General features: G+C 44.3%; 2 protein-coding genes and 2 long non-coding RNA genes across 9 annotated transcripts; 2 read left to right on the forward strand and 2 right to left on the reverse strand.

The window, feature by feature from the left end:
- Positions 1-5,482: 5,482 nt before the first annotated feature.
- Positions 5,483-23,553, reverse strand: LOC307212025. The gene is made up of 4 exons (XR_013836738.1): positions 21,088-23,553; positions 20,317-20,584; positions 19,520-19,579; positions 5,483-6,944 (listed from the first exon to the last, which is right to left on the reverse strand). It is a non-coding gene; the product is annotated as an uncharacterized lncRNA (long non-coding RNA).
- Positions 23,554-24,472: 919 nt separating this feature from the next.
- Positions 24,473-78,132, forward strand: FANCL (FA complementation group L). 4 transcript variants are annotated; one of them, XM_079968935.1, is made up of 14 exons: positions 24,609-24,786; positions 33,121-33,179; positions 39,577-39,637; positions 41,431-41,487; positions 45,550-45,647; positions 47,953-48,049; positions 55,414-55,482; positions 72,047-72,197; positions 72,973-73,056; positions 74,664-74,709; positions 74,789-74,870; positions 76,296-76,412; positions 77,537-77,608; positions 77,990-78,132. In XM_079968935.1, the coding sequence occupies exons 1-14, from the start codon at positions 24,691-24,693 to the stop codon at positions 78,023-78,025; spliced, it is 1,125 nt and encodes a 374-aa protein (XP_079825061.1). In that variant the 5' UTR covers positions 24,609-24,690; the 3' UTR covers positions 78,026-78,132. The 4 variants fall into 4 exon arrangements, with proteins under 4 accessions (XP_079825064.1, XP_079825063.1, XP_079825061.1 ...); XM_079968936.1 differs by lacking the exon at positions 33,121-33,179 and having other exon boundaries at positions 24,626-24,786; XM_079968938.1 differs by lacking the exons at positions 77,537-77,608; positions 77,990-78,132 and having other exon boundaries at positions 24,473-24,786; positions 76,275-76,357.
- On the reverse strand, positions 51,069-146,782 carry VRK2 (VRK serine/threonine kinase 2). Of its 3 annotated transcripts, none has more exons than XM_079968726.1 (14): positions 146,690-146,782; positions 142,819-142,959; positions 134,530-134,585; positions 132,680-132,749; positions 132,250-132,337; positions 131,470-131,578; positions 130,485-130,577; positions 120,691-120,823; positions 104,554-104,674; positions 91,461-91,519; positions 89,364-89,545; positions 80,513-80,680; positions 79,107-79,172; positions 51,069-51,553 (listed from the first exon to the last, which is right to left on the reverse strand). In XM_079968726.1, the coding sequence occupies exons 2-14, from the start codon at positions 142,952-142,954 to the stop codon at positions 51,074-51,076; spliced, it is 1,761 nt and encodes a 586-aa protein (XP_079824852.1). In that variant the 5' UTR covers positions 142,955-142,959; positions 146,690-146,782; the 3' UTR covers positions 51,069-51,073. The 3 variants fall into 3 exon arrangements, with proteins under 3 accessions (XP_079824852.1, XP_079824854.1, XP_079824853.1); XM_079968727.1 differs by lacking the exon at positions 51,069-51,553 and adding an exon at positions 77,916-78,335 and having other exon boundaries at positions 146,690-146,779; XM_079968728.1 differs by lacking the exons at positions 134,530-134,585; positions 146,690-146,782 and having other exon boundaries at positions 142,819-142,950.
- LOC307212123 lies at positions 85,999-88,571 on the forward strand. Its single transcript, XR_013836848.1, has 2 exons — positions 85,999-87,483; positions 87,859-88,571. It is a non-coding gene; the product is annotated as an uncharacterized lncRNA (long non-coding RNA).
- Positions 146,783-288,358: the final 141,576 nt, after the last annotated feature.

Raw genomic sequence — 288,358 nt, forward strand, 5'->3', positions numbered from 1 at the left:
TTCACTTCCACCTGGAGCTGGATTGGGTGGCTCCTGTGGACCAATCAGACTGCTGCATTCTGGGTCCTATTGTTCTAGGACCAATCAGACTCCTCCATTCTGAATCCTATTGTTCTAGGACCCATCAGACTGCTGCATTTTGGATCCTATTCAACTCAGTACATAATGTAATGGGAATTGGGGTTGCTTGTACGTAAGCCGCAACTGCTCCAGGCTGGGTTGTCTGGCTAAAACTTTTCCCTGGCTGGACAGCCCTCACACCGTGGCTGTCCTAATCACTGGCAGAATCCGTCAGTGGGCGTTTCCTGAACTTCTTCCAACATAAAAGTTCTTTGACACCAAGTCTCCGCCTAGCCTCCCTGCACGGAAGCTTTCTGCGCAGAGTGGGCGTGCCCAGCGGAGGTCCTGTGCTCTCCCCGCTGGTGGAAGAGTCTCGGAGCCCTCCCTCCGAAGCCCTCTCAGCCTCCCCTTTCTTCCTGGCGTCACGCTGATTTCCTTCCCCAGAGGAAGCTCTCCCTCTCTCCTTGCTGGTTCCCTCTCCGGCGTCATTGGGGGGCCTTACCTCCACTCTTGGCTCCGATGGCAGTTCCCTGACACATAACATTAGCAGATAGCTAATAAATGCAATAAACCAATAGATGTGGAATATGGTTTTGTTCCAATGACCAGTGGTGATCTCCGATTTACATTTGTCCTCCGCAATGAATTCATTTAAAGTCTGTGATTAAAACCCATATGTTCCTTCAAAATGCAAATATGTCACCCCCCCTCCCAAAAAAAATATTGCAAAGAAAACATCGTGAGGCTGGTGCCTAGAAATGATCTCTGGTTGGATTCTTAAGTTTGTGAGCTAATTGTATCGGGTACGATTTATGCAAAATCCTGGGATCGGAAGGCCAAAGCTCTCGCTTCTATAAATGCAACAACAGGGCTTGCCTGAAGAAAGGCAGCTTTAGAAAAGGAGAAGAAGAGTGTTTATGAGTGAGAGGGGCCTTTGCTATCAGGTCTAGATGCTTAAGAGACATCAGATGTTTCTGGTGAGGAAAACTTCCCTGGAAGGTTAAATGGGCTCTATGCCATCTCTTTTATTTCAAAGATGAGATGGCTTTTGAAAGAAAAAAGAAAACCCTACTTGGCTCCTTAATGCGAGGTCTCGCCACGTGAAGCAATCTCTCCAACACCTTGCTGTTGCCACGTGGACGCTCTTCCTTCCCCTCCCCTGGTCTTCCGTGCATGTCTGAAAGTCTGATAAATTAGTTGACTTCCAGGGTAAAATGTTGATGCCCTCCAAGAGCCCGGCATTTATGCAGAAGAGGGCTAATCCATTGGTCTTTGTCCCACAGGCACCCCCCCCCCAAGTTAATTTCTCTGCTAAAAAGCAAAGATGTGTGTCTGTTTTCCCTCGATCAATTTGTTGATGAAATGCCTTTGAAATGCCTGCAGATCAAGGACCCCCTTTTCTGGCTCCGAGACTTTTTGAACCACCTCAATTCGCTGTTCTAGCCACCCTGGGATCTGAGTGGAAGGAGTTCTCAATGGTGTCTTAGAAACCCTTCCCGCTGCTCCTTGTGTTCTTCCAGCCAGACTTTCTGAAGGTTTGAGATGAGAAGAAGAAAAGATCAAGAACCAAAAGTGTCTTTTTCTCTGCGGTTTTCAAAAATCTTCCTGGGCACCCCTTGCTTAAAACTAAAAATAAGGGTTTGCAACAGCAGTTTACAGGAAGAAAGAAAGGGAAAAACAGCTTCTCCCTGTAATGGAACCCACAGGGGAGAAATAAGCAAAGTTTTAGTCCTTCAGTTACTCCAATATTTTTTTATGATGTTTGAATGTTGTGTGTTTCACCCATGCCATTCTTTAAAGGGTTATCTCTAAAGGACTGTCTCTCCCACATCCACTGCTATCCTGCCTGGGACTAGATATAGGCTAAGGGGTATATCTTTGCTTTTGCCACCACCTAACAAAGTTTGGGCTTCCATAACTTGCTACAGGGCACTCTCAGTGGTGGCACCTCAACAGCAGAACACATTTTCATTCAGAGGTTAGAATGGCACCAACATTGGTTAGTTTTGGGTGCCATCCAAAAATATTCCCCCTCCTCCAGCCTTTTTGATTAAATAGCTCAGGCACTAGAATATGATAGCTGAAAGGAGGAGGATGCCGGGTCTTATACAGGGATTATTAATTGATTTTATGTCAATGAACTCTTTGAATGTTTTTACCCACCCTCCGCTCCTTTTATGATGAAGGGCGGGATATGTATTGTAGAAATAAATAAAATTAAATAGTTAAAGCCTTTTCAGCAGCGATAGACTGGCATCCCCCGAGAGGCTTGCCTGACACCCAAGCTAGGGCCCTTTCGGTGCTGGGTGAATATCTTCTTTTTGTGCTCAGAAGAATGGTTGAGACTCCTCCTTTTTATATATATAACAAACCGCCTTCCAGCAACATGGAAACCAGAACTTTCGACACACATACTTCTCTCCGTCCTTTACCCAGATGGCAACAATCAAGGACTGTGCCAAGCAAGAATGATGAGGTGTAAACTGAGGAGAAAGTGCAACCTAAGAAAAGTTTCAGGGGCCAGACACAGAGGTCTGGAGAGCCACAGGTGAGCCCTAAATCTGAGGTCCACCCTCCTCAATCTATCAGGTACTTCAGATTTTGTCCTAAAATCTTTCTGGATTATATGATGGTTTTCATGGTTTAAGCTGCTGTGTTTTAAAAAGGTAAAGGTAAAGGTAAAGGTACCCCTGCCCGTACGGGCCAGTCTTGACAGACTCTGGGGTTGTGCGCCCATCTCACTCAAGAGGCCGGGGGCCAGCGCTGTCCGGAGACACTTCCGGGTCACGTGGCCAGCGTGACAAAGCTGCATCTGGCGAGCCAGAGCCGCACACGCAATGCCGTTTACCTTCCCGCTGCTAAACGGTCCCTATTTATCTACTTGACCCGGAGGTGCTTTCGAACTGCTAGGTTGGCAGGCGCTGGGACCGAACGATGGGAGCGCACCCCGCCGCGGGGATTCGAACCACTGACCATGCGATCGGCAAGTCCTAGGCGCTGAGGTTTTACCCACAGTGCCACCCGCGTCCCTGTTTTTAATTATTACTTACTTAATACTGCTGGTATTTTTGCTTCTGTGATTTACAGTGGTACCTCGGCTTACATACACTTCAGGTTACATACGCTTCAGCTTACAGACTCCGCCAACCCAGAAATAGTGCTTCAGGTTAAGAGCTTTGCTTCAGGATGAGAACAGAAATCGTGCTCCGGCGGTGCGGCAGCAGCAAGAGGCCCCATTAGCTAAAGTGGTGCTTCAGGTTAAGAACAGTTTCAGGTTAAGAACGGACCTCTGGAATAAATTAAGTACTCAACCCGAGGTACCACTGTATTAAACTTTTGCTTTTATCTTCTTTAATGTGAATTTTTTTTGTTTTTGTTTCTGTAAACTGTCCAGAAAGCCAGTGTAGTTTAGTAAAAAGGTAAAGGTAAATGACCCCTGGATGGTTAAGTTCAGTCAAAGGCAACTATGGGGTTGCAACGCTTATCTTGCTTTCAGGGTGAGGGAGCCGGCATTTATCCACAGACAGTTTTCCGGGTCATGTGGCCAGAATGACTAAACTGCTTCTCGTGCAACAGAACACCGTGACAGAAACCAGAGCGCACAGAAATGCTGTTTATCTTTTGCCGCAGTGGTACCTATTTATCTACTTGCACTAGTGTGCTTTCGAACTGCTAGGTTGGCAGGAGCTGGGACAGAGCAACTGGAGCTCACCCTGTCGCAGGGATTCGAACCGCTGACCTTCTTGGGCAAGCCCAAGAGGCTCAGCAGTTTAGACCATAGCGCCACCCGTGTCCCACTTGCAGTTTAGTGTAGCGTAGAGGTTAGAGTAATGGGCTAGGACCTAGGAAGATGGGGTTCAAATCTCCACTTAGCTATTAAACTCACAAGATTATGTTTGGCCAGTCACTGTCCCTCAGCCTACAGGGTCATTGTGAGGGGGGAAAAATGGGAGGTGAAGAACCATGTGTGCCACTTTCAGCTCCACAGAGGAAAGAAGTCCAGCATACTCTTCGAAGTTTAGGGAGGGTAAAAAAAGATTAAACATTTTTTCTTTCAACTGATCTAAAACAAAATATATTGGGGAGCTTTTCCATCTTGAAATCCTACTTCCCGACCATGGTACAAAGTCCTTACACTCCTTGGGAAACTTCCAGACCACCCCAAGCCAAACTGATTTTGCCATCTTACTCACAGAAGCTGGACTTTGTCAACATGTTGTGACCTGACCTTTTCTCTTCAGCAGCTGGAATGTCAGGGGTTTTGCTTTGTTTGTTTGCTCGGGGACTTTGCAGCAGATCAGCCGAGGAAAAGACTTAAACCACTCGTGTCAAGTTTTTAAGCCTATAATATCTCTGGGTAAGGAGCACAAATGTGCTGTTGCATTCATGTTCTGCTTCAGGGCTTCCCGCAGGCCACTGTGAGAAGAGGATGCTCCCCAGGAAGTTTGCAAGCTGGGCTTAAACTTTGGAACCAAGAGGAGGGGTCCCCCCCCCCAAAGTCTAACTACAGGGTGGGGAGGGTGATGCATTTCTTCCCTGCACCCTTCCCACCCTCATATTGGGATGTGTCCAAGGGAACGGGGGTAATTTGTAGGCCCCCAGCTGGCTCCAGCCCACCGGCCGGCAGCCGGGCGAACTCCAGTCCCTGGAACAGCATCAAAACAGCGTCACACAGCGTCTGAAGCTTTCGGAAGCTTGAGCATGCCTCAGTCAGCAGACTGATTAACACACAACAGAAGTGGCGGACAGAGGCATATGTAAAACGTATTTACAAGCAGTTTATTCAGGACAGACCAAGACAAAGAAAACATGTCTGCTCTCCTTCATGTCTAAGAGCACTAAGCAAAAGCAATACACAAACGGAAGTTCCCGGCAAGCTGTGCTGGAAGGTAAACAGACATGTGACTTACAACAATCCACATATCTGTTCCTCTTAGGGTGGAACAGAACATCAATATCCTAACACCTCCATCTTCCAACCCTCCACATTTACACTGGGTAAAAGTCTGTTAGACCAGCAAAGAGGGCCCCCCCCCCAAAAAAAAACCACCTAATTAAGGTGTTGGACCAAATTTTTGGCAGCACAGTCACAGCATATGGGGAGGGCAGCGCTGACCCTCCCTCCCTCTGCCATGTAGCTTTCCTTTCTCCCCACCAAGTTTCCATATGGCAAATAGGCTTTCCAAGTGTCTTATTGGGTGCAATCTGAGGTGGTTCCTTGCTGCGGTGCTGCAGGGAGGAGTGGTGAGAGAGGACGATGCAGACTAGATAAGGAGGCATCTCAGTCCACATCCAGCCCACAGGTTGGCAGTTCTCAACCCCTGGCTGTCCCTCTGCTATTTCATGCAGGCCACTGGTTTGATAGCATTACATGCCGTCTCTGAAGACTGCAACCCCACTTCGGCAGCATGGCTAGCATAATAATAATAATAATAATAATAATAATAATAATAAATTTTATTTATACCCCGCCCTCCCCAGCCAAGACTGGGCTCAGGGCGGCTAACAACCAATAATAAAAACAAGTTGATTGAAATACAACTTAAAAAACAAGATTAAAACACAACATTAAAACATTAAAATACAGCCTCATCACAGGAGGAGAAAGGAAAAAAGAAAGAGGGGGAGTGAATCAAATTGATTCCAAGCCAAAGGCCAGGCGGAACAACTCTGTCTTACTGGCCCTGCGGAAAGAAATCAGATCCTGAAGGGCCCTGGTCTCATGAGGCAGAGCGTTCCACCAGGCCGGAGCCAGAGTTGAAAAGGCCCTGGCTCTGGTTGAGGCTAATCTGACTTCCTTAGTGCCCGGGAACACTAGGGTGTTGCTATTTATGGACCTTGAGGTTCTCTGTGGGGCATACCGGGAGAGGCGGTCCCGTAGGTACGAGGGTCCTAGGCCATGAAGGGCTTTAAAGGTCAAAACCAGCACCTTAAATCTGACCCTGTACTCCACCGGGAGCCAGTGCAGCTTGAAAAGCACTGGGTGAATATGCTCCCATGGCGGAGACCCCGTGAGGAGCCTCGCTGCAGCATTCTGCACCCGCTGGAGTTTCTGGGACAGCTTCAAGGGCAGCCCTGCATAGAGCGAATTACAGTAGTCAAACCTAGAGGTGACCGTTGCATGGATCACTATGGCCAGGTCGGGGCGGGAAAGGTAAGGGACCAACTGTAAGACCATAGTAAGACCATCGGAGATGTAAAATACACAAAGCATGCTGGTCCACAACTTCTTGTTTCTGTGATGCAGAAACTCTGAAAGAAAAGTTGGTTTCCGTTGGAAAGCAGGAAAAGTCCATTGCAGCTTCATTTCCCGCTTATTATTGGATGCTGATGGCACATCCAAATCTGGGATGAACCATCTAATTTCCAGCGATACGAAGAAGCCCCATCACCAAGCTCATTTAATCTTTAGAAAAAGCAGGGTTTTATCAGCTTCACTAACAACTTCTTTTTTGGGGCACAATATACTCACGTGGCTCGATTGTGCCAAACACCCGTCTCCTCTAGTTATGTACTAGACATCGCTTAACGGGAACAGCCAGTATCCAGCAGTGATGTTGGATAATCAATCGTGTCTTCAAGGATAAAAATAAGCCGGGCAAAATCTATGGTTTCTTCTTGCTTCCAGTGTGTTTGGGAAACACTGTTAATGAAAAATGAGGCTGGTGTCCCCATTGCACATTTTTGGATTACTGTTTGGTGCCATCAGTCTGAAGCCTAATGAAACAAAGACCACCTACAGGGGAAGGATATTGTGTCCATCTGACAAACAGCATCCGACTCACTAGCTGGTTGCAAAAGACGCGAGCTGGCATCGGCTGAGAAATTTCCTGCTTCTGATCAGGCGTAGCAAGCAAAGTCCCCAACTTTCCCCCATCTCCTTCCTGCGGGGAATCCAAAAGGGAAACTCACTGTTAGCACAAGAGTGGGGAAACCTATGGCCTCCCACATGTCGTTGGACTCCAACTCCCATAAGCCCCAACCAGCTTGTCCGGTAGTCAGTGAAGATGGGAGATGTAATCTAGAAACCTTTGGAGGGCCACAGATTCCCCATCTCTCTGCTCTACAGTCTCTGTGTGAAATAAAACCCAGAGAACGGGGCAGCTCTTTCTATGCTTGAGTAATGCTCAGTGTGGAAGATCCAGTAGAACTGGGACTGTCTCCTCTTTGAAACCCCGGAGAACCACTGCCAGTGTAGAAAAAACTTAGCTAGATAGACCAAGGATCTGAAGCTATTATTATTATTATTATTATTATTATTATTATTATTATTAATACCCCACCCTTCTGGCTGGGTTTCCCCAGCCACTCTGGGCGGCATCCAACAGAATATTAAACAGAATAAAACATCATCAAACCTTAATAATAATAATAATAATAATAATAATAATAATTTATACCCCGCCCATCTGGCTGGGTTTCCCCAGCCACTCTGGGCGGTTTCCAACAAAACACTAAAATACAATAACCTATTAAACATTAAAAGCTTCCCTAAACAGGGCTGCCTTCAGATGTCTTCTAAAAGTTTGGTAGTTATTTTTCTCTTTGACATCTAGTGGAAGGGAGTTCCACAGGGCGGGTGCCACTACCGAGAAGGCCCTCTGCCTGGTTCCCTGTAACTTGGCTTCTCGCAGCGAGGGAACCGCCAGAAGGCCCTCTGCGCTAGACCTCAGTGTCCGGGCAGAACGATGGGGGTGGAGACGCTCCTTCAGGTATATTGGGCCGAGGCCGTTTAGGGCTTTAAAGGTCAGCACCAACACTTTGAATTGTGCTCGGAAACGTACTGGGAGCCAGTGTAGGTCTTTCAAGACTGGTGTTATATGGTCTCGGCGGCCACTCCCAGTCACCAGTCTAGTTGTCGCATTCTGGATTAGTTGTAGTTTCCGGGTCACCTTCAAAGGTAGCCCCACATAGAGCGCATTGCAGTAGTCCAAGCGAGAGATAACCAGAGCATGCACCACTCTGGCGAGACAGTCTGCAGGCAGATAGGGTCTCAGCCTGCGTACCAGATGGAGCTGGTAAACCGCTGCCCTGGACACAGAATTGACCTGTGCCTCCATGGACAGCTGTGAGTGCAGAATGACTCCCAGGCTGCGCCCCTGGTCCTTCAAGGGCCTTAAAAACTTCCCTAAACAGGGCTGCCTTCAGATGTCTTCTAAAAGTCAGATAGTTGTTTATTTCCTTGATGTCTGATGGGAGGGCAACTTCCTATGTTCCTATATATGTTTTCATTGCCAGGTTAAGTTCTGAAGACCTCAGTACCTTCTCAGTAGTGGCTCTGTCCCTATGTTCCTCTTTTGGTTTGTTACTGTCGTTCCTGCTGGACTCAATGGGCCCTTAATGTGACTGAGCAGGGCTTTTCTTAAAACGATTGCTTAAGAAACAGGTTGTTGTTGCTGTTTTTAAAATAAAGGTATGGCTATTTCACAATGAAAGCTTCAGAAAGAGGTGGAAGTGAACCGCAGGTGGCTTATCAACAAATCAGTTATTGCGTATGTTACTACTGTGGAAATTCTAATTTTGGTGTTTTACAGAAATTTTACAGCATTGTATTTTGGAAACACAATGCTTGTTGTTATTGTTAAAATATTAATATTTATTTTTTTTTTAAAAAAAGAATCATAGCAACAAAATAAAAATCCTAAAATATAGAACAGATGTCCAATACTGCATCAAATTAGTATTCTAAGAAAGCTCAGTGAAACAGAAATGTTTTCAGCGGTGATAACTGCAATTTTGCTGGTGCATCAGGGACAAGTCAAGTAACCTTCCATTTTCAGCAGGGAGTTCATTTGCTTCTGCACCTTAGTAGCACTGCTAGAATTTTCAGAATATTACTGCTTGTCAGGGTACTTCCAGGTTACCTGTTTATTGAACATTAACCCTGATATATTTTTCGGGGAGATTTAATGAGCATTTGGTCTAATCTGCAGAGACGTCAGACGGAATTGCAGGAAAGCAAGTATTATCCTGTACTTCGCAGTGCCTTTTCCCATCCCTCTCCATATCACAAAAACTCTGATCTTTGGGACAAGGTGCTTTGTTGTACAAAACCTCCCAGGCTGCTGTAATTGTGTAACCTGAATTTCTTGGTATATGACTGCATCCCATCCAAAAACAGTCTGGTTGTGTTTAGAATAGATTTGTGAAAGATTTAGAAAACTTAGCGATTAGAATATTTGTGTGAGATTGTATGGGAAAAATACGGAATAACAGATACAATCTTGCTTAAAATGTATATAGGAAGTGCAGTGTAAGCAATGGAAGTCAATCAATGAAATTTTATTATTGAGATATTTGTAGAAGAAATTCAGAAGAAATTCTTCCAAGTTTTTCTTTTTCTTCTTCTTCTTCTTCTTCTTCTTCTTCTTCTTCTTCTTCTTCTTCTCCTCCTCTTTATTTTTTATTTTTCTTTCTTCTTTTCTTCCTTTTTTCTCTTTTGTTCTTTATATATATATATATATGTGCACTTATCTGAAATATATATGTATGTATTTGCAATATTTTGCTTATATTTTGTAATAATTATGTTAAATAAATTAAGAAACAAACAAAAAAACCAGTCTGGAAGCGCCTTGATTTAACAGGGAGAAGAAGACAATGCGAAATTACGGTTCATATTATTTGGGTCTCTTGCCATCGCTAGACACGATGGCAAACTCTTTCTGCTAGCGCTGTGAAAATGACCACTGCTAATTTAAGTTTTTGCCTGACACACCATGTAATAGATGTTTAGAAATCTGCTCCTCATCCACACATTACTAGGTTGTGCATCACCATTATGGTTTTCATAATCAGTTTTTTTTTAAGGTTCCTGACAGCCTCATCCCCAGCACATCCTACTGCATTGGTCCACCTGTATGAACAATACTTAGGATTTATGCTTAGCAGGTGCAGAATTGTTTTGGGCTTTCTCGGTGTTGATGCCTGCTGCAGAGGGGACGCTGGGGTTGCTACTGCTTATTGTAGACCCTGTATCATTCGCCAATACACAAGAAACTTTCCGGCTGACTTTGACTGCCATACTGTTTGTTTTTGTTTTTTTAAATGTAATTAAATTTTTAAAGTGAGATCTTTATGGTGTGGCTCTCCACAACAGAACTGGCACCTCTCCATGTGCATAGACACACTCCCACCAAAGTGCCAATTCCATCTATGAGAAGCGCATGGTTGGTAAATGAAACATGCTTTAAATTTGTAATTGTACATAAAATGAAAGGGTTTAAGGTCAGTGAGAAGGAGAAGGATTGGTTTGAGAAAATATTGAATTATTTGGGCAGCCTTCAATTTGAATTAGCCTGATCCTCTATTCCCTTTTCCCTTTCCTCTTCTATGAAGAAACCCTTTCTGGGACCCCTGGTCATCCCTGGTCTCCTTGCTGGCCCTAGTAGGACCAACTTGGCCAGTTAGCCCTGGTGATCATTTGATGTCTACTGACTTGGTGTGGTTTTTTTCCTTTCCAAAAATGACCCCTAAATTTTTGAATTTTATTGATATTGATGCTGCATTTTATGTTGTATTCTATGCTGTTTTAAAGTCACATTTCAGTCAATGTTTTATATTTGCTGTTAGGTGCCCTGAGCTTGATTTTTAAACAGGGAAGGGTGGGGTTTAAGTAAAAAAAAAAAAATTATTTATTTATTTACACTCCTGTTTCTGTTGGTATCCTCCAACATCCTCAGCTATTCCTTTTAGATGATGCTTTTTTCTTTTCTTTTCTTTTTGGTAGTACTATGTTTATTGAATATTGCCTTTTGTTGGTCACCTTGAATGCTTGTTCAAGCAGACAGGGCATAAATAACTGGAAGCGGGCATTATTAAAGCAGGAATAGGAAACAAGCATCTTTGAGCATTTGATTTCAGCTCCCCAGTATATTTCCACTACATGTAGTGGAAATATACTGGGGAGCTGAAATGGGCCCAGAACTTAGTAACTAAGTCCATCAACCTTTTGCATCAACCCTATCAACTCTATCCCCACGGCATGCAAAGTGTGCAGGAACTTGACTGTTTCTGAGTGAAACTTTGAATGAGGAGCCTTGTTCATTATGACAGACTTTTGTAAGTCAATGGGAAAAAAGTTTGCTGGATTCTTGTTAATGTTCTATTGTCCTTTTTCGGATAACTCTTGCGCCAGAAAAAATGCCTCTGCTGCTTACATCGTGCATGATCTATATGACTCCTCAGCAATGTTACTAATCACTTTATGCATATTTATGGGTGGGGTGCAATTTGTATATGTGTGTGTGCCTGTAGTTTTACTGCCTTACAATATAGGAGCACTTATCTAACCCCCCAGATGCTTATGTTGATTATGCTTAGAAGACGAGGGATAAATAAGGAGGTAGAGTTGCCAATTACTGCAAGATGAAATCTATTATCGCTGTAACAACATCCCCACTTTCCCCAATCATACCTTTATATTTTACCCATCTCTCATTTCCTTGTGGGGAAACTAAAGAAGCTCAGCATATGTGTACTGAAAAGCTAATGTCAATAGACCATTTAGAGCATGGTGTTGCCAAGCATGTAGGATGAGTTAGGGAGAGGTAGCAGAGGAAGCAGGTATTAGGTGGAGAAATGTCCCAGCAAACCAGCCCCTACAATGAGAGCAAAGAAAGAAAATGATACCCGTTCCCATTTATCAGAACTATCTTCCGTTTTAGATGCAGTGCTCCCTGGGAAATGAGTGTTGTCCTTCCAAGTACACGAGATTAATTGGCAGTAATTGAACACAGTTTGGAGGCTAATTATGTAAAAATTGATATTAAAGAATACTACCAAATTGATGGAGTTTAGCAGTTCATATTTAGTTTTACAAATTACATGAGTTGAGAGGCAGCAGTAAGAAACAATAAAAATCCACTGAGAGCTGCTAAAGCAAATTAAGGTTTACTAGTCCTTTGAAAGACAAATGATCCAAGTGCTTGTAATGTAGGGAGGGCAGTAAAAATTGTTCCTGACATTTACTATAGATTTAAAATATCAAATGGTCGCAGATGCCATATGTTGAACACATTTCATTTTTTTCCCCCTCCCCTTTGAGGGTAAATGCTGCTTTATTCCAAAGGACAGCAAGGAAGGAAGAAATCTGAGACAAGAACTTCTGGATCCAGGTTTCTGGTGCTGCGGCAGAAATATCTTAAGATCAATGGTTTTCAAAACATGCATTAATGAAAGCTGGGGTTCCTCCAAAATTCATCAGGGGTTCTCCAACAAGAAAGTCAATAAGAATAGAGTAGCATCTCTGAGGGAGGGACCTTGGCTCAATGGCAGAACAGAAGCTGTCGATTTAGCTCTCCCAGCTTCAATCTCTAACATCTCCCACTTTTAAGAATGGGAGGTGACAAGAAAGAACACCAGATAAACACAGGCAGGGTCATTGTTAGCTGGCATAGATATTAAGTTCTGTCCATTTGACTTTTTTTTAAAAAAATTGCTCCTTGCTTGGTTTTTAAAAAATAATAATAATTGTTGGCCTGTTTTAGTGTGCTGTATGTTAAACTTGTGCTTCTTTTTCTACACACTTGCAAACCACCTGGGAATCAACGTTGATGGAGTGGAACATAATTACTGGTCCCAGGTCCCAAATGCCGGCATTTTCCACCATTCCCCTATTTCCTTGAAAAAGACCAACTCCAACTCTCATCAGCCCTGACCAGCATAAACTAGAGAGCCATAAGTTTCCCATCCATGAATTAAACTAAGGTATCATGCTATTATCTACCATATAGGAGAGAGAAATTGAGAGAGGTGCTATCACCTGCCATATGGAAAATGGCTATTACTTATTTTTATAATAGCCTGACTCAGTGGCTAAAGAATAGAAGTTGTCAGCTGGGCTCAATCAGTGCATTCTATGCACCTATGCTCAGGCAATTATATCTCCCCTACCTGTCCACATGTAAGGAATTGTGAGCTGCGGGAAGGTATGACATGGGTACAGCACAGCCACAGACTGAGATGAAGATTAAACCCATGAGCACAGCTCACATTGACCCCAAGGGCCATACTTAACAGAAACTCAATGGGGAAGTGGTTGTCCCATTACGGGTCGGTTGAGCACATAAGGAGAGCTGGGTGGAAATAGCTTCTGGAAGAGATCTCAAGTTACTGGTCAGTGCAGTTATTATGCAGGCAGAGGCATCAGTCAGTCCTGGGTCAGGAACCAAGTGGGAAACACTGGTGGACAGAGACAGGCACTTCAGCACCCTGGACAGAGACAGGGAGTAGGTTACTTGTTCATAAGAATGTAAGAAGACTACTCTTGTGCTTGACTCCTACTTGCATGCTTTCCCAGGCATCCAGTTGGTCACTATGAGAACAAGGTGCTGGACTAGATGGGCCATTGGCCTGATCCAGCAGGCTTTTTGTGTTTTTATAAACATGTATCACAATACTCCAGCACTTCAGGAGGTCAGACTCGATAATCCAACTCTACAATTCTAAGTCCCTAATCAAAATGCAACACCGTTCCATCACATCAAAGCATTTTATTGTGTGACAAAAACACATAATACAGCCATCAAAATAATTCATCTACATGTACACTGCATAACACTTTACATTCGTGCTAAACAAAATTAATCTAGTTCAGTTGGTAGAACATGAGATTCTTATGGGACATGGGTTTGAGCCCCACATTGGTCAAAATATTCCTGCATTGTATGGGGTTGGGCTTGATGACCGCCGTGGTCCACTCCAACTCTACAAGTTCTATGATTCCATGATACACAACCTCCATATACACCTCCCAAAACAATCTCCTTGCACCCACCACATCACTCCATTCACTCCATCCTTGCTTCAGTTAAACACTCCAATAATGAATAACAATAACAAGGATCCCAAAAGAAAAGATAGACAAGGACTGGAAGGTGTTTAAAGGATATTTGCAAAATCATATTGAAAAATCAGAACTCCTGTTAGAATAAATAAGTCCCGTTATAAATACTGAAATACTAAATAAGATGGATAACAATGTGTAACAGAAAAAGAAGCAGAAAGTTGGTTTAAAAGTGTGTGAAAGAAAGTAATAGAAGTGGAAAGAAATTGCAATTGAGTAGATTGGAAGTCTAACACAAGGATGGGGTGAGGGGTGAAAGATGGTGGTGGGAAAAGGAAATATGTGTGGATTGAGGGTGGGTATGTATGAATATTTTTAAGGACTGTATGAAATGTATGTTTGTATATTCGCAATATGTCTGTATTAATGTTGAATTATTTTAATAAATTAAAATTTATTAAAAAAAACAAAAACTAACTAATAATTTGGTGCAGTAAACTTGTGCCACTGTCCCTCCTAATTTGCTTGGCCCCTTTTCTGATCTATCAGAGTCATGACTGAGGTAGACAGCACAACAGAGTTGTGTTATGAGTTTTTTTTGTACTTGTATTGATTTGTTTTCTGTGGATCCCCTGTAATTTTAGAGAATATTTTGGGTCCGGTATTTACTGGGTGCAATGAGGGGTATTGAGTCTAACCAGCACACCATAGAAACTGTTTGTATATGTCTCTACAGAGGAAGATCAGTGACAGCAGACAAGCAAATCTGGAAGAAATGATCCCGGTTAAACAGTATGCGGGCAAAGGAGATGTCATTGAAGGCAAGTTGCATTCCTTCCTTGCCGTAGGTCTAGGAGTGCTTCCTACATCCAACACTGTCCTCATATGGTGAGATTCCCTACCCACACGACCACCAGAAGCCAATGACATGTAAGGTGGGCACTGAAACTCACCATCTCACAGAGGGTGGTAGCCAAATAAATTAATTGCACCAGCAGAATAACTTCGCCTTTGAAAACGGAAGTTTCCCTCCTCTCCTCCTCCTGGGCAAATCCGCCACAGGTGGTTGTGAGAACACCCCAAACAAATGTAGGGAGTGTGGATGGGAAGATGGAGGCAGAAAGTCCCATTGCATAAGCAGAAGTTGTTCCGCTCTTCAAGGAGTTACTTAGTGATACTTTGGATGCAATACAATGTTTTGTCATGTTTTAAGTGCTCCTAGGGGGAAGGAGTTGGGACGCGGGTGGCGCTGTGGGTTAAACCACAGAGCCTAGGACTTGCCGATCAGAAGGTCGGCGGTTCGAATCCCCGTGACGGGGTGAGCTCCCATTGCTCGGTCCCTGCTCCTGCCAACCTAGCCGTTCGAAAGCATATCAAAGTGCAAGTAGATAAATAGGTACCGCTCCGGCGGGAAGGTAAATGGCATTTCCGTGTGCTGCTCTGGTTCGCCAGAAGCGGCTTAGTCATGCTGGCCACATGACCCGGAAGCTGTACGCCGGCTCCCTCGGCCAATAAAGCGAGATGAGCGCCCAACCCCAGAGTCGGCCACAACTGGACCTAATGGTCAGGGGTCCCTTTACCTTTACCCAGGGGGAAGAAGAGGAACAATATTTCTATAGTTTAATAAAGGTCTGTATAGCTGAGTGGCTAAGCAAATGTCATACCTACACAAGACTGCAGAATCAGGCCATTGCTAACTCCAGCTCATGCAGAACTTGTCTGAAACTGTGGCAAGCTGCTGCCAGTCAGTGTGGACAACATGGAGCTGGATAGACAAATGGTGTGACTTTGTATAAGGCAGCTTCTCATGTTTCTTTCAGGGAGTATATTCACTATTACAGCCATGCCCAGCTTTGGTACTAGTGAAGGAATCAAGTCTGAAAACTAATGGTATAGAAGAAAGATAATTACTTTATTTAATAAAAGCCTCAGCGACATGCTTTTTAAATTAAAAAAGAAACAAATATTAGAAGTTTTAATAAAAGAATACAATGCACGGTTGAATAAAAGATCTGTTACGGGTAGGCAATTTTTGCCTACTAAAGTAGCTGGAAATTTTACTGCTAGCAAAAACTGGATGATGGTTTTTATTGGCATGAGATGTAGGACAAAGAAAAACTAACGAAGTTATAGGTCCCAGCACTCTAGGAAAAGTACATGTGCCATGTAAAAACTCCATGGAAGCCAAGAGAGAAAGCAAAAGCCAAGTCTGACCAGATGGTAAAATTGGATGTTACTGAATGACGTCATAGAACAGACTGATCTGTATAATGAAACCAAGCAAGCCAGAAGTTTTTTTAGAGTCCAGGAAGACATGAATGGAAGTGGTGCATGAAAGAAAAGCACTCTCTTTGAGAATGCTTTTGAGGACTTCATGTCTAGACTCCAAATATTAAGAGGCTTTTCCATTTTGAATTCAGACCGAAGACTATAGCAAGCCAAGCTCTGGGGTAAATATGCTGAATTCTGTGCTTCCGTCCAACAACCACTTTCGTGAGGCAATTTAGGAGTGTATCTGAAAAGGGCACCTGGAAACTGTCGGTTGAGTCTATTGGTGTCTACCCATGCAAGGAGTCCAGCCCAACAGGGATGTATCCCTGAAGAACCTATAATGCCTGAGAGAGATGTTCTCTAGCCGGAAAGGCAGGCAACATACAATTTGGCTTTTAGAAGACATCTGAAGGCAGCCCTGTTTAGGGAAGCTTTTAATGTTTGATGTATTTTAATATTCTTTTGGAAGCCGCCCAGAATGGCTGGGGAAGCCCAGCCAGATGGGCGGGGTATAAATAAATAAATTATTATTATTATTATTATTATTATTATTATTATTATTATTATTATTCTAGGGCTTGAACCTAGAACCTCATGGCTGAAAGTCAGGCTTTGACTTGGACTATGTGTGCCCAGACTCCTCTTCACAGAAGGGATACAGGTGAGGCATGCAAAATTACACCTTGTGATTGGTAGGCTGTTTGAAGAATCAGGAATGGCTAGGCCAGGCATGTCCAACAGGTCGATATAATAATAATAATAATAATAATAATAATAATAATAATAATTATTATTATTTATTTGTACCCCGCCCATCTGGCTGGGTTTCCCCAGCCACTCTGGGCGGCTTCCAACAAAGATGAAAGATACACTAAAATGTCACATATTAAAAACTTCCCTGAACAGGGCTGCCTTCAGATGTCTTCTGAATGTCAGGTAGATGTTTATCGATTGCGATGGTAGATCACTGCCTTTTTTTTGTACTGGGTTTTGATCGCAGTTGCTTGGAAGTTGGACATGTCTGGGCTAGGCCATAAGTTCTTGCCTGCTGGAGAGAAGTGTCTTAGTCCTGGCACCAGATATCACAGTCCTTTTGGTCTGAAGGACTCAGTCTAGCTGACCAAGGTCTTTGTCTGCTCCTGACAGGTAAATCTCACTAGTCCAAAGCACATAGCCAAAGAAAAAGAAGTAGAAAGTCAGGCAAGAGTTTGATACCAAGGACAACAAAGCAGGCCCTTACAGAAGAGCAACAGCTACTGCTGCCTAGCCTGCCATTAGCCTTTTCCTGCTTCTTTAAATAGGACTGCTGGGAGTTCACTGGAACCAAACCTGGTACTTCGCAGTTGTCAAGACAATATGTGCCAAAGTGCAAGGCAGGGGGTGAATCTCGATGGCCACAGGAGATGTCAACCAAGTTGCACGACTGTGTGCTAAGATTCTTGTATAACTGCTTTTAGCTTGTGATGAACTCTGCTCAAACCACATTCCCAGTTTGTTCCACTTTGGCTGTGTGAATGGATCAGCTTGCAAGACAGCAATATATCTAATAACAATAGGCTTATAGTGCAATAGCAATGGTGCTTTTGTCTAATCAGCAATCTAGCCCTTTCCATCCCAAGGTTCTTTCTATCAGCTTGCCCTTCTCAAAACATACCATCAGTATTTTCTTCTTCTTTTTAATATTGTGGTTTAGTTAGAAGCCTCTTTATTTTTTAAGACTTATTTTACTGTAGAATTATCACAGCTTAATTTTCATGCAGTTTAATCACATTGGGTTATAAACTAAAATATCTCGGTACTTATGGTAGCATCTAGTGGAACCTACCCATTTGCTCCTTTTAGTACCCCTGACTCATCATCTTACTCTATATTCATTCATCAGTGTTTTAACAACTGTTCTAAAAAATGTGATGTGAAAGATAATTTGTCTAAACATGCTTGGCTTTATTTTCTCTCTCTCTCTCTCTCTCTCTCTCTCTCTCTCTGTGTGTGTGTGTGTGTGTGTATGCACAAAGCCATTGGGGCAGCATGCTTACTAGGAAGTAAATCCCACTAAACTCAGTGGGGACCTACTTCAGAGTAGGAATCAACTGCAATTCTTTTCATTCTGTAGCAGTTTCCAGCTTTGTAGTTCTTCCATTTATCCTGAAAACAACCCTAGGAGGTCGATTGTGCTTAGAGCCTGAGCTGTCCAAGACCACCCCCAGCTGAGAAGGGCTTTCTGGCTGAGCGAGGCCTGGAAAAAGAAAAACTCCTACATCTAAAAAAGTGAACACACAATCCACCACACCGCAGGGTCATGGACTTCATCACACAATCCATTTTTTCCCTAAATAGATCTTCAGAGAGAGAGAGAAAATGCATTCAAAACACCATCATTTTAAATGCTGCCACAGTCTCACCTCCTTCCATCAGACAAAGGGGAAAGGGATCATTTCTTCCAGTCCCCCCCCCCCACTTTCAGGCTGAGCACAGGGAACAGCTCAAAGCTAGGAGTTCCTTCACTGCCTTCTCTCCCTACTGATTCCCAGAAATTTTCTTCCTCTCTTTCTTGAGAAGGGGAATAGCTCAATAGCACAGCATGAGCTTTGCATGCAGAAGGTCCTAGGTTCAATATCCAGCATCTCCAGATAGCTTTCCAGGTCTGAAATCCTAGAGAGTTGTTGTTTAGTCGTGTCCGACTCTTTGTGACCCCATGGACCAGAGCACGCCAGGCACTCCTGTCTTCCACTGCCTCCCGCAGTTTGGTCAAACTCATGCTGGTAGCTTCGAGAACACTGTCCAACCATCTCGTCCTCTGTTGTCCCCTTCTCCTTGTGCCCTCCATCTTTCCCAACATCAGGGTCTTTTCCAGGGTCTTCTCTTCTCATGAGGTGGCCAAAGTACTGGAGCCTCAGCTTCACGATCTGTCCTTCCAGTGAGCACTCAGAGCTGATTTCCTTCAGAATGGATCGGTTTGATCTTCTTGCAGTCCATGGGACTCTCAAGAGTCTCCTCCAACACCATAATTCAAAAGCATCAATTCTTTGGCGATCAGCCTTCTTTATGATCCAGCTCTCACTTCCATACATCACTACTGGGAAAACCATAGCTTTAACTATACGGACCTTTGTTGGCAAGGTGAGTCACTAGAGGTGTGGAAACTTTGGCCCTCCAGTTGTTGAGGGCCTACGGCTCCCACCACCCCTTGACCACTGGGGATCTCCCCTGAACCATTTGAAGCTAGATCCCTAGATTATGATATTGGTTACACCTTGCTCAAACAGTTACTTGGGATGCACATGCCATAGGGAGAACTGGGGGAAGAACTAAACAAAACATTTGCAAGCGGATTCTATTTCTGCATTGATGATTCTTTGAAAAGCCTACGTAAGTATACAGACAAAGGAATTCAAAAGCTACCTGGAGAGTTCTGGCAAATGAAAGAATAAAACTTGAAGATTGGAATGCTGAATTTTAAACCTGCATGAGAGAAAATCACTTTAGTCTGATAACCGGATTACGTAGAACAAAAAAAGGAGAGAAAATTAGGAACTGAAGAGCATAAAATTAAGGTGGAATGCAATTTGAACAGTAAGTACATGATGCAGGCTTTTATATTCATCTCCCCCTCCCAGTGTCCAACTAATTAAAATTACAGTCAAAATGAAAGAGACCAAACTTGTAAATATCTTTTTGCTAATGATGTTGTCTTTTTAATCATCTTCGCATTCAAAGACTTTTCTTTATTCATTTAGAGCTTTACAAATCAAAAATTGTTTTGCTCCATTTCTTAAAATGTTTTCTCTTAAGCTATGAATTTGGAATTTTTCATTTGATTTTCTGGGTTTTTACAACTACCCTTGTGAAATCATGTATTGTATCAATTCACGGGATCTTATTTTTGCTGCAGAATATATTTTGTACATGATAATGGGATTTAATTCAAGCAACCTTATTCATTTAGGAAGGTCAATCCATCTGCTCGTATTATTCATATTTAAGATGCACTTTACATAAAAATACAACAATCACAACCCAGTATTTTATCTGAACTACCTTTATCATACATATATGCACAATATACAAAATAAACAATGATTACGTAATGGAAATGTGTTGAAAAAACACTGCTGATATGCTACTGGAATACTGTAACATTATTAAGAATTATATCACACAAGTGAAGTAATGAATGGACAGAAACTCATTTCACTTACAATGCGCCTTGTCCAGCGTCTTCTCTAGGTATAGATTGGAGTGGGGAGACCTTCTTTTAGTTCAAGAGTCCTATCCCTGGGTTTCTACTGAAGAAAGGGTGGGACAAAAGTGCAATAAATAAAATTATTTTTGTCACCCACACATTCCAGTTTCTGGTTTCTTAAACTGCAGTGCCCTGAACTGGACACTATGTAAGAATGAGGTCTGACCAAAGCGGAATAGAGTGTTACTTTTACTTTTCATGATCTGGATGCTAAACAGTGGTACCTTGGGTACCAGGGAGAAGAGTCGGTGGAAGAAGACTGGAAAAAGTTTAAAGATTATTTACAGAAATATTGTAAAATTAATGAATGTTAGAAAAACGATGGAATGAAGTTATATGGCTTTAGCAGAAATGTTATAAGGAATTAGGTACAGACAAATTGTAAATGTATTAAAGGGAAAAAACAGGGTTAGAATATGTTAAGATAAATTACAGGACAGAAAACAGAGGAAGATGGAAAGGAATTGCTGAAACAGTTAATTGAAGTGGAATACAAAAAGGGAGGTGTGAGGAGGTCGCTGAAACAAGTGAACGAAAGTTATGATATCGAAATTATTGGATGTGTTTTTAATTGTTTTTGTTTTGTTTGGTTGATTCAATGTTTTAGGGTTTGGGTTGTGTGGTGTTTTTGTTTTTGTATTGTATTGTTTAATTCTTTTTCTTTTCTTTTGTAATCTTTAAACTGCTAATAAATATTATTTAAAAAATAAAAAATAAACAGTGGTACCTTGGTTGTCGAACTTATTCTGTTCTGGGAGTCCGTTCAAATCCCGGAACGGTTCGGAAACAAAGGCATGGCTTCTGATTGGCTACAGAAGCTTCCTTCACTCAGTCGGAAGCCATGTCGGTCGTTCAGCTTCCTAAAAAACGTTCACAAACCAGAGCACTCACTTCTGTGTTTGCAGCTTTCAGGAGCTGATTTGTTCCGACAAATAAGCCGTTCAACAGCCAAGGTACCACTGTACTTCTGTTGATGCAACCTATAACTGCATTAGCCTTAATAGGTGAACTAATGCCAGTGTACTGGAAGAAGCAAAGGTCACCAGTGTCAAAGCAATGATTCGTCAGCATCAACTTCATTGGACTGGTCATGTTGTGCGGATGCCTGATTATCATCTTCCAAAGCAGCTACTCTTTTCCGAGCTTAAAAATGGAAAGCATAATGCTGGTGGTCAACAAAAGAGGTTTAAAGACTCTCTCAAGGCAATTTTTTAAAAAATGTAGTATAAACACCAACAATTGGGAAATACTTGCCTGCGAGTGCTCCAATTGGAGAACAGCCTTTACCAAAGGTTTCATGCACTTTGAAGACACTCAAACTGAGGGCGCAAGGGAGAAACGTGCTAAGAGGAAGGAACGCTTGGCAAATCCACACTGTGATCAACTCCCGCCCGGAAACCAATGTCCCCACAGTGGAAGGACACATGGATCCAGAATTGGCCTCCACAGGCACTTATAGACTCATTGTCAAAACCTTGTTTATGGAAGTCAATCTTACGCGGCTACGAGTGATCGCCAAAGAAGAAGAATAGCAACCACATCACCCTGCTGACACATGTCTGGCTTCTGGCCTACTAATACACCCAAATCCTGTTCACATGGACTGCTATCAAGCCAAGTGTCACACATGATTTTATTTGACAATTCTTCCAGTACAAACGGACTTCCCTCTTCTCTCCCTGCAGCCTCCTCCACCTGCTCCAGAGGACTGGGGGGTAACCACCAAAAGAGATTTGGAAGATGCAGGAGACCTGCAGGGAAAGGAGAAAGAAAATCCCATTGTGCAAGCAGAAGCCTTTGTGCTAATGAGACAACTTCGTTGGGATACAATGCTATATGCCAAACCTGGCATTTATCTGTGTTGAAATTAATTTCGTTTGGCCCAGTTCTACATCCTATCTTGAATCTATTTTTAAAACACAAGAACGGAGAGATTTACAGGCAGTAGTGGAAGCTTTTCTTCTTTTTTTATAAAAAAGATGCCGTTATGATGGTTTAGAAATATCATACTGAGGATGAATTTTTAAGAAGGGTGGGAACAGGCAAATAGGTATTATGAGCCAAAGCTCTATTTTAGAGATTCAGACCACCCCTGCCAATCATTTCTGAAGGGGAAAACCTTCAGCGGACAGTCTGGAAAACCTCCAAGTATTTTCAAGGTTTGAAAGGGATTAACATCATCCTTTTGGGCCTTCCAAATCAGTACAGCATATGGATTGGTCTGGTCTTCCAGTGTTGTCAATGTCTGTAATGGGAATATTTTTTGTAATTCGAGATGTAAATGAGGCATTAGAGAACCTATGTACTTTATGTGTAGAAGATAACTGATTTATATGGTTGCTTTTGGACACCTGCCAGGAAGAAATAATTCTAGGAAGCCAAGATCGTGTTTTGCATATGTGCGCAGATGAAAAACTCAAGGCCACTTGATGTTATTTTTAGAGAAAGAGGTCTGAACATTGGAATAGCTAGCAGCATGCAGGCCTGTGCGTCCTCCATGATCCTTTGCTAGCGCAGAAATTCTTACAGGAGACAGAATTCAGCATCCCTGTGAACCCTAAAATATTTTTTAAAATGGAAAGAGCAAGTTTCTAGTCCCTATAGCTATGACAATTGGCTTAAAGATATACAGGCAACACCTGATGGAACCTCAGAAAGTGGGGAGCAGTGGAGGTGGGTTAAGAGACCTTTGTGCCTGAGTTCAACACATCGATTAAAAAAACCCAACCTCAACTAAATACCTGGTCATTTTCTGCCCTTTAATCTATTCCCTGAAGTGGGCTGTCTCACTCAGCCTAAGTGGTCAGGAAATTGCCTTATATAGAGTCCGGCCAATTAGTCAATCTAGTTAAGCAAAGAAACATAATTCCCCAAATCTAGATTACGGCAGGGTTGCCATATTTCAAACAGTGAAAATCGGGACAGAAAAGTTGGTGAGCTTCTTTTTTTTGGCAAAGTTTTTAAGGAAAATAGCAAAAACGACATGGGTTGCCAACATGTCCGGATTTTCCAGGATATTTTTAGTGATTTTTGGCTGGACACTGCTTCCGACTGCAGTATTCTGTATATGTCTGGGAAATTCCAGACGTATGGCAACCCTAGATTGCAGCTCTTCCACTGCCTTGGGGCCCCAACTGCAAAGGCCCTGCTATTTTAGGGCAAAATGTTTATATAAGGTGAATAGGGAATAATGGAGACTGCAATCTAAAAAGACGCCACCACACATGGAGAAAAAAGAGAGGGAAAACCAAGTTCTTTAAATTACATTTCTAAAAACACAGATTATATAGGTTTTGCCCTAGAGCAGCCTCTCCCCAGAAGTATTCTTCCCCCTTCCCAGTCCATAACTAGGAGCAATCAGAAGTTTCCAATCCTTAATAAATGTCAGTAATAATTTTTCTCTAATTAAACACATTAACTTTGTTGTCCCAGCTAAGTCCAATAATTTTATCAACCATTCCTCCACAGTAGGTGGGGTTGGATATTTCCATCTTTGTGCATATCACAATCAAGTCTGTGCATGTCGTAAGCCCCAATTCAAGGAGGCCTGCAGTTTTTACTGCACTTGACGTTTTTAATAGGTGTGTGTATATATTATATTCAATAGGTGTGTATATATTATATATAGTATTAACTTTCCCAGTTTGTTTTGAAGGGTTTTTTTCCTGTGTTTTTAATTGTTCTCATTTTTCTCTGTAAAGCAGCCTTGAGTCCCTGTCAAAGGAAAAGTGGGGTATAATAATAATAGTAATAGTAAGAAAAATAATTTCTTATTAGACGTGTGCAGGGCTGCACCGAAATACAGCGCGAGCCAATATTTAACTACAGCCCCACCAAAAGGCAGGCGGGAACTTATTATCTACTTGTCACAACTGGTGAGTGACTCAACAAAAGGCGTGGCTTTCCTCCAGCCCCGCCCCTCCACTCTCCTCCGCGCGCGCGTTCTGCCCAATCACAGTTAGCGGCGGGAGGCACGGGGCGGATTCAAAACGAAACGGATTTCAACCGTCCCTGACAGAACGCAGAACGGCGCACGCGATGGGCGTGAGCATCTCTGACCCCGCCCCCTACTTCCTCCCGTTCCACTCTTGGCCTTTCTTTCGAGCTGAGAGGGAACGGGTGTGGGACGCGCGACGTTGTCAGTTGCTTCTTTCCGGGGCACGCGCATGCGCGGCGCCGAACCCTCCCTCAGCAAGGGAGGGGAGGAGAGAGATTGCGCCTGCGCGGTTGTGGTCGAATGGTTCGGCGGCGGTTAAAAAAACACGCCTGCGCGTGAGGAGAGGGAAAAGCGAGCGGGCGGGAAACAGTAGTAATAATAATAGCAATAATAATGGCTGCCGGTGTTGGGTCGCTGCTGCGAGAGTGCCCGCTCCTCCTGCCCCAGAACCGGGAAAAGAGCGTCTATGAGGGCTTCGTTACCGCCCAGGTACTGAGACGCTGCACCCCCCACCCCAAACACGCAGGAAAACGTTTAAGGTGCTGCTTTACCTGAGAGTAAGGTCCCATTCGACCCGAGGAAACAAGTGGCAGGGGTGGTGTGGATGACCTCGGGGCGGGGGGAAAGAGAGAGGGGGCTTACTCGCTACTTTTCTCCTCACAACAATCCATAGCTGCCAACTTTTCCCCTTTTCTTGCGAGGAATCCTATTCGGAATAAGGGGATTTCCCTTAAAAAAAAAGGAAAACGTTGACAGCTATGCAACAACCCCGCGAGGTTGGCCGGGAGCTTCGTGGCTGAGGGAGGATTCGAACCCGCGTCTCTCGCGGCATAAGGGAAGGCGGAAGAGCAGGCTTTGTAATAGGCTTAAAAGGTGTGGGGAAGCATTTCTCTGCCTGAGAGCCGCTGGTTTCTTCAGCTTGGTGGTCGCGGATCCAAGGCAGGTCGCCATGGATTCCTGCCTAATAATAATAATAATAATAATAATAATTTTTTATTTATACCCCGCCCTCCCCAGCCAAGGCCGGGCTCAGAGCTGCTTACAAGCAATAATAAAAACAAGATGAATGATTACAAATTAAAAACAAAAATAAAATACAACATTAAAATAATGGAACATTAAAATATTAAATATTATTAAAATATCAAATATTAAAATATTAAAATATCAAATATTAAAATATTAAATATTAAGGGACGCAGGTGGCGCTGTGGGTTAAAGCCTCAGCGCCTAGGGCTTGCCGATCGAAAGGTCGGCGGTTCGAATCCCTGCGGCGGGGTGCGCTCCCGCTGCTCGGTCCCAGCGCCTGCCAACCTAGCAGTTCGAAAGCACCTCCGGGTGCAAGTAGATAAATAGGGACCGCTTACCAGCGGGAAGGCAAACGGCGTTTCCGTGTGCGGCTCTGGCTCGCCAGAGCAGCGATGTCACGCTGGCCACGTGACCCGGAAGTGTCTCCGGACAGCGCTGGCCCCTGGCCTCTTAAGTGAGATGGGCGCACAACCCCAGAGTCTGTCAAGACTGGCCCGTACGGGCAGGGGTACCTTTACCTTTACCTTTAAAATATTAAAGGAATCACAGAATTGGAAGGGGTATCCGAGGGCCATCTAGTCCAACCCCTTGCAGTGCAGGGTGGTGGCCTGCCTAGGGTTGGGCTGGATGACCCCTGCGCCCCATTTCCAAATTTACAGTTCTGATTCTGTGCAATAGGAGCACCCCCCAGCATGCGTGCTCAGCTACAAAGCGGGTCTCAAAAAGTTGAAGGTACCTGGAATGTTCTGTGTTGTTATTATGGTTTAATGACATTGTTGCTTATTAAATTTATCAGTCTTTTTGGGGGGGAGGGGTTGCCGCAGCAGCTCAAAGCGACTTAATTTTTTTTGAGGGAATTCATGCAAGACGAGCTCGCGCCCCCCCCCCCCCAAAAAAAGCATCTGAATGCAAATCAGAAATAATCATCATTTAGGTTAGATAAACAAATTGCCAGATCTGATACAGTGGTACCTCAGGTTACAGACGCTTCAGGTTACAGACTCCGCTAACCCAGAAATAGTACCTCGGGTTAAGAACTTTGCTTCAGGATGAGAACAGAAATCGTGCAGCGGCGTCGCAGCGGCAGCAGGAGGCCCCATTAGCTAAAGTGGTGCTTCAGGTTAAGAACAGTTTCAGGTTAAGAACAGACCTCCAGAACGAATTATGTTCTCAACCCGAGGTACCACTGTATATGATTGTAGTGTGGCACCACCTTTGGAACTCCCTGCCTGTTGACATTAGGCAGGTACTACACTGCCTTCAGAAACCTTTTCTGTTTGGGCGGGACTATACAGACACATGATTTTGTTACATATCTATCTTTGAAAATTTGTTTTAGATGGTGTATTGTTTTTTGTTTTTTTTACCAGTTTTATAATGTTTTAAATACATTTTTATTTCATTTTAAAATGCATTTTTATAACAGAAGTTTTTGCCACCCTAGGTTCCTTTGGGAGGAAGGTTGGGATATAACTTAAATAAATACATACATTAGTACTACTGCTATGCCTTATTAGTTGCATCTCACAATCCAGTTTAACAAACAAATATTAGTAACGGTAATAATGATGGGCTGGATGGACAAGTAGGCTTCCTATAACTAGAGCAGGAAAGAAGAGAGCTCTTGTTTAATTTTCAGTTTATTTATTTGTTATTATTGTAGTTATCTATGCTCCACCTTTTGGGAATGCAGATCCATTCCAGGCAGTTTACAAATACATTAAGCTACATTTTAAATAACCACAGTTAACAATACTGTTAGTGTTAAAATGTAGTCTTGCTTGCCAAAAGGGTGGTTATAGTTAAAAAGAACACACACACACACACACACACACACACTAATAAAGCGCATGGAGAGAAATGGATACAAGTCTGAGGATGCCAGAACAAAGAAGTGAGCTGCAAAATAAGTTCTTTAACCAGTTGCTGCCAGGCTGACCTTTCTGATGGTTTTGACTGGATAGAAGTGCTGCAACTGACCCAGTGGAGCTTGACCCCCTGGCTGATGTTGGAGGCTAGAGTATGCTTCCTTTCTGTTCTGTAGTATCAGGGCAACTGGAGCAGAGCCTTCTGTAAGAAAGATGCAACAGAATGAGGTGGCAGAATGGACTATATCTCTTCAAACTGCATTAAAATTGGGGTGAGCTTTGCAATTGAATTCAGTAGGCACAGGATTCCACCCTTAAAATCATTAATGCACTGACAGTTGTATTATCTGAAACAGAACTTTCTTGAGAAATTATGTTTAAGCAAAGGAGTAGCTGGCTGCACACAAAGTGCTGTCGAATGTACAAAGAGAAGATAGGGAAAAAAGAAAGCAACACCCCTTCACCCCCAGTTAAAGCAGAGTTATCAAAGCTATTTTATATCTAGAATTTACAACATTTGCGTATTGCACCATATTTTCCTGTAGGAGACTTTCTTTTTAAAGGCGTTTTTTAAAGTACCTTTCAGTACTTTAATGAAACACTGAATCATAGTTATTTGACCTTTACAAAAGGTCAGAATTACATCTGCTTTTTATTTTATAAAAAAGGCCATTTAAATGTAATAGAAGTGAGAGTTACAATATACTATGAAGGTAAAGGTTATGGGGTACATTAATTGTGTTTCTGTATTCTTCATTATGACAGTTTCTTGAAATGTCCGTTCCTTTGTACAAATGCTGGAAATAATTAATAACTATGATAACTGCTTCTAAACTTAGTTAAAATACTTCCCTGATCAGAGATTTATGAACTGTGTTGGGGAGACTTGACACCTTCATTTGTTTCCCAAATTTGGCCAATAGCATCCCTTATTATGATACTTAATTGAAAGAGTACAGTTACACCTTTAAGATGAACTGAAATTATTTTACTGAAACAGCATGAGCTTTTGTAGGCAATTACCTACTTCTTCAGATGCTAGAGTGGAACTGATTAGAAATTAGTCCTTATTAGAAAGAAGATCCTTTCTGCCCATGACATTTCACACTGCTTTAGCCAAGACAAAATGTGTGCTCTGGGGAGTCCTGGTAACTTGCTAAAAAGTGAGTGCAAACTACAGGCCCTGACCAATGCAAGTCATGAAATTATTAACCAACTTTAGTTGATTTTCCAGTTAGAATGTTAGACCACATGGAACCACACAAGGTTCAAGAAATGACAGAATTTTTTATAGCTATTTCTATGTATGGACACTATTCTTCTCTCTCGAGAGTGAAGAGAGGAAGGGAGGCAAATATACCATCAGGGCCTCTGCCAGTCCCTCTGTGAAAACGAAGAAGAGTGCTGGGAGAGGGAGTCTGTGGTGTTTTTTACCATCTGCTGACCACTGGATGGGAGAATTGTAAGCCTCCCTGACTGCCTTGTAAAAAACCGAGTGTATCAAATAAATAAATAATATTTGCAACCTGCAAATGCTCTATTATAGGTCATTCAGTGGCCTACAGCTCTAGCACATCATAGGAAAATTGAAACAATATCCTGCTTTAGCTTCCATGCAAATTAATGTGTTTTCCCATTTGTGGAATTGTCTACATGGAATTCTATATAGTAAGAGTGAACTCATTCGCCATGAATGGATCCAAATGTGGTCAAAATGGTACCTCCTATGTATAAGAGAAAGGTGTCAGAAGACTTGAGGGAACCCCATGGTTTGCAGACCTAGAGAAAAGCTTCAGGGGGCAGGAAGAGAACCCCAAAACAGTCCAGTAAAGGCTAAGCAAATGCGGAATGGTGCTGAAATATAGCATCCCAGAAGAGGGCATGGCTGACTGGCTGCATCCTTGAACAGTGAGGATTCTACATGTATTACTTGGTTGCCCAGCATGGTTAGTATCCTAGGCATGCGTCTTAACCCTTTGCATCTTTTAGATTCACTCCCCCAGTGGTTGTGAAAAGCGGGAGGGTTTCATAAGCATGTCAGAAGAAGCAAAACTTGGTGTATGCTAGCTGCCCTTGCTAATAGAAAAACTTGCCTTCAATGACTGGAAGGTGTAAGAATGCTAAGTAACAACATAAGGAAAGACCTGCCAGAAAGCTAAAAGTAACTGCAAGCATGCATATTGGTCAACTCTAATTGAATTCATTTTTCCAATTTAACAATTGAAGAAGAAGCACAGTAGACTAGGAAAAAAACTAGAGCATGGGACTTTTTCCTTGGAGTCCCCCCACCCCGCCCCAGGTTTTCAAGTGAAAAACAGTGTAAATTGGGGGAAACACTGAAAAAAAATATGACACCCCCACCCATTTGCAATGAGTAAAATTTTAGCCAGAATGTATAATATGAAGGTTTTTATGTAAGTCAATTTTCAGCATTAGAGAATAATAATTTCCATATATGCTATAGATATATATGTCATTCAAACCCATTACTATTTCTGCACCTAAAGGGTGCTTCAATTTTCATGAGAGAGGCAAAAATGTCCTTGATTGCTTCTGAAGTGCTGTTTGTCTTTGGATAAACTTGGATCTAATTTAAGATATGCTGGAAGCAAGTGTCCTATGTCTGTCCTTTTGACCTGACTTCTTTCTTGGAAATGACCTTTTTACCTCTCCTCAAATCCATTGTGACAGGGCACCCTGCTACATACTCTGAAACAAGCAGCTCCTTGTCCTGCTTTGCTGGAGGATAAAATGGTCAGGAGGCACTGCAAACCTATATATGTTTTTATGGGAGTAAGTTCCATTAAAGAGCATGGGCCTTCTGAGTAAGCATAATGCAATTCTGGGCTGCATCAATAGGAGTATAGCATCTAGATCAAGGGAAGTAATAGTGCCACTGTATTCTGCTCTGGTCAGACCTCACCTGGAGTACTGTGTCCAGTTCTGGGCACCACAGTTCAAGAAGGACACTGACAAACTGGAACGGGTCCAGAGGAGGGCAACCAAAATGGTCAAAGGCCTGGAAACGATGCCTTATGAGGAACGGCTAAGGGAGCTGGGCATGTTTAGCCTGGAGAAGAAGAGGTTAAGGGGTGATATGATAGCCATGTTCAAATATATAAAAGGATGTCACATAGAGGAGGGAGAAAGGTTGTTTTCTGCTGCTCCAGAGAAGCGGACACGGAGCAATGGATCCAAACTACAAGAAAGAAGATTCCACCTAAACATTAGGAAGAACTTCCTGACAGTAAGAGCTGTTCGGCAGTGGAATTTGCTGCCAAGGAGTGTGGTGGAGTCTCCTTCTTTGGAGGTCTTTAAGCAGAGGCTTGACAACCATATGTCAGGAGTGCTCTGATGGTGTATCCTGATTGGCAGGGGGTTGGACTCGATGGCCCTTGTGGTCTCTTCCAACTCTATGATTCTATGATAAGTAGAATTGCTCTGTAATAGTGCAATCCTATTACTATGTCTGCTACTTCAGTATGAAGTAAGACAAACTTCAAGATATCCAAGTCGTCTGTAAATGTTAGTATTTATAATTCAAATTGCAGAAGAGCTATATACTCCTAGCCCAGAACTTCCAGGCATCAGCAACTTAATCAATTAAATACTTCTCTTGTGCAAGCATTCATTTTTTAAAGGTATAGGATTTGCAGCCTAAATTTCATAAGCATACCAAATAGTACAATTTTATTTCAAAAACGTTGAAAATTATGCAACTTGCATATATTTCAGTTTCCACCAACATTTCCATAGTCCCCCATTTTCATTTGTTTCCCTCTATGACTTCAACATTTCCAGATTTTTTACATTTCTGTCAGTATAGTTTCTCATTCTGCTTGGCAAATTAAGAAATCTGGCTCCTGATCCACAGTGTGGACATCACTATGTTGTATTGTACATGCTTGAGTTCTCATCCTGTAAGAATTCTGAATAATGCAAGCCACTTAAAAAGGGAAGGGGGGAAAGACACTCCTATTGATTTTATGAGAAGTGAAGCAGACTTGCCTGAATCACTTCAATATTATAGAGAGAAAAAAGAATGTGGGCTATATTAAGATATGGCCTTTCTACACAATGAGAGGCAAAATGTTTCCCAACCACATCTCATCCGTTGTAAGATTTTTCTACAGTATTCAATCTGGCAATGGATTGATGTCCCTTCAATGTGATGTGGGGCTCGGGAGGGAGAGAGAATAACTGCTACTATTTCTGTCTTCTGCCTTCACTTTAAAAAGAGTGTTATCTTGTGTAACTTCCAAAGAATTTAAGATTTTTTAACCCCAAACATTTAAAACCATGGGGCAGTTAGGGTTAGGAAGTAAATAAAAGAAGATCGCACAGTGGTGCAAAAATCTGAAGTGTCTGTAATACTTGCACACCTGCATTTTCCACATCAACCACTTATTTATAGACCACTTATACGACAAATTTCTAAGTAGTTTTGAACTATAAAAAGTTTAAGAAAACCACTTAAAACCACAGTTAAAACTGTAAAATCTGAAGTTCAATTCACTGGACTGCTTATCTAATCTGATGGGGCCTCCTGTTTCAACAGGGAAGGCCTTCTATTGCTGCCAACAGTGTTATGGCATGCCCTTCCTGCTGAAATATGAAAAAGCCTTCTGTTACCTCATGCTGATAATTGTCAGGCCACAGCAAAATGAACCAAGTTCCGTTAGATGATTGTAGTGCCCTTACCAGTGAAGAGGAAGGCAATTTTTCAGGTAATCTGGTCCACGGTTATTTAGGGCTTTATATGGAAGTATCGCAAGCTTAAAAGTGGCTTGATGGTTATAGGCAACCAGAGCAGATTCCTCAGCCCTGGTGTGACATGTGCCTGATAAAGAGACCACTTAGCACCCAGGCTGCAGTATTCTGCATAAACAGTAGCCTCTAGACCAACTGCCAAGGAAGCCTTACACAGAGCACATTACAGTAGGCCAAACGTGAGGTTGCCAGTGCTTGTGTCACAGTGATCAAGTTATCCCTGTCTAGGAAAAGGTGCAGCTGATGTAGCAGCTGAAACTGATGATAAGTGCTTTTTGCCACAGACCACTTGGCCAAAAATAGTTCCAAGAGCATCCCTGAGCTGCATACCTGTTGTTTTTTTTCAGTGGGAGTGTCAGCCCATCTAGGCTCTCCAATTCTCCAATCTGGAAACCACTTAACCACAGTGCTTCTGTCTTAGCAGGATTCAGCTTCAGTCTGTTGACCCTCATCCATTTCACCACTGCATCCAGGCCCTAATTCAGCTCATTGTTTCCAATTCTGAACCAATAGCAATGGGAAGTAATGCATGTTCCCACATATAAAATACTGCACTCTGATTGCTTGGAAAATAAAACATCTCTACAACAAAAGCATGGTTTTGAGAGAAGATGGGTGATATAGTACAGATAATAAATAGATCAACAAATGTACATTAATTGTGTGGAAAGGCACTAAGAACCTCATTAGATTGTGTTGAAACCATTCTGCAAATGGAAGGGCTTCTGTACTGTACATGGAAATAACTCCAGTCCAGCAGAGACTCCCTGAAGGAAGGGGATGCTGCAATTTTTAGTGATCCTTGTTCCTCTGCATCACTTTACACACTTGTTCTGGAAGGTACGTAACCTTCTGTTGCAGCTTTTAATATTGTATGCTTCTTCTGGTTCTTACTATGTTTCCCTCATGACTTGGTGTTGGTCAAGTTGCTTCTGCTGCCTTGTACTGACCTCTTATCCAGCAGTAGCCACAATTTTTTTATTTGGCCATATTTTTTCTATTATTTCATTGCCTGAGGCTTTAAGCTGTAAACTAGTAAAAAAATAAATAGGTCAAAGTCTACTTTTCAAAAATTCTTGGATATGCCTTAGCATTCCAGCTGTGCTAAGTGGATATATTTGTAGATATTCTACCTAATGAGATGCTACTTTTCCAGGGCAGAGACTTTCACATAAGGATATTGTTACCATCGGATCTTCAGTTGAAAAATGCCAGGTAAGGTGCATGATTTTTTAAAATACATTTTTGCTATATTGCAAGATAACCTTTTCATTTTTAATAATATGTCTTGTGTGAGAAGTAGTGATGGCTCTTACAGTTTGAAGAGATTTCCAGAGTATCAGCAATTTTATTTGTTAAATGATTGTTGCTAATTAACTTTGACACCAGTAAGATTTAGTGGAACCAGTCAAGGAAGAGCATGGAAAAATGTAGGAAAATGAGCAAGTATTTTCTGATTCTGCAGACCAGGGAACAACCACAGAAGAATGTAAAGTTGAATTTGGTCTTAAAGTAATCATATTGGGGTTATACTTGGACAATCAGTGACTGTTGCAAAGCTGAAATGTCTTAAGTGAACTAGCCAAGGAAGTGGCATTGTAGGTATTCAGTAAAGTACTGAGGCTTCAGTTGGCACTATCCCCAACCATTGGGGGACAGAGATGCTGTGGTGCGCACACCTCCAGTAAAATATGGCTCATAACATATTCAGATGGCAATTATACTGACTTGCGTGTCACGCAGATCCCAAATTAGGTGGGTTTGTGGTGATACATGCAAATGAGTGGGATTTTGTATATAGAAATTGTTTCACACCAACTGATCATCATAATCTGGGAGCTGCAGCATGCTTAAATTGAAAGTGGCTGTCATACATTTTGAACTGATATCCATTAGATCAGAGATGTTACAGCTAAAGACAGGTGGGGGAGTGTGACGATTACAATTTTTCTCTTGAGGACACTCAGGTTTTGCATCATGCTTTGATTGAAAATCATATTCCATGCATTTCAGACAGAAACTTGCGCCCAGCACAGTTTGACTGATAATTCTGTGTGTGCTTTTCCCTCCCCTTTACCTTGAGTATGAGATTTATCTCACTTTCTTGAATTATGTGGAGCTATGTTTATCATGGTACAGCTTGTTCAATTCTCTTCAGTAGAATAATTTGGATTACGTGGCTTTATCCTGTAAAAAGGTTTACAAGTGAGTAATTCTGCTTGGGACAGGGATCGAACATGTGTGCAAGTATTGTTTCCATAGCCTTCATACCCACAAATGTGCAGGGGCATATACCCTTCGCCGCCTGCACTATTGTACACTCCTGTATCAGAAAAGCCTTCATACAAAAAAGTCAGTGATTCTGAAGGTGATTCCAGTGTGTATGTGTGTGTATGTGTACGTACCGCTGGCTTTTACATGGTTGAATGTAGCCTACTGCGCAAAGGGTAAGAATCTGTTACCTTCCACACTTTAGTTTCTGGATCCACCCATTACTGATACGCCATCCCGGAAGGTTGTCCTTGAGAGAATGTGACCCTTGGGTTGAAAAAGGTTCCTCCCCTGCCCTCTGTCAACTGTGGATTATGCTAATATCATTTCAGTCTGTCTGAGTTCATCCAGGGCTGTAGAAAATTTCAGAAAGCTAATTTGGCTTTCAGAAAGGTGTTAAGGTCTGTGCTTCTTTTATGAAGTTATTGATAAAACACAAGAACCGCCCTCAGTTTCTTGTTTCAGCACCTAAAGCATGCATTGCATGCTCTGAAACGTGCATTGTTCTTTGAGATGCAAAGGTTGAATGGAATTTGTGCTTCAATTCAATGAATATAATGGGAATAAAAGCTGATAGGAATGGTTGGTTACCCAGGTTATGAGGAAGGTTATGAACCCTTTAAGTGAAGCTGAATGGTCAGTAAACAGTGGCTCTGTTTCTCTTTTTCAATTATGCCTTCCTAGATGTTTACAATAAATGAAGTACTCACGCATGTTTATCTTAAAATGCCGGTTTGAGATACAGTACTGAATTCTGTGCAATCAGGCAACTCAAAGCTATTATATCAGTTAAAGCTGTTGTCCGTGAAACACTTTAAGCATGCATACTTATATCTAAATCTGTTCACATCCATTGAGTGTTATAGGCCTAATCTAGTTTAAGTATATATATACCTGTTTAAAAGTTTTATGGTTCATAGTGAATGGTATAACTGAATATCACCAGCACAGTATAGAAGTTCAGTTTTTTGTGAACCACATTGGTATTTATATTTGAGATGAAAAACAGTATAATAGTACTGTACAAGGTGCACACAAATATCCAGAGCAGAGCTTTTCAAACTTTTCATGTTGGTGACACACTTTTTACTGCATCAATTCCCAATACAGTAATCCAGTTTCACTAGCAAACCGGAGGTTAAACTAACCCCTTTCCAGCCCCGGGGGGAGGAGTGTTCACACAATACAGCTACAGCTACCAAACTAACATGTCACAACACACAGTTTGGAAAGCTCTGCTCCAGAGAGTAGTAAAGAGAAGCAAGGCCACTATCAGCTCTACTGTTAAACCAACTCATTCCTCCATCAGCTGTCATCTGGCAGCAGCCATTCCATCAAACTCTAGCAAAGAGATTGGCGGAAAGCAGGGCTATTCTATTGGCTCAGCAGTTACATTTGACTTGTCTTCTCTATAGGGAAATGGTTATCTCTGACCCACATTTTATACATACAAGATTAAATATTTGTGCTTCTTTAATTTTTATATTTCAATTTCTATATTTATATATGGAACTCTATTTTATTCTATTTATTAAATTTATATACCGCCCTTCATCCAAGGATCACAGCACACTTGTTGAGGCCTTCAGAGGAAAGTTCCCTGACACCCTGAGGCGGAATTCATATCTATAATGTGTGGTTTTCTAATACATAAATAAATCCTGTCCTCCTGTCCCATATGCAAAACTCTCCTCATCCTATACCACCATTGGTTTCATTTTCACAGGCCTCCCAGTCAGTTTCTCCTTGCTGGCAGAGTTTTGGAAGCTTCATTTGAACTTCTGCAAGAGTAACTGAGAATTCCTCAACATTCCGCTTTTCTACTGCCATTCCCTTAGTAGCTTGACAGGCAAGAGAGTGACATCATCCAACATGAGTGACAGAACCAATCACTCTGATTACTCAGTGGGGAGAGCATGAGACGCTTAACCTCGGGGTCATGAATTCAAGCCTCACCATTGGGCAAATGATTCCTGCATTCCTGGGGGTTGGAGGAGATGACCCTCATGGTCCCTTCCAATTCTACAATTCTATGAAAACACATGCTCTTTGAACTATTTTTCATGGCAGTTGTTACAAGAACTTCGTAACGGAAAACTTTTCTTCCTCTCTAATTCCTTTTCCTTTTGTGTTGTATCTTTTGGATTGTACAGTGGCATAGCAGTGGTTGCCAATGCCCAGGACCATGTGGAGGGGGTAGGAGGGAGGGAAATGGATGGAGTACTCATGCTCATTCAACTGCCTAACCACTTCCACATCACCTAGGAGATCACAGCTGCAGAAATAAGAAAGTGTTTTGTTGTCTGGAGTGGTCACTTCATGGTTCACATGGAGAAGCCATTTTCAACCGGGCCCAATGATGGAAGTGCATAGCTGTATTGAGGCAGCACTGGGTGTTGAAATTTTGCTCCGCTAACAATTTTGTGCCCTGGGCAACTGCCCCTGTGGCCATCCCCCACACTATGCCACTGCGCCTGAGGTCAAAGGCTATCTTATTACAGCGGTACCTCGGCTTACCAACACCTTGGATTACCAACACTTCAGGTTACAAACTCCGCTAACCCGGAAGTAGTACCTCAGGTTAAGAACTTTGCCCCAGGATGAGAACAGAAATTATGCGGCGTGGCAGCAGTGGGGGGCCCCCTTAGCTAAAGTGGTACCTTAGGTGAAGAATGATTCTGGTTAAGAACGGACCTCTGAAACGAATTAAGTTCGTAACCCGAGGTACCACTGTATTAATCTCCCCAAGCCCCTCAGAGCTTTTTGCTTGCTTACTTGCTTAAGATCAGGGTTAAAGCTCTCATAAATAAATTACAAAAAAAGGCAAATAGTTTCAGCGGAGACAAGAAGAAAGCATTTTTGCCCCAGTATTTTTTAAAAACTACGGATTGTGGTTGGCGTATATAATGTGACACGTAGCCATTTTAAACTTGAATTATAGTCCTTACCAATGAAGCTATTTAATTAGAATAACACGTTTGATGCACGTTTTCCTGTCCTGAACAGATGTAGTCTTATTGAGGCATGTTATCAGTTCCTTATAGCTACTATAGAAACATCTATGCTTTGTAGTGGTGGGTGGGATCGGGGGAGGAGGTGTGGCATCCAGGTAGTGGAAAACACAATTGCACCTTTGAACATGCTTCATGAAGATTGATGTGACATCAGTGCTGATCACATAGGAGCTTTAAGTAAGTATGCTTTCATACTTAATTAGATATTTTAATTTATTTGTCTGTGTTATTTATTCCATTTCAGTGCTGCCTTCATCTGAAAATCACAGGACAGTTCACAATATAAAAGCACAAAAATGCATACTATAATATAAGACTATGTTTTTTTGCTAAAATAAAATATAGTCCAAAATTGGGGATCGTCTTATGCACAGATGGTGAATGCACAGGGATTGAAAAAAAACACTACGAAAGCTTTTTTTTAAAATAGATTTTATTGAAGTTTTAAAGGTTACAAAAAGAAAAGTAAAACAAAGTTAAACAAAGCACAAAAACAAACAAAAAGAGAAAAAAACAAAAAAAACCCCACAAATCCAACCTCTACATAACTTTCTTTCCTTTGCTTATTTCCTTGACCTCCTCACACCTCCCTTTTTTGTATTCTAGTTCAATTAGATATTTCAGCCAATCCTTTCCATCTTTGTTTTTAACCTAAAAATTTACTTTCACTAATTACCAATCCATTTTTACTTAATCCTTTATAACATTTCTGCTAAAACCACATAGCTTCATTCCAACATCCTTCTAACATTCCTTAATTTTACAATGCTTCTGTAGATAAACTTTAAATTTTTTCCAATCTTCTTCCACACTACGAAAGCTTCTGCCATGGGAGGTATGCGCAGTTCCCTGTAAGCATTGCACCCTCCTTTCCCCCTTCCCCAGCCACATGCAGTGCTCTTTCTCATGCGTGCACACACGGGCGCAGGTCTTTGAGCTGCGCCACAAAAAGAGCAAGGTATGGGGTGGCAACTGGAGCCCTGTGGCTGTGCCAAAAACTCTCTGAGGGAAGTGCACCCTGGGCCTGCGCCACCCCTTTGCTTGGCATGTAGCATTGTTGCCCTGGAGAAAGCCAAGAAAAGCTCAACAGGGTGACACCCCCCACACACACACCTGGAAGCTGAGCAACTTCTAAAATTCGGGTTCAAAATTTATACATGGAAAAATACAGGTATTTCCCTCTGAAGATGAATATTGATTTTCATGAACTGAATGTTTTTTCTTTTCTTTTTTATTGTTCAGGATTTAGAATGACCAACAGCACTTTCAGCTTTATGGAGACTGGTTTTCTTCATGTTTTGTTATAATTATGCTAAGTTTTGCAACCTTGTGATCAGAGAGTCAGAATTGGAAATTACCTCCACCAAGTACAGTGGTACCTCGGGTTAAGATCTTAATTCGTTCTGGAGGTCTGTTCTTAACCTGAAACTGTTCTTAACCTGAAGCACCACTTTAGCTAATGGGGCTTCCTGCTGCCGCTGCGATGCCACTGCACGATTTCTGTTCTCATCCTGAAGCAAAGTTCTTAACCCAAGGTACTATTTCTGGGTTAGCCGAGTCTGTAACCTGAAGTGTATGCAACCTGAAGCTTATGTAACCCGAGGTACCACTATGGTAGATTTAGGTTAGAGAATCAGGCTTTCTGAAATTATGTTAAAATCAGAAACGTGTTTTCCAGTGTACTGCTACAGTGGTACCGTGGGTTAAGAACATAATTTGTTCTGGAGGTCTGTTCTTAACCTGAAACTGTTCTTAACCTGAGGTACCACTTTAGCTAATGGGGCCTCCTGCTGCCGCCACACAATTTCTGTTCTCATCCTGAAGCAAAGTTCTTAACCCGAGTACTATTTCTGGGTTAGTGGAGTCTGTAACCTGAAGCGTCTGTAACCTGAAACACCACTGTACTTTGATTCTAACACTATCCACTCTTTTGAAGCTTAATAGAGGAAAGTGAAGCTTAATAATAAAAAAATGTGTTAGCTAATTGAAAGTTTAAAAATCTGTTACAGTTTGTTATATTTCATACTTCAGTTACCATGCACCTTTATAAAGTGCATTGAAAATAGCATTTCCTATGGGATAATACAGCACTCTGTTCCAGAGAATATTAGGCATTTTTATAGAGCACATTTGGTAAACGTATACATTTGAAATTCATGTATTATGGTAGATGACATAGCATACAAGAAACTAAAATTTCTTAAAATAAAGGATATGTTTTTGTGTGTGTTATGTTTTCCTTTCTGTGTACATAAAACTACCATAAAGCACTCATTTTAACGTTAGTCTTCCAGTTTACTTCGTATGGATTATTTTATATTTTGTAGGATACAGTGTAGCTGGTATTTGAAAAAGTTGTTGGATGGATACCAGCAAATTCTAAAACAGGTATGTTTGTGAAACGTTTTGCTGAACTTACCAAATTCCTGTACAGTGGTGCCCCGCAAGACAAATGCCTCGCAAGACGGAAAACCCGCTAGACGAAAGGGTTTACCGTTTTGGAGGTGCTTCGCAAAATGAATTTCCTATGGGCTTGCTTCGCAAGACAAAAATGTCTTGCGAGTTCCTGCCCTGCGGGGGTTTTTTTTCCTCCCCCCCCCCCCTTTTTCTAAGCCGCTTATCTGCTTATCCGCTAAGCCGCTAATAGCGCTAATCCGCTAAGCCATCAATGGGCTTGCTTCGCAAGACGAAAAAACCGCTAGACGAAGAGACTCGCGGAACGGATTAATTTCGTCTTGCGAGGCACCACTGTAGCTAGTGATGTTATAAATACTTGAGAAGGCCTGTAGCCTACAACCCATTTGCTTGTAAGTACCGTATTTTTGACCCCATTAGATGCACCGCCCCATAGGACGCACCTAGTTTTTATGGGGGGGGGGAATAAAGGGGAAAAAATTATTTCCCCCCCAGGCGCGGGGGAAGCCCAAGCTTCCCCTGACCCCAGCCCCCAGAACACCCTGCTATCTGCAAACCTAGGGAGCCGCGCCGTCTCCCCAGGCTTGCGGAGAGCTGCGTGAAGCCCGGGCACTCTCTTCAGCGCGCCCCAGGCTCGGAATGCAGGCAGCTCTGCGCAACCCTTCGGAGCCCAGCGCGGCTTCACGCCGGGCTCTGTAGGGTCGCGCAGAGCTGAGCGACCCCCAGGAGCGCAGGCAGCTCTGCGTGACCCTTCGGAGACCGGCGCGGCTTCGCACTGGGCTCCGTAGGGTTGCCCAGAGTTGAGCGACGCCTGGGAGTGCAGGCAGCTCTGCGCAACCCTTCGGAGCCCGGCGCAGCTTCGAGCCGGTCTCCCAAGGGTTGTGCAGAGCTTCCTGAAGCCTGGAGAGGGAGAGGGGTCGGTGGGTACCGACCCCTCTCGCTCTCCAGGCTTCAGCAAAAGCCTGCATTTGCCCCATAGGACGCACACACATTTCCCCTTCATTTTTGGAGGGGAAAAAGTGCGTCCTATAGGGCGAAAAATACGGTATATATTTAAAGCAACTCTGTTGTATTCTGTAGAAATGCTTCAAAGTAAATTAATTTTCATATCACATCAAATGTGAGTCTGCTTATGACCCTGACCCTGAGTAGGGGTAGCTGAATCCTACAATGAAGTCTTATGGAGTGCTCTTCCTATTAGATAGGGAGAAGAATTTGCTCCAAGCTTGGTTGACTGATAGTCTTTCTTTGAGAGCTCTGGCATTCTGACTTCTGAGGATAATGGGAGGACAATGTGGGAACAAAGTCATGGCCATGTAGTCATCTGCTTCACTAAAGGTTTTCTACAATAGGAGGAAGGGCTGTAGCTCAGTGGTAGAGCCTTTGCTTTGCACACAGAAGGTCCTAGGCATCTCCTGGTAGGGCTGGAAGAAGACTTCTCTGAAATCTTGGAGAGCCACAACCAGACAATACTGAGCTAGGTGGACCAATGGTCTGACTTGGTACAAGGCATGTTTCTGTGTTGAGTGAGAGACTTTCTTGGAAACCCTTCAGGAGAGATTTGGGGGTTTGTGTGTAGAGATGATATTTTTCTTGAAATGTTGAAGCCATGGGGTCATTTTTTATTTCTCACTTGCTGTGAAATGGAGTCCTTTCTAGCTTTAATGGTATCACTCATATGCTATATGATAAAAAACAGGCCAATGCAATAATATTAGCACAAAGCATTACATGAAATAATTAACAAAAAGAAATGTGTTTTTCAGCGGTTGCAGCACTCTTCGGATCTAGTCAGTTTCATGGTGGAGTTGAAGACTGTTTTGGTGAGGAACTATATTACAGAGGATTAGTGATCCTAATTTGTCTCCTTACTGTTTACTTTTACTTGTATAATAAGCAAGATACCCTATTTGCTAATCTTCCATAACAATTGCAGTTTTTCATATGATTCTTCTGGAATTGTGTTGTATCTTTAATGTAATGGCCAATACTATTGCTTATGTAACCTCTTTTTACAAGTTACTAGTTAGAAACTAGGCTATGGTTTTCCAAATGCAACTGTTTTAAGTTACTCCTTTTCAAATGTAGCCTTTTATTATCCTTGTATTATACTATGTCATGTTACAAAAGCCTCGAAGTAAACACATGAGAGGGAGCAGTGGGGATGAGTGTGCTGATTTTATCCCCTTTGTTATTTTTGTTTTTCCACTTTAAAAAATTGATTTGTCAGAAAGATATGTACAAACTGACACATAACCATGTAAACAATAGCAGAACCATACATGGAGCATATTCAGTATAAAAATCCAATTACAGAGATGCAGTTATATATACAGTAGCACAAATTTTAAGAAGAGTCTTTAGACCCCAACCACAATGATGAGTGACTCATGGGAGGAATGCTTGTATGACCCTATTTATATAATTTTTTAAAAAGTGAGAACCAGTCCGCATCAAAATTGACTGATTTGACTTTGCCCTGGACTATTTGTCTATGTCTAACTCAACACTCAGTTAAAACAATGTTCCATACATTTGCAAACCTCTTCGCTGTTTTCATTACCTTCAAATTTGTGAAAGATGGCTGTTTGAAGAAGAGAGCCTTTTTGATTTGTGGAGACTCATACATTTTAGAACCTTCTAAACACAGAGTGGAAAAACAATGACAGAGGAGGCATAGCTAGTGTGGTCATTCCCATTGTGCTCCTCATGTGTTTATTTCTTGGATTGGTAACCCCTGCATAGGGCTTGTTTGAATAGGCAGAATCTACCTTATCTGAATATCTTTCAGACTAGAAGGGAGGAAAACGGTTACCTCTTAACTTCATTGCTGGCCATAAAGGAGGAATATGAGGCAATGTGCATCCATTAATTTACCTGCCTATTTAAGTTCTTGGGTATGTCATGTGCAGCACAGTATTACTAGTGTAAGAATATCTCTTTATTGCCTATATATCCATCATAAAGGTGATTCCAGAGCTAAAAAATGAGAGGCATGCTTTATTTTGTTCTGATTTTACCATGGCCATGGTTTCTGATTTATAACTTGCCAAGCAGAAATGCAATAGGAACCGACCATTGCAAGGTGAAATCCAGTTGCAACTTCAAAAGAGCCACAGTTTCATTCCTGTGAAAATGTTAAATTTCAGAACCTGGGGATTTGGATATTTTGGAGAAACCTGAGCTATTTTCAGCTGGATCTAAAGAGGCTCTCTATGACACTGTTGTTGTTTTTTAAGTACAGTACAATTGAAAGTACATACACACTTTGTTTGAACTTGCTTTTCTTTAAATATTTTTCCTGTTTGCTGATAATGTTTAGTGCTGAGGGCTTTTTTAGACTATAATTTTTACCACAGTGAATGTGCAGCAGTTATACACTTGTTGCAGAAGATCCAGATTCTTCTTGAGTAGCATATCATATTTTTCCAGCACTCAGGCAACAATATTTTGTTGCAGGTTAAATGATACGCTTTTGTGCATTTCTTCTGCAAATGCTGTGCGAAATGATACTGCTACATGAGGGCACCTCTTGGATAGTGCTTCTGACTGTCTGCTGATGAGCAGCATAATTCCCTTCATATCTGCACTATTTTATGACTTCTTATAATTTCTTTTAGAGGTTGATTGCTCTCTCATTGTGCCACTCAAGTGCGTACGTGCCCATGTAACCCTTTTAAAAAGAAAACTGCAGACACCAGCAAGGATTTCATGTTTTCTTTCCCTCTCCCGGCAAAAATTCTACCATTTCATGATTTTTCTTCTCTTTTTTACCCTAAGAGTGTGTCCTCCCCTTCCTGAGCTCTGGAGCACACAGATCTTTTTTATTTTTCTGTTTCAAAAAGACAAAAACCACAGCTAACCCATGCAGCAAGGCTATCATTTGCAATCCATTTGGTGTGGACAGTTTGTTGTTCTGCTGCCAGTAGATTGTGGCAAGGTGAAAGGCTGAGATTTATCACCTGATAAGCTCTTAGAACTTGTAGTTGGAAATAAAGTTGGAAACTGTCATGATGTTTCTATCATACTACTCTTCATTTTTTAGGATGCCTCATATTAAACTTTTTGATAGCTCTGAGCTTCGTTTTCTGAATCATACTGGAGTATATTTCCAGAAGGAACTTGGTCAGTGGTTGTGAATTTTTTTAATAGGTAGTTCCACTAGACATAGGTTTTATGTATCCCTTTCTCTTCACGGTGTCCTTCTAGTCAGAGTGTTTGAGTGTTCCCATTTTTTTTAAATCTCTGAGGCATGCTTCAAATTTGTATTCATATATGCATTGACAATGCCTGATTAAAAATGTGGAGAGATTTCTACCAGAGGGTTCAAAAGCAGTTTAATGGACCCAACCTTTATTAGTATGAGGACCCCCTTTTAGCCTCAAAAAAATAAAAAATAAAAAGAAAATGCAAACCCCATCATTCCAATTGTTACAATTTTAGGCTTCATTAATTGAGAAAATACATAATGAAAAAAAACTATTATGAATTTGATATGGTATAAAACCAATGCAGATCTACGCAGAAGACAGTGCACACTGTCCTGTCAAATGAGCAATTATGATATGGTGCTATCTTGTACATGTCTACTCAGAAGCAAGTCACAGTGAGTTCAATTGGATTTACTCCAAAGTGTACAGAACTGAAGCCTCAATGCCCAGACTTTCCTTTATTTACTGTTAAGGCACACATCACATTTTTCTTGTTAAAAGGAGAAAGGATATGCTATCTTGGTTCTTCCTTTTTCCTTTGCTTAAGGAATGAGACAAGAGAAGATTGTCATTCTCCAACTCCTCCCATACTTTCCTTTCCTTAGTTCCCATCTCTGTTCTCACCCCTTGAATGCTTTGAATCTGGCCATTTTTATGTACAGTGGTATCTTGGTTCCCGAACGGCTTAGTTGTCAAACAAATTGGCTCCTGAACGCCGCAAACCCGGAAGTAAATGTTCCGGTTTGCGAACGTTTTTCGGAAGCCAAATGTCCAACTCAGCTTCTGTGGCTTCCGATTGAGTGCAGAAAGCTCCTGCAGCCAATCAGAAGCCACGCCTTGGTTTTCGAACGGTTTCGGGAGTCGAACAGACTCCCAGAATGGATTAAGTTTGAGAACCAAGGTACCACTGTATAGGGAATAATTTGTAAACTTCAGAAGGCAAAATCTGTGTCCTGGTTCCAACCACATGTTTTGTGGAAACGGAAGGCACAAAGAATGAGAAAAAGAGAGCAAATTGGGTAGTAACAAAATTTGGGTGAGAAGAAAGAAACGGGGTTCCTAGACTTTGGGTGCAAAGAGTACAAGAGTTATTGGGAGAAAAAGGGGAGGCTGATGGGGTAAAATAGTTTTATTCTGAAGAGGCTGTTCAAGCATAGTCTGTTCCTCAGTGCTCCTGGAGCAAGCCCTGTGGGAGTTGTGTCAGCTACTACTACGGGTCTGTCCTCCATGAGGTGCTTGGAATCCACTCCTGGCATACCTGAGCAACCAGGCTAAGCCATGAGCTGAGCACTGGAGAAGCAGGAAGGGACCAGTTCTGTGGTGCTGACAAGGCCCTGCCAGCAAGGCTTGAGGTGTAGAGAAATCAAACTCTAGCAAGTAAGTGTCCATAGCCTTCACACACTTACCTCAGTGTAAGTTCCATCAAATACACCGAAACTTCTGAGTAAATGTGTATAAGATTGCATCCATAAGCCTTGCTGAAAACAAGGAAACTCATTTTAATTACGAGTGTCTTTTGAATAGACATATAAATTTGCATTGTTAGCCATGACTGGATTAGGATTCATCTGAATGTATACAATCAGTATATATATATATATATATATATATATATATATATATATATGTTGTTTAACACTTGACAAACATATAAGATGCTATATTTTTCAACAGGAAGTTGCTTTGAAAAACACACAAGAAGTTCATGCGCCTCCTTCTCCACACTATTACTCTGGTGTCATCGGAGATATAGAAACTTTGGGATGGAATAAGTATGCCATGTTTAATAACTGTGATCTTGAATAAATTGTTTAGTAAATTTAACATGCTTGTTCCTGAAGAAATAGTATTTTCAGGTTTCACTAATGGGTTAAATACAACTTGTGTTTAAATAGCTTTTGTTATTATAACTAACCTTTAATTAAGTTCTTAACATAGATTTTTTTAAAGGTCTTAAGAAGAACCTACAGGTCAAATCTTGTTTACAATTGAAAGTCTCTTCCACAGAGTTTATGTAGTATGCAATTGGGATTCCCCTCAGGGCAGTTAGGGTAACTAGTCTTTGACTCCATTCTTTTTTTGCTGGTTTCCTTAAAAAGCAAAAAATATATATTAAAAAAAAAATGAGAAAGGACAAATTGAGAAAGTCAGAGCTTTACTCTTATTTTCCCTCTTCCCTGATTATTATAGGGTAGACAGAGGAAGGATATCTTCCAGAATAACAGATGCAAAACGCTATCTTAGTTACACAGGAGTACTCACTTCATTCTTGGAGGAGGTACATCATGCTGTGCCCTGATAGAAGCTGCAAGGCTTTATCTTCCTGCCTGTATCAATTGGCTGGGGAAGGGTGGCAACCTCCAAAGCAGCTCTGTGGAACCACAAAGGTAGTGAGTGGGTAGCAAAATGCACATAGGAGAAAGCGAGGGGTAACCTCTGGATCTCCAAATCCATCTGTACAAGTAACATTTATTAATGCCCTCCCATGGACAGAAATCACTTGTCACAAACCTGGCTGACATAGAGAAAAACAACTCATGGTACAGAGCCCCCACAGAATCCCACCCTTCACACACCCCTCTTCATTTGCTATTGCAGAGATCTGCACCATGAATCCTTATCTGGAACCATGGGGTAATAGTTATGTATTGCATGGAGAAGGACTTTGTGGGTTGTATTCAACTAACTTTTACTTGGAGTCAGAATTGATGGACCTATGTTAATCAGTTTACACACAATACAATTTCCTTTATTACAACCCTATGAATGGGGAAGGAGGAAGTGGTGGACACTGCTTCTGCTAGGGTTGCCATATGTCTTGATTTTCCCGGATATACCTGGAATACTGCAGTTCAGAAGCAGCGTCTGGGCGTAAATTGGCAAAAGGTCCAGGAAAATCCAGGCATATGGCAACCCATGTCGGCAGTGCCGTTTTTGCCAATTTTCCTTAAAAATAGCTCAAAGGTGTCTTTATTTTGCTGTTTTGCCAAAAAAAAGCTTAACAACACAAAGCCATTGTAATAATTATGCAGTGGAAAGGGCCATAGCTTACTCGTAAGAGCATCTGCTTTGCATGCAGAAAATCTAAGGTTCAGTCCCTGGTTTTTCAGACAGCCCTATTTCAAACCCAGAGATCTACTGCCAGCTGTAGACAATACTGAGCTAAATGGACCAAGGTTGTGACTTGATATAAATATGGCAGCTTCCTATGTTTCTAACATTAACAGTAACTTGGAACTCAGCTGAAAGCAAAGCTTCTTGCACCCAGTTCTGTTTGTGTTTCTGTCTTGTCTTTTACTCTTTTACAGTGGAACTTCTTTATGCATAATCTGTAGTGCGACTCAAATCTTCTGCTACTTGTTATCCATTGAAATTTCACATAATCTGAAAGTGGTCTTGTTGCCACAATGCATGATAATGCTTTCACAAAGATTACTAATCATATATAAATTGCTGTGCTGAATTTCCTATAGTACCTGTATTTATAATTTGTTGACCAGAACAGGACAGTCCGAGCATGTAACATCGATCGTGGCCTGACTGCTAGCTGATGGATGAGCACTTATATTATGGTTTATTATGTGTTTTGTATTTTAAATATCGAATAACTTTATTTTAATATTTTGTAAGTCTGAGACATTTTGTAAAAAATGATTAATAAATATAACATATATTAAATAATAATAATAGTAATGAAAAAGTTCATTGAAGAAGGAAATCCAAGAACAAAAGTCTTCTACTTTAAGAAACTGCAAAAATGGATCAAATAGTTGACAGGAAGTTTAATGTGTACATAAGTGGAGGCTGACAAGAACATGCTGTGTGTGCCAAAGGTTCCAGTGATGGAAAACTGAAACATAGTGCTCACTGACCACAGCGTGAGCCCTGACACACAATGTAAATAACTCAGAGATATATGACTGCATTAAGCAGCTGGCTGGTGTATTTCAGTGATAAATCTGCAACAGCAGAAATGGCTGTTATACAGATTATTTCTGATTAATATATTTGTAACAGACTAATAGGGGTAAGGCATAAATGAAATTACACCAGAACTTGTTTCTGTTCTTCTTCCAGGGTTGTTTTTGTAGATCCTGGTTTTAGTACCATCAGGTTAAAAGCAGAAGATTCCTGTGGCCGGGAACATCTAATAACATTGAAATTAAATCCAAAGGTGAATGAATGTTTTTTATGGTTTTGGGAATGGGGAAGTACGTTTCTATGACTTGTACCTCAGATATATTTTTAGTAGTTGATCGGTTGAGTAATATTAAAATTGATATATGTTTAAGCCAATTTAAGAATAATCATTAAAGACAGGTAGCTTTGTGATGTACAGTGGTACCTCGGGTTAAGTACTTAATTCATTCCGGAGGTCTGTTCTTAACCTGAAACTGTTCTTAACCTGAAGCACCACTTTAGCTAATGGGGCCTCCTGCTGCCGCCGCGCCGCCGGAGCACGATTTCTGTTCTCATCCTGAAGCAAAGTTCTTAACCCGAGGTACTATTTCTGGGTTAGCGGAGTCTGTAACCAGAAGCGTATGTAACCTGAAGCATCTGTAACCTGAGGTAACACTGTAATTGCAACCTGTAGAAGTTTCTGATAGAAAGTAACTATCCAAAGTAGAAATTCTACATCAGTGATTTTGCCAGTAGAAACTATTTAATATCCTTTTGGCTTGGTGTGGGCTTTAAATGTATCCATTTCACTTAATCATTGGTCAGTTTTGAAGCTCTCTAAGGATAACGGGCTTTGTATTAGCTGAATGTTTTTCTAGTTGAGTTTTAACTACCTAGAAGTGGCATTCCCTTGAACAAGAAATAATTCCCTGCATTTGGATTAGGTAAAGGGACCCTAACCATTAGGTCTAGTCGTGGCCGACTCTGGGGCTCATCTCGCTTTACTGGCCGAAGGAGCCGGCGTACAGCTTCCGGGTCATGTGGCCAGCATGACTAAGCCGCTTCTGGCGAACCAGAGCAGCGCACGGAAACACCGTTTACCTTCCTGCCGGAGTGGTACCTATTTATCTACTTGCACTTTGATGTGCTTTTGAACTGCTAGGTTGGCAGGAGCAGGGACCGAGCAACGGGAGCTCACCCCGTTGCGGGGATTCGAACTGCCGACCTTCTGATCGGCAAGTCCTAGGCTCAGTGGATTACTTGGCCACAACTGTGGCTCCCTGGCATGTGTGTGGAGTACAGGTTACAGATTCCCCCCACCCCCCTGTAAGATGGTTTGGAAAGAGAGAGGTCTAAATGACTCCTACGAAGCGCTCTTCTGTAGCTGGCTCTGGCATGTGGTTATTTGTTTGCTTTTCATTTAAAACATTTCTGTGCTATTCTTTAGTTAACAAAACTCCCGCAGTGGTTTGCACCAGTCATAACAATATCAGATAAAAGAATATAAATTAACAATGGCAGAATATTTTAAAAAAAAACACACACACACGTAAAAAAACAGCAGCAACCAGTAAACATCATCAGATTAAAACCTGCTTGCATGCTGAAAAGACTGGGTAAATGAAAGCAGTATTTGCTTGCTATTACTGAAGAGCTCAGCCTTACTGTTAGTTGTACTATGTATGCTGTAACAAATCTCCATGTTGTCCATAGAAGGCATATCAAGAAGAGGCTTGAGACAACAATGGCAAGGTTGAACTTGTGGTCCTTTATCAGCATATACACTATTCATCTTATTTTTTAATTTATTCTGTTAGAAAAGACAAGAGAGACAATGCCTGTTGTCTGCACTAGAAGGGACTCTTCACCAGCTATGCTTAGTAGCATGAGACTTCTTTAAAATGCAAATATCTGTTATTTTCTGTGACTCAATCAAGTTATCCTCTGGGAGGGCACTAGGGCCCTGCTACCTCTACCAACTTTTAACTTTAATCTCAAAGTTTCTGGTTCAATTTAAATATCACCTGCATAATTGACTTCTTATTTCTGCAGCAACCTGTATGTCAGTATTTCCCTTTTGTAACAAATTGTATACTCTTAATGAGACCCTATTTGTGTTCCTCCCATATATGTGAACACTAATACGTAGGTTAGGTCACATGATTACACTCACCTCAAATTGGTAAAAGTAAACCCCTCCAGGGAGGGCATTCCACATGTGTGGTGCCAGTACTTAAAAGGCCATTTCTCCAGTCACCACCTCCCTCATGTTTAGACAGTGGGAGGATTTGGAGAAGGGCCTCTGATTTTTACCTTAATAATTGAGCAGGCTTATGTGAGAGAATATGATCCTGTTAATAGATGTTGGTAGGTTCAGGGCAACGGTAGGATTGTCATCTGGGTCTGGTGGAGTTAGACCTGTTGCACCTTCAATTTAATCTGATGACTCCAGTACTCTGATCCCAGTCTCTTTTAATTCATTTTACAACTCTCACTTTAAATCTTTAAATCAAAATTCTGATTTCTTTATGTTTAATGAGAGCTTACAGGGTGAAATTCTAAAGCCTTCACTGCATCAGTTAAAATGCTCCTTGCAAAAAATAGCGGTCCCATTAAGTCAGATTCTTGCAGAAGCCAAGAGTGTTGCAAATTCAATTTATTTTGCACTAATTCTTCATAGCTTTGTTTTATCTAAAGTGAGTATGTTGTTGGAAAAGGAAGTAACAATTTTAGTTTTACTGTGCAGTGACCAGATTATGCAAGTTGCCAGTTGTACCTAGTGGTCATCAATCAACTCTGTTTCACAAGATTATAGTGATGAAAGGATCAATTGTGTTTGTCCTTTTTAAAAATGTGTCTGGCATTTAAACTTGCCAAGGGAGAAAATTAATATATAAAACGTGTGCTTGGTGACACAGGGATTTGATTTCTGGTAATATATGTGATAAATACATTATGCAATGATGCTCATTCATGTTATTTTTTATTTAAAGAACGTCAAGCAGAAAATGTTTGGGCATAGTCCACCAAAACTAAATTTATTTAAATCCCATTTTTTCAAAGTATATATTAAATTCTGCCATTGCAATCAATAGGACTTATGGTACTGAAAAGTGCTCAGTTTTGGCTGGATCTTGCCTGATAGTATTTTAAAAGGTATGCAGGGGTTCTGCATTTTTGAAGAGCTGTTCTAGTATTCCTACATACATTGCTTTTTTTGTTAGAAGGTTGTGTCCTTCCTTTCTTGGTGTAGATGTGACACTACCAATCTACTCATGATGGGGAGAGTTGTTGTTGTTTAGTCGTTTAGTCGTGTCCGACTCTTCGTGACCCCATGGACCAGAGCACGCCAGGCACTCCTGTCTTCCACTGCCTCCCACAGTTTGGTCAAACTCATGCTGGTAGCTTTGAGAACACTATCCAACCATCTCGTCCTCTGTCGTCCCCTTCTCCTTCTGCCCTCCATCTTTCCCAACATCAGGGTCTTTTCCAGGGAGTCTTCTTTTCTCATGAGGTGGCCAAAGTACTGGAGCCTCAGCTTCACGATCTGTCCTTCCAGTGAGCACTCAGGGCTGATTTCCTTCAGAATGGATAGGTTTGATCTTCTTGCAGTCCATGGGACTCTCAAGAGTCTCCTCCAGCACCATAATTCAAAAGCATCAATTCTTTGGCGATCAGCCTTCTTTATGGTCCAGCTCTCACTTCCATACATCACTACTGGGAAAACCATAGCTTTAACTATACGGACCTTTGTTGGCAAGGTGATGTCTCTACTTTTTAAGATGCTGTCTAGATGGGGAGAGTACTACAGGCTTATTTTCTCTCTCCTTTCTGTTCCTGTCTGTGTGAATTCTACTCTCTTCCATTCTTGAAATATGCATGGTGGAAGGAATATGGATAGAATTTTCTCCCCTTTCTTTTCTATAGTACTAGAAGTCTGTTTATATAGACAATGAAATGGATAGACAGGAAAATCAAGATGGACAAGAAAGCACTTCTTCTCATAACACATAATTAATTTATAGAATTTACTCCGCAAGATGTAATGATGGACTTTGGCTTAGATAGCTTTAAGTGGGGATCGGACATATTAATGAAGCGTAAGATTATCAGTAGCTATTAGTCATGATGGCTAAGTGAAACCTCTCTGTTCAGAGGTAGTATATCGCTGAATATCAGCTACTGGGAGCAATAGTAGGAAGCACCTCCTGGCCTCCTGTCCCGTTTGTGTGCTTCCTGGAATCCTCTTGTTGAGCACCATTGGAAGTAGATTGTAGGATTAGATGGACCATTGGTCTAATCCAGTAAAATCTCCATTTATGTATTTATGTTCACCCCATTCTCTAGTTTATGTTAGCAAATGCTAGGTAAAGGTAAAGGTACCCCTGCCCGTACGGGCCAGTCTTGACAGACTCTGGGGTTGTGCGCCCATCTCACTTAAGAGGCCAGGGGCCAGCGCTGTCCGGAGACACTTCCGGGTCACGTGACCAGCGTGACATCGCTGCTCTGGCCAGAGCCAGAGCCAGAGCCAGAGCCGCACACGGAAACGCCGTTTACCTTCCCGCTGGTAAGCGGTCCCTATTTATCTACTTGCACCCAGAGGTGCTTTCGAACTGCTAGGTTGGCAGGCGCTGGGACCGAGCAGCGGGAGCGCACCCCGCCGCAGGGATTCGAACCGCCGACCTTTCGATCCGCAAGCCCTAGGCGCTGAGGCTTTAACCCACAGCGCCACCTGCGTCCCTCCTAGCAAATACTAACCAAAGGCCTAAATCTCTGTGGAATGATAATCCTGTATCTGGGTTGCACAGCATCAGATTTTATGAGAGTGGTGAAGTGATTGAATGTTCTTCCACACAAAAAAATTTCCTGCACATGGAAGAGAAGATGGAACATGTCTCCCTAACATTTAATTGATTGTGTGGACTCTGAAGTCGTATAACCCAGACAAATGGATTAGCTCCTCAGTAGAAACTAGTCCATAAAAAGGAGGGCTGGGATTTGGAGAAAGAAGTAGCCTATAGGTAACTCCCTGTCACCTTACCAAAGTTAGAAAATTGCTAGTGATGCAACTGTATTGGGTTTATTATTCTTGGTAGCAATTCAGCAAAGAAGTATTTACATGTTTGAATTGTTGGGGCTGGGGGCTCTGCTTAGACTCTGTTTTTAGGAGGCTACATGATTTGGCTACATGATTTGCTACCAAGAATGGAAGTCAGGGTGGAGGGCTTGTGGGCCCCTTTCCTCCTCTAATTCAAGCACTGGTTGTAGGCACTGCATTATTTTAATAGACACTATATGAATGCCTTGAAAAAGGACTATTGACTAGTAATATTTGTTGAAAATGTCCATGATTTTTTTCATATCTCGTACAAAATAATATGTTACTATATGTAACAATCCAGGTTTTATTGAAGACTTCACCTTCACAGTGAACTCTCTTCCCCCCCCCCCCCCCATTCAGATCCATGTTATTGTGGCTTGGTTTCATTTTCTGAGTCCATCATTATGGCAATAAGTTAAAAACATAAATAGAACTCATATTCTTAAAAGCATAGAGCAAGCCCACACCTTTCTTGATAAGTGAGAGTGGTATACTCAATCCTGTAAAAGGAAAGCAGAATGTTAACTGACATTGGGTTCTTTAAACTCAGAAGAATGATTGTGTTAGTTTCTTGGGCAATTCATTGTATTTTGTCGTTAAAAGGCTGAGAATAAATGCAGATGTGCTTGAGCATGGGGTGGTGTGTGTTAGTAGGTATAAAACACATTTTTAAACGATTTAGGTCTTCCATAAATGTATCAAAATTGCAGACATATGATGTTTAGAAAATCTGGAGTGCTTAAGCATACAGTAAGAAGAACTTGTCTCTTGCACAACTGCAATCCTAACCACAGGGTGTAAATCTCACTGATCATCTCAGTAAACATGCCTAGAATCACATACTTAGTGTTATTCCTTTTTCCCTTACATTGTGTGACGTTTTAAGAAATGTATACCTAACTGGTACTGAGTCTAGACTAATTTTCACACTGACTCATTTCTATTCTAATATATTTTCTCTCTAATGCAGTAAAGGCTGAAAAGCTAGTGGTCTGCACATCTCAACCCAAACTGTCCTCTATGGTCAATCATTTGTCAGGAAGTGGGCTGACTTAACCCAACACCTACTGTCCTACAGATAAGGTGTGTGGCAGAAGAAAATGGTGCATGCCTTCCCTTCTCCAGCTGTATTTCCCTAACCACTCCCTCTTCATTTTGTGACTTGTTCAAAAGTCATTAGTGTAACTGACTGAAAAGAGCATGATAAACTGACAAAGCATAAGAGCTTTTGCAAGCCATAAAAGTTTCCTTTAAAAATGGAAAGTACAGCAGGGGATATGAACCATGGTAGGCGTAATAAAATATAAGTGTAAATTTGAATACCAAGTAGCCAGAGAAATAAAAATAAATGTAAGTGTAGCATAGGTGAGGAGCAGGTGTGAGAATCAGTGAGAGATTACCAGAAGCGGATATAAAGTTATAGAGAAGCTAAACTTCATTACCATAAAAGCCAATTGGATGTGGTCTACTACTGAATTAAGTTTAGCAGGGACCATAGCATTAGAAAACAAAGTAGAAGGATAATACATTCAGAGTAGTAGGTGGCAAGTATCCAGGATTAATGTTGGGTGGATTCATTTGGGAAGGTTTAAGTTGTATTTATATTTAACCTCACTTCCTCTTAACACCTCAAATGTTCGTGTTCTGCCTTTTAATCAAGAGTTTTATGAAGGTGGATTAGGGGAAAGGTAGTGGTCTTTTCATCAGTGCTTCTCTTTCAGTTTCAGCCAAACTTGGTTTTCTACATTGCGTTCAGTTGCATGTACAAGTCCATCTTATATCAGTAGGACTTGCATTATATAAATATGTATGTATGTACAGTTTGTGTTTGCACTGGAATCAGTGGAAATTGGAGCATTAACTTCTGTTATGCTGGATCAGTCACCTCTTGTTTTCTTCCCATAGGTTCCAGAACACTTTAGTTATGGATATGGCAGTGTTGTGAGGTTTATTAAGTTTAAAACTCATCTTGGGGCTCAACTCGTGACAGGTGGCCAGGAGATTTTTGTGACAAGAAAATGTCCTACTTTGTCTTTGCATAGGATGCACATAAGGCAGAAAGGTTTTTTCCTGTTAGCATTCTGTGCTTCCCAGAGAGGTCTGCTTTGAAACCCCAGAATACCTGGTTTGTTCAAATTCTATTTACTCTCAGGGGCGGCCCATGTCTGCGCTGCCCCTGCTGAAGCCTTGTTTGTTGGGGTTATGCAGCTTTGGTTTCCAGATTCTGGTGAGTTCTTGCAATAATCCAGTGAGATTTCACTGGAAGCCACTGCAGCTGCTTCTCCAGCCGGGGGAGCACGCCTGTGTAGAGCTTCTTGGATTATGCTGCCCGAGGTGGCTGCCTCACTCTGTCTCATGGATGGGCCAGCCCTGTTTACCTTTGTCTTCAACTTTGGATTTATTTAAACTAACCTCAGCTATGTGTATGCTTACATTGCAATAATAATAATAATAATAATAATAATAATAATAATAATAATAATAATAATATCACTCATCAGGTATAAAAATGTTGAACTTCCACACTTCTGTCTCAGTATCCCACAGAACCACCAGATTGCCTTGTGGACTTACCAGTTCAGTTCTCTGTCTCCTGGTTTCCAGAGGTAAGCAGCCTTCCTTCTTCGGTTGTTAACAAACTTACCTGCTTAGCCTTCTGCAAGTACCTTGTCTAACATAAACTTGAGCTCTCTTCCTTTTTTTCCGTTTATGTGGAAAAAAATAACATAATGAACATTTTATATTCTATGTAAACCACTTAGAGGTTATGTGTGATTAAGCAGTATATAAATCCTGTTACATGAATAAATAAACTTAATTTTGCATTTAGTATTTTTTTTTTTAAAAAAATGATATTTATTAGAAGTTTCAAAATTTTGTATTTAGTATTAATAGGACAAAATCCAAAGAGTCATTGGTCAATTTTTCTGCACTTCGTAACTATCCATAACAACAACAACAATTATTATTGTTGTTGTTATTATTTTTATACCCCAATCATCTGACTGGGCTGCCCCAGCCACTCTGGGCAGCTTCCAATGAAGTATAAAGGAAAACACCAAAACATCAAACATTAAAAGCTTCCCAATACAGAGCTGTGCATCTGGCCCTTTAGTGGCACAGTTACCTCATTCTGGACCCAGGAGTCCCCCCATGCTGTTTCTGTCTACAGAAACAGTATGGGGGACTCCCAGGTCCAGAATGGGGTACCTTCTGTCTACTTAAGACTCAACCTCAATCCATTAACCACCATCCATCCATTGGGAAGTCAGAGCTGTTTCAAATGCAACGTTCAATATGTAATGAAGCTCAGCTGCCCAAAGAAAAGTCTTCAGATTCCATTGGCTGGCACAAGATCCTTGCATGTCAGGCTGTAGACGATGAATATTATTATTGCTATTATTTTAATTTAAATAGCTTCCTATCAATAAATATTCCCTGGGTGACTTCCAACTAAACAATATATAATATGCAAAGCAAACAATGAAAGACAATGAGAAAAATTCTGTGCAACACACAGCCATTCTTTAACTGAATATACTGTTTAAACTATTCACATCACAACTCCGATATACACTCTCCCCCCCCCCTGCACTTCTGTCCTATGCCATTTGGGACACGTGGGGGAACAAAAGACTGCAATATTAGGGAAATGGAGGTGATGCAAAGAATACAAAGAGTTGAAATGCTAGTAAAAACCTTCTCCAACAAGAGGAGGAGAATGAGCAATTTCCTTGAGACTCATGGTGACTCAAAGGTTGAGGGATCAGACTGGATACTGAGGCTTCCGTAGTGGCTGAGCATCCTCCTCTGGCACTACTTACAGGCTGTAAAAATTGAAAAGCAGACTATGTTTCATACAGAGAACTTACTATGGTGAGGGGACCAAAGGCATGCAACCCTTCATAAGTCACCCTTGAGCCCCAAACTGTGGTTCCAGGCAGGCAACCAGGTTCTTTAGAAATTAGAACTCTTCAAAAATGATGAAAGGTCAAAAAATCACCAGGAAATAAAACATGAAGGGTCATATTCCTGTAAGATCCCTAAGTAACCCAGGATAAACAAACATGGAGAATAGTCAAAGGCTCAGGGGGGGGGGGGGAGAGAGAGAGAGAGAGGGAGGGAGGGAGGGTAGGGTGACTAGCTGGGGTTGAAGCAACCTATCCTGGAGATGAAGTTTGAAAACATTGCATTTCCAGGCAGATTGAAGAGGATATCTTGAGAACAAGCACTTAAGTCAGTTACCTAAGGGGAAGGGTTATATGAAACAAAGGGAAAATGGGCTGTATCCAGCAGAAGGAAAGCATTACAAGACATGCTGAATGAGTATAGATATGATGATACAAGTTTCCCACCATAGGATGCAGAGGATAATCTTAGGATGGAGCAGTGAGGGGTCCTTTGTCTAGATCGGGGATAAGGAGCCTGGAAAATGGGGATAAGAAGCTCCAGCCAACATACATACATATATTCAGACATAATTTTATTTGCATCCCACCTTTTCACAGTTCAACCCATTCACAAGGCAGCTTACAGCATGAAAAAACACAATACAAAAGTAGTCACAAATAAGATATGATATGGGAAAGCTAAATAAGAGAAAGACATAGCTCAGTGGATGAGTGTGTGATTTGAATGCAAAAAGTCCCAGGTGCAGTCTCTGGCATCTCCAGGTGGGACTGGGGAAGACTCCTGTCTGAAATCCTAGAGAGCTGTTGCCAGCCAGTGTAGACAATATGGAGCTAAATAGTAGACTCGGTATAAGGCAGTTTGATGTTTCTAATAGTGAAATGACCATCATAATGCATTAGACATACAACATACAGAAATCACCTTGGGCTTAGGACTGCATAGCTTTTGTGAATTCAGACTGAAAGACAAAGCAAATAATTGTCATTTCCATACTTTTCCATTTCTGTCGTGGTGGCTTGCCAGCCTCGCTGAGAAATCCACCCTTTTTCTTTCTTAGGTGCAAGTGCAACACACTGATACTAAAATGTTATCCCATGAGCAGCGATCTAATGTGAATTCACAAATATTTTGATGTCTAAAGGTGCTGAAAATCTTTGAATTTGAATTCAATATAATTCTTTATATGGGGAGCTGGTATTTATGATGGCTGTAAATACTACACTCTAACCCAGTAAAAAATATCGTTACTAGGAATCATTTCATTCCTGTTAAATATAGAAACTTGAGTACCATATATTATTTGTATAGAATTAATAGTTTGTCCTGTTCATGGGATGCCCCCCTCTGGCAAGAATGCAAAATACTTAATTTTCTAAAAGTTTCTCACATTGAAAACATTATTTTGCTTATTTTTTTTAATGTAGTGCTGTCAGAGAACATGGTGCTTTACAGAGTAGCATAAGCTCTGTCATGCATGGCTGTGTGGTTTGTGAAAGTTCAGGGTGCACCAATTTGGAGAAGTATTACCAAAGGCCTGAAAAAAAGCATCCATATTCAGTATCCTCCTGCAAATTCCCCAGATGGCATTTTGGGCACTGTAGGTTATCTTATCAAGGGTGTGCAACCCTTTCATTTGAGGCATCTGTATTGTTCAGCAATGAGCCCTGCTCATATCCATGATACTCCATTGCATCCCTCCTTCTGTTTCCATATTTTTCTTCTTCCCAAAAGTCAGTATTCTGTGGCTACTGAACATGGTCTGTCCTAAGATGTTTTAGGGTATTATTATTATTATTATTATTATTATTATTATTATTTTGTACTTTTACAAATCTTGGAGCTTTCCTGACCTGCTGATATTTCTGTCTCACATGTGAGCTGCAGTCAGACAACCAGTCTACATATTGTTTTTCATTACTCACAAAGAGAGAGAAAACAGTGAAGTCTTTTGAAACCATCAGCCAGGACATTAAGACTCAAGGGATAAGCCCCGATATGCTTACAATTCTATATTGGAATATCAGATTTGTAAAATGTTGGGTTGATTTCCTCGATGCCTTCGACATGTGCTGTGTCAGGAAGATTTGGGCACCACAATGTAGGACAGAGTCTCCAACAAAAATGTGCTCTCCCAGGCCCACATTTCCAGCATGTTTGCACTCCGTCTCAGTGATGTCTGCACTGGCTTAGTCATGTCCACAGAATGGAAGATGGCAAGATCCCCAAGGACATGCTCTGCGGGGAGCTGGCTTTAGGTCTGTTGGCAGATCAACTCTGTTTTACAAAGATGTCTGCAAGTATGACATGAAGGCTAACAACGTCAGCCCAGTTGTGTGGGAATACCTTGCAGACAACCACAAGGCCTGGAGAAAGACAGTCGGGCCATGCATCCAGAGGAGGAATGACCTCTGGGAGGAGTGCAGAGAGAGGAAATGTCATGGTGCATCTGCAGCAGCACAACCGGACACCTTTGTCTGCCCCAGCTGCAACAAAATATGCCTCTCCCATATTGGTCTCTACAGACACGGCAAGCTTTCAACAGTTTGATTTCACCCTCAAAGAAACACTCTTCCATTGTCTCCCAAGACAGACAGATGCCAACCAAACAACTGTACTGGAAACATTAAACTGCCAGGTTTTTGTGGTAATGCAATCTGCATCTGCATAAGAAAACTGCAAATGATTTTTTCCTTGTCCAATATTATTCACAAGTACAAACAGCTGGACTTGCCCCTTGATTCTAAATGTCCAGGTTGATGGTTTTGAAATACTTAGCTGTTTTCTCTCTCTTTGTGAGTAATGGAAACCAATATGTAGACTGGTTGCCTCTTGTTCTAGATATTTTGGGTATTCAGCATGCATGTGCTAGTTCTTGATAGGTATTTACTTCTTACATCTGTAGGTCACCCTAATGAAAACATTGACAAGACCCTTAACTCAAACAGTGCAAGTGTCACTGTTAGAATACCAGCACACTCTTGTTAAAGGGAATGTAAATAGATTTCAGGTACCATAATTGATTTCCCCCACTAACAGCTGTTTCCTATTTCATCTTCTAGTACTTTTGGACTTTAAGCTTGATGGTGGTCCCCCCACCTCTTTTTTTATATAATAATAGACATGGCTTTATGGCATCTGTATTAAAAATGGGTAATTTTCCTTATGGTCCCTGTCTTCCTGCTGGGTTGATAATGTTTTGATGTATTTTTCTTGTGCTCTGATGAGAGGTCTGCTGCTGCTGCTCTGACATATTCATTTGGATGAATAATTATAACGTGCACAATGTCAAGCTGAAGATGGTAGGGTTTTGTGCGTCATGACAAGCCTAGTAGCCAGTGCAGGTGTCTCACAGCATGATCAGTAGCAGCCAGTGTATTCTGGCTCAGAGGAGACATTTTAGAATAGTCAGAAATCAGCACCAAGGGCAAGGCGGCTGCCATTGTTTCATGTGCCAAATAAACCAAGAGCTTCCCAATGACAAGTGTGAGTACATCTACTTACTTCAGATACATACTTTATTTTTTTTTCCTAATTAGCCTGATAAATTTGCTCTCTACTCAGTTTTTGCCAAAATATGCAGTTAAATGCATATATTATTCAAGGGACCTTATATTAAAGCCCTCCCTTTTCCTCTGAATTTTTAGTTAAAGTACATATCCAGTAAAATATGCGATGTAGGATCTTCAAAATAAGCCTGGTGTATTTCTAGCTTCTATTGCTAAGCCTGCAATGGAATTGTGGAATATTGAATCAATAAAACACACAAAGGCTTGGATAGTTGACAAGGGGAGTTTTTTAAAGATTTCAGATCTGATGCTTTTTTTTTTCTTTCGCTGGTGGATATATTGGAAGAATCGGGAGGGGTACTGAAGAGGGGGTTCAGCTTGAGTAAATGACAAATGGAAACCATTTTCCAGGCAAATCTGAAAGAATCATAAATTACTAGGAGAAGAGACCTAGCGGGTCATCCAATCCATACCCCTGCTGTGTCAGAACCTGTTCACTGCAGTGCATTTTTCTCATGTTTTTGTCTTAATCCTCCAATCAATGTAGTGGATATTGCCTAGCCTAGCAAGTCTTTCCCTCCATTATTTAGTTGAAAGGAATTTAAATTTCTTCTTAAGTTTTAATCATGAACACTTTCTCTTAAGTTCTGTAATTGGGAATCCAGAAGACGTATTGCAAATCACTGAAGCATCTAAAATCTGTGTATTTATGTTGTAAGATGCAGTTTAAAACTTGCAGATGAATGTTGCCAGGATGAACAACTGCATCCCTTAAGCCATAACAGGTTTTTTTTTGGGGGGGGGGGGGGAACCTTGAGAAAGCAACAGGGAGAGAGCAAAAACTTTAGACACTCTGCTACATCATTTCCTCTAAATAGTGAATTCAATTATTAGTCAAGTAACTGATCAGTTTGGAAGCAAACTTTGTGCTTCAGGTACTTGCTATGAATGCAGAAATAAATAAGTTTGTAAATGAAAAGAAAATGAATTTTTAAAAGACCCCAAAAGCTACCTGACAAAAAGGCGTGGGAGACGCTCTAAAGATACCAGGTCGGAGGGAGACTTGAGTCAATTGATTGCCTGTAGTTGAAGTAAGGAATGTGAGAAAGTCTATTGAAAAACACCTCTCCTTGCCCCTCAAAAGTAGGACAGTATCCTGAAGGGTTGGGGAGGATGCATGCCATGAGACTTAAAAACAAAATAAATGCCCCTTTTCACTGTCCTGCAATGTTTTCTTTTTCTCTTTCTCCATCTTTTTCTACTCACACTTCCAGTGGGGTGGGGCTGGCAATCTTCTAGTGCTATATAGCACAGCAGGAGTACAAGAAAAGTGCGAGGAGGTGGTCACACATTTGAACTTCTCTGCAGACAGCTGCACAGAACATCTAGTTGCTTCAGGTAGAAAACCTGGGGTTGGAACAGGGCTAAAAGTGCTTTACATGTGAGTAACATGTGGATAGCGCTAATTTCTAAATATGGGTATTTGTTGAATCTCTCTCTCTGTGTCTTCTCTAACTGTTAGTTGTCTTGGGACAGAAGAGATTAAGGTATGAATATACTCTGGCTTCTAGCGCCGGTGAGGTCACCAGGGGCCAGTGGGAGATAGCACTTCCTGGCCCCATCAGCTGTGTAGTGAAGGAGCAGCTGCTCCAGTGCTTGCTTATAAAATATTAGGTGCCTTATATTTGTAATAATTATTACTAATGTCATTTCTATGCTACTTTATACTTTTAAGAAAAAAATCTCAAACCAGTTTACAACACATTAAAACACTAAATAAAACAATCCCAAATCACTGGAAAAAGTCAAACATAAAGTACACATTCAAAGCAACATAATTAACAGGAAACTTATTGTCTTAAAGATTTCAAATAAGTGTTAAATAAGGAATAATTGAAAGTGAAATGGTGCAGTTCGCTTTTCTTGCTCAGTTCCGGTTTGCAGTGGCTCAGCCACTCCTAAACTGAACATGATCCTTAAGCATGCCTATATTTCAATAGATGCCAGGATTGGAGATCTAAACCCAACACCCCACCCCTCTGTTCTGAACAGAGCAGAGGTGCAAAGAGCTTCTGTCTTTTGAGTGATGGTGGCTGGTACAGATGCCCTTTCCCCGTGCACCAATGACACACCCTCAAATTTCCAAATTTGCCTTTTGGTTCCTAAAAGGCTCCATCTTACAGTACCCCGGAGATGGTGATGAAGGACAGGCAGATGTATATTTCGAAGTTAAAATGCTTGCTTCCCTGTGCTAATAGAGGGCTGGGGGAAAATAAAAATGGGATGTGCTTTTCTTTCAAACTCTCCAGGAACGTCTGTGAGTCCCAAGCAGCACTACAGTCTGGAGCCCTTGAAAGAGCACTCTTGATGGGGAGCTGGAGATAATTAGCAATGTTTTGTTGTGGATCCTTGCTTGTTCATATTTGTCAGGGCTGCCTCCAGGTCCCAGCTCACAGAGGACCAACGCTAGGCTGTAGTTATGTACAAAAGTCTTTATTGAGATTCAGTTTCCATTTTAAAGCCGCAGCGTGCAGCTCTACGTCTCGACCTTAGACCGGCGAAGTCCCGTCTGAGTCTCCTCCCCTTCCACACCAGTTTAAGACTCTTGCCTTGCTCCACCTCTTCCTAAGTTCCTTTCTCCTCTGGGCCCTCCTGCCCGCTAGGGTCTCATCCTTCCTGGACTCCTCTGACGCTGACCCTGACGATTCTTGCCCCTCCTTCCGGCGGGCTTTAGGACCTGGTTCCCTATCCGGGCTACCTTCTGTGCCGCTCGCCTGTACCTTTGAACTTGGCGCGCGCGCCCAGCCTGCAACTTTCCTCTTGACCGTTAACTCGCTTTCCGATGGAGGCGTGGTCAACCCTGACTCATCTTCTCTCGCTGGTGGTGCATATGTGGGCTCTGACACCTGGGACTCCTCCCCCCACTACGCTCTGGTGGGGAAGCTGGTCCTGATTTCTAACTGCTGCTCTGGGAGTCCCCGCTGGCCCCTTGCTTCTGGGGTGTCCCCCTTGGGTCGCCCCTTGCCCTGCCCATCGGCGCCCCCTTCTGTGAATCTTCCGATTCGCTGGAGAGGCTCATGGAATCTATCGGGCTGCTGTCATATTCTCCTACGCTGCCCTCAGATTGCTCCCCCTCGCTCTCCATCTCCTCTCCTCCCTGCGCTCCCGCTGAGTCCCTGACATCCATCCCCCCTCGAAGCCCCCCCTTCCCCCCTCCCCCTCTTCTGGCGTGGGTTCCGGGTGCTCCAATGCTGTGGGGGTGCATGCCGGATACAGGTCTTCCCCCCTGGCATGCTGCCAGTCCGTGACGGGTACATCGACGTCGCTCTCCTCCGCTTCCATCTCGTTGCCGGCGTGCTCGAACCCAGGATCCTCCCCCACCCCGTCCATGCCCCCTTGTTCCCCCATTTCCTCTGGGGAGTCTGCGTGCCAGGGCCCTCTGAGCAGTCTCCTGCGCCACTCCTCCTCGGGTTGAGTGTCCCACCAATAAGAGCGTTCCGCACCCAAGTCTGAGACCGACCCCTCCGGCGAGGTAGTCTCTGGAACCGTCTCCTCAGCCGAGGAGAACCCCTGAAATGTACTGGCTGAGAGTGTGGGGGTGAAAAGATATTCGTCAAAATAATCCTCCGGCATGGGCCTGTGTGGGAAGAGTGCGTGGAACTCGTCTTTGAGGTAGTGCTCCTCCACCGCATAGTACGGCACCCAGCTGTTGGCGCTGGCCGGGGCACCTTCCCTTGCGATGAGATATTCGACTCCCTCTTCCCCCCCATCTCGAGTCCAAAATCTCCGTCACCTCGTTGAGTGGCCCCGCCCTCGGCGACCCCCCTGTCATGGGTGCATCTCTACGCGGACTGGGAGCTGTCCCTGGCTCCTGAAACCTGTGAGGTGCCTTGTAGGGCGTTAGCACCGATCTATGAAAGACCGGGTGCATTCTGGAACCCTCCGGTAGTGTCAAACGGAAAGCCACTGGGTTGATCTGTGCCTCGACTAGGTAAGGGCCCAGCTGCTTGTGTCCTAGCTTCTTCTTAGCTAAGGATCTGGCCGGCACTGCCTGGGCCGCTAACCAGACCCAGTCCCCTACCCGTATGTCCTCCCCCACTCTTCTGTGTTTGTCTGCTTGCATCTTGTATACGTGTTTTGCTAGGTCTAACTGTCTACGGAGCTGTTCATGGACCTCCTGTAACTCCTCTGCCAATGCCTCTGCCCCCTGTGGCTCCCCCTCCCCCTCTCTCTCTAAGCCCGGGAAGGTCCTGGGATGTCGCCCGTGGTTGGCGAAAAACGGTGTCACCCCCGTGGACACGTGTTGTGTGTTGTTGTAGGCAAACTCGGCCAGGGGCAGGTAGTCCACCCAGGTCGAGGGCTGCTGGTTGGCGTAACATCTCAGGTACTGCTGCATGACGGCGTTGACCCTCTCCGCTTGTCCGTTGGTCTGCGGGTGTCTTGCCGACGCTAGGTTGACCTTGACGTTCAGGATCCCCATCAGCTTCCGCCAGAAACTCGAGATGAACTGGCGCCCCCGGTCGGACAGGATAGACCGTGGCAGGCCGTGTACCTTGAACACGTGGTCTATGAACAGCTTGGCTGTCTGTTCCGCTGTGGCCACCTTCACACAAGGAATGAAGTGCGCCATCTTGGTGAACATGTCGACTACCACGAGTACTGCTGTTTTGCCCCTCGAGCTGGGCAGGTCAGTGACAAAGTCCAAGGCTACCCTCTCCCACGGTTCGGACGGGGTCTGTAGCGGTTCTAACAATCCCGCCGGCAGTCTGTGTACTGGCTTGGCCCTTTGGCAGGTGTCGCACCTCGTGACGTAATCCGCGACTTCTCCCCGCATCTTGGGCCACCAAAAGTCTCTGGCTACTAATTCCACCGTCTTTTCCTTGCCGAAATGTCCGGCGCTGGGTGCGTCGTGTAGCTGTTGCAGTACTGTCGCGCGGAGTTCATCTCCCGGTATGTAGATGGCCCCCTTGCGGAGGAGCAGTCCGTCGCGTATCTGGAACTCTTCGTCCTTTGCCGTGCCGCTGCGCACCTCCTCCATCTTGGAGCGCGCGAAGGAATCTGTTCGCAGCTCGCGCCGTATCGCTTCCAGGTCTACGGTGGCTGAAGCGCATGCCCACGCCTTGGGTGCGAAAATGTGTTTGGCCGCTACCGGTGCTGCTTCCTCCAGATACTGCGGCTTCCTGGATAGCGCATCAGCCATGATGTTGTTGTCTCCGGGGATATATTCTATCCTGAAGTCGAAATCCGCAAAGAACTCCGCCCAGCGGATGTGTCTCTGGTTCAGGAAGTGCGCCGTGCACCAGTACTCCAGGTTCTTATGGTCCGTGCGAACTTGCACCGTGTGTTTGGCTCCTATGAGGAAGTGCCTCCACGCCTTGAAGGCTGCATGAATGGCCAGCAACTCTCTGTCCCAGATGGTGTAGTTCTGCTCCGACTTGCTGAGTTTCCTGGAGTAGAAAGCACACGGCCTCCAATCCCCTTGCGGGTCTTGCTGCAACAGGACTGCCCCCACGGCTCTGTCGGAGGCATCCGTCTCCACCCTCATGGGTTTGCTGGGGTTCACATGCAGCAGTTGTTCCTCGGAAGCGAAAAGACGCTTGAGTTTCTGAAAGGACTGCTCCGCCTGCTCCGTCCAGATGAACTTCTTCTTGGAGCTGAGGGTGTCCGTGATGGCCGCCGTCTGCATAGCAAAACCCTTGATGAACTTGCGATAAAAGTTAGCAAAGCCGACAAACCTCTGGACCTCCTTCCGATTGCGCGGGCTCTTCCAGTCCAGTACTGATCGTACCTTGGCGCTGTCCATGGCGATTCCCTTGTCGGACAGCTTGTAGCCCAGGAAATCCACCTCCGTCATGTCGAACTGGCATTTCTCCAGCTTGGCGTAAAGCCTGTGCTCCCGTAGTCTTTGCAGGACTTCCTTGACATCTCTCTCGTGAGCCTCCTGCGATTCCGAGAAGATCAGAATGTCGTCCAGGAAGCAGACACACTTCTTGTAGAGGAGCCCCGCTAACACGTGATGCATGAAGGCTTGGAAGCAGTGGGAGCCATTTTGTAAACCGAAGGGCATAACCCTATACTCATAGGTGCCCAAGGGCGTGAACATGGCCGTCTTCCACTCGTCGCCCTCCCGCATGCGTATAAGATTGTACGCCCCTCGTAGATCCAACTTGGTGAAGATGCGTCCCTTCCTCACCGTTGCGAGCAAGTCGTCGATCTTGGGCATCGGGAAAGCCGTGGGCTGAAATCAACTACTAGCCTCTTCTGGGGCGTGTCTTTTTTCTTCACAAAGAACACAGGACTGCCCCCCACTGCTTTGGATTCTCGGATGAAGCCCCGCTTCAAATTGTGATCTATGAACTCCCTGAGCTCTTGCAGTTCGTCTTCAGACATGGAGTACAGTTTTCCGGTCGGCAGCGTTGCCCCCGGCAGGAGGTCAATCTTGCAGTCGTAGGGTCTGTGGGGAGGCAGCTTGTCTGCTTCCTTCTCGCAGAAGACCTCCAAAAACGCCTTGTACTTGTCGGGTACCGCTTGCAGCATGCCCAGTTGTAGCTGTGGGTCATCCTCTTGCCCCTTGTCCTCCTGGTTAGTCATGATGCAATGTTCTGTGCAGTAGGAGGAGCAGAAGGTCAATTTACGCTGGTACCATGCCAATGCCGGGCTGTGCCTGTCCAACCAGCTCATGCCCAACACTATGGGCGTGTCTGACAGGTGGGTGACGTTGAAGCTGATGACTTCGCGGTGATTTCCAATTTGCATCACCATTGGTGGCGTTTGCTGTACCACCTGTCCCCCCAGCAATTCTCTTCCATCGACTGTCACTACCTTCAGGGGCATCGCGGCAGGCAGGAGCGCTATGTTATGTTGCTTGATGAAATCCACTCCTATAAAGTCTGCATTGCTACCAGAGTCAATGGTAATAGGGACTTCCATGGTGAGCCCATTGGGAAGCTGGAATGTTGCGGTGAGCTGCACCACTGGTTTGGGCGGGAGGGGGTCTGTGGGCTGTAAGATTCCTGGGGACTGCTTCACTGATTCGTCTGGCTGGGCCCCAGCGGCTCTGCTTCCAGCCAGACTTCGTCGTTTCCCTGCTGCGGTTCCCTCTGCTGAGCTGCTTCTGTTACTTTTGCTGAGGCTGCATTGTGCTTGCGGAGCCTCTGGGGGCACTCTTTTGCCATATGCTGAGCACTTTCACAGATGTAACACTTCCTGTTCCCTCTAGGAGGCTTCACCTTGGCTGCTCCTGGTGTGAGGGCTCTGGTTGCTGACTGAGCCTTGGCACCACCTATCTCCATCGGCTCCTCTCCCCCTCCCAGTGGAGGCATGGATTGAGCGCGCGCTGAGTCTCTGGGAAAGAAAGGAGGTGCCCTTGCTGGCGTGCGTCCCCAACGCCCTTCATCTTTGCTCCAGGGACGTTCTTCTAGCCGCACACCAATCGTCAGCGCCTTCTGGATCACTTCTTGAGTGCTCCGTGGTCTCTCCCCCCTTGCGATTTCGTCTTTCACAGCCCCGTTTAGCCCCTCCCAGAAGAGGTCCCTGACGGACGCTGAGTCTTTTTCCCATCCCAGCGCATTGACCAATGCAAAAAAGCGGGAATGATATTGCCTTACAGTGGCTCTGCCTTGTTTCAAACCGTGAATCTCTTTTCTAGCGACATCCACATCTATCTCCGATAAAAAACAATCGTCCATTGCCTTAATGAAGGCTTTTGCGTTTTGGAGGGCTGGATCATTATCTCTCCACAGATTGCGCAACCACGCTTTAGCTTCTCCATGGAGATGCGTTAGTATGAAGCCTACTTTCTCCTGCTCATCTCTAAAGTCCTTCTCCAGCAACTTTAGCGCAAAAACTACGTCTGCTCTGAAGTTAGGATATTGCTGCAGACTCCCATCGAAATGCGACACCAGGCTCCCCCCTCTCTTCCCGAGCCCGATCCCTTCCGATTTGGCTCCTGGTGGCCCCTGTTTAGTCAACATTTCCAACCTGGTTTGCAGATCCTTGCAGACAGCATCTGATTCCTCTTCTCTCCTCTTTGCCGCTCGTATTTCTGCGTTAAGTTGTACCACGGCATCTTGCAAAGCTGCCAGTCGTTCTTCTGTAGTCATCTTGTGCTGCTTTTGTGAGCTCGCGAAGCACCAATCTTCGCCCCTCGCTGCGTCCTCTCACGTTGCGAGGTTCTTTGAGTTGAGACGGGACTTACTGTCAGGGCTGCCTCCAGGTCCCAGCTCACAGAGGACCAACGCTAGGCTGTAGTTATGTACAAAAGTCTTTATTGAGATTCAGTTTCCATTTTAAAGCCGCAGCGTGCAGCTCTACGTCTCGACCTTAGACCGGCGAAGTCCCGTCTGAGTCTCCTCCCCTTCCACACCAGTTTAAGACTCTCGCCTTGCTCCACCTCTTCCTAAGTTCCTTTCTCCTCTGGGCCCTCCTGCCCGCTAGGGTCTCATCCTTCCTGGACTCCTCTGACGCTGACCCTGACGATTCTTGCCCCTCCTTCCGGCGGGCTTTAGGACCTGGTTCCCTATCCGGGCTACCTTCTGTGCCACTCGCCTGTACCTTTGAACTTGGCGTGCGCGCCCAGCCTGCAACTTTCCTCTTGACCGTTAACTCGCTTTCCGATGGAGGCGTGGTCAACCCTGACTCATCTTCTCTCGCTGGTGGTGCATATGTGGGCTCTGACACCTGGGACTCCTCCCCCCCACTACGCTCTGGTGGGGAAGCTGGTCCTGATTTCCAACTGCTGCTCTGGGAGTCCCCGCTGGCCCCTTGCTTCTGGGGTGTCCCCCTTGGGTCGCCCCTTGCCCTGCCCATCGGCGCCCCCTTCTGTGAATCTTCCGATTCGCTGGAGAGGCTCATGGAATCTATCGGGCTGCTGTCATATTCTCCTACGCTGCCCTCAGATTGCTCCCCCTCGCTCTCCGTCTCCTCTCCTCCCTGCGCTCCCGCTGAGTCCCTGACAATATTCTTTTTTAAAAAATGCAACTAAATTTCCCCCCGTTTATTTTGTATAAGTTAGCTTTATTTGCAGGTATAATAATAAATCAGTTGGTGGAATCCAAAGATGACATTCTATATGCAGAATACATCATCTGCTCCTGGAAAGGCTTTTAAGTTGCACTAGATCATTTTGTGATGAAAGAGAAACTAAATTCTGCTGGATGTTTGGGAATTGGTAGCATTATTTTCCTTTTGTTTGTACTATTGGGACTTAGTCTATGCTGCTTCATTTTTAATACTGTATTTGGTGATTGGTCATTAGCATCACATTCGAAAGGATCTGGGAGAATGTGATGGTAACAACCAATACCAAGATGAAGGTCTACCAGGCTTTATGGAAGTGAGAGATGTTGAGCATCACATTGCAGGACAGAGTCTCAAACAAAGATGAGCTCTCCCAAGCCCACATCCCCAGCATATTCACACTTCTTTCTCAGCGACGTTTACGCAGGCTGGATCAGGTCCACAGAATGGAAGATGGCAGGATCCCCAATGACATGATTTCTGTGGAGCTGGCTTCAGGCACCAGGCCTGTTGTCTGACTAACTCTGCATTACAAAGATGTCTGCAAACGGGACATGAAGGCTGGCAACATTAAACCGCCTTGTGGGAATCCCTTGCAGATGACCACAGCACCTGAAGACAATCAGTCAGGTCATGTATCCACAGTAGTGACCAGATGAAGAATGACCACTGGCTTGTGCATCTGTGCAACCGCATACTTTCATCTGCCCCAGCTGCAACAAAACATTTCTCTCCCTTATTGGTCTCTACAGCCAGCAGGAGTAACTCTCCAACAGTTTGACTTAGCCCTCGAAGGCACACACTTCCATTGTCTCTCGAGACAAATCGATGACATCCAGTGGCTCATACCAGAGTTTCACTGTAACTTGTCCATCTAAAATCACGAAGCGGCAGAGTCACTCTTTATTCCTTTACCAAGTATCTTGTCACAGATAAAAATGGAATCCATGCAAATTGCTTAAAGGGGAAATTATTTCTGAACATTTCCTGGTTGAAGTGTAAAATGGATGATAAATTCCTCCATGATTTGCATGACAAAGTAATGCAGCTGATTTTCAGATAGAGATTTAGATATGCATATGGAAAGTCAGTTGGCAACATCAATGAAGCATGCAAATAAGATCAGATGAGCAGATCACTTTAAGAAAAGATTTGGCCACCTTTTAAGGAACATCATCGAAAAATTGCAATTAGTATTAAAATTAATTGGATTTCAAAATGTATCTGTGAATTCTAATCCCTTGATGTTTCTTTATTTCTACTGGAAACCCTTTGAATTCCCTAAAGATAAAGATAAAAATGATTATTAGAGGATTTATCTGTATGTGATGTAGGGAAATGTGAAAAATCAAAATGGAAAGCATCTGTTGCAAGTACCAGAAAATTATGCTATTAATTTAAGTGTCATCAGAGCACAAAAGATCACATTCCAAGACAGTGTGAAAATTATTAAAATACTGGAAATAATAGTACTTAAGATGAAGATATTATGCTCTAAGATCTGGTTAAGTGACTGACACTATTATATCACTTCAGGTATTATAAAAGTAACAAAATGCTTTTAAAGATAATAAGCGTTACATTTTGAGATTGGCAGTATTCACACTTTTCTGCTTAAGTGCTTTCTCACTTTAATATAATTTAATAACAGTAGGGGGAAAATCCAACATTTTCTTTCTCAAGCTCTGCCCTTACTTTTTAATTTTTTTTTTCATGTAACAACAAAAAACGGCATCTAAGCAATTTTTGCAACACCCAAAACTTCATTTTTGCCTTTTGACACTGGTTAAAAGACCCATATTTGTTCGTTACTCTTAGAAGATATAATAATTTCAGTTCATGGTGCTTTAGAATTCAATACCACATAACTCTGTTAAAAATAATAATACCACACACCTAAAATACCTTGCTGCTGCTGCACTATAATGAAATATATATATATATGTATAAACTCTGACATTATACAATTTGGTGATATACGGGCTCTACCAGATGTCCCTGCTAATTCTGCCAAAGGACCCTGGGGTCTCCCAGAGTCTAATTTAAAAGTGTGTTAAATGTAACAGGAGAGCAACCACACAAGTTTCTCTCTCTCTCTCTCTTCCTGCTGAAATGTGAGTCAGCAGTTGGTTCTTAGCACACATTTTAGTTAGGTTCCCCCCCCCCAAAAAAAAACCCATTATTGGCAGAAGATTATACTGGATACAGTTGTAACGGGATTCCTTTAATTGCAGCATATTTCTAGGCTTCCTGGTATTCTAAATCACTTGATGTTAATTCTGTTGTGCTGTATGTGTTAGAGGCCTTGCAATGCAAACCTGATGTTCTCAGAGGTAAATATCAGATATTCTTGGTGGTGGTTTTTTTATTGACCACTGAATCCATTTGTTATGAGTTAAAAACGAATTTTAAAAATAGCTTTGAGAAATAAGCCATGTTTCCCCTGCTTTCAGCATGGAATACTTTGTATTGGATTTTTTTTTCTTTTTTAATAGTTTGAAAGGTGACTCATAGCATAGCTCAAAAATGCAGCATTTGTGTGGCCTGTTCAAAACTCTAAAGTGTTTTGGGGGGAAATTCCAGTCTTTTCTCCCCCCCCCCCTTCCACATATTTTACTGTTGGATGTATGCTAGACTTTAAAATGTTGGAACAGGCTGTTATTAAAAAGCTATTCTGTATTGCTGTTGGTAAAGTGCCATCTATAAAATTTGTTACAATTTCCTTCTCTCTCAGAGCTCCTTATTAAGCATTCACAGTCAGTTCTTGGCAGCATTAGAATCATTGAAGGAGTTTTGGAATGCTCTAGATGAAATTGATGAGAAGACCTGGGTACTTGAGCCAGAAAAACCCACACGGAGTGCCACAATGCGAAGGATTGCCGTTGGTAAGAATAAAAAGGACAACTTCATGTTGACTTCAGGTTAATGGAGATCACAGAAACGGAAATGCAAGACGTTTAAAATTATTAGTTTTCATGCGAAAATGTGGCTTTAAAACAGAACACATTGATTAATATCAGCTATTAAATCTGACATCGTTTCACGAACAGTGCAGTATCAAATCACAATGTGTCAGAATTTAGATTGCAAGTTCCTCGACTAACTTTCACGTCCCATAGAATTCAGTAGCATAACCATCCCTTGGTGTTTAGATGGTGCATGCAAATGTCACAGCAAGTGCTGTCACAGGAGACTCGTTGCATGCCTCTTTCAAGATTCTACCTGCCTTCCATAGCTTTTTTTGAACATGTGAATTAAAAAGTATTTAACTTTTTTAAAAAAATACACCTGCTATTTGAATAATTTGGTGGCATTTTTTTTAATTGATTAAAAGTAGTTTTAATCAATACCTCTGACCAATGAAGCAACTAGCTAATGTAAGCCTAATGAATAAAAAAACATGTTCTAAATAAGAAGTGGGAAAGCAAAGCATGTGAAATGGATAAAACAATTTGAAGCTAGTAACTTTCACAGTAGCAAATGTTAAAACTGAAGAAAAGGTCTGATGTATTGTTTTTAGAAATGACCGGCACAATGTCTTGGGTTCAAAGCTTAAACTAAGATTGCTCTTGCAGATTCCTTTTGTGTGTGTGAAGTATAGTTGAGTAAGGATGAAACTATATGTAGTTATAGCTCTGTTCATCTACATGTCTGTTCCAGGAAACAACATTTCAATTAATATAGAGGTAGATCCCAGACACCCCACCATGCTTCCTGAGTGTTACTTTCTTGGAGCAGACCACGGTAGGATGACTCCTATTTAAAAATCCATTTTGTCAATCATAATAGCTTTTCTGTCGCAGTGTATATCACTTTATGCTTACCGCAGGTTAACTTTATACTAAATTGAGTCTACTTGTTTCAGGCAGACCAAGCTAGACTCACACCATTGACCTTAATTTTTTGAAAATTGTGTGTGCGTGCGTTGCTCAGAAAAACGTTGAAGATTCAATACATTACAAAACAATTTTGCACTGTTTAATATATTGCCAGTCTGTTCTATAAGATGAATTTAGCTACAGAAAGGTATACTGTGCCCCATGTCTTATTGGTGGGCTGCATGTCAGTTCTCAATCCATTGAAAAAAGCTGCAGTAAAAGCCTGGGAACTAAGGTTTGGCCAAAGGCAGATGGGTTTCTGGTGACTAATATGCCCTAAGATTTATTCAAAGCTGAGTTGTTTCCAGTTCTGTCAATATATTTGTATAATGTCATTATGGAATTGGCAGTTTCATTTTCAGGCCCTTTCCTATGATCCACCAAATGCAATTTGCCTTTTCACAGCAGTTGCATACCTTGAGCTGATTTTTTTCGTTGAGGCTGCAGCAGTCAGTGCCTATTAAGCCCCTATCAGCATATCTGTGAAATTAGGAGTTTTTACCTCACCGTGCATCGACTTGCACTTACTTAGTTTGAACTGCACTTGCCATTTTACTAGCCTGTTCAGCCAAATTGGAGAGCTACTTAAAAAGTGAATAATATAATATCATCCACAAACTTTGCCATCTCGTGACTCTTTCTCTCAAACTCTGCATCATTGTAAATTAAAAAAGCAGAGCACCCTTTATAGATCCATGGGCAATATCTGTTTAAAATAATTTATATCCAGATCTTAATCCCCAAGATCAGAGTAGTATACAGTGAATACTAGTAATGTGCTGGAAATATTTGATTTTAGGGCAGGACAGAGATTTGTTTTTGTTCTTTTACCATTCTCTATTAAGTAAAAAAAGGTATTCAAAGGGGAGGACAAATTTCAGTGAAATTTTCATGGGTTTCCGTGAGTGTTCTTTCATTCTGCATATAATATCTCCCGTGGTCTGCACTCTGCAGGCTTCCTGAAAATCCCATGGCATCTATGATTGGGCTTTCTTGTAAGTGCCTTTCAGAGATGTAATAACTAAACATTTAATGTCTGTACACATTGTGCCTTGCATTGCAAGTTTACTTAAAATCAACAGTGCAAAATACAGGGTGCCCAGTTACATGATGTGTTATATGCAGCACACCTAACCTTGCAGTGCATGGACTTACATATCCAGCTGCCTTGAGCCAATATGCAGAAAAGTGGTGTATGCATAGAAAAATAAATACATGCCTGATAATTGAGAATTCATTCTCTGCTGAATCAGGCAGCCCGGGGTGTTATTGTTTTTATTATGACTGTGTTGTGCATTTTGCATATTTATGATGTAAAACTGTGATAAATAAATTTAGTAAATAATAAAAAACACAAAATTTTAGGATGTAGCTGCCCTCCTTCCCCTCCAGTCCCCATTGTCCCCTTTGGAGGAAGTCTGTTCGTAGAATGCTCTTGGGAGTAGTGACAACACATATGATTTTTATTTTCAGTGGTAAATCCCTTGAAGGTCAAGCTGAACAGCAACATACACCTGTGGTAAGTGTGTTTGGTTGTAGACATTTAGTTCATAGCTTTTTTGGGAGTGTTGATACTTTATTTTCCTCCTTCTTTTCAGGGATCCAGAACTCAGTTTACTACAAAATTTGAAAGAGGTTTTAGAAATTGATTTTCCATCTCGAGAAGCTCTAGAAAAATCTGTAAGTTGCTCTGTGGTTATTATGTTCATATTTTGAATACTATGGCAAAAGGGAATTCTGTAGCAGAACAAAATAATAGGAGCATTAATACATGTGATTAAGACATCCAAAATAAGCTTCACCTTTTAAGTTTTAAAGATTTGTTAAAATGTTTACCTTGTCTCAGTAAGAAAAAATTGAAATATGAAAGAGTATGAAATAAGATAATAAATTATTTATTTATTATGTTAAAAATTTGTATACTGCACTATACCTGTAGATCTCAGTTCAGTTCACAATAAAAAGAAACCAAATACAATTTACAATAAAGGGTCATTGCATGATCGTCAAAAATTCATTGAGTTTTATTCTTAATAAGGACATGATTAAAGCTCAAAACACATTGCACACCTAGTGATAATGTAATGATACTTCACTCTTAATTAAAAAATTTCCACACCAACGATTTTCCACAAGATGGTCACTAGTTCAAAGCCAATTGAAACCGACTACCTGGGGTAAACCAAGGACCAACTCTTCAATCTGTTGGTATCTCATAATATGCATTCTGGAGAAATATTCTTAATATTTGTGGGTAGGCACCATTAAGGCAACACTTTAATCTCAGTGTCTTGTCAGGGTAATCATTGCTTCGGTCATTCTTTGAGTGATTGTCATCTGATTAATGAAGCATGAGTAAAAGGGAAGAGGGAAGCACACTTCCCTTGTATTCTGATGTCTTAAAATAGGCAGACTACAGCTTCTATCATGCCTGACCACAGGCCATGCCGGCTCATAGTTGGAGGGTGCAACACACTGGCCACCCCTGTTGTAACAAATGACCATTTCACATTTCCCTCTGTGCGCAAGTAAAGGGATAATACCTGCTACCTACGGATAAATGTATTAAAAATAAAGGGTAAAAAAGCATTTTCTAACCAGTTGGGGGATGCCTTCAGTTGAGGTCCAGCGCCGAGGGCCTTCTGGCGGTTCCCTCATTGCGAGAAGCAAAGCTACAGGGAACCAGGCAGAGGGCCTTCTCGGTAGTGGCGCCCGCCCTGTGGAACGCCCTTCCAGCAGATGTCAAAGCGATAAACAACTACCTGACATTCAGAAGACATCTTAAGGCAGCCCTGTTCAGGGAAGTTTTTAACATGTGATATTTTACTGTATTTTTGGTTTCTATGGAAGCCGCCCAGAGTGGCTGGGGAGGCCCAGCCAGATGGGCGGGGTATAAATAATAAATTATTATTATTATTATTATTATTATTATTATTATTATTATATAACAATTTTAAAGTTTAGTCCTTAATAAATGATCATAAATGGACTCTTGTACATTTTCTTATAACGATAAGCCAACCACAAATGTAATTATTTAAAATGGGTGAAACAAGTTGACATGCTTTATTCTATGTGCTCAAGCTGCGTTCCATGTTTTTTTAGGACTTCTCTATGGATTGCGGGATCTGCTACGCTTACCGTCTTGATGGGACTATTCCAGACCAAGTCTGTGACGACCCCCGCTGTGGCCAGCCTTTCCATCAAGCTTGTTTATATGAGGTAGAGCAACTTACGGTAGCGTTCTAGGATTATGGAACGGAAAATTGATGGGTGGGTGCAATCATACGGGTGCTCTTTTGTACTATTATTGGATGGGAGGCATTTCTTCCTACAGCCTCCAGTGCCCACATCCGCAAAATAAATGTTCTGAAGAATGCTTGTAGATAGTACATTGAAGCTGTTTGTACTCCTGATACAAACCAATCTTACATGATGTGTTTGATCACACATTATATGCCAGTCAGCATAAAAGCATGTTTCACAGATGTGTGAAATTTCAAAATTTTGGGTTAAATTGAAATTGTAAAGTTCTGTCCCAAAACTGAATAGCCTGGATCATATACTTGGTCTTGAGTAGTGTGTGCCAAAATGGAGGTTGAGGATCCTTAAAAGATCCCTGTGGATTAGTTTACTGGTAGGGTGGTGCTGTGGGTTAAACCACAGAGCCTAGGACTTGCCGATCAGAAGGTCGGCGGTTCGAATCCCCGCAACAGGGTGAGCTCCCGTTGCTCAGTCCCTGCTCCTGCCAACCTAGCAGTTCGAAAGCACGTCAAAGTGCAAGTAGATAAATAGGTACCGCTCCAGCGGGAAGGTAAACAGCTTTTCCGTGCGCTGCTCTGGTTCGCCAGAAGCGGCTTAGTCATGCTGGCCACATGACCCGGAAGCTGTACGCCGGCTCTCTTGGCCAATAAAGCGAGATGAGCGCCGCAACCCCAGAGTCGGCCACAACTGGACCTAATGGTCAGGGGTCCCTTTACCTTTACCTTTAGGGACAATACTTAGTGGAGAAGCAGCCGCTTTTGTTCTCACCAGGACCAAGTATGGCCAAATATGCTCAGCTTGGCAGTTGGCAAATAGATTGGGGGCCAGAATTAGATATTTCTGGAGCTCTTCTACTCAGACAATGGGGGCAGGTTTGTTTCCTAAAAATGAGGACAACCAGTTACACCAAGCTTTGCTTTCTCTGTCCTGCTAGTCAAAGGCTCATGCTGTGAGCAGCCACCTGGAGAGTGAGACTGGGCAACATGATTTAAGGCCTTGAATAGTAAGAGAGCTTGCTGTATTTGAGGCCTATTCTTTTGAGTCTTCTTGGGACTTACCTAATAACATGCATTTCTCTGTAGTGGCTGCGTGGACTTCCTTCCAGTCGGCAAAGCTTTAATGTCATATTTGGTGAATGTCCATATTGTAACAAGGTAAGGAAAGCAACAAGGATAATTGGAACTGTTTCTGTATGAGCTTAAGTTAGGGTTTCAAAATACAACTGAAATTAGCTTGTCTTCTTTTAGGAGACTTTGCTGCAAAGTTACTGTCGATTAGATAAATTTATTGTCATTGTCCGTATATACACAGTATACACAACAACGAAAATCAAACACCCATACTTAAATCTCTCAGATACCCGTGTCTCTTGATACCTAGTGGGGGGAAACAATTCGAGTGTTTGAGTTAAAAATTAGGGGAGGGGGAATTATTCTTTGTAATAAATACCTTGGAAAATACTGTAAGCAAAATTCAAGTACTTTATTGATTTTTAATTTTCTAACAACTCACCTTGCTTTGAAAAACCATTCCAGCCAATAACACTGAAAATGTCTATGAAGAAAGTCTGAAGTGGAATTTCAGAAGCCTGTAACTATGTAAATGTACAGTCTTAAGAATGCTAACACATTAGACATGATATCAAAGAAAATACACAGAAAGCAGTATTAAGAAGAAGAGGACAATGATGGTCATCGTGTATTGGTACAATTCTTTACGAAGTCCAGACGCTTCATGAATTCCAGACTCCAAAGTGCTGCATAAAGAAGAGCTAGTCGAAGTCTGAAAGCGTTGTGGTTGAAAGGCTTCAGAATATGTAACTCCATTTCCTATGGATTTTTCCTCAATTTGCCAGAAGGTGTTGCAGATAGGTTGTGGTTTCTGAGAAGGAAGCAGAAAACAAATCTATCCATATCTTCAACACATCTGCATAAGAACAAATATTTAAATGACTTTTTTGTACAATAATAATAATAAAATCATGGTACAAAGATAATTGACTAAGAGCAATAATTCACCAGATACATTTATAATCTACAACAGCTTTTCTATGTCCATTATCTCAGTTACTCTTTTCACAGAGAGCCCACTGCAAAAAGCCATACCATTGTCCTACAAAGTAATCCTCCTTGTTTGGATCTCTTGAAGACTGAATTTGTTTAGCCAGCTTCTGTAATAAAGCTGTATGCTGAGCATCGAGACACCTTACAAGAATGGATTGACAGCCCAGTTTTGGGCTATGACTTCTCTTTCAGCCCAACAACAGAAATGATAGCCAAAATACAGAACTTCCGGATAAGGGAATGCCATCATAATTTTTTACAAGGCAAGTGGGGGGTGTCACACAATCTTGCTACATTCAGCACTCCCACTATATCAGCATATAAGTCCCTATGGTTTTACGTTTCCTCCAGCTTTCTCAGTGTTACATGCCAACTTCTAGTTGAAACGAGTCAGGGTTAGGAAACTTGCAGGACAATTAACAGCACTCCTCTGGCTAATTCAGTGATTGAGCTGGGAAAGAAGGGCTCTGGTGGTCCTTGAGGTATCTTGGGCCCAAGTTGCTCAGGGCTTCACATATTAATAGAACCGTGAACCTGGCTCAGTAGCGCATGAGCATCACAGATGCTTCAAGCTGCCTGCTGAACTCACCTTGACTAACTTCCTCCTGTAAACATCGGTTGTGGCTCCAGCTGGCTTTCCTCCAGTCTCAGCGGGCTAGGAAGAACAAACAGAACTAGCCAGTAGTAAAAGCCTTTAGAGTAAGGGTGAAGTTTGGGGGTGGCGGGGAATGCAACCAGCAGCTGGCTTTAAAGTAACACATTTCTTGCCTCGGGGAGAACACAGTTCATAGAAAGATCTATTAAGGTGACACAGGTGTATATGCAAGTTCGGGGCTAACGCCTTTGAAGTAACAGAATTGTAGAGTTGCAAGGGTCCCTGAGGGTCATCTTAATTCTGTTCCGCTTTTAGTGGAGAGCAAAAGGGCTCAGGGGCGGGGGCTGCCTGCAGAAGCAGTGCTGCCACCCCTGGGCTTACAAGGCCTTCATGTGTGGTAGCTGCTTTTCAGCCTTCCTCTCTCCCCCTTGTGCATAGGAGTGTATGTGTGGGCCAGGGCACATAGTAAATGCTTTTAGAGTTTACCCAGGTATGTGTAGAATACTTGCATTTGTATGGGTTTTAATGGGCAACAGCAAGTCAGCCCCAGTTAGCAGGGGAGAAAACAATCATTAACCTTTCTAAATTTCAGAAGACCTAGCAGTTAGAATATGAGAAGCTATACTATACTGTACTAACTGGTCATATTGGTTTAAATGAGTGTGAAAAGTGGAACATGTTAAGTTCTCAAGGGCCTGGACCATTTAAAGTGGTGGAGCATCACAGCATCCATCAAAATCCTGCCCCCCCCCCATGCCTAGACCATATAACACCGTCCTTGAAAGACCTACACTGGCTCCCAGTACGTTTCCGAGCACAATTCAAAGTGTTGGTGCTGACCTTTAAAACCCTAAATGGCCTCGGTCCAGTATATCTGAAGGAGCGTCTCCACCCCCATCGTTCAGCCCAGACACTGAGCTCCAGCGCTGAGGGTCTTCTGGCGGTTCCCTTGCTGCGAGAAGCCAAATTGCAGGGAACCAGGCAGAGGGCCTTCTCAGTAGTGGAACCCGCCCTGTTGCCCTCCCACCAGATGTCAAAGAGAAAAATAACTACCAAACTTTTAGAAGACATCTGAAGGCAGCCCTGTTTAGGAAAGCTTTTAATGTTTAATAGGTTATTGTATTTTAGTGTTTTGTTGGAAGCTGCCCAGAGTGGCTGGGGAAACCCAGCCAGATGGGCAGGGTACAAATAATAAATTATTATTATTAATTATTATTATTATTATTATTATTAGCAACATACATTGCAGGAAAAGTAAGCTTTGTTCGGCCGTTTCTCACCTGCGCTTAATATTTTCCAAGGTGTGCAGGGAGTGGGGGAATGTACAGCTAGAAAAACAGGAGTTTTCCGCAAGCCAGGTACAATTTAATGCAGCAATTTTATTTATTTTAAGAACTCACCGCTTCGTTCTGAAGCTGCTTGCTCAGCCCAGCCAGCATCTGCTCGTCTTGTCCTTGGCTGCTTTTCATTCCCACAGCGGCTCTTCTACGGCAGGAGAGGTCCTTGCTTTCAAACTCCTTTCCCTTCTCGTCTTTAACTTGCCTTGGCACTGGCTTTGGCAAATCAACCTGTTAAATGTACAAGTTGAGTGACTCGCGCAGCTGCTACTCCTGCTTTACAGAATCTGTTCCATATACTGCGGCTTGTGTGAAATGAAGGGCTTCTGCGCAACTTCATTAATCCGCCAACACAAGGAATGGCCAACATTTACCGCGAGTTGGAACTGCACAGGGCAGTCGTTGAGCTCTTGAGCAGAGTGCTTGCACTTGTGCTATCCTAAGGGGCAACGTTATTTATTGCGAAAATTTGTTCCAAGGATTCTTAAAGAACTCTTAGATGAATGTTATTAACCTTTACTGGATGCAAAACCAATAAGTCTCTGTCAATTAAGCTTGCATTAACTATATCTAAATAAGTTGTTTTTATTGTGGTGATTCTAATTAATGTCAGTGCCTGGAATGAGAAAATAATCACTACTTACTCCATTAGTGAGGTGATCTGACCCGCCCTAAATGGGGCGACAAATTTCTCATCTTCCCTATAATACTGATATACTTGCTCTCGGGGCACCCTGAAAGGTCATGTAGCCCCCCCCCCCCTGCCCACCCGAGAAGCTGCATTTACATTAAAAATGTTAGTTCACTGATAAGAATATCATTTGTCAAATTTCTAGGTTGCCCTCCCTGGGATTATTTTATTTTTAACTTGCAGCAACGACATGTTGTAGGGTGAACTGAGCAATACGTTGAGTGAGCTGCACTCTTCAAGCAACAATTGAAGTGTGGATTTCCCATGTCCATTCCCTTACAGGAGGAGAGGGCAAAAAGCAGACTGGGACCTACTAGTCGATGGCTGGGTGATCTGTAATAAATAGGCAAAGGCTTCCAAATCTCAATAGCAACAAAAAGGCTTACTCCCCCCCCCCCCAAAAAAAAAATTAGGATAGAATCTGCATTAGTTGATATACATTTATTCTTATATATTCAGGTTATGACAACGTACATCTTAAGAGCTAGGGATTCTGTGGCTCTGCATTTGATGTTGAACTCTTAACTGCCATCAACCTCACCAACCATGGTCAATAATCTGGGCTGCTGGGAGTTGTACTCCAACAACATATGGAGGGGCACAGCTTCCCTGTACCTGGCTTATAAGGTGAACTGACCCATCCTATGATGGTGGCTTCTCAACCTGTGGGTCCCCAGATGTCGTTGGACTACAACTCCCATCATCTCTGAGCTCTGGCCTTGATAGCTAGGGGTGATGGGAGTTGTAGTCCAACAACATCTGGGGACCCACAGGTTGAGAAAGGCTGCTGTAATTTGTTTTAAATTCTTGTATTATACCTTGGCGCTTAGGGTGAAGGGTAGATAATAAAGGGGGGGGGGTTGCATCTGAACCTGTAGAGTCTATAGCCACAGTGACTGATATTGACAGGCCTTCCCTAAGTTAATTTGTCCAATCGTAGAGTTGGAAGGGATTCTGAGGGTCATCTAGTCCAACCCCCTGCAAGGCAGGAATTTCAACTAAAAGCATCCATGAAAGATGGCCATCCAGCCAAAAAACCTCCAAGGAAGGAGAGTCCACAAGTCCCGAGGGAGTCTGTTCCACTGTCAAACAGCTCTTACTGTCAGAAAGTTCTTCCTGATGTTTAGTCAGAATCTCCTTTATTGTAACTTGAAGCCATTGGTTTGAGTCCTACCCTCTGAAGCAGGAGAAAACAAGCTCGTTCCCTCTTCCATGTGACAGCCCTGCAGATATTTGAAGATGGCTATCATATCTCCTCTCAGTGTGCTCTTTTCCAGGCTAAGCATACCCAGCTCCTTAAACTGTTCCTCATAAAGCGTGGTTTCCAGACCCTTGATCATCCTGGTTGCTCTCTTCCGTATGCATTCCAGCTTTAAAAACACCTGTGCCTGCATCCATCAGTACAACTTCTGGCATCACGACGAATAGCCTGCTTCACAACAGACATTTCAATATCTAAACAGCCCAAGTGACTAGGTGCCTTTTCCCACTACAATCACATCCTTCAGTCTTTTCCTGCTCCACACTGGGAATACAGAGCAGCCCTTGCACCACTTCTTCCTAATGCACAGGCGTCAATGGCAACAAGAAGGTATTATAAAGGTAAAGACTGGATGGTTAAGTCCAGTCAAAGGCAACTATGGGGTTGCAGCACTCATCTCACTTTCCGGCCGAGGGATCCGTCGTTTGTCCATAGAGTTTTCTGGGTCATGTGGCCAGCATGATGTTATCTGTTTACAAGAAACCCATGTGGCAAAAAGACATAGAAAAATTCCGATCAACAAAAGATTAATCTGAAAAATATATGTGGTGTAAACACAACGCTAGTGGGATTTAAAGAGGCACTGTAAATAAAAATAAGTATTGTTTATTAGAAATAATGGGAGTAAGGAGGAATAATGGCAATACGAAAGAAAGGAATGTGTATTAAAGGTGTAAATATGGATGATTGTCAGAGACGCTGAAGGAAGTCAAAAACAGTCACAATTTGTTGTATGCGGGATTAAATGAATAATTGAATGAAAATTTATAAAATGCAAATAAAAAAAAAATATATATAAAAAAAGGAAATGCCGTTTACTGTTCTGCCACAGCGGTACCTATTTATCTACTTGCACTGGTGTGCTTTTGAATTGCTATGGTTGGCAGGAGCTGGGACAGAGCAATAGGAGCTCACCCCATTGCACAGATTCAAACTGCCAACCTTCTGATCGGCAAGCCCAAGAGGCTCAGTGGTTTAGACCTCAGTGCCACCCACTTCTCCTAATGTATTATATCTCTACAGTGGTGCCTCAGGTTACAAACACTTTGGGTTACAGACTCCGCTAACCTGGAAGCAGTATGGGTTAAGAACTTTGCCCCAGGATGAGAAAAAGAATTTGCGCTGCAGCAGGAGGCCCCATTAGCTAAAGTGGTACCTCGGTTAAGAACAGTTTCAAGTTAAGAACAGACCTCTGGAATGCATTAAGTTCGTAACCAGAGGTACCACTGTACTTGAGATCAGGTATGTGGTCTCCCATTCATTCAGAGATGTGTTGGGATTTCTGGCTTTGTAGGTTGGAGTTTTGAACAATTAACGGGTAAATGCTTCCAGTACAGGCTAATTTGAAGCCATTTTTAATCTGATCGTGTGCAATATATGCAAGATTATTCACTCTCCTTCTCCCCCAGAATCCAAACTGATTATCGCCTTCATTGTATTCTGTATGGCTACTCCATTTTCACCTACACAATCGTTAACTGAATTGGGGGTGAAGTACAATGCTTTTCAAACTCAAAAGCAGTTGAAGCTTTTCACAGAAAATGGACTTTCCTGCCTTTATTCCCTATTTGCCGACGGTTCACAACACGCTATATTTTAGAATACCCTCGAGTCAGAAACAGCTCTCAAATCTGAGATGATGCAAGGTATGCATTTCATGCTAATGAAAGAGGATATTTGAAATCTCCACGGAAAAACTCAGAGGATGATGGGGACGAGGTTCAAGTCATCTGCAAACAGCACAGTTCTCTCCCTGACCTTGTTATTGGCCATTAAAAATACTTCTGTCTGTGTCTGAGGAACAGAAGCTGTGATAATTGACACTCCTCGCTCGTGGACTTTAAATGGGGTTATGCACTTGCAAATAGCAAATACTATTGCAGATCTCTCTTTTCTTGCAATCAAAGTTCAGCAACATCTTGTTTGACATCAATATCCAAGGTAAGTTTTAAGCTAAATACAAAACGTAATAGATTTCTGTGCTTTTGGAGGAAACGGAAGAGGGGAAAAGGGAAAAGAAACTGCTTTGTCCCGCGGCCTGGTACAGTTTGGGGGATACTCTCCATAACCCAGCCTGTACGAAAACTTAATCTTTCCAGAACCCTGGAACTGGGATAATTGGGATGAATAGTCCTTTTTCCAAACATTCTTCTATGACCCCCTACTTGTTTTCCTGCACAGGAGCTGGACACAGAGCGGATGTGAGGGGTCCTGGCTGGTTGTCACTGGATAGCTGAGTTGGTGGGAGCCTGGTGCTGATAATGTCAAGGTTGCAGGTTCGATCTCCATATAGGATTGCTGCATATTACTGCATTGCTGGAGGTTGGAATAGATGATCCTCAATGTCCCTTCCAACTCTACAATTCTATGTTTCACCCAACTGGGCAGAAAGCCTGCCCAGGAGAAATGAGAAACTGATGACCTTCTGGCACCCTGCCCTTCTTGTCTAAACAAAATGGCTGTGTTACACTCGCAGTCCCTAGCCCCAAAAGTGTCCTGTTGGCATGTGCTATGACAGGGGTGGACCTTTGTAAGAGTCCAAAATTGGATGCTTCCCAGCCCTTGTTCTGCCTTCCAAAGCCAGATAAGGGAGGTACCAGTATCTGACAGGTCTAAAGCCCTCCCATCTCCTTCCCAAAGTTGGCAAGTGCTAACTAGGCTTTGGGAAGGAGGCAGGAAGACTCTAGGACCCTGTCAGAGCTTTCATGCCTCCCTGAGGCCCAGTGATTATTAGAATTTGGGACAGAGACAAGAAGGCTCCCCCTTGGCCTCTGCACCCTGTGTAGGGGAACCAGTCACAATGCCCCAAATCCGCAAGTTTATGATAAACAATGAATACACATCAGCAAGCCAAATATGCTTGTGCTGGACAAACAAACTGACTTCCTAAGGAAATGGAACACACAAGATCCATATCACAAAACTAGTTCATTGAAGCAAGACGGTGGGTTAAGCTTGTTTCTCTCGGGTTGTTGTTGTTTAGTCGTTTAGTTGTGTCCGACTCTTTGTGACCCCATGGACCAGAGCACGTCAGGCACTCCTGTCTTCCACTGCCTCCCACAGTTTGGTCAAACTCATGCTGGTAGCTTCAAGAACACTGTCCGACCATCTCATCCTCTGTCGTCCCCTTCTCCTTGTGCCCTCCATCTTTCCCAACATCAGGATCTTTTCCAGTGCATCTTCTCTTCTCAGGAGGTGGCCAAAGTATTGGAGCCTCAGCTTCAGGATCTGTCCTTCCAGTTAGCACTCAGGGCTGATTTCCTTCCGAATGGATAGGTTTGATCTTCTTGCAGTCCATGGGACTCTCAAGAGTCTCCTCCAGCACCATAATTCAAAAGCATCCATTCTTTGGCGATCAGCCTTCTTTATGGTCCAGCTCTCACTTCCATACATCACTAATGGGAAAACCATAGCTTTTCTCTTGGGTAGCATCTCCTAATGTTGCCCGGCAAGTTGCTTTCAAAGTGAACAGAAGTTTAAGAACCTAAGAAGGGTCTGCTGGGTTGGGCCAGTGGTTTCCACCTAGTCTAGCATCCTGGCCACTCAAGTGCTTATGGGAACTCTGAATGCAAAAGAACTGTCCCCATTCTGCATCTTCCAGCAGCTGGAATTCAAAAGCCTGCTGCCTCCAACAGTGGACTTGTTAAGGTGACATTTGGGAAAGGAGGGTCAAGTGTTTGAAGAAGAAGAAACACTTCTGGATTGCACCCACTGGCTAGGACCCACAAATACCATCAGCATCATAGTTATAAGTCCAGATTTGTTGTGCATCAATAAATCAAACAACAACCACACAGCAAAGCAGTTTTGAAATGAAGGGAAATATCCAAAGTTTGCAAGATGGCTTGGTAAGGGACAATGTGGTCCACAGTTTGGTGGGAAAGTCAAAATCCCAGGGCAGGGACATCTGTGCAAATTCCTAGGACTACTGAGAGCACTTTGAATTATAGCTGTTGCTGCTGTTTTTATAAAGTTCTAAATGGTTGTCTAAAGCAGAAGAGGGAACCCAAGTCATTTTCCCCTTCAGTCTAGCAGCAAAAATATATACAGCCCAACTTAACGCAGGTAGTTCTGACTTTAATAGGCAGTAGTTACTATTTCTTAAATCTGCACATTTAAGAATGGGCGAGGGGAAATCAAATTGGCCGAACACCAGAAGTTTAGAGAGCAGATGCCTTTTGTGAAAAAAAAGGGGGGGGGAGAAACTTACATATTTCAATTAACTTTAGAAAACTACAAATTGCAGAAACAGAGAGCCACTGCTCAAATTAGCATAGATTAAATGGTGACCACAACAGCAAGCAAACTACTGTCAAAGAAATGGCTTTTTGCTTTGTTGTAAAAGTGATAAAAAAAAATACCAAAGTCTATAAAACTCTGGGGGGAAAAAAGAGTCTTGGTAATTACCAAGATCAAAATCCAGTAGCTTTTTATTAAAGATGAACTTTTGTTCTGCTTTTCTACACAATGTAAATAGTGCTGACAATTGGGTTTGCAAAGGCATTCGCTACAATAAAATGTAATTGTATCATGAGAGAAAGGTGACAATCGGGAGATCATGAAAAAATTACATATTCTCACTGGTAGTTAATTAGCCATGCAAAAGCCCCTCAAACAGAGATTCTCTTCTATTAGGAATGATTACTATGCAGACCTACAGATGTCAATACTGGAGTCATTCAAATACTTCTTTCGCTACTAATTGAAGGTTGTAAAGCTCTGGTGCCAAGGTTTGGCTTCCAAAGAGCTAATTTATGACTAGGCGGCTATTTTATGTCTTCAGTTGCAGCAGCTACAGAACTCGGCAAATCAGAACCATCTGTGCGCCGGGATTTGAATCGCCATTCATCTCGCAGCCCATCAGTCGCATTAGTTTGCATCCCACATTTTTTTGGCTCATGTACCATTCTGACAGTCCAAAGTTCACGAGGAATATTAAAAATGAACCGCCGCCTTGACCCTGCCATATTGTGTCAGCAAAGGCTGCAGGCTCATATGGCTACTAACATCCCCGGCCAACGCTCCTAATCAGGCCCTGTGAATACTGCTAATTACACCGGTCTAAGTTTATTAGGGACGCAGGTGGCGCTGTGGGTTAAAGCCTCAGCGCCTAGGACTTGCCGATCGAAAGGTCGGCGGTTCGAATCCCTGCGGCGGGGTGCGCTCCTGCTGCTCGGTCCCAGCGCCTGCCAACCTAGCAGTTCGAAAGCACCTCTGGGTGCAAGTAGATAAATAGGGACCGCTTACCAGCGGGAAGGTAAACGGCGTTTCCGTGTGCGACTCTGGCTCGCCAGAGCAGCAATGTCACGCTGGCCACGTGACCCGGAAGTGTCTCCGGACAGCGCTGGCCCCTGGCCTCTTAAGTGAGATGGGCGCACAACCCCAGAGTCTGTCAAGACTGGCCCGTATGGGCAGGGGTACCTTTACCTTACCTTTTTAAGTTTATTAAAAACAAAGGGGTTTGCATTTCTTTGTTGGTTAACTGTATATTGGCAGGATTGGGAGGCAGAAAGGGAAGAGCGTGTGTGTCTCAAAAAGCGAGCATGCGCCAAAATTTGAGGAAAGCAGCTTCTTGAAGGCCAGAGCAAAAAGAAAGAACAAAGTTATTTTAGGGGAACAATGGTTGCATCAATACAGGCAACTCGGCTTTTGATCTGTTCTGAAGGGACAGCTGTCATCCAAAGCTGTCCCTTGTGAACAACTCTGGCACTATCCCACTGCACAGGAAGCAAAGAAATTTGCACAAGTCTTACTGTTTGGAGCCGTGGTTCCCAACGTAGGACATACCCCCCCACAGGGCGGCAATTTGATTTTTAAGAGGGGCAATTTGATAATGAGTTATTAATAGTGAATGGCCTTTTAGGCTTCCTCCACGTGAATAGGAGTTCACTTTTTGAATAATAAGAATTAATATGTCACCGGGGGGGGGGGTGTGGATCAGGATTATAGAGATGCTCAGGTGGGGAATGGCCAAAAAAAAAGTTGGGAACTACCGGTTTGGAGGGAAGAAAAGAGTTGTGGGTCAAAAAGGAGTTAGGGCAGTTTCCCTCTTGTAGGATGGCATCCAACCTCTGAACCCTCAAATCTTTCACTGGATATCAACAAGCAAATCATCCTCTTATCACAAGGACATCTGTGAGGGCACTTCCTCTCCTTGCCCCAGCCCCCCCCCCCAAAATGTGGAGTTTGGAACAGACAGGGTTAAAACTCCGTGGTGCCCTGCATCTGGGAGGGGCCGGAAGCAGGGCCGTACGTCACAGGCTTTGTCTGTGAGAGTTACTTTCAGTTCTACCGAGAGACGCTGAGAGACACAGCTAAACAGACAGGCTGTGTCTGTGTGCTTTTGGAAAGCACGGAGGAATGTCTTTGGAGAATGGCGGAGGTTTCCGATGGAGAGACTGATTTATGGCTTGTAAATAAACGCTTCTAAAGATAAGAACTGATCTGTCTTTGGACTTAATTTATCCCTTTCTCACATGGACTCAGGACCGCTGCATTACTCTGCTATCCTACCAGGTCAGAGGAAGCGTGACTGGACGGTGAATTTATTTTCATTCGCAAAAAAAAACCTGTTCTGAGGTTCCCCCCAAATCTCTAGGGCATATTGGGTGTGTGGGGAGAGGAAGCCCCATTGCATGGGATTATGTCTTTAGGTGCAACCCTAAACATGTACTTTAACATTTTACATCATCAGCTCCTTCCTTGGGTAGAGAAGGGGAGACTCATCCTTATATACTGAATCCCTGGCTCCACCCATTAAGTTACTGTTGCTTAAAAAAAATAGTGATATTTCCGTTGTTGGCGATTAACTTCCAAAAAGTAGCATTTTTTTAATTACGTACCGCTTCCACGAGCGTCACTTTCCCTCACATGTTAAATTTAGCTGTAAACGAAACTATTCCTTAACAGGACATGTGTTATATTTATCCAGCCTTGACCAAATCCAATGGCTATGTACTTACTTTCTTGTGTTTAGCAGCAGATTCATTCGGAGGTCTTTTGGCAGCGGTAAAATTCAGTGCCCCGTTGCAACAGACTCCTTTGTGTTCCAGACCATCCAGGAGGATTTTCCTTAGTGCTTCATAATCGGGCTTTTCCTTGTACGCTAAATCAGATGCATTTTTCAAAAACCTGGCTATTTCACCTATAGAAACACAATATTCAATTTGTTGGAGGTCAGGCATTTTTTAAGGACGTAAGAGCTTTGCTGCATCGGACCGAAAGCCTCTCTGGCCTATGTTAAACTTTCCAAAGTAGCTAACCAGATACTACTGAGAAACCCCCATCTTTCATTGGCTGAAATACGCAGACATATATTAGCAAGTGTTTCTTCTTAAATCACTTGGAGGTCACCAGCTCTGTGATGGCCATGCCCAACTGGATTTGCGTAACCAGCTAGAAAGGTGGCGGGCAATTGTGAAACCTCGTGCAATCTAGTGTTAACACTTGAACTTGGCAACGTGAACTTAGAATCATAGAATCATAGTTGGAAGAGACCACAAGAGCCATCGAGTCCAACCCCCTGCCAAGCAGGAAACACCATCAGAGCACTCCTGACATATGGTTGTCAAGCCTCTGCTTAAAGACCTCCAAAGAAGGAGACTCCACCACACTCCTTGGCAGCAAATTCCACTATCGAACAGCTCTTACTGTCAGGAAGTTCTTCCTAATGTTTAGGTGGAATCTTCTTTCTTGTAGTTTGGATCCATTGCTCCGTGTCCGCTTCTCTGGAGCAGCAGAAAACAACCTTTCTCCCTCCTCTATGTGACATCCTTTTATATATTTGAACATGGCTATCATATCACCCCTTAACCTCCTCTTCTCCAGGCTAAACATGCCCAGCTCCCATGTTTCAGTTTCATGCCCAACTGAAACATGGGAAGCTGATTAGGCTGTAATGCTATAAGCTTCTTGGGACTAAGCACAATGACCTTAATGGACTTACTTTGGAGTAGAAAAGTACTACTGCTACTGCTTTTAAGCAGTTGTTAACAGCTTCAAAAACCAAATCCCTAGCTGGGTAATGAAGCTATACAACGCTGAGTACAGGAGTGTAGTGTTAATCTTTCTGTTGAGTGCAGAAGAGTCGGTGCGAGGTATGTGCGATATGCAAAGGACCTAGGAGCGCAATCTAGGTTTCATAAGCTCAAGTAACACACGCATGCATCATAAATTCATTTTCAGACTTGTGCCAGTAATGTAGCTCAAACGAAAATCAAAGAAGGAAGCAGGCAGCATTCAGGGTAGACACAGAGCACTTGCGAGCATAAGATCCTAACAAAATAGGAGCAGGCCAATGGACCATCTAGTCACGCATTCTGTTCTCCCAGGGGCCAAACAGATGGGCAAGCAGAATCTGAACTCAACAGCAGTCTCCCTGGGGTGTCCTTTGTTGCAAAAGCATTCCTCTTCTCCCAGGCCTTTAACTAAAGAAACATCCTATGGCCTTTTAAACTGAAAGGGGGTTATTGTTTTTGTTTATTATGCATTTTTGAGTTTTTCATATTGTAGACCACCCTGTGATCTTTCGATGAATTTAATTAATAATAATATACTCTGAATCTTCCAACATTCAACTTGGATGTCCATAGACAGTGCCTTTTTATCTAGAATATTAGGCTAGCCTAGGGAAGTCCTGGTCACAGCCAAGGTAGTTATGCGTAAAGAAAACAAATTGCTCACAATTTGCAATGTGCTGCCATGCAAAACTTCGCTCAGATGCCTGCAATATCCTTGTATTCTCTGTTGACTACACCTTTCCTTCCCTGTTCCAAGTCAGTGATGCTTCCGATGTGAGCCAAAGAAATTGCTGCTGCTGCTAAATTTGAGTAGTTTTGAATTGAAGCAGGTTCCTTTGGAACCATCAGATGTTTCTGGACTACAACTTCCATCAGCCCCAGCCAAAGATCAGGAATGATGGGAGTTGTAGTCCAGAAACATCTGGAGGGCTACAGCTTGCGCACCCCTGGCCTGGAAGGTGGCAATCCTTCTGGCACTCCCATTCCAAACCATAACAGGCTTCGAAGGTTCATTTCAATTGGTCAATTGGCTCAACTTACTGCAGTCTGTTCCTGCGGGAGCCCATCTTGTCACTGAATCTGGGAGTTCGTCCAGGAGCCTGAAAAGGTGAGGATGCAAAGAATGTTAGATCAGAAGATGGCAAAATCCGAAGGTTTTCAGGGACGAGATGGGGAGGCAAAGCAGATCAGCCTCCTCTTGAAAGCTGGAGACTGCTGGGATTTGGGAGACCTGTCTACCCACTGTGTTAACCCCCTTTGCATCGTGTGACTATAAGCACCACTATAGTCTGAGCAGAATTACGGCCAAGGAAATGTCTTCGCTTTCCAGAGCTCTTGCCAAACGTTTTGCAGAGTAATGGAATAAAGGAATCCCCTCACAAACACACAATGCCCTGAGATAAATTTGCTTTCTTTACTCCCAAGTCCACAGATTAATGGTCGTCTAAAGTTCAGCACAGGGATGCAGGTGGCGCTGTGGGTTAAAGCCTCAGCGCCTAGGACTTGCCGATCGAAAGGTCGGCGGTTCGAATCCCTGCGGCGGGGTGCGCTCCGGCTGCTCGGTCCCAGCGCCTGCCAACCTAGCAGTTCGAAAGCACCTCCGGGTGCAAGTAGATAAATAGGGACCGCTTACCAGCGGGAAGGTAAACGGCGTTTCCGTGTGCGGCTCTGGCTTGCCAGAGCAGCGATGTCACGCTGGCCACGTGACCCGGAAGTGTCTCCGGACAGCGCTGGCCCCTGGCCTCTTAAGTGAGATGGGCGCACAACCCCAGAGTCTGTCAAGACTGGCCCGTACGGGCAGGGGTACCTTTACCTTTACCTTTAAAGTTCAGCACAGTTCACCAGGCTGGTGCTTGTTGCTCCAAAGTAGATTCTGAACGCAAAATGGCAACAGATGGATAAGATAATAATAATAATAATAATAATAATAATAATAATAATAATTCTAAAGCAGCACAAAATTAAGCTGTCTTGGGCAGTGAGCGAATAGACTTCTAAAGAGAGTTGTGCATGCTTTTTTTTTTTTTTTTTTGCAGTTAGCAACAAGAGTCAGGGAGGGTTGCAGCAAAAGTTGGTGCCCACATTTTGAACAGAACCTGACAGCATCTTTTAACATCTGAAGGACATACACAAGCACAAAAACACATCTCCAGGAGGGAGGAATTGACTGGAACTCACAGGTGTGTGTTTAAAGCATGCTTTCAGAGCTACCACTGCCTTTGAAACGATCTAGGAAAAGTCCACCCACCTTCCTTAATTGTTAAGGAATGTTTTAAACGCTGGAATTTTTTTTATAATGTGTTTACTGCATCTTGTTTTTTATTTGTAACATTTCACTGCACTTGCTGCAATTTGATCTTTATCTGCAAAGCTTTACAATGCCCATAAACCACTTAAGAGATTTTAAGCGGCATATAAACTGCCTAAATGAGTACATTAAATAATTACTTTTCCCATCCTATGTTCATATGATGATTTTAGCTTCTAAAAAACACACTATATAACCATTTTTTTTGAACTTTAATAAAAAAAGAATAAATTAAGAATAAAACTTTAAAGAAACAGTGGACCAATAGCAGGTTCCATTTCTTGCTAGGAAGTCCAAGCGGCCTTCACTTTTTGGTAAGACATTCCGTAGGGACTCAAAAACTCCTCAGAAGATGGATCTCCTAAAATTTGCTTTCCAACTTGTCTGCTGATGGTCTGCACAAGTTTACAGAAATGTCAATTCGCCATGGGTGCCAATGCTCCATCATGTATATTCTGTTGACACTATGTGTGCGCACGCGTGCACACACACACACACACACACACACACTATTCCCACTATTGAAATTTCAGAATCCCTAAATCATCTTTCGCTCCTTACTGGCCTTATCAGTCAGCCAGAGAGCAAAAAGGGGAGAGGGGACATTTTAGCACTTGATACTGGTTCGTGAAAGGGAAGCGGGTGGCGCTGTGGGTTAAACCACAGAGCCTAGGACTTGCCGATCAGAAGGACAGCGGTTCAAATCCCCGTGATGGGGTGAGCTCCCGTTGCTCGGTCCCTGCTCCTGCCTACCTAGCAGTTCGAAAGCACATCAAAGTGCAAGTAGATAAATAGGTACCGTTCCGGCGGGAAGGTAAATGGCATTTCCGTGTGCTGCTCTGGTTCGCCAGAAGCAGCTTAGTCATGCTGGCCACATGACCCGGAAGCTGTATGCCGGCTCCCTCGGCCAATAAAGCGAGATGAGCACTGCAACCCCAGCGTTGGCCACGACTGGACCTAATGGTCAGGGGTCCCTTTACCTTTACTGATTTGTGCAGCAGACACCCCTGTCCTGACTTTCTACTCCCAGTGTATAGTCTGGATTCTGCACAGAGAGAAGAGGGAGCAACAGAAACAAGAGGCGAGAGCCTAGCCCTAGATTATCCCATCTGCTTGCCAAGAAGGCTATGACAGATTTCACACATTATAGTGAGAGCAGATTTGAGTAAGCATGAAAACCAGATCAGGTTTGTTTGTTTGTTGATGGCTATGCCAGTTGAGGCAGACGGAACCTGTAGTCCAAAATATTTGCAGGGCACGAGGTTGGGGAAGGCTGTCCTAAAGTGTGATAAATAGAAGAGTCTTATGCCTTTCCATATGTGCTGTGGGTGATAGGAACATTGGTTGACCAAAATGCTTTGTAGTTGTCAGCAATCTGCCTTGGGAGACATTGGAACAGTGAGCCTTTGGGGGTAAAGTCAAGGTGTTGGATGGAGGCATGGGAAAGACTATGGAACACAGACATAAAATTTACAGCATGTTATGATTTAAGAGAAAACTATAGGAAAATGTTATACAGATGGTATCAAGCACCAAGTAGATTGGCAAACGTATAAATCAAAATCGAATTATGTGCTGGAAATGCAAAGGGAAAGAAGGTACCTTTTTCCATATGCAGTGGTCTTGTAACAAGGTTAAAGATTACTGGGAAATGATATATAATGAATTGAAAAAAGGTAACATTTGTAAAGAAGAAGAAAAAGAAGCTGAAGCTTTTATCTTGGGAATTATGGGATCAGAGTTACCTAAACAATATAATAATAATAATAATAATAATAATAATAATAATAAGAAGAAGAAGAAGAAGAAGAATGCCCCGCCCATCTGGCTGGTTTTTCCCCAGCCACTCTGGGCGGCTTCCAGCAGAAATTTATGTCATGGGTGGTGAGCATCACATTCTCGCATGCCCTTTTGGAGAGGCAAGCCATTGCCGTGCTGCTTTGCCAATATGCTTGTCCAGCACTACATCAATGGAGACATTGCTGGTTATGGTGGAACGCAGGCAGACAAAACCGTCTCCCACCTTAAGCGTGTGGCCGCTAATGCTGATGCGTGGAGTGCAGATGATGTTCTGACCTAGGACTTTGGGTCTTTGTAAGGCTGAGACCAAACTCCACGCAGTCTTGGACAAAATGGTTGATGAGGCTCTGCAGAGCTTTTTCTTATCGCTGTACTGAACTGAAACCAACCATAAAAAAAGAACTTTGCTGGATCAGAGCAAAGGGCCTTCGAATCCGGCATCCTGTTCTCACAGCAGCCAACGAGACACCTATGGAAAGTCTGGAAGCAGGACCTGAGCACAAAAGAAATCTCCCAACTTGCAATTTCAAGCAAGTAGCATTTAGTGGGGGTAGAACACAATCATTGCAGCCAGAAGCCTTTAACAGCTTCATCCTCCAGGTATTTGTCTCACCTTATCCAAATAAGTGGACATTACTGCATCTTGTGGCAGCCAATTCCAATTTAACTACCGTATTTTTCGCCCTATAGGACGCACTTTTTTCCCTCCAAAAATGAAGGGGAAATCTGTGTGCGTCCTATGGGGTGAATACAGGCTTTTGCTGAAGCTTGGAGAGCGAGAGGGGTCGGTGCGCACCAACCCCTCTCGCTCTCCAGCCTTCAGGAAGCTATCAGTAAGCCTGGGGAGCCCGCGGGAGTTCCCGCAGGACTCCCCACGCTGCGGATAGCAGCCTGCCGCCCGGCATGCGGCGCGCCCTGAAGCAGAGTGCCCCGCACTTCAGGCAGACATTGGCCAGCCCCACAAGCTCGGGGGACAGCGGGGAGGCGCAGCGCCGCCATCCCGCTGTTCCCCGACCTGGTTTTTTTTGGGGGGGGGAATAAAGGGGGGGAAATTCCTTTATTCCCCCCCCCAAAAAAAAACCCCTAGGTGCGTCCTATGGGACAGAGCATCCTATGGGATGAAAAATACGGTATGTGCTGTGTGGAACAGAACTTCCTTTGTCCTGAATTTAGCGTAAGCGGATGGTCCTGGGTTCTAGAAACATGAGGAGTGATGTGGGGTCAGCAAACCTGCATGGAGATTTCCCCAGATCTTTCTTTTCAAGTTTTTCTCCTGTTTTCGTAAATTCATTCGTAACAACGAAGGGAGGCCAATATCAAATACCGCATTAGACAAGCCTGGCAGTTTGCTTACTAAATGCAAGTAAAAGAAACATGGTAAATTAGATCACCCTCTAGGGCATCAGAAGATGTTCCGATGTAAACTTAAAAATCTCAGAGGCAAATTATGTTATTCAAATGGTCCTAATTTGCATAGGATGTGTGCCCCCCCCCCCCCGATTGCCAGAGTGGGAGAAAAAAACTTCTCTATCTCTATCCACACCATACTAAATGGGTTTGGAAGCACTGCTTTAGGTTGGAAAAAACGATAACCAAGTCCAGGATGCTTCACGAAAAGCAAGAGCACATGCTCTGCTTTAAAGTTTAGCCCCCTGTCACAAAATACAAAGCTGTGCACACCAGCACCTAAAGAGCCACGACGATATTCAACTCAAGCAGCAACGTAGGAAGTGTGTTTCACTAGTGAGGTCAGCCAACGTACACAACACTCCCTCACACTGATGCTGCCCAGAGGGGGATTTCAGCTTAGTCCTGTTGACTGATGAGCAGCGTTTTGCCAAACCAGGGGTTAAGAATGTGGTGCCCTCCAGTTTCCATCATCCCTGACCATTGGGCAAGCTGGTCGGGGCTGATGGGAGCTAGGAGACTGGCAACACCTGGAGGCAGGGCCGTCGTACCCATAGGCGCTAGGGGTGCCGGGCACCCGGGTGCCGGGCTCTCAGGGACACCAGGCCGAGAGTCCAGGGCCTGAGAGTTGAGTCCGGGAAAGAGCCAGCCCATCAGTCAGGGCGCTGCGGTGGCTCTTCTGCTGCGGATGGCTCTGCACCGTGAGTTTGGGGGCGGGTGAGCTAGCGAGCGCCGAGGTGGCCGACCGGCTCCGCCCTCCTGCACACCTGGGATTGGCGTAGGGCCATGCAGAGGCCCGCCTGTGGGGAGGCCCACACAGTACATTTCTGAGCACAATGCAAAGTGTTGGTGTTCACGTTTAAAGCCCTAAACTGCCTCGGCCCAGTATACCTAAAGGAGCGTCTCTCCCCCCATCGTTCTGCCCGGACGCTGATGTCCAGCGCCGAGGGCCTTCTGGCAGTTCCCTCATTGTGAGAAGTGAGGTTATAGGGAACCAGGCAGAGGGCCTTCTCGGTAGTGACACCCACCCTGTGGAACGCCCTCCCATCAGATGTCAAAGAGATAAACAACTACCTGACATTTAGAAGACATCTGAAGGCAGCCCTGTTCAGGGAAGTTTTTAATGTGTGACATTTTAATGTATTTATAATCTTTGTTGGAAGCCGCCCAGAGTGGCTGGGGCAACCCAGCCAGATGGGCGGGGTACAAATGATAAATTATTATTATTATTATTATTATTATTATTATTATTATTATTATTATTCAGCTTACACCACAAGGTGCCCGGCTTTGCTCAGATGCCGACGCTTCTGGCTGGTTTGTTGCACTGTGCTCCTCTGCTGCTTGCGTTGGGTTTCCCACCTCTCAGGCGCCCTGGGGACAACTCTGGGGAACCTTTCCTAAAAACTTTGGGGCATATGCTTAAGACAGCCCTGCCAGAAGAGCACAGCATTTGCTACCCCTGCCTGAGACAGAGGACCTTCCCAGTCCAGTTACCTGAAATTCTATAATGACATCATTGCTCATGGCAGCGGCGTAGCGTGGGTTGTCAGCACCCGGGGCAAGGCAAGTAATTTGCGCCCCCTAACCCGGGGCAAGGCAAGTAATTTGCGCCCCTAACCCCTAACCTGCCACCGCTGCCAGCTTCTTCTTGCTGCTGCCTGGGCTGGGGTATTTACGGTAAGGTAGCCACGGCGACGACGGCGGGTCCGTGTCAGGTGATCTGAGGCGAGTTGCCGCTGGCGCTGCCGCCCAAACGACACCGCTTGCCCGGAGGAGGAGGAGGAGGGCAGGGAGGCGAGGAAAATGCAACATGGCCCAGCAGCTGCAGCGGCGGGGCTGTGAGGAGGGGCTGCCTGGTACGCCCTCCGCGGCCCTGACAAGCGGGGACTGCGGCGAGCGCTGAGAGCCGCTGCCTGCCGGATGCCTTCAGCCCGGACGCGCGCACAGCTCGTCGGTTCCACGAGACATGGGGCTCTGCTACAGCCTGCGCACGAGGCGCTGCGGCGACTCCGGAGGCGGCGAGCGCGCCCCCCCCCGATGTTGCACCCGGTGCGGCCAGCCCCCCCCCTGCACCCCCCCACGCTACGCCACTGGCTCATGGGGATAGCTCAGCTGTTTAGAGTGTGATGCTGATAACGCCAAGGTTGCAGGTTCAGTCAGCTGCGTATTTCTGCATTGCAGGGGGTTGGACAAGCTGATCCTGAGGGTCCCTTCCAACTATGATTCACTATTGATAAAATCTTGTGCTCTGCCACTGAGCTGCTACCCTTCCTTCAGCCACCCTATTCTTAAAAATTAAAAGATGTGCAACACGCACACACAGTCGTGTATATGGATTTAGTTTGGAGTCTTGGGGAGGGGGGGAAAGGAAGTATCATCCCTCCAAGGGGTTAATCCTTGGCTGGAGAATTAATAAAGAAGTTTGATGGATTACATTGATCGGATGCTGAATGGCGCTAGGGGTGGTCTGTGAGGGACTCTAATGATCAGAAGTTCTAAAGGAGGGGGTGGGAAATAATATATATATTAAACAATACTGTACAAAGTCAACATTTACAGATGCAATCTGTATTATCTGCAGCCTGCAGGCTCACCCCGCTCTCCCCCACCCCCTCTCTCTGCAGAGAGCCAGTGCCAAACTGAATGCACAGATTGATTTCTGCAGATCAGCTATCCCCATTGTGTACCTCTGTTGTGACTTGCCCTACTTAAAAGTTTCCTGCCTCCGCCACTTGCAGCACCTCCACCGCAGCGTTGCCGGTGTGCCGAGCGACCAGCTATGTTGGGCCACAAGCAATTAGCTTCCTCAAGTCCCACCAGTAAGAGCAAAAGAGCGACAACAGGCAGTGCATTTAACCAGGGCTAATTACAGTACGCATGCTGGGTGGAGGAGGAAAAGGGCGAGGGGGAAAAGGGAAATGCTAAATGTTTGTGTTTTCTTCCCCCTCCCTACATTCACGAAATGCTTTCCTGAAAGAGATGAGGGGGGGAAAACACCCAATAAAATCTTCTTCGAATATCCAAACGACTGTCACATGGAAGAGGGAACAAGCTTGTTTTCTCCTGCTCTGGAGGGTAGGACTCGAATCCAACTCTATAGTTCTTATGGGGGGCAGGAGGAAGCAACAGCATTTAGAACAGGGGTCAGCAAACTCAAGTCACTGTGACGGAAGAGGCGACTTAAGTGGAACTGGCTGTCATTGAGCGTAGCAATGTAAGAGGCAGCCTTACCCAGATATTGGCAAAGAGAGCTATGCTTTATTTTATTATCTGGAAATCATGAACTGTGGCTGCTGCTGTTGTTTAGTTGTTTAGTCGTGTCCGACTCTTTGTGACCCCCTGGACCAGAGCATGCCAGGCACTCCTGTCTTCCACTGCCTCCCGCAGTTTGGTCAAACTCATGCTGGTAGCTTCGAGAACACTGTCCAACCACCTCGTCCTCTGTCGTCCCCTTCTCCTTGTGCCCTCCATCTTTCTCAACGTCAGGGTCTTTTCCCGGGAGTCTTTTCTTCTCATGAGGTGGCCAAAGTATTGGAGCCTCAGCTTCACAAACTGTGGCTAGCCAACTGCAATTCTGACACTGCTTAAATGCAGGGGGGCACACACTTTAGAGGAGGGCACAGCAAACTTTTTCAGCAGGAGGCTGGTCCACTGTCCCTCAGACCTTGTGGGGGCCCAGACTATATTTTGAAAAAAATAATAACGAATTCCAATGCCCCACAAATAACCCAGAGATCCATTTTAAATAAAAGGGCACATTCTACTCATGTGAAAACAAGCTGATTCCCAGACCGTCTGAGGGCCGGAATTAGAAGGCTATTGGGCCAGATCCAGCCCCCAGGCTTAACTTTGCCTATCCATGATTTAGAACATTAAATGACTGCAGGAAAGTTACCATACTAAGCATAAATTTGTGTGGGTAGGCTGTGGCTCTCTGGACACTGTTGGGACTCCAACTCCCATGAGCGTCAGACAGCACAAGGGATGCTGGGAGCTGTTGAACAACACTCATGCTGGTAGCTTCAAGAACACTGTCCAACCATCTCGTCCTCTGTCGTCCCCTTCTGCTTGTGCCCTCCATCCTTCCCAGCATCAGGGTCTTTTCCAGGGAGTCTTCTCTTCTCATGAGGTGGCTGAAGTATTGGAGTCTCAGCTTCAGGATCTGTCCTTCCAGTGAGCACTCAGGGCTGATTTCGTTAAGAATGGTTAGGTTTGATTTTCCTTAATTTCATGCAATTTAACTGCTAGTCCTTGGTCCTGATCAAGCTATAGAGATATTTATGGCCTTTATATTCGAGCTTGATCCCTGGGATCATCTGCAGGAGTGTCGCTGGCCGTTCCCCAGGTTAGCGTGGTTCCTTTGACAATAAGAAACTAACCCCCCCCCCCCAGTTATTGACCCAGAATTATGGGATGCTCTGCCAACAGTGATTCAATAGACTCTATCCGTCTCTGCTTTTAAACGCTTGCTGGAAACTTTTCTATTCTGTCAGGCTTCTATGGGCAATTAGGAACACATCTTTCTGCAACAGTTAGCTGATTTCTGATTTCTAACTTTTTATATGGTTTTACTGTGTGGTTTTGTGCATAATTTGTTGCAAACTGCTTGGAGATTTTTCTACGAACAGCAGTACGTATTTTTACAACTACCTAGCTATGCCCTTTGAGCCAATGGAACAAGTGAGCTACCTTTCTTCTGCTTTCCAGAGGGGCTGTTCAGCAGTGGAGCAGAGATAATACTTTGTTTCAAAGTTTAGTTTATGGACAGATTTTAAACATTGCTTTTAAACATTTTTAAACATTGCTTTTAGGCAACAAGGTCCCCTTGATTCTTAACCCTTAAAATGTCCTGGGCTGGTTCATATACAGGCTGAAATCGTAGACATATAGGAAATATGAGAGACACAGAGAGAAAGAGGCAAATTTCACAGAGATTTCTCTTTGCTTTGCCCAGTTCCGCCTCCTTAAAGATCATACGCAGGGCTGTATGTAATTCCACGCTTAAAAACAAACCCGACCTTTGGCAACAAAGTAGCCAAAATCCCACAGCAAAAAAAAAAAAAAAGAAAAAAAAAAGAAAAGGAAAGGAAAGAAAAGAAAAGAAAAGAAAAAAGGCAGAATTGAGCAGGTTGGATCAAATTTCATCAAATCAAGCCGGCATGCCACTGTGATACACTGCACAGCATGTTGGGACTAGGCAAACCTGGATTCGAATCCTCATTCAGCTATGCACAGCTGACTTAGATTACACTGGGACATAAATAGCCTGTTCATCTTTGCAGGGCTGTTGTGAAAGCAACATGCGAGTCAGCCAGCCAGCCATGGCTGGAGAAAACAGTGGGGTTTATACAGTCATAGGTAAAGGTAAAGGGACCCCTGACCATTAGGTCCAGTCATGGCCGACTCTGGGGTTGCGGTGCTCATCTCACTTTATTGGCTGAGGGAGCCAGAGTACAACTTCTGGGTCATATGGCCAGCATGACTAAGCCTCTTCTGGTGAACCAGAGCAGCACACGGAAACACCGTTTACCTTCCCGCCAGAGCGGTACCTATTTATCTACTTGCACTTTGACGTGCTTTCGAACTGCTAGGTTGGCAGGAACAGGGACCGAGCAACGGGAGCTCACCCCGTCGCGGAGATTCGAACCGCCGACCTTCTGCTCGGCAAGTCCTAGGCTCTGTGGTTTAACCCACAGTGCCACCCGCGTCCTTGTCATACCTTGGATTAATCCAGTCATACCTTGGGTTAAAGACGCTTCGGGTTAAATCTTTTCTGGTTGCGTCCCGTGGTGACCTGGAAGTACCGGAAAGAGTTACTTCCGGGTTTCGCCATTCGCGCATGCGCAGATGCTCAAAATGACGTCACGTGCATGTGCAGAAGCGGCGAATCGCGACCCACAGACGTGGGTTGCATTCTGCTCAGGTTGCAAATGGGGCTCCGGAATGGATCCCGTTCACAACCAGAGCTACCACTGTACAGTGGTACCTCGGGTTATTACATACGCTTCAGGTTACAGACTCCACTAACCCAGAAACAGTACCTTGGCTTAAGAACTTTGCTTCAGGATGAGAACAGAAATCGTGAGGAGGTGGAACAGCGGCAGCGGGAGGCCCCATTAGCTAAAGTGGTGTCTCAGGTTAAGAACAGTTTCAGGTTAAGAACGGACCTCCGGAACGAATTAAGTACTTAACCCGAGGTACCACTGTATAGGCAATTTGTACACCTCAATCAAATTCTGTCTGAAAGAAAGACTCTCGGGAAGAATGATGTCAATTCAGCAAATGAGGGCAGATGTAGAAATCAACCATAGGCAGAGCCCAGCCTTGCACTGCATACTTCAATGGAGCTAGCTCTCCAGCTCTAACCTTGCACCAGATTTTTACATTTTTAAAAACAAGTGTTTAAAAAGCATTTTTTTAAAAACAAGCTGGAAGAGACTGACAAATTTGTCAGTTTCAGTTCCTTGGTCCCCCCCCCCCAATTTTAAATTCAAGTTTCTGACATTTCTGCATTATTATTATTATTAAAAACAGTCCTAACCAAAATTTGGCAGCATTTCTCCCAATATGCATAAAAAAAATAATCAAGACTTTTTACTGCTATTTTAACTTCATAATAGTTAAAATAGCAACCTGGTAAGAATTACGAAATAACATAAATAAATAAATAAATAAATAAATGAGTAAGATAAACAGTACAACACACACACACACACACACACACACACACCCCAAAGTACAGAGTCAATACATCATAAAACAAAGTACATTCTCAAGAGACTACGGTGATTTAGATGTTACAACACAAACCAACCTGATAAAGAAAAATACAAAGCAAATGTTATGAATATCAAAAAAGGGTCATATTTCATTGGAACTTGCCATCCCCATGATTGGCCTGTCATATAAGTTAGAAACAACTACCTAACAGAAGCAAAATCCATAGCTTTATCTGCACCTCAAGATACTCTTAATTTATAAGTCAATTTTTCAATAATGAGAATAAACATTAAATATTTGGTTCAATAAAGTAAAAAAAAAAAAAAAGCCTCAAGAAATCGTTCCAGCCCTGTGATATGGTCATGCGAGCAGCTACTAATAGCAACGATTGTAGGTAGTTTACATAATTAAATCCATATTTGACTCATCAAAGTTGGATTTAAAAAAAGCAATTTTGGGTTTAAAGGCACCAGTGCGCCTATTATTTCAGAAATTTCCTTCATGACGCCTTCCCAAAATTTGCACACAAGTTTGCAAGTCCACCGCATGTGCCCATAGGTTCCCCTTTCGTTCTGAATGCAATTTTGTCTAACGTACACATTTTTGCAAGGGCATTGCTGGAAATTAAGAACGTTAGCAACTAGTTCAGGATCCTGTTCTCATAGTGGCCAACCAGATTTTTATTCTTATTACGTATTTATTTATACCCCTCCTTTTTCCCTGATGGGACTCACAAATCTCACAAATATAAACAAGGGTCAGTAAAGACAAAGAAAAGACGACCAATTGTTTTTTGAAAGCAATATTACAAGTAGAGAGGGCCACTGTTGCATTCAGATCCTGAAAGCAGGCTTCCCACTGAAATATCTGTTTGGCCACTTTGAGAACAGGATGCTGGACCAGATGGGCCTGATCCAGAATGGGATGCCTGTGTTTCAATTTGCATGTTGTTGCGGGAAGGGAGCTGCTGGAAATTGAACCTGAAACATCATGCATGGCAAGTTACAGATTCCTCCCCAATAATTGATAACAAATCACTGTCATCTGCCTGCTAGCCAGAGCAAGACTCAGGACAGACTGGCCCATATCCGTGGAGCAACAGCTACAGGTGATTTGTGTCCTTTCTCTACGAAGACTACAAAGGGCTCATGCAATGGCAGCTCTGATCATAAACTCATTTAGACTGTCAGCTGTCCACTGGAATAGACAATCCTAGACCTCTGTGGTTACGTAAAGAAAAGGCACTTTTCATATACTGAATCATACACTGGAAATTAAATGAGGTTGCAGTCCTAAGCATGGTTCCTTGAAAGTTAAATTAGTCAAAATCACATTAAGAGTTACTCCAGATAATGCATGTTTAGCAATGTGGGGAGGGTGCGCTTGTTAACAGAAGTGCACTAATATTTGTCTTCTGGAAGTCTAGCAATGGGAGAATGCACACCCCACTCTCCAGAAATGCACACCCAATGCGGCCAGCACTGTTCTCTGGTTTCCTGACCATTTGAGAGCTATTTTGCAGAATTGTAGAGTTGGAAAGGGACCGCCCAATGTGGGTTTTGAACCGACGACCCTGAGATTAAGACTTGTGGAATTATTGAAGGAAATACCTATCTCTTTAAGTTAGGAACACTACAGCAGGTACCTCAATGTTGTCTGCACTGAATGGCAACAGCTCTCCTCCAGGTTTTCAGACAGGGGACGTTCCCTTACCTGGAGATGCCAGCATTCGAACCCAGAACCTTCTGCACACAAAGCAAATGCCCCTGCAATCCTTCCCTCCCCATTTTACAGATGCAACCATTTCACCATCATAACCTGCCCTGAGCTTTGGAGGGAGGTGAGAACACCCCAAAATACGTATTAAATAAATCATGCTTCTGTTTTTGTTTTTACTTTGCTTTTGCATCCCGGACAGCATCGGGGTTCCTCAAATTCCGCTCCCAGGGCAGATTCCCACACATCCACTGGAGCATGCAGAAGCCAAGAATTTCAAGGTCTCCTCGTCTGGATGGAGCTAAAAGGAAAGAGAAAGGGAGGGAGAGAAGGAATGTAAAAGAGCACTTTTAAAAGGTGGGGATGGAAAGAGACGGGGGGTGATGTTCAGTTGGTCCCCCTTTTTTGTGAGGGAGGGAAGGGGAGAAATGGAAACGGCAGTAACTTGAATCTGCAGTTCGATGCAGCAGAGCAACAGGCAGAATTGCGTTCTGTTTGTTCAGCTGCCCCACGAACTCCGAACGGCCCCAAATTTTGGCTGCGGCCCACAGACAGGCCAGGATTTGTTGCTGCTGAGAGAGGAGAGAGAGAGAGGGTCAGTTTCCTCACCTCCTCAGACTCCATCCTTCCCTTTAGCTTGGCCTGTCACATGAACTTGATCCCCGTGGCCTCTGACATGCTCCAGACAGCCCATAACCCAGCACCGACACTTTCTCCAAGAGCCAGGCAGTAAAACAAAGAAATAAATGTCTGCTGCTAAATTGCTAACACATGTTTCGGGAAGTCCATGGGGTCCACACTGGTCATGTGGAGACCCTTCGAGAGCAGACTAAACAGAGATGGCCTTCCCTGCTCCAGCAAGCAAGAGGCGTCTGCAGCTGGAAGGCAAGGCAACAGTGCGCTCTAGTGGGCAGACGAACTCCGGCAAGATGCGCAGGGAAGTTCCCTCGCATCGGCTGAAATCATATAGCCCACTTGGCTCTTCGAGCGAAACTGCTTGTCCAAATTCAAACTTGGCTTTCGTTTCCAAAGCCTCGGACGCAAACCGTTTGAAGGGGCACAGTCAACTGCAGCTGGCCTAAGCGGCAAGTTGAATTAAACATATGCATGCAACACACACACACACCCTCTCTCTTTTCTCCTAGCAACATTAAACCCGAAACACGTATTTGCAGGCAGATAGCTGAAAATCGCACGACAGAACGGTTATTCCCAAGGGCAGAGGTCATGTGCACGGAAGAAAAGAGTCAGGCACACATTATAATCCTGAGATCTCCGACATCCATGGCTGTTTTAAGCTTCATTCTCAAACAAAGATTGCGGGAGCAAAAGGAGAATTCTGCATATTTGAAGCTTGCTCTTGGATTTAGAGCACATTCAGGCATACTGTTTGTGGAACATTCACCCAGGTCTGTCTTCAGGGAGAATAGATGGCATTGGCTATTTTACAAAAATTCATCCCAATGTCTTCGATGGGCGGTAAAGTGATGTTGCATCCAAGCAATTTTTGCTTCTCGGTGCATTCGCCCATCGCTTCTTGCAAAAGGTCCAATCTTTGGGGAGGGGAGAAGGAGGTTTGTTGTGCAAGACCTCTCAATGAACTACGATTGTGAAAGCTGAATTTGCCAGGATGCGACTTAATCCCAGCCAAAACAGCCAACAGTCTGGAAGCACCCATATAATAGAAAGAGGGAAGGGGGAAGTTAGGGGAGAGAAAACTAGCCACAAATGCTTTGACAAAATCCGTTATTAAGAATTGTGCATTTGCACTGAATTTCAGCGCAAGTTTCAGTTTCAGTTATTTTGACGTTGCAGTGCTTTCTCGACCTATTTGCATTCTGCTCTAAGAACAGGAGAGCTCGTGTTTAGCGAGGGATGCAGGAGAGTACCAGAGACTGATGACGACCCTCGGAGGATGTGGCTGTTAACCCAACAGGTTCTGTATTATGAACTTTCATTACAGGAATTCCAACAGAGACCCCCTCAGCACTCTTTTTAATTATAAGAGGTGACTTCTTGGAAGGCCAGTTCTATGAGACCACCGTCCCTGTTATCCCCCCCTCTTCTCTCTCCCGCACCTCTCTCTGATATGATGAAAGCACATAAATTCTTAACATGTTCTCTCTATATTAACTGCTGCTAGACTATTGGATTATGAAAGGCCCTTCCATCTAGCTGGATGCCATTTTATCCCCCTGGGGGTCGTTTGCATCCTACGCCAGCCTCGGCTGCGTCCGAAAGCCAAAGGCTCAGTGCGTCTTGTATAAAAGCCAGCCGGCCTCGTCTTTTAACACTTGCCATACTGTTGTCGTTTCTCGAGCCGTAGTCGCCGTAATTAAAACACAGTAGGGCAAAATATTTCCATTCGAGTTCAGGCAGCACTCCTCCCCCCCCCCCACACACACAGAGAGAGAGAGCTTTTCCTGCCCCACAAACCAATTATGTTGCTTCCTTCATCATTCTCACTCCACTTTCTCCAAAAATGGTGCTCTGGTACCTGTTTGGTCTTTTCCCAGAGGAACGACAGCTAAATCCTCTGGATGAAGGTTGTCAGAATTATAATGATCCAGTTCTTTCCCCACCTACGCACGTGTGTGTGTGTGTTTCAGTTTTTTATTAAAGTTTAAAATCTTTACCTACGAATTCCAACTTTCAAATGTCTTTGAACTTTTAACTTCCTGCCTTCCCCTCCATGCTGTTCTTAACCCCATCCCATTCACAAATGGCATTCTAATAAACATTTCACCCAAGACATATTTTTATTTCAAATATTATCGTTTTCCTTCCGCTCCTCCCATTTCAAATCCTGCTCGCGATTTCATCTGATATTTTTTTCCAGGTATCCCAAAAAGGGCTTCCATTCCTTCATAAATAGTCTGTCCTGTTGGTTTCTTAATTTTCTGTTAGTTTCACCAGCCCCATATAGTCCATTAACTTTAAAGTCTTTTTCTATGCCATTATTATTATTATTATTATTATTATTATTATTATTTGTATACAACCCTTCGTAGATCTCAGGGTGGCTCACAACATACAAATATTCCTCCTCTACCCCCAACTGAAGATGCAATTTGATACGAAGCCAGGAGGAAACATTAAGCCATTTAAAATCCTGTAGCTAAATTATTGCAACTCTTCTTCAGGAGAAAAAGACCCCAGAGACACAATTCCCCTCCACTTCTGCACACGATGTACCTATATCCAAGCTGCTTTGAATTTTATTTTATTTTTTAAAAAAAAAATTAAGATTCCCCACGATGCATTTTGCTTTGCGGTTTTTAAATGTATTTAAAACTTGCACGTTTGAGACATTTGGGAAGCTGGCATGTTTTTTCTGTGCTCCCTGTTCCCTGACAGAGAGGAAGTGGGTCACCATTCTTTTATTCACTCTAGTCCTTGTGTGCATTAGCGAGAACACACAAACACACAAAATAAATGAGTATGCAAACTGCCAAAGATGAGAGGGCGAGAGGAAATTATTAAGGATGCCTTGAGACAACTAAGCTGAACAAGTACCAAATAGGAAGTTGTAATGCAGGGCGTTTATCAATCTCCTTGTGTTATTTGCCAGCTTGCTTCCTTGAATAAAACTCGCCTGGTCCTCATTTAAAAGTAAATAACAAAAAGTTACAATTTCTAAGCAAATCATTTCATAATGCATTGATCTGTACCCCCACATCAAAATCCACACAGTTTTTTATACAAAGGTGCACATATTTCTTTTTCGCTGCATTTCTCCTCAAATCAGATTGTGAGGGCAGAATATTTATACTGTTTTAAAAGAAATATTGGCAAATTATTATGCTGTTACTGGGTGGGGAAGGTTGGTTAAAAACCCAGAGACAGTGTTACTGAGGGCTTCCTGTCAATTTCAAAAAAGGATAAATTTCACTGAGGATCGTGTTGCTTCATTTTTAAGATGTCATAAACAAAGTGACAATTCTGATAATTTCATGTCTGGAAAATCCAACACTTCCTCTCTATAATCCGTCACTTTTAAAGGCCTATATTTTTCCCAACGAGAAACCCAGCCCTCATTTAGAATCAGATTAAGTTCAATTTCTCTGTGGACAAACCAGAACTACAAAGGGGGAAAAAGTAGGCATTTGAAAATTGTTGTGCTCGTTAACGGCATAATTCTTCAGTGACCGTTCTAAGCCAAGCAAAATAAATTTGTGTGTGGTGGAAGTGGTCCAGGAACGGGAGTTGGCACGTGCTAAGTAAATGTCCATAAATTGGCACATTTTATAGCCGATGCATACGCAAAATCAGATCAGGCTTAAGAGGAGAATAGCAAGCTTTAGGGAAGCGTCACGACTGGGCAGAGTTTTCTTTTGTTTGACAGCCGTGGCCAAATCATGTCGGCGATGTATGATTTCTAGAAGAATGAAACAAGAGCTGCACTGAGAGGTATTGGGGGGGGGTGGCAATTGGCTGTGGGAACTGAAAACACCAAGGTTTAGTAGTCTAATGGTTTCCTAGGAAGGAGCAGAGCTTTAGGGAGTGACAACGCAAGCACTTCGATGGCCTCTCTGCAAACGCAGAATCTGGTCATGGGAAAGGGGATGTGGCCTTGCAGTTGCGACATTCCTTCCCCCAGGAAATGTGAATGGTCCCAGCAGCCTCAGTTTTCAAGAGGAAACTTTTAGAAGTTTTCATTTCAATATTCATTTTATTAATTGCTGCGCTCCAGTTAACTTTGACCACTCATTTTAAGAGGGGCGTAACGTGGGTTTTAGGGACGCGGGTGGCGCTGTGGGTTAAACCACAGAGCCTAGGACTTGCCAATCAGAAGGTCAGCGGTTCGAAACTCCGCGACGGGGTGAGCTCCCATTGCTCGGTCCCTGCTCCTGCCAACCTAGCAGTTCAAAAGCATGTCAAAGTGCAAGTAGATAAATAGGTACAACTCCGGCGGGAAGGTAAACTGCGTGTCCGTGCACTGCTCTGGTTTGCCAGACGTGGCTTAGTCATGCTGGCCACATGACCCGGAGCTGTACGCCAGCTCCCTCTGCCAGTAAAGCAAGATGAGCGCTGCTACCCCAGAGTCGTCCGCGACTGGACCTAACGGTCAGGGGTCCCTTTACATTTTTATAGTAGAATCAGATTCTACTTCCGTTACACCACCTCTCACGAGCTTGTTCTTCAGAGAAGTTTTGCACTGCAACCCCCATTAAGCCCAAGCAGCATGTTCTAGCTAGGGCTGATATGATATGGTTTATGCCTTTAACATTAAGTGATGGAATCTTTAATGATCTGGACCTAATGGTCAGGGGTCCCTTTACCTTTACCTTTAACGTGGATTTTAATTTGATGGTACTATGCATCACATTCTGTTTTGTTTTGTTTTAAACCTCTTGGTAAATAAAATAAAGAATGGGCATCTTGAAAATCTCAGCTTTAAGGCCTCCAGTACCAAAAGCTATGAAACAAAAATAAAAGGTTTCAATGTGTGCTGATATCCTGCTGATATCTCAGAAAACAGATCTTGGATTTTTTTGGAGGTGGGCAGGAGGAGATGATTTGGTAGTGGTTATTCAGTGCTGCGCATAACTCTTTGCGTGTATTTACTTATCCTGAGTAATTATTCTTCTGCAAGCCTCAAAGGGCAAACATGCTTCATTTGCATAATTAATAGAAATAGCACTCATTTTTATTTTGATTTAACCCACAACTGCCAAAGCATGGAGTACCCCCATTGTTCTAGTTTCATGGGGCAGGTGGTTTTAAAACAACATCTACAATGTTTGATCCATTTAACCTACTACTGTCCCCAATGACTGGCAGAGACTCTGCAATGCTCTCAAGCTGGAGTCTTTCCAATATCTGCCCCCTGGACTCTTTAACCCTGGATGCCAAGAACTGAACTCAAGATCTCATGTGATTTACTCCCCCATCTGCAGCCTCCTCTACTCATGGTCCTCTGAAGCCTGATGTTGGCAACAGTCTTAACAACAGAGATTCTTCTAGGGTGCTCAAAACCACTCTGGGTTTATTTCTAAAGGAAGAATACATAGGAAAGGGGAGAGGAGTTGGGAAAGACGTGCAGGTTTTTTTGGTTAAATATTGGCTAAAAATGCAACAAATATGTACTCCAAGGTTTTTAAACTTCAGGAGAGGTTCTTGGAGTTCCTCAAAAACTGATCAAATGCCCTTTATGATCAGTAATCTTAGTCCAAAACCTAGCCACATGGTTTCTGATGGGGACTGGTCATTCAGAATGCATGCCTATGTTTTCTACTTTTAGTCTCTCTTTATGATTTTCTATTTTATACATTTCAATAATTTTATAATCATTTTTTTACATTTCAAAACTTGACTTCCTTCCCCCTCTTTCTGCGGCTCCTTAAATTTATTCTTAATATTTTCTGCATATCCAAATTAACTTAATTTGCTCATTTATTCATCTTCTTTAAATACATACTCTTATAAAACTGCAGATTATTACAACAATCCTGCCAGTGTTCTTATCTGTTTACAGTTCATTTGTAAATATTCAATAAAGCATTTCCATCCTTTTATAAAAAGTATGTTATCTTGATTTCTTATTTTTTTTTTGCCATTTCTGCACATTCCACAGGTTTTTGTATCTATTCTTCTTTTCCTGGGACTTCCTTCTTTCCATTTTTGGGCAAGTAACATTCTTGCCGCTGTAGCAGCATACATGAATAAATTTCTATATGGTTTTGGCAGTTCTGTCCCTATAATTCCCGAAATGACTTTTAGTCTCAGCAGGTTTCACCTACACTGTCACAAGCAAGATTACATTTTGCCAAGCCAGAATCAGGCCTAATAGTTCCAGTCTAAGTTTGTGGCACATCTAGCAACATTTTCTATGCATGCTGTGTTGACTTTGCAAGGACAGAAAGGAAAAGAGGCTAAATAAGGATGGTGGTTCTCACAATGGCCAAAATAATTCTATCCTCCTCCTTTATCTGGCCAAAACTAGGGATCTATAATCCAAAACGGGTCTCAAGTCCATATTGTGACATTGGTTTCCTAATTTTTGACCTGGCAATATATTACAAATCATGATGTTTGCGTGAATCCTATGGCAAAAATCACAATGTGGGAAAAACTGTGAAGCCAGCCAATGGCTCCATCCATACTTCAGACACTGTGATATATCAGTGTATCACAATGTTTAGCTGGTGGCATAACACAAAGTTGATAACCAGGTATCGCCCAGCCCAAACTTCTCATAGTGGCTAACCATTTCAAAAACACACGAGATGGAAAATCCACAGCAAAAAAAACTACATAAAGATATGCTAGTTTAAACAACAGAGCATATGTCTCCGCCAGGATGAAAACACTTTGTGAATTAAAAAGGCCCAGGGAAATAAAATACTAAAAAGCTGTTTTGTCTGGTATGGAAAGTACTCCAAACCTTCCCAGAGATAGTTCTGGAGTTAGGGTCACCTTCCAGAACTGCTCACCTTCCTTACTGCTGAAGTGAAGGGGAATTGGAGGCCCTAAACGGCCTCGGCCCAGTATACCTGAAGGAGCGTCTCCACCCCCATCGTTCTGCCCGGACGCTGAGGTCCAGCGCCGAGGGCCTTCTGGCTTCTCATTGCGAGAAGCAAAGCTACAGGGAACCAAGCAGAGGGCCTTCTTGGTAGTGGCACCTGCCCTGTGGAACGCCCTCCCATCAGATGTCAAAGCGATAAATAACTACCTGACATTCAGAAGACATCTTAAGGCAGCCCTGTTCAGGGAAGTTTTTAATCTGTGATATTTTACTGTATTTTTGGTTTCTATGCAAGCCGCCCAGAGTGGCTGGGGAAACCCAGCCAGATGGGCGGGGTACAAATAAATTATTATTATTATTATTACTATTATTATTATTATTATTATTATTATTATTATTATTATTATTATTATTATCATCTAGGTGGCGGTTCTGGCAGAACGGGCCATGGTGCCAGGTCAATGTGGGAACTTTCTAAGAGATCCAACCTCAGTGTGATTCTGTCATTTAAACATCATTGGTGCAGTGTCGGATGTAGCCAGCATTAAGGAAGTGGGAGACTGCAGCGCCACACTAGATTTCAAATGCCATTAAATAATAATAATAATAATTAATAATAATAATAATAATAATAATAATGTCCCAAGCTAGTAAACCATTGTGTCTCATTCATTTCACAGAACCACAGAATGGTAGAAGTTGAAGCTGATGGTAGAAGTTGATGTTCTTCAACATCAACGTCGTTGGACTGGTCATGTTGTGCGGATGCCTAATTATCATCTTCCAAAGCTCTATTCCGAACTTAAAAGTGGAAAGCGTAATCCTGGTGGTCAAGAAAAGAGGTTTAAAGACTGTCTCAAGGCAAATCTAAAAAAAAAAATTGTAGTATAAACACCAGCAATTGGGAAACACTTGCCTACAAGCGCTCCAATTGGAGAACAGCCTTTACCAAAGGTGTCATGGGCTTTGAAGACACTTGAACTCAGGACGCAAGGGAGAAACGTGCTAAGAGGAAGGCACGCTTGGCAAATCCACACCATGATCAACTCCCACCCAGAAACCTGAGGAGATTTCACCCCTCCCATATCCAAGAATCTCCTGACGAGTCTGCTGATTCTCCAGAGAGGAGGAGCAGTGTACTGCTTTCTACTTATTCAGCTCCAGCACCAAGTCAGTCAGTCAGTGTGTTGGAGAGAGAGAGAGACTGAGTGTTAGAGATCGTGTATAGAGATAAGGCTGCTGCTAAGAGCAGCTACAGACACTCAGTGCAGCATTCATTTATGCTTAGACCTATTTAGCTCTGTATATAGTTTTGTATTATAGTTGTAGTTATAGAATAAAAGAAGATATTCTACAGAGCTGCTCTCCGAGTTGTTTATACACTGCTAGACTCTGCTATACTCTGCTGTGGACGACTGTATTGTGGAAGTGAATCTGGTGCTCACAGTCCACAGCACTTTGACCTGTTCCAGTTGAAGAAGGTGGTCTCTCTGGAAGTGCTACCCAGCTTGCCTAGCCCAGTCGGGGTAGAAGTGCATGAGTCCAGTTGGTGACACTGGCTCAAGGGTGATGCTGACAAAACCTATGTTCCCACTGTGGAAGGACGTGTGGATCTAAAATTGGCCTCCACAGTCACTTACGGACCACTTAAAAGCTCTATTTCTCATTGTTATCAGATGAGTCTCACAATCGTCCTGCCACTTTAAATCACTGTTAAGGAATCCTGGGCATAACAGTTTGTTAAGGGTGCTGAGAGTTGTTAGGAGATGGCTACAAGGAACTACAACTCCCAGACTGGTTTCCCAGTCCATCCCTTTTCCTGGGGGACTCTGGGAAGTGTAGCTCTGAGAGGGGAATAGGAGTCTCTTAACCAGGAATAGGCAAACTCAGCCCTCCAGATGTTTTGGGACTACAACTCCCATCATCCCTGACCACTGGTCCTGTTAGCTAGGGATGATGGGAGTTGTAGTCCCCAAACACCTGGAGGGCCGAGTTTGCCTACGTCTGCTCTTAACAGGGCTCAGAACCCTCAACAAACTGCAGTTCCCAGGATGCTTTGGGCGAAGCCGCGACTGTTTAAAGTGGTATCACAGTGCTTTAAATTTATGCTGCGAATGTGGCATCAGGTCCAACAACACATCTCTCATCACACACCGCAGCCTCTCTGCATATTTAAAGCCTCGTGTCTGAGAATGCCCCGTATCACTGCAAAACGTTTGTGCAGAAGTGCTTCAGCATCGCTTTGCCGAATTAATAAAAAAAGCATATTGAGATGAAGATTTCCACCTCTCTTAGGAAAGGAACAAACCTCTTAGCATCAGCTGTGTAATTTACTTGTTAAAAGCAATTGGACAGGAGACAGCACCTGAACTCTTCCTCCCCACCCCACCCAACCCCCCCAGCCAGCCAAGCCAGCCACCCCCTTACAAATAAACACATTGGAACAAATTTAATTCAGACACTTCATATTCCTCTTATGTTCATCAATGATGGCAAATTAAAACCAGTCTCATGCACTCTGCGTGCAGGGCCCAGAGTATTTAAAAGAAGCTCGATATGTTAAGCGCAGTATATCTCCAGAGAAATTAGGTATTGACTGCATGCCTCAGTGAGTAGAAAATCTGCAAAAATCCATATGCCACATTGATCCAAATATTACTTTTTAACACTACTAACAATGTAACAAATTTTTAAGAGGTATGCTTGACGCAGGTATAATTCTCTTTAATTATCAAGGAACAAGCGAGGATGGCAACACTATTTGCACAATGCAGCTTTCGGGAAAGAAAACGAATGCTCCATAAGATCTGGGCAGATTCTGAGATTAAAATTTGGGGTGGGAGGGAGAGAGACCCAAGCCAATCGTACGGTTGCTTAGACCACTGGTTTCAAGCACAAAGAATTGAATTTGGAGGAAATAAGAGCCCCCAATGCCGAATGTTTATCGCTCATATAGCATTTTTATGGCTTTACAGCTCTTTTATCACTTCTGCCGCAAGGTGGGCTGTGATTCTGTTTAAGACCAAGACACAAACAACCCCAGTTCTGCATGCAGAGGGGGGAGATTTTTTTAAGCAACGCAGAAAAGCAGTCTGTTGCAGAGCCAGTCCGTGGAGCCTCCTAGCTCACCTGTGTTGACTGACAGCAGTTTTCCAGGGCTTCAGACAGGGGACTTCCCTGGAGATCCCAAGGATTAAATCTGGGTCCTTTCATATGCAAATCACATGCACAGGTTTAGGAGCAAGCCAGTGATGCAATGCAGGGAAGGGTGCAGAGGCAGGGAAGCCCATGTGCGTGTTCAGAGATATGGCACTGGACCCAAGAAGGGTTACGTCTTAGAACCCCCTTTTGGTGTTGCTGCTGCGGCAAGAGAGTCACTGTAGCAGGCTACCTTCATGCCTAACGTGACGGAGATAAAAGGAAAAGGGAAACAGCCTTGTTATTACAGTCCATCATCATCGCAAATGGACTTGGATGCATTTTGAGACAAACTGGGCCACTTGGACTAAGGCGTGCAGTTTCCCAAAATGCCAAAAGGGGGTCTAAAGTGGACCTTGTGATTGATGCATGCTGCTAGTTTCTAGGCCTCCTAGAATTGTACATTGGGAGGGGACCCTGAGGGTCATCCAGCCCAACCCTCTGTAATGCAGGAATCTCAACTGAAGCATCCATAATTGGTGACCACCCAACCTCTGCTTAAAAACCTCCAAGTTTTTAAGTCCACAACCTCCCAAGGGAATCCATTCCACTGTCAAACAGCTCTTACTGTCAGAAAGTTTGGAAGGAATCTCCTTTTTTGCAACTTGAACCCCAGAGTGGCTGGGGAAAGGCAGCCAGGTGGGCGGGGTATAAATAATAAAATTATTATTATTATTAATCCATCTGTGGCGATCACACAGGGTCCCTGGACATTTCACCGTCATTGATCCCTGTGCCACCACTTTATTTCTCGCTGCCACCACCCAGGCCCTCCCTGGTACAACACTGAGTCCAGTCAGGGTTAAATTGGAACATATACTTCTGTATATTTTTGCAGTTTAACAAACGTGTGGTTTCATAAACGGTATCGGTCAATTACAATCAGGGGGTGCCTATCCAGACCTATAACTTCCGCTACCTGCTCTCACTCACTAAACCACCTCGCAGATATGTACTTGTCTTCCTAGTTCCTAACTGTTCCTGACTCAGCTTATTTCGCTACACTAACTCAACCCACCCACAGACTCTATCCCAATTCACTCCCACTCCAACCAACCTCCCAAAGAACTCCTCCCTTAGCCCCTCCCAGAGCTGGTTTTATAGTCTCTCTGACTCCACCCCCCGGGTTCTGATTGGGTAACCTGTTTAACTATTTCACCTCCAGCACTCTCATATGTTAACCTCACACCATCCATCGGATCAAGTCCTCATGAGCACAGAAATATCTGCTCTCTTTATCAACTCACTTCCCCTTGGCCAAAAATAGTTACCCCCACATACGCAAAAAAGAAAAAGCCCATAACCCATAGGGGTGGAGCACATTACACAAACACACTCAGGCTGCACAACTACAACTCACTACATAATTCAGCTATTTGAGCATCTGCGGAGTAACTATTCCCTATTCCCTTGAACCAGGGAAACAGTGAGCACTCAAATGCCATCCGTTCAGGAGCCGTTTTTCACCCGATAATTCCTTTCATAGACTAATGCAGGTGCCTTTTACAGAACAGGCCATGCTTGCCTGTCACCACATGTCTCACAGCATCAGTGGACTTAACAGATTTCCACCCTCCTCGTCCCGTTGCACGGGCCAGAAAAAGCTTGCCCATTATGGCCCCTTTCCTCCTGAAATGCTTCCAGCAGGTCAAACAGTGCAATTGTCTCAGCACCAGAGAGGCGCAAGAGTCCCATTTCATTTTTCCTAATGACCAGCGTTAAATGACTGCAGGTCTTAACAGTGCTGGCAAATTATCAAGGCCCTCTACATTACATGGTCAATGGTCCTTTTAATAGAAAAAGCAATAACGTATAGCTGTTTGTGCCAAGTAAAACTCGTTAGAAAGTATTAGTTTAAGATAACAGTTCAGCAGCTATTAACAACCACAAATGTTTGCCGACGCAGAAGGTGGGGTGGGAGGGAAGAGAGAGAAAGAAAAAGCCTGTCACTTTTTCTTAAGTATGGACATTATTGTTTATACAGAGCCATCAATGTATATGAGGCTTGAAGGAGGAGCCTTGGAGAATGGGCAACAGCTCAGCGGTCAAGGGCATGTTTCGAATGCAGGATCGATGCCCGGTTATCACCAGCTACAAAGTTTGCAGATAAAAAAGCTGGGAAAGATCTACAGAGCTGCTGCAAGCTAAATTACACAGTATTGGCATATATCTGTAATCTCACTTCTGTGCCACATTTTTTTAAATGGATCTCACAAGAGGGAGAGAGGGAAGACAGGGGCAAGGCTAACAGAAGTATACAAGGCATGGGTAGGCAAAATAAGGCCCGGGGGCCGGATCTGGCCCAATCGCCTTCTAAATCTGGCCTGTGGACGGTCAGGGATTCAGTGTGTTTTTACATGAGTAGAATGTGTCCTTTTATTTAAAATGCATCTCTGGGTTATTTGTGGGGCCTGCCTAGTGTTTTTACATGAGTAGGATGTGTGCTTTTGTTTAAAATGCATCTCTGGGTTATTTGTGGGGCATAGGAATTTGTTCAATTCCCCCCGCCCCCAAATATAGTCCACGCCCCCCAAGGTCTGAGGGACAATGAACCGGCCCCCTGCTGAAAAAGTTTGTTGGCCCCTGATACAAGGTATGCATATTGGCAAATGCACCAAAACTGACTTAAGTCCTTAAAAGCCCCAAACAGCTTTGGCCCTGTATACCTGAAGGAGCGTCTCCACCCTCATCGTCCAGCCCGAACACTGAGGTCCAGCTCTGAGGGCCCTCACTGCAAGAAGTGAAGCTACAGGGAGCTAGGCAGAGGGCCTTCTTGGTAGTGGTGCCTGCCCTGTGGAGCACCTTCCTATCAGATGTCAAGGAGACAATAACTAGACAACTTTCCGAAGACATCTGAAGGCAGCCCCGCATTGGGAAGTTTTTAATGTATGATGTTTTGTTGTTCTTTTATATTCTGTTCAAAGCCGCTCAGAGTGGCTGGGGCAACCACGTCACATGGGTGGGGTACAAGACCTGTATTATTATTATTATTATTATTATTAGGCAAGGGTAAGCCAACCCTCCAAATGTTGCTTATCTCCAACTTTCATCATCCCTGACCATGCTTGTGGAAGCTGATGGAAATTAGAGCCCAACAACATCTATGAGAGCAGGAGAGATTCTCCTAAAGGTTCTCTGAAGATCAGAAGCCACAGGAGATCAGGGCCTTTAGTGTGGTTGCCCCTGTTCTGTGGAACGGCATTCCTGTCGCTATTCAACCGGTGCCTGCTATCCACACTTACCAGAAACAACTGAAGACGTTTCTGTTCTGGCAACCTTTCCCAGCCACGTGAACAGGTCTCTGCCAGGGGTGTTAACTCAGCAGCACTGCTTTAAAATTTACCCGATGTTACTTCCTATGTTTGTTCTCAACTGTTTCTTAGCTGCTTTTGTTGAATTCCGTGCATTGCCCCGAGGCATTTGTGGAAGGCAATATGATAACATCTGGAAAGCACATGTTTGCTACCCATGGACTTTGGGTGGAGGAGATCAAATTAATAACCTTTATAGAAGAGGCAGGGTTTTTTTGGGGGGGAGGGCAGGGGTTGAAGCTGGTAGGAGAAAGAGGAGGAGGAGGATTCTTATTGGAACGTTGGGAAGGAATTTGAGACAGAACTCCTAAATAGCACCTACTCCCGCCCCCTCCCAAAAAAGTCTCAAGTTAAACAGTAGTCAAAGTTTGGCAATAATCACTTTTATTTTTTCCACACTAGCATAACATTAGAATTGACTTTGTGTCTTGCTGACATAGCAACTAAGAAAGTCGTGTTGCATTGACCACCATCGATTGCAAGCAATGCAGCCATTGGGGGGACGGACAGGCTCGCCCAAGTGCCATATGTTTTCGATATTGACCTTTTTCTCTTTTTCTATGGCTCTTTGGGCCGGTTATTGAATTTGGACTGCAGTGTAATAAACAGCTGAGGTTTAATTAATGGTAAATGAATACAAGACACAGGTTATGACTTTAACTAATTAGGGAATTGTTGAATTAAGTCTGCCTTGGAATGCAAGGCAGTGCAATCAATATCCAATAAAAGGACTATGTATGTAATTTACCTGCAAATGTGTTTCCAATACCGTCAAAGTGAGTTTAAATAAGTAAGATATATGAAAGGCTACTGTGGGGGGAGGGGGAGCTTGAGGGAGCAAGGGCGGGCAAGAATTTTTTAAAAAGTTAACACTTCACATAGCTTGCAAAATAACGAGAAAAGATGATGAGCTTTGGGAAGTTTAATCAGAAGAAAGGAGAGCCGTCTTGCCAAGAGCACGGCAGAAGATAGTTGGGAAGGGCCAAAATGATCACTGACTTCGGCCAACTGGTGATATGTAGGCAGGAGGATTCCTATGTGTTTTGATATGAGTAGAAAAATAAAGACAAGCTACAGATGAAGCCGCAAGGTTAAATCTCTGCTGAATTAATTTAGCTTGCACTCAGTTACAGACCAGTCCCATTTCTGTGTGTGGATTTTCCCTACAAATGTATGAATATTCCGCAGGTAAATTGTACACATTTTGTAGGCATTCTTCCTATACAGTGGTACCTCTGGTTACATACTTAATTCATTCTGCAGGTCCGTTCTTAACCTGAAACTGTTCTTAACCTGAAGCACCACTTTAGCTAATGGGGCCTCCTGCTGCCACCGTGCCACTGCTGCAAGATTTCTGTTCTCATCCTGAAGCAAAGTTCTTAACCTGAGGTATTATTTCTGGGTTAGCGGAGTCTGTAACCTGAAGCGTATGTAACCTGAAGCGTATGTAACCTGAGGTACCACTGTATAGCAAAATGCATAATTATCATTATTATTTTGCATTCTTTTAGGGACCAAAGGTGAACTGCAAAATCTAGAGGTGTACATAATGAGGGGGGAATCTTCCACATTCCATTCTGGATAACCTTCTGGAGGGCCAGAGACAAAAGAATGTGGAGTCCTGAATTTAAACTTCACCTTATACAGTCGGCTGGTTTCTACACATATTCATCCTGCCGCCTCTCTATTCTCGCATCCAGGCAAGAAAGAATCACCACCAGAGGTTAAAGACACACACTCCAGCTAGGCAAATTTGTTCAGGAATGGTGTCAATCAAGGCCAGTGAGGGGCGTGGCCTGCAGAGAGGCTCAATGGCCAAGACGGAGAGGCCTGGAAGGCCAGGGGGATGCCCGCGATTCTCCTTTCCCCGCGTCTAAATTTGCAAGCAGGGATGTCAAAACAGATTCGTCTGCTGCAAAAAGCGGACTGAACGAATTACTTGGCCTGTTCCCAAGTCAGGCTGGAAGCAGTGAGGGGGAAAAGAGTGAGAGAGCTCCACTCTACTACTGATCTGATTGTACAGCTTCACAGTGCACGACATCAAAGTTTACTTAAAGGCAGTAATTTCCTTTCTTTAAAAAAAAAGGGGGGGGGGAGAAAGAAGTTCTCTTCGCCTTGCCGCATTATTCAAAATCCACTGTTCTGTATCATGCTTTCTCCCTTGCTGCACTCCAGATTGCCACACTGACTTAGGGGGACAGGAAGTCGCCACACAAAGCCCCATAAACCTGCTGCTTCTCCAAGTACGCTTCGCACCAGCCCAATTACTCATTCCCCCCCCCCCCCGGAAATGTTTTTGAAGGGGTGAAGGAAGACCGGGGGAGTTAGAGAGCAACCTACCTACTCCCTTGTGAGCATCTAAGCTGGTAAACTCTATGGTCCCATTATGGCCCTTCTTAGGATTTTCCCGATACTCTTTGTGGTTCCCATCGGGACAATATCTGTAGGCGAGTCCATAATCAGCAAGATAAACCTGGAAGACAAGAGGAGAGAAATGAACGATGCTTTTGTCCTCTGGAAAAAGTATAACCTTTCTAATTAAGCTGGAGGAAAACGGTGGCTTGAGGAGACTCTCAGATCTGCATTTTATGAAGCCAAATGGCATCTCAGGATAAAATATGTCCATCGAGGGGCTGCTAAGAGCTACCCTCGCCTTCCTGAGTTGCGTGCCTCTTCCATACCCAGTCTTACTTCAGAGCAGAAAGGATTTTTTGTCTGTTTTGCTCCTAAGCTATCTTCTCTCCAGGTGGGCCTCCAGACATCATAAAGTGCAAGATGTCTTTTATCTGTCTCCATGCTGCTTATGGGACCCCGTCTCCTCCTTACTAAACACACTCACACACACAGGCACGACAGATCGTGCCTTTCAACAGCCAGCCCTTCGACAAGTTCATAACAGCCGTGCTTACAGAAAAAGGACGGAAGAGGAAAGTTTTCTGCAAACACCAATCGTATGACATACTAATTTTTCCTTCTGGCGGGGGGACGAAAAGGCTCCAGGAGAGAACATCTCTCTGTAGTTGCAACAGAAGATTTTGAAAGTTTTCCAACAGCCACACGAAAAAAGAACCGCAAATAATCCTGAAAGAGAAGGCCCCCCGGTTGTCAGTTTTGCCATGTCTGAATCTGGCAGCAATAAGGAAAAAATGGTAACCCATTAGGGGCGATGTCTCATGCAAACCCAGCTACGCTCTCAGAATCTGATAGCCGCCTTGCTGAGCACTTGTTTAATGAACTTTCATATAGAGCATGCCAATTTGACTTGGTAAACTCTAGGTTAGATTACTGCAATGAGTTATACGTGGAGCTGCCTCTGAAGATGGTTCGGAAACTTCAGCTGGTGCAGAAGTTGGCTGCTAGGTTGCTCAGTGGGGCAAGAAGGTGTGAGCGTATTACACCAATCCTAGCCCAAATGCAGTGGCTGCCAATTAGCTTCCTAGCCCAATTCAAACAGCTGCTTTTGACTGATAAAGCCTTAAACGGCTCCGGACTGCAATACCTCAAAGACCGCCTCTCCCCATATGAACCTACCCAGACCCCGAAACCATCCTCTGAGGCCCTTCTTTGTGTGTTTCCCCCATGTGAGGTCCAGAGGGTGGCAACATGGGAAAGGGCATTTTTTTTTTTAAAGTGACTCTCCATTTGTAGAATGATCTCAACAGGGAGGCTCACCTGGCACCTTCATTACGTAACTTGAGGTACCAGGCGAAAACATTCCTCTTCTCCCAGGCCTTTGGCTAATTAAAGAATCAATGTCCTTTTAATCCCAGTCATGGCCAACTCTGGGATTACGGCACTCGTCTCTCTTTACTGGCCGAGGGAGCCGGTGTACAGCTTCCGGGTCATGTGGCCAGCATGACCAAGCCGCTTCTGGCAAACCAGAGCAGCAGACGTAAATGCCGTTTACCTTCCCGCCGGAGCGGTACCTATTTATCTACTTGCACTTTGACGTGCTTTCAAACTGCTAGGTTGGCAGGAGCAGGACCGAGCAACGGGAGCTCGCCCAGTCGCGGGGATTCGAACTGCCGACCTTCTGATCAGCAAGTCCTAGGCTCTGTGGTTTAACCCACAGTGCCACCAACGTCCCAGAGCATGGAGCCTCCATGTCTGAGCCTCCAGAGACAGTGCTGAATCCAGGAGCACCTGCAAGATGCAGACCTGCTCCTTTCAAGGGAGTGCAACTCCCCACCTGGCGGACAGGCCACCCCCTGCGCTAGACCAAACGTGAAAAGATACATTAAAAAAAAATTATGGAGTTAAAGCACCACCGAAGAAACAGCCCAAAGTCTTCGGAGAATAAGCACCTGTTAAAAGCTTGGCAATAATAAGTGGACATTAAGCAGCAGCAGCAGCAGCCACTGCCCTTAAGGCTCGTGCTCCCAACCAACACCTTCGAAGCATCACCAGCGTTAAGAAAATCACTGCATTAATTTGCAAGCTGCTAAGTTGGAGAAACTACTTTCCGCATCACTCTTTAACTAGTTTTGTGCTTTCCTGGCAGGCAAATCCCTGCCCTGGAAAATATATATATATATATATTAACAGCGCCAGCCTGACCTTGCTCTTAATTTAATTATATTGCTCTTGATGGGCTTCTTTCTTTTCCGTCTCCCTTTTCCTTTTCTCTTTTTCTCCACAAAAAAAAGGCAGTCAGGCTATCTGGTAGCTGATTCTATTAAAATTACTGACTCCTGTTTGTGCCCCCGGCAGATTTACAGTCTTGGGATGGCTGGTCTGTGTCTTAAAGGGGAGGGAGACCCTGTATCTGCGCCTATTTGGAGCGTGTCACCAGGACTGCAGCTTTCTGTTCCTGCAGGGGCAACAGCTTTTAAAGATTATACTGATTATATTTCTCACCTGACGACCTGTACAAACTGCAATACAAAGATTAAAGACTGGAGGCGGTGTTTGGAAATCTAGGACAAGGCATAAAGTTTTGTCAGGTTGACCGACTCTTATTTCCTCCCGTATCCTCTAGCAGATTCATGCTGCTTGCTACCCAACCTAGCCGAGCTGGAAAGACAATAATGCGCCAAGTCACTGTGACGGAAGAGGCGACTTAAGTGGAACTGGCTGGCATTCCCTTGTCATTGAGCTTAGCAATGTAAGAGGAAGCCTTACCCAAATATTGCCTCCATCTAGGCACAGAGAGATATGCTTTATTTTATTATTTGGAAATCACGAACTGTGGCTAGCCAACTGCAATTCTGACACTGCTTAAATGTGGGGGGGGGGGGACACACACACACTTTAGAGCAGCGGTCAGCAAACTTTTTCAGCAGGGGGCCAGTCCACTGTCGCTCAGACCTTGAGGGTGGCTGGACTATATTTTGAAAATAAAAATAAAAATGAATGAATTCCTATGCCCCACAAATAACCCAGAGAAGCATTTTAAATAAAAGGACACATTCTACTCATGTAAAAACACCAGGCAGGCCCCACAAATAACCCACAGATGCCTTTTAAATGAAAGGACACATTCTACTCATGTAAAAACACGCTGATTGCTGGACCGTCCACGAGCCAGATTGAGAAGGCGATTGGGCCGGATCCGGCCCCCTGGCCTTAGTTTGCCTACCCATGCTTTAGGGCACTTTCCAAAGTAGTTTAAGCAACTTCTAACGGGACAGAAAGGATGCCATAAAATAAACTCTGAAAGAAGAAAGATTCCACCAACCTTAAGACAAAAAGTCATAGATGTAACGAGACAGGGAGACAGAATTTTGGTCAAAAGTGAGGAAGCTCTTCCTCAATGTAAGAGCAGTTTGGTCAAGGAAAGCAGCAGGTGAGATGATTTGTGAAACCACATTCCTTGAATATTTCCAAGGAAACGCTGGATGAGCAACTGTTGTGGATGTTTCAAGTATTTTATTTATTCATCGATTCAGATTTCAATTAAATCTTATTGTAATTATCTGATGGCTCAAGGCATAAAGTACATGCTTCACACCTGATCCTTAGCAGCTACACAGAACTGAAAAATACACAGCAGTCCAAGGAAAGCTTTGAAGGCTGTTTCCAGGGCAGAAGGCTCAGCACCCTCTCCTGATGCACTGCAACAACCCTCAAAACGTTAAGAGGCTTATTGATAAAAAGAGAGGCTCTTTTGCCCTGAAGATTCACTCAATGGCCTAACGCTTCCCTGCAAGTGAATGAAATCAGCAGCAAGCTGACCTTCCGGAGGTCAGCAGATTCCGATCATCTTACAATTCCCAACACATCATTTAGGAGGTCAAAGGAAAAGGAGAGGGCTGGTTTTATTTGCTTGCCTTTCTCACTCCCATACAAGTAAACAAATAATTACTTGCTTTACACCCCCCCATTGTTGTTGCTGTGTGTGCGCTTTGCATTGCCTATAACGCTGGGAATATTTCAGACAAAAATCATTATAAAACACTTCTATATGGTATAAAAGCAGATATTCTGGAATGGAAATTTCCAGCAGAAATAAATAAAATTCAACACAAACTTTCTTAGTTCTTTCAAAAAATTTAACATACCACTTAACTGTAAAACAGGAAAGGAAAAGCCCTCAAAGCGATTGTAAGAAAGCTTTTCTTAAACCTGGATTGGAATTACAGTGGTGCCCCGCAAGACGGGTGCCTCGCAAGACGAAAAACCCGCTAGACGAAAGGGTTTTCCGTTTTTTGAGGCGCTTCGCAAGACGAATTTCCCTATGGGCTTGCTTCGCAAGATGAAAACGTCTTGCGAGTCTTGCGAGTTTTTTCCCTTCCCCCCCTTTTTCTAAGCCGCTAAGCCACTAATAGCCGCTTAGCCGCTAATAGCCACTAAGCCGCTAATAGCGCTAATCCACTAATAGGGGTGCTTCGCAAGACGAAAAAACCGCAAGATGGAAGAGACTCGCGGAACGAATTAATTTCGTCTTGCGAGGCACCACTGTAACTGCAGTCATACCTCACGTTATGTTTGCTTCACGTTACGTTCTTTCAGGTTACGTCCCATGGCGACCCGGAAGTACCGGAAAGGGTTACTTCTGGGTTTTGCCACTCGCGCATGCGCAGAAGCACCAAATCGCGCACTTCAGGTTGTGCTCTTTTCATGTTGCGAACGGGCCTCCGGGACGGATCCCATTCGCAACCAGAGGTACTACTGTATGTCTTAGTGCAGGGATGGGGAACCACAAACCCAGGGGCCAAATGCAGAGCTCCATGTGGCCCTGGGACTCTCCCGCAGCCCTCACCAGCTGCTTTGAGTGATGTTTTGCCTGGCAGGAATGTGTCATTGAACATTGTGCTTCTAAACTGGAAAGCTCAGTTGGTTAGAGCACAGAGCTGATAGAAGAAGAGTTTGGATTTGATATCCCGCCTTTCACTCCCCTTCAGGAGTCTCAAAGCGGCTAACATTCTCCTTTCCCTTCCTCCCCCACAACAAACACTCTGTGAGGTGAGTGGGGCTGAGAGACTTCAAAGAAGTGTGATTGGCCCAAGGTCACCCAGCAGCTGCATGTGGAGGAGCGGAGACGCGAACCCGGTTCCCCAGATTACGAGACTACCGCTCTTAACCACTACACCACACTGGCTCTCGCCAGATAGCACCAAGGTTGCAGGTTTGATCCCTGTATGGGACCACCGCATATTCCTGCATTGCGGGGGGTTGGACTAGATGATCCTCAGGGTCCCTTCCAATTCTACGATTCTATGATTCTCACCTACCAGGATGGAAACCTCTGGCTACTGTGGGGCATACTGCCTTCCTCCCGCACTTTTGCATCTGGCCTCACTTATCCCTAGCATGTTGTCCTATGAAAGAATCTGGCCCTTAGGATTTTCCCTTCCTCACCCTGAGGTTTAGTGTAATGTCTGAACTGGTAAAGCTGGCAAATCAGAGTCTAAAGTCATGCACTTAACTGTTGCCTTGTTTGGGAGCCTTTAGGCAGTGCATGCAAATATAGGCACTAAACGACAACATCAAAAGCAGGTTCAACTCCAACAGAATTATCACAAACTAAGGGATGCGGGTGGCGCTGTGGGTTAAACCACAGAGCCTAGGACTTGCCGATCAGAAGGTCGGCGGTTCGAATCCCTGCGACGGGGTGAGCTCCCGTTGTTCGGTCCCTGCTCCTGCCAACCTAGCAGTTCGAAAGCACGTCAACGTGCAAGTAGATAAATAGGTACCACTCCGGCGGGAAGGTAAACGGCGTTTCTGTGTGCTGCTCTGGTTCACCAGAAGCGGCTTAGTCATGCTGGCCACATGACCCGGACGTTGTATGCCGGCTCCCTCGGCCAATAAAGCGAGATGAGCGCCGCAACCCCAGAGTCAGTCACGACTGGACCTAATGGTCAGGGGTCCCTTTACCTTTAAGGATCCCAAAGAGCAATCATGGTCAGAATTAAACTCCTATAAATCATACTAAACACAACCTAGAATCATAAAACTGTAGAGTTTGGTTGTCTAGCCCCACCCCTAGCAGTGCAGGAATCACAGCTAAAGAAACCGTCATGAGCAGGGGACTTAATGTCAGAAAAGCATCACAACTATAGAAAGAATATATTGAGGGGAAGGCATTAAAAACATGGAATGTATTTCATCCTTTCATATACAGTGGTACCTTGGTTCTTAAACTTAATCTGTTCCGGAAGTCCGTTCGAAAACCAAAGCATTCCAATACCAAGGCACACTTTCCCATAGAAAGTAATGAAAAATGGATCAATCCATCCCAGACTTTTAAAAACAACCTCTAAAACAGCAATTTAACATGAATTTTACTATCTAACAAGACCACTGATCCATAAAATGAAAGCAATAAATAATGTACTGCAGTCAGATAATCAATCATTCGGTAGCTGAACTGGGTTCCACACAGTCACACACAAAAAAGAGCCGCAAAAACAAAAATGCAAAATATATACCAAAACCAGACAGACCTCAGCGTAACACTCAAAACGGAAGTGTGGCACTCAAATCAGAAGCGTAACACTCAAAACGGAGCTTGTTCGGCTTCCGAAAAAAGTTTGCAACTTATTTCCGGGTTTGCAGCGTTTGGGTTCCAAGTTGTTTGAGTACCAAGACGTTTGAGAACCAAGGTACCACTGTATATTGTTTTAGTCAACATGGATGCCATGTAAAACCTGGAGAGATATATTGCTTTGTTAGCTCAGCAACAAATTTGGATCAGCAGTGTATTAGCAGGCCAACTTAATTAGGGCTGCAAGAACTCAATGACAGCATTATTAGCAGCAAAGCGGCAATCAACCGTGCTGCAAGATGCAACACCTGATCTCTCCAAAGCATTCGTCCCTGGGGCACAAGGGGTTCTCATCCAGCTGGCCTGTGCATGGACACAAAGACCAAGGTGTGCATAGGGAGCCGAACGAAGGATTTCAAGCTGCAGGGACAACTTTGAAGGCAAGTCCTCACAGTGTGTGCAAAGCTGCACTCGAGCCGGCTGAAACTGCTTTAGCGTGCATGCGCTACACTTCAAAAACCCGTCTGCATACTGCACTTTCAACTCTTAAAATGTTTTCTTATGATTAAATATAAACTGTCTTATTTATTTTTTTTAATAATATTTATTAAAGATTTTCAAATATAACAAAAAAAAGAAAAACATCCAAATTTAAGGCCTTATTTTCAATATCATCTTTCCAGGACTTCCCCCTCCCCACCCCCTCTTGTATTCCAATTCTTTCAAATAGATTCAACAAATTCTTACCCCAAATTTTAAAATTATTATCATTAACCCAATTTAAAAAATATTTTCCCATCCCCTAAAATCGACCTGTTCCCTTCCACGAATTCCCCTCTTTAATATAAGATACAGATTAACATAAAAGAATTAAAAAAAGAATAAAATATAATTTAACACCCTTTGGATTCCAAATTTCCCTCCCCCCTTTCCCGGTTGCGTTCCCAATGCCCATCAAATCCACTGTCTCCTGGAGCTCCCACTTCTGAACCATAATCTAAGCCATAATCCTTCACCAGTCCACTTTGCCGTCTTTTTAATAATCTTTACCGTCTTTTAATCATCTTTAATTTCAAATGTCCAATCTTAGAAAGGGTCTATCTTCCAACTTTGTCCAATTCTTGTTTTTCTTGTTGTTCTTGATGTTCTCTCTTCTCCTCTCTTTTTTCTTTTCTTTTTTTCCCCCTGCTCTCCTGCACAAATGTTCTAATTCCAAAAAGCTTGTAATTCCTCTACAGAGGCTTTGTTATTCAGGAACAAAACATTACGTCAAGTCCCTTCCATTCTTCAATAGATAAATGTATTGTCTCCTTTAGTGTGTAGACCTCTGTAGACAAAATAGTGTTCCATTTCTGCAGTTTCCCAGGAGATAAAATGTCTGATTCAAATTCCATGCCAGCGATACTTATAATAACCCACAGCTCCTCTAGAGGGATTATAGTAACTCAATTTCATTCCCGATCTCACCCACCAGTCAAAGTAACTTATTATTCCTTGTTTTAAACAGTTTATATCCAATTTATAACAAATGTAACCAGCAAAGTCCTCGTAACAAAGTTCTCTTTTTGTTCTTCAGTTTTGGCAGCTCCTTTGACAGCTGTCAAAACCTCTATTTCTCCTCTCCAGGCGCTCTCACGGATCGCTCCCGGGGCTTCCGGGGGGGGGGTTGTATTTTAATTCACATTCCACTCTTCTCCTCCAGCCCAGCTTATAATTTTCCATCGCGAAATTAATATCTTTATCAAAAGAAAAGGTTGCGCTCGATCTTAGTTGTCAGGTCCTTTGCTTTAGCTCCTCTACAACAGGGGGAGGTTGACTTCCTTTTTATACCTCCCCCGCTCGCTCCGAATTTAAGAAAAAATTTATTCCCCTTTTTAATCCAAGTTCCAATTACTCACGGGTTGTTCTTTTAAGTCCAGATTTTCAATGGAAGAAGTCAGCGCTCTCCGCCAAATGGCATGCGGCTTCGCTCGGCAGGGGAAGCGGAGGACTCACAGCACCACCCCCCCCCCCCGTCACCTGCTCCGCAGCCTTTAAAAAGGCTCCTTCGCGTGGTCGGGGGGGGCGCAAACGGTGCCAGCTGAGTCACCATGCCCATGGGTTTCAGCGCCCATGGTTTTTGAGGGTCCCCGCGTCGCCGGCGCGGAAATATAAACTGTCTTAAAGGTAAAGGGACCCCTGACCATTAGGTCCGGTTGTGGCCGACTCTGGGGTTGTGGCGCTCCTCTCGCTTTATTGGCCGAGGGAGCCAGCGTACAGCTTCCAGGTCATGTGGCCAGCATGACTAAGCCGCTTCTGGTGAACCAGAGCAGCGCATGGAAACGCCATTTACCTTCCCACCTGAAGCGATACCTATTTATCTACTTGCACTTTGATGTGCTTTTGAACTGCTAGGTTGGCAGCAGCAGGGACCGAGCAACGGGAGCCCACCCCGTCACAGGGATTCGAACCGCCAACCTTCTGATCGGCAAGTCCTAGGCTCTGTGGTTTAACCCACAGCGCCACCCGCATCCCATATAAACTGTCTTAAGTTAAAACAAAAAGAAGGTACTGCCTACTCGGTACTGCAGTCACGATTTTATTTATTTGTTTCATAAAATTTACACACCGCTTGATTACAAAAGAACCTCAAAGTGGTTTTACAGGGGGGAGAAGATAACATAACAAAACCATCACTAAGAAAAACAAGCAACAATAATTTAAGACACCTGAAGAGTTAAAAGGGACAATAGACTAACAACAGGTTAAAACTCACACCAGCTTTCTAAGCATCTGTCTAAATGATAGTGTTTTCTCCAGGTGCCGGGGGGGAAAGAGTACTGCGAAGGAGGCTGACAGATATCCATAGTCAGGGAGTTCCAAAGTTCAGGTGCTGCCACACTAAAAGATCATGTTCTTAATGAACGCAGAATGGGATCGAAGCAGAAATTGTGCACAGGTTACTTCCGGGTTTCAGTGCTCGCACATGCGCAGAAGCACAAAATGACGTCATGCACAGAAGTGCCGAATCGCATCACGCGCATGCGCAGCACTTCAGGGTGCAAGCGCTGCAGGTTGCGAATGTGCCTCCCGCATGGATCATGTTCATAACCAGAGGTATGACTGTACAGCACACACCCCACCAAAACCAACCATAAACTATAGCAATGAACTATAGCACACATCCCACCAAAACAAATTTAACAATCAAGCAAAATATGATGCTTACCTCATGTGGATTTCTGTAGCCCAAAAGCAAATTTCCTGCTTTAATGTCCCCATGAACGTATTCATGTTCATGTATGTACTCCAAAGCATCCAGCTAGTGGAGGAGAGGGGGAAAGACAAATTACAAAGGAAACTAGGAGTCATTCTGATATTAGGCCAGTGGGTCAGCCAGTTTTAGTCAGAAAGCAATAAGCTGAAGAGGAAAAGCAGGTCATTTTCTTAACTCGCGATGAAAGTGGGGGAGTGAGGGAAGCATTGAAATTTTGATCTAAACCCATCTACAGTGGTACCTCAGGTTACAAACACCTCGGGTTACAAACACTTCAGGCTACAGACTCGGCTAACCCGGAAGCAGTACCTCAGGTTAAGAACTTTACCTCAGGATGAGAACAGAAATTGCGCAACAGCGGCAGCAGGAGGCCCCATTAGCTAAAGTGGTACCTCAGGTTGAGAATGGTTTCAGGTTAAGAACGGACCTCCGAAATGAATTAAGTTCGTAACCAGAGGTAGCACTGTACGAGGTTCATAGCTGAGTACAGCCTCCCCAGCTACCACAATACACAAGCTCCCCAATATCAATGAATAAACAACAGGTGATGGAAAAAATGCATCTCAGTAAATCGTATCAACTTCATTCAATTAAATCTGCCTATGGGAAAAGAAAGCAATGAGTTGTATTCAACACTACTCCTGATTAAAGAAGGCCCATTAAAGTTGACAGGCATGACTAACTTGGGTTAACATCAACGGGTCTATACTCTTGAGTAGAACTTGGTTGGACACAACCCAATATTTCTGAAGCAATATGTAATTCCTTTAATGATAAGTTATGAAAACGTCACAGCAATCTGCATCTCAATGACACTGCAGAACTTCCCCGTTAAAGGTGCTCCTTTCAGATTAACAGTACACAAGCATCTGTTAGAGACTGTTGAGACAACACACAATTCCTTCAAGCTTCACACTGCTAAGGGCCCAATACCCACCATGCGGACTCCAATCTGCAGAACCGTTCCCTTGCTGAACTTCCGTCCTCCTCTTTCAAAGATGCTTTGCAGATCGTCTCCTAACCTTTCCATCACCATAAATCTGTAACTATATAAAACACAGAGAGAGAGACATAAGCATAGGATTGTCATGGCTTGTTGCCTTGTATTATAAGCAACAAAACGTATTCTTTTTGTTTCTTTATATATGTACCACTTAAATGTTAAAATAGGCTTCTACGAAGTATAAAAGCCCCTTACAGACATTAAAATATAAGCAGCCACAACAAAACAATCCTATTAAAACTACACAGCAATTCAAACCAGGGACTTAGGTCGAGAGATCAAGGGAAGTACTGTGTACACAGGTGCATGCACTAAACTGCCTTTTAGCAGATTAGATCACTGGTCTAATGCTCTAGTTCAGTGGTGGCCAAACTCGGCCCTCCAGCTGTTTTTGGACTACAAGTCCCATCATCCCTAGCTAACAGGACCAGTGGCCAGGGATGATGGGAACTATAGTCCAAAAACAGCTGGAGGGCCGAGTTTGGCCACCACTGTTGTAGTTGGTAGTTGGGCTACCCAAGACCCTTCTAATCTGAGAGGCCAGGGGGAAAGCAGCTGGGACCTGCAGGCTGCAAACCATGAGGTCTACCACTGACCTAAACAGCTTCCTCCTCCTTTTCAGGAATTGGACAACTTAACTCCCCACCCTAAAAAATGCTGATTCTTATTCATTTACATTGTGTGTGTGCATGCGCATGCATGCGCTTTCCTTACCTTTTGCCATTATGTTCAGTCTGGCCAGCTCCCCAGAAGAAAGGAATTCCTAAAAATGTCAATTGTTTCAGCTTCATCCACTTCTTGACTGCCAAAAATGTAAAGAACATTTTTTTAAAAAATAAGTTTCCTTTTATTATTAAAAAATATGCTTGCTTGTTAAAGGTTTTTTTTAAAAAAAAAACAACAACAGTTGAGCTTACGGTTTTTATTTATTATTATTTATTCTACTTCTTCATCAAAAGATCCCAAGTGTATAACGTTAAGAACACATGTTTCGAAACTGTTAGTAGAAAATAACAGCATGGAAATTATAATACATGCAACTACATTTGTGGAAGACAACAACTGTGCGCTTCTGTATTTGGAAAAGCGTTATTGCACAGTAAGAAGTGCGTAAATGCTTCGACTCGTCTGCCACTCCACTTACTATGCTCTTGTTTTGCAGCTCGCTGGTAGAATTTCAGTTCAGAAAACAAGGGTCCATTTTCAAGGTATTCCTGCATTTAAAAACAAAGAAGCAAATGCATTGGACGCATCCAGTTAATGAATGTTGCTCACAACTAGGGCTGGGCGATATCTGTTTCTCAGCACCAGCTAAACATCACGATATCTTGAGAGTTAAACAAGGGTTGGAGGCACCCCAAAATTTAAAAACTCTCAGGCCACATACATATTACATATTTTGGACCAGGCATGTCCAGCTTCCAAGAGACTGTGATCTACTCCCACTATAAATAAACTGGCAGTGATCTACCCATTGAATTGACCAGAGTTGTTGAGTTTTTTGGGGGGAGGCTTCATCAAAGCTGTTTTGCATTTTTTATAATTAACCTCACAGGACTGTTGGAAAGAAAAAGGAAAGGCTGGTGGTTGTGGTGAGGAACCCTATATAACACTGTGATGTCCTTAGTGGAAGGATGCGATAAAGTTGTGAAAAATGAATAAAGAGGATAGATAATGGGGTTGCATCCAGTGCAGGACTTTACTGTACACTGCCCATGTACCCCCAAAGTCTATTCTAGGAGGACCTCCTCCCAGCCCACTGGAGCAGATTCTGAGGGTGCACGTTTAAGGAAGAGGAAGTTCTCCTGTGCACGTTTACACAGGTCTCCTTCCCTCCAAACCCTCTCAAGTATTGAGATAAGCGGAGGAGGGACTTTTGGCAATTCCACTGTGCCCCGTTCAGGGTGGTGGGGTAGCCCAGGAGAGGGCATTCTTCGTGGCAGCCCCTAGGTTGTGGAACTCCGCCCCCCCCCCCGAGGTGCACCTGCCATCTCCATTCTGTAAATCTAGAGTAAGAATTATTACTCCAGTAAGGATGAATATTGGGACGCGGGTGGCGCTGTGGGTTAAACCACAGAATCTAGGGCTTGCCGATCAGAAGGTCGGCGGTTCGAATCCCCGCGACGGGGTGAGCTCCCGTTGCTCGGTCCCTGCTCCTGCCAAGTGATAGTAGATAAATAGATACCGCTCCAGCGGGAAGGTAAATGGCGTTCCCGTGAGCTGCTCTGGTTCGCCAGAAGTGGTTTAGTCATGCTGGCCACATGACCTGGAAGCTATACGCCGGCTCCCTCGGCCAATAAAGCGAGATGAGCGCCGCAACCCCAGAGTCGGCCACAACTGGACCTAATGGTCAGGGTCCCTTTACCTTTAAGGATGAACATTAATACCAGAAGGTACATCAGGAAATTATGCTGTGCTGTTAGGGACAGGGCCTATAGACATTCTGAAATTGCATTGAAAACAAGGCAAAAATAATAATAGAAGACTCATATGTAGGGAAAGCAACATTGAAGAACAGCAGGAGAGATTTCAGCACTTGTACTCTTAAGGCCCTTCCGGACCAGGGGTTTGTTTGCAGAAGTATTCTGCAACATGTCATTAACGCAGTAACAGTGCCTCACTGGTGGTTTTATAATGGGCTGTCCACACATCATTCTGCTTTATTAGTTGTTCTGTGGTGCTTTCCCCATGTTATTGCATTATTGCCATCTCCAGGGACAAAACAAACAAACAAACCCTGGAATTCTTGTGGTATGCAAATTTACAGGATTTCAGCAGGAAGTTAGAGGGCGTGAGACAAAGCAGTCTGTCTACCCCCAAGTTATTTGCAGGCGCAAACATTACTGAAAGCACGATCAAGTATAACCGCCCCAATATCATCGTTGAGTTCAAATCATCACAAATGTGTAACAAAAGGGACATACAGAGAGGACCTTGCAGTAACTTACAGCCCTTTGCCAAGGAAGTTGATTTTTTAAAAGGTATGAAAATTACCACTTTAATGACATGCTCTGCACTGTCTTCTACGGGAACATCAAGGCGAGGGGAAGCTGCAGGACAGAATGTGGGTGGAAAGAGAGAGAGAGAGGTGGGTTACGGGTGAATTGATCTCTCTAGCTATGAACAGAATTTAAGCTAAGCACCAACAGAGACAATATGACAAGTCCCATACAGACCTTGTTGCGTAATAACAAACAACACCATTTATTTAAATGCTTCTCTAAACAGATTAATAACTAAACACCTCTGGGCAATATGCACAAATAAGGTAAAGAACCCGAATAGTATAATAAAATCAAAAACATAATAACAAGAACAACAACAGCGACAACAATGAAAATATCTTATCACTGCATAACAAGAACCTCATGTAGACCTTCACCCGTTTTCTTCATTCCTTCAGTTACAGATAGGTAGCCGTGTTGGTCTGCCATAGTCAAAACAAAAAAAAATTCCTTCCAGTAGCACCTTAAAGACCAACTAAGTTAGTTCTTGGTATGAGCTTTCGTGTGCATGCACACTTCTTCAGATTTTGATTTTCACCCCACAATCAACCTAACAATGAATCAATCTATGCAAGAAATACATTTTTTGGACACTACTATAAAAATACAGGATGGGCGCATAGACACCACCTTATACCGTAAACCAACTGACCGACAAACATATCTACATGCCTCTAGCTACCATCCCAAACATACCAAACAGTCCATTGTATATAGCCAGGCACTACGTTACAGCCGCATCTGCTCCAATTCTACAGAGACTCTCACCTAAGAGATCTACAGCAAACCTTTTTAGAACTAAAATACCCAGCAGATGAAGTTAGACAACAGATCAACAGAGCCAGACTGATACCCAGAGAGAACTTGCTGCAAGACAGACCCAAAAAAGAAAATAAAAGAACACCTCTAGTCATCACATACAGCTCCCAAGTTAAAACAGTACAACGCATCATCAGAGATCTACAACCTCTCCTGGACAATGACAGTTCTCTTTCTCAAGCTCTGGGAGGAAGACCTTTCATTGCCTACAGACAGCCACCCAATCTTAAACAACTCCTAACCCACAATAATACTACAACCAGACTTAACACGGACACTGGCACCAGAGCCTGCAATAAACCCAGATGCCAACTTTGCTGCCACATACACCCGGACAACACCATTACTGGTCCCAACAACATCACACATACCATCTCGGAACTATTTAATTGCTCATCGTCTAACATTGTGTATGCCATCAAATGCCAACAGTGTCCTTCAGCTCTCTATATTGGACAAACAGGCCAAACCTTACGCCAAAGAATAAACGGACATAAATCTGACATCAGGAATCACAAGACAGAGAAACCAGTAGGAGAACACTTCAATCTCCCAGGACATTCTATACAAGATCTCAAAGTAGCTGTTCTATTACAAAGGAATTTCAGAAATAGACTGGAAAGAGAAGCTGCTGAATTGCAACTTATTACCAAACTTAAAACCATGGAGAGACCTGGTCTGAACAAAGACATTGGATTCTTATCTCATTATACATGACAAAGCCATTTTTCACCTTTTCACCCCTTGCTTTTTCCTGTAAGACCTATTGCAGTCGTTAAGAGTCGTCAACAGGCTCATCACAGCTATCTGCCAATCACCCAATCCCACCACCCTTCTGAGTAATACCCCTCCCCACCTTCTCACTATATAGAAGGGTCTGGCGACTTCTGTTTCAGCGTATCTGAAGAAGTGTGCATGCACACGAAAGCTCATACCAAGAACTAACTTAGTTGGTCTTTAAGGTGCTACTGGAAGGAATTTTTTTTGTTTTCATTCCTTCAGTTACTGTTATTCCTATATACGCCCATTTCATCAGATGAGAAAAGGAGGCCAAAATAAAATCAGCAGCGTGCTCCAAAGCCATCCAGTGAACAAGTGGCTGAACAAAGACTGGAACCCAAATCCCCACAAATTCTAGGAGGAAGAGCAGGACGGGGCAGAAGCAGGCAAGCTTCTCCACCCCATGCAGCATGGTAATATGACAAACTGAATCTGCCCAAATTCCCTATTTAGCTCCAGCTGCACTGCAGGAATGATCAGCTGCCATGGGCAACAATCGATTTCCAAATGACTTTGGGGTCTTCTTCCCCACTCCAGCCCAATGTGGATCTTATCCAGGTTCTGTGGAGCAGAACGGGGAACAACTGCACTACTTGTACCCCGTTTTTCCACCCAAATATGGGCAATGAGGCATTAAGGCTGTGGGTTGGGGTGGCTAATATGTGGCACTCCATATATTGCAACCGGCATCATCCCAAACTATTGGCCACGCTGGCTGGGGATGATTAGAGTTGGAGCTCAGGAACAACCTGATGGCCAAAGGTTAAAGACCTCTGCTGTAAAGGTGACCAGTTGTGGCCAACTCTGGGGTTGCGGCCCTCATCTCGCTTTATTGGCCAAGGGAGCCGGTGTACAGCTTCTGGGTCATGTGGCCAGCATGACTAAGGCGCTTCTGGCAAACCAGAGCAGTACATGGAAACGTTGTTTACCTTCCCGCCGGAGTGGTACCTATTTATCTACTTGCACTTTGACGTGCTTTTGAACTGCTAGGTTGGCAGGAGCAGGGACCAAGCAACGGGAGCTCACCCCATCGCGGGGATTTGAACCGCCGACCTTCTGGTCGGCAAGTTCTAGGCTCTGTGGTTTAACCCGCTAAACTAGGGGTGGAGATACCCTGTGACCATCCAGATGATGATGACCATGCTGGGATGGGGAAATAATAATAATAATAATATGAATGGGAAAAGGTATTGAAATATACATTTATTAAAAAACCAGAAGCATTTCTACTCGGCATTCTAGGGGTGGATATTAACAGACAGGATAATAAACTGTTTTTATATGCAACAACGACAGCAAGAGTACTATTGGCACAGAAATGGAAACAAGAAGAATTACCGACGAAAGGAGAATGTCAGATGAAATTAATGGACTATGCAGAATTACATAAGATAACAGGAAGGATTCGAAACCTGCGGGATCAGAGATTCTCAGAGGACTGAGTAAATATGTGAATTATTTGAAAAGCAACTGTAATCAACAAATTACGCTAGTAGGATTGCAAGGAGTTTTGTAAGGAGGACTATGTGAAATATTGCAGATAAAAGTGTGAAGAGAATTATTCGGGAAGGACTATTAAAAGTAATAGTGAAACTAATGAAATGCAGATTAAGTGATAAAGACTGAAAAATCATCAGATGTGGTTGATGGAAGTCCAAAACATTGTATAAGAAAATATGTTGTATGATTTTTGGAAATTTTATGTAAAAATCAATAAAAATATTTTTTAAAAAAGAAATATGCCTAATAATAATAACAATAATTAAAAAAAATTACATCCTGCCCTCCCCAGCCATAACTGGGCTCAGGGCGGCTAACATCAAAATATACATACATTAAAACATAAAATTCAGCAATTGACTGAAATACAGTTTAAAATTGGATTAAAATCAAATAAGATCAGGAGGCAACCGGCAAATTATGACTGTAGGGGTTGGGAACCTTAGGTACTCACCAGGCTCAGCTATTTATATGAGCCGGTGAGAGGCATTAGAGAGGCCTCATATATAGGGTGTTGTAGAAGGAGAGGGGTCAGACTGGGCCCCAACCAAAGGCCTGGTGGAACAGCTCCATCTTGCAGGCCCTGCAGAAAGATGTCAAGTCCCGCAGTGCCCTGGTCTCTTGCGGCAGGGTGTTCCACCAGGCTGGGGCCAGGACCGAAAAGGCCCTGGCTCTGGTTGAGGCCAGTCTAACCTCCTTGAGGCCCGGGACCTCCAAGATGTTATTGTTTGCAGACTTTAGGGTCCTCCGCGGGGCATATGGGATTTGGGGTCCAATAACACCCAGAAGGGCCACACCATGGACATCACACTCAGGGCAATGCTAAAAAGGAACTGGTCCTTGAGTGAAGTTGGAGACTAAGTCCAAATTCACATGAAACTGTTGCATACCATTAAGTGCTTCTGCCATTATGCAAATATTATAATTATAATTAACTTTAAAGACTTGATTTAAATTATCTTAAGAATAAGAGACTTTAAAATATCTTTGTGAAAATGTAACTGGGACCGAACTGATCAAGAAAGAGATAGAACTATTGAGTTAAAGCCTTTAACTATAATTAATAAAGGCAAAATTACAACCTTACAACCAATCAATATTTGAAATATAAAGAAGAAACTTGTCCGTTAAAGGAAGAAAAACAGATTGTTGAGGAATAATGATTTCTTCAATAAAATTAAAATGAACTGAAGATAATTGAAGATAGTATCATTGATTTTGAATGATTAGCACCTTCCATACAAACCAAACTTAACTGGACTTTACCAATAACTTTGTACGAGACCTTACGTCTGATAGTTTCATTTTATGAACTGAAAACTGGAAAAAAGGAAAAGGAAAAATCAGCTGGTTAAGAACACTGAATAAGATGAGATAGCAGGCCAGAGCAATAGAAACTCAAACCTTGCACCATTTTCTCCAGTAAAATAAGGGTAAAAGACAAATAATCTGCAACTGAAACTCTTCTCACTTTTTCTGTCTTATTCTTCTCATACTTTCTTTCCCAACTTTTAAAGCTAAATTGACACTCTCTCTTTACAATTATATTTCATGATGAAATCATTAAAGATTACATCACTTAATGTTAAAGGCATAAACCATATCATATTAGCCCTAGCTAGAACATGCTGCTTGGGGTTAATGGGGGTTGCAGTGCAAAACTTTTCTGAAGAACAAGCTCGTGAGAGGTGGTGTAACGGAAGTAGAATCTGATTCTACTATGAAAAGGTATAGGGACCCCTGACTGTTAGGTCCAGTCGCGGACGACTCTGGGGTTGCGGCGCTCATCTTGCTTTACTGGCCGAGGGAGCTGGCGTACAGCTTCCGGGTCATGTGGCCAGCATGACTAAGCCACGTCTGGCAAACCAGAGCAGTGCATGGAAATGCAGTTTACCTTCCCGCCGGAGCGGTACCTATTTATCTACTTGCACTTTGACATGCTTTTGAACTGCTAGGTTGGCAGGAGCAGGGACCGAGCAATGGGAGCTCACCCCATCGCGGAGTTTCAAACCGCTGACCTTCTGATTGGCAAGTCCTAGGCTCTGTGGTTTAGACCACAGCACCACCCACATCCCTATTCTACTATAGAAATGTGATTAACCAGCTTGCAAGCAGCTGGGTGCTACAGTGTAAGCTGCCTCCCTCCCTTCAACACGGCTTAAGAAGCTGGTCACCCCATCCGACAACCTCTGGAGAACAACTTCAAGGCCAGAGGTCATGTGTGTACAAACACAGGTCCTTTGCACAGTACATTAACGCCTAGGTTTCTTTTTCCTTCACCTGAATGAAAACCCTTTAACAACTCTTCATGAAATCAAACATAACTGAACTTCTTGGAGATCCTAGGGATTGAACCTGCGACCTTCTGCATGCAAAGCTGATGTTCTACTAGTGAGCTACAGCCTTTCCACAAACGAAACCCATATGCACCAGCTATTCGACCCACCTAAACCGCCTATTCCTACTGGTCTCCCTCTGCTCTCCTATCTAGAGAGACTGAGCCCAGGATGTTCTACATGCAGAGCATGTTCTTTGCCACTGAGCTATGGCGCTCCCCCACAGCTTTTATTAGTTTTAATAAGCAAGCAGCAACATTGGAGCACATTTCTGGAGGAAATTGCCATTCTCCGCCTCCCCGCTCACTGACAGCCTGGCACCACAGCACCCAGAAGTCCGACAAAGTTAACTTGCTGGTTTGGGCTGCCAGCTGGAGCCTGCCAGCTTTCACTTACAGCGGTTCATTTTCGTGGCAATCATCTCTTGGAATATAATGGAGAAAAGTGTCTGCCATAGATCTTAGGGAGCCGCTTTTGCAGGCAAAGTTTGCACACTGGGGGAGAGCAAAAAAGCTATGCCTATTGTCAATTAAATAGAATTCCCCAACTCCTGTCCACAGCTGATCTCACTGCTGCTGCTGGAGGTTTTGGCAACAGATGCTCATTTTGCAAACACTGATGGCCTCAAGAAAGTGTATTTGTGTACGTGCACATACACAGGGAAAGAAGGGTGGGTTTTTTTAACCAGTGTTCCTCAGAAATTATTCTTCTGCTAGGTTTACATACTGGACTGTTTCTCAAACTTAGGTCCCCAGCTGTTGTTGGACTACAACTCCCATCATCCCTAGCTAGCAGGTCCAGTGGTCAAGAACGATGGGAGTTGCAGTGCAACAACAGCTGGGGACCCAAAGTTTGAGAAACACTGCAGTGACATCACAATAGCCATGCTAGGAAGGCATATTTCAGAATCAGAAAGTTTAAAAAAATGGCAATGTTTTCAAACTCAACTTAAATATGGTCCAGTAGACCTTTTAGAAAAACAACAACATTGTGAAAGTCTTAACATGCACGAAAGACATTAACTGAAGCTCAGTCTGTAGATAAGCGTTTTACTTAAGCTTGAGGCCTGCAGAGCTCAGGGGAAATATTTTGTTACTTTTGAGAGAAGATCTATACAGACAGAGCTATCTGATATCAAGGCTGTGATTGTCTAGTAACGTCTTCTCTCATAGGTCTATGTTTCTGCACACCCAACTTCTTCACTGTCTCCTTCATGCATGTAATCAAGTCAGATACTGGCTGCAAAATCTCTCATCCCCACAAAACAGTCAGTCTTTCAGCGTGACATGACTATTTGGGCGCATCCAGACAGATGCCAATGTTGAAGTGAAATTCAATCTATTGTTATTGGCATCTGTTGGTCTTGAGAGACAATGGAGTTTGCCTCCGGGGGTGAAGTCAAACCGCTGCATTAATAGCACCGAAGTGACCTCCCCAGGCTGGGCAGTGTGTATGGAGGCCTTGGGCTGCCCAGATGACCCCTTCCGATCCAAAGGAAAGCAGAGAAATACAGATTGGCTGCAGGAGTTGCTGCAAGGAGGTGTACAAGGCGCCATCAACCTCCTTAGGGATTTCATTCCAGGGTTTACTCCTTAGCCTTTTCTACTCCCGACATTATCCCGCAAGGTGGAAGCGATTTCATTTGGCCACTGTCTCTTAGGTTCCTTGTTCCTTATTCAGTTAACCAACAGCACGGAGGCAAGCCAATGGGTTAGAAAGAGGAAGATGCAAAAATATTTGCTGTTAGGTGGATTATGGACAATCCGCAAGGATATGTTTCCCTTAAATTGGCACTGTGGCACTGGCTGTGTTGTAGAATTGGCATCTAGACCCTGTTGAAACTGGCATGCCACCTTCTGAATGGGCACGGGGACAGGACAGCAGATGGCCAGGAGCTGAGATGTGTCTGAAGACACCATGCGTAGCCCAGTTAAGCTTCCAGTGCCAAGAGGGACAGCCAGAAAAATTCACTTTTGCTCCTAAAGGTTAACGTCAACTCTGAAAGTCAAACAGTGGTTTCTGAAGCTGTAGGAGTCAGGAATATCATCAGTGTTGCTGTTTAGGGTGGTAGTCATGAGAACCGAGAAATTACATATTACAGTGGTGCCTCGCAAGACGAAATTAATCCGTTCCGTGAGGCTCTTCGTATAGCGGTTTTTTCGTCTTGCGAAGCAAGCCCATTGACAGCTTAGCGGATTAGCGCTATTAGCGGTTTAGCGGCTTTTAGCGGATCAGCTGATAAGCGGCTTATCAGCGGATCAGCTGATAAGTGGCTTAGGGCTTAGGAAAAGGGGGAAAAAAGGGAAAAACGCCGCAGGAACTCGCAAGACATTTTCGTCTTGCGAAGCAAGCCCATAGGGAAATTCGTTTTGCGAAGCGCCTCCAAAACGGAAAACCCTTTCGTCTAGCGGGTTTTCCGTCTTGCGAGGCGTTCGTCTTGTGGGGCACCACTGTACCAGCATCTGTGCTGGGTTAAAAATTGTATGGGAATAATTTAGAGATGGGAATAGGGTAACCTAGGATAGCCATCCTCAGCCTGGTGTCCTCCATATTCATTGGACTACAGCTTCCATCAGGCACAGTCAGTGCTCAGAGATAACGTAAGTTGTCATCCAAAATGTACCAGGGTGGGAAGGGCTGATTTAGCAGCAAAATTCTCAAGTACCCCAAACTGTGCCTTAAAGTTGTGCTTGAAAGCAACACGAAGATTGAACTGGTTAAGAGATGAAACCAACACAGAGATTGAGGAACTAACAATTATAAGGGTGGAACACAAACACACAGAAATCACCAACAGCAACGACAGCACATTGCAATGACTCAGGTGATGATCTATACTTTACCTAGGTAGATTAGGCCAAATCCTCCCTGGCCAATCATACGACCTAGTCTCCACTCTCTTTTCTCGGTGTCTTTCAGTATTACCCCCTCTTGAAGAGGAGTGGGGAGGTTGCTTTTTCCATGCCTTTTAGGAGGCATCACACCTGAATGGGAGAAACGGAGGAATACATAGGAACATATGAAGAGTTCTTCCATCTATATATTATTTCCTGAATGCCCCACTCTACCCAGTGTTTTAAATTAGCCAGGCGCCAGGCACATTTTGCACCAGGCTTTTGACCACCTGCAACCAAGTAATGGCACCTGGCATCTCCACTGTCTGGGGAGATAATTGGATCTGGACTGTTTTCACACACTAATACCTCTTCCTGCAGAATTCTATCAGTTACATTTTATCTGAACAATTGGAATGAATTTCTAGAACCGAATTGCTTTTCCCACCCTGTGGAATGAGCCAATGTAAATGTGGACTGTCTCTGGCTCAAGTGACTTTTCTTATTTAAGTTCACAAAGCTCTTAACCTAGCTCAAGGTTGTCATCTGGACTAGCCAGATGTTTAACTGAGAATCAATCACAGTCAGTCCATCATTTGAAAAATAAGACTTTAGAGCAGTCTTGCCCCAAAATGGCAACTAGACATTCCATTTTGGCAACCGCAACCTTGACTTAAGGAGCCAAACAATGACACTTATTCAATGGAGCATTCATGAATTGTTAATTTGCTGATATAATGTTCATGGACATTTATCAACTCTATTAATAGAATTATTACTGCAGTCTATTGTTATCTATTGCTGTTTACTGCTCATGCAGTAACCACCTGTTATGTGTTGTAAGTGGTTTATATGTGTATGATCATAATTTATTATTTGGCCCAGACTGCATTTTTTATTTTTGTTTGTTAAATTTGTTAGTAGCTTTACCTTGCACAGGGCAACCCAAAGTGACTTAAAACAAAACAAATAGACAGACAAAACTCTGACACAAATACATTAAAACCAAGAGGAAAAAGAAACACATTAAAAAAAAAATCCCATCTACTTATGCATGTCACTCAGATGTCATGCTGAATGCATCAAAGCTTACTCCCAGCTAAGGACATAAGCACATCATGCATTTAGAGCACATTCAATGTGCATTTAAAGCACATGACTTCGCCTAAGGCAGGCATGGGCAAACTTGGCCCTCCAGATGTTTTGGGACTACAATTCCCATCATCCCTGACCACTGGTCTGTTAGCTAGGGCTCATGGGAGTTGTAGTCCCAAAACAGCTGGAGGGCCAAGTTTGCCTACACCTGGCCGAAGGAATCCTGGGAACTGTGGTTTGCTAAGAGTACAGTGGTACCTTGGGTTACATACGCTTCAGGTTACAGACTCCGCTAACCCAGAAGTAGTGCTTCAGGTTAAGAACTTTGCTTCAGGATGAGAACAGAAATTGTGCTCCGGCGGCGCGGCGCGGTGGTGCTTCAGGTTAAGTACAGTTTCAGGTTAAGAACGGACCTCCGGAATGAATTAAGTACTTAACCCGAGGTAGCACTGTATTGGGAATTGTACTTCCTTTTTTTAAAAAAATACATTTTTATTGATATTTAAACATATCAGTTCCAACAGTCATACAACATATCTTATGCAATATTTTGACTTCCGTCAACACCTCTGATGATTTTCCATTCTTTACTATACTTCTGCATTTCTTAATTTTCTATTACTTTTAATTATCCTTAACTAATAATTTGGGAATTGTAGTTCCATGATGGAACTACAGTTCCCATGGTTCTTTGAGGGAAGTTATGTGCTTTAAACGTGTGGCGTGAATCTGCCCTAAGTAAGTATAGGGCTGCAGCTGCAGTCACTTTTAAAAAACCAAGCATCTCCCCACTCATCTCCCAGGAGTCTTTGCAATACATGAGCCACACCTAGCTACATGCTACGGTACTAGCAAACTCAATTCTCCAAGTGAACACTGCCACTCCTGCACAAAAGGGATGCACCACAGAATTTATGGAGGGAGGAGACTAAATTTTGCAGGGAATTCCACTCCTAAAAAGGAGTGAGAAGAAAACTCAAAAGGGAACCACCCAAAGCAGCTGAAAGAACATGCCCAGTAGATGCAGAATATCTGTGTTTTCCCAAAGGAGGAGGGGAAAGTGGGGAGGAATGGAATGGAGTACCCTGGAAGGGGCTGGCTGGCTGAAACCACCACTCCACTGCTACAATATTTCACTCCAGCTTCCACTTCCAAAAAGTCTCGGCAATTTTTTTGCAGTATAAAAAAAATATATCTAAATTTGCAAATAGCCTGAGGACAAGAGGGTAGAGAAGCAGAACACCGAGTCCACTATCCAGCCTCAGCCGGAACAGCCAATTTGCCAGGGCTGTCTCTTTCACTGGAGATTACCCCCCCCCCCCTTTTAAAAACAATATTTATTTCGTTTTCATATTCATGTTTTACAATCACATATCCAAGAAACAGCATAAAAACAAGATTCCAAAAATGCCTTGGACTTCCCGCCTCCCCTTTGTGGGTCTTGTTGCTGATCATTTCCTCCTGCATCTTTTATATATAATAATCCAAATCTTTTACGCCACTATTATATCCAAAATTCAACGATAAACTACATGTGTTAGTCCAATCCAACTAATGATTTTAACAGTTTAAGATAAATTATCAATTTCCCCCATTCCTTATTAAAATTTCCGATTCTTCTGGCCATTTTTGCCATTTCGGCATAATCCATCAACTTAAATCTGCTATTCTTCTCTGGCAGGGACTTCTTTCCATCTCTGGGCCAATAATATCCAAGCAGCCGTGGTCGCATACATAAATAGTCTTTTTTTCTGCTCTGTTGGTATTTTGGCACCTCACTGGAGATTTTTTTAAACCAGGAGGTTGGCTGGCCCTCCCTTGGGGAGTCTTTTAACTTTGCTGGGGGGGGGGGGTTAGACTAGATTACTCCTTGGGGTCCCTTCCGTCACTACCATTCAGGGCCGGATTTAGGTTTGATGGCCCTAAGCTACTGAAGGTAATGGGGCCTTTTATATGTCCAGCTGTCCTTTGTCAGCAACAAATTGTCACTGTTTTGTTTTTGTGTGTTGAATATATGCTATACAGTAATTTATGGACCTAATAGGTATCTAAAGCCATTTGCACATAACAAAATATGTATTTTATCAAAGTCATTGTTGAATTGAAACACAATTAAGTATATTAACAGTGAAATAATTAAGCTCTAACTTAAAATGATTGGGGGCCCATTACTTACATCATAGGAACCTACACAACACAAAACACTGTTGCTGTATGTAGGTTTTATTCTATTCTATTTGTTTTGTATCTTATATTTTGGATGTACATCCAGTTTTTTCCCTTTATTTTTTTTTTGGGGGGGGTTATTTATTTTATTTTTTATTTTTTTTATTTTTGGGGGGAATAAAATAGATTTTATTCTATTTATTTTTTTCATCTTATAATTTGGAAATGTACACACCCAGTTTTTCCCCCTTTAATTATTTTGGGTGGGGAGCCTCTTGTATGTAGGTTTTATTCTATTTGTTTTTTATATTATATACTAGAAATATACATCCAGGGTTTTTCCCCCCCCCTTTGATTTTTTTTTGGGGGGGGCACCCAAGAGAGTGGGGGGCCTTAAGCTATAGCTTGCTTAGCTTAATACTGTACGTAAATTCGGCAGTGCTTCCGACGCTACCATTCTATGGTTTGGGGGGGTGTTTGTTGTTCCGGTCCTGCCTCCCCCCCCCCCCTGCCCTGGCTTATCTCAAACTTTCAAGTCACCCCAAACTTTCAGGGGGACCCCACCCTACTTCTCCCCCCCCCCCTTCTTTTGGGAGAGGCCGCCAAGTCCTCAGCCTACCGCCGGGAGAAGGAAAAGTCTCTCTCTCTCTCTCTCTCTCCCCGCTGGAAACTTTGTATCTTCCTCCTTTCCTTCCTGAGGCGCCGGGCGAATGGGCGGCCGAGCGTGACGCCTCCCGCGCCAAGGAGCCTGGTCACGTGGCCCGGCGAGAGGGACTCCAAGGAGGTGCCGGCCGGCTGCTGGGCTGGGCTGGGCTGGGCTGGGCGGGGGGGGGGGGGGGAGAGGGAGGCGTGTCCAAGCGCGCGCGCCCGCCCGCCCGAGAACAGCCTATGGGAAGCGGAGGCGGCGGACACGCCTCCTCAGCAAACAAACGCCCGGCTCCCGAGAGCGCGCGAGAGACCGGGGCGATGGCGGAGTTGGAAATGGGGCACGAGGGTCATCCAGACTAACCCCCAAGGGCCGGATTTAGGTTTGATGAGGCCCTCTAAGCCAGTGTTTCCCAACCTTGTGCCTCCAGCTGTTTTTGAACTACAACTCCCATCATCCCTGACTAGCAAGACCAGTGGCAAGGGATGATGGGAATTGTAGTCCAAAAACAGCTGGAGGCCCAAGGTTGGGAAACACTGCCTAAGCTACTGAAGGTTATGGGGCCCTTTATACAGTGGTACCTCGGGTTAGTAGAGAAGTAGAGACATCACCTTGCCAACAAAGGTCCGTATAGTTAAAGCTATGGTTTTCCCAGTAGTGATGTATGGAAGTGAGAGCTGGACCATAAAGAAGGCTGATCGTCGAAGAATTGATGCTTTTGAATTCTGGTGCTGGAGGAGACTCCTGAGAGTCCCATGGACTGCAAGAAGATCAAACCTCTCCATTCTGAAGGAAATCAGCCCTGAGTGCTCACTGGAAGGACAGATCCTGAAGCTGAGGCTCCAGTACTTTGGCCACCTCATGAGAAGAGAAGACTCCCTGGAGAAGACCCTGATGTTGGGAAAGATGGAGGGCACAAGGAGAAAAGGGGGCGACAGAGGACGAGATGGTTGGATAGTGTTTTCGAGGTTACCAGCATGAGTCTGACCAAGCTGCGGGGGGCAGTGGAGGACAGGAGTGCCTGGCGTTCTCTGGTCCATGGGGTCACGAAGAGTCGGACACGACTAAACGACTAAACAACAACAATACAGTGGTACCTCGGGTTACGTACTTAATTCGTTCCGGAGGTCCGTTCTTAACCTGAAACTGCTCTTAATCTGAAGCACCACTTTAATAATAATAATAATAATAATAATTTTTTATTTATACCCCCCCATCCCCAGCCAAGGCGGGGCTCAGAGCGGCTTACGAGCAATAATAAAAACAAGATGAATGATTACAACTTAAAAACAAAAATAAAATACAACATTAAAATAATGGAACATCAAAATATTAAAATGTAGCCCTTTAGCTAATGGGGCCTCCTACAGTTGCCGCGCCGTCAGAGCACAATTTCTGTTCTCATCCTGAAGCAAAGTTCTTAACCCGAGGTACTATATCTGGGTTAGCGGAGTCTGTAACCTGAAGCGTATGTAACCTGAGGTACCACTGTATGTCCAGCTGTCCTTTGTCGACAACAAATTGTCGCTGTTTTTTGTGTTGAATATGTGCTATATGGTAATTTATGGACCTAAAGGTAAAGGTAAAGGGACCCCTGACCATTAGGTCCAGTCTTGACCAACTCTGGGGTTGCGGTGCTCATCTCGCTTTATTGGCCAAGGGAGCCAGTGTACAGCTTCCAGGTCATGTGGCCAGCATGACTAAGCCGCTTCTGGAGAACCAGAGCAGCGCACGGAAACACCGTTTACCTTCCCGCCGCAGCGGTACCTATTTATCTACTTGAACTTTGACGTGCTTTCAAACTGCTAGGTTGGCAGGAGCAGGGGCCGAGCAACGGGAGCTCACCCTGTCGCGGGGATTCGAACCACCGACCTTCTGATCAGCAAGTCCTAGGCTCTGTGGTTTAACCCACAGCGCCACCCGCGTCCCTTAATTTAATTAATTAATTAAATTAAATTTATGGACTTATTAGGTATCTAAAGCCATTTGCACACGCAGAAGGTAAAGGTAAAGGGACCCCTGGCTGTTTGGTCCAGTCATGGACGACTCTGGGGTTGCAGTGCTCATCTCACTTTACTGGCCGAGGTAGCCGGCGTACAGCTTCCAGGTCCGTACTGCCCAGACACTGAGGTCTAGCACCAAGAGTTGGTGGAAGAAGATTGGAAAAAATTTAAAGTTTATCTACAGAAACATTGCAAAATTAAGGAATGTTAGAAGGTTGTTGGAATGAAGTAATGTTGTTTTAGCAGAAATGATATAAAGGATTAGGTTAAAATTGATTCTTTAATTGGTGAAAGACGAGAATTACAGTATATTAAGATAAATTATTAGGATAAAAACAAAGTTGGAAAGGATTTGCTGAAACATCTAATTGAACTAGAATACAAAAAAGGGAGGTGTGAGGAAGTCAAGGAAATAAGCAAAGGAAAGAAAGTTATGTAAAGGTGTGATCTGGTGTTTTTTTTCATTTTTGTGTCAATTGTTTGTATTTTTTCCTGTCTTTTATTTTTCTTTTTTTCTTTTTCTTTTTTTTCCCTTTTATTGTTTATTTTTGTAATCTTTAAAATTTGAATAAATACTATTTAAAAAAAAAAGATGTGTGGGGCATGAATATTGAAATTATTCTGGAATGGGACGCCCCTATTTTCATCAGATAAATGTTGGAAGATAGAGCAAGACAGCAATGTGAACCTGGATCGTTCCAACCCTAGTCCCACACAAACCCTTAAACAACTCTTTCTTTTGTTACATTTGCCCACGCTAGCTCCAAAGACTGGTGCGTTCTTTACGGAAAAGATGGACTTATGCAGAAGTAGGTCCGACTGACACATCTTTCCCTGTTTCGTTTGCCCCAAACAGTCCTCCTATCCCAAACCAGTGTTTCTATTTTGACTTGGGGGGCATGTGTGCGGTAGTTTTTTGGTTTTTGCAAGGGTTTGATTGTTCATTGTCTCCTTTCCCAGAGTCCCTAAACATCAACCGTGCAGATGTGCACATCAGCCTTTGCCAGAGGGCTGTATCACATACTTGCCATCCTAAGTCGCACTGAACTTCCCAGGGTTTCAGGCATGACTTTGAAAGAAGGGGGGGGGGGGTGAGATAACAAGGCCTGTAGTTAAAAGAAAGGGGTGGAGTACAGGGATAGGATGGGGAATGCACATAGAAGAAGCTCCTCACCAAAATTGTTGGGTGTTATATACTGAGTAGAATAGGATCCAAAATGCAGCAGTCTGATTGGTCCTAGAACAATAGGATTCAGAATGCAGCAGTCTGATTGGTCCTAGAACAATGCAGCAGTATGATTGGTCCGCAGGAGCCACCCAATCCATCTCTAGGTGGAAGTGAATCCGCAACCTGATTGGCCTATAGGAGAATCCTGGAATTAGCCAATCACGTGGGGCATATTGTGTAAATAATGTATATAAAGCAGATATTTTGGGGGAACTTCCATTCCTCACTACTATGAGCTGAATAAAGAACATGAAATCCACACTCGACTCTGAGTATATTTCATTGGCTCTGGGCATGATCCGGTCAGGGTTAAGCGCGAACTCCCATCGATTTTAGTGGACGCTTCAGTCTCCTGCGGAAATCAGTGGGGAACAGAAAGTGGTTAACTTTCATTGCATCATTACCCAAATGAGTCACATGAAAAGAAGCTTTATCAGGCGATTCCTGCTCCTTTGCTTTCGCTTCTCTTTTTCCTGTTGCTTTCTGAGGGCTGTTGGGAAGTCAATGAGTCTTTAAATCAGAGCCACTTCACACATTCTGGCATTCATTCTGGGTGATTTTAGTGTAAACCTAAAAAGGAACATGAATGTAATAATGCTTGCTTGCCAGAGACCTAGCTACGCGTTCCAAGGACCAAGGACTGACTGTTGCTCTCTACCTACTGTAGACATCAGCTACCAGACAAGGGCTCTCCAGGGTTTCAGACAGAATCTCTCCCTGCCCTACCTGGAGATGCCAAGCATTGAACCTGGATCCTGCTACATGTGAAACAGATGCTCTTGCCAAGGGCCTTTCCCACCCCTTTCCTAGATGAGGAAGAGGAGATGAGCAGCTTCCAACATAATAAAAACACAGCAAATGTCAAACATTAAACACAATACAGGGTTGCCTTCAGATATCTTCGGAAAGTTGTTTATCTCCTTGACATCAGAAGGGAGGGCGTTCCACGGGGTGGGTGCCACTACCAAGAAGGCCCTCTGCCTGGTTCCCTGTACCTTCACTTCTCGCAGTGAGGGAATCACCATAAGGCCCTCAGAGCTGGATCTCAGTGTCTGAGCAGAATGATGGGGGTGGAGACGCTCCTTCAGGTATACAGGGCCAAGGCCGTTTAGGGCTTTGAATTGTTCTGGGAGCCAATGTAGATCCTTTAGAACCAGGGTTATATGGTTCCAGCAGCCGCTCCTGGTCACCAGTCTAGCAGCCGCATTCTGGATCAGTTGTAGTTTCTGAGACGGACCTTATCCTCCATGAATTCATCTAATACAGTGGTACCTTGGGTTACAGACACTTCAGGTTACATAAGCTTCAGGTTACAGAATCCACTAACCCAGAAATAGTACCTCGGGTTAAGAACTTTGCTTCAGGATGAGAACAGAAATCGTACTCCAGTGGCATGGCAGCAGCAGGAGGCCCCATTAGCTAAAGTGGTGCTTCAGGTTAAGAACAGTTTCAGGTTAAGAACGGACCTCCAGAACGAATTAAGTTCTTAACCCGAGGTACCACTGTAGTCTTCTAAAGCTTTCTAAGATAATTCATGACAGTGAATTAAGAACTTAAGGAGGGCCTATTGGACCAGGTTAGTGGTCCATATAGTCCTGCATCCTGATCAGACATGGGCCAACCAGATGCCTACGGGAAACCAGCATGCAAGACTTGAGCACAAGAGCTCATTCTCCTGCTGTTTGCAGCAATTGATGTTCAGAAGCATTCTGTCCTTCAACTGTGGAGCCAGAGCAGAGCCACCGTAGCTAGTAGCCATTGGTAGCCCTCTCCTCCACAAATTTGTCTAATCCTCTTTTAAAGCCATCCAGGTTGGTGGCCACAACTGCTTCTAATGGGAGAGAGTTCCATAGCTTAACCATGTGCTGCATGCACCGCATGTTTTATCTGTCCTGAATCTTCCAGTTCTGTACACTGATGGTTCCACCAAGGGACCACCCATGAACCAGTTCCTGCCTCATGTTGTTGCTTAGTCGTTCAGTTGTTTCCGACTCTTCGTGACCCCATGGACCAGAGCACGCCAGGCACTCCTGTCTTCCACTGCCTCCCGCAGTTTGGTCAAACTCAAGTTGGTAGCTTCGAGAACACTGTCCAACCATCTCATCCTCTGTCATCCCCTTCTCCTTGTGCCCTCCATCTTTCCCAGCATCTGGGTCTTTTCCAGGGAGTCTTCTCTTCTCATGAGGTGGCCAAAGTATTGGAGCCTCAACTTCAGGATCTGTCCTTCCAGTGAGCACTCAGGGCTGATTTCCTTAAGAATGGATCAGTTTGATCTTCTTGCAGCCCATGGGACTTTCAAGAGTCCTCAAGCACCATAATTCAAAAGCATCCATTCTTCGGCGATCAGCCTTCTCTATGGTCCAGCTCTCACTTCCATACATCACTACTGGGAAATCCATAGCTTTAAATATACGGATCTTTGTCGGCAAGGTGGTGTCTCTGCTTTTTAAGATGCTGTCTGGGTTTGTCATTGCTTTTCTCCTAAGAAGCAGGCGTCTTTTAATTTCGTGGCTGCTGTCACCATCTGCAGTGATCATGGAGCCCAAGAAAGTAAAATCTCTCACTGCCTCCGTTCTTCCATTCTTCCTGCCTCACAGAATCATAGAATGGTGGAGTTGGAAGGGACCCTGAGGATCATCTTGTCGAACCCCCGGCAAGGCAGGAATATGCAGCTGTCCCTTCGATTATACTCAGACCTCCTTCTATCTGAAGTATGAGATACACAGCTGAACGCCTAGCCTATCATTTCATAAAAAGGAGCAGATCCAAGCGCAAACCAATCATTTGCCAAAACAGCAATCCTGTCGTTTTCTACCCCACACCCTGCGGTCTGTGCTGTTCCTGTTTGCAACACCACTATTTTTATACTGCAAAGCTATTGCCTCTCTGAAGAGACTGGTCCTTTTCCTTTTTTCCCTTTTTTCCTTTTGCTGTTGAAGAATAGCTCTGACCTCCAGCGCCGCTTATGCCTTTATGACAATCTGTAGTCATCAGTGAAGTATGCTGGCTTTTGGGTCATCACTAATGTCAGCTGCAGACCTCAAAGGTCCGCGCAGAATGGATGGCAGGACTGCTACTGCTTGCATTGAGTTACGGCTTCTCCCTACAGAGAGGATAAGGCTGCGAGGTGGGGGAGGAATCTCAGTGTTATTCATAAATCCAGATATTTCAATTGCCTAAAAGGTTTCTGCTCGGGCTTTTTTCTCCCTGGTCTCCCTTCGTGTTTTAGAATCTAGCATTTTAAACAGTGCAGTATATGAGATTCTCTTAGTTTCCCTATTTTCCAGGGACATCCCTGATTTAGAGAAGCCGTCCTGGTTTCTGATTTGATGCAGGAATGCCCCACCTTTCCTTTAAAAAGGTAAAGGGACCCCCTGACCATTAGGTCCTGTTGCGGACAACTCTGGGGTTGCGGCGCTCATCTCGCTTTACTGGCCGAGGGAGCCGGTGTACAGCTTCCGGGTCATGTGGCCAGCGTGACTAAGCCGCTTCTGGAGAACCAGAGCAGTGCACGGAAACGCTGTTTATCTTCCCACCGGAGTGGTACCTATTTATCTACTTGCACTCTGATGTGCTTTCGAACTGCTAGGTTGGCAGGAGCAGGGACCGAGCAACGGGAGGTCACCCTGTTGCGGGGATTCGAACCGCTGACCTTCTGATCAGCAAGTCCTAGGCTCTGTGGTTTAACCCACAGCACCACCTGCGTCCCACTGGTCTACTTGAATATAAATAGTATGACCATGTCCAAGGCATTTTTCTATGTTTTCCCCACTCACACGGGCAAGGATGTTTCTTCTGAAGCAACACAATGAATGAACAAACGTTTCCACCACCGCCTTCAGAACAATCGTATTCATATGCAAATTTATGCACAAGCCAATCAATTAATCAACTGAGACATCTTTAAAAAGCCCAGGTCACAGGTGCTGTTTACCGTCGCATTCACTTCCTTCTGCAAATGTGTGAACACACATGAAAAAAGTGTTTAGGAGTTTGAACTCGCAGCGCGTCACAGAACGTTAACAATTGTCCACTTGAGGGTGGGTGGCGGCACGCAGGCGCGGAAATAACGGGGGGAATAAACCCTTAATCAGTCACCGCCTTGGTAAATTACACTCCTGTGCCACCCGTACGGAGCCCACATTCTCCTAGACATAGTACATTAACTGACTCATTAGCTATTTCCAACCATATGGACTTAGGTTTGGGTGGGTCACTTTGATAATATCCAGAGGTGAGCTTCCTTAATTATTGCAATTACGTGATCTCAATCAGGAGGCCAGACAGAGGAAATCTTGCCGGGGACTTCAAAATGGGTGTCAACGCGCTCCAGACATTGACGGAAATGAGTGGTGTGGCCTTTGGGTACGCAAGGCCCCCTGGTACCTGGGGAAGTAATTGCCTGAAAAGTTTCTGAGAACCCGGGGATGGAGAAAAAAAAGTACCATCCGTAGCACGGATAGATCTCTGTTTGGACACAAAGAACTTTCTCTCGGCTGCAGCTTCTGGGGAAATTGCTCCATGCTTTGCTCGGTTGTATTGCTGATGTGCTTGATACAAGGTTGTTATGTCCCTCCCTTCCTCCCCCCCCCCCCCGTGTAATTTTAGCGATGATATTTTAAGCACTCTCGGACTAAAAGGAGGGATGCGGAGAGGAGGTGCTGAAATGTCAGTGTTAAATACCACAGGGGTGTCACACCAGGCAACAGTGTGAGAAGTCGCAAGTCGACTAGCAACCGCTGTTGCAGATCTAAGGTGTGAAACGGCAAGATTTCAAGATAATTGAGCCATCCGTTTTTATCCCTAGCTACAGTTTGCTTTGACCAAAAAAAATAACAAAAACCCACCAAGAGAATAAAATGAAATAAAAAAAAGTGGATCTAAGCAGTAACGTGTCTCAGTTCGACAAAGAAAAATGTAAATGCTGAATCAGGGCAATATTGTTCACGGTATTCAAGGCACTGTAGAAATTTAAACGATAACCCCAGTTCATACATCTTTTTTTGCCATTGATGGAAGCATCAGATAGATCGAAGCCTCCCAGCAACTGTAGTGGTCACCAGACCCCCAAAGGCCACTACAGGCACCTGTGCTTCGGGATCTCCTTACTAGCCTCAGTCTGTACATCAGGTAAGGACAGAATTCTCATTGTTCACTGACCTTCACAGCCATTCAGAACCTGCTGAAGCTGAACAGGGATTTTATATGTGTGTGTGTGTGTGTACACATATATATATACGTGCATACATATATATACTGGCGGTTTTATGGCTGAGATATATATGTGTGCAGGAGAGCTCGTGTCCGTGAATCTCGAATATATCCCGGAACCCCATGAAAAGCCCTTCCTTCAAAGAATTCAGGGCACTGCAATCTGTTAAGGGTTGCTGGGAATTGTAACTCTGTGAGGGGTAAAATGATAGTGGCTAGAAATCTTTGAGGGAAAGGGTGCTCTTCAAATGCGCTTTAACGGTGTAGTGTATACACAGCCAAAAGTGGGCCACTTGGTATTGAAATTAGCCCACAGCAGGGCTGGCTAACCTGTGGCACTTTGGACACTGATGAATTCCGCCTTCTATCAGCCCCACCCAGCATGATGGAAGTTGTAGTGCAGTAACCTCTGAGAGGCACCTGTTTCTTCACCCGGTCACCAATTTATGGTGCACGTCTACCATACCCTCCAATATTTCTCCAATGAAAATAGGGACATCCCATTCCGTAATTATAATTTTACTAATTATACCCTACACATCTTACTGGGTTGCCCCAGCCACTCTGGGCGGCTTCCAACATACAGATGTACCTCTGCTTACATACTTAATTCGTTCCAGAGGTCCGTTCTTTACCTGAAACTGTTCTTAACCTGAAGCACCACTTTAGCTAATGGGGCCTCCAGCTGCTGCCACGCCGCTGAAGCATGATTTCAGTTCTCATCCTGAAGCAAAGTTCTTAACCTGAGGTATTATTTCTGGGTTAGCAGAGTCTGTAACCTGAAGCGTATGTAACCTGAAGTGTATGTAACCCGAGGTACCACTGTATATAAAAACATAATAAAACTTTTTTTTTTTTTAAAAAAAAAAAACCCTTCCCTATACAGTGGTACCTCGGGTTACAAACACCTCAGGTTACAAACCCTTCAGGTTACAAACGCCGCTAACCCGGAAGTAGTACCTCGGGTTGCAAACTTTGCCCCAGGATGAGAATGGAAATCACACACTGGTGGTGTGGCGGCAGCAAGAGGTCCCATTAGCAAAAGCGCGTCTCAGGTTAAGAACGGTTTCAGGTTAAGAACGGACCTCCGGAACGAATTAAGTTCATAACCCAAGGTACAGGATTGCCTTCAGACAGCGCGAGGTTTGGATAACTCCATACCCTCCAATATTTCTCCAGTGAAAATAAGGGCATCCTAAGGAAAAGTGAGGGACGCGGGTGGCGCTGTGGGTTAAACCACAGAGCCTAGGGCTTGCCGATCAGAAGATCAGCAGTTCGAATCCCCACGACGGGGTGAGCTCCCATTGCTCGGTCCCTGCTCCTGCCAACCTAGCAGTTCTAAAGCACGTCAAAGTGCAAGTAGATAAATAGGTACCGCTCCGGCGGGAAGGTAAACGGCGTTTCCGTGTGCAGCTCTGGTTCGCCAGAAGCAGTTTAGTCACGCTGGCCACGTGACCCAGAAGCTGTACGCCGGCTCCCTCGGCCAGTAAAGCGAGATGAGCGCCGCAACCCCAGAGTTGTCCGCGACTGGACCTAATGGTCAGGGGTCCCTTTACCTTTAGACCAGTGTTACCTGCTCTGGCTGGCAGTGGCTTTCTGGCAGTGGTGAGGAACAGCTGGCCTTGCTAGGTCTACCAAACCTCTCAGGTTGAGCTGCCAGTCTATCGTGAGCAAACAACCACTACTGTTTCTGAGATTGTCCAGTGTGGGGAAGTTCTAGCTGGGAAAGTGCAATTTCATGTTTGTTTGTTTGTTTGTTTGTTTGTTTGTTTCATAAAATTGATACATCACTTGATTGTAAAATAAATAAATAAATACAAGAACCTCAATGCAGTTTGCAAAATGATGAAATAATAAAATCAAGAAAAAAATGTATTTATTGCCTGTTTTCATTATATAATATAATTCCATTTTTATGCAATAAATTTTGTTAATGCTGGAAGCTGGTTACGCAGTGCCACCTTGCCAATTTGCTACTGCTCTCCTCCCTTCTTACAGCCCTCCATTCCACTTTTTGTAAATATTAGCAAGCAGATATGACCCACCCCACCCCTCCTGGGGTAACAGACTGATATAAATCAACTTCAAATGTTCAGATATGTTCTTTTTTGATAAGAGTTTAAAAACAAAACAGGAAAAAATATTTATCTGGTGGTAGAAATGAGTGCTGAAGATGTCTGAAATAAATTATTTTGAAAACTTCCCCATCACTAGCCAGTAGCTTATTATTCTACCGACCTCAAAGAAAATTGCTTCAGAATTATGTATTCCCGGTCTCTTATTCCACAAAAGGTTTTAAAGATCTATAAAACTGCTAATGATGATGGTTGACACTGTTCAAAATCAGAAGCATCCACACATGCCTCCCAAAATACAAGCATATGGGGGTGGGTGGGGGGGAAATCGTCTATATAATTAAATTAATGATAGATTATGATAGTCCTCTCTACTCATTAAAAATTTTGTTGGGTTATTTATACAGCCCTATTAAAAAGGAACATTACACAACTTAATTTAGAATCTTATTACAGCCATAAGCGCAGAGCGACAGCAAAACCAAACAAGTTCAATCAGAACTTTGTACAACTCAAGAAGAGACTCCTCCCCCTCCCAGAATCCTTTGCGACGTAGAGTGGTTCCATGTTGGAATAATCCGTGGTGGAATACCAATTGTTGGGCATCAGAAGCGGGAAGATGGCTGGTTGCTCTTACATATCCTCCGGCATTTCTTTGATGAAAATAGGAATGTCCTATACAACAACAAGAAGGGACGCAGGTGGCGCTGTGGATTAAACCACAGAGCCTAGGGCTTGCCTATCAGAAGGTCGGCGGTTCGAATCCCCGCGATGGTGAGCTCCCGTTGCTCGGTCCCTGCTCCTGCCAACCTAGCAGTTTGAAAGCACGTCAAAGTGCAAGTAGATAAATAGGTACCGCTCTGGCGGGAAGGTAAACAGCGTTTCCGTGCGCTGCTCTGGTTCGCCAGAAGCAGCTTAGTCATGCTGGCCACATGACCCGGAAGATGTACGCCGGCTCCCTCGGCCAATAAAGCGAGATGAGCGCCGCAACCCCAGAATCTGTCACAACTGGACCTAATGGTCAGGGGGCCCTTTACCTTTATACAACAACAACAACAACAACAACAACATTAACATTTCTTCTTCTTCTCTGGCAGTCACTCATAGCCGAGTAAGATTGTCTTCCATGAATATTGTCTTAATAGTGTGTCCGTAAGTGACTATAGAGGCCAGTTCTAGATCCTTCCACAGTGGGGACATAGGTTTTTTGGGCGAGAGTTGCTCACAGGATTTGCAAAACATGCCCTCCCTTATTTCTCCCTTTCATCCTGAATTTGGGCTTCCTCAAAGCATTTATTTATATATTCCCCAAGATTTATATTGCCCCAGCCACTCTGGGTGGCTTCCAACGTAAATAAAAACCATAATATGAAACATAAAAAACTTCCCTATACAGGGCTGTCTTCAGATGTCTTCTAAAGGTTGAATAGTTACTTATCTCCTTGGCTTGGGGGATCGGATAACTTCATACCCTCCAACATTTCTCTGATGAGAATAGGGGTGTCCTAAGGAAAAGTGGGCCATTATGGGAGCAAGTCAGAAACTAGGACAGCTTCTGTAAATCCAGGACTGTCCCTGAAATTACGGACACTTGGAGTGTCTGCTCTTAGGCTCTGCTTGTGGGTTTCCCACAGGCATCGGGTTGGCCCTGTGATCCTGGTCTAGACAGGCCATTGGACTATTCCAACAGGGATCTACTTATGTCCTTATGTCTTGTTGCTGTTTGGCTCATCACTTTCCTCCCTGTTGACCTCTAAAACCAAATGCAATATAGCATGACTGTGCACCCATGTGCTGGAATTTCACTGCATTTGAACATCTAAGGCAGGCAGGGTTTTTTCGGTATGCACACATCTCTAATTCATGCTATTGGGAGGTAGTTATTGCAATACCTCCCCCTGTTCCCCCTTCCTTTGGTTCCTCCGCTCTTAATTACACCACTGTGTCTATAATAATACCTTAAATGCCAGCAATATGTTCTCCGTTCAGTAGTTAAATGTGTATGTAGTGCATAGTGCAGTAAAACAAACAGCTGTACCCTGAGCAGAATCATTCAACCTTCCGAACAAATCTTTACAGTAAGTCTCATTTTATTGCACAGGGAGAAAGCTCTTTACCAAGCAGAAGTATTATTTTTGATGGAGGGCTAGCACTTAGCTTTCGAAAAACCATTGGAACCTCTTCTCGGGACATTACTTGCAGGCTGTGATGGTGGGTACCCAGCTGCCTTCTCTCTCTTTAAAAAACACACACACACAGCATTAGTGTATTATCTTTTATATTATTTATACTTGGAAACAAGCAGAGCAGGCGAGTGTTGGAATTTGGGGGTCGGCCATCTCTGCAAACCACTCATCAAAAACCCCTCCCTGCATTCGAAAAGTCTTTAGTGATTACCAGCCAATTGCCAATCTCCTCTTCTTGGGCAAGGTTCATGAGTGGGTGGTCACGGACCAGATCCAGGTGCTCTCTGAGGAAACTGATTGTCTATTGGGGTTTAGGCCTGGTTTTGGCACAGAAGCTGCTTGGGTCACCTAGTAGGATGACCAACGTCAGGAGAAAGGCGTGGGAAATGTGTCCTAGTTAATTCTCCTCAACCTCTTGTTATATATTTGAGACCTTAAATTCTTATAAGTAAAATATTCAGAAATTTAGAAGGCAAACACATAAGTGCCATGAATTTAAGGTCTCAAATATATAAATAAAATATTCAGAAATTTACAAGGAAACATATAAGTGTCATGGTCCGGGCTACAGGTGATCAAAATCCTGGCTGAGGACATCGGGACCGGGGGCAAGATGGCGGGGTGGGAGCAGGAACGAGAGTCCAGAAGCCAGGGGTCCGAGGGTCAGGAAGCAGGGAGTCATGAAGTCAAGGGTCTGAGGGTCAAGAAGCAAGGAGTCACGAAGTCAAGGATCCAAGGGTTGAGAAGCAAGGAGTCACGAAGCCGAGGTCCGAGGATCAGGAAGCAGGAAGCCAAATGCAGCAAGGCAGGAAACGAGTTGCTGTGGCAAAGATCCAAAGGCAAAATGCTGACCTTATATTCCTTCCCAGCGCTTGCCACCAGGTGCAGTGAGTTACCATGCAGCCTCACCTGTGCAGCCACACCTTGCATCTCCAGAACAAACTTAGGAAGGCCCCAGTCCTGTGAAGCCCTACTGGTCACAGGGTCCGGCTCCTGCACGCACTCCTGACATGTAAGTATATAAACCACGTGTCTGAAATAGTACAGGAGAACAATCCTGAAGCCATTTTGACTCTCCCAGTGACCTCAAATATTCCTCTGCAGTAAGGGAGGAAAATGGGGAAAGCCTTCCCTTTTTCTTTTTGCTCATAAATTCTGTCTTAAGGGTAGGGTAGAGCAAATTTTGTTTTCTCCTCTGGAGGCTGGGTCCTGAACCAATAGGTTCAAGCTACAAGAATGGAGATTCTGATTAAATATCAGGAAGAACTTTCTGATGGTAAGGGTTTTTTGACAGTGGAACGGATTCCCTGAGAAGGTGGTGGAGTCTCCATTCTTGGAGGTTTTTAACCAGAGGTTGGATGGCCATTTGTCAGGGATTCTTTAGCTGTGATTCCTGCATTTCAGGGGGTTGGGTCTAGATGACCCTCGGGGACCCTTCCAGCTCTGCAGTTCTATGACTCGATGATGGTTGGTCTGTATATGTTTGCAAATGTAAAGGCACCGGTACTCATATAAAAGTGCCACAGGTGACAGCACAAAATGGCGGCCATGGGCAGCCAAAAATAAAAAAATAAAAAGAGTTGTTGGTCCCATCCACTGCATATGATACAATATGTTCCCAAGATGTGAGAACAAAATGCTGAACTATATGGGCTGCTCTCTCTCTCTTGTATAATTGTTATTAAGTTTTTCTGTTTTACATTTTAGAATAGGCATTTGAACAACCTTAAAATATCAATGACTTCCCTTCTTCTCCTTCCATGGTTCACTTTGCATGCCATCAATCCCTACGTATTTTACATAAACTAAACCATTCAGTATTCCATTTTTACATCTGTTGGATTTATCTTAATGCTGCCAATGTTTTGAAATGTACACAATGTTCACTCATATATTCAGTAAACATTTTCCAGTCTTCTTTAAACTGTATTCCATCAGTTTAAGTTGCCATTCTTCTTTCGTTGGGACCTCACTCGTTTTCCATTTTTGGGCTAACAAAAACACATGCTGCAGTAGTGGCATACATAAATAGCCTTTTTGACACCTGGGAATTTCCATCTGAATTATCCCCAACAAAAAGGACTCTGGTTTTTTTTGGGGGGGAAGTACTTTTAAACATCCCCCCCCCCAATTCATTATAAATTATTTCCCAATACTCTTTTACAAGTCCACCACATATGATAGAAAGTACCCACAGCCTCATTGCATCTCCAGCACTTAACTGATTCAGTCGTGTAAGAATCAGTTTTATACATTTTATAGAAGGACTCCTCTTATGCTCTAGCCAGGGATGGGGTCAAGGGCCATATTTCTCCATGGACAACCTCTTGGGGGTCACATGCCAGTGATGGGCAGAGCTATGAATGTTCAAGGACAGGCAGGCAAAACCACTCAGGGTGTGAAGCCGGGCCAGTGAAGTGTGGGGTCTGATGGACAGTGGGTGTGGCCCGGGGAGAATTTTGAGGGCCAGACTGTTATGTACTGAAGTTCTCACCCTGGGCCAGCAGGGGGATACTGTAGATAGTTTTCACTCAGGTCCACATATGCAAATAAGGGATTGAAAGTGACGTTCAGTGATTGGATAGTTACAGAAAATGGTTACTGTTGCGTTCTAGTGGAGCTCTATATAAGCATGCTGGCTGAACCCTTCAGTTCAGTTCTGTTCTGGCCTGTGAATAAACAAGAGCTGTTGAAAAATTGCTGTGTCGTCTGATATGTTGACCCACAACTTAACACAGACAGAGAAGTCTGGAGTGCCACATCTTGGGCCCTGTGTCTGAGGTATACCACCACTACTCTAGCCAATGGCTTTTCGACTTCCTTGGCAATGCCAGCCAGGGACAATCTGTGGGCACTGAATCCAGGTCCGGTTTTCTTACCAGCTGTCCAGCACTGTGGGAGGAGATGAGGACCATACTCTGCTCCCATGACCATCTCTGGTTCTCCTGCCCTGGCCAATAACTTCAGTCTTTGACAACCCCGGGTGCTTCGAGAGGTCTCGAGGTTTCTCGCGCTGTTAGCTTTACGACTAAGACAGGACCATTGAGTACGGAGGCAGACAATTATTATATTTACATTAAATGAAATTAAGGCAGGATGCCCATCTCTTTAACTTTATGTTCCTTTAATAGACAATCATCCTTCATCTTCCCCCTTCAAGCTGGAGAGCGCTCGGATGGCGTAAAACCAGCTTCATTTTAATAAGGTGAAGGAAGAAGGCCGCCGGATCGAAAATGACTAAATTATGCTCAGTTTAGGGGGTTTCACTTTGGTCTTTTGCCTCAGGCTTCGGGGACATTAAGGCCACGTTATAAATCCCGGCCACTGCTTTCTTCTAAAGAGCAGAAATGAGAGTTTATTAGTATCACAGTGGTTGCCTCAATAATGACAAAACAGTTGCTCATTACTGCTCATTAGATTCATATTAGATTCATTTGCAGAAGCAATACATCTTCTATTCAGAGTCGATTGCAAAACAACGGATATGATTTGACACCTGCTGTAGGACCGAATTCATTAGACGGTAATAACACAAACAGGAATTCAAAGGATGGCCTTCTGCTCGCCCCCTCTCTCCGAGGGAGCCGAAATGTTGGAGAATTTGTACGGAATAAATATAGGCAGCAATCAATCCTTTTAAACACTACGCTATAAAACACTCGTTTCGTAGACACAGGAGCAAAGCAGGATGTGTGAGTGTGTTGTGGACATGTGCTTTGCAAGCACCCCATGGAGTCCTGTGGGCACACGGTGACTTAGCGGACTTCCAGCGACACCCTTCCTCAGGGTCCTGTCCGACTCTACAGTTCTGTGACTCTATGATTTATCAACTGGGGCCAGTTGACACACTGACCACTCATACTTAGGGGACCGCCTCTCCTGGTATGTCCCGCAGCGGACCCTAAGGTCCATGAATAATAATAGCTTAAAGGTCCTGGGCCCTAAGGAAGCCAGACTGTCTTCCACCAGGGCCAGGGCCTTTTCAGTGATGGCTCCAACCTGGTGGAATGCTCTGTCCCAAGAGATTAGGGCCCTGCAGGACTTGATCTCCTTCCACAGGGCCTGTAAGACAGAGTTATTCCGCCTGGCCTTCAATTTGAATTAGCCTGATCCTCTATTCCCTTTTCCCTTTCCTCTTCTATGAAGAAACCCTTCTAGGACTCCACATTTAAACTCTTCCCTGCTCTCCTTGCTGGCCCTAGTAGGACCAACATGGCCAGTTAGCCCTGGTGAGCATTTGATGTTTACTGACTGGGTTTCTCCCCCCACCCCCCCAAAAAAATGACCCCTGAGTTTTTGATTTTTTTTGACATTGATGCTGCATTTATGTTGTATTTTATGCTGTTTTTAAGTCACATTTTTTTAATAAAAAAAAGCCAGAGAGTGCCCGCGGAGTATCGAACTGCCATTAAGCAATTAGTGATTCTGCAAATGTAGAATCGAAGTAACCGCTAGGCTAAGCTGGCCCTTAAGTCGCATTTTAATCATTGTTTTATATCTGCTGTTATCTAGTCAGAAAAGAAATGGATGTCAAAATTACAGATGCTATGATGTAAAACTGGAATTATGAAAACCATGAGGCAGGATGGAAGGAAGTCGATAGCTCGTATGAGCAAATGATGAGTTTTAGAAGGATGTATTTAACATTACAAAATGGAAAGCTTAAATATATTATTAAAAAAGAAATAAATTGGAAAACAAAAAGAAACAAGTTCTGGAAATGCTTGATTTATAGCACCGAACACAACTACTTTATAATATGATCATAGGGCATCCAGAAAGTATACTGTAGAACTATGCAGCTACATAAGAACATGAATTATTCCCCAAAATATAATCAACAGTTAGGCCTGTCCTCGGTATCACCTGACGCTCTTGCAAATAGCTGAGCTGCTTCACTGACATTTCATTTTTTTAACTAGATAAAAATGGCTAAAAATTGTGATGGGGCACAAGAATGCAAATATATTAATACTGCATGGTCAGGGCTGCTTTCTATTAATATGCCATTAATATAATAATCCTTGGACTGCATTTAAAGATCACAGAGATCAATATGTATTCAGAGGTCAGGAGGAAATCGATTCTGCAGTAAAAGTGAGTCATATTTAATATATTCCCCATCACAATAATTAAGTTATTATAATTATTATATGTATAAATAGAAAGAGAGAGAGTAGCTCAGATATATGAATAATGAACAGTGTCACCGATGAGTTCTCCATAACCAAGCAACATATAGTGATGGTGTAAGGTAATTAAAAAGATTTAGATGAACTTGGCTGACCTCTTTATACCCCGCCCATCTGGCTGAGTTTCCCCAGCCACTCTGGGAGGCTCCCAATCGAGTGTTAAAAACAATAAAGCATTAAATATTAAAAACTTCCCTTGGTCCAGTATCCCTGAAAGAGCATCTCCATCCCCATCGTTCAGCCCGGACACAGAGATCCAGCGCTGAGGGCCTTCTGGTGGTTCCCTCACTGCGAGAAGTGAGGTTACAGGGAACCAGGCAGAGGGTCTTCTCAGTAGTGGCACCCGCCCTGTGGAACGCCCTCCCATCAGATGTTAAGGAGATAAAGAACTACACAATTTTTTGAAGACATCTGAAGGCAACCCTGTATAGGGAAGTTTTTTTAATGTTTCATATTTTCTTATGTTTTTGTATTTTGCTGGAATAGGGAGACCCAGCCATTTGAGCAGGGAATAATAATAATAATAATAATAATATTGTATGGTCCCCAAGATCTGCCCTGGAGAGCTGCTGCGCATCAGAGTAAGCAATGAAAATTTAATAAACAAAATAAAATATGTGTTGTGGAAGGGGGAATTATTGGGTTGTCTTTGTTTCTTTTTTTATTATGTAGTTTGTTTTTTTTATATTGTGACTTTACGTTGTGAACTGCCTTGAAGTCAGCGGGTATAGGGCAGTTGTAGTTTGTGTTTTTGTGCTTTTATGTTGTATGTATACAAATTTAATAAATAAAAATAAAATAAAATAGATACTGGGCTATATGGTCAAATGAAGCCTGACCTAGTATGAGGCAGCCTTCTATGTAAAAACACGATGGCCCGTCTGATTTTGACAGTGGCTTTGCTCTCTGGAGAACCAACTGATGTAAACAGAAACATTCCCCTCGTCTCTTTCTGCTGGATATTACATCTTGATGCTGAACAAAAGACAGGGCATGTTTATCTGCTTTCGTGGGCTTTGGTTCACTGATCTCTTTGGTGGTCTGAGGGGAATCAGCCCAAAGACAACAAATCACTCTTTCCGAGGCCTTTGAGGAAGCAAAGTTCATCGTCTGACTGGTCCAGGCCACGGGGCAGTGAAGAGAGACCATGTTGCCCGTAATCCTTTGCTACCGAAGTTTACATTTTGTAGGTCTGCCAAATGCATCTACCAACATGCAATTTTGCATTATTTGCTTCCTTTTTTTAGAAGTCTGTGCTGCTAGCAGAAGCAAAGCGCCTACCAGCTCCAGCAAAACCTGGAGAACTGAAGGTTATTGATTGGTTCAAAATTGGGAAAGGAGTACGACAAAGCTGTATACTGTCTCCCTGCTTATTTAACATATGCAGAATTCATCATGCGAAAGGCTGGGCTGGATGAATCCCATGCCGGAATTAAGATTGCCAGAAGAAATATCAACAACTTCAGATATGCAGATGACACAACCTTGATGGCAGAAAGTGAGGAGGAATTAAAGAACCTTTTATTGAGGGTGAAAAAGGAGAGCGCAAAATATGGTCTGAAGCTCAACATCAAAAAAACGAAGATCATGGCCACTGGGCCCATCACCTCCTGGCAAATAGAAGGGGAAGAAATGGAGGCAGTGAGAGATTTTACTTTCTTGGGCTCCATGATCACTGCAGATGGTGACAGCAAAATTAAAAGACACCTGCTTCTTGAGAAAAGCAATGACAAACCTAGACAGCACCTTAAAAAGTAGAGACATCACCTTGCCAACAAATGTCCGTATAGTTAAAGCTATGGTTTTCCCAGTAGTGATGTATGGAAGTGAAAGCTGGACCATAAAGAAGGCTGATCGCCGAAGAATTGATGCTTTTGAATTCTGGTGCTGGAGGAGACTCTTGAGAGTCCCATGGACTGCAAGAAGATCAAATCTATCCATTCTGAAGGAAATCAGCCCTGAGTGCTCACTGGAAAGACAGATCGTGAAGCTGAGGCGCCAATACTTTGGCCACCTCATGAGAAGAGAAGACTCCCTGGAAAAGACCCCGATGTTGGGAAAGATGGAGGGCACAAGGAGAACGGGACGACAAGACGACTCTTCATGACCCCATGGACCAGAGCACGCCAGGCACTCCTGTCTTCCACTGCCTCCCGCAGTTTGGTCAGACTCATGTTGGTAGCTTCGAGAACACTGTCCAACCATCTCCTCCTCTGTCGTCCCCTTCTCCTTGTGCCCTCCATCTTTCCCAACATCAGGGTCTTTTCCAGGGAGTCTTCTCTTCTCATGAGGTGGCCCAAGTATTGGAGCCTCAGCTTCAGGATCTGTCCTTCCAGTGAGCACTCAGGGCTGATTTCCTTCAGAATGGAGAGGTTTGATCTTCTTACAGTCCATGGGACTCTCAAGAGTGTCCTAGGGCTGCTGTTAGATGAGTGAAATAAAAACACCTCACTTGGTATGTAGAGCAAATTGCATGTTTTCTGAATAACTTTTGATTGCACGAAAGGTCTGTTTAGTAGATACTGGGAAGGCCCAGCTTCTTTCTGTTCAATGCTAGTTTGCATCCATTTTTGTGTGGATGTATTTTTTTAAAAACGCCACTCATGACAATTTTACAGCGTTTGCATATTTTTGTATATACACCCTTCCCCTAATATAGAACATTTGGGGGGGGCATGCATATCCATCAATTTCTCCCTAAACATTGCATTTTGGCACACATTCCCTCTGTTAAATTTGCATTTCAGTGCACGTTTATAAAAAGAGTGGGCTTCTGTTACAAATTTCAGAGATGTGTGTTGACCCAAGGGTAGCTGTGTTCTGATTCTCATGTAAGCCTGGGACCAGCTATTTAGCTGAGGATGCCTCTGGGTACCAGTTGCTGGAGAGCACAAATGGGGGGTGTTAATGCTGTTGCACTCATGTCCTGCTTCCAGGCTTCCGCCACAGGCACCCAGCTGACCCCGGTGAGAACCAGGTGCTGGCCTACCTGGGTCTTTGATTTGAGCCTGCAGGACTCAATGACTTGGGGTCCCAAATCACTTTTTTAAAAAACTCACACAAACACACACACAGAGAATGACCAATCTCATAGGAGCAGAGAATCTCATTCATTGATACATCTTCGTAGCTTTCATCCTGAATCAGACCCTGATGCCATTTTTTAAAAAATAATTTTAGTTGATTATACTAGTGTAGAGTTATAACAATACCAAATAAATACCCACATTTAGAGATTTATCTGAATATAGACTCTCCCCCCCCCCCATCCCATCCTTGGGTCTTATTGTCAATGTTTTCAACTGCATATTATTTCATAATCCGTATTTTGAGCCTATCCATATTGTCCATAATACTTGTTGCGTTACAAGTGTTATTAAAATCCTGCTAATGTTTCCATCTGCTTACATATCATTTCCCAGAATGCTTTTATTACTTTACATGACCACCACATATTGTCAAAGGTGCCTTATACATTTTTGCTAACTTAAAATGAAAGAAATGTAAAGAACCCCTGACAGTTAAGTCCAGTTGAACGACTCTGCGATTGCGGCGTTCATCTCACTTTACTGGCCAAGGGAGGTGGCCTTTGTCTGCAGACAGTTTTTCCGGGTCATGTGGCCAGCATGACTAAGCCGCTTCTGGCAAACCAGAGCCGTGCACGGAAACACCGTTTACATTCCTGCTGGAGCGGTACCTATTAATCTACTTGCACTTTTTGGTGTGCTTTCGAACTGCTAGGTTGGCAGGAGCTGGGACTGAGCAATGGAAGCTCACCCCATCACGGGGATTTGAACCGCTGACCTTCCAATCGGCAAGCCCGAGGCTCTGTGGTTTAGACCACAGCACCACCCGCGTCCCAACTTTGCTAACTTACTAGGAGTCAAATACCACCTGTACATCACCTGGATGCTATTCTTGTCATGTCTATGGCAATCTGTACCTGCTGCCTGACCTGGGAGTGAGGATTATTACATTACATTAAACAATTATATTTACATGTACATTAAACAATGATATTTAACAAGTAAGGCTCTATCCACAGTGGAGGAAGCAAGGAAAGGGCTCTCAGGGCATCAGCAGAAAGCTACGTTGGCTGTTGCCTATAGCAAAAGCCCCTGGCGAGTTTCCCACATTTTAAGTCTTAAAGTCTAAGACATCTAGGATCAGAAAATAAGACCTAAGCACTTTAGGCTGTTAATATCCAGCTGAAATAGCACTATGGACACCCAGAGCATTAGGGTAGACTCCTTCCTTAAGGAGCCATTGATATACCCTAATCCTAATAGCCAGGTCAACAGCGTGGGAAAGTTAGGGGCCTGCGGATGTCATGCGAGACGTGGGAGAACTTTGAAAATCACAAGCTACTCCCTGGTTCTGAGTTCTTTCTTTCTTCTTCTTCTTCTTTTATTCCAGAGGTTTTCAGCAATTTCATCGCATTCTTGCCGTTATTACTCGTAACAGGAGTTGTTGATATTGTTATGATGGTTGCCAGGCCTGAGTCTAAATAGTTGTGTGCTCAATAAATTCTCAGCGAGGGATCGGCAGACACACGCGCCGCGCGCACGCAGAGAGTCACGCAAGTTGGACAATAATCGTAACGTTAGAGACAAAAGGACGGGGGAGAACAAAGATCTCTCTCCCCTCCCCCCTTCCCTCCCACCCCTGTAAAGATTCTAAAATCACACACAAAACATTTGTTCTGCTCCAGCTCTTTGTGAACTAATTGGCTCTCCTGGAGGGACAGGTAATTGTACTTGACTATACAAGCTGTCCTCGAGCTTCCATGGAAAGCTCCAGTAAGCGCACAGCCTTTTCTGCCATCAAGGATTTTACAGGTCAGGCATCCGATCGATACAGCTAAAAGCAGCAGGGACTGTAATGTCGACAGCAGGTTTCAGAAAACGCTGCAAGTGCCAGTTTGTCCCCCCGCTTCATGCAGAAGCTCGAGACAGCTTAATTAACCCTTGGAAAATACAATTTATCCACAGGCTCTTTTGGGTCCGGACTAGGCCTTATTGAGGAAACTGATAGCGAAGATAACAGCGTTGGCAGCTCGGAATTCCACACACTCCTAAGCAAATGCACACACCCCCAGCCCCCATTTAACGCCACCCCAGTTAGGATGCAAAGGAAATGTGGCTTTTAGGCGGAGACTGTCCACGTGGTCGCGAAATGCGTAGGACACCAGGGAGAGAGCTTTCTTTGCTCTCCGGTGTGATTTCGCTTGGGGTGGGGGGCATTGATCACTCACTTCCTGGAAAGAGAGAATGAGGGGGGCGGTATGCAACTTAGGTCTAAATGCTTTTTTCCCCTTTTGCTACTTGTCTCTTCCTACTAGTAGTGATGTATGGAAGTGAGAGCTGGACCATAAAGAAGGCTGATCGCCGAAGAATTGATGCGTTTGAATTATGGTGCTGGAGGAGACTCTTGAAAGTCCCATGGACTGCAAGAAGATCAAACCTATCCATTCGGAAGGAAATCAGCCCTGAGTGCTCGCCGGAAGGACAGATCCTGAAGCTGAGGCTCCAATACTTTGGCCACCTCATGAGAAGACTCCCTGGAAAAGGCCCTGATGTTGGGAAAGATTGAGGGCACAAGGAGAAGGGGACGACAGATGAGATGGTTGGACAGTGTTCTCAAAGCTACCAACATGAGTTTGATGAAACTGCGGGAGGCAGTGGAACACAGGAGTGCCTGGCGTGCTCTGGTCCATGGGGTCACAAAGAGTCGGACACGACTAAACGACTAAACAACAACAACTAACACCTGGTCACAAAAAGTGCCTACTGGACGATTTCCCACTTCCCTGAATTTTAGAAACAAAAGAAGTCACCAGTGGAGAATGGAGGAGGAAGTGGTTATGGGAGGCAATATTCAAACTGCAAATACGGCTTAAGACCCTCATACCTATGGGACCTCCTCTCCTGGTATGTCCCACGGAGGACCTTATGGTCTTCAAACAAAAACATCTTGGAGGTCCTGGGCCACAGGGAGGTTAGGCTGGCCTCAACCAGATCCAGGGCTTTTTCAGCTGTGGCCCCGATCTGGTGGAACGCTCTGTCACAAGAGACTAGGGCCCTGCGGGACTTGATATCTTTCTGCAGGGCCTGCAAGACAGAGCTGTTCTACCAGGCCTTTGGCCAAGGCACAGTCTGACCCCCTCCTTTGGTAATCCTCATAGAACTCTAGCCCAATGGTTGCCATTAATTTGACTCTTAATTGATTTTAGAATGAATTGATTTTAGAATGCTGTGTTACTTTTACTGTTGTTAGCCGCTCTGAGCCCAGCTTTGGCTGGGGAGGGTGGGATATAAATAAATAAATCTGCGAAGTCTGGCCATGGGGTCAAAGGGTTTCTCCTTTTGCCTTTAGTTTTCCCTTTGCATGGCTCACTTCAGTCTAAGATGCATCATGCTCTGTTTTAAAAAGTCTTTAAAGTTCGTGACACTTAGCAATTTCACTCCAATGGAAGGGGCCTGCCCTGCTTCTGCCCAGGAATGATGACAAGTGCACTTCATTGCACATAAGAACAGATCCTCCAAGTATCTCCATTTTCCAGGGACAGTCCTGGATTTATAGAAGCCGTTCCAGTTTCTGATTTGATCCCAAAATGTCCCACTTTTCCCTAGGACGCCCCTATTTTCATCGGAGGGGTATGGAGTTATGTGACCACCAAGCTAAGGAGATAAGTAAATATACAGGCTGAAGACATCTGAAGGCAGCCCTGTATAGGGAAGTTTTAAAATGTTTAATGTTTTAGTATGTTTTTATATATGTGGGAAGTCACTCAAAGTGTTGGTGTTGACCTTTAAAGCCCTAAAAGGCCTCAACCCAGTATACCTGAAGGAGCATCTCCACCCCCATCAGTCAGCCCTGACACTGAGGTCCAGCTCTGAGGGTCTGCTGCTGGTTCCCTCACTGTGAGAAGTGAAGTTACAGGGAACCAGGCAGAGGGGCTTCTTGGTAGTGGCACCCGCCCTGTGGAACACCCTCCCATCAGATGTTAAGGAGATAAAGACTACACGACTTTTAGAAGGCATCTGAAGGCAGCCCTGTTTTGGGAAGCTTTTAACATTTGATGTTTTATCGTGTTTTTAAGATTCTGTTGGGAGCCACCCAGAGTGGCTGGGGAAACCCAGCCAGATGGGCTGGGTATAAATATATTATTATTATTATTATTATTATTATTATTATTATTATTATTACTACAGTGGAACCTTGGGTTGCGAATGTGATCCATGCGGGAGGCACGTTTGCAACCCGCAGCGTTTGCAACCCGCAGCGCCGCGTCTGTGCATGTGTGTGACGTGATTTGGCGTTTCTGCGCATGTGCAGAGCGTGATTTAGTGTTTCTGCACATGCGCGAGCACCGAAACCCAGAAGTAACCCATTCCGGTACTTCCAGGTTCAGCGCGTCCGTAACCCGAAAACGCGCAACCCACAGTGATTGCAACCTGAGGTATGACTGCATTATTATTATTATTATTATTATTATTATTATTATTCAGAGTGGCTGGGGCAACCCAGTCAGATGGGCAGGGTATAAACACCCCAGAGGACAGGATCACACTTCAAAACGACCTTGACAGATTAGAGAACTGGGCCAAAACAAACAAGATGAATTTTAACAGGGAGAAATGTAAAGTATTGCACTTGGGCAAAAAAAATGAGAGGCACAAATACAAGATGGGTGACACCTGGCTTGAGAGCAGTACATGTGAAAAGGATCTAGGAGTCTTGGTTGACCACAAACTTGACATGAGCCAACAGTGTGACACGGCAGCTAAAAAAGCCAATGCAATTCTGGGCTGCATCAATAGGAGTATAGCATCTAGATCAAGGGAAGTAATAGTGCCACTGTATTCTGCTCTGGTCAGACCTCACCTGGAGTACTGTGTCCAGTTCTGGGCACCACAGTTCAAGAAGGACACTGACAAACTGGAACGTGTCCAGAGGAGGGCAACCAAAATGGTCAAAGGCCTGGAAACGATGCCTTATGAGGAACGGCTAAGGGAGCTGGGCATGTTTAGCCTGGAGAAGAGGAGGTTAAGGGGTGATATGATAGCCATGTTCAAATATATAAAAGGATGTCACATAGAGGAGGGAGAAAGGTTGTTTTCTGCTGCTCCAGAGAAGCGGACACGGAGCGATGGATCCAAACTACAAGAAAGAAGATTCCACCTAAACATTAGGAAGAACTTCCTGACAGTAAGAGCTGTTCGACAGTGGAATTTGCTGCCAAGGAGTGTGGTGGAGTCTCCTTCTTTGGAGGTCTTTAAGCAGAGGCTTGACAACCATATGTCAGGAGTGCTCTGATGGTGTTTCCTGCTTGGCAGGGGGTTGGACTCGATGCCCCTTGTGGTCTCTTCCAACTCTATGATTCTATGATTCTATGATTCTATAACAATAACATTAATAATGGAATAGGACATCTCTATTTTCATCAGAGAAATGTTGGAAGGTATGTAAGAAGCTAAGCTTTATTCCAGACAGACAGTGCAAATTCAGTGGCAAAAGAAGAGCAAGGATTAGTCTGGACACCCTTAGGTGCCAGAGATGGGGCCAAGACCAAATTGACTTAGAAGAGGAGCTTCAAGATTCCCCAAAGCTCTGTTCATAGATACAGCCAGGGAGGTCAAGATTCCAGGATCAGGAGCCATGAGTTGAGACTGCACAGGTGTAGGTAGTTGTTCCAACCATCTGTCCTGGTTATTCGCTGTGCTTTTAAGCAGAGGCAGGGAAAGCCCAGCTACTCGTGTGCATACCTGTCTCACCAAGAAGTGGCCTGCAGCTAGGCGCTTCTTCAAGGGCTGCTCTTTCCCTTCTCTCCCACATAAACATTCCCTGCACAGTTGGAATGCTTGTGAATATTCCGTGCCACCACACTCCCACCACCAGGCCAACAGACTGTAGAATAATATGGAATTCAAAACAAAAGCCCTGATACTCAAACAGTGGATTTGAAGCAAAGAGGCTTACTGGATGCTGGTGATAGCAGCATGCCCAGGAGTAAAAAAAACTCCCAAACTCTTATTAAGTGAGACCTTGGCTTGGTCCTAGGAACGTTGGACAGTTTCGACCAAAATGCAAACCAATGTTCACAGATTTGTATTATGTCTAGAATGAAAATAAATCCAAATTACAAATTACATTTGTATGCCACTCTCCATCTATAGGTTTCAGGGATCTCAGTTCACGGCATCAAAATGCAATATAAAAAAACACAAAATGCATAAATAATACCATTTGCTGTTGTTGTTTCTTTCGGTAGGCAAATGATATGCAAATTGATTACATCCCCCCATCTGCATTGGGTTTTCCTTGGCACTGAAATGGAAAAGGTGGAATAACAATGTCATTTACACGATCAGTTGCATAGGGTCATGTTTAGGGAAGTTTTAAATGACTGATGTTTTAATGTATTTTTAATCTTTTGCTGGAAGCTGCCCAGAGTGACTGGGGAAACCAGGCCAGATGGGCGGGGTATAAATAATAAATTATTATCATCATTATCATTATTATAGTACATAATTTTGTCGCATTGAGATGAGCAACGTAGTTTTTGGCGGAAGACAAACTGCAGCATAACGGAAGCAGCACTGCATGCAAGGAACACAGAGGACGGAATGGAAAGTGATGCTTGCCTGTATCCCTACTTGATTTCCTCCTGAAAAAAAATATGCCCCACGATTTGGGTCTAGGTATGCGAAAGACTGGGCTGGATGAATCCCTAGCCAGAATTAAGATTGCCGGAAGAAATATCAACAACCTCAGATATGCAGATGACACAACCTTGATGGCAGAAAGTGAGGAGGAATTAAAGAACTGGAATTAATGAGGGTGAAAGAGGAGAGCGCAAAATATGGTCTGAAGCTCAACATCAAAAAAACGAAGACCATGGCCACTGGTCCCATCACCTCCTGGCAAAGAGAATGGGAAGAAATGGAGGCGGTGAGAGATTTTACTTTCTTGGGCTCCATGATCACTGCAGATGGTGACAGCAGCCACAAAATTAAAAGACACCTGCTTCTTGGGAGAAAAGCAATGACAAACCTAGACATCATCTTAAAAAGCAGAGACATCACCTTGCCAACAAATGTCCGTATAGTTAAAGCTATGGTTTTCCCAGTAGTGATGTATGGAAGTGAAAGCTGGACCATAAAGAAGGCTGATCGCCAAAGAATTTATGCTTTTGAATTCTGGTGCTGGAGGAGACTCTTGAGAGTCCCATGGACTGCAAGAAGATCAAACCTCTCCATTCTGAAGGAAATCAGCCCTATTGCTCACTGGAAGGACAGATCTTGAAGCTGAGACTCCAATACTTTGGCCACCTCATGAGAAGAGAAGACTCCCTGGAAAAGACCCTGATGTTGGGAAAGATGGAGGGCACAAGGAGAAGGGGCCGACAGAGGACGAGATGGTTGGACAGTGTTCTTGAAGCTACCAGCATGAGTTTGACTAAACTGCAGGAGGCAGTGGAGGACAGGAGTGCCTGGCGTTCTCTGGTCCATGGGGTCACGAAGAGTTGGACACGACTAAACGACTAAACAACAACAACAGCAAAAAGAGGAGAGACTGCACTGCACAGTGACATCTCCGTGTCCTCCACGAAAACTCAATCTTTACACAGGTTTGTTGTTGTTTTATTTGCAATATAAGCCAGCATAAAAATACTCAAAAATGCAGCCTCTTTCAGTTCTGTCAGAAGTGCTGTGTTCCACTTTATGAACTCTGCAGTAATAACTCTGCACGAGGTGCTTGTAGCAGCCGGTGACTGTGAAGGCATTCTTTACCGATTGACTGCGAAAGAGAGCCTTGGTTTTTGCACTCATCCCCGCACCTGGATAATAACCCATTTTTGAACCTTTGATTTGATTGATATATCTTAGCAGCAGGACACTGAAGTATTTATGCCATCAAAAGGAGGAGCGGGGGTGGGAGAAGGAATATTTTATGCCCCCCATCTGCAACGAGACGGCAAGCAGGATTTAAAATCAAATAAGAGTTCAAATAGTTTCATTCGTTATTAAACATTGGGAACTTTAAATAGCTTAAATTAGTGGAGGCTTTTTCTTTTAATGCGCCTTCAGGAAAACACTGTAAAATTCAAGGGACGGTCAGTGGAAACAGCCATATTTAATGCTTTGCAACGACGGTCTGCAAAACTGTACTGTTGACAGGGCTGGGAAATAAAACTCAGATGATTTCATGAAGCAATGAGTGGTACTTGATGATGGATTATGAGGGCCGATTCTCGCACCGTGGCAACCAGTGGCTGGTCCAATCCAATGTCATGTTGCTGACCATGTTTGCAGTGATCTGGTTCAGAATTCAAATTTAACAGGATCAAAATGCTTGGAGGCAGGAAGCTCCGTCACACTGAGTCAGAACAGTTGGGCCAGCATTTTCCTACACCAGAGGTGGAGAACCTTTTCGGCTCCACAAACTGGATCTCCATCAGATCCTAGCCTTAACTTCCTTCCGCAGAGCTTGTACAACAGAGCTATTCCGCCTGGCTTTCAATTTGAACTTAGCCTGATCTATTATTCCCCTTCCTTCCCTCCCCCTCCCCTTTTTATGAAGATTACCCACTCTGGGATCCCACAGCTAATTCTCCCTTGGGCTCCTCGCTGGCCCAAATAGTACTAATTTAGCCAGCTAGCCCTGGTGATCATCTAATGTTTATTGGATGGGTTTCCCACCTAAATTGATTTTTGAATTCTGAATTTATTGTTATTCATGTTACATACTGTATTTTATGTTTTTTTGTTGTTGCAGCAATTAAGTGTTTTAAATTTGTTGTTAGCTGCCCTGAGCCCGGTTTTCTGAACCGGGAAGGGGGGGGTATAAATAAAAAATTATTATTATTATTATTATTATTATCTGTCAGTCACTTGACACCACAATTATATCAGGTGACTGGGCTTCAGAGCACCACAAAGGGCTCATAAATAGTGCTGTGTAGTGATTTCCCTTGCCAATGCTCAAATTGAAGAACATTTTAAGGCTGCCCGCTGTGCATTGGCATCGCTGCCTTCCCCACATATGATATCAGGTGTGGGGTGGCTGGACGCGGTTTGGGAGAAACAGCCCTGCAGGCCCCATTTGAACCCCTGGAGGGACTGAGGAGGAAGGCACCAGTGGTGTAGTGTGGGGGGTGCAGGGGGGGCTGGCCGCACCGGGCGCAACATCTGGGGGTTAGGGTTAGGGGGCGCAAATCCACGGGTTAGGGGGCGCAAATCCACGGGTTAGGGGGTGCAAATTACTTGCCTTGCCCCGGGTGCTGACAACCCACGCTACACCACTGGAAGGCACTGTTGGGTACCGTCTGAAGTCACATGAAGCCACCAGCTTGCTGAAGTTAAGCAGGTCTGGATCTGGTCAGTGCCCAGATCATATAGAGAGCTTGCAGGAAGACCATTGCGCTGTGACTCCATTGCACTAGATTGGTGTATGCACTAGAGATGTGGTTCTGAAGGGAGAGAGAAATAAAAAACCATACAGTGGTACCTCGGGTTACAGACGCTTCAGGTTACAGACTCTGCTAACCCAGAAATAGTACCTCGGGTTAAGAACTTTGCTTCAGGATGAGAACAGAAATTGTGTGGCAGCGGTGCGGCAGCAGCGGGAGGCCCCATTAGCTAAAGTTTTACCTCAGGTTAAAAACAGTTTCAGGTTAAGAACGGACCTCCAGAACGAATTATGTTCTTAACACGAGGTACCACTGCACCAGCCACCAGGAAGATCAGTGATGCCATGTGCATTGGGTAAGAGGGCAATTAACCCATCAACCGTAGGCTTTTCAAAAACTGATATCATGTTGATGGAGAGTAGAATGGTTCTGACGTAACACAGGGGTCAGCAAACTTTCTCAGAAGGGGTCCGGTTCACTGTCCCTCAGACCTTGTGCGGGGCCGGCTTTATTTTGAAAAATAAAATAAAAATGAACAAATTCCTATGCCCCACAAATAACCCAGAGATGCATTTTAAATAAAAGCACACATTCTCCTCATGTAAAAACACCAGGCAGGCCCCACAAATAACCCACAGATGCATTTTAAATAAAAGGACACATTCTACTCTCTAAAAAACCATGCTTATTCCAGGACCATCCGTGAGCCGTATTTAGAAGGTGATTGGGCCGGACCTGGCCCCCGGACCTTAGTTTGCCTACCCATGAACTAGAGGCCTTGGGTGTGCAGGGGGAGGAAGTGAGATTGCGGTGCAACCTCAAATTATGGATGTGATATTAGGGATGGAGGGCCTTATATGCAAGGGTTGATGACTTCACGTGATATGATAGATCAATAAATAACCGTGTATAGAAAGCACAGTCATGGCAACAAGAAATATATCAGATAATGTCTGAATGTGACCACCTTGACTTTCATGATGGAAGAAAGATGGGGGTGACCTTGGGCCAGTCACACTTCTTTGACGTCTCTCAGCCCCACTCACCTCACAGAGTGTTTGTTGTGGGGGAGGAAGGGAAAGGAGAATGTTAGCCGCTTTGAGACTCCTGAAGGGCAGTGAAAGGCGGGATATCAAATCCAAACTCTTCTTCTTCTTCTTCTTCTTCAAAATGCAAGAAAACAATTAGGAGGTATCAGTGCCAGGCAGCGCTTCCATTCATTTTTCAAAAGCAGGGATTGGGAGACATATACTCCAGTGCCCATCAGCCCCAGCCAGTTGTCACTCAGGAATGATGGGAGTTGTAGTTCAGAAACATCTGTAGGCCCATAGACTCTTCAACCCTGTTCTAAAGGAACACCTGCAATAGCACAGGAGGATATAAGTGACGCCCCATCTCTCTGAGGCAGAATGCACCAGAGAACTCGTCCGAAAGGACACCACCGCTCCATAATGTTGCTTATCTTTGAAATTTTGACCTGGCAGCCCTCACCACAGATCCAAAGCATCTAGTTATCCAAATTCACTGTGTGTCACCCACGTAGCCTTAGGGTCAGCGTAACCCCTGTGTAAATAGCACTTACCTTTATTGGAGCATTTGATTACCTGAACATTTTGGATGTCCTCCAAGCCCATTTGGACAAATGAAGTCATGCAGTATCCATTGTTTGTTCCACATTGTCCTGGGGTGTCTCAGAAGTGTCTTTCCTGATGACTTTCCTTCTTATCTCTGCAAGGGCAGAGGCGGTATCCTTAACTAACTGATCACAGAGACAAATCCTTAAATAGTGTTCATTTTTTCCAAAGAAAAGTTGCCCTGATAATGTGCTTGGAGGGTTGGGCATGAATCTGGAATCGGGATTATAGGGCAGCTGTGGTCCTCCCAATGTAACTGAACTAGAAGAGTCTGGATTTGATATCCCGCTTTATCACTACCCGAAGGAGTCTCAAAGCGGCTAACATCCTTCTTTCCCTTCCTCCCCCACAACAAACACTCTGTGAGGTGAGTGGGGCTGAGAGACTTCAGAGAAGTGTGACTGGTCCAAGGTCACCCAGCAGCTGCATGTGGAGGAGCGGGGAAGCGAACCCGGTTCACCAAATTACAAGTCTACCGCTCTTAACCACTACACCACACTGGCTCTCACTACAACTTCCATAATTCTTGACCATTGGCCATGCTTGCTAGGGTTGATGGGATTTGTACTGGATGGTCAAAGGTTCTCCAGAGCTGCCATGGAGCTATCAGGATCTGGGGGCAAAGCAGGAAGTGGGACGAGACTAGACCATAAGGAGAGCTTTCTTGGATCAGGCGAAAGGCCCGTCTAGGCCAGCATCCTGTTCTCACAGTGAGCAACGCATGGGAAGCCCAAAAGTTGGACCTGAGTCAACAGCATTCTTCCCACTTGTGGTTCCAAGCAGCTGGTACTCAGAGGCACAATGTGTCTGACAGTGGGCATAGAACATGGCCAGTACAGCTAGTAGCCACCGATTGCTTCATCCTCCAGACATGCAACTCTATAATTCTATGATGTTAGAGCTCAGGTAGACTGTGGAGCTCATTTGGAAAAGGAAGTCCTTTTATACTGCTTCGTGCCATGAAGGGCAAATGTTTAGCTCAGGAGGTTGGATCTGGGAAGTTCTTTCCCATGAGGTTGCAGTTACATGGCTTACCACATAGGGCAGCAGTTCCTGACACAGAGGCATCAAGCCAACCATCGTATGGGCGGCCATCTGTCATGGATGCTTTATCTGAAATTCCTGCATTGCACGGGACTGGGCTTTTGAGATCCCTTCTATACTAGCATGGACAATGTATCCTGTGATCCTTTGGCCTTCTGGGCACAGTCTACAGCTATGGACTGTCAGGAGTTCAGCCTCCACTCGAGTAGGACCCTCGCAGAGACACATGCCCGACTGGCATGTTCTCTCCCTCCTGGTCAATCGTTTGGGAGCTTCAAAAGCTTTCTTCAGCCTGAACATCACAGCGACCGATGTCAACCAACACCGGCACACTTAGGGATCCGCAGAGTTTGCGCAACCTGCGTGTGACAGACCTCAGCAACTCAGCATTTTGGCTAATCTACTTTATTTACATATAAACACACACGGAGCACTGCAACATGGCTCCCTCTCTCTCTAGCATCAGACAGCAAAGAGAGAAAGAACAAAGGACAATAGTCCCACTTCACACAACACAGTAACACAAACATCCTGTCTCCGTCACTTCCCACTCTGTGGAGTCAAAACATATACCATCATGTGATAGACAAAAATCCCATGACTGCAATCATGGAGCAGGAATTCTAACATGGACAACAAGGCATGGCTAAGTTTGCCCTGGAACACCCCTCTTACACAATAGGTCCCGTGTGATTGGCTGATTCAACTACCCTCCTGGAACCTGATTGGACTGTTCCTGCAGGTTGCTGATTCACTTCCTCCTGGAGCAGGATTGGGCAGCTCCTGCGGACCCATCAGGTTGCTGCCTTCTAGGATCCTACCTGCCTATTGTTCTAGGATCCAGGTTCAGTACGTAACAAGAAGGGTGAGCTGGTGCAGTGCCAACATACCCGTCGGGCCAATCCAGTGTTCCTTTTGGTGTTTTTGGACAGTGTCAACCTGACTGCTTTCCTTCCTGACGCTAAAGATGGGAGGTCAGGGAAACACCACTGCCCTACTTGCCCCCCCCCCCATGGCCAAGTGGTCCAAATACACCCAACATGGGGCTATTGAGGTCCATGTCTTGTCTGAGGCTTTCTGCACAGCCCCAAAACATTCATCCAGTGCTTTGCCAGCTGCACTGGCTCCCAGTGGTGTACAGGGTCAGGTTTAAGGTGCTGGTTTTGACCTTTAAAGCTCTATGCGGCCTAGGACCCACATACCTCTCCTGGTATGCCCCAAGGAGGACCTTAAGGTCCACAAACAACACTTTGGAGGTCTCAGGTCGCAAGGTGGTTAGATTGGCCTCAACCAGAGCCAGGGCCTTTTCAGTACTGGCCCCAACTTGGTGGAACGCTCTGTCACAAGAGACCAGGGCCCTGCGGGACTTGACATCTTTCCGCAGGGCCTGCAAGACAGAGCTGTTCCACCTGGCCTTTGGTTTGGACTCAGTCTGACCCTTACGTTTCCCTCCCCTTATGGTTTTGATCTATGGGCTACTTTTAAAATGAGGCTGCATTTTAACCTGTATTTTAAATTGGTTTTTGTCCTCCCCCATTATGTTTTTACTGTAATTTTACTGGTGTTAGCTGCCCTGAGCCCGGCTCTGGCTGGGGAGGGAGGGGTATAAATAAAATTTATTATACAGTGGTGCCTTGCAAGACAAAAAGAATCTGTTCCGCGAGTATCTTCGTCTAGCGGTTTTTTCGTCTTGCAAAGCAAGCCCATTAGCGGCTTAGCGGATTAGCGCTATTAGCGGCTTAGCGGCTTTTAGTAGCTTAGCAGATAAGCGGCTAAGCGGCTTAGCGGCTTAGAAAAAGGGGGGGAATCAGGTGGAAGAGGATTGGAAGTTTAAAAATTATCTACAAAAACATTGTAAAATTTTTGAATGTTGAGGACATTGAAATGAAACGAAGGGGTTCTAGTGAATAAGATAAATAAGAGTATGAAAGAAGGGATAGATATTGGATGAAAATCAGAACAATATAATATGTGAAGGAATGTTTAAAGGATAAAATTAATAAGAATGAACTTGCTAAATTAATTTTAAAGTGGAATACAAGAAATGAAGGCGGGTGGGAGTCAGGAAATAAGGTTATGAAGGATATGAATTTGAAAAGAGCTCTTTTTTATTTCTTTTTATGTTAAATGTTTTTTTTAAGTTTTCTTAGGTCTGTAACATTTTTTCTATCTTCTGTTGTTTTGGTTCTTTTTTGATCGCCTGTTTTTGTTGTTTAAATGTCGATGTTTGTTGCTGTTTTGATGTTTGTTGTCTTTTCTTTTTCTGTAAAATTGAATAAAATATCATTAAAAAAAGAAAGAAAGAAAAAGGGGGGGGGAGGGGAAAAAAGTCGGAAAAACTCGCAAGACATTTTCGTCTTGCGAAGCAAGCCCATAGGGAAATTCGTCTTGCGAAGCACCTCCAAAACGGAAAACCCTTTCGTCTAGCGGGTTTTTCGTCTTGTGAGGCATTCGTCTTGCGGGGCACCACTGTATTATTATTAACAACAATCTAATTGTGTAGCGTTCTCGTACTTTGGTGCTCTCCTATCTGTTTGTTGATCTTTGCTTGCTTGTTTCAAAAGATGCTTCTTCCTCCGGACTTCAGGGGAGGAACTCAATGTGAGATGTTCCTTTGAACCATTCCAAGTTAGCACTAGCCATTTCCCTTTCTTCCTATTAAGCCGGGAAGCCTTCAATCAGCTCAGAGAATCCTCTGTTTCCGGGGTAATAATGTATTGGTTTCAAAAGAAAGAAAAGGAAAGAAAGAGAAAAAAGAGATGAGAAGAGAAGACAAGAAAAGAAAAGAAAATCAGTTTAAGAAACTTACTCCAACTTCTAATGCAATGATCTGCCCATCTTGACAAGTTTTGAACTTCAGGATACGCTGGTTCATTACTCAATTAAAACCCAGCGCAGCTAAGCTGTAACTTGCTTCTCTATTAGTTCAACCTTAAGCCCCATCAGAAGTGGATTATCCAATGTCTTGGGAACAATTAAGGCGTCCTTTCCCTACAAAACAGGGTTTTTCTTGTGTGTGTTTTTTTTAAGCGAGAAAGAGAGAGACATTAAATGGACAAAAACGTATTTCATATTGAGTTTGCAGTGCACCAATTGAAAACTCAATGAAAACCATTGGGGATAAGCATTTATCCTAACAAGCAACAAGTTCCTAATAACTCACCCAAACATCTTGGGAATATAGTATCAGATATGTATTCCTGAAATGCTTTTAGCGATAGGTTTAGTGCTGGGGGGGAGAGGAGAGGGGGAGAAGTTATAGGGAACAGTCAGCTAAAGAAGTACATTGAACAGCAACACTAATGCAGATTTAATATGCATATGAATATCGATCTTTTTTCAGCAAAGGGGGAGAGGGAGTGAGAGAGGAGAGACGCCTTCATGAATAACAGCCACACTTTGCTGTTAGATGCCGGAGGAGCCTGGGAATTAGACTTCAGCCGAAGAGCAATTGATAGATTTCGACAGGTCAGACAATGTCATTCCAAAAGCATCTAATCAATATGGACAAATGTGTCAGAAAGGTGATTTGAAAAAAAAATGACTTTATAATAAAGGAAAAGGGGGCGGGTGGTGGTGGTGGGGGAAACGCAGGATAACTTCAGGCTCCCTTGCCTATCTCACATATTTTCTGCCTCAACCATTTCACATTTTCACAGCTGACAAGGAAAAAAACCCCCAAAAGTTGCTGTGAGTTCTAAAACTTCTGGAAAGGCTAGGGAAGCTTTTAATGCTTGATGCATTACTGTATTTTAATATTTTGTTGAAAGCCGCCCAGAGTGCTGGCAGAATCCGAGACCAGGGAGAAGAGTCGGTGGAGGAAGACTGGAAGAAATTTAAAGACTATCTATAGAAACATTGTAAAATCAGTGAATGTTAGAAGGATGTTGGAATGAAGTTATGTGGTTTTAGCAGAAATGTTATAATGGTTTAGGAAAAAATAGACTGTTAATTGGTGAAAGGAGGGAAAGTAAAGTTACATTATAGTAAGATAAATTACAGAACAAAAAGTGGAAAAGATGGAAAGGATTTGCTGAAATAGTCAACTGAACTAGAATACAAAAAAGGGAGGTGTGAGGAGGTCAAGGAAACAAGCAAATGAAAGACAAGTTATGGGAAGATTAGCTGTGTTTTTTTCTTCTTCTTTTTTTCCTCTTTTTCTTCTTCTTCTTCCTTATTGTGATGTGTTGTTTTGTTTTTGATTGATATGGTGTTTTTATTCTTTCTTTTTGTAACCTTTAAAATTTCAATAAATATTATTTATAAAAAAAAGAAAAAGAAAGCCGCCCAGAGTGGCTGGGGAAACCCAGATGGGCTGGGTATAAATAATAAATTATTATTATTATTATTATTATTGTATTGTTATAAATGAACATGTACCACGTACATCGGAGCAGGGAGTCCTGTTTGCCTCATGGTCCTGTGGCGTGTGGTCCGAGGACCCAGGAGGCCACCTCCTCGTTGGAGCGAAGGAGGTTTGGGTCTGGTAAGTGATGGGATGGGTGACTTTCTGGGACCCCCATCGTTCCACTGGCAGGCTAAGTCTGCTGCCCAGGACTGACCTGCTGGGGGCCTGAAGGCACCTGCCATGCTTCTCTCCACCTGGCTTGGGGTGGGGGGACCTGACAGGCTCCACAAAGGAGTGTTGCTGCTGCTGCTGCTGCTAGACAGAGAGGGCTCCATTTTTTGTTTTTAATAAAACAATAATAAAATTTTATTTATATCCCGCCCTCCCCAGCCGAGGCTGGGCTCAGAGCGGCTAACAACAATAAAAGTAACACAGCTTTCTGAAATCAATTCATTCTAAAATGAGTTCAAAATCAAATTAATGTCCACCATTGGGCTAGAGTTCTGTGAGGATTACCAAAGGAGGGGGTCAGGCTGTGCCTTGGCCAAAGGCCTGGTGGAACAGCTCTGTCTTGCAGGCCCTGTGGAAAGATGTAACTTAGCCACTGTCTTGGTGAGCTCCTGGTCTCTCCCCTGTATTAAAGGTAAAGGTAAAGGTACCCCTGCCCGTACGGGCCAGTCTTGACAGACTCTGGGGTTGTGCACCCATCTCACTTAAGAGGCCAGGGGCCAGCGCTGTCCGGAGACACTTCCGGGTCACGTGGCCAGCGTGACGAAGCTGCTCTGGCCAGAGCCAGAGCCAGAGCCAGAGCCGCACACGGAAACGCCGTTTACCTTCCCGCTGGTAAGCGGTCCCTATTTATCTACTTGCACCCGGAGGTGCTTTCGAACTGCTAGGTTGGCAGGCGCTGGGACCGAGCAGCGGGAGCGCACCCCGCCGCAGGGATTCGAACCGCCGACCTTTCCCCTGTATTAAGAAGTGTTTAACCTCTGTCTCTGGTTTCCATGTTGGAATACATAGATGGTCTAGAAATTGTTGGCGGAGATCATACATTTTACATTTAAGGACCATGTGAGCTAGAGTTTCCACCAAGTGGGCCTTGCATGGGCAGATCCTATCTCCTTCTGCCAAACCCACAAACCTACCCCAAAGAAGGTTAGAAGGATTAGAATTGAACCTAGCCAGCGAAAAAAGCCCTTCTTCTTGCGGGTTAAACAAAAATTGTAAATAATTAAGGTTAAATTCCTGCGCCCAAGAGAGTCGAAAATAAAGAGGGGATCAAACCGGAAACATGGACGGCTTCTGTAAATCCAGGACTGTCCTCCCAAAATGCTTGGAGGGTCTGAGGTTCATCTGGTACAACAACGCAGCAATGCCGAAGTCACAGCTAAATGACTGGGTTCCACTTCACATATTGTTTCGGGAAAGGTAGATTCATCTATATAAGTGCAAGCTGAACCTAATTCCACCCCCTTTTCTCTAATGATGCCCTAATTGTGTTGGAACCGAACACAAGAGCCAGGCTTGAATCTGCTGATTAGCCTGGCAGGTGTGCTAATGTTTATCAAGCAACTTGTTGTACTCTGTGCAGATAACAAAAGGGGAGGAAGTGCAAAACTTTTGCGACTCCCTCATGGGGGAAATAGAAGGGCCCAATATTGCCATTAATTTGGGTTCATCTTTTTTCCTCTCTCCTTCCTCCAGAAGAGCGAATGAAGGCATTGTTCCTTTGCACCATCTGGAAACAATGGGAAGCATAATAAATAATGACGAACAATGGGGGCTGTTTCAAAAGATTCAGATTGTAAATATAGGTATTAGATCAGTGGATGGCAAATGCGGCATAGAGGAGCAAAATTGTTTGGAACAAGAAGGCGAGCTGGGGAATATTTTTCCTAAACAAAACAATTACACGGCGCGCTGATTAGGGGTGGGCGGGAGGGGAAGCGATGCGAGGTTTTGTTGCGAGGCCACCGCTCAAACAATGGGCCAAGTGTTTTAAAAAACGCTCATGGAAATTGGGATGCCATTTGTATGGTTCACGTCAGGTTATTCTCCCAAAGAGACAAATACAAGATAAATGCCTAATAACAATGACTTTTAATAGATGGAGGCCATGATAAAAGAAAACAAACAATGGCTTTAAATTATAGGGAGGTAGATTTAGGTGGGAGATTAGGAGAGGGGGAGGAAGACAACTATGCTTCCAGTTGAGAGACCTCCCTTTTAATATCAGTTTTAGCAAAGGAAGTTGATGTCTAAGGAGGTGGTAAAACTGGTTCACCAGCCAGGGGCAATTTTAAGGAGCCGTTAGATCAGGGATAGCTAAAGTTGTGCCTTCGAGATGTTGTTGGGACTCCAAACCCCACCATCCCCAAGCAGCATGGCCAATGGTAATTTGGAAAGCACCATGCTGGCTCCCTGTAAGTTGGGTCAAACTTTGTCACTGCTTTGTCGTCATGGAGGCAACAAAACAATTCTTGTCCTGGGTGCCTAACTGGAAAGTCAGGGAAGAAAAATTGGAATCGCTTTCTGTTTCCCCTCCCCTAAGGTCTTGATATCTGCGCTCACGGAAAGTTCTTCATGGACTAATATTTATTCAAACACGACAGCAGTCGCCACAACCTACAACTCGCGTCCTTCCTGTTATGGCAAAAAGGGGGAGAAAGTCACCTCCAGTTCTGTCCCTTCCCACAAAGAGTTAAAAGTTCTAAAAATTCCCCAGTGTCTAACAGAAGGACATCCCCAGCCCTGAACTTCTTCGCTGAAAGAAACAAATGAAAGCACATCCTTCATGACATCACATACACAACACATTAACCTTGGCATCTCCCTGGATGCTCTTTAGAAAAGAAAGGGGTTTTTTAAAACCCAAATGTGCTTACTTATCTGATATTGGGGTCAAAGAGTGCCCAATTAAGTTATAGTTTTAGGGGGAAACAGGAGATGCGTTTAACAATGAGTGGTTTACATTTTTCTTTTAAAAAAAGAAGAAAAGAAATTGCATTAAGAATGATTGTTCGTAGTGCAAGGATATAATTATACCAGAATGGTATCTAGTATATGTAATGAGTCCATAGGGGCTTCATGGACCTCTGAGTCTTTCATTCCTACCTTTTACATGCACTTTTCCCTTTCAACTGAAAACAACAACAAAGAACTAAAATACACCAACACACACACACCCTCCCTAAAAGAACCACAGATGTCTTGTGGAAACTTGAAGTTGCAGATGAGTGCAACAGAAACTCATATTCAAAGGCCATATTGCCTGCAGCCATGGAGGTAGAGAATAGCTAGCAGCCATGACAGAAGGCAGGGAGGCCAACAGTAGGTGGCGCAAGAACTGTTGTTGTTGTTTAGTCGTTTAGTCGTGACCGACTCTTTGTGACCCCATGGACCAGAGCAGGCCAGGCACTTCTGTCTTCAACTGCCTCTCGCAATTTAGTCAAACTCATGCTGGTAGCTTTGAGAATACTGTCCAAACTTCTCGTCCTCTGTTGTCCCCTTCTCCTTGTGCACTCTATCTTGCCCAACATCAGGGAGTCTTCTCTTCTCATGAGGTGGCCAAAGTCTTGGAGCCTCAGCATCACGATCTGTCCTTCCAGTGAGCACTCAGGGCTGATTTCCTTCAGAATGGATAGGTTTGATCTTCTTGCAGTCCGTGGGACTCTCAAGAGTCTCCTCCAGCACCATAAGTCAAAATCAATTATTCGGCGATCAGCTTTCTTTATGGTCCAGCTCTCAAAGCCAACTCATTCTACTCCCCCCCCCCCCAATTCTCCTCCATGCGTTTGGAAGCATTACTGCCTCGGACCTTGGAGGCAGAGCGTAGCCATTGTGGTTGCTAGCAGCTAATAGCCCTCTCCTCCATGAATGTGCCAAGCGCTGTACTAAAGCCATCTTGGTTGGTGGCCATTACTGCCTCCTGTAGGCGCCAAGTTCCTGTCAGCATGCCTTTGAGATGAGGCCAACAACTGGGCTCAATAACTGGTACTGCCCCAACTGGGCTAGGCAACTGGAGAACTTCCAGAGACCTTCCACTCATGGAAAGCAGGTCTAAGTGCACTGGACTCACAACTGTCCATTGTGAGCACCAAACTCAGCAGAGTCAAATATACTCAGAGTCAAGAGTGGATTTCGTGCTCATAGTGGTGAGGAGGAATGAAAGTTCCCCCAAAGTATCTGCTTTATATATATTATTTACACAGTGGGCTGCACGTGATTGGCTAATTCCGGAATTCCCCTGTAGGCCAATCAGGTTGTGGATTCACTTCCATCTGGAGCTGGATTGGGTGGCTCCTGCAGACCAATCATACTGCTGCATTGTTCTACGACCAATCAGACTTCTGCATTCTGAATCCTATTGTTCTAGGACCAATCAGACTGCTGCATTTTAGATCCTATTCAACTCAGTACATAACACAGAGCATGAACAACACGGAAGAAAGCTGTGAAGCATAAGTTTTCTTTTATTTCTAATAGCTTCTGCAGACTAAAAACTAAAGAGCTACTGGCTTGCATGAGTGTTACAGCTCTTAGTCAGCCATCTAATCTCTACATAGATAACACACAAGACTCCCCACAGAGTCAGGCAGGAGCGGAAGAAGCGAAGAGCAGTTTTCATCCCTTCCTTTCTGAAATATCATATCAGGAGATTCTCACAATGGGAGGGGGTGAAAATATCAACAGTTCCACACTTTAACTATTCCACTTTGTTGGAATTGTTCCATTGTTACGAGAGAGGCAGTGGACCTCGATGTCCTGAGGTAATGCACGTGAACATCGCGCCTCCCTTCCTAAGCCGTGCAGAAGCTTCCCAGGCTTTGGGCACCAGGCTTTAATACTTCAATGCTCTCATTTACCAGGACACTAGCATAGTCCCCCAAGTCCACTGATTGCATGCCAGTGGCTCCATCCCTTTGATAGGGTATTGAACTGTTCTGGAAGCTTTGCTTGGTAGTCACAATAACCCCACTGTTAACTGGTAGTCGTTGTAGTAATGTGAGGAGAAGGAGAGGAAGAAGAGTTTGGATTTGATATCCCGCTTTATCACTACCCTAAGGAGTCTCAAAGTGGCTAACATTCTAATTTTCCCTTCCTTCCTCACAACAAACTCTCTGAGAGGTGAGTGAGGCTGAGAGAAGTGTGACTGGCCCAAGGTCACCCAGCAGCTGCATGTGGAGGAACGGGGAAGCGAACCCGGCTCACCAGATTATGAGTCCACCGCTCTTAACCACTGCACCACACTGGCTCTCAGTGAAGGGAGGGGAGGACTTGTAGCCCCCTGCTTGTGGTTAACGCTTAGCTGGAATGAAATATTCAACACAGCAATAGAGAAATTAAAATAATAATTTATTTGTCAGACAAATAAATGATAGACACAGTGGTATATGGTTACCAAAGCTCTGCCCCTTCCAGCCCTGATGGCCAGCACTTATATTTCCTCAGCCCAGCTGCCTTGCTCCTCCTTTGGCTGCCTCTGTCCAATCAGCCTGGTTAAAATTCCTATTGGCTGTTTGCTAGAACCAATCATAAAAGATACACCCATTTCCTATTACCTTTTATGGGAGATAAAGAGCTATATTTCCTTCTATCCATAAATGGCAGACAAGTAGCCATATATCTTACATTTGCCTTGACAAGGCACCTTAATTACCAGATCACCTTTTGCCCCTGTTGCCTCTGCATTCCAAAACAAATGGCTAAAACAAATGGCTCATGGTATTAAATTCTATCTAAACAGAGATCTTGGGTTCACATTCTCACACACCATCAATGAAATAAGAATCTAACATTTCTTACTTTCTAAATCCTTTGCCTAATTACATTAAGCCAACAAATCTCATACATAACATAGATAGCTTTTTAGAAGAAAAGGCCTTTGCAAAGTAAAAAGGAACTCAGTAAAAAACAGCTTCAAAAGAAGCCTCTTCAGTTTACACTCCCCTTTCCCAGCCAGCTGCTTTTCCCATTAGCTCTTCCCAAAATTTATTGCCCTTTAACTCTCTCAGTATACCTTAAACCTTAGGAAAATATGGCTAGAGTCTAATGGGAGGCACTTGGTATTATTTTCTGTTAAACAATAAATCTTACTATTTACCAACTCTTAATTAGTGTTTTTGCAGCTTGATTGTATTCTGTAATATGTAGGGTCAGTGTAACATTTGCTCCCAGCCTGTAATTCCCTTTTACAATTTTGAAAAACTTGTCTCCTGCTACTGCTATAAATCAGGGGGGGGGGGCCTTGTTCAGGAGAGCAGGAAGATAAACAACTGCCAAAGTACTTAGCCAGCTGGTTTCTGCCTGGCATGAAACATACAAACATTTGCAACTATATCTTTTAGCTCATTTTAAAATACAGGCCTTGATCCGATGCCTCAGACTCTCCATGCCTGACACATAGCAACTTCTGAGATTCCACCAAGCCTCAGGCCCCTTCCTTTCCTCCTCCAGCCACACTTTTAAAAAGATAAACATAAGGGATCCAAGACCCCTCATACCTTGCTATCTTGGCCATGAGCGCCCAGGCTGACTTGGCCGCTTCTTGGAAGCATGGCTTGGCGGTCCAGTGCAGCCGCCTCTCCTAGAGCCAGGCGAACTGGGGGTCAACACGGGGGGCTCCTGGTGGGTCCTGCGGCAGCAAGGGCCAGAGTCCAGGCCCCCAATGGCTTGCCAGTCCTGACCTGCTGCTGTCGCCGCCTTGGACTCACAGCCCTGGACATCCCAGTCAAGAAGGAGCAGCAGGGTCAGTTATGATACATTGGGCCAAAGATTTTGGTTATAATACAGTGGTAAGGTAAAGGTAAAGGTACCCCTGCCCGTACGGGCCAGTCTTGACAGACTCTGGGGTTGTGCGCCCATCTCACTTAAGAGGCCAGGGGCCAGCGCTGTCCGGAGACACTTCCGGGTCACGTGGCCAGCGTGACAAAGCTGCAACTGGCGAGCCAGAGCCGCACACGGAAACGCCGTTTACCTTCCCGCTGGTAAGCGGTCCCTATTTATCTACTTGCACCCGGAGGTCCTTTCGAACTGCTAGGTTGGCAGGCGCTGGGACCGAGCAGCGGGAGCGCACCCCGCCGCAGGGATTCGAACTGCCGACCTTTCGATCGGCAAGTCCTAGGCGCTGAGGCTTTAACCCACAGCGCCACCTGCGTCCCCCCAATACAGTGGTACCTCGGGTTAAGTACTTAATTCGTTCCGGAGGTCCGTTCTTAACCTGAAACTGTTCTTAACCTGAAGCACCACTTTAGCTAATGGCGCCTCCTGCTGCTGCTGCGCTGCCAGAGTACAATTTCTGTTCTTATCCTGAAGCAAAGTTCTTAACCCAAGGTATTGTTTCTGGTCTGTAACCTGAAGCGTATGTAACCTGAAACGTATGTAACCCGAGGTACCACTGTATACAGTTAAAAGACTGGGAGAAATTGTAGAAAGAAGGAATAAAATTTACTGCACGCAATGCCTTGAAAGAAAATATTATGAAAATGATGTACAGATGGGATATTACACCAGTGGAATTAGCTAAAATGTATAAAATAAGTAACAAATGTAGGAAATGTACGGAAAAAGAAGGTATCATCTGTGTTGGGAATGTAAAAAGGTGAAAGGTTTCTGGGAAATAATTTATAATGAGATGAAAAAGATGTTGAAATATACATTTATTAAAAAAAGCCAGAAGCATTTTTACTTGGCATTGTAGGCATGGACATTAATAGGCAAGATAAAAAACTGTTTTCATACGCGACAATGGCAGCAAGAGTATTATTGGCACAGAAATGGAAGCAGGAAGAATTGCCGACAAAAGAGGAATGGCAGATGAAATGAATGGACTACACAGAATTGCACAAGATGACAGGGAGAATTCGAAACCAGCGGGACCAGAAATTCTTGAAGGATCGGAGTAAATATGTGGGCTATCTGATAAACAATTGTAATCACCTGACTACGCTTGTGGGATTACAAGAAGTTTTGTAAGGAGAACTATATGAAATATTACAGGAAAAAATTAGGAGAATGGATTTTAAAGTATGGATTATTAAAAGTAATAGTTAAGGAAATGCAAGATGAAGAGATGAAGGTCGAAAATCACTAGACGTGGTTGATGGAAGTCCTAGGCTTATAGCCAAAATGTAGCACAAGATGAGAGATGTTATGTTTTATTTGGAAAATATATGTAAAAACCAATACAAATATATTTTTTTAAAAAAATAAGGAGCAACAGCAGGCGAGCGACCATCTCCGCCTTCTGCCCACAACCCCTACCTCCACCTCCCCCCCCCCGTAATTCACCGCATAATGGTTACAATCCCCTTTTTTCCCTGAAAACAAAGGCATAAAATCTGCAACCATAATGCGGTGAATTACGGTACAGTCAAAACTCGGTTCCTAAACGCCTCCATTTTGGAACGTTTCAGCTCCCAAATGCTGAAAACCCAGAAGTAACTGCTCCGGATTTCAAACGATTTTCAGAAGCCAAACATAAATAGCAACACCCTAGTGGTCCCGGGCCCTAAGGAAGTCAGATTAGCCTCAACCAGAGCCAGGGCCTTTTCAACTCTGGCTCCGGTCTGGTGGAACGCTCTGCCTCATGAGACCAGGGCCCTGCAGGATCTGATTTCTTTCCGCAGGGCCTGTAAGACAGAGTTGTTCCACCTGGCCTTTGGCTTGGAGCCAATTTGATTCCCTCCCTCTCTTTCTTTTTCCTTTTTCCTTTCTCCTCCTGTGATGAGGCTGCATTTTAATGTTTCAATATTTTAATGTTTTATTTTATATTTTGTTTTTAAGTTGTATTCATTCAACTTGTTTTTATTATTGCTTGTTAGCCGCTCTGAGCCTGGCCTTGGCTGGGGAGCGCGGGGTATAAATAAAAATTATTATTATTATTATTATTATTATTATTATTATTGAGGCTTCCGCTTTCAGTTTTTGGTTGCCGAACGTTTTGGAAGTCAAACAGCCTTCTGGAACGGATTACGTTCGACTCCCGAGGCTTGACTGTAGTATGTGTTTCGGACCCCACCCAAGAAAGAAACATGCTTGGCCCCCTCTCCCTTGCATACAATAAGATGTGTGGCTGGAATTCATTTCCATTCATGGTACCGAAATGGCTTGAGCTGCCTGGATCCTGACTAGCGAAACAGGAATCCACGGGAGCCACAGAAGTCCACGGCCATGCCTGCGTGTGCAAATTCCCTTTATGCCGAGGGAGATTGCGCAGCGAGATGTAAAAGAAAACTCAGCTCTCTGATGAAATGTAGGACAGGCTAGGAAGGATGTTCTGCCTGCATTCTTTTTGCCCATAGGCCTGCCTTTGAAATAAACTGCGAACATGGTTACCATGTAATTAGCTGAGCAATAAGTTAGGTGTTTAAAAATATTTTTTTTTCAGGTGCTTTTTTGTATGCACGCTGGCTTCTCAGCCTCAATCAAAGCTGCAACCGAGTTTATCATAAATTATCATGAAAAGGTTTTCTACTGAGTAGATGGTTAATTACTGCCTCATTTGAATAATTTTGCATATTAATGAGAAATCATTTTCAGATTTTTAACTTCAGCCGAGAAACCCGTAGAGATAATGGGCCCCTTTTTTTTTCAGATGTGTGTGTTCCTGTTTCTATAAAAAAGAAGGAAAATTAAAATAAAATAAAGTATATGCACGCATGCACAAAAACCCCCCAAAACCTTTTCCTTCCTTTTACCAACTTGTTTTTCAATTGATTCATAGATTAGTGTTTTGTGTCATTAATAAACTATATTCAAATGAAATGCTAGTTCATTATACCGTTTTCTGCTGGAGGAAAAAGAGAACGATGGGAGGAGGGGAGGGAGAAGAGAAATGGGTAGAAAACAGATTAAAGGCTCCATCTACTGGGATGCACTCCAGGGTATGACCTACTGAAATGGATGGGGACTGTTCAGGAGGACACTTGGTTCTGAAGAGGCAAGAACGGAATTCTATTGTGAGCCCCACTGAGTTCCGCAAGCCAGGCAAATGTGCCTGCGATGGCAGCCCCCATGCATCTCAGTGGGATTTGTGGGGCAGAAGGTTTCAGCAGAATTCAGATCCGGCACAAGCACTGTTTTGCAGGTGGGGCAGACAGCTTTTGCATAAAAGCGACCCCTAAGTTATGGGTTGGGGTGCTGGTGACGCTGTGGTCTATACCACTGAGCCTCTTGGCCTTGCCGATCAGAAGGTTGGTGGTTCGAATCCCCACGACAGAGTGAGCTCCCATTGCTCAGTCCCAGCTCCTGCCAACTTAGCAGTTCAAAAGCACACCAGTGCAAGTAGATAAATAGGTACCACTCCGGTGGGAAGGTAAACGGCGTTTCTGTGCGCCACTCTGGTTTTGGTGTTCCGTTGAGCCAGAAGCGGCTTAGTCATGCTGGCCACATGACCTGGAAAAACTGTCTGCGGACAAACGCCAGCTCCCTCGGCCTGTAAAGCGAGATGAGCGTTGCAACCCCATAGTTGTTCACGACTGGACTTAACTGTCAGGGGTCCTTTACCTTTGCATTTAAGTTATGGGTGGCGGTTGAAGCAATGAAGGAGAGGTGGATGCTCACAACTTGGAAGGGGTTCTGGGCATAGCTGTCAACTATTCCCTTTTTTTAAGGGAAATTCCCTTATTGCGAATAGGATTCCTCGCAAGAAAAGGGAAGAGTTGACAGCTATGGTTCTGGGATGCAGGTTTACTTTGTGTGTGTAGTTCCAACAACATTTGGAGGGCCACAGGTTCCTCATCCCTGATGCACAGGTAACAGTGAAACTTTGGGGACATTACAGCCACACTTATAGAGGAATCTCAGTGTCTCCTTAATTCCCTACCTCAGGATGATGCAAGGGCCCATATTTAAGCAGAAAAGGGTTGGGTGAGGATCTCTCTGGTGGACAAAGTGTTTGATGCATGGAACATGATGGCTGCTTCTTTTTTAGGCACACTACGTGCACGTGAGTGCATGATTTGTAACTGTTCTGAAACTTCTGTTCATACAAAAAGACAAGATGGATGACCCCATAATGGCCATTCTTGCCCATGACTGTGGTCTTAAATAAAGTGTTGCTTGCATTGAATCAGCTAGGGTTGGGATGTTTGTGGTTTTCTAAAATGTGAGGTCTAGTTAGTTTGTAGTCTGACAAAGGTCCTCTAAATCACCCTGTATGTTTAGATAGAGCTATTGGGTTCCTGCCAAAAGTGGTAGAAGCATTCCGGTAATTGTTTGCAGGTTATACCCCTGATGTCATCCAAGCATGGAGGTGGTCTCCTTGGCTTTTCAGATCCTACTGAGGAGACACACATTAATAAACATAATGCATCTGCCTTTGTTTCACGCAAACTTCAGGAGAAGGTCGGACATTCTGCACCGTGCTAGTGCCTAAGATCCAAATCTCACGTCGAAAAAGTATACTTTCCAAATTTATCTCTGCTGTTGCCAAGGCAGCGACTTGCTTGTGTTTGACCATGCAATAACCCTTTGAAGCCTGTCACAGAAGGCTTAGAGCAGCGTTCTTCATATGTCGTTGGACTACAAGGCCCATCATCCCCAATAGTCATGGATGATGGGGGCTGTAGTCCTGCAACATTTGGAGACCCAAGATGGAAGAACACAAGCTTATAGAGGCGCTCCTTTTGAGAAGGAAGCAACACTGCCACCAGAGGCATAGCAAGGTCAGGTGGTACCCAGTGCAAATTTTTTTTTATTCCCCACCCACATTGCCCAGAGTTGTTGAGATTTTTTTAGGGAAGGTACCCCACGTGGCAAACCTAGAAAGCATCTTAAAAAGCAGAGACATCACCTTAGCAACAAAGGTCCGTATAGTAAAAGCTATGGTTTTCCCAGTACTGATGTATGGAAGTGAAAGCTGGACCATAAAGAAGGCTGATCGCCAAAGAATTGATGCTTTTGAATTATGATGCTGGAGGAGACTCTTGAGAGTCCCATGGACTGCAAGAAGATCAAACCTCTCCATTCTGAAGGAAATCAGCCCTGAGTGCTCACTGGAAGGACAGATGGTGAAGCTGAGGCTCCAATACTTTGGCCACCTCATGAGAAGAGAAGACACATTGGAAAAGACCCTGATGTTGGAAAAGATGGAGGACACAAGGAGAAGGGGACGACAGAGGACGAGATGGTTGGACAGTGTTCTTGAAGCTACCAGCATGAGTTTGACCAAACTGTGGGAGGCAGTGGAAGACAGGAGTGCCTGGCGTGCTCTGGTCCATGGGGTCATGAAGAGTCGGATACAACTAAACGACGAAACAACAACAACAACAACCCTACATGGCACCTTTGTGTTCACATTGGTCTTTCCTTGCACCCCAGGATCCTCTCATGAACCCCACCACCTGCTGAAATTAGATCTGAAAGAAACACTTCATTGTAGCCAAGGAATAGACTGCAGTATGCCCTTGGTTCTATTATGTGTGTGGTGTCCATGAGAATTTCTGATTTGATGTTTGCTACCCTGGGACGCAGGTGGTGCTGTGGCCTAAACCACTGATCAGAAGGTCTTCTGATCGGGCTTGCCAATCAGAAGGTCGGCGGTTCGAATCCCTGTGACGGGGTGAGCTCCCGTTGCTCGGTCCCTGCTCCTGCCAACCTAGCAGTTCGAAAGCATGTCATGTGCAAGTAGATAAATAGGGACCGCTCCGGCGGGAAGGTAAACGGCGTTTCCGTGTGCTGCTCTGGTTTCAGTGTTCCATTGTGCCAGAAGTGGCTTAGTCATGCTGGCCACATGACCCGGAAAAACTGCCTGTGGACAAACACCAGCTCCCTCGGCCTGTAAAGCGAGATGAGCACCACAACCCCAGAGTCATCTGCGACTGGACTTAACTGTCCGGGGTCCCTTTACCTTTACCTTTACCCTGGACATCTCTGGGAGGAAGGGAGGAAATGATTTTTATCATCTTTGTTCATGCTACAGAGCTCTCACCTTCTTGGGTGCTCTGTGCACAATGAGAATGGCTGTTTTGTTAGGCGTAAGAAATACTTTTTGGCCTTGGAGGTTCTGGGCCTGTCATTAAGTAGCTGATTCTTCCTTCTCCATTTATTTTAGCAGTATACAGTAGCAGCAAAAAGTCTGCATTTTCACAGCAGCCAAAGAAGAAGAGGAAAATGAAGGGGCGGTGGTGGTGGGGGGGGAGACAGAGGGGAGTTAAGTGTTGGCCAGGCACTCTTACGTGGCGTTCCTTTCTTCAGAAGAAGGGCCTGAAGTCAACACATTCTCTTAAAATAAAAATAAAAATGAAGGAATAGCAGCAGCCAAATGTTAAGAGCTTTGTTGGCACTCCCCTTTTCTCCCTTTCTTTAACCGGGTGAGAGGTTTGCCCTTTTTGCCACGTAAATGAGATTTATATCTAATTTTCTGATGGGATCCTTTCATGCGTGGCCCAAACCTCTGTTTCAAACCTAGCCAAATCAAAGATTTCTTTTCCTGGAAGCTGACAGAACATCGAAGAGCACAAAAGAGCACAATTCACCGAGAACGAGACTCGTGCCAAATAATTTGCAAGGCGTAATGACTGGCAAATTCCTGGAATTCACACAGAGGGATTTGGAGAAAGTTCTGTAGCTGGTGTTTATTTTATTTTATTATTGTTAAACTTAGACCCACCTCTTTGACTCTTGGAGCTCAGTCTACGTACCTGGTAGGAACTTATGGATCACCAAAAAAAAAATAATGTAGGCTGTAGATTTGCATAAATTCATGTATTCTGTTATATATGCATAGATGCACTTTTAGAAATCATAATTTTATACTTCTCACCAAGGGGAAAATGGTGACCAGCTGACCTGCATACCTGCTGTCTAGATGTTAACTTCTGATGCAGAAAGCTCCTCTTGATCTTCCTTCTTTAGACTGGACTTGGATCAGAGAGTCCTTCATTTAAAGCAGAGGTAACAAAAATGGTGTGCTCCAGATCTTCTGGGCTACAGCTCCCATCAGCACCAGCCTTCAAGGCCAGTGGTTAGGAAGAAGGAGAATTGTAGGTCAACGACATCCAGAGAGCATGACGATGGCTACTCTTGAAATGGAGGACTTCTTCAATAGATAACTGTCCTCTGTCCATTAGGGCATGTGGCCACCCAAATTACTTGTGATTCCTTTGATGTTTGTTCTACATGCATCTTAAGAGACCAGCTTGGCTTGGCTTTAGGGATGCTTGTGGAATTGGATCTTCATGAATTCTGATACAAGTGGACCTCTCGGACTAATATGTGGGCTTAGTCTTGCTGGATCAAGCCAATGTCCCACCTAGTCCAGCATCCTATTCTCCCAATGGCTATTCCATGGAAAGCCTAAAAAGCAGGACCTGAACGCAACAGCATTCTCCCTACTTGTGATTCTCAGCAACGATGGCAGGAAACTATAGCCATCATGGTCAATAGCCATTCAAAGCCTTATTTGTCCAGTTCATCAATTTGTCCAATTCTCTTTGAAAGTCATCCAAGTTGGTGGCCATCCATAGATCTTGTGGCAGCAGATTGCTGTTGACTTGACCATCACAGAGATGCTATTGGTTCGGTTAAACTAATTAGTCACACATTAAAAACATTTCTTTTTAAAATAGTTTTTTAATTGGGTTTTTGATAATTTTATACATATTAAACATAACCATTTCAGACATTAAAATACAAGGTTCTTTTGAACCTTCGGGCCTCCTTCCCTCCTTCCATGGCTTCCATGTTTAAGTTTAAATTTACTGCATCTTTTGCCATTACCCATCTATTATATAACCACAATTGCCATAATAATTCCACATTACAAGTGTCATTACATCCCTGCCAAAGATTTTAACTGTTTACAGTGGTCTCTCTCTCCCCCCCCACTTTATTTGACTTTTTAATGCTTTATTAAATTCACAAAGAAAGCATACACTCAGAAAAAGAAAAATACATATTACCATATTCTTAGTCCCCGCCCCCCTTATACATAATTTCTATAACGAATTCCCATCACCTCATTGTGGATCCTAAATGCTTTAACACGTCACACTTTTCTTTATCAGTCCAAATCAATCTGCATTATTTTATTTTCCTATAGTTTCCTATAGTTTTTACAGTGGTCTTTTAAATAAATTACAAATTGACTCCAGTCTTTAGAAAATACTTGATCTTCCTGGTTTTGGATCTTCCCCGTCAGTTTTGCCATCTCTGCATATTCCATCAGTTTCATCTGCCATTCTTCTTTTGTTGGCATTTGTCCTCCCTTCCATCTCTGGGCTAGTAGCATTCTACATTAAAAACAAGTGAGAGCTGGACCATAAAAGAAGGCTGATTGCCGATTGAATTTTATGGTGCTGGAGGAGACTCTTGAGAGTCCCGTGGACTGCAAGAAGATCAAAACTATCCATTCGGAAGGAAATCAGCCCTGAGTGCTCACTGGAAGGACAGATCGTGAAGCTGAGGCTCCAATACTTTGGCCACCTCATGAGAAGAGAAGACTCCCTGGAAAAGACCCTGATGTTGGGAAAGATGGAGAGCACAAGGAGAAGGGGATGACAGAGGACGAGATGGTTGGACAGTGTTCTCGAAGCTACCAGCATGAGTTTGACCAAACTGCAGGAGGCAGTGGAAGACAGGAGTGCCTGGCGTGCTCTGGTCCATGGGGTTATGAAGAGTCGGACACGACTAAATGACTAAACAACAATAACAACATTAAAAACATTTCAATCAACTAAAAAGTTTTTTTGATCGAGCTGTCAGCAGATTGAAAACACTTTAGAAGGCATTTTAATACCTGTGCTTATAACTACAGATGACAAGCATGATCTTTAAAGAGGGATCTCATCCTGTTTGAGAAAGATCAGAAAATGATCTCGGCTTAAACAATGTCTGTAGTATATAAAAAGACTGCCCTCCCTAACTTCAGAATGGTTGTTTCTTTCATAGGCAAATAAGTGTAGATTTAATCACTTGCCGAATCAACTAAATTTGATAGATCAATCAACTTTGACTTCTCTAATTGGGTGACACCTAGGAATGGGGAGAAATCAGCTTTGGTTCATATTTTAACCTACAAAATTTCACATTTCCTGAAATAATATGCAAACTGGAACACAGCTGTCCCATGAAACTGGTACAACTTTGAAATTTGCAGTGAAGTTCTCCAAACAAAAAATGAGTACAGAAAGGAATATATTAGGAGAAATTGTGCATGAAAAATGCATCTGTTATTTCTGCTTTTTTTTTACACTGTTTTACTCTTTGTTTTTATTTTTGCATATGGCTTTGAGACTTTGCACCACTTTAATTTTTAAATATGTTTCAATGTTAAGTGTTTTGGTGATGTCTAAAATAAATGGTGAAAAAAATGCATAATATTAGGGGATATTGATGGCAAAATTAATTATTATTGTATCAGCAATCTTTTTTTTTAAAGCATCTCTAAGCAGTTTACAGCCTAAAATATATATATCACTAAAAAAAATTTAAATTATATTTTATTAGGTTTCAACATTTTTAATATATGGAGTCATTAAAAAAAATTGTCTTTTCTCTTATTTTTGTTGATTTCCGACCTCCTTTTCCATGGAATTGTTTTTTTTTCTCCCCTTCTTCTACACCCTATCTAATATATCAATAAAATGTTGAAACAGAAACAGAACCTTAAAAACAGTAAAACAGCACCACCTGTGGCCCCTGAAAGGCTGCTTTTGAGCGAATGGTGGCCCTCTGGATGGAAAAAAGGTTCCCTGCTATTGGTGCAAAGCCAGTAGTTTGACTATAGAAAATGATACATTGGAATAAAAGAAATATAGGGAGGGGGTATCCTTCAGCCCCCTTTAAGTGACATCTCTGCAACAAAGTACCTCAAAGGAGCCTGGGAAAAATACATTGATCTTCACAGCCACTTTGAATTTCCCTGTCTGTTTTCCACACAACACCTCTCCTGTCTCTCCCCCAACCCCTTCCCTTTGTATGTGCTGTAAATTAAAAGTCAATATCATAGGCTTTAATATGTCAGGCAGTTGGATATATATTTATATTCAAATGAGATAACTAGTAAACTTAGGGAAAGATGCTCCAGAAATCAAAATAGCCAATATTAAACACTGCAAGTACAGCTGCAGTTTTTAAATATTTTATAATCCAATCAAATTGTTTGAGTAGTAATGCATTTAAATGTTGTTACGGAATCCCCTCTAGACTTTTTAAAATGGTTACTTCGTTCCTGGCTTTGCTATTTATGAAATTCATACAGGATGACATTTTTAATAATAGAGCATTTAACTTACAGAGTAGCTCCCCTACCCCCACTTCTTCTCCCCCTGCAGTCTCAGATATAATCTATAATTTTCTGGCTTCTCTCAGAGAGGGGGGGGGGGGCAGGCGCGTATTATACTTTTATTAATGAGTGCACGCATCTGTTGTTGCTATAATTTTGTAATGACCTTAAGTTAAAAGAGTTGCATGTTTCATATATATGTATATATATGAAAAGCAGGAGTTTGAGTAGATGAATGAATTGCAAAGATAACACACTGTCAGATGAACGCGAGGTGGGGGGCATTGCAAATATTGCAGATCAATTACTCAATAGCTGGTGACAACATTGGGGGGATTGCTCCCCGCACCCTGGTGTTTTAGACATCATGCAGGTCTTCCACTTCTGCACAAGCCTTCTTAGGGGAAAATGCTTGCCTGAGCATGTTAAAAGGGGCCAGAGGGCTGGAGAGATGCAGGCAACATTTAATGTTTGATGCTTCGCTCTCCCTCTGTGTGGCTGGGGGACCAGATGGGCAGGGTATAAGAAATTTTTTACAGTCATACCTCGGGTTACAGACGCTTCGGGTTGTGAATTTTCAGGTTGCGCACTGCGCCAAACCCGGAAGTGCCAGAACGGGTTACTTCTGGGTTTCGGCACTTTGCGCATGCGCAGAAGCGCCGAATTGTGACCCGTCTGTGCGCAGACGCACAGGTCGCGGGTTGAGAATGTTGCGGGTTGTGAACGTGCCTCCCGCAACCCAAGCATTCACTATATTGTTATTATTGTTATTGTTATTGTTATTGTTATTGTTATTGTTATTATTAAACATTCCTGTATGCAATATTTATTATTATTGCATTTATTTATCATTGCAAATATTTGTCATTAGTATTGCAATGTTGTTGTTGTTAAAATACGCATGCCAGCCTCCATCTGTAGATCTCAGATGAAAAGCACAACATACATAAGCAAAAGTAAACCAATAACCCCCTCCTACAAACACATTTAAATAAGGTATTAATCAGCCACAGACCTGGTTGAAGAGGAACTCCTCTCAGGTCTTAGCGCGTTGAGGCCTGGAGGGACGAAAGAGAGCCAAGCTTCCCTGGCAAAATGGCAGATTTCTGACCTGTAACACATCAGATTTCAGGTGGGGGTGGGGGTGCTTATCCTATTTTTATTTATTTTTTTGGCTTCCTGGTAAAGAACCCCTCCAGACCTACACCATGTGTTTAGAACACTTTCAGCACATTTAAGCCACATGGCTTCCCCCAGAGAATCTTGGGAAATGTAGTTTGTTCAGGGTGCTGGGAATAGGAGCTCTCTAAGGATGAAACTATGGTTCGCAGGTTTCTTTGGGGGAAGTAACCACAGCTCCTCAAAGTAGTTTACAAAAAAAGAGCACCTTCTTCTCCTTAGCATGATACCTTTCTGTAGTCTAAACCACTGAGCCTCTTGGGCTTGCTGATCGGAAGGTTGGCGGTTTGAATCCCTGCAATGGAGTGAGCTCCCATTGCTCTGTCCCAGCTCCTGCCAAGCTAGCAGTTTTTTTTTTTTAATGATATTTAAAAGAATAATGACACACACAAAAAAACAAAAAATACAAAAATACAAAAACCAAAATTCAACATAAAAAGAAAAAAGAAAATCTAAAAAATCCCTCTTTTATAATAACTTACATTCATTTACTTATTTTTGTGACTTCCTCACACCTCCCTTTTTTGTATTCCATTCAAAGATTTATTCAGCAAATTCATAGCCTCATTTTTTACCCTTAATTATTTATCATCACAAGGGGACGCAGGTGGCGCTGTGGGTTAAAGCCTCAGCGCCTAGGACTTGCCGATCGAAAGGTCGGCGGTTCGAATCCCTGCGGCGGGGTGCGCTCCCGCTGCTCGGTCCCAGCGCCTGCCAACCTAGCAGTTTGAAAGCACCTCCAGGTGCAAGTAGATAAATAGGGACCGCTTACCAGCGGGAAGGTAAACGGCGTTTCCGTGTGCGGCTCTGGCTCGCCAGAGCAGCGATGTCACGCTGGCCACGTGACCCGGAAGTGTCTTCGGACAGCGCTGGCCCCTGGCCTCTTAAGTGAGATGGGCGCACAACCCCAGAGTCTGTCAAGACTGGCCTGTACGGGCAGGGGTACCTTTACCTTTTATTTATCATCACATATTTTAGCTTCAAATTTTCATCTAAAATCCATCCCTTCTTGCCTATTCTTATTTTACCCTATTACTAGAACCACTTCATTTCATTCCAACGTCATTAACATTCAATAATTTTACAGTATTTCTGTAGGTAGATTTTAAATTTCTTCCAATCTTCTTCCACCGACTCTTCTCCCTGGTCTCGGATTCTGCCAGCTGCCAAGCTAGCAGTTTGAAAGCATGCCAGTGCAAGTAGATAAATAGGTACCACTGCGGCGGGAAGGTAAACAGTGCTTCAGTGCACTCTGGTTTCCATCATGGTGTTCCGTTGTGCCAGAAGCAGTTTAGTCATGCTGGCCACATGACCTGGAAAGCTGTCTGTGGACAAACGCTGGCTCCCTCGGCCTGAAAGCAAGATGAGCGCTGCAACCCCATAGTCGCCTTTGTCTAGACTTAACCATCCAGGGGTCCTTTAACCTTTATACATTGAGTTTTTCACATAGCGGAGTACTCTGAATTGAATCAGATAATACCAGAATTTTCTATGATCAAATTTAGGAAGGATCGCTAGCCCATAGGAACCAACTCCTAGGGGCCAATGGGTGTTGCCATTCAAATGGTGTGTGCCCACCATGTCATGTGATCATTTATGTGGGGCGGAGCATACCTGCCTCCCCCTCCCAAATATTTTATTTAAATTGGCACCTCTACTCCAGCCCCTAAACCTACTTCTTATGTATTTCCAGAATGGATTTGAAATCAGAACTGGAAAGTGAATCTTGACTCCCCATCAGAAATATTCCCATCCTGCCTGGAAACCATAGATTTGTCTCATATGTACCTAAGGACAGCTTGGCTGGTGATGTGCCAGGCCAAACAGAGAATGCCCAACTGCAAATCACTGCAAAGGCCAAAAACCGATCGAAACAGATGCAAGTGAAACCCAAAGCCCTAACTTCTCCTCAGATTTATTCTGAACTATGATTAATTTGGGTAAGTGAGAGCTGATTCTGGTTAAGGGAGAATAAGTCACACTTAATAATAATTAGAGAGGGAAAGATATTAGTTGTGATACATTGGCTTAATGTGCTAAAGAGACAGGTCAGTAAAAAATTGAACTGATAATTTTACAAATTGGCAAAACATTTTCTTCGAGAAACGTTGCTAATTGAGCCTTTAAAAAAGTTTTGCACAGCGCGGGGAGGCCAGCAAACCCCTTCCAAAGTTTCTAGTCTTTAACTGCTAAATCTCCAGCTGGAACAGTGCATTCTTGTGGCAAGATGGAAGGCACAAGAAGTTTAGAACAGGTGGCGGGAGGCCTGTACCTCTCCATATTTTGTTGGACTACAGTTCCCATCATCCCTGACCATTTGCTGGTGCTGATGGGAGTTGGAGTCCAACAACATCCATAATTCAAAAATATGTCACAAAGCTCAGAACATTTCAGCCTCAGAACATGTCAGCAGTTGATGCCCAGGGGCGGATCTACTTGCCCCGGCACCCAGAGCTGTGGGGGCAGAGCTAGCTGGCCCATGGGGGCGGGGCTAGTCGCCCGCACGGTGAGCGTGGGGGGGGCGCTGTTAGTTGCCCACGCAGCAAGCGTCAGGGGGCCTGTAGCAGCATCATCCCTAGAGGCTCGTCGCCCGAGCAGCAAGCATGGGGTGCAGTTGGGGGTGGTGTGGCGATGTCACCCGTCCTCACGCCTGACACCCAGTGCCTTCCTTGATGTCAAGGACTAAAACTCCAGTCATCTCTATCCCATCCTTGGAGCTGCCCCTTCCCAGGCGCCTCTTCTCACTGCCTAAGCCCCTCAGGTACTTTTGCACAGCTGGAATCAGAGAGTCAGAGAATTGTCCAACCCTCTTCACTAAAGCATCAGTGAGAGATGGCCACCCAACCTCTCGCTGGAGTCTGTTCCACTGTCAAACAGCCATTACTGTCAGAAAGTTCTTCCTGAGGTCTGAATATCCTTTTCTAGTAAGCCATTGGTTTGGGTCCTAGCCTCTGGAGCAGGCAGAAAAAAGTTTCCACGTGACAGCCCTTTTGATGTTTGAAGATAGGTATCATATCTCCTCTCCAAGAGCTGGAACATAAAGAAGGCTGATTGTTGAAGAATGGATGCTTTTGGATTATGGTGCTGGAGGAGACTCTTGAGCAGCCTTTCTCAACCTGTGGGTCTCCAGATGTTGTTGAACTACAACTCCCATCACCCCTAGCTAGAAAGGCCAGAGCTCAGGGATGATGGGAGTTGTAGTCCAACAACATCTGGGGACCCACAGGTTGAGAACCGCTGCTCTTGAGAGTCCCATGGACTGCAAGAAGATCAAACCGATCCATTCTGAAGTAAATCAGCCCTGAGTGCTCACTGGAAGGTCAGATCCTGAAGCTGAGGCTCCAAGACCTTGGCCACCTTATGAGAAGAGAAGACTCCCTGGAAAAGACCCTGATGTTGGGAAAGATGGCGGGCACAAGGAGAAGGGGACGACAGAGGACGAGATGGTTGGACAGTGTTATCGAAGCTACCAACATGAGTTTGACCAAACTGCGGGAGGCAGTGGAAGACAGGAGTGCCTGGCGTGCTCTGGTCCATGGGGTCACGAAGAGTCGGACATGACTAAACGATTAAACAACAACAATCATATCTCCTCTCCAAGTTAAACATACCCAACTCTCTCAATGGGTCCTCATAAGGCTTGGTTTCCAGATCCTTGATCATCTTGATTACCTTCTTCTGCACATTTTCTATCTTGTCAATATCCTTCTTAAATTGTGGCACCCAGAACTGGAAACAGTACTCCAGATGTAGTCTTTTCCTTGATCTGGGGACTAGATTTCTGTGGATGCAGCCTAGAATAGCATTAGCTTTTGTTGCTGCTGCATCATACTGTTGATTTGTGTTAAGCTTGTAGTCTACTAAGGCTCCTTGATCCTTTTCACCTGTACTAGTGGCAAGCCTGCTGTCCCCCATCTTATATTTGTGTAACTGGTTTGTCCTACCTAAGTGCAGACCCTTACATTTGTTGCTATTAAAATTCATTGCTATTAAAAGCCAGTGTGGTGTAGTGGTTAAGAGCAGTGGACTCGTAATCTGGTGAACCGGGTTCGCTTCCCTGCTCCTCTACATGCAGCTGCCGGGTGACCTTGGGCTAGTCACACTTTTCTGAAGTCTCTCAGCCCCACTCACCTCACAGAGTGTTTGTTGTGGGGGAGGAAGGGAAAAGGAGAATGTTAGCCACTTTGAGACTCCTTCGGGTAGTGATAAAGTGGGATATCAAATCCAAACCCCTCCTCCTCCCCCTCTTCTTCTTCTTCTTCTTCTTCTTCTTCTTCTTCTTCTTCTTCATTTTCTTAGTTTTGGCTCAGTTTCTCCAATCTGATAAGGCCATGTTGAATCCCAGTTCTGTCTTCTGCGGCATTAGCTACCCCTCCCAGTCTGGTGTCATCTGCAAAGTGGATGAGCACCCCCTCAATTCCTGCATCCAATTCATTTATAAAAACACCCACAGGACTGAACCCTGCGACACCCCACTTGTCACTTTTTTCTAGGATGACGAGGGAACCATTAGTGAGCTTTTTTTGGGTTCGGTCAGTCAGCCTCATCCAGCCCACATTTTCCCAGCTTCTCCACAGAATATAAAGGAGGACTTTGTCAAAAGCCTTGCTGAAATCAAGATACACTACGTCCATAGCATTCCCCTGATCCACCAACCTTGTAACTCAGGGGTCGGCAAGGCTTACCAGGCATGGGCTGGATCACTCCCGCGGAGATCCTCTGTGGGCCGGGCCGGCGCAGCGCGACACCGGAAATCGCTCTGCACATGCCCAGATGCCAGAAATCACACCTGCGCTGAAGCGATTTTCGGCGCCTGGGCATGTGCAGAAGCAATTTCAGGCACCGTGGACATGCACAGATGTGATTTCTGGCATCTGGGCATGCGCAGAAGCGATTTCCGGAGCCACGGAAGAGTCCCTGCGCCGCACTGCGCTGGTTTAGCGCAGCATGCAGGGACTTGCCGAGCAGGTCGCTCGGTTTGGGGGCGGCTCGTGGGCTGGTTAAATGGCTTCCATGGTCTGCTTCTGGCCCATGGGCCTTAGGTTGCTGACCCCTGTTGTAACTCTATCAGAAAGATACGTGTCCTTGAAATTTGATGATATCTTTTGCTTACCTGATGTGTGTGTAGAAACCTCTGATTTCCTCATGGCACAAATATAGTATACTGTACAAAGGTAAGAGTCACATTCAGTGCGGTACCCACTTTGCCTCTGCCCCCGCCCATCACTGGCTTGCAGACCCTGGAAATTTTTCAACCCAGCTGTAAGCTGAAAATGGTTCTCTGTCCATGCCATGAGAAGTCTTGAGGTGGAGTGTGATGCCAATCTACCAAGTGATGTGCTATCACGGCAGGGGACAGGACTGTACGTTGACCAATCATAGCAGCTGAGGAAATCCCTTGCTCCAGTAGGCTGGAACAGGTCCAGCGATACTCCTTGACTCCCTCCAGGAAACGCTTCTAGGTTAGACTTGCTCACTAATTTGATAGTAGTGATGTATGGAAGTGAGAGCTGGACCATAAAGAAGGCTGATCGCCAAAGAATTGATGCTTTTGAATTATGGTGCTGGAGGAGACTCTTGAGAGTCCCATGGACTGCAAGAAGATCAAACCTATCCATTCTGAAGGAAATCAGCCCTGAGTGCTCACTGGAAGGACAGATCCTGAAGCTGAGGCTCCAAGACTTTGGCCACCTCATGAGAAGAGAAGACTCCCTGATGTTGGGAAAGATGGAGGGCACAAGGAGAAGGGGACGACAGAGGACGAGATGGTTGGACAGTGCTCTCAAAGCTACCAGCATGCATTTGACCAAACTGCGGGACGCAGTGGAAGACAGGAGTGCCTGGCGTGCTCTGGTCCATGGGGTCATGAAGAGTCAGACACGACTAAACAACTAAACAACAACAACAAGAAAATCTATTTCTGCCAAGTGACAGAGAGCCTAAGGCTCAGCTCAATTGCACTGGATCAAAGTCTTTACAACTAGTGGAAATTTCGGGTTGTTCTCCGAAGGAACAGATAAAAGGGCTCATCTTCTGGATTTTATTACCTTTGCAATGGAGGTGGGGGTTTACGTGATTCAGTAGAGACACAATTCCAGCCCAGCTAGATGTCAAGTAGGTTTTAAACCAGGCATAGGCAAATTCCGGCCCTCCAGATGTTTGGGATTACAATTCCCATAATCCCTGACCACTGGTCCTGTTAGCTAGGGATGATGGGAATTGTAGTCCCAAACATCTGGAGGGCCGGAGTTTGCCTATGCCTGTTTTAAACTATTCATCTCTTTGAAATGCTACTTTAAAAAAAATTGTTTAGGGAGTAATGAAAAGAAAAAAATACTATGTATGGAGGAACGATCAACTATGTGAGCCTGAAGTGGTACAGCCCATAAAGTGGTACAGCCCTCAGTGAGAGCTAGGCTAAAAAAAAATTGCAGACACAGTAGTGTTATTTCTAAATAAGAAAGGGAAAAATCAATTTAGACACTCTCATAAGCAACTGCACAACAGCAAAACAGCATGTGTTCATGGTTGGGGGAAAGGCACATTTGATAAGAAAAGAGATTCCTTTTTAGTTCAACCATCCGGTGGGTCCCCAGGGGGGAAGGAAAAAGAAACAATACAGAGAAAATTATTTTAACCGTTGAGTGGTAAGAGAAGGTGTTTTGTTGTTGTTTGCCTGGAGATCTTTTGACGCTGTTTCAGCCAACAGATGTTCATCGAACCATCCATGCAGTTGCTTAGGCTGATATAAATAGATGGGTAATGACAATATTTCACTCTGGGAAGAGTAAGACGAGAGCAAGGCATCCCATGCAATGCAGGGGAAATTCATTTCACTCGAGTAAAATGGGAACATAGGAACTTTTGAAGAGCCCTGCTGCAACAGGCCAAAGGTGCATCGGGTCCAGCCTCCTATGGGAAGCTGTGAGGAGACAGGAGCACTTACGGTTCCCAGCAACTGCTATTCAGAAGCACAAAACCTCTGACATTCAAGCTGTAACCTAGCCACCATGGCTAGTAGCCATTGACAGGCTTATTGTGCTGGTCCCGGGGGGGGGGTGTTACCGTGAGGCATGGTCAAAGTCCAGTCCTGGGCCAAGGGTCTGGAGACTGTCCACCAAGGGAGAAGCTGGGTCCAAGGCAAGGAGCCGGGCGTGGTCGGGAACTTCGGAAAGACAGGTCTGGGTGCTTGCAGAAACAGGTTTCCAACGTTGTTGCTCCCGCAACCTGGGACTGGGCTGACTGGCCTTTATCTCCTCTGGGGCCAGGGGCGGTACCGGCCCACAGGTGACTCGCCCCTCCTGGCCTTAAGGCGAGCACTCCTCCTGGGAGAAACCAGTTCCCTCCGCCTCTCTGCCCTGAGCCTCTGCAGCTCAAGAGAGGCTGGAGGGTTACTGGACCCAGAGGCAACCTCACCTTCCCCTGACAGGGTGGGGAGAGGAGCACCTGCAGGCAATGGGTCCTCAATCAGCCCGGAGCCAGGGTAGATTCACCTGGTGCCTGTTCCTGAGGATCTGGCACAGGTGCAGGCACTTCAGAATCAAGGCCCTGCCCCAGCTCAGCCGGCCCTGGAGGTGGGGACTCCTGTGCAGGCTGGGATTCCTCCGGTTCAGCCTCTGAATCAGATTCCCAGGCCATCACACTTATCCTCTATTTATTTGTCAAATCCTCTTCTAAAGCCAAGTTGATGGCTATTGGCCAGGGCTTTTTCTTCAGCCAGAACTCACTGGAACTCAGTTTTGGCACCTCTCAGGCAGGCGCCATTGCCATTGTAAGAACGGGTGGCGCCACTGCTGGATTTACGTATAAGCTAAACAAGCTATAGCTTAGAGCCCCACTCTCTTGGGGGGGCCCAAAAAATTAAAGGAAAAAAAAACACATTTGTACATTTCCAAAATATAAAATAAAAAACAAATAAAATAAAACCTACATACAGCAACAGTGTTTTGTGTTGTGTAGGCTTCTATGATGTAAGAAAGTAATGGGCCTACTTCACAAAATATCACTGGTTTGCTCATTTCTATATATAGGGTGCCTACATTCTGCATGGACTAGTTGCATGTCAACATGTGCAAATGGCTTTAGATCCCTATTAGGTCCATAAATTACCATATAGCATATAGTCAACACAAAAAACAGTGACAATTTGTTGTTGACAAAGGTCAGCTGGACATAAAAGGACCCCATTACCTTCACTAGCTTAGGGCCTCATCAAACCTAAATCCAGCCCTGGGTGGCGCTGTTATCTAAACCAGAGAGCCCCTTGAGCAGGAATCTTTTGCCCAGCGTGGTGCTCAAACCCACAACCCTGAGATTAAGAGCCTCATGCTCCAGCAACTGAGCTATCCCAGCAAGATATGCCCACTTGACTGCTTCTATCTTAGGGCTGCCATACGTCTGGGAATCTGTCTGCCAAAATGGCGTCTGGGCAGATTTTTGCTGAATCGGCAAACTCTGGGGGAACCCAGATGTATGGCAGGTAGGGCGATTTAGTTATTTATTTTTAAAGCTTAAAAAAATCCCAAAAAGGTCCCAAAATCTTTTTTGGGGGGAGGAGGGGGAGGGAGATGTCCCCAAAAAAGTTCGACAACGTCTACCAAACGTTTACCAAAACAGAGAGAACAGCTCAACAGCTTTTATCACAGGTTTCATTACACTCAAGCAAAATATCAATTGATATCAAAATATCAATTGATATCAAAATATCAATGAATAAGTCAAAAGAAAATAGCCTCTCCATCACTGCCCCTTTCAAATTTGGGTTAGAACGAAAGTGTGTGTCTCTCTCTCTGTGTGTGTGTGTGTGAGAGAGAGAGAGAGAGAGAGAGAGGGGATGTGCAGTTTCTTTTGACAGCCAAGACCACATAGTTCCTGATCTGATTTGGGACACATTGGTAATGGCACACAAACTGAATCAGGAAAGTGAGAACCTTTCCTAAATCACTCTGTTTTCCTGCTCATTTGGGGTTTACACAGAGCCAGTGCATGCCCCTAGTATGCTCCTTAGGCTATCAAGAATGGTAATGATAATCATTTGAAAAATAGGTTGGATTTTCTATGTTGCTGTTGTCTATTGAGCTCTGCAGCAAGAAACATCATGGCAAGAAGCATATTTAGCAATTAATAAGGTCACGCAACAAACAATTCCTTTGGCTTCCGAGACTTATTTATTATCTTATTTGAAAGGAGCAGTAGTGAGGGACAAAGAAAAAATGTTTTTTTTTCACGTGGTTGTAGCGATGCGATTCCTCTATATGCCGAATATTGGAAAAAGAAGGAAATACCTTGATTAAGGGAGTTATATATCAAAGTATGGGAACCAGCAGCTCTGAGAAAAATCACACAATCTTTTTGGGTGAGACAAGGTAGATATAAAGTGATTAAATTTAAACCACAATGGAAAGCTTTGAAGAGGTTCTAGAACGCTATACAAAGAACAATAAGAGGTAATCTACTTCTTTTATTGTAATTTAAAAGATGTTAAATTAGTAGATCGGTCCCATTCCATTTCGCTGAAGTGTTCGCCTTGTCATGCAGGGGTCAGCAAACTTTTTCAACAGGGAGCCGGTCTACTGTCCCTCAGCCCTTGTGGGGGACCAGACTATATTTTAAAAATAAAAATAAGAATGAACGAATTCCTATGCCCCACAAATAACCCAGAGATGCATTTTAAATAAAAGCACACATTCTACTCATGTGAAAACACGCTGATTTCTGGACCGTCCGTGGGCTGGACTTAGAAGGTAATTGGGCCGGATCTGGCCCCCGGGTCTTAGTTTGCCTATCCATGGCCTTGCACTTACCTGGGAAGGGGACTGACTTCTGAGCACGTAGGATGCAGACGCGCAAAAGTGTTTTTGACAGGCTGCAAGATTTGTGATGATAATCTCGATAGTTCATGCCTTAAGCAATTCCCCTGGTGAAATTTCTGTTTCTTGTGGTAAAATAATGAAGCAAATATGTGAATAATAATAATAATAATAATAATAATAATAATAGCCCATATTGTTTTAAAAAACAGTTGAGGGATGTTCTGTATTGAAATATTGTATTGTATATTGTATTGTATTGTATATTTCCAAAGAACAGGTGTTGGAGGATGTGGGATAGATAGAGAGCAGTGCCATTCTTGTGAACGACATCTGGATAAAACAATGCTGATTGACCTTTGGTCTGATCCTGCAGAGCTCTGCCTGCGTTCTGAACAGAACAGTACACCAAAGCTGAACAGAGAAGAATCTCCCGACAAGAAAAGGATCAAACCGGCATTTGCCATGAGATGCAGAGAGAGCAACCAGAACTTTATACAACAGCATAGACTAGTGGCAACAGGAAGGAATGAAGAAGAAGAAAAACTAGCTTGCAGGCTCTCTGTCCGATAGTGCAACTTACATTTAAGCTACAATTAAAGCACACTTACCTGTAGCTTTCAGACGGAATCTTTGGGGAATAAGGTGGCATCGGTGTAAATGATAACTATTTCAATTACCTTCAATCATACTTATCGTTGAAGAGGTGAGGATTATTTTTTAAAAAAATAATAATATAAAAACCACACTCTCTTTTTTCTCCTCCTCTTCTGACTGCTACAATGAGGAATGTGATAATGATCCCACAGACACCAAATATAGAGACTGAAAGGTGTGACTTATTAAATAGGAAGCCATTTACTTTTTTTTTTTTTAAGCAGGTAGCCTGCCCACCACCCAAACCGGCATCCTTGTTAAATGAAAGAGATGGAAATTCATCCAAAGGGCGAATCCCACTGAAATCCCTTAAAAGGCATTTTTGCAAATGACCCAGGGAAAGCAATGCCCCCCCCCATTAACACACCTGTTTTCGCTTCTCGGCCTTTTGGCCAAGATCAAGTGTAACACACCTGTTTTTGAACTCCCACTGAAGTTTCTGATTTGAGAAACGGCACTTTGCAACGAGAAGTCCACACATACTGTTAACAGTGTTCATTTACGCTCATCTCAAAGGAGCTAGTGTATGTGTGTCCCTATCTGGGTTTTTGGGACGCGGGTGGCGCTGTGGGTTAAACCACAGAGCCTAGGACTTGCCGATCAGAAGGTCAGAGGTTGGAATCCCCACGACAGGGTGAGCTCCTGTTGCTCGGTCCCTTCTCCTGCCAACCTAGCAGTTCGAAAGCACGTCAAAGTGCAAGTAGATAAATAGGTACCGCTCTGGCGCGAAGGTAAATGGCGTTTCCGTGCGCTGCTCTGGTTCGCCAGAAGCGGCTTAGTCATGCTGGCCACATGACCCGGAAGCTGTATGCCGGCTCCTTCGGCCAATAAAGCGAGATGAGCGCTGCAACCCCAGAGTCGGCCACGACTGGACCTAATGGTCAGGGGTCTCTTTTGCACACGGATTTGGTTCTGTAGTTAAAATAACTGGGCTTGCCTCCTAGGGCCAGGGGTGGGGAACATTTTTCATCCTCAGGGCCGGATTCCCTTCTGGGGTCCACTGTACACCAAGTTCCCCAGCAGTGTGGTGATCAGTTGGAGAGTCCTGTTCTTCTTGCTACTTGTCGGAAGAAACCTCAGGTTCAAAGTTTCCCCAACCCTCCAGAGCAGATTTTTTTGGGGGGGGGGCGGTGTGGGTGCGGGCTCCCAGAGAAAGTCCTATTGCACAAGAGGAAGTCCTTGAGCTAATTTTGGTGCATGCAGAAATAAGCCCCACCTAACACAGACTTCTGAGTAAGTGAGCTTAATATTGGGCTGCTAGACCATTGCTACTAAAATCGGAAGGTTGGCAGTTCGAATCCACAAGACGAGGCGAGCTCCTGTTGCTCTGTCCCAGCTCCTGCCAACCTAGCAGTTTGAAAGCACACCAGTGCAAGCAGATAAGGCCACTTCTGCCTTCAGGTGGAGGTGGTGTTGCAGGCTCTCATGACCCCCCCCCCCCCCCCGTACGTGCGCAGGGTGTGGGTGGCCAGCCCTGCATGACTGGGGGATTCCCGGCAGGACGCAGCTGGGAGATCTCTCTCATTCCAGCTTCCAGCTGCTCCGGTTTTCCCAACCTCATACCCTTTAAGGTTTTCATCTCACCTTGCTATGGACCTCAGTTGGTCGCCGTTGAGGGGCCTGGTAGGAATTTTTCCACTTGGCAAATTGGCACCAGCCACTTGGTTTTCGCCTACTTCGTAGCAAATCATCACAACTGTCTGAGTATTGGCGGTTAGGCATTGGAATAGTTCTGTAGATGGAAAGAGGGGAGGTAGCGCCATCAACTGCCCCACATATTGAAGGGTCATCCGTTAATGGATTCCGGGGGGCATGGCCCTGTCTGAAGCCTATGGAGGTGAGGGCCTAAGGCACACTCCCTATCAGTGACCCCCAGGGGAGCTCCTAGTTGATGTGCATCAGCAGGACTCCCCCTACTGATGGTTAACCCTTCCCAGACTCCCAACAGACGGGCTGGAGTCAGATATAGTCAGTTAGATCCAATGCCTAAGCCAATACCGCTCATCATCTTTAACCAATAAAGTTGTGGCCTTTTTTAGCCCATTAACCTTAAATATTTGAGTCATGTGTCATTATTGAGTCATTATTCTACCAAGGGGGTGTGGGGCTGGGACCTTGCCACACAAATAGGTACTGCTGTGGTGGGAAGGTAAATGGCGTTTCCATGCGCTCTGGTTTCTGTCACTGTACTTCGTGCGCCAGAGGCGTTTTAGTTATGCTGGCCACTTGACCCAGAAAGCTGTCTGTGGACAAACACCGGCTCCCTCGGCCTGCAAAGCGAGATGAACACAGCACCCCATAGTCACCTTGGACTGGACTTAACCATCCAGGGGTCCTTTACCTTGACCTCTTTTTTTTACTACTAGTACTCTACTGCTATACTGCCTTGTGTAAGTCGGGAACAGACGATGACTTTCTGCAGGGAGTAAAGGACCTGGTTGTTTGAATCGGATGATAACATCAGGTGTTAAGGATTTTGTTGTGTTGGGGAAGGAGCTGAGCAGAGATTTGAAGGCCAAAATGCATGTGTGATTACAAAGTATACCTCCAAGACATTTTCTGTTTCTTCTTTGATGCTGACTCAGGACCAAGATAGCAGTCGGCTGAAGAGGTAATAATACCAGGTTGATAAGCTTATCTCTTGATAAGCTTGGTTCTTCAGACAGGTACTGCTCTCGTGAGATAAGGAACCTTTATCTCTGATAGGTGATCTGTGATAGGGCCACAGAAACACTCCTCCCAAACAGCGTCATGGAAACCTTGGCCATGGCGGACCGCTATATTGAAACTATATATTTATAAGCAACAATTCTGCTTATGGTTCCTTTGTCGGCAATCTGCCTGTGTGTACAGCCTTAATGTTCGAAGCAAACTTAGCAAGTGAGGATTTCTTAGCCTGCCTTGGGACTAGAGATGTTACTTATGTTTGCAGCATATGGATATTCCTTACGTCTTAGGTCCTGATGTATTATGAATCGAGCAACCTTTCAGCACATAAGCTTTCTTCCTGGGCTTGGAACGCAACATGTAAGAAGAGCCTTGTAGCAGGATCAGGCCAAAGCCACATTCCAGTCCACCATCCTGTTCTCTCTATGGCTGAACAGCTGCCCGTGGAAAGCCCAACAGCACTTCATTTATTTTCCTTAACAAAATGTATACACCGCTCCATTGTAAAAAGAAACCAAGCCAAACTCTACCGCATGTATGACATTGAAAGAAAATATAATGAAAATGATATATAGATGGTATTTGACTCCAACTAAATTAGTGAAAATGTATAGAATGAGAAATGAGAGTTGTTGCAAATGCAATGTTAAAGATCGGGACTTTTATCATATGTGGTGGACATGCGATAAGGTTAAAATATTTTGGGATACTGTTTTATATCTAATTTTTATTGGAATTTTATTTATAACATTACATCAACCCCCCACCCCCAATACACAATCCACCCTCATTAAATGTGAACATAACATACAGTGAGCATAGCATACAACAATACAAACAAAGAAATAAAAGGCCTCCTTTATCCTGTATCTGGCCTCCTTATTTACGTCTTATAAACTGTTTCCTTTCTGAATAATTATTAAGATTTTTCTAATTATAACTTAAATATCCACAAATTCTCCTGCAGACATTAATCGAAACAAGTCCAGGTATGTATTTTAGGGCACTGTTTTGTGAAGTATTCTCTGCATTTCCCCCATGCTTTTTGAAACTCTTGTAAACCACAGAGCCTAGGACTTGCCGATCAGAAGGTCGGCAGTTCAAATCCCCGCGACGGGGTGAGCTCCTGTTGCTCGGTCCCAGCTCCTGCCAACCTAGCAGTTCGAAAGCACGTCAAAGTGCAAGTAGATAAATAGGTACCGCTCTGGCGGGAAGGTAAATGGCATTTCCGTGCAATGCTCTGGTTCACCAGAAGCGGCTTAGTCATGCTGGCCACATGACCCAGAAGCTGTACGCCGGCTCCCTCAGCCAATAAAGCGAGATGAGCGCCGCAAACCCAGAGTCGGCCGCGACTGGACCTAATGGTCAGGGGTCCCTTTACCTTACTGTATATATACCATCTAGTGTGATGGTATATATAATGATTTTTTAAAAAAATGTTTAGATACACGTTCCCAAAGAAACCAAAAGCATTCTTGTTGTGAATAGTAGAAAGAGAAATATCTAGAATAGATCAAAATTTGTTTATGTATGCCACAACAGCAGCTAGAATTTTGCTTGTTACCAAGAATAGCAGATGAAGCTGATGGAATTTGCAGAAGTGGCAAAGGTGACCTGGCGGATCCGGAACTGGAGCGACCAGGAGTTCCAGAGAGAATGGACTAAATTTGTATCATATTTAGAGAATCATTGTAAACATACAAAGACACTAACAGGACTGAGTTAAGACTCACAACGTTTAATTAAGGAACATCCTTTTTGAGAAAAAACTAGACAACATATTAAGTTTGATATAGGATGTAGAAATTAAAAATGCGGGGAAATAAGTTTGACATAAAACCAGAAGAAGGAGGGAGGGAAGTCGAGCTCAGCAGAGCACAGGTTATGAGGTTGCTATATCAATGTATTATATAATCGTTAAAAGTTGTAAAAATCAATAAAAAATTATATATAAAAAAGAAAGAAACCGAACAAAACTCTAAGTGGGTTGCAAAAAGATAAAAATAAAACAGTTCTCAATTAAAAAATCAGTTAAAACTATTTTGATTATTTAACAAAACTATTTTATTTATTTATAGGGTATTTTAATTATTTTTTAAAATGATTTTATCTCTTTAAAATGCCCCAAAATGATTCCCAGCAAAGTGTTTAAAACAGTGGAGGTAGAACAAAGACATTGCAATGAGTAGCTCCATGAATTTGTCTAATCTATGTTTAAGGGCATCTAAGTTGGTGGTCAACTCTACTTTTTGTGTTAGTGAATTATCTCTAGTTTAAGAATGTGCAGCTTCACTGCATGGATCCACGTTCCAGTATTAGGAGGGCAAAAGAGAAACTTCACCTTCTTCACACGACGCCTAATTTCGCACCATGCTTCCCCTTGGATGAGTTCTGATCATGAATTTCTGGCATTCAGGCTAGCCAGGCTGCTTTGTTGCTTATAAGACAATATATGCCCTTACCTCTCAATTGATTTCTGATTGGCTCCCAGTATGTTTCTGAGCACAATTCAAAGTGATGGGGCTGACCTTGAAAGCCCTAAATGGCCTCAGTCCAGTATACCTGAAGGAGCGTCACCACCCCCATCCCCCATTGTTCAGCCCGGACACTGAGGTCCAGCGCTGAGGGCCTTCTGGCGGTTCCCTCATTGCAAGAAGTGAGGTTACAGGGAACCAGACAGAGGGCCTTCTCGGTAGTGGCGCCCGCCCTGTGGAATGCCCTCCCTTCAGATGTCAAGGAAATAAGCAGCTATCTTATTTTTAAAAGACCTCGGAAGGCAGCCCTGTTTAGGGAAGCTTTTAATATTTAATGCTGTATTGTTTTTAACATTTGATTGGGAGCCGCCCAGAGTGGCTGGGGAAACTCAGCCAGATGGGCAGGGTATAGATAATAAATTATTATTATTATTATTTCCAGACATTTCTCCACCATGACTGGTGCTATGAAGTAGTGAACAATACCACAGTTACTGGGAGTAAAATGCAGCAGTAGAATTACACTACATGCCAGGAGAGAACTCCCAACAAACGGGTGAGTTTTTTCTGAGAATTCTCAAAGAAAACTTTATTTCTTTATTTCAGCTATTTCTAGTGTACATAAAAATTACAAAAAAGCAGGGTGGGTAAAAATAAGACAAGTTCCATAAGACGCCTGCTGGCATAGAAAGGTTATTTCCAAGCAACGGGATTTCAACAGGGAGGGGACCTGTCGGATCTCAATTGAGAGAGAGTTCAACAAAGTCACTCACATTCCTGAAAACCTGACCTCTGGTGGGTACAAACCATGCACCTGAGCCATGGAAGACTACAAACAGCGACTCCCTTGAAGATCTCAGTGACTAGGCCGGGACATAAGGAATCAGGCAACCCTTACAGTATCCCAGAGTCATGTTGTTAAAGGCCTTATATATTAATATAAGAACCTTGAACATCCTGCCTCCCAGCTTCTATGTATTCCCTAGGACTCAGCTACGTTAGCAAAGAAATAGCGATTTGAATGCGCTATAAACATGCAACACCAGATGGCGCCAGAGAGAAGGAAAATTTTTAACGCAATTTTCCATAGGGATTTTTTTTTTCTTTTTTCTAATTTCTGACTTATTTATAGCGTTTTTTCCTCTGTGTTTAGATCCACCCCAGTATGACCTCTGCATCGATAATACTGAAGGTGTAATTAGTCTGCTCAAACAGTAGGTGGAGCTATATCAAGCTTACTTGTTTCTCTTTCTCTGCCTAAACTTGTTTCACTCTCCCTGTATTGACTTGCTCATTGGTTGCAGAAGCTGCAGGAATGTGAATGTAGGGAGGAAGACTGGAGTGTGAACTGAGTCGGGGCATTGGTCCACCTGGCTCAGGTACTGTCCATAGTGAGCAACAATGGCTCTCCAAGAATTCAGATGGAGGAACTTCCCAGGCTTGGCTGGAGAGATGGAGTTTGGCACATCCTGCATGAAAAGCAGATGTTCTACCACTGAGCTATGCCCCTTTCTAGGGCCGCATTTAGGTTGCCCTGCCACCAGTCCATGCAGAATGTAGGCACCCTATATATAGAAATGATCAAACCAGGGATATTTTAGGGAGCAGGCTAGCAGGCGGGGGCCCATTACTTACATCATAGGAGCCTACACAACACTGTTGCGATATGCAGGTTTTATTTTATTTGTTTATTTTATCTTATATTTTGGAAATGTACATCCAGGTGTACATTTTTTTGGGCGGGGGGCTCAAGAGAGTGGGGCCCTAAACTATAGCTTGTTTAGCTTATACGTAAATGGGATGCGGGTGGTGCTGCGGTCTAAACCACAGAGCCAAGGGCTTGCAGATGGGAAGGTCGCGGTTTGAATCCCCGTGACGGGTGAGCTCCCGTTGCTCTGTCCCAGCTCCTGCCAACCTAGCAGTTCGAAAGTACACCAGGGCTGTTTTTTGTGTTGAATATATGCTATATGGTAATTTATGGACCTAATAGGGATCTAAAGCCATTTGCACATGTTGCCCTGCAATCAGTTCATGCAGAATGTAGGCACCCTATATATAGAAATGAGCAAACCAGGGATATTTTAGGGGCCCATGACTTACATCATAGCAGCCTACACAACACAAAACACTTGCTGTACGGTGGTACCTCGGGTTACAGACGCTTCAGGTTACAGGCGCTTCAGGTTACAGACTCCGCTAACCCAGAAATATTACCTCAGGTTAAGAACTTTGCTTCAGGATGAGAACAGAAATTGCGTGGCGGTGGTGCAGCAGCAGTGGGAGGCCCCATTATCTAAAATGGTGTCTCAGGTTAAGAACAGTTTCAGGTTAAGAATAGACCTCTGGAACGAATTAAGCATGTAACCAGAGGTACCACTGTATTTGTTTTTCATCCTAAATTTTGGAAATGTACATCCAGTTCCCCCCCTTTAATTTTTTTTGGGGCCCCCAAGTGAGTGGGGCCCTAAGCTATAGCTTGTTTAGCTTATACGTAAATCTGGCACTGCCCCTTTCCTTTCCCCTACTACACCAATGCCACAGTTTCATGATCCTAAAAGGCGGTCCTGCTCCATTGTGGGATCCAGGCACACAGAAGCAGGCATCTTGCCCCCGAGTCAGCTCTAGAAATCTGTGGAGATGATCCGAGCTGTACATGGAAAGAAGCCATGGTTCACAGACTGGCTCCTCCAGTAGAATTCCCATTCCAGATCTCTCTCTCTCTCTCTCTCTCTCTCTCTCTCTCTCCCTCCCTCCCTCCCTCTCTCTGCTTTCATCCACAGCCTGACTCTAATTGCTGGCCCTTCTCTAGCTTTTTGATCAGCACTCAGCAACTGTTGGCACAATGCCTAAAGAGAACCCTATAGAAGGAACAAACCACTCTCCTCTTTTTAGAAAGGAAGCCAGCGATAGAGAAAGGTGACTGTGACAATATTCTGCATTAATGTCGCTGGGAATTCACCTTCTGGTGTCTCGTCTTTTGGCCTCTGTTGAAATTTCAACAGTGTTGAGATATTTGCAGTGCTTTTAGTCAATTGTTGTTGTTGTTTCCTTGTAGGAAAATGAGAAGCTGCCTGAGTCAGACCAATGGTCCATCTAACACAGTATGCACCAGAGGTAGTCAACAGGTTGCCCTCTATATGCTGCTAAACTACAACTCCCAGCATCCCTTGCTGTGCTGACTGTGGCTGATGGGAACTGGAGCCCCTCAACAATGGGAGAGCACCATGCTCTGATTGGGAGTAACTCTCCAGGGTTTCAAATGGCCCTATCTGGAGGTGCTGACGATTGAATCAGGAACTTTTTGCATGTGCAATAGAAGCTTTAACACTGAGTGTATGGATGGTATTTAAGGTAAAGGTAAAGGGACCCCTGACCATTAGGTCCAGTCGTGACTGACTCTGGGGTTGCACGCTCATCTCGCTGTATAAGCCAAGGGAGCCGGCATACAGCTTCTGGGTCATGTGGCCAGCATGACTAAGCCGCTTCTGGCGAACCAGAGCAGCACACGGAAACGCCATTTACCTTCCCGCTGGAGGGGTACCTATTTATCTACTTGCACTTTGACATGCTTTCGAACTGCTAGGTTGGCAGGAGCAGGGACCGAGCAACGGGAGCTCACCCCATCATGGGGATTCGAACTGCTGACCTTCTGATCAGCAAGTCCTAGGCTCTGTGGTTTAACCCACAGGGCCACCCGTGTCCCCATGGATGGTATTTAACTCCTAGTATATTAGAAAAAAAGGTACAAAACATGCTCAAATATATGCTGGAGATGTAAGGAAAATGAAGGCACCTTCTATCATATGTGGTGGAATTGTAAAAGGATTTTGGGAAATGATATATAATGAGTTGAAAAAAATGTTTAAAACCTGAAGCCTTCCTTTTAGGAATTCTAGGTGCTGAAATCCCACGGGAGCAGAAAAGACTATTTATGTATGTGACCACGGCTGTAGAGATGTTATTGGCCCAGAAATAGAAAGAAGAAAAAGTTCCTGCAAGAGAAGAATGGCAGATGAAGTTGATGGGTTATGCATTGTAACTTATCTTAAAGACCATTGCAAACAGTTAGAATTGTGAGAAGGGTTGGAATATCACTTGTAGTTTAAGGGTGAATTCTGGATACAATGTAAAAGATTTGGATCGTCATAAAAGATGCAGGAGGAAATGATTAAAATAGGACCCACAAAGGGGAGGATGGAAATCCAGGAGATTCCCTGGAATCTTGTTATTATGATTCATGTTTGATATATGTCTGTAAATTTTTAATCTGAAAAACCAAATAAACAATTTTTTATATATAAAGAGAAACTTTGCCACTGAACATCTCTCTTGCCCCCAGACAAGCCTGACTGAAGGTGTAGAATCAGTAACCAAAGTGGGACGTGCTCCTGGGTTCAAAGTGGCTTCCACAGTAAAAAAGGAAAAGAAAAAAACAAGTCTCTTCATTATATCCCTTATCTAGATCTACTCACATCAGATCATGTGACTAGGGATGGACTGATTGGTCAGTTTCAATTTCTCTCTGTTCTGCATTTCTGCAGCCTTAAGCTCAATTCATCCCATTTCTGCAACCACTGGCATTAAAATAAAATGTCTGCACAAAAAATTATCCTAATATATGAAATGTGGTTTGCAGTTTCCCTTAAGATAGGTAAACAGTTTATTACTATGAGAATTATCATTTTCACAGTACTGTGCTTGGATTTCCCCAGATATACACGTTTTTGAAAGCAATTTCCCCAATACAGTGCATTTTAATGTCATTTTCATCAATATGAGCCTTTTTGTGTACTTTCCCCTAATTTATATTATTTTGTTTAGCATTTTTAGGATGGAGAACTGCGTTGAAAAATTTGGGGAAGTCTGTGAATTTGAAGGATGGCTGTGTTTCGGTTCGTCTGTTGATTTGGGAAGTGGGAACTGGGCCTGATTCAAATGTATTTTTACCCCACCTCTATGTAGGCCTCTTCAGGGATACGGGTGGTGCTGTGGGTTAAACCACAGAGCCTAGGACTTGCCGATCAGAAGGTCGGCGGTTCAAATCCCCAAGACAGGGTGAGCTCCCGTTGCTCAGTTCCAGCTCCTGCTAACCTAGCAGCTCGAAAGCACGTCAAAGTGCAAGTAGATAAATAGGTACCGCTCCGGCAGGAAGGTAAACGCTGTTTCCGTGCACTGTTCTGGTTCGCCAGAAGTGGCTTAGTTATGCTGGCCACATGACCCGGAAGCTGTACGCCGGCTCCCTCGGCCAGTAAAGCGAGATGAGCACCACAACCCCAGAGTCGGTCACGACTGGACCTAATGGTCAGGGGTCCCTTTACCTTTATGTAGGCCTCTTCAGTTATTCTATGAACCTATGGACTCGGGTTTTGGAGGGAGATTATATATTTATTATGAAGTTTTAAAATATATAACCCACCTTTTCATCCTGATCACAGGGCAATCTTTGTCGAACAAAGCTAAAAAAGATGGTCAGAATGATAAAAAGAAGAGGTAAGTATCAGTAGTGGGAACACCTGGAAAGATGGCATCAACTTGCTAATTGTATGCATATTTAACTGACCACCTTCCATTAATTGTAAGGTCTGAAAGAGCCCCTGTACACAGGAGTCTCACGGTGTGACTGGAAACTCAGAACAGAGAAGAATTGTGCATAGGATAAAGACGGGAGGAGAAATTCAATTCGCTTTGCATTTGAAAGCAAAACTTACCCAATTTGCACTTTTGAAACCAATATGAGACCTGAAACAAGGGATCCTTTGAAATTCTCCAAATTTTGCAATGCAGTTTTGCAACCAAGTAAATAACAAAAATGCAAATGGTTATCATATTATTAGTTTAAGACGATGTTAAATGACTAACTACTAACGGCAGCAATTTACAGTGGTGCCCCGCAAGACGAATGCCTCGCAAGACGAAAAACCCACTAGATGAAAGGGTTTTCCGTTTTGGAGGCACTTCGCAAAACAAATTTTCCTATGGGCTTGCTTCGCAAGACGAAATGTCTTGCGAGTTTTTCCGACTTTTTTTCCTCCCCCCCCTTTTTCTAAGCCGCTAAGCCGCTTATCTGCTTATCCGCTAAGCTGAGAAGCCGCTAAAAGCCGCTAAAAGCCGCTAAGCCGCTAATAGCGCTAATCCGCTAAGCCGTCAAAAACCGCTAGACGAAGAGAATCGCGGAATGGATTCTTTTCGACTTGCGAGGCACCACTGTATTATCCATCTGACTGGCTTGCCCTAACCACTCAAAACAGGAATGCATTGTTTGTCTACAGGTACATGCAAAATTACATGCGAACATGTATACAGCGGACCCTCGGCTTACATTACCCTCGAGTAACATTAGCTTCAAGTTGCAAAAGCGGAAAACCCAGAAGTATTTTTCTGTGTTTCGCCGCTCGTGCATGCGCTGAAATGCTCTACGCGCTGCAGAAGCTCTAAACTGCGCCACGCGCATGCGCAGAAGCGGTCCTCCAGTTGCGAATTCCTTGGGATGTGGCCGGACCTCTGGAATGGATCATGTTCACAATTGGAGGTACCACTGTATTGGGAGAAATTTGCATTCAAACACCGATGAAGTCCCACGAGGGCTTGTGAAAACGGAATCTGCAAACTTGATGTGGAAATGTGGAGAAAGAGAGAAACCAGAATCGAGAGATTCGCCCATCCCTAGCGGAGAGCCCCCTCTACATCGACAGTTTCCAGTCATACTATTAATAACAACAACAACAACAACAACAACAACAACAACAACAATAATTTATTTCTTATTATTTATTATTTATACCCTGCCCATCTGGCTGGGCTTCCCCAGCCACTCTGGGCGGCTTCCAACAAAATATTAAAATACCGTAATACATCAAACACTAAAAGCTTCCCTAAACAGGGCTGCCTTCAGATGTCTTCTAAAAGTTGTTCTCTTTGACATCTCGTGGGAGGGCGTTCCACAGGGCGGGCACCACTACCGAGAAGTCCCTCTGTCTGGTTCCCCGTAACTTGGCTTGTCGTAGTAAGGGAACTGTCAGAAGGCCCTCGGCACTGGACCTCAGTGTCCGGGTAGAACGATGGAGGTGGAGACGCTCCTTCAAGTATACTGGACCAAGGCCATTTAGGGTTTTCAAGGTCAGCACCAACACTTTGAATTGTGCTCAGAAACATACTGGGAGTCAATGTAGGTCTTTCAAGACCGGTGTTATGTATCTCGGCGGCCGCTCCCAGTCACCAGTCTAGCTGCTGCATTCTGGATTAGTTGTAGTTTCTGGATCACCTTCAAAGGTAGCCCCACGTAGAGCGCAATGCGTGAATGCAATATATGTTGGGGTGTGTGATCCTGAGGCATCTAATCATAGCCTGCATTTTTATTAAGGCTTGATCAGGGCCTGTATTTTAAAATGAGCTTAAAGATTTTCAAATGTTCATGCCAGGCAGAAGACCAGCTGCCTAAGAACCTTGGCAAGATGTTTATTCTCCTGGACAAGGGGGCCCCCTGATTTATAGCAGAAAACAATTCTCAAAGTCAAAGGGAATTACAGGCTGACAGCCAAGGTTACACTGACCCTACATATTACAGAAGATAAAAAAGAGATAAACATAATTAAGAGTTGATAAATAGTAAAATAAAACCATGTGCCTCCCATTAAACTTGAGCCATATTTTCCTAAGGTTGAAAGGTCAAGAGCAGTGAAAAAGGCAACTGGCTGGCAGAAAGGAAGAGAGTATTTTGGGAAGTCTTTTTCTAAAGTTGTTTCTTTCTTAAACTGAGATCCTTTTAAGATTTCTTTTCCTTTTAAAAGGTTATTTATGTTATGTATTAAATATATTGGCTTAAATGTAATTATGCAAAGGAATTAGAAACTAAGAAATGTTAAATCCTTATGCTAGATTCTTATTTCATATAGTTGGAAGAGATCACAGGGGCCATCAGCCACCAGCCCAGCCCCCCTGCCAAGCAGGAAACATCATTAGAGCACACATATGGTTGTCAGGCCTTTGTTTTAAAGACCTTCAAGAGAAGGAGATCTTTCAATAATGATGTGAACTCAAGATCCTTGACATCTGTTTAAGATAAAAATTTAAGATTAAACCATCTGTTTTGGAGGGCAATAGGGCGAGGTGAGCTGGTAATTAAGGTTCCTTGTTGAGACACATGTAAGATATATTACTACTTATTTGTCATTTATAGATAGAAGAATATATAGCTTTTTGATTCCCATAAAAGGGCAAGAGGAAATGGGTGTATCTTTTGTGATTGGTTCTAGCAAACAGCCAATAGGAATTTCAACCAGGCTGATTGGACAGAGGCAGCCACACGAGGAGCAAGGGGGCTGGATTAAAGAAATATAAGTGCTGGCCAGAATGGCAAGAGGCCAGGCCAGAGCTTGGTAACCATATACCACTGTGCCTCATATTTATTTGTCTGACAAATAAATTATTATTTTAATTTCTCTATTGCTGCGTTGAATATTTCATTCCAGCTAAGCGTTAACCACAAGCAGGGTGCTACAATCCTGTTCCCCTCTTTCTCTCCCCACACATTCTTATAATGTCTGCAATGATCTACACTCACTCAAAGTGTAAGAGAAAGCTTGGAATGCAAACTCTAGCACACAACTTTCCTTCGTAACCAATTTGAAGATGTCTTACGCGTTTCCTTTTTTCTGGGTGCAGTTGACCAGGATCAAAACGAAGGGGGCTTGCAGAAATCGGTGCCAGAGTGGGTAGCGGTGGCAATTAAAGGAAGGCGGTGAGGGGGTGGAAGTGGGAGAGGGAAGGACAGCAGGGGAAGCAACCAACTTGGCTGCTTGCCCAGGGGAGCTGCTGGTCCCTTCGTGTGAGTAGGTAAAGGGCAAGTTTGTATGGCTGTTTTTAAGCAATTTTAATTGGTTCAGCTTTGAGAACTTTGACTTCAAACACGGCGCTTGGGAAGTTTGGGTTTCTTTAATTTGCTGCTGCAATTTTAGCATGACTTAATTTGCATCAGACTGCTCAACTACACTTAATTTGCTGCCATAACTTTGATTATGAAATGCTGCGTTGTGTTTCCCCTCATGCAACCCGCTTTCTTCTTGAGCTGCTTAGCTCTCCAAAACGTTCCTCCCAGGCCCCCACAAAGGTCAGTACAACAAACAAATAAAAAACAATCAAACTTGTTAACTCCAGAGCAAAGCTTGGAACAAAACTTGCAGTGGAAACCTACGTTTGCTGATTGAAGAAGAAGAAGAAGAGAAGAGTTTGGATTTGATATCCCACTTTATCACTCCCCTTAAGGAGTCTCAAAGCAGCTAACATTCTCCTTTCCCTTCTTCCCCCACAACAAACACTCTGTGAGGTGAGTGGGGCTGAGAGACTTCAGAGAAGTGTGACTAGCCCAAGGTCACCCAGCAGCTGCATGTGGAGGAGCGGAGACGGGAACCCGGTTCCCCAGATTACGAGACTACCGCTCTTAACCACTACATCACACTGGCCCTTCCTTGCAGGAAGAAAGGCAGAAGGGGTGGTGTAGGAGAGGCACTGTGCTATCCTGTGTAAAAATTAGTGACGTTAAATCCTCAAGAATAATCTTTTGGAGAATATTCTCGATTAATGAGGTGTGTGCATTTAAAGCAGCTGCATAGACGACACACAGAATTTACAGTTTGTGGAGAATATTCTCCAGAGAATTTTCTAGCAGAGAACGTTCTCGAGAACGTTCTCCAGAGAATCTTCTCACCTCACATCACAAGTAACAATAGAGCATTCCTTCTCAGAATGCAGGTCCTGGAAAATATGGACACTTGGGAAAGACTGTGGCCCTTGCTTGACTATCACTAGATTTGGGTAGGTTCCCAGAATCTGAAACCAATGCAGTGTGGTTCTGGATCTCAGCTGCTAAGTATCACAAGCGAGGAGAGAGCTGTTGCATTCAAGAACTGCTTGTGGGCTTCCCCCAAAGCACCTGGTAGACCATTGTAGGGAAAATAATGTTGTAGCAGATGAACCTTTGACCAGTTCCAGCAGGCCTCAAGTTTTTACGTCTGAAGCCCCATTGGGAGTACAGAACTAGACCTCAAGATCTTTGCTATCCCGGTCATTATTTCTGGAACAGTCTCCGGAGAGGGCGAGAGAGGTATTTTTTTTTAAAAAAAATACAAAACAAAAACACCTTTTTTTAAGGAACAAAAGGGAAAGATTCTGACTGCTGAGGCAATTTAATTAGATTTAAGGCTAATTAAATTCATTTATCCCCCCTTCATATTAACCATGTTCACAAATATTACTGCGTCTCATTAGATTTCGTTCTTCCATCCTTACCGAACAATATTCACTGGTAGTTTCAGCTTGCAATAAGTTCATTATGAAGATAAGGTGGAATTAGTGTAGGAAGCTCAGCTGGTTGAAGGGGTCTGTGCTTTAATTACTGCAGAGGGTGTGCATATTAATTACAACACAAGTGATATTTACTGTACCTCAGGAACATATGACAGGGTAAAGATACTGACAGCACTAGCTAATAAACTCGGTATGATAATGAGGGAGAAAAGACCATAAAAATAGAAGGAAATAAAATTATTCATAAAGTATATTGATCCCAAAGTAAAGACATTAAGCTCTGGTGAAGGGCAACAACAGAGAGGCTCCTCACTTTATCAAACAAATAACCAAAGGAGAAAAATGTTAGCAGAGAGACAGATTGTCATTATACCGGTCACGTGAGCTCGCTCCAGAGAACGCGAAAGAAGCAGTAAAAATAAGTTTCGGTTAAAAGAAAAAAGCAACCCTTAAAAATCCAGCCGGAAATAGAGAAATCTCCTGTGCCAGTGTGGGTCAGAGGAATTGCTCTAAATCAGACTCCCCCTTCAAGTGCTCTAGACTATGTTTCCCATCGGCTGCACCCAATATGGCCCATGTCCTAGGTGTTAGAATTCCTGCTCCATGACTGCAGTCATGGGATTGTTGTCTATCACATGACGGTATATGTTTTGACTCCACAGAGTGGGAAGTGACGGAGACAGGATGTTTGTGTTACTGTGTTCCGTGAAGTGGGACTATTGTCCTTTGTTCTTTCTCTGTTTGCTGTCTGATGCTAGAGAGAGAGGGAGCCATGTTGCAGTGCTCCCTGTGTGTTTATCTGTAAATAAAGTAGATTAGCCAAAATGCTGAGTTGCTGAGGTCTGTCACACATGATGCGCAAACTCTGCGGATCTCTAAGTGTGCCGGTGTCGGTTGGCATTGGTTGCTGTGATGTTTGGGCTGAAGAAAGCTTATTAAGCTCCCGAATGAATGACCAGGAGGGAGGGAACATGCCAGTTGGGCATGTGTCTCTGCCAGGGTCCTACTCGAGTGTAGGATGAACTCCTGACACTAGGGCCTCTTTGCCTTGCCGATTGTAAAGGCCAGCATTTCGAATTCGTGCAATGGGGTGAGCTTTGTCCCAGCTCCTGCCAACCTAGCAGCACACCAGCGCAAGTAGATAAATAGGTACCACTGCAGCAGTGCGCTCTGGCACTCATCACAGTGTTCCGTGCACCAGAAGCGGTTCAGTCATGCTGGCCACATGACCTGGAAAAGCTGTCTGCAGACAAACGCCGACTCCCTTGGCCTGAAAGTGAAAATGAGTGCTGCACACTATAGTCAAATTTGAATGGACTTAACCATCCAGGGGTCTTTTACCTTTACCTTACCTAGGGTGATGGGAAATACAGCTCAAAAACTTTAAAGACTGTCTCAAGGCAAATCTCAAAAAATGTAGTATAAACACCAACAATTGGGAAACACTTGCTTGTGAGCGCTCCAACTGCAGAACAACAATTATTTTTCTTGTACATCCTTTGACCTGTGTGTGTATGTGTGGTTTGGAGCTATTTAGTGACGCTTCGTGGTGTATAGATTGATAACCAACTTCTATTAAAAATCAGATGATGGAGCAACTATTTTTTTAAAAAAAAATCAATTGATGGACCTAATTAAAGGTCATTTTTAAAAAATGAGGGGAAATAATTTTGTATTTATCACATTTTTCTCATCTCCATATTTTCTTCATTTATTCCAAAAGTAGTCAACCTGGTGTTCAGCCATCTCTGATCATTGGTCTTGCTTATTGGGATTATTATTATTATTATTATTGCTGTACATAAATTTGTCAAACAAATCCAGTAAATCAGCAGAAAAAAATGATGGTTTTTTATTTTAGTTTTTTGTTTTAATTGGATTATGATTGGATATGTTGATTGGATGGTTGTTGTTTTTTTTGGAAAATTAAAAAAAAAAGTTTTTTTTTAAAAAACGACAGTAGCAAAAGGTGTCCTCGACTAGCATAATAAACCATCTAAATCCTAGGATAAGAGATACAGTTTTACCTGGAGCTGTAAGGCTGGTGCCCGGTGGACCTTACAGGGGAGAGCATTGCGTGACCAGGCGGCGACAGCCCCAGCCCCCAGGGATCAGAAGAAAGGAATAAAGACTCTGACAACATGTTATGGGATTAGAATTAGGCCACAACTTTATTAAACTTCCGAATGTAGGAAGACCTTGGCTTAGGCCTTAGTGTGTATCCCTCCCAGCCCCCCAGCCGGGGGGAACTGGGGCTCATCAGGGTAAATGGGAGATGGGGGTGCTTTGCGAGACATAAGTGTAGCCCAGCCCATATCCTCACACGCAGGTAGTTCACTAACGACCTTTCAGTACATGGCCAGTGACACCCATATATATAACCCCTTTAAGAGGGGGACCCTTGAATTGCTGCCGCAGGGGGGTGAGTTATCACTTTACACACACACACACACACACACACGGAAGAAAAGACTAAAGGATTCCACCCAAGGCCATAACCACCAAAGCTGTGACGAATTGCTATGGGGAAGACAAAACCTGCCAATGCAGGAAAATTTCTTCCCGGTCCTTCAACAGCAACCAAGGACCGTAGCAGCGCCTGCTAAACAGGAAGAAAAAGTTAACCTGCAAACAAGAAAACATTAAACAAAGGGAGGGTAGGGAAGGTGAATTTCCAGAGCTGACTTCCTGGCTGTTGCCGGCTCCACCCCCTTTTTATAAATGGGGCTGGCCCCACCTCCCAGCAAGAAACTTGATTACTGAGGCTGGGCGTGAACCTCCAAATAATAACACTGAGAAGCAAGCCAGCCTCCCTTTTCTAGTACGTTCCCTGGGAACTGTAGCCCCGCGCGCGATCCCACAAAGGGCACCCACAATGTAAAGTGTGAGTGCTTATTGCACAAGTGGGGAGCCACAACTGGAAAGGCTCTCTCCTTTGTCGCCACCCTCCAAACCTTCCTCAAAGGGAGCGTCCAGAGGAGCGCCTCAGGGAAGGCTCCTGTAATGTTGATATTGGGAGAGAAGTTCTGAAAGTTGTCAGAAGTTGGAGTCCAACAATGTCCGGAAGGTACATTGGCTCTGCTTGATTTACTGTCCCATGGGCTCACTCTGACCAGAGTTGCAAATTCAAGCTCAGTTTCGAGCCAGTGTGGTGTAGTGCTTAAGAGCGGTGGACTCGTAATCTGGGGAACCAGGTTCGCGTCTCCGCTCCTCCACATGCAGCTGCTGGGTGACCTTGGGCTAGTCTCACTTCTTTAAAGTCTCTCAGTCTCACTCATCTCACAGAGTGTTTGTTGTGGGGGAGGAAGGGAAAGGAGAATGTTAGCCGCTTTGAGACTCCTTAAAGGGAGTGAAAGGCGGGATATCATATCCAAACTCCTCCTCCTCCTCCTCCTCCTCCTTCTTCTTCTTCTTCTTCTTCTTCTTCTTCTTCGAGAATTTCTGCTTGGAGAAATGCGAGATTTTATATTTATTTATTTTAAAAAGATAGAAAAAATAATATACAAAAATCTAGGGGAGAGATAGCCACTTAAGGTGACAAAGGTAAATAAACAGCCGAGTAAATTTGTGCTGCCTCCAAGAACGAAGACAAGGGATTGCGACGAAGTCCAGGAAGACTTCTGCATACTGGAAGCGCTGCAGAGAAAATGGAATTCAATATTAGCATTCGAACTCTTTGGATGTTAATTAATTATAACCTCTCAGGAACAAGGTCTAGGAAGTGGGATGGTCAACTCAATTAAAATTCCTGCTAGATGTGCACCAGTGGACAGATGAAATGCGTGTGCGCGCAAGAGAGGGTATTATATATTTGAAATGCATTGTAATGGCATTATACAAATCGGAATCAATGGCACACCCTCAACCTTGAGAACCGCGTGCGTTCTCTCGTAGTCACGTTGTGTCAAAGACGCAAGCAGAGATAGAAATAGTCCGGCGAAGGGCAAAAGGAATTTATTAGAGGCATGGGAAGGTCTTTCACTCAAGGAGACATTCAGCATGGTTGGCTTGCTATTGAAGGGAAAGCAGGAGAAGACAAAAGGGACACAGTATCACAGGCAGACTCACGTGGTACGGCCTTGGATGGAAAGTACCATTCTGGGTTGAACCATCTACGGCGGAGGAAAGTTCATGTGCAGAGACCCCTCAGCCCTTAGGAGTTGGCTCCTATGCTTGGCAAGGTCTCAGCCCATTGGCAGTGCCCAGTTGTGGCCCTCCCTGTCCTTCCTAATTTAATTACCGTATTTTTCGCTCCATAAGACACACTTTTTTCCTCCTAAAATGTAAGGGGAAATGTCTGTGCATCTTATGGAGCGAATGCGTTGTCCCTGGAGCCGAATTGCCCAGGGGCGAAAAGCAGATCATGCTGTTGCTTTTTTTTAGAAAGTGGGTGTTGAAACAAAACCGCTGATCGGCAAGCGATCGGGAGGGAGATAAGGCTGCTGGTAAAGGAGGCTGCCAGCGGAGGAGGGGGGGGAGGTAAAGACAGCGAACTTGCAAGGAGAGGAGACAGGAATACTTAAACAAGCAATGAGGAGAGAAATTAGAAGAAAAGGAGGAGCAAAAAACTGCTCCAGTTAAGGAAAAGACACTAAGGCAAACAAGAAGGAAGGGGGTATTGAAAGGAAACAGCTGATCGGCAAGCGACCAGGAGGGAGATAAGGGAGGCTAGTGATAAAGGAGGCTGCCTGGGAATGGGGAGGTAAAAGCCCATGGATCCTCAGGATTTTTGCATTGGGTCACCCCAAATTCACCATTAGATCACATAGCATGTCCATGGCTACAGCCTGCACCAAAAAAAATCACACATCCACTGTTTCGTGGGGCTACAATGGTGTAAAAACGTGGTTACAAAGCACAGATCCACATGGATCCTCAGGATTTTTGCATTGGGCTACCTCAAACTCACCGTCAAATCACATATCATGTCTGTGGCCACAGCATGAACCACAGAAATCATACAACCACTGTTTCGTTCAGAATATTTTTTTTCTTGTTTTCCTCCTCTAAAAACTAGGTGCGTCTTATTGTCAGGTGCGTCTTATGGAGTGAAATATACGGTAATTAAAGAAACAACCCCCAAATTGTTCTTCCTGCTTTCCCTCATGCTGCCTTTCCTCATCCATAAAGCTCCCCATGGGTTGTTGGCCGGATCCAGCAGGCCTTGTCTTACACTAGGAAGCTAACCTTGGAAACATTTTCTTCACCAGGCAGAGGGTTTTCTCGGCAGTGGCACCCTCCCTGTGGAACGCCCACCTCGGATATTAAGGAGAATGTTTCTCCACAAACCTACTAACTGAAAACAGATAACTGGAAATATGTATTATTAGGGACCGTTTAGGGGTGGAGGGAAGTCAGGATAAAAATCAGGGAGTCAAGCCAGAAGTAGTAAAAGAAGATATTATTAAAATAGAAGATGTCAATAAGATGGCTTGTATTCCTTATATAAGATGTGTATTTGAGAGTATTTTTCTTTTAGTTTTTCTTTTCTTTATCTTTTTTCTTTCTTTTTTTCCTATTTTGTTTGTATATGTAATATGGATATGGCTAAATTAATAAAATGCAAAAAATAGAAACAGCAAAAAACTAAACCAAAACACCACGGATGTTAAGGAGATAAAGAACTACACAACTTTTAGAAGACAGCACTGTTTCAGGGAGTTTTTAATGTTTGACGACTTATGTTTCTATGTGTGTTGGAATCCGCCCGGAGTTGCTGGGGGAAACCCGGCCAGATGGGTGGGGTATAAATAATAAAAGCATTATTATTATTACAGTGGACGCTCAGGTTGCGAACGTGATCTGTGCGGGATGCACGTTCGCAACCCACAGCATTCACAACCTGTGTCTGCGCGGGTTGCGATTTGGTGCTTCTGCACATATGCAAAGCTCGATTTAGCGCTTCTGTGCATGCGCAACTGCCGAAACCTGGAAGTAACCCCTTTCTGGTACTTCTGGGTTTTGGCAGTCCGCAACCCAGAAAAATGCAACCTGAAGCGGACGCAACATGAGGTATGACTGTATTATTATTATTATTATTATTATTATTATTATTACAGTGGTGCCCCGCAAGACGAACGCCTCGCAAGACGGAAAACCCACTAGACGAAAGGGTTTTCCGTTTTGGAGGCGCTTCGCAAAACGAATTTCCCCTATGGGCTTGCTTCGCAAGACGAAAATGTCTTGCGAGTTCCTGTGGGTTTTTCCCCCTTTCCCCCCCCTTTTCCTAAGCCGCTAAGCCGCTTATCAGCTGATCCGCTGATAAGCCGCTTAACAGCTGATCGCTAAAAACCGCTAAACCGCTAATAGCGCTAATCCGCTAAGCTGTCAATGAGCTTGCTTCGCAAGACGAAAAAACCGCTATACGAAGAGCCTCACGAAATGGATTAATTTCGTCTTGCGAGGCACCACTGTATTATTATTATGTCAACGCCTGCCATCCAAACTCCTTCTGGCTTCACCAGGCTTGAGGATCAGAGCTTCGGCCTGGACTTCTCAGGTCGTGGGGCTTCTCTGGAGTAAAATGGCTTGGGAAAGATCACAGCTCTGCTGCGGGCACGCCAGCTTCCATTCGCCCTCGCTGAAATGCTAAGTGCTATCATTACTTTGCATGCTGCACATTAGAAGCCATTCACCAGCTGGGGTGCGGAAGCGCATCCCCCCCCCCCCTCAAGCATTCTATTGCACAATTAGGTACATTATGGGGGTTGTTGTGTGTGGGGGGGGAGATGGTGTTTTTTTTTGCTGAAACATCCAGCACTGGCTACAGTCGCAAACAAGACACTGTTCAACATGAATCATTCATAGGTTTCTTGTGTGGCAATTTCTATGTTAATTGCATATTGATAATTTTTTAAATTTTTTTTTAAAAAAATCTGCTAATGATTCCCTATGCAAAGAAATTCTGCTTAATTTTCTTTGGTGCCTGGGCTTCAATTAGTTTAAGATTGTGCCCTTTGTTTTCATATTTGGCACTCTGACAGGCCGGGAGCCGCTCATCATAATTTGGAAGACTGAACCAGAACTACTACTAATATTCCTCTTTATTCTCGCAGCGCAGGGACTACAGGAAGATCAGAATCAATACAGAATGTTGCCATTAAAACGCACGCACAAATCAATGTCCCTCCCCACCCCTCCGTTCCAAAAAAATATTATGGTATTGTTTTAGTATAAGTATTCCCGTGAAGGTGGAAATTAGACTCGCCACTGAAATCATTTTTCTAATGCATGTGGATTGAATGAGATGAGCTGAACTTGTCTTATACAGTTACAGATAGGTAGCCGTGTTGGTCTGCCATAGTCAAAACAAAAAAAATTCCTTCCAGTAGCACCTTAAAGACCAACTAAGTTAGTTCTTGGTATGAGCTTTCGTGTGCATGTATCTGAAGAAGTGTGCATGCACACGAAAGCTCATACCAAGAACTAACTTAGTTGGTCTTTAAGGTGCTACTGGAAGGAATTTTTTTTGTTTTGTCTTATACAATTCTCCTCTAATGATTTTGGTTGTGGCTCTTCTCCAGAGAGCCTCCACATTCTGATATCGGTATCATCCTTGTTTATCTCGGAAGGTTGTATGTATTCCCTGATGAGGTACTGAAGAGTTAAGGGCAGAAGAGAACCAGCATGGCGTACTGGTTAGAGTGTTGGACTAGGACCTGGGAGACCAGGGTTCGAATCTCCACTCAGCCATACGTAAAGCTCACTGGGTGACTTTGGGCCAGTCACAGTCTCTTAGTCTAACCTAACTCACAGGGTTGTTGTGAAAATTAAATGGAGAGAAGGAAAACCATGTACACCATATTGGGATCCTTTGTAGTTAAAGGTGGTATATAAAATAAAATAAAATAAAATAAAATAAAATAAAATAAAATAAATGCAGCCAATGGGGTTTCAGTCCTGTCTGGATGCTCTCCAACCCAAACAGAAGGCACTGAAGATCTAGAAATGCTGTAGCAATTTGTCATTAAGCTGACCCGTAACCTGAAATTTAAAAGTTTTCTTTATTTTTATTTTAACAGTTTTGGAAGTATATGTTCCTCTTTATCACAAAACGTTAATTTGTTAAGAGACCCCATAGTCTATTGAGACTGGGGTAAGGATCTGAAGGAGTCAGCATTTTATTTCATTTTGCTTGAGCTGCTAATATTTGTATCTAGCCATCTAGTCTAAATATTGGCACCCTGTAACATCAGCCTAGAATTACAACCTCCATGCTGGATATTACGGTCTCTCTCTCTCTCTCTCTCTCTCTCTCTCTCTCTCACACACACACACACACACACACACACACGCACACACACTTTTGTTTTGAAATCCAAATTCTTCATATCTTTTTCAGAAAGGTGGGCTTTGTTTATTAATTAATAGAATGGGAAAATTAAGCAAAATATATATCTCTTTTTAATAAGTTCCCCCACCCCGTCAGTTTAAGTAATTACTCTCCACCTCTCAATGGAAAAGACGAAAGTATTTAAGAGGTTGTATAATTGAGCTACATTTTTCTCTTTTTGTTCTCTGCTGTAATTATCATAAATAAAAAATAAACAAGTTGCTAGAATCTTAAACCTCAGGTTTTTCTGCTTGTTCTAATATGTATCTAGAGAAGGTCAAATGCCATGGTTTGTAAGATGATTTCATGCAAAATGTATCTGGGAGCGAGCCTCTCCACCCGCCCCTGCCGGTCACTGAATCTTATCTCCCTCCTGCCTATGACTTGCAGAAGATGTTACATTGTTCGGAACATCAGTGTTTGGCACTTGTCTGGTCCAATGCTTGCTCGTCACCATCCTGCTGTCAACACGACACTGTGTACATGTTAGCAGCAGTATATTACTATTGTCAAAAGGGCCATGCTGTCATGTTGCTGTTTAGACGTCAAAGATCTGGGTGGTGATGTTTGGCTAGAGCAATTCCACTCAGCTCTGGGAACAGGAATATTGAAAAGTTAAGTCAGGCTTACTGTAAGATTAAATACCAGAAAGAAAGCTGGTAATGGCCAGAGTCTCAGGGCCTAATTTTGCACCCTTCATCAGCCTAGGTGCTGTGGTTTCAACACACATGAATGGTATGTTTAGTGGAGTTCCTATAAAGTATAACAGTTTAATTGACACTGAAATGGAGAATGCCTAAATGTGTATTACTGAAGGTTTTAAAATGGGGAGATTCCACTGGAGTATACTAAATGGTCTCTGAACTGCTTGATAATAATTAACTGTCAATGTTTTCTGCTAGCTAACACTGGCGTGTTTAACCTTAGATCAGGTGACAAAGGTATTTGGTTGCAAATCTGCATTTTGTTCTCAGGCTCTGTGGGAGTAAGTAAGTTGACTCTTTAGTAGCACATAGTCTCAGGCTGTAACGGAGGCTGCAATGGGGGAGAGACAGAGTTATGATTTCAATCTTCTCTAAAGTTATTTCTAAGATGATGCTGAACTTGTGCTGGATATGCACAAGATATTGAATTATTTTTTGGGTGTATCGTTTTTGCTTTTGGTTCTGTTTTGAATAAAGTTATGCAAGTAAAGAATTGTAGAGTTGGAAGGGACCACAAGGGTCATCTAGTCCAACCCCCTTCAATGCAGGAATCTTTTGCCCAATGTTAGGGCTGCCATACATAGCTTGAATGTGCCCTTCCAAAATGGCGTCCATGCGGAATTTCCAAAAAGTGGCTAAAAGTGGTCACTCAAATTGGAAGTGTTGTTTTTTTTTGACGTTTTACCTTAAAAAGGAACTAGTACAAGTTAGGAAGGATATTAATGAACAATATATCCTCTCCTGCGTCCCTGAACATTCCCACATTCAATACCCCCTTCCCATGAGGGGGAGGGATAACCTCTTGGTGGTAAATCACATCATTTGCATGCAGAAGATCTCAGGTTCAATCCTAGGTATCTGTCAGGGGCTGGACTAATGAGGAATGGTACTTGTTAAGAATTCTTCTTGTTTATCTGCTTCTTGGCTGCCACTGTGGGAGGGATTGGATTCTATGAAGCCTGACAGCGTCGCCACTTAAAATATATCAGGCAGCAGGTAGAATCATAGAGAGATGGAAGTGACCATGAGGATCATCTAGTTCAACCCCCTGTAATGCATCTAGTTCAACCCCTTGCAATGCAGGAATCTTTCACCCAGTGCGGGGCTCGAACCCATCACCCTGAGACATATACTGTCATGTGATAGAAAAAAAATCCCGTGACTGCAATCATAGAGCAGGAATTCTAACTTGTTTTCTCCTGCTCTGGAGGGTAGGACTTGAACCAATGGCTTCAAATCTCATAGAATCATAGAATAGAATCATAGAATCATAGAGTTGGAAGAGACCACAAGGGCCATCGAGTCCAACCCCCTGCCAAGCAGGAAGCACCATCAGAGCACTCCTGACATATGGTTGTCAAGCCTCTGCTTAAAGACCTCCAAAGAAGGAGACTCCACCACACTCCTTGGCAGCAAATTCCACTGTCGAACAGTTCTTACTGTCAGGAAGTTCTTCCTAATGTTTAGGTGGAATCTTCTTTCTTGTAGTTTGGAGCCATTGCTCCGTGTCCGCTTCTCTGGAGCAGCAGAAAACAACCTTTCTCCCTCCTCTATGTGACATATTTTTATATATTTGAACATAGCTATCATATCACCCCTTAACCTCCTCTTCTCCAGGCTAAACATGCCCAGCTCCCTTAGCCGTTCCTCATAAGGCATCGTTTCCAAGCCTTTGACCATTTTGGTTGCCCTCCTCTGGACACGTTCCAGTTTGTCAGTGTCCTTCTTGAACTGTGGTGCCCAGAACTGGACACAGTACTCCAGGTGAGGTCTGACCAGAGCAGAATACAGTGGCACTATTACTTCCCTTGATGTAGATGCTATACTCTCTATCTCAAGAAAGGAGATTCCAAACAAACATTATGAAGAACCTTCTGATGGTAAGAGCTGTCTCGTGCTCTACCAGCTGAGTTATCCCTCATGGTGAGGTGGTGGGAAAGAGCACTGATCGAGGACCTGGAGACCTGCTGACAAAATAATTCCCTCCACAACATACGTAAACTGCCTATGCGCCTCTAAATTTTTGTTTTGTCTGTGAAAGTGCTCTCTAGTTTCAACTCAAAGCCCAAGAAGCCTTCTTTGCCATCTCAGACAGGCGGCAAAGCAAACTTAACCCAACTTTGACAGGGCTGCTATTCATGGTTGATTGCTTTCGTAGCTCGGCAGGTCGCAGGTTCTCAAGACCTGCTGTAAATCATCGCTACATCCATGTATTAATAAACAAACCCTGATGCTCCCAATTAGTCATTAGTTTTGGCATTGTTTTGGCATCAGCACCTACAATCTGTCAATTTGTTATGGATCCTTCTGTGGAACCTGCACATTAAATTCTTGAAAGGAGCCAATAATAATGCTTGCCAGCTTCTCTCCCTCCTCCAAGGAGAAATAAGTTATCGTTTCAACACATCATTTGGGTTAGTCCTACAATGCCACAATGTGAATGTTGTGTTATCCTGTTTTGGGGTTAAAACAAAAAAGGCTGGTTCTTTCTAGTGGCCTCTAACTTCTATCCCTCTCAACCCTGTCTTCTGTTCTAGAGGTCAATGTGATGACATCTTCCAGACCTTTGACAATTAATAATAATATTTATTTGTATACTGCCCATCTGGCTGGGTTTCCCCAGCCACTCTGGGCAGCTTCCAACAAAAGATTAAAAATACATTAAAATGCCAGACATTAAAAACTTCCCTGAACAGGGTTGCCTTCAGATATCTTCTAAACATCAGATAGTTGTTTATCTCTTTGACATCTGGTGGGAGGGTGTTCCACAGGGACTTATCTGACTTATCGAAAGTGTGTGGAGGTAATGAGGACAGAGTTACCTGTAAGGAGGACTTGCTCAGAGTACTATCCTTATCATCGAGATGTGGACCTAAAGCATCATCTCTGAGGTTTAATCAAGATCATTGCACAATCCTTTGTTACTCTGAGACTGGGAGTCAGATGGAAGATGGAGCACCCTTGTTTTCTCCTGCTCTGGACCAATGGCTTCAAATCACAAGAAAGGAGATTCCAAACAAACCTTCTGAAGAACCTTCTGGTGGTAAGAGCTGTTCAATAGTGGAATGGACTTCCTTGGATGGTGGTGGACTCTCCTTCATGGGAGGTTTTTAAGCAGAGGTTGGATGACCATCTGTCATGAACGCTTCAGCTGAGATTCTTGCATAGCAGAAAGGAATATTGGAAGCTGCCTTACACTGAGTCAGACCATTGGCCATCTGGTTCAGTAATGTCAGACCGGTTGTGGTGCTCCAGGATTCCAGGCAGCGACACAGCTTGTGCATGTCAGGGCTTCAGCCTGGGATGTTTTGCCCGCCAAGCATGTGTTCCACCGCATTGTAAGGTAAAGGGACCCCTGACCGTTAGATCCAGTCGTGGCCGACTCTGGGGTTGCGGCACTCATATTGCTTTATTAGCCGAAGGAGCTGGCATACAGCTTCTGTGGCCAGCATGACTAAGCCGCTTCTGGTGAACTAGAGCAGCGCACGGAAATGCCGTTTACCTTCCTGCCAGAGCGGTACCTATTTTTCTACTTGTACTTTGACGTGCTTTCAAACTGCTAGGTTGGCAGGAGCAGGGACCGAGCAACAGGAGCTCACCCCATTGCAGGGATTCGAACCACCGACCTTCTGATCAGCAAGTCCTAGGCTTTGTGGTTTAACCCACAGCGCCACTCGTGTGCCTCCACCACACTGTACGATGACCCTAATAGGAGGGTGAGCTTTGGCTTTGTGTTTGCTTGGCTGCTGCTCCCACGAATACCTGGTAAATTGAAAGTGAAATTTAAGATGATCCACAATCTTGTAAAGGCAATTTTGCAAATGGGTTTCCCTGACCCATAAGATCCATTGCTGCTTGTAGTTGTCTGAGTTTGCTGAATCCTTTGATTGTATCCCAAGGTGCAGTAAGTCACAGTCCCATCAGGGCAAGGATTCCCACTTGTGCAATGGGACTCACTCCCCCCTTCCTCCCATGTTCTCTTAATTCTGTTCTAGAGCTTCTCCCAACCCTCTGGAGCAAATGTGAGGAGAGCATGGGGATGCTGGAGTGTGGGGGAAGCCCTATTGCTCAAGTAGAAATCATTGCCCTGAAGGGATGCATTCCTCGGATACTGCCTGTTTGTGCTGTTCATTTTTTGATTCCTGCATATGTATTTATATTGCTGTTTAACTGGCTTTATATCGTATTTTTGTTTTAATGCCTTTGCTTATTGTGTTTAAGTTGCATACCACTTTGAAAATTTTAAAATATTAACCAGTTTAAAATGAATACATCCCCCTCCATCTCCTCTTTGGATTACTATTATTATCAGCATCAGTATTATATAGGACGACCACATACGCATGCTGGTTTGCAGAGTTCTATAAGCAAAAAATATAGGGACGCGGGTGGCGCAGTGGTCTGAACCATTGAGCCTCTTGGGCTTGCTGATCTGAAGGTTGGTGCTTCGAATCCCCGCGACGGGGTGAGTTCCCGTTGCTCGGTCCCAGCTCCTGCCAACCTAGCAGTTCGAAAGCACACCAAAAAGTGCAATTAGATTAATAGGTACCGCTCTGGCAGGAAGGTAAATGGCGTTTCTGTGCACTGCTCTGCTGTCGGTGTTCTGTTGGGCCAGAAGTGGCTTAGTCATGCTGACCACATGACCCGGAAAAACTGTCTGTGGACAAACACCAGCTCCCTCGGCCTGTAAAGTGAGATGAGTGCTGCAACCTCAGAGTTGTCTGCAACTGGACTTAACTGTCAGGGGTCCTTTACCATTACCTTTATAAGCAAAGAAGAAGAAGAAGAAGAAGAAGAAGAAGAAGAAGAAGAAGAAGAGGAGGAGTAGTAGTTTGGATTTGATATCCCGCTTTATCACTACCTGAAGGAGTCTCAAAGCGGCTAACATTCTCCTTTCTCTTCCTCCCCCACAACAAACACTCTGTGAGGTGAGTGGGGCTGAGAGACTTCAGAGTAGTGTTACTGGCCCAAGGTCACCCAGCAGCTGCATGTGGAGGAGCGGGGAATCGAACCCAGTTCACCAGATTACGAGTCTATCGCCCTTAACCACTACACCACACTGGCAGGTCCCCTCAACATTTCCATGGTATATAGCAAGGACCTATATTTTGACTGTAGGGAAAACTACAGAAGGTAGAAATGGGAGGGAAACTGGCAACAAATGTGAGCAAATGTGCACATGCATTCCTTGTGCACATGTACATGGACAGTATTCTGTTTGGAATAATTCTCCTGCACTTCCACTGATCACACAAATCCTTCCCTTTCAACATCTCCTGAAAATAAGACCCCAGCTTGTATTGCAGTTTTCAAATGGTTATTCTCTTTCCGAGTTCATCATGGTTTAAGAGACAGGGATGCATTTCAGCCTGGTCTTTCAGAAAACTCTGTGCCATTTGCTATGTCAGGAAACCTGCCCTAAATTGTCTCCCTCCTCCCACGTGAGACTGGGAAGCGTTCCGTGACTTTGAGATTCTTTAAACTGTCAAAGGTGATCGCCATTGTGTGCCTTTTGCAGCAATGATTAATAAAAATAGCATTAATGGCCAGCCAAAGAAGGACCGAGCCATTTTTCTCTCCTGTTATCTTTCTGTTGCCTTTTGTCACCTGACTTCCGAAGACCACCTTCTCTTACAAAAGAGCACCGTGACATTTTCAAAACATGCGGTCCCTTGAGCCTGGAACCTAACGCAGACAAGAAAGCTCAGCTTGGTGCCAACGCGGCTTTGTAAATTGCAGGCTTCTATTTTTTATTATTATTATTTAAAAGGCGAGAAAGAAAGAAAGCAGGACTACAAGAGCAGCTCAAGGCACCCTTCAAAATGTTTCCCCTACACTTAAGGATTCAGTACTGCAAAGGTTTTATGTGGGTTCTCTGTCTCGGGCTCTTTGGTTCCTCAGCATTCAAAAGGGCACCTGTCTGCTGATTTGGAACTACTTGATCCTCTCCTCCAAAAATAACCTTTTACTGACATTTTAGTAACCACCCAGATTCAGAGCTATTGCTGAATGCTTTGTAGGACTGTGGCTGCCAAAGGGCCTTAGGTTCCTCAGGGGGTGGAGCCTGTGAGTGGAAGGGAGGTGCCTAGGAAACAAGGAGGCAGAGCCTACTGTCATCTGGTAAAAGCATCATTGGACATGTTATTGTTGTTTAGTCGTTTAGTCGTGTCCGACTCTTTGTGACCCCATGGACCAGAGCACGCCAGGCACTCCTGTCTTCCACTGCCTCCCGCAGTTTGGTCAAACTCATGTTGGTAGCTTCGAGAACACTGTCCAACCATCTCATCCTCTGTCGTCCCCTTCTCCTTGTGCCCTCCCTCTTTCCCAACATCAGGGTCTTTTCCAGGGAGTCTTCTCTTCTCATGAGGTGGCCAAAGTATTGGAGCCTCAGCTTCACGATCTGTTCTTCCAGGGAGCACTCAAGGCTGATTTCCTTCAGAATGAATAGGTTTGATCTTCTTGTAGTCCATGGGACTCTCAAGATTCTCCTCCAGGACCATAATTCAAAAGCATCAATTCTTCCGCGATCAGCCTTCTTTATGGTCCAGCTCTCACTACTGGGAAATCCTCATTGGACTAAAGGTAAAAGGTAAAGGTACCCCTGCCCGTACGGGCCAGTCATGACAGACTCTGGGGTTGTGCGCCCATCTCACTTAAGAGGCCAGGGGCCAGCGCTGTCCGGAGACACTTCCGGGTCACGTGGCCAGCGTGACATCGCTGCTCTGGCGAGCCAGAGCCGCACACGGAAACGCCGTTTACCTTCCCGCTGGTAAGCGGTCCCTATTTATCTACTTGCACCCGGAGGTGCTTTCGAACTGCTAGGTTGGCAGGCGCTGGGACCGAGCAGCGGGAGCGCACCCCGCCGCAGGGATTCGAACCGCCGACCTTTCGATTGGCAAGTCCTAGGCGCTGAGGCTTTAACCCACAGCGCCACCTGCGTCCCATCCTCATTGGACTAGAGTTGCCAAATTGCCTGAGTCTCAAACTCTGATACCATGTCTGCCAGCTGACTTGCTTTGAGTGGGACATCCTGGATCTACAGAAGCTGTCCCATTTCTGTTTCAAAACCTTGATGTCTCTCTTCTGTTTCTGCCATGATGAGGCCTCCACCCCTCTCCACCCACTGCAGTGTGGCCTACTCTGCAAGGCCTCAGATGATGCTCGCCGAGGCCACTGGTGTACTTCCAGAAGTTGGGGAGGGTATGTGATACTCAGGGGGACAGAGGCTGAGACTGAAATCAGTGTGCCTGGCAAATCAAGTGGGATCCAAGTCCAACCTTCAGAAGCCAGATTGGGCCTTTTGTGTGGTGGCACCTATCCTTGGGAATGTCATTGGCAATGATCTACCCATTGGATTGACCAAAGCTATTGAGCTTTTTGGGGGGAGTCAGACTCAAAGTTGTTGATCTTCTTCAGGGGAAGCTTCAGCAAAGTTGTTGAGCTTTTTTGGAGGGGTGGGGGGCAATCTGCCAGGATCAAGCAGGAAACCCCGTGACTGACCAGTAGATTGTGATCAACCGGTTGGGCGTCCCTGCTGTAGAGGGAAGTGAGGGGCAGATGGGCTTGTCAACCTGGTAAGGTGACCCATCTTGGAGAAGGAAAACTCTGATTTCTAGGCAAAGGTCTGAGAGGTTTCTTGCTTTGTCCTGGAAAGCTCCTTGTGTACTGCTGTATCAGAACAAATGTCAACCCAGAGAAAAACCAACTGACATATGTTCTGATTCAGTGGTTTTTCTGATTCATGGGTTTTCCTGGAGAAAGTGGCAGGACAAAAGGAAGCTTCTCAGATCTATACCTAGAAGTCCCAGGACAAAGAGAATTGTGGCTGAGCCGTTGGTTGGTTAAGATGCAATTCTGCTTTGGGGGCCCTAAATGGCAACACCCAGAACTCACTTGATAGGACCCACTGAAGCACTTACGTTTTAGTTAAAATGAGTCGATTCAACTCCAGACATTACTTTTTTTTACCTTTGGGGGGGAATAGCTCTCCATTAAAATGGGCAATCTCAAAAATGATAGAATGAAGTGACACCAAAGAAGGATGTTCTTCTCATTATAGGGGATTGGAATGCTAAAGTAGGGAGTCAAGAGATAAAAGGAACAACTGGCAAGTTTGGCCTTGGAGATCAAAACGAAGCAGGGCAAAGGCTAATAGAGTTCTGTCAAGAGAACAAGCTGGTCATCACAAACACGCTTTTCCAACAACACAAGAGACGACTCTACACATGGACATCACCAGATGGGCAGCATCGAAATCAGATTGATTATATTCTCTGCAGCCAAAGATGGAGAAGCTCTATACAGTCAGCAAAAACAAGACCTGGAGCTGACTGTGGCTCAGATCATCAGCTTCTTATAGCAAAATTCAAGCTTAAACTGAAGAAAGTAGGAAAAACCACTGGGCCGGTAAGATACAATCTAAGTCAAATCCCTTATGAATACACAGTGGAAGTGAGGAACAGGTTTAAGGATTTAGATTTGGTGGACAGAGTGCCTGAAGAACTATGGATGGAGGCTCGTAACATTATACAGGAGGCAGCAACGAAAACCATCCCAATGAAAAGGAAATGCAAGAAAGCAAAGTGGCTGTCCAATGAGGCCTTACAAATAGCGGGGGAGAGAAGGCAAGCAAAATGCAAGGGAGATCGTGAAACATACAGGAAATTGAATGCAGATTTCCAAAGAATAGCAAGGAGAGACAAGAAGACCTTCTTAAACAAGCAATGCAAAGAAATAGAGGAAAGCAATAGAATGGGAAGAACCAGAGATCTGTTCAAGAAAATTGGAGATATGAAAGGAACATTTCGTACAAAGATTTCCATAATAAAGGACAAAAGTGGAAAGGACCTAACAGAAGCAGAAGACATCAAGAAGAGGTGGCAAGAATACACAGAGGAATTATACCAGAAAGAAACAGATGTCTCATATACCCCAGGTAGTGTGGTTGCTGACCTTGAGCCAGACATCCTGGAGAGTGAAGTCAAATGGGCCTTAGAAAGCACTGCAAATAACAAGGCCAGTGGAAGTGATGGTATTCCAGCTGAACTATTTAAAATTTTAAAAGATGATGCTGTTAAGGTGCTACACTCAATATGCCAGCAATTTTGGAAAACTCAGCAGTGGCCAGAAGATTGGAGAAGATCAGTCTACATCCCAATCCCAAAGAAGGGCAGTGCCAAAGAATGCTCCAACTATCGCACAATTGCACTAATTTCTCACGCTAGCAAGGTTATGCTTAAAATTCTACAAGGAAGGCTCAAGCAGTATGTGGACCGAGAACTCCCAGAAGTGCAAGCTGGATTTAGAAGAGGCAGAGGAACCAGAGACCAAATTGCAAACATGCGCTGGATTATGGAGAAAGCTAGAGAGTTCCAGAAAGACATTTACTTCTGCTTCATTGACTATGCAAAAGCCTTTGACTGTGTCGACCATGGCAAACTATGGCAAGTTCTTAAAGAAATGGGAGTGCCTGATCACCTCATCTATCTCCTGAGAAATCTCTATGTGGGACAAGAAGCTACAGTTAGAACTGGATATGGAACAACTGACTGGTTCAAAATTGGGAAAGGAGTACGACAAGGCTGCATTTTGTCTCCCTGCTTATTTAACTTATATGCAGAATTCATCATGCGAAAGGCTGGGCTGGATGAATCCCTAGCCGGAATTAAGATTGCCGGAAGAAATATCAACAACCTCAGATATGCAGATGACACAACCTTGATGGCAGAAAGTGAGGAGGAATTAAAGAACCTTTTATTGAGGGTGAAAGAGGAGAGTGCAAAATATGGTCTGAAGCTCAACATCAAAAAAACGAAGATCATGGCTACTGGTCCCATCACCTCCTGGCAAATAGAAGGGGAAGAAATGGAGGCAGTGAGAGATTTTACTTTCTTGGGCTCCATGATCACTGCAGATGGTGACAGCAGCCACGAAATTAAAAGACGCCTGCTTCTTGGGAGAAGGGCAATGACAGGCCTAGACAGCATCTTGAGAAGTAGAGACATCACCTTGCCAACAAAGGTCCGTATAGTTAAAGCTATGGTTTTCCCAGTAGTGATGTATGGAAGTGAGAGCTGGACCATAAAGAAGGCTGATCGCCGAAGAATTGATGCTTTTGAATTATGGTGCTGGAGGAGACTCTTGAGAGTCCCATGGATTGCAAGAAGATCAAACCTCTCCATTCTGAAGGAAATCAGCCCTGAGTGCTCACTGGAAGGACAGATTGTGAAGCTGAGGCTCCAGTACTTTGGCCACCTCATGAGAAGAGAAGACTCCCTGGAGAAGACCCTGATGTTGGGAAAGATGGAGGGCACAAGGAGAAGGGGGCGACAGAGGACGAGATGGTTGGATAGTGTTTTCGAGGTTACCAGCATGAGTCTGACCAAGCTGCGGGGGGCAGTGGAGGACAGGAGTGCCTGGCGTTCTCTGGTCCATGGGGTCACGAAGAGTCGGACACGACTAAACGACTAAACAACAACAGCTCTCCATTGGTCTCAATCCTTCTTGTGCAAATTATTTGTTCATCCATTTAAACAATTTATAAATCACCGAAGCCCATTGCTTTCAAGCAGTATGCAATAAGGTTACAAAAGAAATACAAGAGGTTGAAATTAACCATAAGATGATAAAAAGTTTACTTGAAATGTCTGATGAAATAAAATAAAAATGTTGCAGGGAGGTCATTGGGGATGCTATTTTAGCCCTGTGGATGTTGGTTTGTGGTGTTTCACAACGGTCACAGTTCCTACATCTGAAGCCACTGGGAGAGAGATCAGTTGTTTTAGTTCTGGAGTGATGTTCCATCTTCACTCAAGTCTATTTTTCAGTTACTAAGCATTTGGAGCTGCTGTCTGTGCCCTGAATCGAAGACTAGAGGCTCTGGTCAGGTGGACGACACCAAGCAGATTGAACTTGAATCCAGGCAAGCCAGAGGTGATACGTGTGACTTCAAATGGACATCTTTTGAACAAGTGGAATTTGATTCAAGGCGCCAAGCTCTTGTGCACTGTCACAAAGTCTACCGTTCACTGGGATGAAGTCGAGCAAAATGCTTACAGTTCTCCGGGTTGTTGCATTTTCACTCCAGCTTGCTTCCTGTTGGAACTCAGCAAATGAATAATAGCCAATTAAGAACATTGGAGAGGGATGCGGGTGGCGCTGTGGGTTAAATCACAGAGCCTAGGGCTTGCCGATCAGAAGGTCGGCGGTTCGAAGCCCTGCAACAGGGTGAGCTCCCGTTGTTCGGTCCCTGCTCCTGCCAACCTAGCAGCTCGAAAGCACATCAAAGTGCAAGTAGATAAATAGGTACCACTCTGGTGGGAAGGTAGACGGCATTTCCGTGCGCTGCTCTGGTTCGCCAGAAGCGGCTTAGTCATGCTGGCCACATGACCCGGAAGCTGTACGCCTGCTCCCTCGGCCAAGAAAGCAAGATGAGCGCCGCAACCCCAGAGTCAGCCACAACTGGACCTAATGGTCAGGGGTCCCTTTACCTTTACCTTAAGATCATTGGAAGGGCTTGCTGGATTAGCCCAAAGGTTCACCTGGTCCAATATCCTCTGGGGAGCACATAAGCAGGACCTGAGTGCAAAACTGCTCTGCTCCTGGGGTTCCCAGCAACCGGGATTCAGAAACACACTGCTTCCAACAAACTGAATCCATCATACTAAGCAAGTTTTTTAAAAATGGACTGTGTAGAGAGACTGGGCCAGCATCAGCCAGTGACGAAGGGTGGAAAGTGGTAAATGGCTAGAGCCACAGAGATGGCTATGTTCTTTGTTTTGGGAAACACAAATAGGGAGAGCAATGTCACACTCAGATCATCCTCAGGGGCTTCCTAGAGACTGACCGTGGTGAAAACAGAATGATGGACTAGATGGGTCTTTGACCTGATCCTGAAGGGCTGTTCTTCAGGGTAACCTTAAAACCAGTTAAAACACACCATAAGCAACACAGAAGAATAAAGCAATGGGCTCCGATTTCCAGTTTCCAAAGGCTCAGGTGAATCAACATGTTTTTAACTGTCATGTCCTGTTTATGGACTTCCCATAGGCATCTGGTCGGCCATTGTATGAACAGAATGCCATACTTGCCAAGTGTCCTGGAAAAAACCAGAACGGCCTGTTTTTTTTCATGTGAGATTGCAGTGGCCATTTTGGGCACCACAATCTCATGGTCTCACCCCACCCCCAATCACTTGGGGTGGGGGTGAGATCATGGCATGGGTCATGTGACTCGCCTGGGAGTGTGTCCAGGAAGACATGTGTCCTGGTTTTTTATCTGAAAAAGTTGGATGGTATGGCCTCGGTCCAGTATACCTGAAGGAGCGTTTCCATCCCCATCGTTCTGCCCGGACACTAAGGTCCAGCGCCGATGGCCTTCTGGCGGTTCCCTCGCTGCGAGAAGCCAAGTTACAGGGAACCAGGCAGAAGGCCTTCTCGGTAGTGGCACCCGCCCTGTGGAACACCCTCCCACCAGATGTCAAAGAGAACAACTACTACCAGACTTTTAGAAGACATCTGAAGGCAACCCTCTTTAGGGAAGCTTTTAATGTTTAACAGACTACTGTATTTTAATACTTTGTTGGAGGCCGCCCAGAGTAGCTGGGGAAACCCAGCCAGATGGGCGGGGTATAAATAATAAATTATAATATTATTATTATGCCAATTATATTATTATTATGCTAATCAGACTTTAGCCAGCGTGGTGTAGTGGTTAAGAGCAGTGAAATCGTAATCTGGTGAACCGGGTTCGATTCCCTGCTCCTCCACATGCAGCTGCTGGGTGAACTTGGGCCAGTCACACTTCTCTGATGTTTCTCAGCCCCACTCACCTCACAGAGTGTTTGTTGTGGGGGAGGAAGGGAAAGGAGATTGCTAGCCACTTTGAGACTCCTTAGGGTAGTGATAAAGCGGGATATCAAATCCAAATTCTTCTTCTTCTTCTTTGGCCTGATCCAGCAGATTCTTCTTGCGTTCAGAGCGTTTGACACATCCCTTATAGCTGCAGTTCTGCCCTACATACAGGTCACTGCTGCCTCTCCTCTTCCTCCTTTTATGTTAAATCTGCCCTTGCGCAGTTGGTTAGAGTGTGGTGCTCATAATTACACCAAGGTTGCAGGTTTGTTCCCCGTAGCGGACAACTGCATATTCCTGCATTGCAGGGGGCTGGACTAGATGACTTGCAGGGTCCCTTTCCAACTCCAGAATTGTATGATTCTCTAGCCACTGCTAGTTCCTGCTCTCATTAGATGGGCAGGCAAGCTGCGTCCTCAGGCACCAAAGCCAGCTGTTGGAACAGACTGGCAAGCCTCCCACTTCCCTTCCAAAACGCTGTCTTCAAGATTGACTCTATTATCTCAATGGCTCCATGACATGCCCCAGGGTTGTACAGGCCAAGGGGCAAACAAATCAATATTGCTTGCCCCTTATTGCTCCTCCGTTGCTGTGCTGCTTGGGGCGTACCCATAACCTCGAAAACTGCCTGGTGGCCAGAAAGGGGGGAGAAGGGGAGGGGAAAGGAGAAGCAAAAGTGTTATCCGCTCTTCATGCTGGAAGCCGGGCAATAACGTTCCATGCAGTCAAATGAAAATATGACTTTTTGGCAGGGAATGGGCATTATAATGTAAAACCCCATATGCCGTTATACAGTATGCTGCAATCTGTTTTACTGCCGCCTCTATTCTAACGAGTGAATGCTGCCAATAAAGCAATTGAAGATAACACTAATTGCTTATTTCTGTGATCCATAATTTTTATGGTCTCCTTATAGCTCTTCAGTCAAATAGTTGTGGGGATTGTTTTTTTGGTGCTCTCTCTTTTTCCTTTGCCTTTTTAAGACCTAGAACTTGGCTGTTTTGCAACGCTGGTGGCTCACAATCTGCCCTGAGTTGAAGAGGTTGCCTCTTGTTTGGTTAAAGGCTGCAGCTCAGCAGCTGAGTCATCTGCCTTGTGTCTAGAGAGCTCCGGGTTCAATCCCCGATATATTTATATGCCACAATGAACTGTGCTCAATCTCACAGTGTAAGTTTTCCATGGTCTTGAGTCCACTTGGTCAGATACAGGAGTGGTTCCAGATTTCATGCACTCATGCCCACACACCCCCAGACACCATGTTCATGCACCATCGCGAGTGTCCACAGGATTTTATTTTTAAGGGGGGGGGGCGAAAGAAAGTAAAACACCGAAAGGCTAGCTTCTCACAAAACCGCGAGAAGAATAGCGGCTGCGCATTTTGCCTCAGGTTCTACAAATGCTAGAGCAACAGCAGCCGATATGTTCTTCGCTTACGACAATATTTTATTCTCTTGCTAATTATGCTGCTTTAAATGTGCATTTTACATTTGACTTCCTTTAGTAATGTTTCCTTTTGAAACGTTTCTGATAATTCCTTCTGTTAGCTTTGCTGCATGGAATGCGCCTTCCGCAGTCGACCTCCTTTGCGATGTTCTATTTTGAAATCTTTAAGATAATATTTTAGTTCCCTGTCAATTGCGTTGCTTTGAATGTATACCCCAGATTTTGCTTTCTTCAGTAATGCTATATTCCGGATGGTTTTATTTGATGTTTTAATGTGTTGTTAACTGCTTCGAGATCTTTCTCCTTAAACATAAAAAGAGGTATAGTAATGCAATGAATAGTAAAAATATTAGTAATAGAAACTGAACCATTTCTTTTAAAAAATGAAACCTGAGAATCTGGGGGTGATGGTGCACTTGGGGAGTGGGGCTGCACACTTTTGCTCTCCTGGGGGGGGGCATGCAGGCAAGGCTGTTCATCACCTCCATATGAATATTGGGAGTAATCTACACTGGTGAGTTATAACGTTAAAAGTGTGTTATAAAAATGTGACACCAGAGGGCGCTGTAGAGCAGCAATCTTTTGCCAATGGGAATTTGCATTGGGAGCAATCTTTTTTTATACAGCGCTTCCTTAAAACAGCACTTTCCAGGTCATTGTAGATCCAACCCTGGATTGTGCACCGTTTCAGGCTGATTCAGGTTAACCCTGGATTTGGTTCTTGCAGATATTACTATTACAGGATGTTTTTCCCCTCAGTGGAACAATCCTTATTTTCTTTGAATTTTGAAGCTGTGAGTCTAAATTAATTCCATGAAAACATGTTCATTTAGGATTTACGTTCTGTATAGCTTCCTAAGGAGTCATACTAAGCAGCCAGCGTGGTGTAGTGGTTAAGAGCAGTGGACTCGTAATCTGGTGAACCAGGTTCACTCCCCGCTCCTCCACATGCAGCTGCTGGGTGACCTTGGGCCAGTCACACTTCTCTGAAGTCTCTCATCTCCACTCACCTCACAGAGTGTTTGTTGAGGGGGAGGAAGGGAAAAGGAGATTGTTAGCCGCTTTGAGACTCCTTCGGGTAGTGATAAAACGGGATATCAAATCCAAATCCCCCCCCTCCTCCTCCTCCTCTTCTTCTTCTTCTGGATAGCTCAGTCAGTAGAGCATGAGACTCTTAACCTCAAGGTTGTGGGTTCCAGCCTCACATTGGACAAAAAGATTCCTGCATTATTATTCTTTGGTGATCACTCGTAGCCAAGTCTTACATAAACACGGTTTTAACAATGAGTCCATAAGTGACTGTGGAGGCCAATTCTGGACCCACACGTCCTTCCACAGTGGGGACATAGGTTTCTAGACGGGAGTTGATCATGGTGTGGATTTGCCAAGCGTTCCTTCCTCTTAGCATGTTTCTCCCTTGCGTCCTGAGGGGGGTTGGACTAGATGACCCTCCTGGCCCCTTCCAACTCTACAATTCTATGAACCAGGTGGAGTCTTGCAGCGGTCCCAGCAATTTTTTCCTTAGGACCCCCCTCCCCAACCCACCATATATTGTCACTTCCAATGCAATGTTTTCCTTCCACATATTGGAAACACTCCAAAGCAACTCCTATGGAGGAGAACATTACATCGGTAAGTCTAAGGTCTCCTTTATTTCACACTAGATTTTATCTGTATTTTTATTATTATTGTGAAGAAATGAAGGGGGCGGGATGAGATCACCGCTTTGCGAATTGTTACGTTTTCAAGGTTACTTAGGCAATTGCCGTTTTAATATGGGAGAAAGTTTTCTGACCGCTTCTTCCAAAGAGCAAGAGCAAGTGACAGGCAGATAGAGATCTAATGTGGCATTATATTACGACAACATAAAACCGCACATTTCGAAAGCGAAGAAAGGCCAAAGCACAGATGGTTAAATCCAAGCAAATGATCAGAGAGAGAGAGAGAGAGAGAGATGCAATAAGAGAGAGGGGGAGAGATTGCGTTGCAGTTATTGCTCTGCCGTATCAGCTTTTGTAGGTCTGCATCTGAATTTGAAATTCAAATAAGGCTTCTTTAGATACACATAAGACAAGACTTCTTCTTTCTTTTAATGAACAAGAGTGTTGAGAACAGGACGTACAAGCTGAATGAGAAAGTCTGAACTCTTCGTTTGATTGCTGTGCAAATGATCTTCAGAGAAAATCGAAAACAGAGCATCTTTCCACAGTTTGCTCTAAGAAGAGACTTAGGAAAGGGTGTCCCAACACTGAATTTATAAGTCTGTACAATAAGCATCAGGGTAAGGGTGGTGCTGTGGGTTAAACCACAGAGCCTAGGACTTGCCAATCAGAAGGTCAGCGGTTTGAATCCCCGCAATGGGATGAGCTCCCGTTGCTCGGTCCCTGCTCCTGCCAACCTAGCAGTTCGAAAGCACATCAAAGTGTAAGTAGATAAATAGTTACCGCTCTGGTGGGAAGGTAAACGGTGTTTCCGTGCGCTGCTCTGGTTTGCCAGAAGCGGCTTAGTCATGCTGGCCACATGACCCGGAAGCTGTACGCCAGCTCCCTCAGCCAATAAAGCAAGATGAGCACCGCAACCCCAGAGTCGGCCACGACTGGACCTAATGGTCAGGGGTCCCTTTACCTTTTACAATAAGCATCAGGGTAAGGGGGGGGGGTGTCTTTGTCCATGGAGTTTTCTTGGCAGGGATACCGGAGTGGCTTGCCGGTTCCTCCTCCAGGTGGATCACGTTTGGTCAAAACTCTCCACTATGACCTGTTCATCTTGGGTGCCCTGCTCGGCATAGTTCATAGCTTCTCTGAGTTATTCAAGCCCCTTCGCCACGGCAAGGCAGTGATCCATGAAGGGGTCCATTCTTAAGGAAATCAGCCATTCTTAAGGAATGGACAGATCCTGAAGCTGAGGCTCCAATACTTTGGCCACGTCATGAGAAGAGAAGACTCCCTGGAAAAGACCCTGATGTTGGGAAAGATAGAGGGCACAAGGAGAAGGGGACGGCAGAGGACGAGATGGTTGGACAGTGTTCTCGAAGCTTCCAGCATGAGTTTGGCCAAACTGCGGGAGGCAGTGGAAGACAGAAGTGCCTGGCATGCTCTGGACCATGGGGTCATGAAGAGTCAGACACAACTAAATGACTAAACAACAACAACCCGAACCAGGAAGAGATATGTGGATAACCAGAGACAGGAAGAGTTGACCGTGTCAAATCACTAATCTCGAAATCACGATAATCTTCCGGAATAAGTTTCCCATACAGGGGCTTTTGCCTGGCTGGAACATGTCCCTGAACCACAACAGAGATGGTTGGACAGTGTTCTCGAAGCTACAAACATGAGTCTGACCAAACTGTGGGAGGCAGTGGAAGATAGGAGTGCCTGGCGTGCTCTGGTCCATGGGGTCACGAAGAGTCGGACATGACTAAACGACTAAACAACAACAACAAGGGTGTGTGTGGAGATTCCTGTGGGGGTTCAATATGGAGGCTTACACCAACTTTGCAACTGGTCAGACTTTATTCAGTAACGCATTACAGAGCGGTGTTCAAATAGTCTGTGAGAGCTTCCATTAGATCTCAAGCTATATAGGAAAAATATGACCTCTTGGCTGTTTCATCCTCTTCCCAACCACCTTCTGCCACCCCATCACCCCACCATACAATCACAGTCCTTGAAAACAGTCACTCAAGCCATTTATTTCTTTTTTACTGTACGTGTAGAGTCCTCCTTGCACCTTATCTGCACTATAGCAGTCAGTGTTGTGTCCCTCCTAAACTGATCTTACCAGTTTTGTGATCAGGCTGAACTCTTGTGTATGTGAGACTGGCCTGGCCGAGAATGGTTTTCACAGAATTCCTACCTCTGGCAGAAGCAGGAGTAGCCAAGGCGATGCCATTCAGATGTTGTTGAATTCCCCTCTCCCGTGGGCCAATGATCAGGAAAGATGGAAGCTGCAGATGATGGAAGTGAGCCACGTTGGCTATGCTGATCTTCTAAGTGTTTTCTTCCGCTGAGCCACCAAAGGAAGAGGGGATCCAGTAGAGAGGTGCTTATGGCTTCCATAGGATCGTCAAATTTGTTTTGGGTGACCCAAAGTGGGGGGAACAGCTTGCTAACTTATCAGCTGTACTACTTACGGATGAAGGTCATCACCGCCAAATCTTCTCCTAGGGGCAGCAGACAGTCGATGATACTTGGGGAAAAGGGTTTCAGTTTGGATGTTATGGAACACAAGAACACCAAAAGAGCTCTGCTGGGTGAGGTCAAAGGCCTGTTGATTCCAGTACCCTGTTTTTACAGTGGCCCGAAAGACGCTCCTCAAAATCCTCTGGCAGCAGAGGCAGAGCATAGCTTTGTGGATTTGTCAAAAGCGGCACTCCTTATCCCATTTACCAGGCAGTAAGCCCCATTCCTTTCCATCTGCAGTTGTCCAGGGCTGTTAAAAGGGGTGGGGTGGAGTCAGATGAGCAATGAGAGGTAGAAGAAGACAGTCTGTCAGTTTTCCTTGTTCCTCACTCCTGACCATGTGCTTAAGGTAAAGATAAAGGTACCCCTGCCCGTACGGGCCAGTCTTGACAGACTCTGGGGTTGTGCGCCCATCTCACTTAAGAGGCCAGGGGCCAGCGCTGTCCGGAGACACTTCCGGGTCACGTGGCCAGCGTGACAAAGCTGCATCTGGCAAGCCAGAGCCACACATGGAAACGCCGTTTACCTTCCCGCTGGTAAGCGGTCCCTATTTATCTACTTGCACCCGGAGGTGCTTTCGAACTGCTAGGTTGGCAGGCGCTGGGACCGAGCAGCGGGAGCGCACCCCGCCGCAGGGATTCGAACCGCCGACCTTTCAATCGGCAAGTCCTAGGCACTGAGGCTTTAACCCACAGCGCCACCTGCGTCCCTGACCATGTGCTTAGTTAGGTTTTAATGTTGTTGTTAAACACAGAACAAGGTCTGATAGAGCAACATAGGCCCCAAATTAATAATAATAATAATAATAATAATAATAATAATAATAATAATAATAATAATAATTTATTTATACCCCGCCCATCTGGCTGGGTTTCCCCAGCCACTCTGGGAGGCTTCCAACTGAATGTTAAAAACACGATAAAACATCAAACAGTAAAAACTTCCCTAAACAGGGCTGCCTTCAGATGTCTTCTAAAAGTCCAATAGTTGTTTATTTCCTTGTCATCTGATGGGAGGGCGTTCCACAGGGCAGGCACCACTACCGAGAAGGCCCTCTGCCTGGATACTTGTAACCTCACTTCTCACAGAGAGGGAACCGCCAGAAGGTTCTCAGAGCTGGACCTCAGTGTCCGGGCTGAATTACTGGGATGGAGACGCTCCTTTAGGTATACTGGACCGAGGCCATTTAGGGCTTTAAAGGTCAGCACCAACACTTTGAATTGAGCTCGGAAATGTACTGGGAGCCTATGTAGTATGTCTTTCAATGTATGAAAGACACCCTCCTTCCCTACATATGGTGATGGATCTGAGGAAGAGACTGACACTTTTTACCAGGATTTCTCCTCCTGATGTTCTTGCAGCAACAGTAAATAGATGGATTGTCAGCTTCTATTTACCACTGCTGATTTGCCAAGTTTGTGGAAGGGTTCCTATTTTACTTCCATCTACACTGAGGTCAGTGGGGCATTTGCCCAGCTTTCATTTCCAAAGCCATTTAGGGCTTTAGGCAACACTTTGGATTCTGGGAGGTTAAGTTTGGAAGCCAAACTCCAAAGCCGAATCACAAAAGGGGTGTTCACTTTTCTCATTTGAAACACGTACAATCTGTCTACCTATACAGCCGTACCTTGGTTTTTGAACGTCTTAGTTCTTGAACATTTTGGCTCCTGAACACCGCAAACCCAGAAGTGCGTGTTCCGGTTTGCGAACTATTTTTGGAAGCCAAACGTCCTGCAGACAAGCAGAAGCCACGCTTTGGTTTCCAAATGTTTTGGAAGTCAAATGGACTTCTGGAATGGATACCGTTCACTTCTGAGGTATGACTATATACAAAAACAGTTGAGCTGGACCCATATGCAGCAATTCACACATAATATTTAATGAATGGCCTGTGAACAATGGTTGAGCTGTACAAATGAACCAGGGTACACCCTTTCACACCAACACTTGCCCTTGGGTAAAGGCAAGCTGTACCTGCGTTCAGGGTAATGTGCGGACAACCTTAATATCACCCCTCTGTTGCTTTCCTACTTTTCAGTGGAGCTGCAGTTGAATTTGCGACAAAACTATGGATGGATGGATGTTTTTCGGAAATTTCCTGCGGCTCCGCTTGGCTCCTTGAACCTTGTTTTGCAGAGCAGAACAAAACAGATCACCCCCAAATGTAACCTTTTGTTTTAAAAAAGGAGAGCCTTAATGGTGTTTGAATTTGTGTCTCCAGAGAATACTTGGAGCAGTGTGAAAACCCTTTTCTAATCTGTTGATGGCAGGCGAAAAGCAACTCCGAAATGTAATTTAGGGATGACCTCTCCAGCGGCTGCACGTACAGAAATCAGCCTGGTGTTGTTTTCGTCCCCCCCTTTTTTTTCCTGCTGGAAACGCCAGTGCGCTTGACTTTACCGAACGGAGAGCATTGTTTGGCATCTAGCAGTGATAGCCCGTGTCCTTGTCAGAACACCTGCTGTATCCTCGCAGCAAACAGTGGGGCTGAGGCGTCTCTTCTCTAATGACACCTCATCAATCCGCTCCTATCAACGTCCCAGCCATGGGGGCGACTCGGAGGGCTCTGAAGCTATAGAAAATGTCACCGTTTTGGGAGAAAAGGTCAGCCACCGCTTCCCTCCCACACCTCCCCTGCCAAGCCACAGTGGGCCCGCCGTTCATTATCCTAATTAAACCCAGCAGCTGAACATCTTCTTATCTGTAGGGGAGGAGAGCAGGGGCATGATGCAATAGGATTGATTTGCATATCCAAAGTTAATTAGTGCGGAGGAGCAGGTGTACAGTAATAATAATTATCACACATGACAATCACCTGTGACCACTTCCCAGAGCCCCTTCCGGGACTTAGTGCTGTGATTGCTAGATGAATCTTCTCTCTCTCTCTCTCTCTCTTTGGTACTATCCCAGTCTTGGGTTGTTAATGTCCTTTCGACTGTGTTCCAAACCCTTAGCGAGTCGCCTCATTGTTCTTTAACATCTATGGTATTCTTCTCCTTCTTATTTGTTACCTTGCCTTCACACACCGTCGCTTCATTTTATTTATTTGGGCTAGTTTTGCAGCTTTGTTCGGAAGAAGCAGGAAGCTTTTTGACAAAGCTGCATCTTGAAAGAATAAAATCACCACTCCTAAAAAAAAAAAAAAAGCAATTAAAGCCTTGTCGGCCACACTCACTCGCGTGTTGCACACCCACCTCCCGCCGTTCGGCATTTGAAACCTTTTGTCAGCTTCGCCTTGGGAAAAGCATCAGATTATGAATGTGACATTATTAAGCAACCTGCGCACGGGACACATTTCTGGATGTTTCTTGTGAGGCAGTTTCCGCCAGTTGCATTTGGGTGTCTTTTTTTTCTCTTTTTCTTTCCCCTAGCCAGGCTTGTTCCAGAAAGTCACAGAGTGTGCACAGTAGATTTGGGCAACCCTTGCTCTGAAAAACTGCCTGAGCGTTTGGAGAGTCTGTTTATTTGCAGTCGTAAATGGGCTCAAAGGATCGCAGAGCGGAGAACGCAGGAGCTCTCTGGCTGTGAAGTGCGTGGCTGTCAACGTTTCCCATTTTTTTAAGGAAAATTCCCTTATTCCGAATAGGATTCCTCGCAAGAAAAGGGAAAAGTTGACAGCTATGTGTCCAGAGTGTTGTCTTCAGGCTGGGCTTCCTCACTGCCTCAACTTGCCATCAAAATTCTCCCTGAAAGTGGAAATCTCTCTTTCAAAAACGCCTCAGAGGTTCTGCCTGAGTAAAAATGTGCCTTCAGCTCCAGCTCTAGGTGAAACGTAGTGTGGATATGAAACTTTCTGAAGAATGTCAGAACAAGACCAGAGGCTCATCTAGCCAGTATCCTGTTCTCGCAGAGGTTAGTAGGAAGCCTGCCCTGACCCTTGAGGAAAAAAAATTGTCTGCTACTAATCATGGCAGAAGGACGCGGGTGGCACTGTGGGTTAAACCACAGAGCCTAGGACTTGCCGATCAGAAAGTCGGCGGTTCGAATCCCCGGGATGGGGTGAGCTCCCATTGCTCGGTACCTGCTCCTGCCAACCTAGCAGTTCGAAAGCCCGTCAAAGTGCAAGTAGATAAATAGGTACCGCTCCGGCGGGAAGGTAAACGGTGTTTCTGTGCGCTGCTCTGGTTCGCCAGAAGCGGCTTAGTCATGCTGGCCACATGATCCAGAAGCTGTACGCCAGCTCCCTCAGCCAATAAAGCGAGATGAGCACCGCAACCCCAGAGTTGGACCTAATGGTCAGGGGTCCCTTTACTTTTTATCATGGCGGAGGAAGCTGAAGATATATTTTATACCAGGCATAGGCAAACTCTGGCCCTCCAGATGTTTGGGACTACGATTCCCATCATCCCTGACCACTGGCCCTGTTAGCTAGGGATGATGGGAATTGTAGTCCCAAACATCTGGAGGGCCGGAGTTTGCCTATGCCTGTTTTATACATTGAGAGGATTGAGGGATCGTTTCAAAGATCAGCACTGGTCTCCTGGCATGTTTCTGTCTTGGGAGACAATGGAAGTGGGCACCTTCAGGTCAAAGTATTGGAGAGCTGCATCACCTGCTGTGGCTGTAGAGACTGATACAGGAGAGACATGTTTTGTTGCAGCTGGGGAAGATGAAGGCTCCTGGTTTTGTTGCTACAGGTGCACCAGGACATTACTTCTCTCTGCGCTCCTTCCAGCGGTTATTCCCTTGCTGGTCACTGTGGTGGATACACAACTGGACTGATTGTTCCCAGGAACTGTGGTCGTCTTAAAAGTGAAGAATTCAAGTAACGTTATCTATGAAGCTGTTCACCCCATCCCACACGTTTTCTCATTTTCATGTATGTCTTTTTCACTCTGTGGGTGTGAGCGGGGCGGGGAGACAATGTGTTTGCCACTCAGGCCAGGTATAACGGGTATTCCATTCTTTCCAAGCACATTCTTAATGATAAGTGAAGGAACAGGCAGAAAGGCACTTGAGAACCCACCGAATGCATTAAAAATGCAAAACTTTATGTATAAGTCTTTTATTAAAACTTTCCATAATTGGGTAAAATTATTTCCCCCACTGGGTTAGCTTTCAGTGTGGCATGCAATTAGGTTGCTGTCACAAACATAATTATAGGTTGATGGTTTGAGTTTCTTTCTCCCTTTTTTTTCAAGTCCTAAAAAAAGTGAAAATATAGTATTTTAAAAACATAAAAACCCCCACAAATCTATCCATTTGCATCTATGAAATGCTACCACAATGAAAAATTAAGCAATTATCAAGCAGAGAGCAGAGAAGAAAAGAAAAAAAAAAAAGGGGGGGGGGAGAAGCAGTTTGTGTTAATTTCACACACAGATATAGAAATTGCAAGATAGCCTGGAGAAATGTTAGGAGTTGCTGAACGCAAAAAACTCTGTGTTTCTTTTCGATGACAAACAAAATATTTTAGTGGAATGCAGTGTTATAAATTGTACAGATGTGCAAAACACTCCGACACTCCCCCTCCCAAAGGAATTTTACTCGTCTTATTGGAGTTCTTTTGCTGCACAGCCAGCCTTCCCAGGTATTCTGCCTGAGGGATGGTGGAGGCTCCAAATTATATCCCGTTTCACTTGGGGGAAAATCTGGTGATGACTCAGATATATAAGGACACTTCATAAGGAAGAACTGCAGTTTTACGTGAAGCTATTTAACTCCCTTGGAGTGTCGCAGAAGCTTCACTTACTGTTGTGGGGTGAAATAGCGAATTTGGGGACATGTTTGGTGGCAACCCTTCTACGGCTGAGCGAAATTCCAAATTAATTGCTTAATTCGCAGGTCAAAAATTTGGAGGCAGATTTAAAAAAAAAATGCTATGTGAAGTTTGAGCTTACCATTGATAACAGCTGTGGGGACAATATAAAATCTTCTTTATACTGTTTTTGTTTTTTTTTGCTCCCCTACCCCAGGAGGCAGGACACGGGTGGCGCTGTGGGTTAAATGACAGAGCTTAGGACTTGCCGATCAGAAGGTCAGCGGTTCAAATCCCAGTGACAGGATGAGCTCCCGTTGCTCAGTCCCAGCTTCTGCCAGCCTAACAGTTCAAAAGCATTTCAAAGTGCAAGTAGATAAATAGGTACCGCTCTGGTGGGAAGGTAAATGGTGTTTCTGTGCACTGCTCTGGTTCGCCAGAAGCGGCTTAGTCATGCTGGCCACATGACCCGGAAGCTGCACGCCGACTCCCTTGGCCAGTAAAGCGAGATGAGCGCTGCAACCCCAGAGTCGGTCATGACTGGACCTAATGGTTAGGGGTCCCTTTACCTTTACCTTTTACTCCAGGAGGCAACAGTGAAACTTCTGTATTCCTGAGATGTATCCTTGTTCCAGAACATTCTGTAGAAAAACAATACTGACACACACAATGGTGGCCGCTAGTTGAGAATGCCCTTTGCAACCCAAAATGTCCCAGAAAAAGGCTGTGTAAACACTAAACCATTAAAGCACAACTGGCATATTGGGATTTGAGGGTTGCTACCTGTTTTATACAGTTATCAGCTCAGTGGTAGAGCACAGTGTATCACTCAGCTTTCCTTTAGACCACATCAGCAAGGTCTAGAGCAGAGTCTTGTCATCTGGGCAGCCCAGGACTTCCATACACACAGCCCAGGCTCGAGCCCCACAGAAGTGGGGGGCAGCAGTTGCTATTGACCAGTTTCAGCAACCACAGCAGGTGCTGTGATTCTCCAGTGCTTTGACTCACCCCCGGAGGAGGACTCCATTGTCTCTCCAGACAGATGGATGCCACCAAGGCAAAGCACGCGTCATGCATGCAGAAAATTGCAGGTAAAGCCCCTGGCTTCTGCAGTTAAGGAAGACCTCCCCTTTGCCTAGAAATATTCTGCTGGACAGAGTAGTCTTTTCTAAGCTGGCTGAGGCAAATGGTCTAAATCAGGATAAGACAGTCATACGTCTCCTTCCATCCCATTGCCTTGGGTCAACGGGAGATGGACAGCGAAGCAAGGGGTGAGAGGAGGAGCAACTCTCCATGGTCTTCCTTGTACACCTCTTGAGTACAGATGGTCCAGTCCTCAGCATCTCTAGTAAAAAGGCTTGTTTGGAAAGACTCCTGAGATTCTGAAGAGTAGAAGGTATTGGGTTAGAAGAAGAAATAATAACAATAACAATAATAATTTATTATTTATACCCCACCCATCTGTCTGGGCTTTCCCAGCTACTCTGGGCAACCAATGGCCTGATTCTGACTCAGCAGGAGAAGGCTTCTGCTCCAAGCCATGCTGAAACTTGCAAGTCACATAAATTGTGCAATAAACAACAGTTATTTGCTTATTTTTGCATGATCTATTATACTTTGAAGGGAAGAGTGATGAGTTATGCATTCAGGACACAGAATCTCAGTCCGTTGACCCATCAAAATATTTATCAGCAGCCACTCACTGAGATTTCCCAAAACAATTGCTCATATGCAACCTTAAGGCCCAGAAACGATCACTTTATTTCCTAAAACAATGACAACAGAGACTCTCAGGATGCCAGATAATGTGCCCGTTGCTGCTCTGTTTTCTGTGATATGACAATGGATTTGCAGAACGCACGTAGCCCAAGATATACCATCTTGCATTGCGTCTCCCAGGTTGCTACTTACAAGACTTTGCATCCCAGAGTGAAAAAGTGTAGGCTGGAGATGTACTGTATGATGAACAGCTAAACTGCGGCATTTCATTTTTCATTGATAGAAAAAGCCCTTTCCCCCTCATGCTCACAGAAGCAGGTTAAACACCTGTGCAGAGTAGGGGCGTCGGGGGGTGCTCACGGCTGCAATTTGATCGTGGGTAGCAGGGAGATGGCACTTCACTCCTTGTGGAGTGATTAGTTGCCTCTTCAGAGCTGGAGAAGCACGTTGGGGGGGATGAGCTTTGCCTTCACCTGCAGGTGTTGCTATGGCAAGAGATTGAGGCACACAAGCAGCAAGGAGAGCGGATGCAAAAGCAGAGACCGCCAAAGAAGGCAAAGAAGGGAAGAAAGGAGGACAGGGCCAAGGCTGCGGCTGTCACAGTGGGCACCTGTCAACTCTGAGGAGGCAATAGAAAGTAGAAGGACCAGTTTTCACATGGTCAGGCTTTTGCTCTTAAAATGGCACCCTTTGACGCAAACTCTGTGGCAGTAATCTGGAGTCCCATTTATGGTTTCTAGACTAGGCCAGGGATTTGTATTCCTCCAGAAGTTGCTAGACTATAACTCCTGTCATGCCTGACCATTGGCCAGGCCGGCTGAGGCTGATTGGAGCTGGAGTCAACATCTGGAGGGCCGTGGTTCCCCAACTCTGGCCTAGTGTCCAGTTCCACTGTCAGATACATCATTCATAGCTAGGTAAAGCTAGTTTTGGAGAACCACATGACAGAGGCAGGTAGACAAAGGCACCAGCATCACCTGCTAGTATGTTTTTGAGCACAATTCAAAGTGTTGATGCTGACCTTTAAAGCCCTAAATGGCCTTGGTCCTGTATACCTGAAGGAACATCTCCACCCTCATCATTCTGCCCGGACACTGAGGTCCAGCACCGAGGGCCTTCTGGTGGTTCCCTCCCTGCAAGAAGCCAAGTTACAGGGAACCAGGCAGAGGGCCTTCTTGGTAGTGGCGCCTGCCCTGTAGAACGCCCTCCCATCAGATGTCAAAGAAATAAAGAACTGTCAGACTTTTAGAAGACATCTGAAGGCAGCTCTCTTTAGGGAAGCTTTTAATACTGGATGAATCATTGTATTTTAATATCCTGCTGGAAGCCGCCCAGAGTGGAAACCCAGCCAGATGGGCGGGGTATAAATAATAAATTGTTGTTGATGTTGTTGTTGCCTGCTCCTAGTTCAGCTGCAATGTACTCACATATCTATAGTGGTCACAACAAATCGACGGCCCTGCGGGAAAAGTTTTCAATTAGCAATAATGGTGCCTCGGATTAACCTCATTGGCTATGACATTGCCACTGTGCAAAGTAAGTGGCAAAAGGGAAGCAAGCAGAGGAGACCTGTTCCTGGTTCAGATTTAGCCAGGAGAAGGGACAACCAAGAAGTGATGTGATAGTCGTCTTCACATATTTGAAGGGCACATAGATAGCAGAACTATAGGTCCAAATTATATTTTAAAAGGCGATGTGTAGAACGTCCTGTTTGGAGCAGGCTGCCTTGGAAGGTTGTGGAGGATGTCAAGCAGAGGCTGGATAGCTACAGTCTAGCTGTTGTTGTTAGTGGTAATTGTGTTGGTTTCTTGCATGCGGTGGAAAAGTCACAGAATCACCGAGCTGGTGAGGACCTCAAAGGCTCAGTCCCCAGAATATCTAGGTAGGCGAGTTGCCTGCCTGAACCACTGGAGAGACACTGCCAGCCAGGGGCACCAGGTATAGGGGGCAGAAGGGGTGTCAGCTCCTTCAATATTTTGGGGAAGGGGGTGAGCCTCTTCCCCAATATTGAGGGGGCTGCCACTCCACCAGGCGAGCGCTTGCATGCCACGTAGGGGCATTACGCGCAGAGGGTGAACATCACCCACCGTGTGCCCAGTCTTCTCCCCAGCCACTGGAAGAGCGCTTGGCAGCTGAGCTGGGAAGGGGCGCTTTTCCTGGCAGCGGATTGGGCCCCTGTGGCAACAGATTGGGGCACTGGTGCCAATGTGGAAACGAGGCTGCAGCAGCTATTCCTCCACCTCCTCCTGGCATGGAGGGGTAACACCCCCTGTCAACTTTTCCCTTTTCTTGCGAGGAATCCTATTCGGGATAAGGGAATTTCCCTTTAAAAAAGGGAAACGTTGACAGCTATGACCCCCAGTCTATGGCAACAGCAGCAGCAGGAGGAGGAGGAGGAGGAGGAGGAGGCGAGAGCGGAGTTGCTGGCCATGGAAAACAAGCTGCCATGTGACACCTGATGTCACACGTGAGGTCACGACATCGCACGCAACGTCAGCCCCCAACCCACTCTCCTACCTGAGTTGGCACAGCTGTTGCCAGCCAGTGCAGGAAGAATTGAGCCAGATAACACCCATGGTCTGACGGCCACCCTTGTTTTTCACCTTGGGCTAAAGAAGCACATGACTACAACACTGAATAGGCAGAAGCTCAGCCCTTGACCCCGATACAGCTTTAATACTTAGGAAAACTCTGAATCCCACACACCACACCAGAAAATGGTGCTCCTGGGCATGTTCAGGAGCATCTAGGTTTTAATGGTAAAGCAAACTGCTGGTGCAAACTTCCTCTGCCTGGGGGTTGGTGTATATACGATACGATAATCTTTATTGTCATTGTCCCATACAGAACAACGAAATTGAAAAAATCTACATCAGACATTCAAAAGCCCACAAGCCTGCTATCCCAGCTATCCTAGCCTGGCTAGCCCCCTAAAAACTCTGATAATTAAATACCCATAATTAAATACAATATACTCCCATAAAGACTACCTTACACTGTGTTTAAAACCAAAATCACATTTGGATAGAAACTGTTTCTCAGGTGGCTAGTCCTAGTCTTTATAACCCTGTACCTTCTTCCAGAAGGCAGAAGCTGAAAGAGATCATTTCTGGGGTGCGCACTATCCTGCACTATCTCTGCAACTTTCTTATGGCACCTGGAAGCGTAGAATTGATCCAAGGTGGGTCTGGGCTGTACTTCTTCTAAGCAATTAAGTTCACAGTCCGGGGCGCTGACTGATTCTGTTTTGTGCACCGTTGGAGAAGCACGCTCAACTACCTGAAGCTGGTTTGCCATATCATAAATTCATTCCTTTATAAGCTCCTTTGGTGGAAGTTGGCTACAAATTGATGGAGAGTTGATGAATGAAGGTGTGGTCCCTCCTAGACCACACTCTCCTGAGCACCGTTAATTTCAGCAGGAGAATGTTAGACACAGGTTTATTTCTCCCATTGATAATAGTTACATTTTGGGGGGGATCGTGCCCTTGATTTCCCCTGGGTTTTATTATTTCTGAACCCTTGTACACTCAGTTGAAGACCACGTTCCAGAATTAAAACCCTCCTTGCCCACCCCACCCCACCTTTTCCATGGAACACTAGCATGATTTTACCTTGCTTTAACCTGCCCCCTGTTTGCAAAAATGGGAGAAAGCGTGTGTTCATTTTGCAAGCGAAATTCATATTGAAAGACAGATTCGCCCCATACCTGCATGCCATCTCATTCCTAGGAAAATCCTGTGCACACTTACCCAGATATAAATCCCACTGTGTGTAATTGGGTTTACTTCCAGGTAAGTGTGCCTAGGACTTCATTCTTTGTCTCCAGTCTAGAGATCTGTGATGCATCAATAACTACCCCCCCCAAGACCCACCACCCACTGCCAATTGCTTTATGGGAAGAATCTTCCATCCCCCCAAATACTAATGCACCTAATTTATAAATTTCCCATACCAGCCAGCTCTCCTTAATTCTCATCATACTGGTACACCAGAGCCAGTGTGGTGTAGTGGTTAAGAGCGGTGGACTCGTTATCTGGGGAACGTAGTTATCACGTCTCCGCTCCTCCACATGCAGCTGCTGGGTGACCTTGGGCTAGTCACACTTCTTTGAAGTTTCTCAGCCTTACTCACCTCACAGAGTGTTTGTTGTGGGGGAGGAAGGAAAAGGAGAATGTTAGCCGCTTTGAGACTCCTACGGGTAGTGATAAAGCGGGATATCAAATCCAAACTCTTCTTCTTCTTCTTCTCTACACGTCACCCCACTCTCGAAGCGGCAAAAGACTCCAGGATTTCCTTGGAATGGGGGTCTTTAGGATATATGGTTTATTTACACATTTATGCAAACTGACATAAGATGGAGGGTATCACAAGGAGAAGGGGACGACAGAGCACGAGATGGTTGCACAGTGTTCTCGAAGCTACTAACATGAGTTTGACCAAACTGCAGGAGGCAGAGGAAGACAGGAGTGCCTGGCGTGCTCTGGTCCGTGGCATCACGAAGAGTCGGACACGACTAAACAACAAATCACAGCATTAGCACCATGATGGATCTTGCTTCTCCATTAAGTTTCAGAGAAGCCTCAAACTGCAGCTGAGGTTTAGAATGGAACAAGGCATATCTCTGTGTCTGCTGTTTCCAGCTTTCGCAGCACAATTTTGGCAATTCTTCTTCTACCTAGGATGACATGGCATCCAGCTAGATGATGGGAGTGCGTAAAATGCCTACTGCCACTTTTCTGGAGAGCACCATCACATAGCTGTAGCTTTTGCAGCCTAGTAGATATTTTGAGATGCCAATGAGGGCACTTAACTGGCCAGCCAAAGCCATCACCTTAACAAAGGAACTGGTCTGGCAGACTCACCAGCCTCTTCTCCTGGATTCTGACCCTTACTGGAGACAGGATCACAAGCCTGGAAGGGTATCTAAGGATACCCCCACTCTAAAACTCCTGATAATATAGATACACAGTTGCCAGAACTTCTTTAAGAGGGCAGAGAGAGGGTGCAGAAGGCTACGAATGAGCCCGTGCCAAAGTTGTATGTGCTACAGCCACTGCCATCTAATTAAAACGATGTTCTGCCAATTGCTTTTGTTGGGCGAGATCCACACATAATATAATTTTAATCCTGTTCCTATGCCTCGCTGGGAGAGATCTCAGATCAGCCATTGCTGTGGAGGCGAAGTTCGGCAAGCCAGCCGCGTGCTTCTCTGTGGCGTGCGATAAGGTGACCAGCCTGCTGATTCACTGCTCTCCCTGGAAACTTCCTTGTTCGCAGAGTGTCTGGCTGTTGGCCTAACCTTGTCCCTACCCCACCCTGTTATTACACGTTCTGCCAGCTCCTGCCACTGCACAGCTGTTTCCCGCCACAGAGGAGCAAGGTGAGCTTCTTCTGACAATGACGCTTGACACAGGCGAGGGAGGAAAGGCTAGGCGCCATGAGAAAAATAAATATCCTTTCCTTAAAAACAAAAACAAAACCAAATACCTTTTTTGTGTTGTGTTTCTGGAGGGGCTTTTATGTACATATAAAGCACATTACGGCAGAATGAGAGAGGCCGTCGTAAAAAAAATCCTTCTTGAAAAGTATTGTTGCTGACAGGAGTGACCTCTGCGAGTCGGCATGTTTACCCATAATTCATAATTAACAAAGACATTAGAACTGCCACTAGAGGATTCTGGGCTTTATTTCTTCCTAACTGGGCAGTACTAATGTTGGAAGTGCTCCCAATCCAGCGATTTAACATTTCAGGGAATCTCGGAGAGGCAGCAGAAGCCTCCTTATATAGTTCATACTTTGGGGGTTTGGTTCGGCAGAATATGGCTGGGATAATTATTCAGCACTTGTTATTGCCACAGCTCCGCACCTGATCCCTGAGCCATTAGAACACTCGGTAGGTTATTACAACTATCAAACATCAAGGTCTCTTTCCCCCCCTCCCCTCCCCAAGTCTCTTGACTGCGGCGTTATCGTTTTTACCTCATTTAAATCCTCCATCTGCATTAGGAGAATGATTCTGGGCTCAAATTCAGAGATCAACTGCTTTAATAAGCGACTGCCATCACCCGCCCATCAATCCAGGTCCTTCCCTTAGTTTACAAATGGGAACTTGACTTGGAACCCACCTTGACCACTTTATTCTGTTGCCGGCAGTTCTCAGAAGCATAGAATAGTAGAGTTGGAAGGGACATTAAGGGCCATCTAGTCCAACTCCCTGAAAAGCAGGAGTCGCAGCTAAAACGTCCACTTAACAGTTACCTCATCCAGCCTACATTTCATCAGCTTCTCTGCAAGAATATCATGGGAGACTTTGTCAAAAGCCTTACTGTAATCAAGATACGTAATCAAGGTCCATATAGTGAAAACTATGGTTTTCCCAGTAGTGATGTATGGAAGTGAGAGCTGGACCATAAAGAAGGTTGATCGCCGAAGAATGGATGCTTTTGAATTATGGTGCTGGAGGAGACTCTTGAGAGTCCCATGGACTGCAAGAAGATCAAACCTATCCATTCAGAAGGAAATCAGCCCTGAGTGCTCACTGGAAGGACAGATCCTGAAGCTGAGACTCCAATACTTTGGCCACCTCATGAGAAGAGAAGACTCCCCGGAAAAGACCCTGATGTTGGGAAAGATGGAGGGCACAAGGAGAAGGGGATGACAGAGGACGAGATGGTGGGACGGTGTTCTCAAGGCCTACCAGCATGAGTTTGACCAAGCTGCGGGAGGCGGTGGAGGGCAAGGGTGCCTGGGGTGCTCTGGTCCATGGGGTCACAAAGAGTCGGACACAACTAAATGACTAAACAACAACAATCAAGATACGCTACGTCCACAGCAATCCCCTGATCCACCAAGCTTGTAACTCTATTGAAAAAAGAGAAATGACTTGTTTTAGAGAAACCCATGCTGAGTCTTAGTAATCACAGCATCCTTTCCTAAGTAATCACAGACCAACCATCTGAATGGAGCATTCTGAATTCGACATTGAGCTGACCGATCAGTAGTTAACTGGGTCTACTCCCACCGTTTTTGAAGATAGGGACAACATTTCCCCACCTCCAGTCTACAGGGACCGCACTTACTCTCCAAGAATTCTCAAAGATTATAGACAGGTGCTCTGAGATTACTCCCACAAGTGCCTTTTGTGCTCTTGGGTGCAGCTCATCAGGCCCTGGAAATTTGAATTTATTTAAAGTAGTTCAGTGTTCCCTTACAACCTCTTTTCCTGTCTTGGGCTGCGGCTCCCTCCTTGCATTGTTAATTCTGTTATCACCAGGTTGGGCACTGCTTTTCTTCTGGGAGAAGACAAAGGCAAAGTAGGTGTTGACCCTTTCTGCCTTCACTGCCTTCACTTAATGGCATTTATCTATCTTCTCCATGCAGAGGACCTACTACTTGCTTCTTCTTCCTCTTGCTTGGAACAAAGCTGAAAAATCTTTCTTTTTCTTTTTTTTAATTACCCCCCCCCCTCTCTTCCAAGCCTGAACTCATTCTGAGTTTTGGCCCACCTTACCGTCTCCCTGTAACTGCTAGCAACTCATACATACTCTTCCTTCATGATTTTGCCTTTCTTGTATTTCTTATACATGAGCTCCTAAAATCTCAGCTTATCTGTAAGGTACTTATGCAGCCATACTGGTTTCTTTAGATGCTTCCACTTTTACTTCTTGTTGGAATTGTCTGCATTTGTGCCTTCAGTATTTTGCCTTTAAGACACTCCCATTCATTTTGGACTCCATTCTCTTTGAGTATTTCTGACCATGGGATCTCACAAAGTAGTTCCTTAAGCTTTTTGAAATGGGCCTTCTTAATGTTGAGTTCATGTCCGACTACACTCAGATTTTCCTTTTCTCATGTAACCCATGAAGACATGATCACTTCCTTCCTAGGTTCCCAGAACTTCCACTTCATCAATCAGTTCCTCCATGCTGCTGAGGACCAGGTCCAGGATAGATGATTTTCTTGTTGTTTCTTCCACCTTCTGGAAATGAAATGGTCAGTGAATCAATGGAGGAATTTGTTGGACCTTACATTCTTGGCAGAGTTTGAGTTCCAACAGATATTGGGGTGGTTGAGATCTCCCATGACTACTATATCTCTCCTTTTTGAAAGTTTGGTAATCTGCTCTAGGAAGGCATCATTCAAGTCTTCAGTCTGGCTTGGAGGTCTATAGCAGACATCTACAGTAAGATCATTGTTGTTTCCCTCTCCTACAATTTGTACCCACATACTTGCAATCATAGAATCATAGAATCATAGAGTTGGGAGAGACCACAAGGGCCATCGAGTCCAACCCCCTGCCAAGCAGGAAACACCATCAGAGCACTCCTGACATATGGTTGTCAAGCCTCTGCTTAAAGACCTCCAAAGAAGGAGACTCCACCACACTCCTTGGCAGCAAATTCCACTGTCGAACAGCTCTTACTGTCAGGAAGTTCTTCCTAATGTTTAGGTGGAATCTTCTTTCTTGTAGTTTGGAACCATGGCTCCGTGTCCGCTTCTCTGGAGCAGCAGAAAACAACCTTTCTCTTCCCAGGCAGATGCTGACTACTACTCCTGTCATCTGTGACAATTGGTCATGCTGGTTGTGGCTGATGGGAGCTGAAATTCACCAGCCTCTGGAACATGGGTAGGCAAACTAAGGCCCAGGGGCCGGATCCGGCCCATTCGCCTTCTAAATCCGGCCACGGATGATCCAGAAATCAGAGTGTTTTTACATGAGTAGAATGTGTCCTTTTATTTAAAATGCAATTTTAAAGGTATATGGTTTGGAAAGTAAAGATAAAGTTAAAGATAATATTGATAAATTTGAAATAGATTTTTAAGATAAATTATTTTATTTTTGATAAATATGGGAAGAATTTGCTGAAACAATGATTAAATTGGAATACAAAAAAGGGAGGTATGAGGAGGTCTAAGACACAAGATAATGAAACGAAGCTATTTTAACCCTGTATACTTTTTTCTCCTTTTTTCCCCTTTTTTCTTCTTTTTGCTTATGTTTGTCTATGTTTTAAATGTTTTTGTATCTTGAAAATTTGAATAAATATTATTTTTTAAAAAAAGACCTCCCAAGAAGGAGACTCCACCACACTCCTTGGCAGCAAATTCCACTGTCAAACAGCTCTTACTGTCAGGAAGTTCTTCCTTCCATGCTCCAGGTCATGGATCTCTTCACAAGTGTACATATCCTTTACATATAATGTTACTCCTCATTGCTTCCTTTTTGGTCTATTCCTTCTCAAAGGAATATGCACCTCAATTTCTACATTCCAGTCATGAGCCTCATCCCACCTGGTTTCAACAATGCCTATTAAGTCCTATTTCCCATCCTTTACTAAGAGCTCAAATTCATCTTGCTTGTTTCCCATACTCTGTGCATTAGGATAGAGACAACTGAATTCAATGCACTTTAGCCCCTGGCCCCTCTCATGAATGGCAAATGTGGCCCCCAGAAGGTAGTCCAGAAGGCAATGTAGGTCTCAGACTGAAGCAGGTACCCCATCAGTGCTGTTACATGATACCATAAATAAAGATAATGAAGTGTCTTGTGGTACCTAAAATACTAAGAGGTCTATTGCATATTATGTCCAACTCCTAGAGACAGTGGACTCTAGTACATTAAATAAGAAATAGGGCACCACAGTTTCCATGAGTACTGCACTGTTGATCGCCAGTGTACTGCAAGTCATCCTGTCACTTTCCTAAGCAGAAAAGAATCCAAGGAGGAAAATGATGGGAAATGCCACAGAAGGCTCAACTGGCGCCTTCATTAGACATAGCTATACACCTTTAGGTGCTGGGCAAAAACATTCCACTTCAACCAGGTCTTTGGCTAACATCCTATTTCCTTTTAAATGTGTTTGTGGGAAGGGGGAAGTATTGATCTGCTTTGGTTTTGTTTTTTATTATTGATTTTGGATTTTTCTCTTGTATTTTTATGCTGCATCAAACTGCCCTGAGATGTTTGAATGAAGAGCGGTATACAAATCAAATCAAATCAAATCAAATCAATCAATCAGTTCAGGATAACATCCAAAGGCTAGCAATGCCATATAACCACCCTGGGATGTATGCCAAATAATGCCATATAACCTCTGCACAAGTTTTGGACAAACAGATTGGCGCGAAAACTCAGTAAAAGCCGACCAAGGAACTCCTCTTATTTTTGCACCAACCAACTAGCACGGCCACTGTTGCTGCAAATGTAAATTAAGAAACCAATCGTTACCTCCATGGACTGTAGCCAAAAAGAGAGGAAATCATGGATACTCTTGTGCACCACAGAGCTTAGCATTCTGGAAGCTGTGTTTTACAATAGGATCTTGCAAAACACCTGTGTGTTTTTTATTTATTAAAATACCACTATCAGCAGCCGTACAATGCTAGCTGAAGAGAGAGCTGGTCCACTAGGAGAGACGGGTAGCCACAAGAAGCATGGCAGGAGTATGAAGAACCATATGGCTGCCTTGTTCAGAAGTGCCGGAAGGCTGTCCCAAAGCACATTCTCCTAAATGGGCATTAACTCTGCTGGCAAATTAGGAAGATGCGCAACACAAGCAAAAAATTCAAATAATTGAAAACTCCATTTACAATTTATTTTATTTATTTATTTCCAAAAGGGGGGAATGATAAAACTGAGGATGCAATCGGCATTCTCTCTGCAATGCACAGTTTGTTTTTTTTTTTTAAAATGATGGATACAAATGGCCTGCTGAGCTGGCAGCAGTTTTGTCAAAGGGAAGCAAAGGGTAATTAAACGTTGCACTTATTGTACATTGAAAAGGGGAATAATAGTAGCCTTAGCAGAACCACCAGGGGAAGGAGCTTTAGCTCGCTGGTAGAGCATATACTTTCAGTGCAGAAGGTCTTGGGTTCATTATTCGGTATCTGCAGGTAGGACTGGGGAAGACTCCTTCCTGGATGGTTGTCAGTCAGTGTTGACAATACTGGGCTAAATGGAACAATGGTCTAACTTAGGTTGTGTTAAGGTATAAGGAAGGATCATAAAAAAACAAATTCAGTAAGCACACCAGTTTCAGGCACTGGGAAGCCAAGTTCCTCAGCTTTCTGGGCTGCAAGATTAAACCCTCGATCAACCTTTAGCAGTCATGGAAAAACAGGAGAGGTCCTATTGTGTAGTATGGAAGTGAGAGCTGAATTCAGTGCCGGTCAGAGGTATGTGCCTATCTCTCGAGGCACCGGCTGAATTCCTTTGACCTCCCTCCGGCGACTCCCGGCAGGAAAAACACACGAGGTCCGTTCCAGCGATTTTCCTCAGGCTGTGAGAAAAACACACCAACTGCTTCTCTTCCTCCCTGCTCTCCAGCATATCCCCAGGGAGGGGAATCAGACACAGACAGAAATGAATCTACATTGCTTTTATTCCTGTCTTTCACTTCAGTACAGAGAAAACATGTCTGCTCTCTTCAACAAACAGAGAGAGAACTCAAACTCCACCCATGTACATCCTGTACAGGTCATATGACACACACTGAGCTCACATCCTGTGCTCAGTACAGAATGGACTGCCCCTTTGTTTCCATGGCAACAGTCACATACTTCCTGTCTGGCTTTGCAGCCACAAGCAGCTGACTGAGCTGCTGGCGCCTTTGCTTGCTGCAGCATTGCTGCTTTAGAATAACATACTCCCCCTAAAGTATCAATGCGTGCTGCGAGCAAAGCGTCATCCAGAGAAGAAAACAAACAGTTGTTATACTTATAACACTCCCCTGTTGTTTCAGTTCCACCCTTGGAACTACCCGCCACTGGTTTTACCAATGTACCTCTCTGGTTGTGTGACTTCCAAGGAATGAGTGCTTCTGCATTACCTTGGTTAGCAACTCTCTGTTGTGCCTTTGTCTCTGACTCAGACACAGCTTCAATTTGACCTTGGTCGTTTACAACAGCAACACATGCAATAGCTAGGTTGGCAAACTCTTCTGAATACCTTTTGGGTGGTACACCCTTCATTGCTCTCTCAGACCTACGTAAGAGGTGCTGCTCTCCCTTGCTTTCTGGTTCAGCCTGTGAACTCTCTGGAGAACCAGTACTAAGCTTAATCAGTGGTTCATCCTCCTCTTCTGAGGGTCTAGTCATTACGTGAGATTTCCTCTCAATGACTGTGACAACTGAGCTGTCTGAGCTATCGCTGTCATCATCAGTACTACTGAACTCAATAAGATCAAACTCATCATCATCATCATCAGAATCATCATCATCTCCTGTGGGAAATGTGTGAACAATCACTCGCTCCTGTTCAGGAGCACTCTCTAGAAATTTTGTGAGAATCACCTTACCAGATTCAGACAAAATTACTCTGTAGAGACCCTTTTCATAACCCACAAAAATGCCTCTGGCATTCTTTACTCCACCCGGAGCTTCTGTTCTCACATGAGACCCAAAAACCTTGAAATGGGCAACAGAAGGTTTTCTGTGGAACAGTTTCTCAAAAGGAGAACATCCCAAGTCTTTTGAAACCTTTCTCAACCACGTGTAACAATATGACATTAGCGACTCAGCCCAGTACTCATGTGGCAGATGTGAACTAAGCAATTGCGCATGCATTCCCTCTTGCAATTCTTTGTTCACCCTAACACAGATACATCTCTTCCAAGCTTCTTCGGAAGCTGCAATTTTGTGTCTTATCCCTTTCTTCTTCAGGAACCTCTGGAAATCCTGTAAGAGAAAAATTGGCTTCTCATCTGTGCAAAGACAATCTATGTCAGCATCATGCATATTTTTAACCTTGTCACAAAACTCTTTAAACCTTTCTAAGGCTTCTTTCGGTCTCTCCAAAAGATAAATCCAGACAAAACCTGTAAAAGAATCAACACATATTAGGTAATACTTTGCATTGCCTCTAGATGGTGCTAAAGGACCAATCACATCAGCATACACCCGCTGAAATGCCTTGTCAACCCTCGAGGTGACCTGCTTGGTGTTCTTCTTGGCTACACCTGCAAAAGAAATCATGTTAGAATCACAAGAATTACATTCCATGTAATCACTTTGATCAAAAGTCAACAAATACAGTCCATCTTTCTCTTTGGCAGAAAGATACAACTCTCCATCTTTGTAGATCTCGCAGTGTTGATCATCATAGGACAGTTTTAGTCCCTTCTTGGCAATCTGCGAAACGCTGAGCAGATTGTACTTCAACTCTGGAACCAAATAAACATTGTTTATAGTCAAGTTCAGACTTTTAAGATACACAGTCCCAATTCCGGTGGCTTCCAGCTCTCGACCGTTGGCTTGTTGTACAACGAAGCTTTGCTTCTTAAACGACGAAAACAAATCCCTGCGATGGGTCATGTGAACCGTCGCTCCCGTGTCTAAAACGAAGGAATTCCCCACTTGTGGTGTGGCTTTTAGGGACATCAAAGCCTTTGCAGGCTTCGCCTGTGACTTGGCATGACTTCTGCCTGACGCCTCAGACTTCGTGGAGCTTCCCTTGGCTCCTTTGTTCTGACGTGGCTTCTTGCAGTTCCGCTGAGGATGCCCAGTCTGTCCACAATTGTGGCATCGGACAACGTTCAAAGCTACGGCGTCTCCTCCAGTAGCTACAGCAGTGGGGGTGTCTGAACTCCGTTCTTCCCTCCCCCTGTCCTTCACTTCCAGGGCGGCAAGTCTGTCATGTTCACAAAGAACCACGGCAAAGACCCTGTCCGACGTTAGATCAGCTGCTGGGAGAGACCCCAGCTGACTGGCAACCGTTTTGTAAGTCCGATTCAGGCTGTTGATCACCATGAAGCAAAACACTTCCTCATCCAGATGGAAATTGCGTTCCACCATCTGCTGACGCAGAAATTTCATTTCCGTCAGGTGCGCTTGAACATCTCCATCAGGCGCAAGCCTCAGGTTAGTCAGCTTTTCAAAATACAGCAACGCTGAAGAACCTGCATCTCTCTGATGTGTCCTTCTCAGCGTGTCCCAAACATCTTTCGCGTGCTGTAAATCTTGTATATGAATAAGCTGAGAGTCTGACACGCACAGAATTATAGCGGTTCTGGCCTTCACATCCTGTGACTCCCAAGCACGCGTTGGTGCTGCAGGGATGGGGTTCTCAATCACCCCAAACAGTCTCTGATTCTGCAGCAAGGCCTTCATCTTAATAGACCAAGATGCATAATTGTCACTGGTCAAAAGGGGTGGAGAAGGCAGGCCTCCCTTCTTGACATCCATTTTGAGTCCTTGCATTGACTCTCAAACACAAGCCTCTAAAATCCAATAGCTGGCTTGTTTACACTCTGTGCACCTGGCAGCTCTAACACTGGCCGCTTGGAAAGTCCCTTTCACAGTTCCTTTGTAAGGGCCTAGTCTAAACACGAGCCTCTCTGGGCATAGCCTGACTTCCAGCCCTTATCTTGAAACTGGCCTGCGTTGCTAAGCAACCACATTCCTTTCCTTGGACAGGAAAAACCACAGGAATGTTTGGAATGCAGACTCTTCTCTCTCGGAGCTGTTTTTCCCAAACGTTGCTCCCATGAAGCAGAGAATTAATCCATCTGCATTCACACTCTTAAGCCCGAAAATCTCATACCTGGGCTCCGTAGCTTGGCTTTCAGCTTCTTCTGGTCAGCTTCTAGCTGCAGAGAATCAGCCTCCATCTCAGGCTTCCATGGAGAGGGATGAATACAGTCTCCTTGATGCAGACTCCCATGGATCGTAGCAACCGTCAACTGCTACCAATGTCAGAATTCAGTGCCGGTCAGAGGTATGTGCCTATCTCTCGAGGCACCGGCTGAATTCCTTTGACCTCCCTCCGGCGACTCCCGGCAGGAAAAACACACGAGGTCCGTTCCAGCGATTTTCCTCAGGCTGTGAGAAAAACACACCAACTGCTTCTCTTCCTCCCTGCTCTCCAGCATATCCCCAGGGAGGGGAATCAGACACAGACAGAAATGAATCTACATTGCTTTTATTCCTGTCTTTCACTTCAGTACAGAGAAAACATGTCTGCTCTCTTCAACAAACAGAGAGAGAACTCAAACTCCACCCATGTACATCCTGTACAGGTCATATGACACACACTGAGCTCACATCCTGTGCTCAGTACAGAATGGACTGCCCCTTTGTTTCCATGGCAACAGTCACATACTTCCTGTCTGGCTTTGCAGCCACAAGCAGCTGACTGAGCTGCTGGCGCCTTTGCTTGCTGCAGCATTGCTGCTTTAGAATAACAAAAGAAGGCTGAAGAATTGATGCTTTTGAATTATGGTGCTGGAGGAGACTCTTGAGAGTCCCATGGACTGCAAGAAGATCAAACCTATCCATTCTGAAGGAAATCAGCCCTGAGTGCTCACTGGAGGGACAGATCCTGAAGCTGAGGCTCCAATACTTTGGCCACGTCATGAGAAGAGAAGACTCCCTGGAAAAGACCCTGATGTTGGGAAAGATGGAGGGCACAAGGAGAAGGGGACGACAGAGGACGAGATGGTTGGACAGTGTTCTCGAAGCTACCAGCATGAGTTTGACCAAACTGCGGGAGGCAGTGGAAGACAGGAGTGCCTGGCGTGCTCTGGTCCATGGGGTCACGAAGAGTGGGACACGACTAAACGACTAAACAACAACAACCGGTTAAGAAATAGGAAGCAGAAAGTAGGAATCAATGCAGAGTTCTCCCAGTGGAGGAATGTAGAAAGTGGAATCCCTAAAGGGCACATGTCCATGAATGATTTAGAGCCAAGGGGTGAGGTAGCCACGTTTGCTGATGATACCAAACAGTCCAGCGTTGCTCAAACACTGCTAACTTTGATCATCATGAAGATCAGCACATCCTGATACACAGGCTTGTAAGCTTTCAAGATGGCATCGCATATCATGGGGACACTCTAGGGAGCAACTTGACTGCTTCCCCAGGTGTCTTCACTCTGTTGAGACTGCTGTCACTGTCATGCTGATCAGGGAAGCAAACTTTCTGTAAAAGGATGCACACAGGAATGAGGAGCGTGGCAATTCAAGGGAAACATCCACATTTCTGCCTTGAATGTCCATGCTATACACAGCAACATCTTCAAGACAGGAGGCATGAATCTGTCAGAGTTGCTTTCCCTCATTTTCTGTCCCCCCTCCAATCTTAAATTCAGTTCTCTACAGTTTCGGATCAGTTCATGATTATTTACTTTTTTAATTCCTCATTGAAAACTCAATGCTGCTGTGAAAACTTGCACTACATACACATTTTTATAAAGCGTATTTGCCTAATAAAATGCATTTTTGCAGATCCCCCCCCCAATATATACATTTTATTGCATGCTTTGCTATAGCCTATGTATTTTTTTGTACACTGTGCTTGGCTGTATAACCACATTGCTCAATTCGGAGGGCTACAAATTGTGACAGACGGCTGTGCTTCGGTTTTCATGTTCTGGAAAGCGTGCCTGCCAATTGCCTTTAAAGGTGAACACAACCACTTTCTCCCACAGATTTATCTTGGAGGTCCACATAGACGATTAGCCATGTAGGCCCATGCGATCGTCAGATCTTGGGACACCCAGGGCCAAAAAGAACAACACAAATGATATTAGGGGGAAACGACAAAAAATAAAAATTGCATTGGCACCCTACCCTCAAGCGACTTGAGTACAGTTTGTGAAGCGGTTTCTCCTCCAGCCTCAGTCTATATTCCAAGGTGGGTAATAGGGAAGAAAGAAAAAGTGAATATTCATCCCAGCCCTTTGCCGGGTTGGCACCGGTCCTCCTACACATATTAATTAGCCGCCAGCGTCACTTGTGAAAGACGCCTCTTTGCAGCCTCTGGTTGTAATCGGTTCGTGACACCTTCCTACCCCCGTGCCCTGTTCGTTCTTCATAATTAAAACTGGGGGAAGCAGATGGAGTGAATAATTATAATCAGAGCCTTTTTTTTTTAATATTACATCTGAGAAACTCTTTCATACAAAAGAGCCTTATAGCGAGGGCAGCACTGTGCATTTTGTGCCTCATGCATATTTAAGTATGATGGGAAGGCAAGGAAGAAATCTCTCTCCCCCCCCACCCCGCCCCCAATTCTGGCAATTTTGCTTGTGAACCCAGCTTTGGAAGGATAACAGAACCGTACGCCGACACACGTTCATCTTCTCCCTTGTATTCCTTTAATAAATCTTAGCCCAGAACAGCCACATCTCCCAGCCTTGTCCTAGAGGGCTCGCCTTCCCCCCGTTGCCTTGCGGCGGCTGCCGCCAGTGCGCGGAAACTTGCTGGCACAGCCTTGAAAAGTGACACCGCGGGGCCTGGATGACTTCCAAGCGACAGAGAGCCACAGCCAAGAAATGCCAATATGGATAATGCAAACAAGGGAGATTTGGGGGCACATTTCGATTTCGCCATCTGATTTAATTGACAGAATAAATGCACCTGTCAACGGGTAATATTCTTGTGATTAGTTTTGGCTGCTGCAACGAGGCGACGTTAAAAGAATGTCAGGACAACCTGTCCTAAGACATCAGCAGAGGCAATTTCAAGGTAGGGAAGGTCAACGAGAATGCAGCTAGTTACATGGGTCTCTTGAAGCTAGAACTGAACCTTTGCTATATCAAGCAAATGTCTACTTGGAACTTAGTGCTCCCTCCAACTGCTTGTCCGTGGGTAGGGTAGCCAAGTCCTTGCTACAGAGAAGGCAGGTAAAAGTAAAGGACTCCTGGACGGTTAAGCCCAGTCAAAGGTGATTATGGGGTTGCGACGCTCATCTCGCTTTCAGGCCGAGGGAGCCAGTGTTGGTCCACAGACAGCTTTCCGGGTCATGTGGCCAGCATGACTAAACCGCTTCTGGCACAAAGGAACACTGTGACAGAAACCAGAGTGCAGAGAAACACCATTTACCTTCCTGCCACAGTGGTACCTATTTATCTACTTGCACTGGCTTACTTTCGAACTGCTAGGTTGGCAGGAGCTGGGACCGAGCAATGGGAGCTCACCCTGTCGCGGGGATGCGAACTGCTGACCTTCTGATTGGCAAGCCCAAGAGGCTCAGTGGTTTAGACCACAGTGCCACCCGTGTCCTGATCAACTCCCACCTGGAAACCAATGTCCCCACTGTGGAAGGATGTGCGGATCCAGAATTGGCCTCCACAGTTACTTACGGACTCATTGTTAAAACAATGTTTATGGAAGACAATCTTACTCGGCTATGAGTGATCGCCAAAGAGGAAGACAGAGAAAGCAAATGAACCAAGTAAGGAGTTGTGCTCAGAGCGGTAAAATTAGAATTTCATGAAAAGTGGGAGACTGAAATCATTCAGTCATTCATTTGCTTCTTCCATTTTTATCTTGCACTTCTTCTAAAGGCATACTTAGAGTGGGCAAATATGTCAATTTCAGTTTCTCTTAGTTTCTCATCTTTTCCAATCATAAGCTCAGTTCTTCAATTTGGGGGTTGTTGTTGTTTTTTAAAAAATATTTATTAATTAAAAGTTACAATACAGCTTTGTCCACTGCATGTTTAAATTTAACATTTATTTTAAAAAGAAGTCCTCATCAAAATCCATCAGCAACTTTCTCCTAATGTACACATTTTTCTATGCAATTTTGCATAGCACGCACGTTTCTGCAGAGCAATTTCCCCAAGTCCAAAGCTTTTTTTGTGTGTCACAAAAATATGAACATTACCACACTGCAAGATTTGAAGACGTGCAAGTTTTAAAAGATGGCTGAGGTTAAGTTTGTGTACAGTGGTGCCCCGCAAGATGAATGCCTTGCAAGACGAAAAACCCGCTAGATGAAAAACCCGTTTTGGAGGTGCTTCGCAAGACGAATTTCCCTATGTGCTTGCTTTGCAAGACAAAAATGTCTTGCGAGTTTTTCCGACTTTTTCCCCCTTCCCCCCCTTTTTCTAAGCCGCTAAGCTGCTTATCCGCTAAGCCGCTTATCCGCTAAGCCGCTTATCCGCTAAGCCGCTTATCCGCTTATCCGCTAAGCCGCTAAAAGCCGCTAAGCCGCTAATAGCGCTAATCCGCTAAGCCACTAATGGGCTTGCTTCACAAGACGAAAAAACCACTAGACGAAGAGACTCGCGGAACGGATTCTTTTCGTCTTGCGAGGCACCACTGTATTTTGGGAAGAGTGAATTACCAATTTGAGTGAGTAAGCAATTTTATTTGTATGCCATTTCCCTCCGCTCCAAAAAAACACATGCTCAAAGTGGCTTGCAACAGAAAAGGAATGCATTTCAAGCAAACACTACAAAAACAATTTCATAACAGAGCAAAATAATAGAGTAACAGTGGCACAATAACATAGCAAAGCAATAGCATATCAGCAGCTGCAAAAAAGGGAAATATAAAGGTGCAAACCCCCATATTGCAATACTATGAATATAACAAGATTACTTAAGCAATGGGCAGCATCCAATAGTAAAAATAACAAGGGAGCTTCACAGTTTCACCTTAGTCCTAGAAACATCCCCCCCCCCATAATGTTTTTCACAGTCACTCCTGCAGCAGCTTCTCATAAGACTTCCAAGGGCAAAGAATGGGATAGCTGGAAGCATCCCTTCGATTATGTTAAATGCAAACTGAATCAAATTTCTCCCCCATCCCTACTTACTATTCAGTCTAACAGCAAAACAAAACAGTAAGAACACTCCGGTAAAAATGACAACAAAATAACAACACCTTCCAGCAAGTGGGAAGAACAAAACTATAACCCATTATTACCCTTCCCTGAAAGCTTGGGCAAAAAAGTGCGTGTTTTGATGGACAGTGGAAAAAACACCAGTGTGAGGGACAAATGCAGCTCTAAAGGTTCCATAACTGAGGGGCAACTACAGAGAAGGCTCTGCCAGGTGGGTTGAAGGAAACAGACAGTGGTGGCTGGTGCTTCTTGAGAATGGTAGAGTGGAAGACAGGTAGGAGTTAGTTGAGGGCAGACCAAGATTGGTGAGGTTGTGCCCCTATGTGTCCCTATCTCCAGCCTCCTTTTTAAGATAGGCAAATGGACTCGCAAGACTAGGGAAGCTGAGGAGAGGACTTGCAGGCCTGAGAGGTGACAACAGGTTCAGGGCACTTGAAAAAGAACACCTCGTCCATGTTCTCCATTGAGAAGCCAGTGTGGTGTAGTGGTTAACAGGGTGGACTCATAATCTGGTGAACTGGGTATGATTCCCTGCTCCTGGGTGACCTTGGGCTAGCCACACTTCTCTGAAGTCTCTCAGCCTCACTCACCTCACAGTGTGTTTGTTGTGAGGGAGGAAGGGAAAGGAGATTGTTAGCCGCTTTGAGACTCCTTTGTTGTTGTTGTTTAGTCGGTTAGTCGTGTCCGACTCTTTGTGACCCCATGGACCAGAGCACGCCAGGCACTCCTGTCTTCCACTGCCTCCCGCAGTTTGGTCAAACTCATGCTGGTAGCCTCGAGAACACTGTCCCACCATCTCGTCCTCTGTCGTCCCCTTCTCCTTGTGCCCTCCATCTTTCCCAACATCGGGGTCTTTTCCAGGGAGTCTTCTCTTCTCATGAGGTGGTCAAAGTATTGGAGTCTCAGCTTCAGGTTCTGTCCTTCCAGTGAGCACTCAGGGCTGATTTCCTTCTGAATGGATAGGTTTGATCTTCTTGCAGTCCATGGGACTCTCAAGAGTCTCCTCCAGCACCAGAATTCAAAAGCATCTATTCTTCGGCGATCAGCCTTCTTTATGGTCCAGCTCTCACTTCCATACATCACTACTGGGAAAACCATAGCTTTAACTATACGGACCTTTGTTGGCAAGGTGATGTCTCTGCTTTTTAAGATGCTGTCTACGTTTGTCATTGCTTTTCTCCCAAGAAGCAGGCGTCTTTTAATTTCGTGACTGCTGTCACCATCTGCAGTGATCATGGAGCCCAAGAAAGTAAAATCTCTCACTGCCTCCATTTCTTCCCTTTCTCTTTGTTGAGACTCCTTAGGGGAGTGATAAAGCGGGATATAAAATCCAAAATCCTCTTCTTCTTCTTCTTCCCCTTGAAGGCCCATCCTGTAGGCTGAGCCCTCATTGACCACAGTGGCAACCCATCAACTACTTTGAAAGTCAGCTTTGTTAAGTAGCCCTGTGACTTCCAGTAGTTTGGGGTGTCAAGAGGGAGCACCGGGGTTGGCATGGCAACAAGAACTCCAAGGGGATTCAAAGCAGGGAGGCCCAATGTGTAGTGAGAGCATCCTTCTACAGAAGGCAGGGAAAAGCAGGTTTTTTAGAGACCCCAGAGATTGGAAGAGGTTTTCTATTGTACTCTCAAGAGCATCAGGGGAAATACAAAGAGATGGGTTAAAAATCTATTCTCTTGGTACAGAGCAGAAAAGGCAAACACACCCACCTGTATTTCCTGAGAAATGAATAAAAGGAAAGAATATGAAAATGTACTTTTTTAAGAAAGAAAGAAAGAAAGAAAGAAAGAAACCTACTTAACTCAAAGAGTTACATGCCTCCTTTCAGCCTAGATTTTAATCTTATTGTGCATATATTCAGCGTGAATCCATTATTTCCCATTTGCCCATACATCTGTCCTGTTGCATCATTAAATCTAAGAGCAAGCACAGAAACATATAGCTCGAGATTTATCAATGGGAATGTTGTTTTACATTTCAAGTGTATACACAAGCCATTACAGAACTCACTGGTGCGTGCTCGGAAGCAATATGTATTACTGTAGATATCAGTAGATAACTAGTTATAATTAATCCTGGAGGAATAGCCGTCTGAAAATGAAGACGCAGCCAAGGCGAGTTAGTGGAGGAGAAAAGAAACTCATCTAGTCTATCTGTTTCCATGGAAGTTGAAGCGTTTGGCTTGGTCAGCGCAGGTTCAAGCCATGCCTGTTGAGGAAGGAGGATTCTCTGCCCAGGCTCAAATTAGCAGCTGCAGACTCATATGCATTCCTCTTCAAGTCCCTCTCTCTCTCTCTCTCTCTCTCTCTCTCTCTCGTTCGTGGAATCCATCTCACAAGGCTGTTCGTGGTAGGTGGCCCTGTGAGCTAAGGGCAAGTCCCTGTTGGAGCAGGTTCTGGACTGGTTCCTCTCTCTTTCGTGGAATCTGTCCCATGGTGATAGATGATTCCGTGGTTGGAAGGGAAGGTTTGGCTGGAGCAGTTTGTGTTGTCTTCGTTGCTTGCCTCCATCTTCCAGAATCCTTCCTAGAGGGCTTTGGTGAGGAGCTGCCACTCACCTGATATCAGCTTGGTTGCGTTGCTGCTGCTTCTTGCGAGGAAGGAAGTTGGCATGGTGCAAACAACAACAACAACAACAACAACAACAACAACAACTTTTATTTATACCTCGCCCTCTCTGGCCAAAGCCGGCCTCAGGGCGGCTAACACCAATAAAATTTCAGTAAAAACATAATAGGGGAAAAAAGAAAAAGAAGAAGAAGAAAAATTAAAATACAGGTTAAAATGCAATTTAAAATGCAGCCTCATTTTAAAAGTCAAAGCCACAAGGGGAGGGAAACGTAAGGGTCAGACTGAGTCCAAACCAAAGGCCAGGCAGAACAGCTCTGTTTTGCAGGCCCTGCGGAAAGATGTCAAGTCCTGAAAGGGCCCTAGTCTCTTGTGACAGAGTGTTCCACTAAGTCGAGGCCAGTACTGAAAAGACCCTGGCCCTGGCTGAGACTAACCTAACCACCTTGTGACTTGGGACCTCCAAAATGTTGTCATTTGTGGACCTTAAGGTCCTCCATGGGGCATACCAGGAGAGGCGGTACGTGGGTGTCCGCACGAGTAGAGCTGATCTGGCAAGCCTCTGTGTGTGTTTGCCAGTGGCGTAGCATGGGGGGTGCAGGGGGGGCCAGCCGCACTGGGCGTAACATTTTTTTTGGGGGGGCGCGCTCGCACTCGCAGTTCTCTGCCCCTACCTGGCTCACTCACTCTCTCTCACTGCAGTGCTGGCTGTGCGAATCCGATCCGAGCTGCCTGGTCGCCGCCCACTGTGGAGGGGGAGGGTGCCAGGCGTGCGTTGCAGTGCAGAGCGGAGAGAGAGCGAGGGAGGGACTATCTGGGGGAGGGACAGTGCAGCAGCCGCCCAGCGCAGCGCTGAGCGCGGGAGAGAACCGCATCCGACCAGCCCAGGCAGCAGCAAGAAGAAGCTGGCAGCGGCGGCAGGTTAGGGGTTAGGGACGCAAATTACTTGCCTTGCCCCGGGTTAGGGGGCACAAATTACTTGCCTTGCCCCGGGTGCTGACAACCCACGCTACACCGCTGGTGTTTGCACCACACCAGTCTCTGTGAATTAAAGGAGATATATAGATATATAGATATATAGATGGGACGTGGGTGGCACTGTGGTCTAAACCACGGAGCCTCTTGGGCTTGCCGATCAGAAGGTTGGCAGTTCGAATCCCAGCAATGGGGTGCACTCCCATTGCTCTGCCCCAGCTCCTGCCAACCTAGCAGTTCAAAAGCACACCAGAGCAAGTAGATAAACAGGTACCGCTATGGCGGGAAGGTAAATGCTGTTTCAGAGCACTCTGGTTTCTGTCACGGTGTCCTGTTGCGCCAGAAGCAGTTTAGTCCTGCTGGCCACATGACCCAGAAAGCTGTCTGCGGACAAATGCTGGCTCCCTCAGCCTGAAAGCGAGATGAGCGCCGCAACCCCATAGTCACCTATGATGGGACTTAACCGTCCAGGTGTCCTTTACCTTTTACTTACACACACACACACACACACACACACACACACGGGTTGATTCGAAGGTGACTTTACCCATTTTGAAACCATGAGGCCCGTTACAGTTTAAAACATTTCAAAGCCCAATTTTCGCAATGTGACACAAAGGTGCCACAACATTTTTTAATCAATCTCCGAAGGACGGGGTGAAGTTCAGTGACGAAGCATCTGTTTTGCATGTAGAGGGCCTTACATTTAATCTACAGCATCTCCCGGGGATACACCCCCTGTGGAAATCCTGGAGGGCTGCTGCCAGTCAGCTAGATGGATCCAGAGTTTAACTTGGTGTAAACCTACTTCCTATGTTCCTATGGGCAAAAGAGAGAGACATTATGAAATGCAAGTTTCTCTCACACTTAAATCTTTTTTTTCTCCCCAAGTAGGAAATACTTCCTAATAATAGAAAGCTCCGTCAAGGTCACTGTGCCTTTTGTACCTTATCTTCTTCTGCCTCTTATTTTATACATCCTGCAACTAGATTTAAGTGCTGAACCTCTTCACACTAGGAGCTGTATGTAGGACAAGAAAATTGACATAAGAAAATGTAGGTTTTAGAGCAGGAGATTATGAGGGCAATCTGAAATCTATACAGGGAAGGGGGGTAAATGTATCGGCAAACGATGTCACTTTGCTTAGCGTGGTCAATAAAAGGACTTCATAGTTATACTTTGTGGTCAGCTTGTATTACTGCAAACGGGTTTCACAAAGCTTATGTTTCAAGCATGCAATTGAAGCCACAGTCGGGGCCATATTTCCCAAAGTGGCCAAAAGTAGTTTACAAATTTCTCACAAGTGGAAGTTGCCAAACACGTTTTCAAAACCTTCCTCCTTAAAGGTCCACCTTGCATTGCGCATTTTGCACCCAGAAGCTGCTTCTGTGTCAAAACAGAACACAAAATACAGTGGTGCCTCGCAAGACGAAAAGAATCCGTTCCGCAATTCTCTTCGTCTAGCGGTTTTTTCGTTTTGCGAAGCAAGCCCATTGACGGCTTAGCAGATTAGCGCTATTAGCGGCTTAGCGGCTTTTAGTGGCTTTTAGCGGCTTAGCGGCTTAGAAAAAGGGGGGGGAAGGGGGGGAAGTCGGAAAAACTCGCAAGACATTTCGTCTTGCGAAGCAAACCCATAGGGAAATTCGTTTTGCGAAGCACCTCCAAAACGGAAAACCCTTTCGTCTAGTGGGTTTTCCGTCTTGCGAGGCGTTCGTCTTGCGGGGCACCACTGTATTGTGAACATCAAGGCACATTTGTATGCGTGGGGTTTTGGTTGTGATTGCATATAGGTGGAAGGCAGGCCCTGGCCCTCCAGAGGTTGCTGAGCCACACCTCCCATAATCTGTGGCCACTGGCCATGCTTGCTAGAGCCAGTGGAAGTGGTTGCTTATCAGAATCCGGGGAGCCAAAGTTTCCCCACATCCAGGGCAGGGGGGGCCCTTGTTT

This window comes from Podarcis cretensis, assembly GCF_951804945.1.
Source record: "Podarcis cretensis genome assembly, chromosome: 3".
In the NCBI taxonomy this organism is placed as follows: domain Eukaryota; kingdom Metazoa; phylum Chordata; class Lepidosauria; order Squamata; family Lacertidae; genus Podarcis; species Podarcis cretensis.

Excerpts from the sequence above, each read along its gene's own strand:
- FANCL (XM_079968935.1), top strand. The coding sequence starts at position 24,691 with ATGGCTGCCGGTGTTGGGTCGCTGCTGCGAGAGTGCCCGCTCCTCCTG. Across the intron at positions 24,787-33,120 it reads AGGGCTTCGTTACCGCCCAG|GGCAGAGACTTTCACATAAG; the intron begins GTACTGAGACGC and ends CTACTTTTCCAG. Across the intron at positions 33,180-39,576 it reads CTTCAGTTGAAAAATGCCAG|GATACAGTGTAGCTGGTATT; the intron begins GTAAGGTGCATG and ends TATATTTTGTAG.
- VRK2 (XM_079968726.1), bottom strand. The coding sequence starts at position 142,954 with ATGCCTCCTAAAAGGCATGGAAAAAGCAACCTCCCCACTCCTCTTCAA. Across the intron at positions 80,681-89,363 it reads CTGCTGCTAAACACAAGAAA|GTTGATTTGCCAAAGCCAGT; the intron begins GTAAGTACATAG and ends TACATTTAACAG. Across the intron at positions 51,554-79,106 it reads ACAGGAGGAAGTTAGTCAAG|AAAAGTAGAGACATCACCTT; the intron begins GTGAGTTCAGCA and ends GACAGCATCTTA.